At 39.8% G+C, this 264,297-nt stretch overlaps 8 protein-coding genes and 1 pseudogene across 12 annotated transcripts; 7 read left to right on the top strand and 2 right to left on the bottom strand.

The window, feature by feature from the left end:
• Positions 1-21,230: 21,230 nt before the first annotated feature.
• LOC132499354 (mitochondrial intermembrane space import and assembly protein 40-like) lies at positions 21,231-21,638 on the top strand (annotated as a pseudogene).
• An 8,662-nt stretch (positions 21,639-30,300) lies between these two features.
• On the top strand, positions 30,301-33,282 carry MGP (matrix Gla protein). The gene is made up of 4 exons (XM_060113595.1): positions 30,301-30,370; positions 31,822-31,854; positions 32,593-32,668; positions 33,073-33,282. The coding sequence occupies exons 1-4, from the start codon at positions 30,310-30,312 to the stop codon at positions 33,212-33,214; spliced, it is 312 nt and encodes a 103-aa protein (XP_059969578.1). The 5' UTR covers positions 30,301-30,309; the 3' UTR covers positions 33,215-33,282.
• A 28,637-nt stretch (positions 33,283-61,919) lies between these two features.
• ART4 (ADP-ribosyltransferase 4 (inactive) (Dombrock blood group)) lies at positions 61,920-72,520 on the top strand. Its single transcript, XM_060113381.1, has 3 exons — positions 61,920-62,090; positions 64,490-65,198; positions 72,429-72,520. Exons 1-3 carry the CDS (start codon positions 61,920-61,922, stop codon positions 72,518-72,520), a joined length of 972 nt encoding a protein of 323 aa, XP_059969364.1.
• Positions 72,521-76,055: 3,535 nt separating this feature from the next.
• C11H12orf60 (chromosome 11 C12orf60 homolog) lies at positions 76,056-76,787 on the bottom strand. Its single transcript, XM_060114150.1, is given in 1 exon segment — positions 76,056-76,787. A coding segment is annotated over 1 exon segment (732 nt).
• A 17,755-nt stretch (positions 76,788-94,542) lies between these two features.
• On the top strand, positions 94,543-95,220 carry SMCO3 (single-pass membrane protein with coiled-coil domains 3). The gene has a single exon (XM_060114075.1). It carries the CDS (start codon positions 94,543-94,545, stop codon positions 95,218-95,220), a length of 678 nt encoding a protein of 225 aa, XP_059970058.1.
• Positions 95,221-97,537: 2,317 nt separating this feature from the next.
• WBP11 (WW domain binding protein 11) lies at positions 97,538-112,796 on the top strand. Its single transcript, XM_060113710.1, has 12 exons — positions 97,538-97,762; positions 99,498-99,624; positions 100,146-100,177; positions 101,048-101,141; positions 103,984-104,180; positions 105,091-105,224; positions 105,434-105,633; positions 106,226-106,417; positions 108,681-108,785; positions 109,221-109,508; positions 110,434-110,616; positions 111,790-112,796. Exons 2-12 carry the CDS (start codon positions 99,561-99,563, stop codon positions 112,221-112,223), a joined length of 1,923 nt encoding a protein of 640 aa, XP_059969693.1. The 5' UTR covers positions 97,538-97,762; positions 99,498-99,560; the 3' UTR covers positions 112,224-112,796.
• A 27,765-nt stretch (positions 112,797-140,561) lies between these two features.
• On the bottom strand, positions 140,562-141,227 carry LOC132498588 (histone H2A.J). Its single transcript, XM_060112422.1, has one exon. It carries the CDS (start codon positions 141,119-141,121, stop codon positions 140,732-140,734), a length of 390 nt encoding a protein of 129 aa, XP_059968405.1. The 5' UTR covers positions 141,122-141,227; the 3' UTR covers positions 140,562-140,731.
• Positions 141,228-143,568: 2,341 nt separating this feature from the next.
• LOC132498782 (histone H4) lies at positions 143,569-143,880 on the top strand. The gene has a single exon (XM_060112892.1). The coding sequence runs from the start codon at positions 143,569-143,571 to the stop codon at positions 143,878-143,880; it is 312 nt and encodes a 103-aa protein (XP_059968875.1).
• A 595-nt stretch (positions 143,881-144,475) lies between these two features.
• GUCY2C (guanylate cyclase 2C) lies at positions 144,476-263,267 on the top strand. 5 transcript variants are annotated; one of them, XM_060112437.1, is made up of 29 exons: positions 144,512-144,595; positions 182,557-182,663; positions 183,121-183,274; positions 196,024-196,136; positions 197,485-197,549; positions 200,376-200,591; positions 202,940-203,061; positions 204,743-204,839; positions 206,849-206,966; positions 209,238-209,373; positions 218,101-218,186; positions 221,254-221,365; positions 227,921-228,002; positions 230,883-230,988; positions 234,500-234,562; positions 235,181-235,252; positions 235,712-235,816; positions 239,944-240,030; positions 241,163-241,295; positions 243,312-243,449; positions 244,255-244,343; positions 247,281-247,372; positions 249,731-249,889; positions 253,892-254,084; positions 255,512-255,686; positions 259,231-259,329; positions 259,861-259,955; positions 261,546-261,622; positions 262,737-263,267. In XM_060112437.1, exons 4-29 carry the CDS (start codon positions 196,068-196,070, stop codon positions 262,909-262,911), a joined length of 2,961 nt encoding a protein of 986 aa, XP_059968420.1. In that variant the 5' UTR covers positions 144,512-144,595; positions 182,557-182,663; positions 183,121-183,274; positions 196,024-196,067; the 3' UTR covers positions 262,912-263,267. The 5 variants fall into 5 exon arrangements, with proteins under 5 accessions (XP_059968418.1, XP_059968422.1, XP_059968420.1 ...); XM_060112436.1 differs by having other exon boundaries at positions 183,096-183,274; XM_060112438.1 differs by lacking the exons at positions 182,557-182,663; positions 183,121-183,274 and having other exon boundaries at positions 144,518-144,595.
• The last annotated feature ends 1,030 nt before the right edge of the window (positions 263,268-264,297 follow it).

The raw sequence follows: 264,297 nt of genomic DNA, 5'->3' as shown, positions 1-264,297 counted from the left end.
CATGAGATTTCTCTCCCAACTCACCTAGTTTTGTCATGCTACAAAGGAAGGCATACTGTCTTTATCAGGCCCTTATTAATACACGTATACCTTGGGTGTGGAGGGATAAGATGGGTACCAAGTGGTGCATTATTAGAGAACAGTTCATTTATTCATCTATTCATTCATTCATTTAAATACTTACTAATCAACTACAAGAATGTCAGGCAAAATTGCCTCCTTAGAGAGAAAATTTGGCCTTGGGTGATGAGCTATAGAACAGGTACGTTTCAGTTGTAGTGACAACAGGCAACATGGAAGCCATCAGACTGATTCAGAGAACTTTAGGACAGAGAAAGCTGGATAAAGGAGAAGGGGGTGCTGTGTAGAGGGATGGATGGGAGGCTGGCAGTGGGCTGAGAAGCCCCGGAGCTGGGGAAGAGAAACAACAAAGGGACAGAGTCTACCACAAAAGGGGAGAGGCTCATCATGGACAAACTTTACTTCACAATTGAGTCTGGAACGAGTCCTATTTATTTCACCTTTCTGGAAGGATCTGGTTTCCTAAGCAAGGAAAATAGAACAGGATGTGGGATATATCTGACGCATGCTTCTAAGTACAGCACTTTTACATACAGAGACCTAAGAATAGAAAAAGAAGGATGTATAAAACTTCTTTTGAGTTTTGAACCTTTGAAGAAATGGTACTCAAGAAATCAAAGAAACAAATGAATTTTAAAATCATACCTTTGTAAACAAGCATGAGATTCACCCTCATTCAAATCATTTCCAAGATAGGCCATAGGGTGTCATTCTTTTTCTTTCCATTCTGCAACCAGAGGTCATTGTTTCTGTGAGCTTCACAGTGAAATATCTGAGTGACTCTAGGAGCAGAAGGTAAGGGAGAGTGAAGGATGAGGCGGTTAAGCTACATGTATAGGTTCTGAAAAATTGTGTGGAATCCAGACTTTAATGTGTCGTTGTACAAACAGTTGCACTAAGTCTTAATAGCAGGATTCAATTGCTACATTAGACCTACTAGTCTTAATACAGTAACATGGTTTTAGCCTGGGCTTGAGGAAGAAAAAATAGATAAGATTTGACATAATTCCAGCTGTAGTGAAGTAAGAATTTAAAAATTAACAAATATGTAGTGTCAGACTTACCTGGTGGCACAGTGGTTAAGAATCCTCCTGCCAATGCAGGGGACATGGTTCAAGCCCTGGTCTGGGAAGATCCCACATCCTGGGGAGCAACTAAGCCTGTGCACCACAACTTATGAGCCTGCACTCTAGAACCCGTGAGCCACAACTATGGAGCCCACGTGCCACAACTATTGAAGCCCATGCACATTGAGCCCATGCTCCACAGCAAGAGAAGCCACCTCAGTGAGAAGCCCATGCACCACAACGAAGAGTAGCCCCTGCTCTCCACAACTAGAGAAAGCCCGCATGCAACAATGAAGACCCAACACAGGCAAAAATTAATTAATTAATTAATTAATTAATTTAAAATGTAGTGTTACAGGTCATGTTTCCCAGAAAGAAGACTCTGAGACTGAATTTCCTTGCAGAAAGTTTACTGGGGGTTGTTCGTAGGACCTGTGAGGAAATGAAGAAAGTAGGATCGGGCAGAAGGAAAAGCTGGGATGTGATATAGTCACACAATATCCAGGTCATCCCATGGGGTTATTTGGTGCTGAAATGTCCTTGCAGAATTATCCCAAATTGGAGAATGGGGGTGGGGCCTTTATACCCTGATGTTGATCATTTGATGCAAGCCACACACAGGAAAGCATGTGATTGTGGTCAAGGTGACTCTCCTTAGCAGAGGACAGTCTCTGGGTTTGAAGTTAGTGAGTGGGAATTCTGCTAAGAGCTGTAATCTGTCAACACACCCAGCAGCTGGGGTGCTATAGTCTGAGTGTTTGTGTGACCCAAGGATTCATATATTAAATTCCAACACCAAATGTGATGGTATTAGGAGATGGGCTCTTTGGGAGGTGATTAGGTCAGGAGGGTGGAACCCTTGTGAATGGGATTAGTGCCTTTATAAGAGATCCCAGAGAGTTTCCTTCCCCTTCCACTATGTAAGGATACAATTAGAAGTTTGCCACCCAGAAGAGGACTGTCACTCAACCATACTGGCACCCTGGTCTCAGAATTCCAGCCTCCAGAACCATGAGATATAAATTTCTGTTGTTTATAAGCCACTCAGTCTGTGGTATTTTGTTATTGCAGCCTGAATGGACTCAGACATATGGGAAGAGTGCTTCTGATCTAAAGAAGTTGGGGGTGATCTGCTCACCACAGTATCTTCTTTCAGGCTACCATAATCATTGTACCAATTCTATGCAAAAGAATGAGGAAAGAATAAATTTATTTTATCAAATAAAATATATAGCTACTTCACTGAATTGGGATTGGGGGTGAATGTTTGCTTATGTTATCTTCACAAAAAGGGTTAGAGCAGGCTTCCAGGGGCAGTACAAGGTGCTTGTTCTCACAGTCACTCACCCATTCATCCTTTCATCAAGCATTTATTGCGTCTCTCATGCAGCAAAGATGTTTCAGGAAGCAGACTAGACCCCATAATGTTGACTTCACCCTTTCCCATCTCCAGCCATCTGGTTTCCCAATAGAGGACAAATATGAAGTTAACTGGGAATTTGGTCTGTTGGTTCTCAAAGTTGAGAGCTCCCCAGGTGAAATCTAAAATTGGCCCCTGCACACTAAGAGCAAGGAGAGACAGAAGAAAGAGCACTCCAGATCAGTAGGTGGCAGTTTTAATCAGCAAGGGGACTTCATCCAAGGCTTGTTTAAGGTGGCCGAGAGACTAGTAGATCTCTGCACCTGCCCACCAGAATCTTAAAAATTTATATAGAGATCTTAACAGGTTTCAGTCATGTGTACTGTCCAGATGGCCTCAACAACACGTTACTCTCTCAAGGCCGTGTCCTTGAAATGGCTCCAGCTATGAGAACAGTGGGTAGAACGTACATTCGAAGGACAGGGGAGTGGATGAGGAACCTCCAGTTGCCCAGGTCCAGCTCACAGGTCAATGTCCTCTCAATGACTTCTTCCAACATGGTCTGAATTTCTAACGTACTCAGTAAGTATTCAAATATTTTAATGATGATGATGATGTATACTCAACAAAGGGAAAGCGAAGACTTGAATAGTAATTTGTGAGTGAGCAAAAACTAACATTAGATTTAATTCTCAATTCTGACCATAATGCTTATTTATACCAACTAAATTTCATAAACACTATCATATCACTTATTAAATATCTTTTCCCTTATGTTCAGAGTCAATGGTGCCTTACCTTCCTGTCTCCACTTCCTGCTCCTCATTCCCTCTGGTATGTTCACTTTCTTGTTAATAATTACCAACCCTGAGGTCCATCCTTTATGTTTCCTACCAATTCATGATCTCTGTCTCTACTTCTCCCGCCATCTTTACCTCTTCCTAGGATGTTGCTCCACGTGATGACATGGGGGAGATGTTGAGGCAGGTTGAGTTAGTATGAGGGGATAGCACAAAGGGGCATAGTCAGGGAACAAAGTATTCCAGAAGGAAGCAGGTACATACTGAATAGTATATTGAAAGTTCTGGCCCTGTCCTGCACGCTCCACTTTTATCACCATGATCATGAGAACCTTACTGGTCCCAAAGGGCACTCCACTGCACTTAGGCAAACATGCCACAGAATGAAAATGGGAAATAATTACTTGGATTGACTCATTCTGCTCACTCCACCTGCTCTTTTCCCTTCACACCACTAGTAATATACCAGGACTGGAGAGGGGAAGAGGCTAAGTCAGTCAATAAGTGGAAATGTTAGGTGTTTGTGGGCAGGCAGCTGGTTTGTGGTAAGGTATTTACATGATTGTGAAATGCAGGAATGGTATTCGCCAATGATGGGATGTTGATTTGTAAGGCAAGGGCTAAAGGGTCAGAGAACTATTGCTGTGTTGGGGCCAGCTAGTATTTGGAAAAGGATGGCAGTCAGTGAGGTTAAGGCTGGGTATAATTATGGAAGCTAAACCAGGTGTTAAAATGGCAATTTACTAAGGGTGACAGTTTTAGAATTGTCATCAACTTATGACCCTCTATTTCTCCTTCCACCGTCTCATTTTCCAATTTGCTAAATTACAAAATATTCAAGTTCATCAGCGTTTCCTCAGGGAGAAAGTCACCATTTTCTAATTGTGTGACTCTAGTTACATTTTAGTATCTTAGCACAAGCCATTTCCGAAAAGTCACAAACACAATTTTCACATAGTTTTCAAGACATCCGGTTTTAAACACACCTTTCTCAAGTTCCAAGAAGAGATAAAATTTTAAGAATAAACTTAAAAGGATTTGGTTGCTAGATAAGTAAGGAAGGAATGAGGAAAGCTGTGATAACCACCAAGATCTTAAAAGAGTTGCATTTAGAACAGACCATATAATAGTTACAGCTCTTAGTCACCAAAAATGGAATAGAACCCAAACCACAGCAAAGGCTGTTTCATTTGTGAAGCCAATATTAATTTCTCATGCACCTCCACAAATTCTTGACCATGTTTCTGTTTATCCTTAAATAAACAGATACTCAAAAATCCAACAAGACAAAACGTTTTATTTTTTTCTTCCTATGGAGAGATCGAGCCTTTAAGATCTGAGTGAAGTGGTCACAGTTGTATGAAAGGGAAGAAACTCCAAGGGAATAGGAATCTCGTTAAGGAAAGTCACCTCTCCAAGCAGCTGTGCCTTCCATCAGTTACTCCTCTGCTCAGCTCTTAAAAGACTGTCCTAGGTTTTGTTTGTAAGACATCTAGTCTTTTATCATCTGTCACAGTAAAATGATTTTCCACTAGAAGGGTTGGGTATGGATTGTCCACAAAGAAGCATGTGAAAGGATCTGTCTCTTTTAGTCTAGACATGGAAAGTTAAATTTTACAATAATAAAGTCCAAAAAAGAGGTGACTCTTAGGAATCCAAATGCTCTTCAAAAATAGCCCAACATATTGGACAAATTAACCAGAAGCATTTTTTGTGAAAATGAGCATAGGAGCATATGTACCTTCCAGTCTTCCTTTATCAGACACTTTTCTAATTCATATTAATGGGAGGGGATGGTGGGAGAGAGGCCTGCTGTTAGGAAAACTGAAGTGAGAGAGGGGACATTTGGGGTTGAAGCTGGACTTGCCCATTAAATTCAGCACGTCATCTTGAGAACATCTCTTGGTCTCATTCGCCCTGCATGTAAAATGGAGTTCATCGTAACTTTCTACCTCCTCACAAGTATACAGTCGGGATAAAATGCGATGAAGAATGGGAAGCATTCTGAGATATAAAAATACACATTGACTTTGGCCTGAACTCAGAAACTCCAGTGAACTAGCCCTGCACAAACACGAACACACCCTTGTCCAGATGCACCATAAAAGGCAGCCTCGAATGGCTGAGAAGTAGAGGGGAGAAAACAGGAGACTCCTTAAACGCAGAGTCTATCAATTAATAAAGAGTTGACTCAGAATGTGTGCTCACCTGTGTGCAAATTGAATTGTTCCCACATTGGGTTTTCAACCCAGAAGAGCCAAAACGGAAAATGCCCCTTTGTAGGTACTGTCTGGTAACTGAATGAGGTATTGTTTGATTCCGTGCTCAGAAGGGGAAGACATCTTACTTCTCTGAGTCCCAGTTTCCGCCACGCAAAATAAGGTGGTGGGAAAAGTGACTGTAAGGGTTCCTTGAACTAACATTTTTAGTTTTGAAAACTGAAGGAAAAGGAGGGCAGAACCGACAACCTAACTAGTTCCTGTCCTGGGCACCAGGCCAGACATATTGCCTCCCTATCGTCCCCTCAGAATGAAAATAACTTTGGTTCAGTTCATTCCAGCACAGCCTTAATCTACCACTGGTTTGTAAATCAATCATTAGACTTGTCTCAAAAGCAGCTGATTCTATTTCTGTCTGACTCTCAATGCCAAAATTCAATGCCTACTTTGTTTGGTTTTAATAAATTTATTCCGTGTTGCAAACATTGCGCAAAATGGAAAAAAGTCTAGAGTGGTCTGAGTTCAGGAAGTGAGGGCAGGGCTTCTTTATGAAAAATAAACATCCTCCTCCTTGTTTCCTTTGCACTCTTTTCTCACAAATCTGCTCACTCAGAGCCCTTGGAATCCAAGGCTCCAACATGTGTTTATTACCTCAGATCCATGTAGAGCGCCTCTGTGAATAATAAAGCCAAGAATATATGAAGTTCCTAAAGGCAGCTGACAGTCATACAAGCTGCACAGGACAAAAAAACGAATTACCTGAACCCTAGTAGGATCCTTTATCTTCCTTTTATAAATGTTGGCACATTAATCCCCGTGAAGGAGACATGTTTTGTCTGAATCTTGCCTTCCACGTTTTTGGGCACTCACTGCCCTTCTAGGGTCAACTAAGGATGTAACCTTTATCACTTCCTGTCCCACCACGGTATTCAGACCTATAACTGAATCCAGGATTGAGTCTGTTTTCAACTCTCTCTCTTCCACCTTTAAGGGTTTTCATTTCCTTTCCGGTCTGCTCCTTTTTGTTTCTCCTCAGGAGATTTTGTGAAGTACTATGAAAATATAGGGGTTTCTGATTAGTGAAGCACACAAGTGACCCACAGAAGGAACCACACTAATGTTAATTCTAGTTCAACAAGCACTTGGAAGGGCCTGGTAGAAGGGAGTATAACATGGGGTTAAGCACACAGACTCGGGAGTCAGACAGCCTGATTCTACTACTTATTAACTGTGTAATAAAAGCGTGAACTTTCTCAAGGTTACTGATTTCTCTGTGCCCCAGTTTTCTACAATGTAAAATGGGAATAATAACAGAACTAACTTCCTAGCTGAAGATGAAATGAAATAGCACAAGTTAAGGACTTGACACAGAGCAAGCACTGATTATCATACTTGAGAAATATTCCAAAGTAAGCAGATGTCACGCACTTCACAAACTTTCTTTGTTTTTCCTTTCTTTCCCCGGTTTGGGCTATGCACTAGCTGTTCATTTTACCTAGAATGCCCACCGCACCTTCCCTGTTGGCAGCCCCTCATCAAGTCATTGAGGGCCCCAGTCAAATGGGTCTCTCTGGGCTCCCCTAGCACACGGTACAGGCCCTGAATAATACAGCATTGATCACATCCTACTGCCATAATTTATTATATATTTTATATATATATATATTATATTTTTTATATATTTCTTATATATGATATATTATATATATACATCTTTACAAAGCATATAGCACACACTGAGAACTCAGTACATAGTTTTGATCTCTGGGATACATCCCCAAACCTGTTTTCAATAGTTTCTTTCCACCACCGTGTCTATGCTGACCTGATAATGTACGAGCACATGACCATGACCATCAGAAGACTCAGAACTGTCTGGGGCATACAGATTAGCTTGGTTGCTTCCAAGAATAAATTTGCTGGAATCTATTGGTTTTCTCCTCTAAGAAACTGTATGTATGTTCCCCCACCCCCCCATAGGAAGGCCACACAAATTAGCAGCCCCAGCTGAACAAATTAACTTTCTGGAATTTAGCTAGTTACCTAAAGAGCCTTTGGAAAATTTTCAGATTAGACCAGGCATTTACTGATAGAAAAATACATCAGGGAGGTGAGAAGTAGGATTGAAAACTTACTTTTAAAAATAAATGAGTGTTTATGAACAAGTAAAAGACAAAGAATAGTGAAGGCATAAAAGAAAACCAAAAAAAAAAAAAAAAAGAAAGAAAGAAAGAAAGAAACTGAAGCTTTTCTCATTTGAAATGAGGAGGCACAAAATGTGGATCTCTCTCTCTCTCTCTCTCTCTCTCTCTGGCTCCTGTGAAGGCTGGCTCTGGAGATGGCCACAGAAGCTCTAGGAGATGAGGGACATAAACTATGTAATCAAGAATTCAGATTAATCAAGTTGACAAATATTCCAAGACAGCCTGGAGTAGAGACAAGAACTCAAACCTGAGCTCTGATCTCAACCTCAACATTTACTGGTTCAACCTTTGAGCAAATGAGCCTTTCTAAACCCAAAATGGAGATAACATGCATATCTGGAAGGGTTTTATGAAAATTAGAAATAAAAAAAGTGAAATATCTGGAATATATTTGGGACTTCATAAATAATAGATATTATTTTTATTAAAAAGTGTATGAAGCAATGTAAGCAAAACATGATTCCTAACCCACAATAAGTATATGATGCATTAAATTTAATGTACTAAAACATCTTCAGTAATTATTTCCTGAAAATAGAAATTTTTCAGTAGTAAAAGAAGAGAAAAACTCACTGAAATTTCTGGGGAAAAGTGGGCAAAATTCTTTAAGACACATTAAAGATGGCAACATCTACCTCCTAAAACAAACATACTACTGTGACTTGGCATTTTTATTAGGAAATAGATTTTTGCCCACTAGTTCTTAGGCCAATTAAATATTGTATCAATGGTTACACAAGATATAGGACCTGAGCTGGTCCATGGAAAACAGAAAGGATTTGGGTAGGCAAAGGGAGAGGGAAGCATTCCAAAAGAAAGGAGGGTGTGATGCAAAAGGACCCAGGTGTCTGAGATGATCCTGAGCTTTTAAATGCCCCTATCCTCCCAGCCCCAATAAAAAAACTCCTACACCCTTGCTTATTCACAACTACCTTCTGAACCTTTTTCCATATTCTTGTCTCCTTGCACTAGGTTAGGAGACCTATTACTGATCTCTTAATTTCTGGCCACATTTCCTGTCTACACATCCCCAAACTCTACCTTAGGACCCAAGGTATAATATATTGTCCCTCCAGTTTTACCCCTTGACTTCCTTTCCTTGATAATAATTTGAACTTGGTGTCTTTTTCTGGTCCTTCCAGATGACTGTTCATCCTGATCCCAGGGGCTATTAGAGCTAAGGTTCTTGCCAAGTCCTTGGTCCCTAGAGAGGGGATGGAAAAAGACACGAAAAATACAAGATCTTTGTAAATTAATTTGACTGAGGCAGTATTTGGGAAGGTGAGTGGTTAAAAACTTTGGCAAAATTACCGAGTTCTTTCCACATTGCCTGTCTTATAAAACACTTTGTGTTAGCCAAATTATATTAGCTGTGAAGTCCCATGGCCTACCAAAGGCTAAGTGACAGACTGAAACTTTGGGTCTGAGGTAATGTTGTCACTGAACTATGGTAGCCAAAGTCATCCCCTCCAGATTGGGAAGGGCTTTCTCTTGTCTTCTTAAAGGAGAGTGTAGAAGTATTTATGGCCATAGTCATGGTTCTTACAACAAACTCAATTATAAGCCATCATTATAAAAAAAGTGGGCTTCCCTGGTGGCACAGTGGTTGAGAGTCCGCCTGCTGATACAGGGGACACAGGTTCGTGCCCCGGTCCGGGAAGATCCCACATGCCGCGGAGCGGCTGGGCCCGTGAGCCATGGCCACTGAGCCTGCGCGTCCGGAACCTGTGCTCCACAACGAGAGAGGCCACAACAGTGAGAGGCCCGCGTACTGCAAAAAATACACACAAAGCCTAATTCCACCTTACAACTTATATAGTTATTGTTCCTTGAGCCTGTAAGACTCTTTCTCTTCCTGTTCTTACTACCCCCTTTTTACATTTAACTCTTATTTATACCTCAAATTGCAGATCAAATATTCTTCTTCAAGAATTTTTTTTCTAACCCTCTAAACTAAGTCTGGATCCTCTGTCATGTACTTTCTCAACTCACTGTACTTTTCCTTCATAATATTTATCAAAGTTTATAATCATGAACTTTCATGATTATCTCATTCCACAAAACTGCCTTCTACAAAGGTAGAGATCTCTCCATCGTGCTCATTAGCAAAGCACAGCACATTGATGAACATGTTTCAGGGGCAGATGGGGGTGGGTTAATCCAAAGGAACATCCAAATATGAGTAAGTGAACTACAGAGAATGTAGAAGAGGTGCCAACCCACTAAGCCATGCCTAAAATCTTTCCATTTACTCATAGCATTTACCACTAACCCATACAAAATTATTTACTTATGTGTATTATGATATTGTTTATCTCCTCTGCTAGAATTAATCTCCATGGGAGCAGGGGTTTTGCCTACTTTGCTCAGTGCTGTATTCTCAGTGCCTAGACCAGTAGTACCTACACACAATAGCACCTTGATAAATAGATTGTTTGAAAAGTAAATAAAAGTTAATATCACATTAAAATGAAAAAAATAATTTTAATGTGCCATAAAGGACAACATTTATCCCTGACCCTTTGAAATGTATCGCTTGATCTATTCTCAGACTGCAAAGTTGGGTGCACATGTGCTGAAATATTAAGTGCCCTCATGTTCAAGATGGTTATATTTTTCTCTTCTATTGGTGTTTTTTCTAGGATAAAACATATTCCATTGTCCTTTATGGCATTTTTCCTTGGCTTCTATTTTGTCAGACATTAGTATTGATATTCCTACTTTCCTCTGGCTTATATTTGCTTGAAATAATTTTTCCATTCTTTTTTTAAGCTTTTCTGTATCTTTTGTCTTAAATGTGTCTCTGAGAGAACACATATTATTAGACTTCTTTTTAAAAATCTATTTTAATAGTCTGTATGTTAATTGGTGAGTTTGGCCCATTTACATTAACTAGAATTACCACCTTATTAAGACTATTTTCTACAGCACAAAGCTTTTTACATAACTAAGACTTTTTCACAGTATTTATAATTATTTGTTTATATATCATCCTCTCTATAGACTATAATTTTCTTGAGGACAGATATGAATTCCAATTAATACAGTATCTGCACAGAAAGGCAAATATCATATGATATCGCTTATACGTGGAATCTAAAAAAAGGGTACAAATGAACTTAGTTATAAAACAGAAGCAGAGTCACGATGTAGAAAACAAGCTTATGAGGGGTTATGAGGGGATAAGTGGGGGAGGGATAAACCGGGAGATTGGGACTGACATATACACACTACTATGTATAAAATAGGTAACTAATAAGAACTTGCTGTATAACACAGGAAACTCTACTCAATACTCTATAATGGCCTATATGGGAAAAGAATCTAAACAAACAAACAAAAAGAGTGGATATATGTATATGTATAACTGATTCACTTTGCTGTACACCTGAAACTAACACAATATTGTAAATCAACTATACTCCAATAAAATTTTTTTTTAAAGTCAACAAGAGAAAATTTAAAAAAAAACAGTATCTGGAATAAAGTAAGTAGTAGTTTAAAAGTCTTGTAGAAATCAATTTTCACTGCAAAGTAAAGGAGCTGTTACAGTGGAGGATTACTGGACTGGATGTCAATATAATGACATAGTATGAGTGTGTTTCGTGTTTGGTAGTTGCAATCATTGTTGCTTTTGTTGTGGTCATCCATTTACAATGCTTGGTGTCAGTCTATTTATCTCTTGTAAAAATAAAATACAGTGTGTGTGTGTGTGTGTGTGTGTGTGTGTGTGTGTGAAAAAAAAAGTCTTGTAGAAAAATTAGCAAATGAATGAATTATCATTATTGTGCTTAGAAACGGCCCTGTCAGTAATATGTTAACTTGTTTTTATAAATTCTATCTAGCAAATAATTATTAAGTGCTTACTATTTGCCAAGCAATGCATCATGTGTTATATTAGAATACAGATATTATGTATGTTAGAATACATAATCTTCACTCTTTAGATACTTATAATCTAATATGAATGATATATAATCCAATACAAATTATATCTACACTCACATATAAACATGCACACAGAGAACTGTTTGAAGTCAGGTAAAACCCAAGGCATCTGAGCCATGATATCTTTTTGGACAAGTCAGTTGAGAGTTCCAAGCGTCTCCATAAGAACTTTATAAAGATAAACTATATTCTCTTTATCAAGATAATATTTTAGACTATATTTTGTATTTACATGCATTTATTATGGATTTTTATTATAGACTTGCTCAGTTGTTTGCATACTCTTTATCCTGATCCTCTTTGAAGAGTAATAAGAATTGCTTCTTTTGTATGCATATATTCTATTTTTTTTAATCAATTTTTGTGCATGTCACTAGTGGGAATTTTTTCTTTAAGGTATCATTTAAGTCCTAGATTAGATAGTTTAAATAATAAGTTATATGCCAAGGCCTGTATAAATTTATTTAGATATTCACTGAAATGTTCCAGTATCTTTTCCTTTCTTGAGTTTTTTTTTTTTTTTCAGAACATTCAAAATGCCTGAGGGTTCTTTAACTGCCCTCGTTTGAATAATTAATTCTAATCTTACACCATATGGAAATCAACCCTACAAGCCAGGTTTGCCAAATCTCTTCATGGCAGTCCATGTGGTTGCTTTCTTTTTGTGCAACAGAAAGACACGCTGGCATGAGGAGCAGTGGGTCCATTTTTTTACTTCTCCTTGAGCACAGACAGGAAAAATCTCAGCCAGAGGAACTGTGCCTGGCCCTCGAAGGGGTGTGTTTAGGTACAAAGCACAACATGAAGACCAAATGTAAGGCTGAGAAGTCCAAGTTAAGGTTGCCAACTGACCTCCAATTGTCCCAGGAACATTTTTAGTTTTGCACCATTGTCCATTTGATTTATTCCTGGCACCAAAATATTAAGTATTTAAGCCCTGCTCTTCTCAAGAGTCCACGGTATAGAGAACAGCCAATATCTGTATTCGAGTTTTTTCTCGTTCCCAAGAATCTTTGGCTTCAAAATGTTTATCCCCACAAATCCTCCAGCTCTGGCTGCTGACCTTGTGAGAAAGTTCATATGTCATCTGAAGATGGAAAGAAAGTACTGAAATTCATTCCAAGAAATACAGCACAACTTCTGGGAAAAGCAAAAATGGCACAAAATTTTCTTCCTTTCAGCTATTCAGCAAATGTTCAGGGAACGAAAAAAAAAATTGCATGTGGAGAGAGAGGAGATAGCCTTAGTCTCTTTTTTTTGTGAATGAACTTTTTGTATGTTACTTCTAGATAAGACATTCACATTTTTCCTTTTCTAACAAAAATTGTGCTTTGTTTTAAGATAGTTGGCATAGATGAGAGGTTTGTTTTGGTGAACCAGAAAAAATGGGAAGACAAGAAAGAAATGAAACTGTTTAATAAATATTATTCATTTTTTAACTTAATGGAAAAAGTAGTTAATTTAATTATTTAATTATGATGGCCTTTTGACCATCTTCCTATTTTCTCTTGTTTTCTGTCCATTGAAATTCTTTTTTTAATAAATTGATTGATTGATAAATTTATTTACTTATTTTTGGCTGCGTTGAGTCTTCGCTGCTGCACATGGGCTTTCTCTAGTTGCGAGCGGGGGTTATCCTTCGTAGTGGTGCGCGGGCTTCTCATTGTGGTGGCTTCTCTTGTTTCAGAGCACAGGCTCAAAGCATGTGAGCTTCAGTAGTTGTGGCCCACGGGCTCAGTAGTTGTGGCTCACGGGCTCTAGGGCACAGGTTCAGTAGTTGTGATGCACAGGCTTAGTTGCTCTGCACCGTGCGGCATCTTCCCAGACCAGGCTCAAACCCGTGTCCCCTGCATTGGCGGGCGGATTCTCAACCACTGAGCCACCAGGGAAGCCCCACTGGAATTCTTATATCTGTAATCTGCAAACGTTTGGTGCTGTACATGGAGTCAGTTTCTCTCTATGACCTCAACTTGTATATACAGGCTCGCTCCAGCAGATCCATGTGTAAAAATCTACATGGAAAGAAAAACCCTCAAGAAGAAAATTTACATCCCACACACAGTAAGGGAACATTTCTTGTTTTACTCTTCCAGAGGAATTCTTGCTATTCAAGTGGTTTTCTTTGAAGAGAAAGGACAGTTTTTCCTGTACTTACACTATAATTTGATTTTACAATGTTATCGTCTGAAAATTTTTTGGGAACACTGCTATTTCACAAAGTGGATAATCAGCTAATTTAATAGTTGGATTACCATATAAGCCAAAGGTAGAAAAAATATGAGTGAAATAGTATTTTTCCCTTCTTTGAGCATACTTATAATTATTTTGTGTTTCAGATTATAGCAATTTCCTATCTTTGCAAGGAATTAAATTTATACTTCAACTAAACAGCAGAGATATATTTAGTGTGTGTTATGATAGACTGTGAGAGTGGATTGTTAAGGGTAACTTCACTGAGCTCTTACAGTTTTCAAGCACTGAACAAGGTTTGCAGGTAAGACAATGTATATGGGACTAGGTCTACAAAGATGAATAGAATACAAGCCCTGACTTCCGTTTGAGGAGCTTAAAATTCATTGTAGGTCCCTGTCATGTAAACAGACAATTTCAGTATTTTGCAATGAACCCGGGTGTGATTTAGGAAAGGGTGTCCTAGGGTTACTATGAGGACACACCAGAGGCATTTAACTCAATATGTGAATTCAGAAAGAGAGTCTTTTCCTTCTTTCAGCAAGAAAGAATCCAGTCTTTCCAGAGATGACAGTTCCCTAGATAGTCAGTTGTCCCCTGGTGGATAAATGTGCCTGGCGTGGGAAGGGGAGGAGACCTGTGATTGTACCATCAATAGTTGGGGAAAGGGTGTGTGGCACATACGGAGAACAGAAATGTCTGTAATTCAGAGAGGAAGAAGGTGTGCACTACTAAAGAAATAAAACAGAATGCTAAGGGAGTGTTTAAGGAAGGAGAGATAACCTAGTTGGGAAGCTTACTTACGTAATACATAGTGAAGCAGGTGGTATTTGAGATAAGCCTTAAAAGATGCCAAGGCTGCAGTAGACAGAGACAGGAATGCAGAAAAGAGATTATGCAATTCAATGAGCAAAGGTGTGATGACAAACACTGAAGGACGTCTTAGAACAAGTTGTTCAGTTTGGCTAGAGGACTGGTTACATTCAGAGGAAAAGTGAAAGAAAAGAATGGGAAAGACAGCTGGGAATATAAGGAAGGGAACTAACATTTAATGAGCAACTACTATATTACAGACTCTTACTGGGTAGTTTACAAGGATTATCTCATTAAATCTTTACAACAATTTATGTAACAATTGTCATCCTTCACATGCTACAGTGAGGAAATGACTTATCCAGGGTCACATGGCTAATTAGCAAGAAGAAGAAGAACTATTTTCATGGAACATTTACCATATGCCAACACTGTGCCTGCTAGATGCTCACATGCATTATCTTATTTAATCCTCACTACAACTTTATAAACTACTTTCCATCAGCACCCCCATTTTTTTCAGATAAAGAAAATGAGAATCAGAGACATGGCAGAGATCACCAAGTGACAGAGCAGAACTCAATTTCAGTCCTGCTGACTCCAAAACGTGTGCTCTTTTCCACTACCTACTGTGTCACCAGAGAATTGGGGACATAAGAGGGATAGGATACTGACTCAATTCAAGCACTGGGCAGCTGTTGTATGTTAGAAAGATGAATAAGATCCAGTGGCTAAGGTCATGGAAGCAACCTAAATGTCCATCGACAGATGAATGGATAAAGAAGATGTGGTACATATATACAATGGAATTACTCAGCCATGAAAAGGAACAAAATTGGGTCATTTTTAGAGACATGGATGGACCTAGAGACTGTCATACAGAGTGAACTCAGTCAGAAAGAGAAAAACAAATATCGTATATTAACCCATATATGTGAAATCTAGAAAAATGGTATAGATGAGCTGGTTTGCAAGGCAGAAATAGAGACACAGATATAGAGAACAAATGTATGGACACCAAGGAGGGAAAGTCAGTGGGGGCGGGGGGATGAATTGGGAGACTTCGATTGACATATATATACTAATATGTATAAAATAGATAACTAATAAGAACCTGCTGGGCTTCCCTGGTGGCGCAGTGGTTGAGACTCCGCCTGCCGATGCAGGGAACACGGGTTCGTACCCCGGTCCGGGAAGATCCCACATGCCGCGAAGCGGCTGGACCTGTGAGCCATGGCCGTTGAGCCTGCGCGTCCGGAGCCTGTGCTCTGCAACGGGAGAGGCCACAACAGTGAGAGGCCCACGTACCGCAAAAAACAAAAAAACAAAAAACTTCTCCTCCAAGGGCTTCCCTGGTGGCGCAGTGGTTGAGAGTCTGCCTGCCGATGCAGGGGACACAGGTTCGTGCCCCGGTCTGGGAAGATCCCACATGCCGCGGAGCGGCTGGGCCTGTGAGCCATGGCCGTTGAGCCTGCGCGTCCGGAGCCTGTGCTCCGCAACGGGGAGAGGCCACAACAGTGAGAGGCCTGCGTACCGCAAAAAAAAAAAAAAAAAAAAAAAGAACCTGCTGTATAAAAAATGAATTAAAGAAAATAAAAAGATCCAGAGGGTAACCTCAGAAACCTCGCAGTCTGATGCGAGAGCAAGAAAAACAAGTGTTCACTCCAGACTCTCCTCCTTACTCATCCCGGACCCCACCCCATATCCATTTCTCCTGCCCTTCTGTTGCTCTCTCAAAACAAAACAAACCCAAAAGTTACATCTTGTTCCCTTTAGTTTCTCTTCCCTTCCTTTTGATCCCATTCTTACTTGCACTCATTTATCTCCTACCAAAAGCCAGAGAAAGCACTCCAGTGAAAAATCCCTTCATCCCCTCAACAAAATCTCTTTTAAAATTTCATAGTGGCGGGAAAGAAATAATGTAGGATTACAAGAAAGACAGGAAACAGGGAGAATGATAAATTGGAAGAATCAGAGTCAGGGATGATGCCACCAAGATTCAGACAAGCACTGGCTACTGGACTGTTTAAGTGAACAGCAGTGGGCAGGCTAAATTACATTTCCACTGGTCATCCCAACCCACGTTTCACTGCAGCATTTCCATCACAATTCTACAGGGAGGAGTCAGAGGTGGAAACCATCTCTAATTTCACAGCCTGTTCACTTCTTACCTTGATCCACAGGCGTCTTCTGCACTATACTCTCCCTACTACTAACCTGGAAATTTTTCCTTTCTGTCCTCTTCCACCTTTTTCTGAATTTCATCCTATTTCCAGGGTTTGCAGTGACTAGATGATGAAACGAAGGAGAGGAATTGTAGAGTTTCAGATCTCTGCCATAAGACTTTTCTCCACTGACCAAACCCCAGCTAAAAAGATTGCTTTTTTTTTTGTCCCAAGGATTTCAAAGCATATCAATGAATGAATGAATGAATGAAGTTATTTGACAGCACAGGGAAATGACAGCAAATAGGGCCAGCTGGGAGGTGGTGATTTGAGTGAAATATTTGCAAGGCATCTTGCTAGTGGTTTTCAAGCTCAGGGGTGGACACCCAAACACCAGTCAGCCCTGGAAGAACCACTTTCAAAATAGCATTAAGAACACATTGTTCCTTCAAACCCTGGATTATATAATTATTTCTCTATCTTGTTTATCTATTCCAAGGATGAAATAATCAAGAAGCACATAATTATAGCAGTCTATTTCAACACATGTTTAGAAAGAGAATGAAAGGAGTTTTTTCGAAAGTCACATTGTATGGCAGTGTCAGAACTAAATGGAGCTCTTTCAGCTTCCAATTTAGTTCCCATTGGACGAGACCTTGCTGATCCAGTCACTCCCACTTTTTGTCTATTCTCCTGTGCTTTGGTCATTCTTAACAATCTATTTCTTGACTATTGGGGGAAAACCAAAATAACACTAAACCAATGGAGTTAAACCTATCTTTTTGGAAATAACATTGTGTGTGTGTGTGTGTGTGTGTACTCCATGACATTACATGCCAGTGATTAATGGAGGTGCTCTACATGTGTTGTCCTATTTAATCCATCCAACAGTCCTGTGAGTCAAGTTTTGTAATCCCTAACTGTGTCACTGAGAGATGTGAGGCTCAGGAAATTAAGTAACTTGTTGAATGTCACACAATAACATTCCATTGCATATATATATACTACATTCTCTTTATCCAGTCATCTTTTGATAGACATTTAGGTCGTTTCCAAAAGTCACATCCCTCAGCTGGAAGAGTTACTTACCTTCCATGGGACCTTTCTTCAGAATCCAGTCTAGCTTATATGATGATTGTTTGTCTGAGGAACTATCAAAAGTATGGAGGGAAAACCAAGATGGAATAAAGACAGGGGATTGTCAGTCCTTCCAATTTTTTGTTTGTTTGTTGTGTTTGAGAAAACAATAAAAGACTAGGTGAAAAAGATACAGGCTGGAGTACAGAAGACGTTTGGAGATATCTACCTCTGACTGAAGGAGGTCAAAGAGGAACATGTTTTCATTTCTCATGTCAACTTTAAAAGTAGCTAACTTTTTTTTTGTGTGTGTGGTACGCAGGCCTCTCACTGTTGTGGCCTCTCCCGTTGCGGAGCACAGGCTCCAGACGTGCAGGCTCAGCGGCCATGGCTCACGGGCCCAGCCGCTCCGCGGCATGTGGGATCTTCCCAGACCAGGGCACGAACCCATATCCCCTGCATCGGCAGGCGGACTCTCAACCACTGTGCCACCAGGGAAGCCTGGCTAACTAGTTTTAACTTCTGTTAATAACTAATGATATCATTATTGTGTTTACTTCAATTTTTCTTGAATCATTGGCTGTTGTTTAAAGCTATTGCTCTATCTTCCCTAAAACTACTCTCTATAAATTAAAGCTGTGCTCTCACATTCTTGTGTACTGTGATTTGGTGAACAAAGCTATCATCCTGTCCTTTCCCTTCACATCTTTACAAATGCTTAACATACTCCTGCTCTGCTTCCGTCTTACTCAGAGACACCATTTCATCCTTCTCATATTCTATTTTATCAGCCCTACCTTCAAGCCTCCTGTTTCTGCCAGTCACCAATATCTCCTTCAGTTCCTACAAGTTACTTGGCTCCATTTCTTGCCGTTGTAAATTTCCTGAATGCAGGAAGGAATATTTTTATGTCGGTGAGTTGGAATTATGAAAGGTGAATACAAGGATGTGGCAGAGTGTGGGAAGGAAGTAGAATAGATCTACAAGGGCCCCTTGCCTTCCAGGTGAGGCCGTGGTACCATGGGAGAAATTCCCCAGACTTTAACTTCACACCTCTCTCAGAGGAAGCATCCAGAGTCTGATGAGAAAAAGGCCAGCCTTTCCCAACTTCATCTCTCACCAAGATAGGAGATGCAGAACCTGTTCTCTATTTTGCTTTGAGTTGAAGGAGCATCTTGTAAATTGAGCCCAGATTTCCAGTTTTGCTTGTGGTCTAAGTAACTGTAGAAGTTGGCTTTGTAGACACCATGGAGCCTGTATTCTTATACCAAACCAGATGACAGTCAGCAAACATGAGTGTTCATAGACTTGGATGAGACTTGGTGATTCCTGAAGTGAGATGTAAGTTTTAGGAGGCAACATATTTGAGTTGGAGCTTGTTTGGACAACACAATTTAGTGTGCAGAGTGCTGGATAAAGAAATGAGGGACTTAGGTTCCGATACCTAATGCATCCCTTTCTCTGATTTTACAAGTCATTTAACTATCTGGGATTAAGGGGCAATATGCAAATCCTTAATTTCTATTGTCATATTTTAAAGGACATTGAATAAATTATTATGTTATATATGTATATCTTCGTATAATTTTATCCTTAGCTCTGCAACTGGGAACTCAAGGATCCCTGTAGACACAATCACAGAATTATTTAAGTAAGTATCAGAACATTAGGGAATACTGTGTGATTGTATCAGTGGTTAAAATCATATTCTTCTAAATCAGACAGCCCTGTGTTTGAATCCCGTCTTTGCCATTTAATTGCCGTGTGACCTTGGATTAAATATGTAACCTCTGGGGCTTCCCTGGTGGCTCAGTGGTTGAGAATCTGCCTGCCAATGCAGGCGACATGGGTTCAAGCCCTGGTCTGGGAAGATCCCACATGCCGCGGAGCAACTAGGCCCGTGAGCCACAACTACTGAACCTGCGCTCTAGAGCCCGCAAGCCACAACTACTGAGCCTGCGCATCTGGAGCTTGTGCTCTACAACAAGAGAGGCTGTGACAGGCCCGCGCACCGCGATGAAGAGTGGCCCCCATTCGCAGCAACTAGAGAAAGCCCTCTCAGAAACGAAGACCCAACACAGCCAAAAATAAATAAAGAAAGAAGCTTTCATTAAAAAAAAAAAAGTAACCTCTTTGAGCCTTAAGTTTCTCATGTATGTGAATAATTATACTCAGTATGTAGGATTATTATGAGAAGTAAAGAACACAGTGAATAAAAAGTGATTATCTCAGTACTTAGTATGTAGCTAAGATGATGTATGATATATCAATATTACTTGGATAGTTGTATAATTTTATTTGTTATCTGCTATCATATTTTTTAAAATGAAGCTTTTAATAGAAAAGAAAAGGGTAGAGGAAATCATCTATACAGGAAGAATAGAAAAATTACAGCTGTTCTGAACCAAGAGTTCAGCTAACCTCCAGACTTCTTCACCTTTCCCCAGAAGTTTGTGCCCAGGCTTCCCTAGATGCTCTCCCAAACTTGAGTTCAACAAAGATTGATTTTCATTTAGTTCAGCTAATACAAATTAAGACAGGGATTTGATGGATGTGAAGTTATGTGGATTAATAAATCTGAGATGTAGAATCCATGCAAGGGGCTTCCCTTAAAAGAACAGAACTAAGAGGTCAGCACTGTCTCATGAAATTGGCTAGATGTTTCTCAATTCATTGCCTTTGGATGTCCTAGATAGTGATTTCTGTTTTTTATCTTCAGAGATGCTGCTTCCTAACTCTTCTTTGCCTTTTTCCCTTTACTGGCAAGAGAAGGGGTTTTAGAGCCACCAGAAAAAGAATAATATGAACTCGTAAAACCAACATTTTGTAAATAAAGCTGAATCTCATGGACTGAAAGAAAAAAATCTAACAGGAGCCAAGAAAAGTTCTCAAAAAGACAACATGCCTAGCAGTCTGAAAAAGATTTAGAGAAAGGATGAGAATGGACAGAGAGCAGAAAACGTGGAATTGATGGGGATATATATTAGCTCCATTATTACTGTACCATTATTTTAGTCACAGAAATACTATAGAAAAGGGATAACTTTGGGTGTATGTTCCAGGACACACCGTTCTGAGAAACTTCTCCCCACAGTAATTCCTGGCAGCTCTGTCAACCTTCCCCCTCCTCCATTCTCTCCCTGAAGTCTGAGCTTCTCCTCAGTGTTTTTTGCAATGTTCTGCAAACAAAAGTACTGCTGAGTGCCCATTAAAATGTTGCTCCAAAGCCACCCGCCCTGCAGCGGAGAGGTCACCGTGTGAGGCCACCTCCTCAATCGCCGCGAGGTCGGGGCACCGGGCTTCACCATGGCCTACAGCCAGCAGGAAGGGAAGGATCGCATATTTGTAACCAAAGAAGACCATGAAACTCCAAGGAACGCAGAGCTGGCGGCCGACGACCCCAATGATCCATATGAGGAGCACGCACTGATCCTGCCCCACGAAGACAACATCAGCTGGAACTGCCCATGCCTTGGGGGGATGGCCAGCGGCCCGTATGGGGAACAGTTCAAGGTGGCCTTTTCCTGCTTCCACTGCAGCACAGAGGATGTCAAGGAGTCGGACTGTGTAGACCAGCTCCATGCCATGCAGGAGCGCAGGCAGTAGCACCTGGACCTCTATCCCCAGGAGGAAGAGGAGAAGCCAGTGGATCGATTAGAGGAAACAGCTGCCTCTGAGGCCACCGTAACCAAAGAAGAGGAGGGGTCCAGCTAATGAGGGCCCAGGGCACTGGGCTCTGGCCTCTTTCAGAGCGTGTGAACCTCTCCAAGAAAGTGTCTCTCCCTCTGTTGTTCTGTGCACTGTAATGGACAAAATAACTTATTGTGCTGATCAGGGGTCTTGGCCCCTTGACATATACACTGAAAAATGGGTTGTATGAATGTGTGTCTCACATGAACCTCTCTCTCTTCTCCCTGATGAGTTGATCTTGGCCTTTTTTGATACAAAGGCCCCATCGAGGGATTCCCTGCTGATGCAAGGGTTAGGAATCCACCTGCCAATGCAGGGGACACGGGACCACGAGCCCTGGCCCGGGAAGATCCAACATGTCACAGAGCAACTAAGCCCCACAACTACTGAGCCTGAGCTCTAGAGCCCATGTGCCACAACTACTGACCCTGCATGCCACAACTACTGAAGCCCATGTGCCTAGAGCCCATGCTCCGCAACAAGAGAAGACACCACAATGAGAAACCCACGCACCACAAGGAAGAGTAGTCCCTCCTCAATGCAACTAAAGAAAGGCCACGTGCAGCAACGAAGACCCATTGCAGCCAAAGATAAAAGGACCCATTGGGTTAGTTCAACTCCTCTTCATAAGAATACATGGCTGGAGAGAGCCCAAGGGAAGTCCATATCATATACAGTTTGACAGAACATGCCGTGTGGATGACAGGGTCTTGGTGTTCTGGCCGGGTGTCAGGCCTGAGCCTCATAGGTGGGAGAGCCAAGTTGAGGACACTGGTCCACCAGAGACCTCCCAGCCCCTTATAATAAAAAACAGCAAAAGCTCTCCCAGAGATGTCCATCTCAATGCTAAGACCCAGCTCCACTCAATGACCAGCAAGTTCCAGTACTGGACACCCCATGCCAAGCAACTAGCAAGACAGGAACACAAGCTCAGCCATTAGCAGAGAGGCTGCCTAAAATCATAATAGTTCACAGACACCCCAAAACACAGCACCGAATGCACTCCTGCCCACAAGAAAGACAAGATCCAGCCTCATCCACCAGAACACAAGCACCAGTCTCCTCCACCAGGAAGCCTACACAAACCACTGAACCAACCTTACCCCCTGGGGGCAGACACCAAAAACAACAGGAAGTACGAACGTGCAGCCTGCGAAAAGGAGACAACAAATGCAGTAAGTTAAGCAAAATGAGAAGACAGAGGAATACCCAGCAGATGAAGGAGGAAAGTAAAAACCCACCAGACCAAACAAGTGAAGAGGAAATAGGCAGTCCACCTGAAAAAGAATTCAGAGTAATGACAGTAAAGATAATACAAAATCTTGGAAATAAAATGGAGAAAATACAAGAAACATTTAACAAGGACCTAGAAGAACTAAAGAGCAAACAAACAATGATGAATAACACAATAAATGAAATTAAAAATTCTCTAGAAAGAATCAATAGCAGAATAACTGAGGCAGAAAAGTGGATAAGTAATCTGGAAAATAAAATAGTGGAAATAACCACTGCAGAGCAGAATAAAGATAAAACAATGAAAAGAATTGAGGACAGTCTCAGAGACCTCTGGGACAACATTTAACATACCAACATTTGAATTATAGGGGTCCCAGAAGAAGAAGAGAAAAACAAAGGGACTGAGAAAATATTTGAAGAGATTATAGTTGAAATCTTCCTAATATGGGAAAGGAAATAGTCAATCAACTCCAGGAAACACAGAGTCCAATACAGGATAAATCCAAGGAGAAACATGCCAAGACACATATTAATCAAACTATCAAAAATTAAATACAAAGAAAAAATTTTAAAAACAGCAAGGGAAAAGCAACAAATAATATACATAGGAATCCCCATAAGCTTAACAACTGATTTCTCAGCTGAAACTCTGCAAGCCAGAAGGGTGTGGCAGGACATATTTAAAGTGATGAAAGGGAAAACCTACAACCAAGGATACTCTACCCAGCAAAGATCTCATTCAGATTCAACAGAGAAATTAAAACCTTTACAGACAAGCAAAAACTAAGAGAATTCAGCACCAGCAAACCAGCTTTACAACAAATGTTAAAGGAACTTCTCTAGGCAGAAAACACAAGAGAAGGAAAAGACTTACAATAGCAAACTCAAAACAATTAAGAAAATAGTAAGAGGAACATACATATCAATAATTACATTAAATGTAAATAGATTAAATGCTCCAACCAAAAGACACAGAATGGCTGAATGGATACAAAAATAAGACCCGTATATATACTGTCTATGAGAGACCCACTTCAGACCTAGGGACACATACTGACTGAAAGTGAGGGGATGGAAAAAGATATTCCATGTAAATGGAAACCAAAAGAATGCTGGAGTAGCAATTCTCATATCAGACAAAACAGACTTTAAAATAAAGACTATTACAAGAGACAAAGAAGGACACTACATAATGATCAAGGGGTCAATCGAAGAAGAAGATATAACAATTGTAAATATTTATGCACCCAACATTGAGGCACCCCAGTACATAAGGCAAATGTTAAGAGCCATAAAAGGGTAAATCGACAGTAACACATATATAGTAGGGGACTTTAACACCCCACTTTCACCAATGGACAAATTATCCAAAATGAAAATAAATAAGGAAACACAAGCTTTAAATGATACATTAAACAAGATGGACTTAATTGATATTTATAGGACATTCCATCCAAAAACAACAGAATACACATTCTTCTCAAGTGCTCATGGAACATTCTCCAGGATAGGTCATATCTTGGGTCACAAATCAAGCCTTGGTGAATTTAAGAAAATTGAAATCATATCAAGTATCTTTTCCAACCACAATGCTATGAGACTAGATATCAATGACAAGAAAAATCTGTAAAAAATACAAACATATGGAGGTTAAACAATACACTACTAAATAAGCAATAGATCACTGAAGAAATCAAAGAGGAAATAAAAAAATACCTAGACACAAATCACAATGAAAACACAATGACTCAAAACCTATGGGATGCAGCAAAAGCAGTTCTAAGAGAGAAGTTTATAGCAATACAATCTTACCTAAAGAAACAAGAAATATCTCAAATAAGCAACCTAACCATACATCTAAAGCAATTAGAGAAAGAAGAAAAAAAAAAACCCCAAAGTTAGCAGAAGAAAAGAAATCATAAAGATAAGATCAGAAAAAAATGAAAAAGAAATGAAGGAAACGATAGCAAAGATCAATAAAACTAAAAGCTACTTCTTTGAGAAGATAAACAAAATTGATAAGCCATTAGCCAGACTCATCAAGAAAAAAACGGAGAAGACTCAAATCAATAGAATTAGAAATGAAAAAGAAAAAGTAACAACTGACACTGCAGAAATACAAAGGATCATAAGAGATTACTACAAGCAACTATATGCCAATAAAGTGGACAACATGGAAGAAATGGATAAATTCTTAGAAAAGCACAACCTTCCGAGACTGAACCAGGAAGAAATAGAAAATATAAACAGACCAATCGCAAGCACTGAAATTGAGACAGTGATTAAAAATCTCTCAACAAACAAAAACCCAGGACCAGGTGGATTCACAGGCAAATTCTATCAAACATTTAGAGAAGAGCTAACACAATCCTTCTCAAACTCTTCCAAAATATAGCAGAGGGAGGAACACTCCCAAACTCATTCTACGAGGCCACATCACCCTGATACCAAAACCAGACAAAGATGTCACAAAGAAAAGAAAAATACAGGGCAATATCACTGATGAACATAGATACAAAAATCCTCCACAAAATACCAGCAGACAGAATCCAACAGCATATTAAACAGAATATACACCATGATCAAGTGGAGTTTATCTCAGGAATGCAGGGATTCTTCAGTATACACAACTCAATCAATGGGATAAACCACATTAAAAAATTGAAGGATAAAAACCATTTGGTCATCTCAATAGATGCAGAAAAACTTTCAACAAAATTCAACACCCATTTATGATAAAAAACCTCCAGAAAGTGGGCATAGAGGGAATATCTCTCAACATAATGAAGGCCATATATGACAAACCAGCAGCCAACATCATTCTCAATGGTGAAAAACTGAAACCATTTCCACTAAGGTCAGGAACAAGACAAGGTTGCCTACTCTCACCACTATTATTCAACATAGTTTTGGAAGTTTTAGCCACAGCAATCAGAGAAGAAAAAGAAATAAAAGGAATCCAAATCAGAAAAGAAGTAAAACTATCACTGTTTGCAGGTGACATGATACTATACATAGAGAATCCTAAAGATGTTACCAGAAAACTACTGGAGCTAATCAATGAATTTGGTAAATTAGCAGGATACAAAATTAATGCACAGAAATCTCTGGCATTCCTATACACTAATGATGAAAAATCTGAAAGAGAAATTAAGGGAGCACTCCCATTTACCATTGCAACAAAAAGAATAAAATACCTAGGAATAAACCTACCTAGGGAGACAAAATACCTGTATGCAGGAAACTATAAGACACTGATGAAAGAAATTAAAGATGATACAAACAGATGGAGAGATATACCATGTTCTTGGACTGTAAGAATCAACATTGTGAAAATGACTATACTACCCAAAGCAATCTACAGATTCAGTGCAATCCCTATCAAATTACCAATGGCATTTTTCACAGAACTAGAGCAAAAAAATTCACAACTGGTATGCAAACACAAAAGACCCCGAATAGCCAAAGCAATCTTGAGAAAGAAAAACGGAGCTGGAGGAATCAGGCTCCCTGACTTCAGACTATACTATGAAGCTACAGTAATCAAGACAGTATGGTACTGGCACAAAAATCAGAAAAATAGATCAATGGAACAAGATAGAAAGCCCAGAGATAAACCCATGCACATATGGTACCCTTATCTTTGATAAAGAAGGCAAGAATATACAATGGAGAAAAGACAGCCTCTTTAATAAGTGGTGCTGGGAAAACTGGACAGCTACATGGAAAAGAATGAAATTAGAACACTCCCTAACATCGTACACAAAAATAAACTCAAAATGGATTAAAGACCTAAATGTAAGGCCAGACACTTGAGCAAAACATAGGCAGAATACTCTATGACATAAATCACAGCAGATCCTTTTTGACCCACCTCCTAGAGAAATAGAAATAAAAAGAAAAGTAAGCAAAAGGGACCTAATGAAACTTAAAAGCTTTTGCACAGCAAAGGAAACCATAAACAAGACGAAAAGACAGCCCTCAGAATGGGAGGAAATATTTGCAAATGAAGCAACTGATAGAGGATTAATCTCCAAAATATACAAGCAGCTCATGCAGCTCAATATCAAAAAACCCAATCCCAAAATGGGCAGAAAACCTAAAGAGGCATTTCTCCAAAAAAGATATACAGATTGCCAACAAACACATTGCCAACATCACATGATTAGTGATGCTCAACATCACTAATCATTAGAGAAATTCAAATCAAAACTACAATGAGATATCACCTCACAGTGGTCAGAATGGCCATCATCAAAAAATCTAGAAACAATAAATGCTGGAGAGGGTGTGGAGAAAAGGGAACCCTCTTGTTGGTGGGAATGTAAATTGATACAGTCACTATGGAAAACAGTATGGAGGTTCCTAAATATCTAAAAATACAACTGCCATACAACCCAGCAATCCCACTACTGGGCATATACCCCGAGAAAACCATAATTCAAAAAGAGTCATCTACTACAGTGTTCATTGCAGCTCTATTTACAATAGCTAGGACATGGAAGCAACCTAAGTGTCCATTGACAGATGAATGGATAAAGAAGATGTGGCACATATATACAGTGGAATATTACTCAGCCATAAGAAGAACCGAAATTGAGTTATTTGTAGTGAGGTGGATCAACCTAGAGAGTGTCATACAGAGTGAAGTAAATCAGAAAGAGAAAAACAAATACCGTATGCTAACACATATATATGGAATCTAAAAAAAAAAAAGGTTATGAATAACCTAGGGGCAGGACAAGAATACAGATGCAGATGTAGAGAATGGACTTGAGGACATGGGGAGGGGGAAAGGTAAGCTGGGACAAAGTGAGAGAGTGGCATTGACATATATACACTACCAAATATAAAATAGATAGCTAGTGGGAAGCAGCTGCATAGCAGGGAGATCAGCTCGGTGCTTTATGTCCAAATAGAGAGGTGGGATAGGGAGGGTGGGAGGGAGATGCAAGAGGGAAGAGATATGGGGATATATTTATGTGTATAGCTGATTCACTTTGTTATACAGCAGAAACTAACACACAATTATAAAGCAATTACACTCCAATAAAGATGTTTTAAAAAAAAAAGAATGCACGGCTGGAGCTGACACATACAAAATTGTCTTTGAGACTCAGAGTAACACAGGAGGAGAGAAAAGGAAGAGCTCTGAATTCTCACACATGTTAATCATTTTTACAAATCATATATAAATGGGATTGAGCATAGGAGAACCCAGGCATAGATGGAAACAGTGGAAAGGAAAGATAACAGACTCATGAGAGATAGTTTCCAAGAGAAAGTGTTAACCTTACAAAAAGCAAGATGATAAAGAGAGATGCGTAAACTTTAGGAAAACCAGTGGAAGCAGTATTTAAGATAACTTGTGAAAAAGATGAAGCTTAAATTGGAAAGAGAAATGTAAGATTTTCAAGTTTGGACTTAGCGATTGTAAAAATAAACAATTGTGAGGTCAGAAGACTGACAGAGCACAGATGCCATCTGCATTTGGGAGTAGAGAGGACTGCTAGAACCGACTGGAGAAAGATAGAGTTAGTGTATGTTACGAAGCACGTGTTTGTAGCTGGAGAAGAGAGAATCCTCTTTAATTCTGGAGATGGGATGGGGGTGAGAGGTGAGTAGCCTACTCTTTTTAGGGTGAAACTTTGGAATTAAACTTGTTTCAAATTATAATGATTGGGGGTTAGTGATTAAGTTGAGTACATATAAAATGCTATATGAACCATGCCATGTAGTAAACTGGCTTTTGCAAATATAATGATCTGAATGATTTACCTTGGAAAAAGGGCACAGAAGCCAACACTGAGAGCAAATTTGTGATTTAAAGAGGAAAACAACCCCCAATCTTGTGAGTATAAATTGTGATGGTTGAATTTATCAAAGATGATCATACATTGCCTTCTTTCTGAGGTTTTTTTTAAGATTTTATCCCAAAATATATATCTCAATATGAAAAAATCTGGAGGGAAAACCTGAATTTTATTGGTCCCTTAGAACTCAGTAATCCTTCAGACTACAACTGAGTTTTTCCTTTAACAGGAAATCCTTTATTATTTATAAAAGCTCTTCACAGGTTGGGGTTTGGGAGGGTAAGTCCATCCCAATAAGACAAAAAGAATGAGGCATGAGGTTCTACCTAGCTGTTCATCACCGCTCTTAGAAATAAATTTTTTTATTGAAAAGTACACCCACCCACCCTCATCCCAGCCCTTTTGCTGATCCATCCCAAGTTAGAGGTCCTGCAACTTTACCTCTTCTACAATCTGCTGCTCTGTGATGCAAGTCTATTTGTCTGCCAAGAAGACTCTTTGGTACCCAGGCAACAGAGACACATCTGATAGAAAATGTTTTCTGATTGTCCAAGAGCTTAAAAAATAAAAGACCTCTGTCTACAAGACAACCAGAGACACCAAATTGCAATCTTCCTCCTAAAAGAAAAGAAACAGTGCCGCTGGTTCTGATCGTACAGTGGAGGTGTGTGTTTGTGAAAATCTGTGTTGGAGGATACAGGACAGCTAAAGAGCAAAGCGAATAGTAAGTAGCTCTTACTTACCTCCTTAGGGACTGTCTTGGTTGTCTCTAGGTCACCCGCATCACCTAGCAGGGTACCTTGCATCTCATCGGCCACTCATTAAAGCATATTGAATTAGTTCATTATCAAGACAGTGCCTTCAGAAAATGCAAGATGGGTACCCTCATATCCTTGCTGCACTTTAGATGAGTGATATCCAACCTGAGAGAGCATCAGGGCACAGGTGTGAGCTCAACTCACAAAACTGGATGGGCAAGTTGTTACGGAGCCAGTTGAGGAAACAGAACTCAGGGGGTCCCTGGCCATCTCTGTCCTGAGCACCTGGAAAAATGTATCAGGGTGTATCATCAGGCGAACTCCCAATTGGTTAGGACTAATAGTTTAGCCCTACTGGAAAAATAATTCTAAATTAGTGCCAGCATAAAAAGTGAAGTCCTTTCTCCCCCAGAGCCTCTCATCCATCCATCAGTGGAGCAAACAGAACACTATGGCTCTGTTTATGGACCAAACCTGAAAGACCCAAAGTCAGAGCCAGGAGGGCAGACCAGAGAAGGAATTAGAAAGGCAAACATGTGTTTGTGGCAACTCCCTTCTCCGTGGACCTGTGCCAGCTCTGACCCAGACATAGGGTGGCCACAACTTGTGTACCAGGGCAGCAGCTGCTGTAGCACAGTCGGGTCCTGAAATGAGGGAAAACTGTTCACCCAGAGTAGATAATATCCGTAAGGAATGAATATTTGGGAAAAGTCCCAGGGCTAGTTGAGTGCCAACCAGTCCCCACCTTCTCTGGCCCCCTCCCACTGGTTCCTCCCCTTTCAGCTGCTCTGATTCTTATAAAAACTCCACAGCCTTTCACCAGCACCCTGTAGGAGCCTCTCTCTCCACCACTGCTGCACAAGACAGTGAGAGTGACCAGGAGACACCATGAAAAGCCTGCTCCTTCTCTCCATCCTGACTGCCTTGGCTGTTGCAGCTCTGTGTTATGGTAAGAACTTTCTCCTGCCATTTCTTCGTTGTTTTCTTTTCTGCCTCTGACTTCAGTTTACATGGATTTTTCCTCTCCCTCCTCCTCTTCTTCCCCCTTTCTCTATTATAATCTTAGAGGACTATGAATTGAACATTTCCCAAGCCCTTTGAACACTGATCTGTTCCATCAAGTCTTTTTTATATCCTCAATATCCAGACTATTGTAAGTAACTTAGCAGGCAAGTTCTTTCTATGGTAAGTCACTCTACACTTGAAAATTCTGCTGTTTCAGAAAGAAGATATCAGCTTCCCAGGCCCTAAGCTCTCATTTTTTTAAGGATGTTTGTTTAGACTTTCATAACAGTTGGTTAAAGGTATTGGATGAATCACTCACCTTTAAGAGATTCAGTTTTCACATGAAGTTTTATGTATAGATCTCTCTAAGAGCAAGACAGTCTCATGAACTTCCGATATTTCTCCAGTGGATGAATTTAAAAATAAAGTTTTACATTTAAAGAACCTCAGAGAAAAATCGATTTCTTAGTTTCTATTGTTAAAAGACAAATTTTGCTTGCTTTCTATGTGTTGTTAAATATGTCTGTGTCTGTTCAAAGTTAATGAAAGGAAGTCTGAAGCAAAATTATTTTTAGATCATTCAGTCTCATGCTTCAATTATCTGGATATTCCAGGTATTCTGGAGCTAAATTATATTAATAACCATCTGTATTTTGCTTCTTACTCTTGAAATTATTCACCAGTTTTCTGTGTCAGAAGATTTGGTTTCTTCATCTTCTTTTTAACTTTTCAAGCATATTCACTTGCTTACAAACATGAGCCTCTTATTACCAAATTTACCTGCTGTGCCCAGGAGAGTAGTAGAAAGAAGAAAACTGTTGCTTTGGCATCATCTAAGTTCTTTTTCTGAACTGGCCTTGTGCCCAGTGTGAGATGTCAGCTGAAGCCAGTGGTTTCTGTGGCTGTCAATTTAACATAGGTTCTTAAGAGGCTTTCAGAACCTCTTAGAAACTTGTCTTGGGAAAGCCAAGCTGAGCCATCTGCCCAGCCTCCCTGGAGAAACTTGCCTGTTTTCTAGGTCCTTTGTCCCTTCCTTGGCCCTGCTTTCAGACAGGTCCCAAATTAATCAAGGAAGGCTCTCTGGAGCCTTGTGTGCAGTGCTTAAATTGTCTTATTTCTCAAGACTAAAGACTTAATAGCCCTTGGGACATTTTAGTCAATACCACGGGCACTAGCTCCTTCAACACCGGAAAAACTAAAGAGTAGAGATATCCCAGCAAGGACAGAGCTAGAGAAACAACTCATAAATCCTAAATGCCTGAAATTTGTAATAACCACGCTGCTAAATATATTTCTCCCATCTTTTTGGCTCTTCCCTCCCCTTCCTTCCCTATATTTCGACTGTTGCTGTGTGTGAAAGGTAACAATAAAATGGGTCTTTTTTTTCAATTCCAGAATCTTATGAAAGCATGGAATCCTATGAAATCAGTAAGTGAATATTTGACTTCCTTATTGAAATCTCATGTATTGAAGTATCTATCCCAGTTCTTAAATAGACAAAAAGATAATATATTTAACAGGGAGGGAAAAGAGGGTCTCTTTTGGAAAACTAAAGTAAATTTAAAAATTCAACTATAAAAATCACCAGATGAGCAATGTTTTAAGTTGGAAAGAGTGTAAGATGGCAAGTATGCTTTCAACATACTTAGGAGCCATAAAATATCATTTGGAAATTTTAAGTCGGTACCACATCAACCACACAGATGGAAAACAAGGAGTAATGACAAATGACAAAGTACAGAATTGGAGACCGAGTCCGCTGGGAGACCACAGGCATCAGCAGTTGGATGCTATCAAATAGTAACTTATAAAGACTGAGTATAGGAATAAATAGCATATCACTCTCATCTTTAACTTGTTCATTATTTTTATGATGTTTAAACTGTTCATTTACTGGAAATCTAAAATTATGCTTAACAAGGCCTCAGGACAGAGAGAATTTCTCCTCACAGGAATAAAAAACACAGTGAGTAGGAATACCAAAATCAGGTATTAGATCAGGCAGTTTATGAAATCTGCTTTATCTACCCATTTAATTTTCGCAGATCTCTAGTTACAAGAAATGCTTGAATGAATGAGCCTTCAAATATGTTTTTGTCAGAGAATATTCATGGAAATATTTTCAACAACTGTTTCCCTAAAACTGCACTTATTTTCTGTTTTAAGATCCCTTCATTAACAGGAGAAATGCTAATATCTTTATATCCCCGCAACAGAGATGGAGGTTGAAAGCCCAAGAGAGGTAGGTGACAAAACTTGATGGGGGAGGTCATCTTTCCCAGATCTGAATGGAGTGAGAAATGGGTTTTTTTCCATCATATATATTATTTCTAATTATATTCCCAAGTCAAAGAATTTAAAAACAATGTACAGAAAACAATTGAATTTCTAGAAGACTATTTTGTGAAAGGCCCAGAAAGGAGAGGGAGGGAGGAGGAAAAGGAAGACAGAAAGAAAATTTCTATTTTCATTAAAAAAGAAAATCCCTTTTCCACCTTTCCTCCCTGTTCTACAAGTACCTCTTCATATTGGGGGATGAGTGAGATCTCTCTACGATATTTTCTTTTTTTTTTTTCTTTTCCTTTTTCTCATTTCTCCACTTTCTTTATGCCTCTCAATTTGGCCCTCTTTTCTTTCACTTTCTAGAATCCGAGAACACAGCAAACCTGCATATGAGATCAACAGGGAAGCTTGTGATGACTTCAAACTTTGTGAACGCTATGCCATGGTTTATGGATACAATGCCGCCTACAATCGTTATTTCCGGCAGCGCCCAGGGGCCAAATGAGATTGGAAAATTTTTCTTTCCAGAGCCTGGTGCCTGGTTTTGTATTCCCTTGCAGTAGCATCACTGAACTATATAGACACATACGAATTGCTTAATTGTTCCTTAAATGTTCTGTCTGGCTGCACTCCTCTTTCCTGCCCCCAGTTGAAAAGTAATGAAAGTGCAGTGGAGTGAAGGTCAAAGGGAAGTTAAGATGTGGGATTATTCCATAATAAACTTCTGGTTGGATATTTACATTTTGTGAGTCAGATTTCTTCTGGGAAAATGCTGAAATAGTTCAATCAAGGCCCACCTAGCCCAGAACAGTAGAGTCTGCTAATCGTGTTCTAATGTTGATTAGAAGCATAAGTGCATAGGAAGAACAAATCTTAGAAGACACTCACTCACCCATAACTTGTCTAGACTCTCTCTACCTTGGGATCAGTGAATCACTGCTTTGTATTATATGTTTTCCAGGATTTTCAAACATCATAGATGATCAGTCATATGATTTTCCTGCTCCCAAACTTTTTCCTTGGCCACCGTGCAGCATGTGGGATCTTAGCTCCTCCACCAGGGATTGAGCCCGTGCCCCTTGCATTGGAAGTGCAGAGTCTTAACCACTGGACCGCCAGGGAAGTCCCCTGCTCCCAAACTTTAAGTGACTCCTAAATTCCTTCCATGTGGATTCCAGACTCTGTACCTTGGCTCATCACCCTAACCTGAATGTTATCATACCTTAAGATGCTACAGTCTTGACTCTTACTTGAGCCAAGAAAATATGTGTGCTTTCAAAATGACCAGACATTTTTACAAGATTCGATCATGGAATTTTGGAGCCATACAAAATTCTAGAGCTCCCTTAAGCCTGGTTTGCCAATGAGGAGGCTCCAGAGTCTCCTGCTTGGTAGTTAAGAACAGAGCCCAGGATTTCTCAATCCCAATTCATACTTTGTTCGCCTCTCTCATGAGGACTGGTGCATGTCCACCCCTACATCTGTTCCTTCTGGTAGGCCCACTGCCTTCATCTCTTTAGTGTAGCATCTTTCTATGCCTTCAAAACCCAGCTTAAGATTCAAGTACTTTATGAAATCAGTGATGGTTAAGTCCACCCAGCTCCCATCACACTACTCAAGCCAGTATCCAGCGCTTCAAGAATGTATTTAAAGTCACTTTGTTTTACAGCAGAGACTGGCACAACATTGTAAATCAACTATACTTCAACAAAAGTAAAAGTTAAAAAAAGAATTTATGTAAGGATTCAAGTGCAATGATATTATTCAATTCATGTTTTGATTAAATTTCTTTTTATGTATATTTGTTTGTCTAATATTATGGTAAATTCTTTGAGTGCAGGCACTGAAACTACAATTTCTTTTCTCTCTATAGCCTTGTTGCTATGTCTGTTCACAAAGGGTATTCAATGAAAGCTAAAAAACCAGACTGACTAGTCATGCCTGGGAGTGATCAGCCAATTCTGAAACTGTTAGATTCATCACGTGTGTCATAGAATTTAACCCATCATTGTATTAATATAATGATGAGTGCTCTACAATTTTCTAAGCTCTATTGCATGCAGTAACTCATTAGATTTTAGAAAAATGCAGAAGATGAGTAATACATATTAGAAGGTAAACTGAAACTCAGAGATGTAACTTTCTGAAGACACTGTAGTAAATGCAGTGGCATGCCACTCAAACTGAGGCATTATTCACATGGTCACCAGATATACTGGCAGCAGTTAGGAAGGCCATAACATTCTCTCTGAGTTTCATTTTCTGTCCCATGGCCTGAAAACTCTCTAAGAAGTTGGGACAATTGTAGGGCTTACCTTATTTTTTTCCCATCTCTTTTGCATCAAGGTCAAGTAATCCAAAAGGAAGAAAAAAAAATAGAGGAAAAGGAGAGCAAAACAACAAAAGGGACAAATTGAAAACAAATGGCAAGATGATAGACATAAACTTATTTCAATAATCTCATATGTAAAGAGTCTAAACAGTGTGATTATTATTTTACTTCTACCTATGTTATAGATCCTACAATACTTTTTTATTACTTTTTTTTAAACAGTCAATTATTTTCTAAGAGGTTTAGATAATACAAAAATATCTCATACGTTTACCCATGTAATTTCCATTTCCAGTGACCTCATTCTTTTGTGCATCCATATTTCCATCTGGTGTCATTTTCTTCCTGTCTGAAGGACTTCTTTTAACATTTCTCATAGTGCAGGTCTGCTGGATTTTTTAAGTTTTAAAAATTTGCCTTCATATTTGAAAGATATTTTCACTGTAGATTGAAACCTATGCTGCCAGTTTTTTCTTCTAATTCCTTTAAGATATTGTTCCACTGTCCTCTAGCTTACAATGTTTCTGATATAAAATCTGTTGCCATTCCTATCTTTATATCTCTGTATGCACTGTGTCTTTTATCTCTGGCTGCTTCTAAGGTTTTTCTCTTTATCATTGGTTTTGACTAAATTGGTTATGATGCATCTTCGTGTGGTTTTCCTTATTTTTCCTGTTCTTGGAATTTATTGACCTTCTTGAAATGAATTAAGTTTAGAAATTTTTCACTCATTATTTCTTCAAATATTTTCCCTCCCTCGCTCCTCTTCTCCTTTGGAGACTGCAATGACATGCAAATTAGGTCACTTGAAGTTGTTCCATAGCTTCCTGATGTTATTTTCATTTTCATAAGTAGTTTTTTCTCTGTGTGTTTCATTTTTGACAGTTTCTTTTAACATATTTACAAGTTTACTAATGTTATCTTCAGCAATATCTAATTTACTGTTAATCCCTTTCAGTGTATTTTTCATCTCAGTCATTATAGTTTTCATCTCCAGAAGTTTGATATGGGTGTTTTTGTATTCTCCACATCTCAACATTTTTAACGTCTTGGATACTGTTGTGATAACTATTTTAATGTCCTTATCTGCTAATTTCAATAACTGAGTCACTTCCAGGTTGATTTTGATTAATTATTCTACTTTTTATGGGTCATAATTTCCTACTTCTTTGAACTCCTGTTAATCTTTTATTTGACACAGACATTGCAAACTGTACCTTTTCGTGTGCTAGATATCCCTGTATTTCTGTAAGTATTCTTGAACTTTGTTCTAGGATGCAGTTAAATCACTTGGGAAAAGCTTGATCATTTTCAGTTTTGTTTTTAAAGTGAGACCAATGCAGCATTTAGTCTAGGGACAATTATTTCCCCCATACCGAGGCAAGACCTTCTGAATACTGCACCCAGTATCCCAAGATTGGGTGGTAGGAATAGGCAATAATCCCAGCCCTGAGTTAGTGTCAACCACTGTTCCCTCTGTTCCACTTGGATGGTCATTTCCCCACATATATGTGCCAATCAGTTTTCTGCTGCCTACATGAGGAGTTCTCTCCACAGATATCCAGAGACACTCTGTCCTTTCCAGTATTTTGTCATGTGAACTATAACGACCATATTCTCCCAGGACTTACAACTCCATTTCACCTCATAATGTCCACTAGATTCCACCTTGGTCCCACCTCCCTGAACCATGGCCTGGAAATTCTCTTAAGATAGTAAGCTGTGGCAATCACAGGACTCATTTTGTTTGTTTCCCAGCTCCTAGGGATCACTCTCTTTCATTGCTTGATGTCCAAGGCCTTGAAAACCATTGCTTTATATGTTTTGTCTGCTTCTTCATTTGTTTCCAGAAAGAAGGTAACCCCCATCCCTGAGACTTATTATTGGCCTAAAGTCCATTATCAGGCACAACTACTCCAAACGGTCATCCCAGCCTCAGAGTCCCCCGTAGACTTGGCTGAAGCATTTATTGCAATTGTATAAGAGTTCAAATGCTCATTCTTCCTGCTCCTACTTCCCTCTCCCCTCTCCTGTTATACTCAAGAGTACTCCCCAATAAACCATCTGTATACAGACTTCCAAGTCTTAAAGTTTGTTTCCCAGGAACCAGACCTATGACAGACATTCAGATAGTAAATTGGGAGACCAGGGTCCTTCAGCTCCAGACCTCTTGTTTTATTTATTATACAACATTAGATTCATAGTTTTTGAGCTGGCAAGGAGTTCAGCAATAACCTAATTCAACTCCCTTCTTTTACACTGAGTAATTTGAGAGCTTAGAGACTAAATGACTATTGCAATGGCAGGTAATTCTATTCTCTTGAGAAATTCACTTGTCCTGACCTCATAAAATCTAATTCCTTAAGCCGATTTTTTCTTTTTCTTTCTTTCTTTTTTTTTTTTTTTTTGCAGTACGCAGGCCTCTCCCTGTTGTGGCCTCTCCTGTTGCAGAGCACAGGCTCTAGACGTGCAGGCTCAGCGGCCATGGCTCATGGGCCCAGCCACTCCGTGGCATGTGGGATCTTCCTGGACCGGGGCACGAACCCGTGTCCCCTGCATCGGCAGGCGGACTCTCAACCACTGCGCCACCAGGGAAGCCCCATTAAGCCGATTTTTTAAAGCGTTATTTATAAATGATCCATATATGTGTAACAATCTCCCACTTCCCCAACTGTTGAAGCTATTTTTAATGTAGTTTCCACCTCAGTCAGAATTTTATCTACCTTCTCAGTTCTATTTCTTTTTTGAAATATTCTGGTTTGTCTAGAGCTAAGACACATGAAGTGATAGGTCACAGGTCTTATTTTTTTTCCCCATTAATGATCTTGGTAAGGCCTTTCATGGAGTAGTACATCCTGGGAACCAAAGAGTGTTTAAACACATCCAGGATGCTCTGTTCCCTTCCCATAAAAGCAATTTAGGATTTTGGCATAGCATTTGAGAATAAGGACTTTGACGGTAGGCCTCCCAGCTCTACCACTTTGAACTGTGAAATTCTTGGTTAAGTTCATTAACTTTGCTAGGCCTCAGTTTCCTTATCTGTAAAAAAGATAATTCTAGTTCCCACCTTAGAGGTATAAACATTAAATAAATGATTATATATAAAGTGCACAAAACACTGTCTAGCATATGGTAAGTGCTTAATAAGTGTTAGCTATTTCTACTGTTATTTTCTATTGTACTATTACTATTATTGTAATGCACTATACTCTGGATATTAAGAAATAACAAGACAGCCCCTCTTGAAGGCAGCCAGCAGGACTTATAATCAAAAACTTCTGATAGCACTGGCCAGTTTGTACTCACTCCATTCTTCCTCTCTTCTACCTATGCTGACAGAGCATGCAGTTCCAGAAGATTAGGCCAGGGAAGTTCATTCTGATTTAAGGAAAATCATGATCTTAGCTTTCATGCTCAACTGGGTTTGGAATTCTTACACCAATACTTTTATGTAATAATAAAATATCCACATTAGAATGCAGTTAAAGTTATATGCTCATATAGCAGTAGTTGTAGTATGTTCAAGCACTATTTTCATCTATACGTCTACCTTTTTAATAATAGAAATCTGCAAGTAATCTGATGTTCTACACCCAAGTTCCTGAGTATCTTGATTATCCATCATTAGTAGACTTTCCTTCAGTTTCTCAATCCTACTGTTTCTGGCCTAGTTCCTTGTCATAATGCACAACTCTAATGAGAGTAAATTCTATCCTAAACTCATTTTGATTTGGAACCCTGAAACTTTGCCTAGATTGCCTCTGGTTTTTTATTTATGAATTAGGGTTCTATTTCATCCTAGATGGTCCTTCTCTGGAACCCAGACATCGTTACCTCTCTATCACCAGATAAACCTGCTTCCATGACCCCTCCCCCAGTAAGAATCCCTGGCAATTGAAGTTAATTCAGACCAGAACATATTAATCTACTCTGCTTTCCCTAAAAAATGGGGCAGCTTTATGCAGGATGTGTTATACACCCTAAACTACCAAGCATTATATAGTGGCATGTTTCCAACAGGAAGAATACATGGGTCTGAGAACTAAGGTATGAAAGCAGGAGTGGCTCTATGTATCATATTTTGTAACTCAGATGAGGAATTTATATTTTCTATCCTTAAAATTCTAATATCTGTGGGCCTGGAAATCCTGGTTCATACAGAGGGAACAATTTCACCAGGGACATTGGAAGAGTCCCAGTTAAGTTCTAGCTGCTCTCTGGTCACTTCAGGCTTTTCATGATAAAAGACCAGTTAGCAAGTAAAGGAGTCATCTTTCCTAAAGGGGATGGTTGAGCATATTCATCAGGAGAAGATAGGGTTTCTGAATCTAAGAAGGGAAAAACACATTTGCTATCCAGGTAAGCCACTGTAATATATCTTGATATTTCTCTGCCCATTCATAACAGTAAATGGACAAGTATATCAGCCATGGTCTGAGAAGGGCATGGTGATCAGCTCACACTCTCAGGAATGAGGGTCTATTTCACTTACCAACTTAGACATCTAGACAACCAGATGCGCTAACTACGAGTGAGGGAATCTAGAATGGGCCGTTAAAGAGGAATACAATGAGTATCAGTAGTGGCCTTGTGACCAGCCACAGGAGCAGGGGCTGTAGCCTTCACTACACTAACCTTCACAAGTATACTAACTTGCTCCAGGAGCGAATTATACTTCAAACATGTGAATATACCAGAGGAGAAATTACAAAGATAGTTGTTACACTAAAACTGGGAAATACATTTCTATAAAACAGCCATAGTATCCAGAAAAGTGTGACTAGAATCTATCTCTTGTAAATTTTTCCTGGAAAAGGGACCAACCAAAATCCTGGAGAAGCTGTTCCTAGAACATACTGCATGAAGCAAGTGGATGTAACAGTGCAAGTGTGGACTGTAACTGATGCTGCAGTGCTTTCCCCAGATCCCTTCTTCAGGGCTGAGGCACTCATTCCCTCAGATGCTGGCAGCTGATGGCTTGCATGTAGCTGAGTCTCTCTCCTAAAATTGCCCTGAGCTGAAAAGAGAAGCTTGCCCCGTTCTAGAAACAGTCCACATTCCAAAACTGATCAATGCAAGGGCATAAACGCCTTAGCCCCTTTCCCCTGACACTGACATTTTTCAGGCTTGTGACTACTTCTTTCTTATCTTCCCTTCTCCTGCTACCTCACCGTTAAACAGTCAGAATGTGTCATGGCTCAATTGCTCAGTCTACGAATAGGTACACACACACACACACACACACACACACACACACAAAGCAGAAGGAGGATATGGAAACCTCTTGGTGGGCTTTAAATTCATCTTAGGACTGAAATTGGCCCCAATTTTTCTGATTTTAAAATGTAGCTCCCCACTGTCCACCAGACTCCTTTATGTGACTGCATTATGAGATTTATCTGTTAATTTCTTTAGAGAAATAAACATCTCTTATTTCTGTGAATTCAAACATAGAAAGCTAACCAACAAACAAGAAAGACAGAAACGTAAGTCATCTGGGGTTGTTAAAACGTGAGGTTAAGCTTTGAAAATACTGTTGAAGAAATGTGCCTTTTTCTCAGTTCATACAGGAGATTTTTATGGTGTTTACCTAGAAACACTCTGATTCCTTTACTTTGGAGAAAGCAATATACAAAATTTGTCTCTACCTATTTCACCTAGTGATAATAACCACTCTTTTGACAACAAACCTGTAATAAAGTAGGAAAATAATCTGCATATATTTGGATGCATGTGTTTAAACATCCCAAGAGAGAGTTTTCCTTCTTATAAGGAGCCTTGGAAAGGTTTCTAAAGGGTAATAATTTTGTATTACAAAAGTACTCAAAGAAAATCTCAAGTGCTGTGACATACTCATATGAGTGAATTAGTCCTCAAACATGAGAGCATACCAAAGAAGACATTTTAGAGCTGAGAAAGAGGAGATAAATTTTTCACTAAACGGATAAGCACACTTCTGTAAAATAGCCACAGTATCCAGGAAAAGGTGGCTAGAACTACAAAGTTTAGTTGAAGCATATGGACAAATAGCACCCATCTCTCTGAAAATCTAAAATGGAATTAAGAGTTGGAAGAAAAATGAAGCAAATTTAGACCAGTTTTCCAAACGTGTGTTCTAAAGAACAATGTTCCCGTCAGCATCCTGCCAAAAGTTGTTTTATGCTCAAATAAGTTCTGTAGACTTTATAAACCCCTTTTTGGGGATATATATATATATATATATATCTGGAGAGTGAAAGAGAGAGATATGATTTAATATATGAAGCCCTCATATATGATGTGTGGCCCATCAATAAAGGAATCTGAGTCTATTTAACACAGGGGTTCACAAGATAATTTGACAACAGAATATTCTTTTCAGAAGGCATTGATCAACATCTTGCACAACGTATTTTAGAATTCAGTCAAGCCCAACCTCTCACTCTTTCCTTCTGTAGCATGGCTAGTATGAATTTAACATTTTACAAACAGTTATCATGTACCTGCTCTATGCCATACAATATGGCTATACAGTAACAGATGACCATGCAGTTTGCACTTAAAACTCTAGTGTTACAAAATTCTCTAGGTCACATGATGTACTAGTTCATTTTTGGATAACTAAATGTTAGGATAGAAACTTTTTCTTATATTGCATCATTTTAAACATTTTGGCCTTAATTCTTCTCTCTATTTCACTTACCAAGCAAAATGTTACCAGTGACCCAATGCTACACATTCCATTTGCCATAATTCTAAGACAGCAAAGCTATACAATTTCTTTTATATTACCTTATTATTGTGGTAAGCAATTTAATATCAGATCGACCATCTCAACTATTTTCAATGTTCGATACATTATTATTGCTGTCTAAGGTACAATGTTGTACAGATCTTTAGAGCTTATTTATCTTGTTTAACTGAAACTTTATGTCCCTTGATGTGTAACTCTTCATCCCGCCACCCATCTCCTGACAATCACCATCCACTCTTCAATTCTACAAATTCGAGTATCTCAGATACTGCATATAAGTGGAATAATGCAGTATTTTCCTTTCTGTGACTGCCTTATTTCACCAAGCATAATGTTGAAAGATTCATTCATGTTGCTGCACATTGTAGAATTCCTTCTTTTTTAAGGTTGAATACTATTCCATTGCATACCACATTTTCTTTATCCATTCATCTGTCAGTGGACATTTTGTTTGTTTCCACATCTTGGCTATTGTGAGTAGCACTGCAATGAACATGAGAATACAATTATCTCTTTAATATCCTGATTTCATTCCTTTGGATCTAGAACTGGGATTGCTAGATCATATGATAGTTCTGTATTTAATTTTTTGAGGAGCTGCCATACTGTTTTTTATAATGGCTGCACTATTTTGCATTCCACCAACAGTGTGCAAGAATTTCAATTTCTGCACAACTTCACCAACACTTATTTCTTGTCTTTCTGATAATTACCATCCTGACAGTTATGAGGTGATAGCTCTCTGTGCTTTTGATTTGCATTTCCCTGATGATTAGTGTCAGTATCTTTACCTTTATCTGTTGGCCATTTATATGTCTTATTTGGAGAAATATCTATTCTAGACCTTTGCCCATTTTTTAAAATCAGGCATTTATTTATTTATTTATTCATTTGCTACCGAGTTCTAGGTATTTTAATTTTCATTAAAAGTTTACAATGAGTCAGATGAAGTCTCCTGGATGAAGGGCAATTTAGAGGATTTCCAGGCTAGGCCTTACTCACTTCTCCCACCCCAGAGTTTTAAGTCCATGTTAGGTATTTACTAACATGTGCTTTGCATTGGATGACCTGAGACCAGGTCAGTCTGAGATAGAACTGTGACAAAGAAGGAAAATATTGTCTCAAGCATCCATACTTTTCCTTTCCAGTTTTTCTTTTTCTGTCTACTCCCTCCCACTTCTGGCCAAAACAAGTTTACCTTTGTCTTTCCAAAGAGATGTCTGCATTTTAAAAATAGAATTTGGAGAGGACTGTGTTGAGTCACAAAAAAATTAGTCTCAAATGGTGTCCTTAAAGGCAGCAAGACAGGCTCCCGAGCAAGGTGCTTTGGGTTATTACCACCAGAGTACCTCTTAAATCATATTATCGAGTAATAACCTAGTCTATTGACAAGTAAAAGCCCTTCTTTTGCCAGCTGAACAGCTAAGCAGGTTTCTCAAGCTATAAACTAAGAGTAAAAGGGAAAAGAAGGCCAGACCAACTTGGTCCCTGAGGGATTCTCTATATAAAGGGGAACCTGAAGATTATCTGGATGCCTAGGAATTACTAGTTTCTGGAGCCCCTGCCTTTTCCCGGTATCTATAAAGTAGTCAGGATTGGTCTGAAGGAGAAGCATGCAAGTCCTAACCTCTAGAACGTCAGCTATGAATGCAGACTTATAATAGAAACTGTATTTGCACACATGTGCCTCTGTGTGTGTGTGTGTGTGTGTGTGTGTGTAATGAAAGAAAAAGGAGAAGTAATCTCAGTGCAAACCCAATTGAAGGTCTTCTCCATACAGGCTCTGCCCTTACTTCTGCCCTAGGAGCCCTGGATGTATGGTACTAATCTCCCATTTTTATAAACGGATTTATTTTAAATGCTTTCACATACATACATTATCTCTACCGGTACTAACAGCATCTGTGGGTTGTAGGCAAAACAGGAATTATAATCCATAATCAAGAGGTGTTAAAACTAAAAATTTGATAGGTTAAAGTAATCTTTGGGATAAAAACAAAATCAGCACTGGAACTCAATTTTCAATACCTGGATACCCCCTTATTCATTACAGGCAAGAAGCTTTGGGAGTCTTTTTGCAAAGGCAAAACTAAGGTTGGACAATGTTTGCAAACTGACTAAACTTTCAACAGCATAAAGAGAAGGCCCAGCCCTAATGCTAGAAAAAGTGTTCAGAAGGAAAAGCTCCTTTGCAGTCATCTTTCAGTTTCTGATAAGACTTCCTTGATAATCACAGTCACATGTTTGAAATTAGTCTAAAAAGCATTTTCCATGATCATCAGTCTCCTGTCATAGAACAAATTAGGTCCCTTGGACAAAATCAAATAATTCAATTTCAGCTTTGCAAGAGGAGAAAATGAACCTGTGCTTCAAAAATATGTACAGTGTTGGGTTTTTTTCCTTTGTACTCAGTGACCTGGAAGATGTAAAGAAGGCTTCAAACCAAACCAAAATATTTCCATGGTTTTCCACAAGCTGAACTGGGGTTCTAAATGCTGTCATTTGAAAGCTTCAAAGTTACAATTCAGGTTTGTGCACACCTGGTATACACATACCTTAGAATTTTGAGCAATGACATGATTTATCACTTTCATATTAAAGACAAACAGATATTTCTTGCAGAGGCTAAATAAGATCTTGATGGATAAACTAGGTATTTAGATACTCAAGCTCTAGAATTAGCCCTACATATACTACAGTTTTTCCAGTAAGCATATTTATAAGCCTCTAGGTTTCCAAGAACTTTCGTACCTCTCTGTTCCTCTCTAAGCTTAATTGGGATTTATTTTCAGTATACCTTTTCACGTCCTCTTCCACCCCAGTCACTAGAACCAAAGAATGTCTAAATTAGAAGAGTAGACCCCCTCCTTTGCTTGACCTTTCCTCCCACCGTGATCTCAAGGGACCCACCACTCCCCTTTAGAAAACTCAGATATATATGTCCCTTAAATCCAAATGGCTGTCTTTATCCTGGCTCATTTTATAGCTCTATTTTACAGCCCAGAGATGAGCTCTGGAAATCAAGAGCACTATGTCTAGAGGAGAATAAACAAACAAACAAAAAGAGACTTTAAGCTATATGACCAAAGTTTGAAGAAGTAACTTCTGTTTGGTTTGGAGCAGAGAAGGTATGTATTACATCTAAGTACAAAGGTGAAGATACAGCATGTGGGAACAGAAAAGACTTATACGTTATCCTAAGGGTAGGACTATGAACAAAGGGGAAAAGAAGACAGGGAGAAATATTTTTTCAAAGAATGCAAAATCTAAGGAAAAAGTTCAAATTTGAAAATGGCTGTGGAGTAAGCTTCTCATCATGGGACATATTTAAACATTGGAATAATATCACTTGACAGGGACAAAGATAAGGAGACTCCTGAAGTGGATTGTCACTTAGACCAGATGAACCTTCAAACCTTAATATTTTATGATTTTTACCTGTTCTCAAAAAAGAGAGATATATGAAGTCAATACTTATCTCCATAAAACCAGCTGTTAGCCTTCATTTTGCTCAGAAAAGGGAGAGGATTATACAGTAGAAGATACAAAAAAACAGGCCAAAGGAAGTAAAGTACTCTAGGACAGATATTGAGCATGTGTAGTTAGTCAAATAAGGAAATGATTATAATTGAGCTATTAGGTTGGTGAATAATCAGAGAAATAAAATTAAGCAACTATTTGGCATTGTCTCTTGATTTGTATCTTGACTCTTTGTTAATATGCACAGATAACCTGTCCGTGAGGTAGGCATATTTGGAGCTTGTATTTTATTTTTCAGATGACTGATTTAATTCTTTAGGTCTCGTTATAACCTCACCATGGGTTGTGAATTAAATGTGGTCAAATGAAGGTGACAGTTAAGAGTTTGACAAGGAAGGAAAGAATTTCTATTATTCTCTAAGTATCTCGTGTCTCATAATCTTAAACATAATTAAACTAATAAAAACATGTATAGCACATTTTATTTTGCTATGGTCCATGCCTTGTAGTAGAAATGAATCTGGGCTTAAAAGCAGTGAACAGTAGATGTGGGTCTTATGCCTAGTCCTCACATATACTAGTTATATGTAACTTAACAAGGTCACCTAGCCTATTTGACACACACCTGGAAAAAAAGGCTAATAATGTCTGTTCTACCTACTTTATGTCCTATTATTAGAATCAAATTGGATAATGGAAATTTTTAAACTGTTGAGTGCAAATTTAGTATATGAGCGGGAAAAACATTCATAAAAAGAATTCTTGACCCAGGTTAGATATTTTTATAGACACTAAAATACTTCTCTATATAGAACTTGTAAAAATATATACTCGTCAACCACTTTTTAGCAGATCATAAATCAGTTCCCTTTTTTAAAAGAATTTCTAACTCCAGTCTTTAAAATGGGAGTTTTCTCTATACTATACACAAAAATATGAAAATGTACTAATTCATATATCTATGTGTTTTCTAATAATTCAATACTTCTAAATTTGAGAATGAACGACTCTTCAGCACACAAAGGACCAACTCAAGGTAAAATCCTAAAATAGTTTGGTTTTCGTTAGTGTTTGGTTTTCGTTAGTGTCTCTCAATTCCCTTTTGTTTGCACTTCCCTACACACACACCCCTTACTTCTAGGTAAAGGGTGACCCTGTGTCAACCCCTTTAACTGCAGCCCAATCAAAAATCTCCCGTCAGGAAATAATCTGTGGTCAGTCTTAGGTACCTTGACACATGAAAGTCAATGTATCATTCTCTCCATAGACAATTGCTTTTTGAGATGTATCCCTATAGTCTGAAATCTTAGCTCTATTAATTTAGGAACTATCAGGCACACGTGAGCTGGTAGAAAAGATCATGGCTTAGTTGCCCAAATCTTCTTCCCCAGCTGGCTCTGAAACCTCACAATTCAAATCACTGAGAGAATTATAGTAAGCTGTCTCACTAGGCCAGTAAGTGAACAACGCCAACCCTGAACTTTTGGTGTGAGTAGCTGTTTTCCCGGCCATTAGTCACATAATGTCAATGTTTATGTAACTACAGTCAAAATCCAGAGGCACCAGCTTGACCAAAACTTTCCTTCTCAATATTACAGTACAGTTCTGCTTTTGTGCACAACTTACATGAATGTCTAACTGTGTGGTTATATTAAGTTGGCCGGAAAATTATGTTTTCCTTGACAGTAATTAGGGTTTTACCCATGGATCTTCCCTCCTGAAACAACATTTAAAGGCATATTTTTTAAATTAAGGGGAAAAAACTATTAATTAGACAATGAAGCTGTATGCCAGGTACAGAAAACCTATGTTATATCTCAGCTAAAATATTCTTATTGCTCCTTACATGGGAACAATGATATGGTGTCTATCAATGAGCAGTTTTACAATTAAATATACTAAATATTTATACTATTTACTGAAACTACAAAGCATCTATTTGCAAAATGTACATATTTCTTCTATAAGAAAAAAAAAATAGCCCCTGAAACATTCATGGTTACTTAAGAAAAGAGAACAATAATAAAATGTTGAGCAGTTGCAACTTAAAGGAATTATATAATTTAAAATTTAAAAGAACACTGAAGACCCCTCTTCTGATACTTAAATTTCTTTTGCCTCCACCCATCTCCCCAAGGTCTTTGCTAAGCAGTCAACTGATTAAATACAGCTGAAAACATGGTATATGAAAAGTGAGGTCCATTTGTCAGAAAATTATTGTGCAGATAGATGATTATGACTGGCTTGATCGGATGATTAGTCTATAGTGTTAAGAACAATAAAGATATCAATTTGTATCGAGACAACCTCCCTCTAAACAATAATAATTGTAGTAATACAAGCTGTGGTCATAATTGCCATTCACTGAGCACTCCCTATATAATAGACACCGTCCCAAACACTTTACAAACTTTGTTCATTCTGTCCTAATAGTGACCATTTCAGGTGGATAGCATTAACTCCATTTTCCAAAAATGTAAGCTAAGACTCAGAGAGGATAAGTAATTTGCTCGGTGTCATCAGATCAGAAAAAGTAGAATCAGTGTTGAAGCCCACATGTGCCTGTCTCTTAAACACTGTGTCCTTTGATCAGATGGGACTTGAATGAGATGATGAACTTAAACATCAAGACTACAGGGCTGGCCAAGAAGTGTTAAAACCATGTCCAGACTTCATCAAGATTAGGTCAGAGAATCCCAAACTCTGCCCATCAGGGTTTGTGAACTTGACAAACCCTGTGATGTTCCGAGAAGTAAGCTGAGTCAGAAAGGAGACTCTAAGTACCATATTTCATATGGACAAGAATCAAACAGAAAAATCTGCTAGTTAGGGAAAAAAAAAAAACAGGCTTGTATCATCACTTCAGGAAAATAAGATTCAGAATGCAAAGGGTCATAAACTCAAGTCAGGAGAGTAAGGACAAAACACCTCTCCACTGCCCTCACCCCAACAAAGGATCTGGAAATAAGACATAACAGAAACTAGGAAGAAGGCTAAAAGTTCCTTTGATTCCTCCAAACCTCAGATCCTCAGTAAACTTGAAATAATGATAATACTATTACCAAAAAGGGCAACTGAGGGAATTAAGTGAGATTAAACATATACAGAACTTGGCACAATATCTGGTTTATAGAAAGTATTCAGTAAATGTAGGTGGTGGTTTTGTTGTTTTAGAGGGCCATGTTCAGCTTTCTTATTTAATGCGTTTAGTGTAAATACTCACTGACTGAGAGTCAGAAGACCTGTTTTGAATCTTGTTTGCTTTGCTGTAGCTAAGCAATGTTGGGCAAGTTACATTACCTATCTGAGTCTCAACTTGTTCATCTGTAAAAAAGGTACTAAAAACCTACTCACAAAATCATGGGGAGGATTAAGTAAGAATATATTAGAAAATGCTTAGCATGGTACTTGGCAAGCAGAGTTTGCTTCATTCACACATACAAAAAAAAATGTATTCAACAAAAATAATTCATTGAGGGCCTATTCAGGTGACAGGCACTATTACAAGCCTAAGTGATAGAGCGGTGAGCAAAAGCTATGGTTTCTGTCCTCATGAAGCTTACAACTCTGAAAATGCTACTTGAGTATTTGTTTGATCTGAACTGCATATTAAATTAGGGTGATAATATGATTTTCTAAGGATGGTAGACCCACAGGCCTTTACTTATTAGTAGAAACTAGTGGCTGGACCCGGCTAAAAATAGCACTAAAGAGGAGGAGAAAACAAAATATTTTATCGTTCTTCAGGACAGAGAAGGGTCAGTACAGAATCATCCAAGCCATTAAAAACACAAAGCACACAACCCTTTTTTTTTTAGAAAAAAAAAAAAAGCCTTTAAGAACAACAATAACAACATACTGAATAGAAATCTATTATTCAGAAAAAGACACAAAGACAGCAAACCCTTACAACACTGTCCATTTCCTCCAAAGCATATACAGTTAAGCAAAGGTATACTTAGCTAACACATTTAGCTCTTAAATATATGGGAAACTTAGGGATCACTTGGGCTCACTTGGAAATTTCAAAGGCTCATCTGAAATAAAAGTTCCTCTCTCTACTCAGCTTCATGGAACCTATAAAATAATTTGACAATAAAATGTCAAATTCTAGAACAAATTAAATATATTAAAACGAATGAACTATAATTGTTATAGTGATGTGATCCATAGTAATAGCTACAAAATACATAAGAAAAAACAACAGGAATGGGAGGGAAATTATAGCAAAGCTTAAAAGGCTAGAAAGGTTTCAGGAGGACCCAAGAGAGAATTAAGCAAACCTGTGGCATAAGCTAAAAAATATGGAAACCATGAGACATCCAGTATGTCAAGTGTTTTGGGAGACAAAGAGAAGAAAAGGCAGAAGTGATGACAATCAAATCAAATCAATACATTTTTTAAAGTTTTATAGAGAATATTTGAAGAGTACCTGAACCAAGTGGTGAGGGAAATTAGAGAATTAAGCCAAACAAACAAGATGATTAGTATGAAGAAATCTGCTTTAATAAACTTCATAGACCAGGTTCTAACGAAGTAGGTTTCAAGAGGTTCAGAGAAAAACGGACCCAAATATGGAGAGAGACTTCTAAGATGGCAGCTGAATTAAGAGGGTTGAGATGTGTAATATTTAGATTTCAAGAAAGCATTTGACAAACGTTTAGCATGTCTTAAACCTCTTAATCACAGTTACATTCTTGTCCTTATCTAATAGCTCCACCAACTGGATCATCTATAAGTTTGTTTCTGTGGATTGCTTTGTCTCTTGACAATGGATTGTTTTTCTTGGTTTTATGTGTATGTGTCATAATTTGGGGGTGAATGCTAGATGCTAGGTGTAGAAAAAACAATGAAGACAGAGGTCAGTTATATTTGTGCCCTGAATAGACACACATCTGTCAGGCTTTAATGTTGGGAATATGTCACCGTAGTCAGTAGTTGAGCTGCATTTGAGTTTTGTTTTGCTCTAGGTGCCTTCAGTGTACCATAGACTTCGCATCCTCCGGGGGTGAGCTGCTGTTAGCCTGTGCTTCCTCTGGGGTCTGAGGTGCCTGAGGGGTTTCCTCAGCGTTTCTGTTCTGCTCTCAGTTTTGAGCAGGCCCTTTGAGCCTGCACTCCCTGGACGTGGGGCTTGTCTCTCTCCAGCCAGCTGTGGTTTGCTACTTGCTGTTAGGCTCCCGGTGAGGTAGGGGAAGGGGTTCTCAGTTCTGGTACAGCCTCACACTCAGAAGGACTCTTGCACCTGACCTCTGGGATGGGACTATCTCAGCACTCATACCCACTCATCCCCCCACCAGGGCAGACCAGCTCTGCCTGGTATCTATGAGGGTGTTCTTGCACGGGGAGAGTTTCCAGCCCTTCCCAATGCTTGTAGACCTCACTTTGTATCACCACAGGCTCCTGAGACAGACAGGTTTCCTTGCCTGTCCACTCGAGGCAGATGACTTTGCTTCAAATAAGAGAAGTTTTGTACCTGTTTTCACCACCAAGGGGGGCAATTTCTCTGTTCTCTTGTCCTGCCCCCAATCTTTTTCATGAACACCCAGTGGAGGCTTAGAAAAGAGCTTGAGAACGGTGCCTCTTCTGTCTTGTGACCCTGGCTGTTTCACGGATTCCAGAAATTTTATGATTTTGTAGATGTCTGGGGTTTTTTTTCTCATTTTTAGCATGGTGATGACATTCTTTTAAGGTTTCTTTACCTTAAATGGAATGATTCAGATAGGGCTACAAATGTCTGAAGAGTCTAGGTAAATAGGTAACATGTATTATTAAACTAGTCTAAGACTGAAAGGTACAAATTATGGCTAAATGAAGAATGCATGACCCACCTGAATTATTTAAGTCAAAAACATCTTTTGGGGGCTTCACTGGTGACGCAGTGGTTGAGAGTCCGCCTGCCGATGCAGGGGACACGGGTTCGTGCCCCGGTCCGGGAAGATCCCACATGCCGCGGAGCGGCTGGGCCCATGAGCCATGGCCGCTAAGCCTGCGCGCCTGGAGCCTGTGCTCCACAACGGGAGAGGCCACAACGGTGAGAGGCCCACGTACCGCAAAAAAAAAAAAGAAAGAAAGAAAGAAAAGAAAGAAAAACATCTTTTGAATTCAACTGACAAGTTGCAATCCCTGGTTAAGACATGGGCAGAATTAGGTGTGTTCAAACCTGGTTGAAGAACTGGTTGATGCATCACTAAAAAGAGCCTTAAAATGTATCATTTTTAACCTAAAAGGAAATTCCTATTGCTATGCCCAGGAATCTCTACTTAACCCCATGCTATTTTTAATTTTTTTTTTCTTTTTTTTTTTTGCGGTACACGGGCCTCTCACTGTTGTGGCCTCTCCCATTGCGGAGCACAGGCTCCAGGCGCGCAGGCCTAGCGGCCATGGCTCACGGGCCCAGCAGCTCCGTGGCATGTGGGATATTCCCAAACCGGGGCACGAACCCATGTCCCCTGCATCGGCAGGCGGACTCTCAACCACTGCACCACCAGGGAAGCCCTATTTTTAATATTTTAATTAATGTTTTAATGATGGTATGAAAAGAATGGCATTCCAGTTTTTTCAGGAAACTAAACCAAGAGTTATTGCTGTAATACTTTGTATTAGAATCAGGATTTGTGACGGCATTGACAAGTTAAAATAGAGGGGCTAAGGATGCATAAATGTAAGGTCCTAAAAAGTGAGCTTGCACTCATAATGAATAGTGGCTTCTGGAAGACTGTCTGCTCCATAAATGTTTTTTATCAGCTAGCATCATTAAATAAATAAATAAATAAATAAAAGTGAGCTTGCTAAATCTACTTCAAATTTACAGTTGCATGGGATCAGTGATACCTGACTTAATAATAGAAGTTCATGTCCAAATGACGCTATGATTTCTAATATGTACAAATTCAGCAAGTGAAAAAAATGACATAGTTACACAAAAAAGCTGCTTCACCTTAGGTTGCATCAGTGAAAGAAAACATTCAGAACAAAAGAAGCCTTTAGCCCCATTGATTAGATACATGTGTGGTGTCCTATTGCCATATTTACAGGAGTCATTGACTTACTGGAATTTAGAAAAAGGAAGATGGCCAGGATGATAGTCTGAGGAACAGTTGAGTCAGAATATTAAGTCTGGAAAGGGAAACCTGAAAGAACAGACAGAATCTTCAAATACTAGAAAAGAACAGAGGCAATGGAGGGTGTGTGTGTGGGATTTGGCCCCTAGAGATGAGAAGTTATTTAAAACAATAGTGAATGGATTGGGATTAGATGAAACTTATGTAATAATATGTGTTATTTGATATGTTATTACATTTGGGGTAAGGTAGACAAACATTTCCCCCTCTAGTCAAACAAAAAACTAATGATTGAGAAATGTGATGTATGTTTGTACCCTTCATTGTTAGTGTAAGAAGATTTGTAACATGTCAGAGCAGGGGGAGAGCAAATTTCTGTTAGCATAAGGACAGAGTTATGAATTGTATAGAATAAGATTAATATTATGATTACGATATTAACTTTTCAAGTAGAAGATCGGAGTTTTTCAAAGAAAATTCATCTTTAAATTGGTGAAATAGATTTGACTTTCAATATTCATAGAACCTAGGAGGAAAATGGCTGTAGCATGGATGATTTTTTATTCTCCTCATCATCCATGACAAAATAGCTTACTCTTCCCACCTCTCAAGGACCAGCAATGGACAGGAAACCCAGATTTCACCTCTCTGAGAAGGGACACCTGGGTGGAGGAGAAAGGCCATCGATTTTTAGTTGAGGACAAAAGCCTCCAATTTTTCCAGATTCACTCAGGACTGAGAGTACTGGAACTTAATTATATTTCTAGGGAGTGGTTTGTGATCCCAGAGTAATGGGAGGCTAGATAAGAGCCTTTATCTTTGGTGGGGTTATAGGTTAAAAGAAAACTTCAGGAGGCAGACTTGTGAGCCCCAGGAAGCATTTACTCACTGTGACCATCAGGGAAGAGTAAAGTTCATCCTCCCTGAGTTACACCCTTCTGCCTTGAGTAGTAGAGACATGTCATACAGGAAATAAAAGGAAAGGGCCGGGGCTCCCCTGGTGGCGCAGTGGCTGAGAGTCCGCCTGCCGATGCAGGGGACACGGGTTCGTGCCCCGGTCCGGGAGGATCCCATGTGCCGCGGAGCGGCTGGGCCCATGAACCATGGCCGCTGAGCCTGCGCGTCCGGAGCCTGTGCTCCGCAGTGGGAGAGGCCACAACAGTGAGAGGCCCGCGTACCGCAAAAAAAAAAAAAAAGAAAGAAAAAAAAAGAAAGGGCCAACCACACAGGAAACAGATGTAAACTTCGTAAAAGCCCTCTGATACATTGCACTTTAATGAACAGGTGTAAAGAAAAAATTCTTGAATATAAAACTCTTATACCAAAAGAGAAGTATCTTAATGTCTAAGGAGTCTGGGAGCTAATGTGAGTGTGGAACTAAATTTACAACTACTAATCCATGGAAGGCAGAGAGTTGCTGTTGTAGGTCAGAAACCTCAGTCTACTTAGCAAGTTGGATGTACATGAGAAACAAGCAGTACTTCAATCAAGACGCGTGCTAAAGTGGGGAACGTGCAGAAAATGAAGGAACACAGCTCAAGAGAAAACTTTATATCATGGAAAATACTTGCCCAAAATATGTTATCACACACATACATGTACACACACACACACACACACACACACACACACTTTTTAAACCCCTGTAGACAAAGAATGTCCTGCCATATCAGTAAACAAAGCATGTTGCGGGCCATCAAGCCGTCAGCCTCTGCAGCAACCCCAGACGGTGCACCCTGAGGGGATTCAGGATGGAGAAAACAGGATTCTGGCCCTAGATAGTTAAGGTGCCTACCAAAGGAACAATTTCAGTAAACCCAGACTCTTGTACTTTCCCACACATAGAAAAGCACTAAATTCATTAACTTGAGATATCTGGTTTTCTTTAATTAGCAGTAATCTTTTTTTTTTTTTTTTTTTTTTTTTGTGGTACGCGGGCCTCTCTCCCATTGCGGAGCACAGGCTCCGGACGCGCAGGCTCAGTGGCCATGGCTCACGGGCCCAGCCACTCCGCAGCATGTGGGATCCTCCCAGACCGGGGCACGAACCCGTGTCCCCCGCATCGGCAGGCGGACTCTCAACCACTGCGCCACCAGGGAAGCCCCAGCAGTAATCTTTTGATGATCCGACTACCTGGTGGGTTTTTTTTGGCAAAGGCTCCTATATATCCTGGCTCTTCCCTTAACTCTTTGGAGTGGTCCCTCAGAGCAATCTGAGGAGACTGTCTCCTGGGCTTAAGTCCTCTGTAAATCCACCAAATAAAACATAATTCTCAACTCAGGTTGTGCATGTTTTTTTTTTCCAGTTAACACCCCCAGGGAGAGGCCACAACAGTGAGAGGCCCACGTACCGCAAAAAAAAAAAAAAAAAAAAAGTCTGTGAACACCCCCAAACAGAAATGTCTGAAACCTCACTGGAATGAAACTGTTTAGCTGCTCATGTCCCAGGACTGCTCTTTCCTGCTTTCTCCTGGTTCTGCCATCCTCAGTTTCCCACAGATGAACTCCCTCATTCCACCTCTGGAAAGCCCAGAACTGCTCTTTTCCCTACTGCCACACATGCTGCCTCATATGGACCCCTTGGAGGGACCCAGGGCCCAGGGTCCTGGTGTTCGTTGCAGGTCCTCCTGTTGCTACTCTGTCCATCCAGGAACTGCTCTGAAGAGTTATCTGGGATCATGGACCCTCCCTAGAAATAGAAGTAACTTTCAGTAACTTCAATCCCAACTAGGTCTTCAAAACTTTGTATAAAATAAATACACTACAAGAATATGTTGCACAACGCAGTATTTTATAACTATAAGTAGAATATAACTTTTAAAAATTATGAATCTCTATGTTGTACACCCGAAACATATAATATTGTACATCAACTATATCTCAGTTTTAAAAAGACACCCATTTTACCTTTATGGCTCTGGAGCTATTTCAGGAACTGGAAACAAAAGATGCTTCATAGCTCTTATCACTTAGGGAATTCCGTTTTAGGAGCTGTGTGCCAGTATCCATGGACCGGACCAAATATATATTTATTATAAATCACAGTATCACAGGAACGTACATGGCAGAAGTTACTCTGTCAAGAATGCTGAGAAGGAGATTCACACTGGGTGCAAGATGATTACAAAATTCTGTCCCAACACTAAGGTACTATGCTTTAAAAAAAAAAAAAAAAAAAGTGGAAATGAGAAAGGTTAGATAACTTGCTTCATAATGAAGCAATTGAACAATTGTTATAAAATATATTGAAACATGGGCTTCCCTGGTGGCGCAGTGGTTGAGAGTCCGCCTGCCGACGCAGGGGACGCCGGTTCGTGCCCCGGTCCGGGAGGATCCCATATGCTGCGGAGCGGCTGGGCCCGTGAGCCATGGCCGCTGGGCCTGCACATCCGGAGCCTGTGCTCCGCAACAGGAGAGGCCACAACAGTGAGAGGCCCGCGTACCAAAAAAAAAAAAAAAAAAAAAAAAAAATTGAAACAATGGCTGCTAGTGTCTCCTGAGAACAGTACACCACTTCTGTGATTTCCCTGCCAAAACCGCATAACCTGAATCTAATCATCAGGAAATAACAGACAAACCTCAATTGAGAGACATTCTACAAAAAACCAAAATACTAAATAACCATTTCAAAAATGTAAAGGTCAGAAAAGCAAAATAAATACTGAGTAAATGTTCCAGTTTAGAGAGACCAAAAAGACTTGACAACTAAGTGCAAATTGTGATCCTGGAAAACAGCTATAAAGAGCATTATAGGAACGGTTGATGAAACTTGTGTATGGACAATGGATTACAGAATAGTATTGTACAAATCTTAAATTTCTTGATATTGGTAACTGCACTGTGGTTGTGTAAGTGAATGTCCTGGTCATTGGGAAATAAATTCTGAGGTATTTAAGGGTAAAGTGTGCCAAGGGGAGCAAGATAGTTCTCCCCAAAATGTGTCACTTTGGCATGTGGTTTATTCTGAACTGAAGGCAACCAAGACCCGGCAGACTCGAGGGAACCTTTTACCTCTCTTCACTGCCTGAAAGAATTTAAATAGGGCCCTGACGGAAAGAGCTATCATCAGAGATAACTTTTTATCTCTCTGGCAGGGCAAACATCTAATTACCAAACATCTGCGCTTCTCATCTTCCTGTGATTTGCCCTCCTCCTCTTTGAAGCCCCAGGGCCATATCCCATTCCTTAGCCAGAATGGTATACAACCCTCAATTACCTGACTGCCTTTGGATTTCATATTTTTTATGGGAATCCCACACATACAAAATTAAATTTGTTTTTCTCCTGTTACTTTGTCTTACATCAGTTTAATTTTCAGATGACCCGCCAAAGACCCACTAAGGGAGGAAGGGAAAAATTTCTGCCCCTACAGGTGTTAAATTAATTAAACAAGGAGGCCATGAGACTGAGGTGGTGCTAGTACCTTGGCAGCCTATACAAACAAGCCAAAACCTAAGTCTGTACTGGCCTCAAGGTGGAGAAATCAAAACCCAAGGACTACTCATCACAAACAGCCAATGAGGCTTTTCCAAATATGACAGATGCTAAGCTACAGCCAATCAAACAATTTCCTTGCCTTGCTTTCATCTTTTCTCTCTCTGTCTCTCCCCAGCTCCTCTCAGTGGAGCATTCCTAACCACTTCTGTTTGGCAACTGCCCAATTTGAGTTGATTTTTGCTCAAACTCCTAAAATGTTTTAATATGCCTCAGTTTATTGATTAGCAAAGGGCATGATGTCTGCAAAGTATTCTCAAGTGGTTTAGAAAAAAAGAGAGAATGATAGAGTAAGTGGGGCAAAATATAATATCAGCAATCGATGAATGTGGATAGTATGAATGCAGTTCATGTGCCTGACCCACAGAGGCCAGATAAACCAAAACATTAGAGTTTGGAGCAGAGAAAGGTTTATTGCAGGGCCTTGCAAGGAGAATGGCTCATGTCCTAAAAATACCCCAAACTCCTTGAAGAGTTTCAGCAAAGCCTTTTTAAAGGCTGGGTGAAGGAGGGGTGTCCCAGAGTATGTGATCAGCTCATGTACGGTTCTCTGATTGGTTGATGGTAAGGTAAGAGGGCAGTTAACCTTGTCAATCCTTAGGCACCAGTAGGTCTGGGGGCTACATTCTCATGATCATCAAGTAGTTAATTTCTTCCATTTGGTGGTGGTTTTTAGCATCTGAAAAACTCAGGAAAAATGTATGAGATACTATTATCTGGGTACTTTAAGGAGGAGCTACAGCAGAAAATAAGGGGCAGGAAAAAATGGAGCAGGTCTGTACCGGGAAAGCCCCAGTAGGGTCCTGCTCAGTTACAGTAGGGCATGGGAGTTCCTTGGATATACATATGTTCCTTGTACAGAAACTTGCAATGTTTCTCTAAGTTGAAAATTTTATCTAAATAAAAAGTTATAAAAAATATGAAATAATTGAAGGAGTTTTGCTCACTTTGATAAGAGTTTGAGGGTAAAAGAGAACAGATAAGTTAAAATGTTAAAACCATCCTGACTACCTAATTTTGAGACCACTATCAAACTACTTTCCTTGGATAACAAGGGCTTCTGGCAGTGCCTCCATTAAATTAACTCAGGTCCAAAGGCGTTCAGTAAGATCCAAACAAGGAATACCAAGAGCCATTTCCAAACCTTGAGGCAAAAGATACATGCCCCACCAACCTCCCCTCAGAGGCTCTCTAGTGACTACTTCAACCCATGCTCCGAAAGTAGCTTTAGAAAACTAGTCTAGAATGTTCAGAATGTATTCTAGAATATCAGCAGAACATTTTCTTAAACAGCTGTTTATAAAAAATTTAATAGAAATTAACTTTCACTTTGTTAAACACCCTATGAGTTGTTGGTCTTCAAATATCTGAGTAGACAACATGCTTTGAGCACCTGCTAAGTGTCAGTGGCATCAGGAAACTGAGGAAACTTCAGAGCAGAAAGGTAAAATACTTGCCCGGGTCAAACGTTAAGGAAGTAATAGGGCATGGGATTGAGCCGAAGTATCTTTCTCAAGAACTCATGTTCTATTATTCATCAGTCAATCTGCTTCTGAGATAGTAGAGTTCATGGATCCATTCCATGATATTTTACAGAGTATCTCAATTTCATTGTCAACATGACCCTGCAAGAGTGGTGTTGTCATCGCGGCTTTTATATATAAAGAAGCTGAGACGGAGAACTGACATTACTTATTCAGATTCACAAAAGCTGGGAAATCATGGAAGCAAAATACCAACGCAGTTCTGTACAACTTCAAGACCCATATCCCTTTTAGCCATCAAGACAGCAGATTGCATTTTGAAGAACTGGACATCATTAAGAAAATGGTAACTGGATGAACATCAAGCTCTAAATGTACTAATATTAAATTTTCTCATGGGAACTTTAATAAAATAGCCCTCAAGGCAAAAGATGATTTTTTTTCAATGACTAAACATTGTCAGAAAACTTTATTTGAATCAAAAATATACACACACTCACACACCAGACCTGTGGCCTTTCCCTACCCCAGATATTGTTGGTGTTCTCTTGCTTCCCTCTCTCTTTTCCTTCTTCTGTCTCAGTCTCTTATCTCTGTTTCTGTCTCTGTCTCGCTCTTCCTCCCTCCCTCCCCGCTCCCCTTCCCCGTCTTTAAATTCCAGCTGTACAAAAAGGTTACAAAGGTTCCTGCTGCCCCCTAGTGGTCTTATTTTGGAAGCGGCAGTCACATTAGGAAAATCAACAAAATCCTTACAGACAATAGTAATAAAATGACAGTTAACAGGGAAGTTCCCTGACCGTCCAGTGGTTAGGACTGGGCGCTGTCACTGCCGAGGGCCCGCGTTCAATCCCTGGTTGGGGAACTAAGATCCGGCAAGCCAAGAGGCACGGCCAAAAAAAAAAAAAAAAAATGACACTTACAGTCCTTTAGAATTTTTGGAGACAGTGGGCCATGGAGGTAAGAGGAAACCGCCTGCGATCACTGACAAGTTATTTGCCGTCACAGAGTTTCAGCAAATACACCCATAAAGTGGAGGTTAAAATATCTCTTCCTTATAGTTGTAGTGTGGGTTAAGATAACATACCAAAAGGTCTTGAAGCACAGTACACTCTCCAGAAAAGGTAATTATTATCACATTATTTATTTTTGACAACTCTACAAAGTTAAGGAAACTGAAGTTCAGCACAGCTTGCAGGGTTTTTTTTTTTTTAAGTAAACTCAGCTACCAAGCTGTAGAACTAGACCCATAATCCAAGTTTTTGGACTCTAATTTTAGTTCTCTTCATAAAACCTCAGTATCCCAAATTAACAGTTGATAACAAGGAATCTTAAGAATTATTAAAATCTTAAAGGGATATTTTCATACACTACTCATGTTTTCAATGATGTCCAAAACTATATACATTTCATTGGTAAGTGATCACATCTCTAAATTGTGCCTTAAAATTGCAAGAAGAAAAGCACACAAAGATTTGTGTCCAAAACATGTCCATAAGTCATTGTTTATAATAGTACAAAGTTGAAAACAGGCTAAATGTAATACATTTATTCAATAAACTTTGGTACAAATAACAATGTTTTGGTACAAATAATAATGTTTTATTTATTAAAAAATTTCTCAGTGCCAGGTGCCGTTAAAGGGTTATAAATGTATCAAAGCATTCAGAGAGGTAAGTACTATTATTATCTCCCCTCAACAAATGAGGAGGGACTTCCCTGGTGGTTCAGTGGTTAAGACTCCGGGCTTTCACTGCAGGGGGCCCGGGTTCGATCCCTGGTCAGGGAACTAAGATCCTGCATGCTGCACGGTGAGACCGAAAAAACAAAACAAAACAAAAAACCAAATGAGGAAACTGAGGAACAGAGAAGCTAAGTACCTTGCATGAGGTCAAACATCAAGTAGGAGAGCCAGGAATTGAACTGACGTGTCTTTCTCAAGAGTCCGTGTCCTATTCACCAATCTGTTTTTGTGACAGTATAGTCCATAGATCCACCTCATATTTCACTGCATAGTAGCACTGATGGTAGAATATTGTACAGCCACAAAAAAACATGTTTTCAGTAAGTATTAAGTTACATGCGGACATGCTTACCTTAAAACATTAAGAGAAATCAACTATACCTCAATTTTTTAAAAGAGGAAACATAAGATGTAGAAGAAAAAAATAAGGGAAAAAAACAGCATGCAAAATTGCACACACTATTTCGGTCTTGGAATGTGTGTGTGTGTGTATGTGTGTGTGTAAAACCAAAATCTAAATCTAAATAGTACCTTTCTCCAGATGATGGGTTATGGGTAATTTTGTTTCCTCCTTTATACTTTTCTAGATATTCTGAACTTTTGTTATGAGACATAACTGCTGTGATGATCAGAAAATTTAGTTTAAAAATATTTACTGTTGCTGAAAAAAATACCAGAATTTCCAAGAACAAGATTTCATTTCCCTTCACAGTTAAATAATGAATCAGAAAGTGTAAGTGGGAAAGATTTGCAAGAAAAACATTACCCCAAGGACTGGGCACAGAGGAAGGATGTTCAGACTAGAAAAGGAAGTGTCTGAGAGAGAGTGTTTCATAGGACATTTATGCTGAATGAACTCAGCACCCTGGAACCTGTCCTTGATCTATGTCACCTACTTTTGAGTGCTGTCAGCTGCTCAGAGGCTGTCTTCTGACAGTAGTCATTTGGATTCGCTACAGACTGAAATAGTGTGGATTGAGAATCTGATGCCTTTAGAAGAGAAAATATAGAAGATCTGTGATCTGAACAAGTATAATTTCTAGAATGGACGATTTCAAACGTGCAGTGGAAAAGCAGCAAAGAGAGCTTTCTTTTTGGCAGTAACCCTACTGTTTTGCTTCATGGCAGTCCCTTCTGGGCTGGGCCTATCAGCAGTACCAGATGAGCCCAACATAGGCCCACCTTGAGGTGACATCTTCCAAGGGACCTGCACGAGCCAATCATATCACTCAAAGGCTGCAGCTCAAGATAAAACCACTTGGCCCCAGACACCATACAGTGCATGCCTTTTCCTGCTGCCTTTTTTATCTTTTATTTATTTATTCATTCATTTTTGGCTGCCTTGAGTCTTCGTTGTTGCATGTGGGTTTCCTCCAGTTGCGGAGAGCAGGGGCTACTCATTGTTGCGGTGCGCACGGACTCTAGGCGTGGGGCTTCAGTAGTGGTGCAGGAGATTTGTTGCTCTGCGGCATGTGAGATCTTCCCTGACCAGGTCTCGATCCCGTGTCCCCTGCATTGGCAGGTGGATTCTTAACCACTGTGCCACCAAGGAAGCTCCTTCCTGCTTTCTTAAGAAAGTTAAGGCTAAGCTGGTGAGCCAGACCCTTAACAAGACTTTGGAATTTCCCTGCATAGAGACTAGATCGGGATTTTTTTAAGTTGGAAACTAATTTGAGTTCACTTCAGAATCCCTTATTTGGTGCACAAGTCTGGCTATTCAACAGAGATTTCAGCTTTGCAAGTGAGTTGAAGTTGATTTCTTCCCTTGGAAACTGCTAGTTGGTGGTGGTCAACAGAAGTCTCAACATAGACATAGGCGAGGAAGGTTCTTGCTGAGACTCATCCCAAGGAAACCCCAAAGGAGCACCCTGAGAACTGATTTCAGGATGAAGCTGCAAGGACGAAAAAGTGCTTTTAACACCAACAAATGCTGCCCTTTGACCAAAAGATGCAGGAGGAGTCTTCTCCCAAATACTGCAGCCCCTGAGGTGAGAATCTGGCTCCTAAGAGGGCAACTTCCTCTCCTGCTGCTGTGCTCAAGTCTGCAGAGACCCACGGTGAGTTACCATGGAGGAGGTGATCTCTTTATGACCAGGGCTCCAATGGAGCATTCTCCTGGTGCAACCTTTAGATGACCTTTAGTCCCTTGGGATGCAATTTCACTTAGACATTTTAACTAACAAATAATGCTGGCAAAGAGGGTTGAAAACGATTATTAAAAATTGTGGAGTGCTTTACAGTTTACAGATTTGGCATCACAGAAGCTAGAGGCATAGCATTTTTTTCTTGATTCTCCATAAAGTTTAAGTAAAACGTTGCTTCTGTAGGACAAATAATGCAAAATCAACCAAGTCTATTTGGCTTTATCCTGTATCATATGGATCAACTCAAAAGAGGCATTATAAAGTTCTATATAATGAAAAATAACCTAATGTTAAGAGAAAACAGTTTCAGTGAGCCCAGACTCTTGCATCTTCCCATACATAGAAAAGCACTAAATTCCTTCATTTTAATGTCTGGTCTTCTTTAATTAACAGTAATCTTTTGATGTTCCGAGTACCTGCCCTTTGTTACAAAACTCCTATATATCCTAGCTCCCCACTCACCTCCTCAGAGCAGTTCTCTCGGGGTTACTTGAGATGCCATCTCCCGGGCTTGAAATCCTAAAAATTCCCACTGAATAAAACATAACTCTCAATTTAAAAAGAAAGAAAGAAAGAAAGAAAGAAAGAAAACAGAATACCCATTTGATATCTAGTAATAGATTAAAGTTTTGGAGTTTACAAGGTTTGATAGAAGATATTTTTTATTTTGTTTTGGCTTAAATAGATTCTGTAGAACTATTTGAAAATCTGCTATAAAGAATTATCGGTTAAAATCACTTAAGCAGTCTTAAAATTTTGTTCCAGTTTACTCACAACTAGATGACTTCTCACCATAAATAACATAGTAAAAATACCAAATGGTATGCTTTTGAGTTCCAGCTACAACACTGTTGACATTCACTGGATGGAATTTTATCTCTTAATATGTTCCTTAGTAAGTACTCTTTATTAGGAAAGCATCATTTCTTTGCCAAGAAGGAAACACCTTGAAATTTAGATAACTGAAAAATATGGCTCTCAATTATGGACGGATGATACTTAATGAACTTGTCTTCAAATCTCTAACTTTGATTTAATATGCACTGGGTATCAATAAGTAATATTCCATTGGCTACCCATGAGAAAATGTCTTTTTCCCACTCCTGGTTTCTAAGAAGAAGGACTTTACCAGGAACCCCACTGACCTCTGTCCAACCCTTTCCTCACATCGCTCCCCTGGAGGTGGACAGAGGTTACTTGACTGGTAACGTCAGGAAGAGTAACTGGATATGCTGTATTTGCTCTTCTTCCTCCTGGGAATTAACCCAATGGCAAAAGGCATGAGTTCTGTGTTCCTCCCATGGCAAGAATCTCACCTGGACAGGTTGCAATCCAATACTGCCTGCAGCTAAGTGGGCAAGTCAGCTCGTTCTGGGGTTTACCCTTAACAAGCCCACCAGCCGTCAGACCTAAAGATGGGTGCTCCAACATGTTCTCACTCAGTAGTAAAAATTATATTTTAGCCTTCATAGTTCAAGTCCTGAGCAGAGGAGAGAGTTGTCATTTACTGGGGGCCCCCTTGGAGAACCCGACATTACTCATCACTTAAGTCTTTTCTTAAATCAAAGCCAAAGACTTAATATAGGTTTTAGGTATTCATAAAAGAGGTATTACTTACAACACCCAATGTGCGAATGTGAAGGGTTTAGGAGAGGAAACAGCTAGTATAATTAAACTTTGATTATTAATTTTTTCTTCAAAATACTCAATATGCAAAAAGACTTTTCACTGATACAAAAAGGGTTACTTCCTCCGTGGGAAGATGAGGTTTTTTTATGCTTTCATTAATATTTGTCAAACCAAATTCAACATCTAGCATGGGTCACAGATACAGGAAGGACTGGATCAGTGTAATGGTTACATACTGATTTTGAGCAGACAACTTGGTCTTATACAGTGTAGCAAATCTGCTACCACACCATAAAAATTTAAAAAACAGAAACCTCAATTAAATAGAGTCGGGAGACCAGAAAGGGGAGCTCTCATGCCCTGCGACATAGCAGAGTCCAACAGGAAGAAGAAAAACACCTCTTCTTTCCTGGCAAGGACTGGACGAATGTAAAGCCATGAACTCTTTGTTTCCTATACCCTCCCATCTTCCTTTTCTTCTCTATGAAAGCATTCTTCTTCCCTTGCCCTGTAGGGACTTGTACATGGCTCACCGCAGTCACAGAACCTGAATTGCAACTCTCTGCTGATCCTGAATAGATCTACCTTTGCTGGAGAAATACCTGGCCCTCTATTTACTTCAGGTCAACAAGATTCACCATCGAATTTGAAAAATTAAAATCAAGATTTTTCTTTCCTTATAGGTCGCCGTTAAAATTGACTTTGACTTGGCACCACGTTCCTTTGATGATCAGTACCAAGGCTGCAGCCAACAAGTCATGGAGGACCTGATTCAAGGGGATTATTTTACAAAAGAAGTAGAATCTCGTAGGAATTACCACAGGGTCTGGCAACGTGCACACTTAACCTGGTTGAGACAAGGAAAAGCTCTCCCTGAGAACATGGCTATTGCGCATGCTGTGGCCATCTTGGTTTATTCATCGAACGACAGTGTTTGTTCAGACTTCTCCAGAGCCATGGCCAGTGCTGCTGGGTCTCCCCAGCAATATATACATTCATTCCATTTCAAATATCTACACTACTACCTGACCACGGCAATCCAGCTGCTGAGGAAAGAGATTGTCACAAGGAATGACTCTCTGTGTTATGAGGTGCACCATGAGGTGAAGGGCGTTTCCTTGGAAGCCCCCATGGGTGCCACCGTTCGCTTTGGTCAATTCCTCTCCACCTCTCTCCTGAGAGAAGAGGCACAGAAGTTTGGGAACCACACTCTATTTACCATATTGACCTGCCTGGGGGCACCTGTACAAGACTTCTCTCTCAAGAAGGAGGTCCTGGTCCCTCCCTATGAGCTGTTTGAAGTTGTAAATACGAGCTACCACCCAAGAGGAACTTGGTTGCAATTGCAGTCAACTGGGACCCAGAGCATATATAACTGTCAGCTGCTAAAAGGTATTGTTATTGATCCAAATTGAATCCACTCTTACCAGGATTGCAGGCCACCATTTGTTTTTTAATCTTGTCAAAGAAATATTTATTTATTTATTTTAATTTTTTTTCTTTTTTAAATTTTTATTGGAGTATAGTTGATTTACAATGTTGTGTTCATTTCAGGTGTACAGCAAAGTGAATCAGTTATGCATATACATATATCCACTCTTTTTTAGATTCTTTTCCTATATAGGTCGCTAGAGAGTATTGAGTAGAGTTCCCTGTGCTATACAGTAGGTCCTTATTAGTTATCTATTTTATATATAGTAGGGTGTATACATCAATCCCAATCTCCCAATTTATCCCTCCCCTCATTTTCCCTCCTGGTAACCATAAATTTGTTTTCTACATCACTATTCTTTCATAAAAGTAGTTTTTCTGAGTGAGCTTGGGGGAAAAAGGCCAAAAACATGGATATTGGCCTTCAGTAATGGTGGAATTGGCAGATTAGAGAAAACTCACCTTGTTTCTTGGTTTCTCTTCTCTTCTTTCTCCTCAACTACCTGTAGGGAAATGTGCTTTGCAATGGCACAGATATACGGGGCATTCTAGACAGAGAGTAAATATTTGTACTGGAAAAGGTAGTGCATAAAACATAGCATTTTACCTTCTCCCTCAAGCTCATTTTTTGTCGTGGTCATTTCATGAACAAGAAGTGCTAAAAATAAAGCAGGAGGTGTGATTTATTCATCCACTCCTATCTATTAACCGTCTTCTCTGTTCCAGGAACTGGGATAGGAGGACCCAGGCGATACAAAATGAATAAAACAAAATTACTATCCTAGGAGGATTTTTAGTCTAATGAGAAGTGGAAATATGAACAAATGTCTACACACAAAAGCACTAAGTATACACCAGATGTTTAAGCAATGGTTATGGTTGCTTGGTGAAGGAAGATGCTCGTTCTCTCTGGGGAAAGTGAGAAGGCTTCACAATAGGAGACCACGTGGGACTTGAAGTAGGAATGGGGGTTTTCAGTGAAAAAAGAGAGAAAAAGTCATTTCAAGCAGAAAAAGCATACACTGAATCACAGAGATTTCAAACAGCCTGGTATCTTCAGGGAAATTTTGAAATTCTGGATGGCTGGAATGTAGGGTGTGTAAGACAGAGGAAGAGGCCAAGAGTAGAAAGGGAGTAGGACACTGACAGGGGCTGGAGAGTTCTGATGGGGCCAGATTGTTTTAAAAAAACTCTTGTATTCCATGCCAAGGACTTTCAAACTTCATGCTATTAGTAGTGAGAAACCATTAGAAGTCTGTAAGGAATGGAGTATCAATCAGACCAGTATTGTAGCAACAGCCTTGATGATATTGTGAAAAATTAACCAAAGCAGGAGAAATTAGAGTTATCACAATAAAAATATGTGTTAGTCTCTTTTTAGAAAAACATGTAGCTGATTCCATTTTATCTTTGTATGTTGCCAGCCACAGTCGTTTGACAGAGCAAATGCTGTGCAAATTCGGTAGAAAATGCTGTACCCTGTTTGATTCAGAAAGAGGAAGACTGTCCTTATCCACATGTGCATTCGTTTACACTCAAAGTCAACTGCAACCCAGCTACAGGGTCTACCTTTGAAATATTCCCGAATCTTCCTCTGCTCCATCGTCACTGCTGCTGTTAATAATTCAGCCTGTCAGCCTTTCTCAACACATCAGGGCTGCAGTGTTGCAAATGTCCTCAAACTGGCATCCACACTGAGGTCAAGGTCCTGCTCACTCTGGCCTATCTGTAAGGCCAGAGACAGTCATTTCCATTAACTGATAAGTAACACTCTGCTTATTCCAACATCCTGGAGCAGTATTAGATTGATGCAAACATGAACAATGGGAGAAGGGAGGTGGCTTGTTTTTCTTATCTGAGAGTCCTTCACTGGGAGGGAGTAAGGTCAGTGGTCTCCCCAGCCCTGTTTTTCTAGATGGCTGCTGTTGCCCACTTGACTTCTGACTGATCACCTGGACTAACCATTAACCTCAGCCCGGGGAATTCACAGAATCTAATTTCTCATGAAACTGGAATCCTCTCAGGAAACTGTTTCTTCTCCTTTCGATTTTTCACCAGCAGAAGCCACAAACTATTCTATGTCCCCAGAAGTCCCTATGAGCCAGTGACTTATGTTTCCTCTCCGGTTCCCTTTTAATCTGACAGACGCAATATGTGAAAAACAACATGAAGGCATTTAAAATAGGTCAGCCAGGGACACGGCAGTTCTCCCAATGGAGAGACAGTAGATTAAAGAGCAGAGCTTCCCCAGTCTTTCAATGTATTTCAAAATTGCTTCCATTAAGTTGTAACTGAAGTTCTCAAGTTCAAAGAGTTCCTAGGAATCTGTGGCCTTCAAAGAGTCAAGAGGTCAAATTGGTAGCGTAACACAGTGACGGGAGTGAGTTGGCAAAAGAAAAATTGTTTAAGACATTCTAAACTAATAGCTTTTTCTTCTAATTCTTCTCTCACCCCTCACATGACCTATACTCGTTACCATAGAAACATGTTTTCAGGCCCAGTGGAAAACTCAAAATATGTTATGTTAGTTATTTGTCCTTAAATGTTGCTTCTTTCAGCGAAATAATCTGTGCCAAAAATCTGTAGACACACAAATACATGCTCTGTTCTGTATCATTGGATTCACAAAGAAGAGGGGTTTATTTGCAAAAATGTTTCACATAATTAAAATTCTTAAGCATGCTTCTAGAAAAAAATGTAGTCAATTGTTTGTAGTCAGTGTGGTTTTGCATGTTAATCTTGCCAGTTACTAGCAGTGAGAATACAGGCAAATGGCTTAGCCTCTCTGTGCCTCAGTTTCTTTATATGTAAAATGGGAATAATTTTTAAAAATAAAACTTACCTTGTAAGATTCCGGTGAAGAGAAAACGAAGGAACGCATGCAAAAGGTCTTAGAACCGTATGTGACACATGTAAGTAAGTAATCAAAACTCTTTAGCTACTATTACTATTACCATTATAAGTCTTTATTTTATTAACTTACTGTTTCCTATTTTCTTTTACTCTGGGCTTCAATTATCCCAAAGTAATTTTCCCAATTTGTGGCATCACGCTTACCTCGAAGTAGCGTGTCTGTCTCAGATGAATGGATGAAAGAATGAGTAATTGGATGAATCTGGAGACCACAGGGCATGATGGGTAGAGCAGAGATGGTGGAACCAGTGAGAGCTGGGCATATGTTAGTAGCTCTGTGGCCTTGTGCAAATGACAACTCTGAGCCTGTTTCTTCATTTATAATATGGGGGCAACACTTGCCTGGAGGGAATGTTGTGATAGCACTTGTTACCCACCCTCTCAAACACAATTGAAAAATTCTGGGAAAGTACTTTGCACATGGAGCTGGGATAACAGTTTAATGACACAAATGTCTACTTCAGTAATATTGACAGTTAGAATAGAAAGAAAGGAAGAGACGGAAGAAATACATTTTTTTTTTGGCCATGCCATGTGGCTTGCAGGATCTTAGTTCCCCCACCAGGAATCGGACCCTGGACCCCTTCAGTGGAAGCACGGAGTCTTAACCACTGCACCGCCAGGGAAGTCCCATAGACAATATTCTAAAAGAATAACACTCATCACTCTAAATATTGACAGAAAGAGGTTATAGATAACATTTACCACCAAATAAGATTAACTAGATATACTGCATGTCACTTTTACCTTTTTTTTTTTTTTGCTTTTTTTCAAGAGATTGAATATGCATTTCTGAACAATCTAACACACAGATTCAGACTTCATGAGATAAAAGGCATAATAATTATGCATTTCTCCCCAGACTGTATACATAAGGCAGAGGTGACCAAATTCATGTTATAATACACCAATCAAATGGTATTTTTATAGAAATTTAGTTTACAAAAGGCTTTCACACACATTATCTGTTTAATTCTTACAACTACCTGTACTTTGGGCTATTGACCCCCCTATAATGATGTGAACACTGAGGATTAGAAAGGTTAAATGGTTTTTGTAAGATTATTCAAGCAGGTTATAAATAACAAAAGTGAGACCGTTTCCCATTTTTTCTGACAAAAAGTCCAGGACAATTTTCTCTGTAGGTCACTTTCAGGAGATTTATTTTGCCATTCAAAAATGTTATTGAGAACTTACAATTGGTTTCAATCTTCTGTGACTCTGACTATTGACATTATAAACACCCTTCACATTCATATAAATATACAAATATGTTCACACCAATGTATATATAACAAGATAATAGTTGATCTTTTCACATGCATTTAACTAGTGTTTTGTATCTTAACCTATTTTATTACATTATTAAAGATTGATGGCCATGACCTACTGAACTGATGTCACAAACCATTAATAGAATCACAGCCTCCAATCTGAAAAGTACTGTCCTAGGGACAGAAGGAATAAAAAGCATTGAAGAGTCTAGAAGAAAAGTAAAGACAGATACAAAAGTAAAGTTACTGTGAGTTGTTCTGAAATGAGAAAGTTTGTAGATTGTAATTAATTTAAGTCACAGATTTTTTTCATTTATTCTCCTAAATATATTGTCTGCCTGTGTGAAAGTAATAATAATAATAATAATGTGAGGTAGAAATGATAATGACCGTATGAGAGGTAGAGAAAGAGTATCAAGAGAGTTAGGAAAGAAAAGTTACTTTAACCTGAGAAAATAAAATTAAAATAAGCTATTTTTAATATCCTAGTCATTATGAAGGGTGCTTAAGAGGTGGTTTTGAAGGATGAGTATGATTACCACATAGTAATGTCTCTATGTTTGTCTCTTACTTGGACATTAGCATAATCACAGTGAAGCAAAGTGAAGAGTAGTGGTGGTGACCATAGTATTTCCAAAACCCTGGAGGTGCTCTCGTTTTACAGATGAGAAAACTGAGGCCCAGTGAAAGTAACAAAAATGATCACAGTCAAGCATCTAGGGGTAGAACTTCAATACTAAAGCCAATCACACCCTCAAATCATTATATTATAATGATTATAATATAATATATTGTTTCCTTGTCAATCAGTTGCAGACAACTCTTCAGTAGAATCTTATCCTATGAAAAAGTGAGAAAGGGTGGGGTTAGAGGTCCTTGTGATCTCTAGCCTCAATGAAGAGAAAACAAAACAGAAAATGCTTGAGAATCATTCTAAGGAGTGACCTGCTAAAGTGGTATTGATTGTTCCTAGGTCCCTGTGAGAATTCAGATAATACAATTTTAACACAAACTTTGACAAAAGCTTAGAAATAAGTATGCATTATTAATTTTTCTTATCTAAGAAAAGAGGGGTTTTGAAAATTACTGTTGGTAATTTTCCAAATAGAAATTCCAGGAAACTCAAGGGATCTTATATATTATGTGGAAGTAATGGAAAAGTATTTCCCCATCATCTGATCATCCTATCAAACAATATGGTCATCAAACAATTGAGGCAATCACAGAGTTGAATGATTTTCTACTTCAAATGTCTTTTCTATGCTAAATAATCAGCAAGGCTGGTTGAAAAGGAGATTCCACTCTTTAGAGCATTTTTCAAATTTTATTTATTTATTTTATTTATTTTATTTATTTTATTTTTGGCTGCATTGGGTCTTCATTGCTGCACATGGGCCCTCTCTAGTTGTGGCGAGCAGGGGTTACTCCTCACCGCGGTGCACAAGCTTCTCATTGCAGTGGCTTCTCTTATGGTGGAGCACAGGCTCTAGGCACGCAGGCTCAGTAGTTGTGGTTCGTGGGCTCTAGAGCGCAGGCTCAGCCGCCGTGGCGCACGAGCTTAGCTGCTCCGCGGCACGTGGGATCCTCCTGGACCAGGGCTTGAACCCGTGTCCCCTGCATTGGCAGGCAGACTCCTAACCACTGCACCACTAGGGAAGCCCTAGACCATTTTTTTGAAGGTTTACATCTTCCATCTCATTCTATATCCTTATCCCATTGTACTCCCAGTTAGTAGTTACACCTGACAATAATTTTTTATATTTCAGTGTTTCTTCCATCAGCCACATCTTAGTGGCTGCTAACCTTTCCCATGAAGAGTGTGTATGTGTAGGCAGTATACACACACACACACACACACACACACACACATACCCCAAACAGGACTGCATGAATTGTTTTTGCTCACCTTGTAATAAAAAAAATTTGATGAATGTACATGCGATATATGGAGAGATAATACAGTGGTTAAAAATACAGAGTTGAGCCAGACTGCCTAAGTTTGATGGCTGACTACACTACTTACTAGATGCGTGATGTTTGACAAGTTTCTTCACATCTCTGTGTCACAGTTTTATTAACTAAAAAATGAGGATAATGAGGATAAATGCCTCATAGTTTTTGTGTGGATTAAATGAGTTAATTTATAGCAAGTGCTTAAAATGATCCCAGCACAGAATAAGCCTTTAATCAATGTTCACTTTCATAATGGTGATAAAGATGGTGATAATTAAGATGGGGATGATGGTAATGGTAATAATTCTGCTGCTGATGATGATAAAGATGGGAAATCCGGAGATCTCTACCCCCAACTTGCTGGGTACCCTGAGGTACACCTCTTAACCTCTTGATACCTGTTTTATCATCTGCAAAATAAGCAAGCTGTCATTTAGAGAACTCTAAGAGAGAATATTTTTTTAAGAGTGGCTAGCTTCACACTATTTACAATAGCCAGGACATGGAAGCAACCTAAATGCCCATCGACAGAGGAATGGATAAAGAAGATGTGGCACATATATACAATGGAATATTACTCAGCCATAAAAAAGAATGAAATTGGGTCATTTGTAGAGACACGGATGGACCTAGAGACTGTCATACAGAGTGAAGTAAGTCAGAAAGAGAAAAACAAATATCATACATTAAAGCATATATGTGGAATCTAGAAAAATGGTACAGATGAACTGGTTTGCAAGGCAGAAATACAGACACAGATGTAAAGAACAAACATATGGACACCAAGAGGGGAAAGTGACGGGGCAGGTGGGATGAACTGGGAGACTGGGATTGACATGTATACACTAATATGTATAAAATAGATAACTAATAAGAGACTGCTGTATAAAAAATAAATTAATTTTTTTAAAAGTGCTAGCTTCAAATATTTTTGTTAGGAATTTTTGAAGTTTAAAGTGAACCAAAGGAGAAATGAGGTGGTTTTTTAAAAAAATCTCTGCTACCTAAAACATCTTTGACTCTTTTTATGTTTTTTTTTTTGTTTTCACAGCTTCCAGCAAAAAGTGCATCCCTACTCCCGTAGTTATTGCTTCTCTCTTGTTTTTGACCTGTGTCATCATCTCTTCCAAAAGTAGAGCATAAAAAAAGGTTGTGGTTTTTGCCTTCCCTGTACCCTTTTGCCCTGAATCCCCGTAGAGAATCATTCTGCCCAGCTATCAACTGATTCAGAGCTGGCTCAGTCCACTGCCTATGGGTAGACCTGTAGGTATATTTCTTCTTCATGGATACAGAGATTCATGTTGGATAGAAAATGACTCAATCTGAGCCTGTGAGACATAATCAGGGTACTTTTGGGGCTGGGAGTGGGGTGGGGGCCATTTTTTTTTTTGAGTGGAGAATAGTGAAAGCAGAATATGAGCTTAGAATCACTAGCAGCTATCTTGCCACTGAGAAGAGAGACCCTATCTTCCTGAGAATGGAGCTAACACAATGAAAGAAGAGATGAGAAATGAAAAGAAAGTGAATCTTGGTGAGAGTCTATGTGCCCCTAAATCCAACTGTGCCTGAAACTGTATACCATGGGCTTTTTCATTACATAAATCAATAAATCATATTTTTGCTTCAATAATTTGAATTAAATTTTCTATCTCAAACAATTGAAGGGGTGTTATGATGAATACAATGATTTTCCCTTATTTTTAATTTAATGATCCTAAATATTAGGAACAAATCAGAGACTCTTGAGTTAGAAAGCAAAGGACAAATTCATCAAATGAGAAAGTGTTGAGCCCCAGAGGCATACTAAAGGTGTAAAATTTCTTTAGAGATTTTTTTCCCTGATGTCAAACAATTTTATTATTTTTAAATTTTTTTTAGAGATTTTTATCAGCATTCAAGACCAAACCAATGTAGAAACCCAAGAAACAAAAGGGAAAGTTAATGAAAGACGTTAGTGGCATTTCATTCACTGCCAGTAATGGGGTGTGGCACACAGGTTTCTTCTAAAATATTACAAAAGTTAGAATTTAAACTCATATGTTAATTCACGGAGGACTTTATGGCAAATTAGATTTTAAGCCTTCATCACAAATTTAAGCACATTTGTTAGGAAAACAAGTGTATGCATGTGGAGATAAAGAAGAAAAAAAATCTAATTACCAGGGAAATATCAAAGATATATTGAGTCCCCATTATGGGAAAACTGTTAAAAAGAAGTATAAATCATCGAACTTCACAGCTGGGGATGTTCTCCGACTCTTCTTTCAGGTAGTAGACAAGATAAGTGGGGTGATGGGGGATTGCTAGGTCTCTAGAGACCCTATTAATTGGGCTAAATGGGGTGAAGGTGAGAGCTAGTTCCATACCTTTGAATTCTGAAAGTCCAGGCTACTTAGCTCCTCTGAGATTTAGATAAGAAGCAAGCATTTTTTTAAAGAGAAAATAGGATTTAAATTTTTAAACAAAAAAATGTTTAGGGCTTCCCTGGTGGCGCAGTGGTTGAGAGTCCTCCTGCCGATGCAGGGGACACGGGTTCATGCCCCAGTCTGGGAAGATCCCACATGCCATGGAGCAGCTGGGCCCCATGAGCCATGGCCGCTGAGCCTGCATGTCCAGAGCCTGTGCTCCGCAGCGGGAGAGGCCACAACAGTGAGAGGCCCACGTACCGCAAAAAAAAAAAAAAAAAAAAAAAAATGTTTAAATGAGAAAAAATCTTAGGTATTCTCAGAATGGAAAATTCCAATAGCGAACTAGAATTAACTGCTTTTAAAGTAAGTAGTAAATTCCATACTTCTTAAGAAGAAAAAAATAAAACTAGAGTTATTAATTGCCTTTCTTGTTCTTAACAAAGTTTCTATTAGGTATCATATGAAATATGGCAATATTTTTTTTAACTGGAGTATAATCACTTTACAATGTTGTGTTAGTTTCTGCTGTACAATGAAGTGAATCAGCTATATGTATACATATATCTCCTCCCTTTTGGACCTCCCTCCCTCCCCCATCCCGCCCATCTAGATCATCAGAGAGCACCGAGCTGAGCTCCCTGTGCTATACAGCAGGTTCCCACGAGCTATCTATTTTACACATGGTAGTGTATATATGTCAATCCTAATCTCCCAATTCATCCCACCCTTCCCTTCCCTCCTGTGTCCACCTATCTGTTCTCTATATCTGTGTCTCTATTCCTGCCCTGCAAATATGTTCATTTGTACCATTTTCTAGATTCCACATATATGCGTTAATGATACGATAGTTGTTATTCTCTGACTTACTTCACTCTGTACGACAGACTCTAGGTCCATCACATCTCTACAAATGACCCAATTTCATTCATTTTGACTGCTGGGTAATATTCCATTGTATATATGTACCACATCTTCTTTATCCATTCATCTGTCGATGGACACTTAGGTTGTTTCCACATCCTTGCTATTGTAAATAGTGCTGCAATGAACATTGGGGTACATGTGTCTTTTTGAATTATGGTGTTCTCAGGGTATATGCCCAGTAGTGGGATTGCTGGGTCAGATGGTAGTCCTATTTTTAGTTTTTTAAGGAACCTCCATACTGTTCTGCACAGTGGCTGTATCAATTTACATTCTCACCAACAGTGTAAGAGGGTTCCCTTTTCTCCACACCCTCTCCAGCATTTATTGTTTGTAGATTTTTTATGATGGCCATTCTGACCAGTGTGAAGTGATGCCTCATTGTAGTTTTGATTTGCATTTCTCTAATAATTAGTGATGTTGAGCAACTTTTCATGTGCCTCTTGGCCATCTGTATGTCTTCTTTGGAGAAAAGTCTATTTATGTCTTCCACCCATTTTTTGATTGGGTTGTTTGTTTTTGAAATATGGCAATCTTGAGAGCATACACTCATTTGCAGTTCATGAGAGCTCAATACTTTTTGGTAGGCAAATGGATTTGTCTAATTTTTCCCCAATACAAGCACGTCTCAGAAACCCTACTTCTATTATGGTCAAATAACAAGCACTAGGTCTTTTTTTGTGTGTAAAATGTTAGAGCATTTCCATTTTTCAGCCTCTATTATCTCCTAATCATAGGACTTCAGTAGGAGACAAAGAATAACCCATCTGCTCTGATCTTATTCACATAGGCAAGAAAATGCTATTACTCCTCATTCATTATTCTTATTAACTTCTGGATAAATTATATCAAAAGTATTTAGTGATGGCTTATGATAGGCAAGCCACTGAAGTGTACAGAAATTGATATACGAGTGACAAAAATGCAAAAGTTTTGTTCCTAGGCCTGAACCAGATTATTTAGTGATAGTGTATACATCTACCTGGAACTCGTACTGTAGGAACTAGAAATAGAATTACTAAGAGTGGGAATTAGTTGAGGGTTATTTCAATTATGCTTTAAGATGAAATACAATGTTTAGAAACATCCTCAAATATAATACCATAATTGATTTTTTTGAACTATGTATTCTCTTCAATAACTGCCATTTCAAGCAGGGTTTCTTTGACTATTTATTTTTATTTGAATAAAGCAAAACTTGAGGTAAATGGTTTGCCAGGTGACTATTCTTCAAACTCATGTCCCAACAGACCACATGTCTGGCATCCAAGGTCTTAGAAAGTACTATAAAAGCTCGCAGGATTTGAATCGGTTTTCTGACAGAAATGAGCACTACTGTTGCATTCCTACTAGTCCTTGGCTTTCTTAAACACAGAAAACTTGGTTTCCATCATTTTTATGGCTTTTTGGAGGATCTCTAAGATTGGTCCCATGGTTTTGACAATTTACTCCATCTGATCTGCAGCTGACTCGATGGTATCCTTGGCATTCTCAGTGTTTAGTGCATCCTGCAACTTTTTCAAGGTGTCTTTTGTAGTGGCTTTGGATGGGCCAGGACTTGGGCTTTTCTCAGATGTGGTATCATCTGATTGCTCTTTGGTGTCTTTTCTATAGACGTCACTTAACTGAAGATTCATGATGGGATATTTCATCAAGAGTGAAAGAGAAGATTCCAAACTCTCCAGGATCTTACCATTATTCATCACAGAGGCAATGACCGGTGTATGGACATTTTTGAACATTTCTTTGGCCTACTGTGGCAACTCCTTTACACTGCTACTCTTCTCAAGCATAGAGCACATAGTTGTTGCAATCCTGGAACATAAAAGTTCACTTTGCATTCTGTCCTGCTTTGCCACCGCTGCAGATTGCATCTCCTTAAAAGTTTTGAGCATCTGTTCAAAGACATCCTTAACATTACCATCTTCTTTCACAGCCATCAAGAAGATCTGAGTGTTCATACTGCTGTTAAACAATTCGGTGAGTGCATTTGTGAAGGAAGCAAGATCGTGCATGTGAAAGAAGAACGTTTTGGCAGCTTGAACGAGCCTTTCTTTATCCTTTTCTGACCCTGAAGACATTTCTTCAGCAGAAATGTTTCATCACTGTAAAACAAGTAGTCATCCAAATGAAAACTAAAAGTATATTTGTCAACCATAAAGAGACTGAAAGTATAATCTGAACATGAGAATAACTCTTATCAAAGGTTGGAAAGTTATACAAGCTTCAAAAGAAATGATCTTGTGCTTTAATAAAAAATAATTAAAACAGAGTAGAATCGGGGGGTTTCGTTAAATTTAAACCACATATCAAATATTGCATGCTAGATCTTGAATTGGATATGCTGACATATGGAATGACAGTATTCGCAGGTATTACCCTCAATACCCATCCAATCTAGTGAAAAAGATTGGATAAAACATTAAAAATTACATAGAGGGGCTCTGGTTTCAGTTAAGATAGAGCAAGCACACTCCATCCAATCTTTCCTACTGATGACAACTAAAAATCACAGACAGAATATATAAACTATCAAGTAACTCTGAAAGGTGGATAACAGCAGACTGAGGAGGTAGAGAATGCAATATTCCAAAGAAGGTCAAGGCCATCTAATACAAACTCCCACTGTCTGTCCTGTCCTTTCTGTACTTTCATTACAACTCGTCTTCTTCTGCAATAGAGAAAAATGTTAATGTCTCTAACCAATGTTCACAATCCTCTTTTGGTATTTCCTCTAGAATTCTGCTCTATCAATCATCTCCCCTTTTCTCTTGTGCTGTGAACTGAAGTCCTCCCAAAATTCATGTGTTGACACCCTGATTTCCAGTATGACTGTAATTGGAGACAGGTTCTTTAGGAGGTAATTAAGGTTAATGAAGTAATAAGGGCAGGGCCCTGGTACGATAGGATTAGTGCCCTTATAAGAGGAGACACCAGAGAGCTCCCTCCCTCACTCTCTCCACCTTGTGAGGATGCAGCAAGAAGGTGATTGCCTGCAAATCAGGAAGAGAGCCCTCACCAAAAACTGAATTGGCTGGTACTTTGATCTTATTTTTCCCAGACTCCAGAGCTGTGAGAAAATAAAACTTCTGTTGTCCAAGCCCCCAGTCTATGGTATTTTGTTATGGCAGCCCAAGCTGACTAATACATCTTGCATCCTCCATCATTCCCTCTTTACTTTTCCTTCTTCTTTAACTATGTACGTACTCAGTTCCCTACTCAGCTGGTTAGGATTCCAGGCTTTCACTGCTGTGGCCTGTGTTCAATCCCCGGTCAGGGAATTGAGATCCTGCAAGCCACATGGCACAGCAAAAAAACAAAAACAAAAACAAAAAAACTGCCCTATTCAGTTTTAAAAAAAAGCTTGACTCTGATTTCTCTTCAAGTAATGATTCCATCTCACTCCTTCCTTTAATTCTCAAATTTCTCAAGAGAGAAATTCTTTACATCATTGTAATTTATTCTATCCCTCACTATTTTCCTGTAGGGCATCAATAACTTCTAATTATCAAATATCTTGGCCTATTTCCAGGCCTTAACCATCTTGAGTTCTCTGCATTATTAAAATTGCTGAATACTTCTTCCTACTTCAAGATTTTTTCCTCTTGAGGGCTCCATGATGCTGTATAACTCTGGTCCTTCTATATCCTCTCTAAGCATTTATTTATTTTATAGGTTTCTCTTCCTTATACCACCAATGCCTTTCCAGTCTCCTAAGCGCCGCCAAGGCTGTATTTTTGTCCCCATTATATTGTACACTTTCTCCCTTCAAGATCTCATAACTACAAATGCCATCTGTATGCAGATGACTCCTAAACTTCATGGTGTAGGTTCAGCAATTCTCCCGATCTCCAGATCTACATTTCCAACTACCTACTGGTCATCTCCACATAGTGACTGCACCAGTATATGCCATACAATTATCCAAAACTGCTCTCATCTCCTCAGAAAACACTTTCTCCTCTTAATCCTTGCCTCATTATTGAGGCTCAAATCCCTTTTCCTTTTCTCTTCCACATATTAAATCAGTCCCTAAAATTTGTTAACTCCCTTTGAACTTATTTCAATCCATCCCCTCCCTTCCATTCCCATAACTACTACTCCAGGTAACTCTCATCTAGACAACTTTAATGGTCTCACATTTTATCTCAATATTTTTGTCAAGAGGTCACAAACTGGCAATCCACAGGCAAAATCTAACCAGCAGATATGCTTTGTTTGACCTACCACAGTGTATTTTCAAAATTTTTATCAGTTGCAAATTTAAAAATTGAAACATAGAAATCTGGATTTCTACTGATTATTGAAAAAATGAAATTAACTGGCAACATTAAGTCCTTTTTCTGAGCTGGAGAAATTTCCTAGAGCTGAGGTTGTCCCCTTTAGACTAGACATTCACCCTCTATACCCTATTGTCTTATACTAAGTGTTTCAATTACTTACATATCTTGTCCAGTTACTATAAGCATTGGAGTTGGTAACCCATGTTTTATTGTCCATACCCACTAATCCAGTTTGTATAAACTGACTTTCCTGAAATCCAAACCTCCTAATATTATCCCATAACAAAAAACCTTCAATGGTTCAGTATTGCCTAGAGAATAAAATAAAATTTCCTAGCATGGCATCTAAGGTCATCAACAAACTGCTCTCAATTTTCCACTACTTGCCTTCCCTTCACTGCTCCCACATATACTCTGTGCCACCTGCATAGTGGATTAATTTTGTTCCCTGAATATGCTCCACAGTTTTCCTTTCACCTGCATCATCTCCTTCATACCCCACCTCCTTACACATCTATTGAAATCCTACTTATCCATCCATACATACTTTGGCTACACTGGCCACAATACTTTTTTCCCTTTTTTCCCATGTTCCTACATGGTGGGTCCCTAGGCTATGTCAAATGCAAAATGACCCAGAGGGACAAAAGTAAACTAATACCCAACTTGGTCCTTCTTTAGAACTATAGGGCAGCACCTTTAGATTTTACAATACAAGTCTCCTAGCTGGCATCTTGGTTCCAAATCCTCTATCCACTCAATAACAACAGGAATTTTTGTTGTTAACATAAGAATAGCTATCATTTAGTAAGTTTTTGCCATAAAACAGGCACTGTGCCAAGTGTTTTACATTTATTATCTCATAGTCCTTTTATGCCAATCCCTAAATGACAAACTAGTACTCACATGACATCTATGAAAAAAAGTAGAGAGATTAAATTACTTTCCCAGGGTTACATGGCTCGTAAGTGGTACTCTGGGTACACAAAATAAGGACTGTACAATTCTAAAGCCCATGGTCTTTCCAGTAAGTTATACTGAGGCTGCATGATTTTCTTGCTTCTGATGTGTCTTTGCTGTAGAGGAATCAGTGGGGATTAGGACAGAATCTAGAGAAAGAAGCATGGGAGACTCTGATCTAAGCTTTAAGGGAAAAGAGTCAAGTTGATCTTTAAGGTTTTTATATTGTCAAGACAATTAACCAAGATAACAAGAGAGATAGTGATAAAGAGCAGAACTTCCAGCCAGGAAAGAAGAGTACACACAAAAAAACTAAATTTGGCTGAAAATATCTGCATCTATATCTCTTGAGAACTTAGATCAATCAGCAACAGGTACAAAATGCAACAGAAGCTAAAGGAAGTTTAATATCTGGAAAAGTTGACATGATGGGAACCCAAAATCTGAGAGCTTCAATCAACGAGGCATCTTGTCTACTGAATTGAATTAGCTCAGTTGGATAGCACTTTTCAACAACAAAAAAGTCCATTAAAGAACAAAAATTTTAATGTTTTACCATTGCACTAATTACTTATAATTATTATAATAATTATTATAATTATTACTTATAATTAATATCACTTAATATATACCAATTTTATATTAATATAGAAAATAAAAGAATTCTGAGAACTAAACCATGCAGAAACAGTCGATGAACCAGACAGGCAGAGGGACCCAGCAGAGACTAGCAAAGCCTGGAAGTCATCACATTCCATTAGAAACATCCAGTTGAAACCAGATGAAAAAGCACTGCAACAATACTCCCCAACAACTGCTGGGACCACTGAACTCAGAAACACAACAAGGTAAGCAATATGGGTATTTCTATCAGTATTGATATAATACTCTGTTTCTCCATATTAAAGGGTGTTTGCAGTAACAGGTCAGACTTGAATCCTAGTCATAACTATAATAAAGCAACAAAACAATTTTTTTAAAGCAGATCCCATGACATGTTCCTGGTGATCATTTATGTCTCTGAAGACACCAAGAAAGAAGAAAATTAACAGCTTATATAATTAAGTCAGAGGGGATGATAAAGTAGTAAAGACATCAATTTTAGAAAAGAATAAGGATGAAATGACCCCTATGTGAATGTGTGTTGTTTACATGGAATGTAACATTTCCTTTTATGTCTTTAACATTAATTTAAGCATTCAGTATCTGAGAAAATATGAATGTGTGATCTAATTCTAGTTAATGTATAGTGCTTATGCTCCTTCATAAGCTATATTACATTTAAATATCACTGGGCCTTTGCTGCGTGTCTCCAAATAGACTGTTATCTTCTTGAGAGCAAGGAACATTGTCTACTCAAGGCATATGGCAGAGGTTTCTCAAGTGAACATTTGATAAATGCTGGTGAATGACCTCGATATTCTGTTTTCTGGTCAGAAATGTTCTTTTAAAGACTTTATGTCAGAGTGTCATCACACCATGATCAACCTTGTTTTTTTTTTTTAATGAAAGGCCATGGTTTTGATTTAAATTAAAGAAGGAAGCTCAGAACTAGTTAGTAGCTGTTATTTTCTCCTGAAAAGCTTCTGACTTTGCCCATACCCTATACCCACACTTCCAGATAAGTGAACCTTGCAGGATAGCTGGACCCTATATGGGTAGTGAGGACAGGAGACACATTGGAGAAAGGTAAAACCTCAGAGAGCACTAATGACCAAACATCAGAAGCTTGGACAGGGTCATGGTTTTTCTTTCTTTCTTTCTTTCTTTCTTTCTTTCTTTCTTTCTTTCTTTCTTTCTGTTTTTAATTGTTATTATAGGAAAAGTTCAAACATACACAGAAGTAAAGACAATAATATAATAGACTCCCACACCCCCATAACCCAGCTTCAAAAAGTATCAAAACAAGTTTGATCCTATTACCTCTATGAAGCTACTCCAATCTGCCTTCTAGATTATTTGGAAGCAAACCTCAGTATCATTTCATCATTAACTTTTTCAGGATGGATTTCCACAAAGGTAAGAACCCTTCAATTTGACCTTATGCTCCTCAAACCAGTAATATTTAACAGAATTGTCTTTGACTTTGAAACACACCCAGTGTCCTGATGTAAAAATTTATTTTTGATGTCAGTGTAAAAGTTTTTGGAATGCATTTGCAATACATATCAAAAGTAATATAAATTTTTATTCCTATTGATTACATAAATCGTATATTTATATAATCTGAATTTCCTCTGGAAATTTATCCTGAGGAAATAATCCAGATAATTGAAGAGGGAAAAAAGAACTATGTGTATTAAAATACTTATATTAAGACAGTGAAACAATTAAGAATTTGTTAAATTATGGTAAAGATATATGAAATACTTTATAAAATATAAATATATTTTATATAACCAATAAAATAATTATAAAACTAGAAATAAGGGAAGTGTTTAAGTAAATTAATATAAGATTAAATTTTATTTCTTATTATTACAACTTGGTAAAAATACTTATGCATTTAAATAAACCTTGGAAAGGAATAATAAAAGAAAAACAGGATGGTAGGTTTATAGGTGTTTTTCCTCCTACATATTAAAGTGTTTTTATATCATTGCTATAAACTTTTTATTTTAAAATACTTTGTTTTATCAAATCTTTTAATTTCATCATGTTATAATTCTACCGTCTATCAATGCACAATCACCTGTCACTTCCTCCATGAATCTTCCTCTAATGACCTCCATATTAAAGTTTCTCTTTAAATTCCTATAACACTTGACAGTCAATGCAGTACTGTTATTCACAAAAGTAACCTGAGAAGTTTTTACTTACATATGTGATAATCAATACATTTTTATTTTTCAAGGTGGTTCCTTTCCTGAAAAACTAAAAGAACTGTATAGTATCACTAAATAGACTTTAACTTTTAGATACAGTCGTCAGTATATTTCTCCCATTTCTTATATGCTCTTTAATCATGAGTGTTTACTTCTTATTTCAACAAAATTGATGAGTTAGGTCCAATAAGAATCCATCTGAAGTTAGTCTTTGTTTTCATTCCAAGTTCCTAAGATGAGCAGATCAAGTATCAGTGCTTCCAGATTTGTTTACTTCCTTTTTTAAATAAAATAACAAGCCAAAATATGTGTGATTTTAGAACTTTATTTGAGCAAAAGAACTCTCTCATCACACAAACTTTTCCCACCCACAGCTCAGATAGAGCAGCAAAGAAAGCATAGCTGCTTCAGCAAAGGCTGGGGTGAAACTGGCATGCCAGAGACCAAGCGCTCCACCTGCTGGCTAGCAATTCCCCATCAGGCTGCCCCAGGGTGCTTTAGAACTTATTTCATGAACCACTACAATAAAATGCTCAAATAGCCGCACAAATTCGGCTGTACAGAAGTGGATGGTAACTGCCCATCACTGACAGGGAGCACTATCATGTTATAACAAATAGTGTAAAAGTTCAGATCTGCCGTACAAAAGATGCAGGTGATCAGAGCTGGATTAAGTACACCACTTAGCTACCTGCTGATGTCCATCTTAAAAGTCATTTTTTAAAATGACTTTAAAATGATTTTAAAAGATTGAACTTTAAAGTCAATATTTAGAAGATCAGCCCTGAAAATGCAATAAGATAGAGGAGAGTGTATGGCCCAGAACTCCTCTCAGATACAGTACTATATATCACTGGTAAGACATCACTTGGGGCACACCTAAGTAACAACTGTGATCTTTAAGAAGGGTGACTCCAACTAATTGCAGACCTTTTTTGTTTTGCTGAGACAAGTAAGCAATTCAAGCATCAGAACTAAATTGTCATGGGCGATAGTTGAAATGCTGCACATTGCCAACTAAGATTTTTCAAGTGGTGTATAACCTCTCCTCTAAGTATCAAGCACATATTTAAGAGTGTCAGTTGGAAAGGTTACAAATTGTTAACCCTCCCTAGATGACGGACTGTCTCCACATGGCCCCAGTGTAAATATTATTCAAGTATGAGTTCTTTTGTTTTGTTTTTCATTTTCTTAATTTTTATTGGAGTCTAGATGATTTACAATGTTGTGTTAGTTTCTGCTGTACAGCAAAGTGAATCGGTTATATGTATACATATATCCAGTCTTTTTTAGATTCTTTATCCATATAGGTTATTACAGAGTATTGAGTAGAGTTCGCTGTACTATACAGTAGATGCTTATTAGTTATCTATTTTATATACAGTAGTGTATATATGTCCATCCCAATCTCCCAGTTTATCCCTTCCCCCACCCCCGCTTTCCCCTGGTAACCATACGATTGTTTTCTACATCTGTGGCTCTACTTCTCTTTTGTAAATAAGTTCATTTGTACCATTTTTTTAGATTCCACGTATAAGTGATATCATACGATATTTGTCTTTCTCTGTCTTACTTCAAAGTGTGAGTTCTTTAAAATTTGAATTTGCACAAGGCAAGCACCACCTCTATCTATAACTTTGTATGCCGTAGTGCTTTCAACTTGATGTTGTAGTTTTAAATCTGTCTTAACTTCCTAACTAGATTAGAAATTTCACGAAAGCAGGGACCATGTCTCTTTCATTTCTGTATGCTCTACAGAGCCTAGCATACTACCTTATAATAAATAGTAAAGTACTACTCTCCATTAGGTAAATTGCTACTGAATTATTAAATTACTTCCTTCATCGGGCTCTTCAAATTTCACTTGTCCCAAACATAATTAATTGGTTTCACCTTCAAACCCCACCTCTCCTCCACCTAATTCTCTAGCATTTATCTCACAGTTGGGATGGAAGTAATTTTAAACTGTATTCAGTGCTGAGGCAGGTATGGTGGCAGGGCTGCTGAAGATCTCTTTGCATAAGGAACCCTCAGTCCCCTTCCCCAAGGAAGAAAAAAAGAAGGTAAGCCTGACTCACAAAAATAAGTCTTTTTTCATTAGATGTGAAAAATAATTCTGAGCACATCATGATATCTCTTACTCAGACTTGTTATTGGCACAAAATTATGGATATCTGCAACCTAGGAAGAAGGGTATAAAAGAGCATGTGCAAGGGCTTGAATATGTAAAGGGAAGAAAATACTACTTTTGTAGTTGAAAAAGTACTGTATCTGATTTCTGGTAAGACTGAAACTTTTCATCAATTAATTACTACTATTTCTTCTTTTACTGTCTGTTCAGAGTTGTTTGCATGTTTACCTATTAGATTATGACTGTTTTCTGTATTAATAACAAGACTAGTTAGAAACCAATACTTTTTAATATTTCCTGCATTTTAACCAGTTTGCTTTCAGTCCTTCTTATGTGGTCATCTTTGTTAGTCAAATTTTTGTGTGACTTTTTCCCATTGGTTTTAAGCTTATAAAGTCCTCCCTATACATTTGAAAATTATCTGTTTTCTTCTAGCTATTTTATCATTTGATCTTTTTTACGTATGTTACACTGATATTTTTAAATTAATGTTTAATTCCCCACAAGCTAGCCCATTATGCCAGGATCATTTATGGAATACTAATTTCTATTGATTTGAGATTCTACATTTATTATATGTTAAGTTAAATGTATAGAAGGGTCTTCTTTGGGGACTGTTTTGTTCCATGATTCCACCTACTCTTGCACCTATACAATACTTGTTAATATTGTGTTTTTATACTGTTTTAATGTTTGAGGAGGAAAAAGTCCCAACATTACTTATCCTGAAAAAAGTAAGTAGTCTCACCTATTTAGTCTTTCAGATGTATTTTATGATTAATTTGTCAAGTTGTGTTAAAACAATGAATTAATTGGGAAGGAACTGACCACTTGGAAGCATTCAACCTCCCATCAAGGAGGAAGGTTCATCTCTCCATGTGTTTATCCTGAGGTAAATAGAACCACACATCTTTTCTAAAAGCTATGCCTTCAGATAATGGCATATGACAGCTTTTAGAGAAATTTCCCACTTTTTCAGGGTAAGAAAGACTCCTCTCATCTAAATATCTGAATGGGGATGTAGTTGGTGATCTTCTAAATTCAATGTCAGAAACTGGAGTTTTCATTTCTTGATAAGATCTGAAAACTAGGAACCAAAAAAGAAAACAGTTTAACGTAAAATTTCTAGGAGAAAAAAGCGAAAATCAAAGTCCCAATTTGTGGTTATCGAATTGCAGTTTGCAACCCAATGGTGAGTTTGTGGAATATTTAATAGTCCTTTAACAAACAATTTCTTTAAATGGAATTGAGATATATTCTAATTTATGGACATTTGTATCTGTCACGTGTGTGTGTGTTTGTGTGTGTGTATGTGTGTGTGTACTGTATCTAAATCAAAGATAAAAATGAATTTCTAACCATGATACAATTTATTCCACCAGGGGTACTAGTGCATTTTCCTAAAATTAAGAGCAAAAATTATTATGTTCCTAATCCATTTTCAAAAATTTTCCCCTTTCCATTTCTAAACTGTATCTTTATAACTTAGAGGATAGGTTATGTTCATGTTTACTTTCTTGAGAGAAAACATGTTCATTCCTTCCCCCCGTGCTTCTGAGGTTCCCAATATCTAGGCTAAGAACAATGGTCCTAGAAAGATAGGGCCCAGATTAATTAGGATGTTGTTTACACAAAGAGAGGATGAGCCAGATCCCACACAGGTATAAAGGACCCCGGACACTTCCGGGTAAGATGGCGGAAGAGTAAGACGCGGAGATCACCTTCCTCCCCACAGATACACCAGAAATACAGCTACACGTGGAACAACTCCTACAGAACACCTACTGAACGCTGGCAGAAGACCCCAGACCTCCCAAAAGGCAAGAAACTCCCCACATACCTGGGTAGGGCAAAGCGGAGAGATTCCCGCACAGAGGAGCGGTGCCGAGCGGCACTCACCAGCCCGAGAGGCTTGTCTGCTCCCCCGCCGGGGCGGGCGACGCTGGAGCTGAGGCTCGGGCTTCGGTCAGAGCGCAGGGAGAGGACTGGGGCTGGCGGCGAGAACTCAGCCTAAAGGGGGCTAATGTGCCACAGCTAGCCGGGAGGGAGTCCGGGAAAACTCTGGAGCTGCCGAAGAGGCAGGAGACTTTTTCTTCCCTCTTGGTTTCCTGGTGCGCGAGGAGAGGGGATTAAGAGTGCCGCGTAAAGGAGCTCCAAAGACGGGCGCGAGTCGCGGCTGAAAGCGCGGAGCCCAGAGACGGGCGTGGGACGCAGGGGCTGCTGCTGCCGCCGCCAAGAAGCCTGTGTGCGAGCGCAGGTCACTGTCCACACCGCCCTTCCGGGAGCCTGTGCAGCCTGCCACTGCCGGGGTCCCGGGATCCAGGGGCGGCTTCCCTGAGAGAACGCACGGCGCGCCTCGGGCTGGTGCAACGTCACGCCGACCTCTGCCGCTGCAGGCTCGCCCCGCACTCCGTGCCCCTCCCTCCCGCCCGGCCTGAGTGAGCCAGAGTCCCCGAAGAGGCTGCTCCTTTAACCCTGTCCTGTCTGAGCGAAGAACAGACGCCCTCCGGCGACCTACACGCAGAGGCGGGGCCAAATCCAAAGCTGAGACCCAGGAGCTGTGAGAACAAAGAAGAGAAAGGGAAACCTCTCCCAGCAGCCTCAGAAGCAGCGGATTAAAGCTCCACAATCAACTTCATGTACCCTGCATCTGTGGAATACATGAATAGACAACAAATCATCCCAAATTGAGGAGCCAGGAGTCAGTGCTGTGCCTCTGAGGTGGGAGAGCCAACTTCAGGACACTGGTCCACAAGAGACCTCCCAGCTCCACATAATATCAAACGGCGAAAATCTTCCAGAGATCTCCATCTCAACACCAGCACCCAGCTTCACTCAACGACCAGCAAGCTACAGTGCTGGACACCCTATGCCAAACAACTAGCAAGACAGGAACACAACGCCACCCATTAGCAGAGAGGCTGCCTCAAATCATAAAAAGTCCGCAGACACCCCAAAACACACCACCAGACGTGGACCTGCCCACCAGAAAGACAAGATCCAGCCTCATCCACCAGAACACAGGCAGTAGTCCCCTCCACCAAGAAGCCTACACAACCCACTAAACCAACCTTAGCCACTGGGGACAGACACCAAAAACAACGGGAACTACGAACCTGCAGCCTACAAAAAGGAGACCCCAAACACAGTAACATAAGCAAAATGAGAAGACAGAAAAACACACAGCAGGAGAAGGAGCAAGATAAAAACCCACCAGACCTAACAAATGAAGAGGTAATAGGCAGTCTACCTGAAAAAGAATTCAGAATAATGATGGTAAAGATGATCCAAAATCTTGGAAATAGAATAGACAAAATGCAAGAAACAGTTAACAAGGACCTAGAAGAACTAAAGATGAATCAAGCATCGATTAAAAACACAATACATGAAATAAAAAATACTCTAGATGGGATCAATAGCAGAATAACTGAGGCAGAAGAACGGATAAGTGAGGTGGAAGATAAAATAGTGGAAATAACTGCTGCAGAGCAAAATAAAGAAAAAAGAATGAAAAGAACAGAGGACAGTCTCAGAGACCTCTGGGACAACATGAAACGCACCAACATTCGAATTATAGGGGTTCCAGAAGAAGAAGAGAAAAAGAAAGGGACTGAGAAAATATTTGAAGAGATTATAGTTGAAAACTTCCCTAATATGGGAAAGGAAATAGTTAATCAAGTCCAGGAGGCACAGAGAGTCCCATACAGAATAAATCCAAGGAGAAATACACCAAGACACATATTAATCAAACTGTCAAAAATTAAACACAAAGAAATCATATTAAAAGCAGCAAGACAAAAACAACAAATAACACACAAGGGAATCCCCATCAGGATAACAGCTGATCTCTCAGCAGAAACTCTACAAGCCAGAAGGGAGTGGCAGGACATAATTAAAGTGATGAAGGAGAAAAACCTGCAACCAAGATTACTCTACCCAGCAAAGATCTCATTCAGATTTGATGGAGAAATTAAAACCTTTACAGACAAGCAAAAGCTGAGAGAGTTCAGCACCACCAAACCAGCTTTACAACAAATGCTAAAGGAACTTCTCTAGGCAAGAAACACAACAGAAGGAAAAGAACTACAATAACGAACCCAAAACAATTAAGAAAATGGGAATAGGAACATACATATCAATAATTACCTTAAATGTAAATGGACTAAATGCTCCCACCAAAAGACACAGACTGGCTGAATGGATACAAAAACAAGACCCATATATATGCTGTCTACAAGAGACCCACTTCAGACCTAGAGACACATACAGACTGAAAGTAAGGGGATGGAAAAAGATATTCCATGCAAATGGAAACCAAAAGAAAGCTGGAGTAGCAATTCTCATATCAGACAAAATAGACTTTAAAATAAAGACTACTAGAAGAGACAAAGAAGGACACTACATAATGATCAAGGGATCAATCCAAAAAGAAGATATAACAATTGTAAATATTTATGCACCAAACATAGGAGCACCTCAATACATAAGGGAAATATTAACAGCCATAAAAGGAGAAATCGACAGTAACACAATCATAGTAGGGGACTTTAACACCCCACTTTCACCAATGGACAGGTCATCCAAAATGAAAATAAATAAGGAAACACAAGCTTTAAATGATACATTAAACAAGATGGACTTAATTGATATTTATAGGACATTCCATCCAAAAACAACAGAATACACATTTTTCTCAAGTGCTCATGGAACATTCTCCAGGATAGATCATATCTTGGGTCACAAATCAAGCCTTGGTAAATTTAAGAAAATTGAAATTGTATCAAGTATCTTTTCCGACCACAATGCTATGAGACTAGATATCAATTACAGGAAAAGAGCTGTAAAACATACAAACACATGGAGGCTAAACAATACACTACTTAATAATGAAGTGATCACTGAAGAAATCAAAGAGGAAATTAAAAAATACCTAGAAACAAATGACAATGGAGACACGACGACCCAAAACCTATGGGATGCAGCAAAAGCAGTTCTAAGAGGGAAGTTTATGGCAATACAATCCCACCTTAAGAAACAGGAAACATCTCGAATAAACAACCTAACCTTGCACCTAAAGCAATTAGAGAAAGAAGAACAAAAACATCCCAAAGTTAGCAGAAGGAAAGAAATCATAAAAATCAGATCAGAAATAAATGAAAAAGAAATGAAGGAAACGATAGCAAAGATCAATAAAACTAAAAGCTGGTTCTTTGAGAAGATAAACAAAATTGATAAACCATTAGCCAGACTCATCAAGAAAAAAAAGGGAGAAGACTCAAATCAATAGAATTAGAAATGAAAAAGGAGAAGTAACAACTGACACTGCAGAAATACAAAAGATCATGAGAGATTACTATAAGCAACTCTATGCCAATAAAATGGACAACCTGGAAGAAATGGACAAATTCTTAGAAATGCACAACCTGCCAAGACTGAATCAGGAAGAAATAGAAAATATGAACAGACCAATCACAAGCACTGAAATTGAAACTGAGATTAAAAATCTTCCGACAAACAAAAGCCCAGGACCAGATGGCTTCACAGGCGAATTCTATCAAGCATTTAGAGAAGAGCTAACACCTATCCTTCTCAAACTCTTCCAAAATATAGCAGAGGGAGGAACACTCCCAAACTCATTCTACGAGGCCACCATCACCTTGATACCAAAACCAGACAAGGATGTCACAAAGAAAGAAAACTACAGGCCAATATCACTGATGAACATAGATGCAAAAATCCTCAACAAAATACTAGCAAACAGAATCCAACAGCACATTAAAAGGATCATACACCATGATCAAGTGGGGTTTATTCCAGGAATGCAAGGATTCTTCAATATACACAAATCAATCAACGTGATACACCATATAAACAAACTGAAGGAGAAAAACCATATGATCATCTCAATAGATGCAGAGAAAGCTTTTGAGAAAATTCAACACCCATTTATGATAAAAACCCTGCAGAAAGTAGGCATAGAGAGAACTTTCCTCAACATAATAAAGGCCGTATATGACAAACCCACAGCCAACATCATTTTCAATGGTGAAAAACTGGAACCATTTCCACTAAGATCAGGAACAAGACAAGGTTGCCCACTCTCACCACTCTTATTCAACATAGTTTTGGAAGTTTTAGCCACAGCAATCAGAGAAGAAAAGGAAATAAAAGGAATCCAAATGGGAAAAGAAGAAGTAAAGCTGTCACTGTTTGCAGATGACATGATACTATACATAGAGAATCCTAAAGATGCTACCAGAAAACTACTAGAGCTAATCAATGAATTTGGTAAAGTTGCAGGCTACAAAATTAATGCACAGAAATCTCTGGCATTCCTATATACTAATGATGAAAAATCTGAAAGTGAAATCAAGGAAACACTCCCATTTACCATTGCAACAAAAAGAATAAAATATCTAGGAATAAACCTACCTAAGGAGACAAAAGACCTGTATGCAGAAAATTATAAGACACTGATGAAAGAAATTAAAGATGATACAAATAGATGGAGAGATGTACCATGTTCTTGGATTGGAAGAATCAACATTGTGAAAATGACTCTACTACCCAAAGCAATCTACAGATTCAATGCAATACCTATCAAACTACCAATGGCATTTTTCACAGAACTAGAACAAAAAATTTCACAATTTGTATGGAAACACAAAAGACCCCGAATAGCCAAAGCAATCTTGAGAACGAAAAATGGAGCTGGAGGAATCAGGCTCCCTGACTTCAGACTCTACTACAAAGCTACAGTAATCAAGACAGTATGGTACTGGCACAAAAACAGAAAGATAGATCAATGGAACAGGATAGAAAGCCCAGAGATAAACCCACGGACATATGGTCACCTTATCTTTGATAAAGGAGGCAGGAATGTACAGTGGAGAAAGGACAGTCTCTTCAATAAGTGGTGCTGGGAAAACTGGACAGGGACATGTAAAAGTATGAGATTAGATCACTCCCTAACACCATACACTAAAATAAGCTCAAAATGGATTAAAGACCTAAATGTAAGGCCAGACACTATCAAACTCCTAGAGGAAAACATAGGCAGAACACTCTAGGACATAAATCACAGCAAGATCCTTTTTGACCCACCTCCTAGAGAAATGGAAATAAAGACAAAAATAAACACATGGGACCTAATGAAACTTCAAAGCTTTTGCACAGCAAAGGAAACCATAAACAAGACGAAAAGACAACCCTCAGAATGGGAGAAAATATTTGCAAATGAAGCAACTGACAAAGGATTAATCTCCAAAATTTATAAGCAGCTCATGCAGCTCAATAGCAAAAAAACAAACAACCCAATCCAAAAATGGGCAGAAGACCTAAATAGACATTTCTCCACAGAAGATATACAGACAGCCAACAAACACATGAAAGGATGCTCAACATCTTTACTCATTAGAGAAATGCAAATCAAAACTACAATGAGATATCATCTCACACCAGTCAGAATGGCCATCATCAAAAAATCTAGAAACAATAAATGCTGGAGAGGGTGTGGAAAAAAGGGAACACTCTTGCACTGCTGGTGGGAATGTGAATTGGTACAGCCACTATGGAGAACAGTATGGAGGTTCCTTAAAAAACTACAAATAGAACTACCATATGACCCAGCAATCCCACTACTGGGCATATACCCTGAGAAAACCATAATTCAAAAAGAGACATAGGGCCTCCCTGGTGGCGCAGTGGTTGAGAGTCCGCCTGCCGATGCAGGGGATACGGGTTCGTGCCCCGGTCTGGGAGGATCCCATATGCCGCGGAGCGGCTGGGCCCGTGAGCCATGGCCGCTGGGCCTGCGCGTCCGGAGCCTGTGCTCCGCAACGGGAGAGGCCACAACAGTGAGAGGCCCGCATACCGCAAAAAGGAAAAAAAAAAAAAAAAAAAAAAGAGACATGTACCAAAATGTTCATAGCAGCCCTATTTACAATAGCCCAGAGATGGAAACAACCTAAGTGTCCATCATCGGATGAATGGGTAAAGAAGATGTGGCACATATATACAATGGAATATTACTCAGCCATAAAAAGAAATGAAATTGAGCTATTTGTAATGAGGTGGATGGACCTAGAGTCTGTCATACAGAGTGAAGTAAGTCAGAAAGAGAAAGACAAATACTGTATGCTGACACATATATATGGAATTTAAGAAAAAAAAATGTCATCAAGAACATAGGGGTAAGACAGGAATAAAGACACAGACCTACTAAAGCATGGACTTGAGGATATGGGGAGGGGGAAGGGTAAGCTGTGACAAAGTGAAGGAGCGGGATGGACATATATACACTACCAAACGTAAGGTAGATAGCTAGTGGGAAGCAGCCGCAGAGCACAGGGAGATCAGCTCGGTTCTTTGTGACCGCCTGGAGGGGTGGGATAGGGAGGGTGGGAGGGAGACGGAAAAGGGAGGGGATATGGGAACATATGTATATGTATAACTGATTAAATTTGTAAAATTAAAAAAAAAAAAAAAAACCTAAAAAAAAAAAAAAAAAAAAAAAAAGCACCCCGTTTTCTCCTTCTTTTCTCCAAAGAATTCAAATGAAATATCCAAGTGTCAGGCACATAGTAAGCCTATTCCAGGTGTGCATACTGAGGAACATTGTTCTCACTAGCTTCAAACTCTCACCCAAATTCACTCAGAAGGGTGTTGCTTATTCCTTCTTTCTCTGAGCCCAAAGTACAGACACAAGCAGGCTACAAACACCAGGCTTATTTTATTCATTCTGTGATGTACTCTTGCTACTTATTCCCTAATACCTTTGTGAAATGACATTATCTTCTTTCTGAGGCTAACTCTAGCATATCTGAATAATGGTCAAGTGTAATATAGACAATTCTAAATAATTTAATTTTTTGCCAATGGAGAACCAGAGAGATAGTCAGAACGGCCCTGTCCCTTCCATGATGCCCACTGTCTCTCCAAGTGAGATTTTAATCTAAGGAATCTTGAAAATAAACTGTTATCACGAGGATTTTTTGGTAAACATTCTAATGTTATATGTGTTGCCTTTGGATGCCTCTTAGGTTTGGAGAGCAAATAATTGACCTGTAAAGACATAAAGAGTGTTTTGAATATTGTAAATTAAGATAACAGAGTATACAAACAAAATTAGCAATTATTGCCCTGTAAACTCAGAGATTTTAATATTCTTCTGACCCTACTAATTTAATTCCAAATATTAGAAAAATCAACCTGGTTGGTCTATTCAATGTGGTGACTAGAGGTTGAGGAAATTAAGGAGCACTGGTAATCAAGAGCTAACCATTTCAAATATGTTATTAAATATTACTTGGAAATAATCACATTTATTAAAAATCAGATGCTAGATAAACACAAATCTTTCCTATCTAGGATCTCCCCCCTTCCACAAGATCTAATGCCATAATTAATGCATCAACAAGTTGTATTATGTCACCCATATTTTCATACAATGACTCCAAGTTTCAAAAAATTGTTTTGAAGAACTTGTTGAGTTTTCTGAGAAATTCCTTAGATAGCATACTAATTTGCTATTCATAAAGTAAAAGATTTCCTGGTCAAATCTATACATCCAGCAGATATTTTTCAAGATTTCTAGTAAAGATTTACTATTGTATTTTTCAGAGATCATATTTGAAATATGGCTCAAAGTGACTTCCTCTACCCAGAGAACCCAAAAAGGCGACAAGAAGTAAATCGTCTTCACCAGGAGCTCCTTGACTGCTTATCTGACAGCTTCCATGCCACCAATAAGCTGATTGGGGTTTTAAATACGCACTTAGGGTGCAGGCTGGCCTCCATTGAAATGAAAAGAGATGCGACCATCAAAGAAAACTGTGATATCATCATCCAAGCCATGATGAAAATCCAAAAAGAATTGCAAAAGGTTGATGAAGCACTAAAAGATAAACTAGAGCCAACCCTTTATAGAAAACTTCAGGATATTAAGGAAAAAGAAACCGAGAAAATTGCAATAGTACAAAAGGTTATTTCAGTCATCCTGGGAGAAGCTACTTCTGCTGCCAGTGCAGTGGCTGTTAAACTCGTGGGCTCAAACATCACAACTGGCATAATTAACAAGTTGGTCACTGTGTTAGCTCAAATTGGTGCTTCTCTCCTTGGTAGCATAGGAGTTGCTGTTCTTGGCCTTGGCATAGATATGATCTTCCGTGCCATCCTGGGAGCAGTGGAGAAAACACAGCTTCAAGAAGCCATCAAAAGTTATGAGAAGCATCTGGTGGAATTCAAGTCAGCCTCAGAAAAATATCATCATGCCATTATTGAGGTCACCAACACAGTGAAACACCAAATGAAATAAACAGTTACTTTATTTGCCACTGGAATATTTTTCTGCTTCTTTCTCAATAATAGTGTTTTGCTTCTTTGATTAGGCTCATTTTCCATAAGCTTCCAAATAGACATAAATACCATAAACAACTCAGAAAGAGGACTCAAAGATGCTAAAACTAGATGACTCTAGAGAGTCTTCTATCAACGATGAATGCCTGGATCAGTTGGTGTTAGACCCTGTGAGTAAAAGATTACATCCTGGTATGTCTTCTCACTGTGCTCTACAGATCAACATTAGGGTGAATGCTATTGTAGAGCAGCAGGTGTAGGGGTTACCTTTTCCTTTTCTAATTCCCAGTCAAAATCCTTCAAATTTGCATTGAATGCACAGACTTTCACTTCTATCACCAGCTCAGACTCATTTAGTTCTAAGGGACATACTTAGTAACTTCTGCCCACATGCAAACACTGAGCCTTCCAATGGAATAGAAATACTACCGTAATTTTGACCATCAGCTTAAATCCAATTTTCTGTAAGTTGGAAGAGACTGAAATATGGTTTGTAACAATTTACATCAACGATGAAAGGAGGCAATCGTTCTGTAAACTTCTACTAATTACACACTGTAATCTGGATGGAACTTTAAGAGGGAAAAGTTAAAACTATAAAAGATAAAAGTTGTTTCTATAGTTGCAATCAACCCTGACCAACTGTGGTGTGATGATTAAATATCCCTCAAGTGAATGTCTGAACACTTTGGAACATTTTAAAAACAAGCAAACAAGCAAATCCCAGCTTTATAAATGAATTTAGTATGCAGGAGAAGAAACTGCTACTTACTGTTTTAAGAATTGTCATTTAAAGGAAAGTTGTAATTTATTACTTTATGAGTTTTTTAAAAAGCGAAATTTTATTTTCAATACTAGCAGAAAGGAGGAAGCTTCCCCTGCTATATAAAACTTTAGGTGATCCATTTCATTAATTATCTAATTTCAGGAAAATCCCAAGGCTACAGAGGCCTAATGGTTCAGTTGAATTTCTGAAGATGCCAAGTGTTTGTTTTCTAAATATTTCACCAACCAATTACTCCCCACTGAGACTCCTAGGTTCTACTTACAAAATTATTTTAAAAGTCATTCATGCAAGAATGTTCGTTACAGTTGATTCTTGCATCCAAGTACAAGAAATGTCTTTAAATTTTAAAAGCTCAACATATGTTAAAACGTAAAAAGCTACATGATATACTATAGTTTTTCAAATGTAGTCTTTTCTTTACCTTGTCATTGCTTTTATAAGTTAGTTGCAAAATGTCACAATTTAGTTCATCTTCAAAATTAAATTTTATTTTGTATTTATTACCTGATTCATAAACTTATACCTTGTTACTGCTCTTGTGGACTCAGAATTCAGTCTAAAACCAAATCAAGAATTTTCTCAAACAAAGGTTAGTTCAGGTAAGGGATCAATCTTATCGGTTAAGCCCACATTTAAATATTTTCTAAAAATTAATACGTATCTCCGTCAAGATTTTGGAATATTTATAACTGATAGTAAGAATTGGCCTATATCTAACATTTTCCTATAAGTGATAGTACTGATATTTTTTTAATGTTTAAACTCACCTTTAGGGGGAAAAGATATGGGAGGAGTCTTAAAGAGCAGATAGAAGATAAGGAAAGGACGAAGATTAGAGCTAAGGGAATAATCCCCTTTGTATGGTGACATCATAAAGGATTTTTGGTGGGTGAAAAGACCAGAAAGTAAAAGAGCCAATATAAACCAACCTCCACACTCGTAAATTTAAAAGTGATTGTACAAATATCCCCATATTTCCTCTTCAAAAACACTAACCCTGTAGATTAGCACTCTGGGATTCTAACACGGGCACTGAATTGCTTAGGTCTACAAATATTCTTTATGTAAAAACAACTACTGAACTTCCAGGCGCACGGCACGCTAGCGAAGTGCATCATTCGGGGATTCGTTTTCAAACGGAAACTCCAGAAAGATCGCACGCGCTTACGTCATGAAGGAAACAAAAAACCTACAAAACACAATTCAAGGTGACAGACACTGCGATAAACATTTCTCTGTCAGTTATCCGCAGGCCTCTGTAGCCTCAATAAATCGAGCTCCCGGAAATTAGGTCAGAATGCCTGCGGCGAGGTAGAACAGTGGTCCCATTAGCCAATCATATATCCCCCACGCTTCAGTTTCATATTCTTATTGGGCTAGGTAAGTGTCAATCAACATGAAGCTCTTGTACTGCGTAGTGAAGGCGGGCTTTTAGCCTATAACCAACCAATTCGGTACTGTATTGTAGCGGAAGAGAATCTGGTCCTGCAGTTCTTGGTTACTTTCTATGGTGCCGGGGCGAAAAAACGCGGAGATCTTCGGCCGTAGGGACAGGAAGTGACGTAAGGATGGCGGAGGGGCGCGAGGTTTCAAGATGGCGGCTGGTGGGGGGCTGACTGAGAGGCAGAGGTGAAGGGCCCTACGAAGTCAAAGAGGCCGAAAATCGTCCCCTCCCCGCTTCTCACAGCCCCAGGAGCCCAGCAGAAGTGTGAGTGTGCGGGATCGTTCCACTCCGTTTTTTCATCTTTCCCGTCTCTTCCCGGGGCCCGCGCGGTTGCCTCGGGGACACCAGGCCCTTCCGCCCCGCTCTTCCTCTCAGCAGTTGGGGTTTCCGCTATCGCGGACTAGGGGATCCCCTGGGGCGGCGCGGCGTCCAGCGGTCAAGCGGCTGACTTCGCCCGGGTCGGTCAGCGCCGCCTCCTGACTTTGCCCGGTTGGTTGCCTTAGGCTTGATGTCCTGCACCTCGAGTCAGGGGCAACTGTCGCTGTGGTTTTGGCAGCTGCTAACGCTGTTGGCTCCTATGGTGGACCTGGGCTCCGTCCCTTTGTAGACTCTTTGACTGTTAAGAGTTTCCCTGAACAGCCGCGTGACCCGATTTCCCTATCGCCTCTGCTTTGAGTTAGAAAAGTAGTCTGTGCATGCAGACTAAGACTCCAGTGTCTTCTGTAAAAATTTTCTGTACTTCGTATCTATTCGAGGTTTCAGGCGTGGGAGAGGAGGGTTAAAAACACGGGCCTGAGGGTAATTCAAAGAGGGAGGCAGAAAAGATCCAGGCCATCGAAGATGTAAGAGCTTCTATTTGTGCTAATTTTGCCTGTTTCCTCTACCTCCTCCCTCACTCCCGGTTTTTCTGGGAAGGAAACCGTTGACAGGGCAAATCAGTTGCCACTGGAACAGCTTGGAAGCTTTTAGCAGAAAGCAAGGCAGTTGAACCGTTGCTGAAAGACGCATTAACCAATAAACGTGCCTGACAAAATCTTCATGAAGGGAAGGTGTAATTCTGTGGTCTGCTAAAAAATCTACCTCATGATCTTACCTTTCCCACCCTTGAAAAGTGTCTGCTTTCAAAAGGAAAGAAATTTATCACCCTTTATTATTGGAAAGAGCAAGTATCAAAAAGCTAAACCGCATTCATTTGGAATAACAGGAAGAAGGGATATAATAGTGTTTCGGTTCATTAAAATGTTGATTTATAAAATAGGATTCCTCAAACACAGTTATCCCTTTCGGTTACCTTAAAAAATACAAACCAGGAGTCAAGTAGGCATTATTAATAAAATATCTTAATGTTGATGTTTTTAGAAGATCTCTCATATAATATCAATACTTTATTTTGAATATTTGTGGTTTTAGTTATGGTTTAAGCTTCTGCTTGAGAGTCAGGAATTACATCTGAATTAGAACTAAATCTGAATTAAATAGGCTTAAATTAATGAGTTTTTACTGTCTTCGAGATGATGGGAATACATGCCAAGAAACCATGGAGAGAGGCAAGGCTGAGCTATTTGTCGTTGAGCCCAGATCATTACCCTGTTCCCTTTTTATTCCTTTTTCACCCTACATGTAAATAAAGGGAGGCTATAGGAAAAGAACTAATGGCTTCTCATCTACATGGTTTATGTCATATTGTCGAAGCATTTTTTGATTGATTTCTTTCAGTTGACGAGTCAGTGCTGTGATCCAGAGAAGAAAGTTAATTGATGACTTAATGATATTCATAGTGGTCTTCAGACCCATTACCGTTATAAATAATAATAGGAATCTAATTTTTTGTGGTTAGAGAAGTTGAGGCTGTCTTTCCTGCACACTAATGTCAAAACTAGGGAAAGAACAAGGTCTTAATAATCAAAGTTTCTTTTCAGAGATTGTTAGGAAAAAAATTTTATAAATATAAAAAGGAAGAAATTTTGTAAATCTAGGAAAAATAAGCTTTTTTTTGTCTTTGCAGGTTTTTAGGTTTAGTTTTTGTTTTGTTTTTTAAACAAGCAAGTAAACCACACAAATTGTCAACATGGGACGGAGATCTACATCATCCACCAAGAGTGGAAAATTTATGAACCCCACAGACCAAGCCAGTAAGTGTCCATTAATGTGGAATGATGAAGAAGAGGGGGTGGTAAAAATTGTAAGCTTTAGGGAGGGTACTTTATTATTTCTTAATTATAAGATCAGCAGTGTTAGGAGGTGTCAGTTGTATAAAGTTATCTAGTGTTCTAGTGGGCAAATGATTAAAACTTTTAAGCATGAAAAAAAATTAGTACCCGTGTTTCTAATTTGATTGACTTGCAAAGTAGAATTGGCAATTCTCTTTGCATTTGGAATTTTGAACAAATTGTTTTGCAAGTTCTTATTTAGTATTTTATGGCACCTTTTCAGATTCATAGTTATTTTTTAAGGAACTTAAAAATGTCTTGAGACATTTTTGGTTGACATAATTGGAAGGGTGCTATTGGCATCTAGTGGGTAGAGACAAGAATGCTGCTAAGTATCCTACAGCGCACGGGGCAACCTCCGACAGTAATCTGTATTAAATTGGAGAAAATGCTAATGCTCAGGATTTTAAAGTTTTATATTCTTTCTCTCTCCCTCTCTTAAGGAAAAGAAGCTCGGAAGAGAGAATTAAAGAAGGTACGATTTCAGGATCATCCTATTAGATATAAATGTAGTTTGGCACATCTTGTTATTTGAGATGAGTGGATTTAGAAAACATTTCCAGTTATTTGCCTGAAAAGATATTTTATGCTTCTCATAACAAACTGTAAGATTTTACTAAGCCAAAATACTATACTTAGAAACTGAACTGAAATAATTTTGTAGATGAGCTCATGATGGGTTACTGTAACATGGTTTATTTGATTACCCTTCCCAGTGACTTAAATAAATACTTTAAAAAATAATTCTCTTTTGCTATTTATTATAACATACTGCTTTGTTAGAAGCCACTGAGTTAGTGAATGGAAGTAAATGTGATGATAAATAGCTTTGTACATCCATTTTCTTGATTATGTAGTTGTTGAGTTTGTGGCAAAAAGCTTCCCCAGAATAAGAAAGGGTTTACTTTTTAGTATCATACCTTAACACATTGAGAGAACCTAGTTTTTTAATAGTTTTCAGCTGTTTATTCTTGTTTCATTGCTAACATTAAATTTCTGCGAAATTTTTCTCTAATGTATAATTTTAGAATTTAGCTGCAAACTTTGTTTTAAGAAAAAAAACCCTTAAAATACTTAAGTAACTGCTAAAATCTCACAAGGTTAAAAAGAAATACTTGCCTAAAAAAACACTTCTAATAAATAACATTTATCTTTTTGTCTGAAGTTGAAACATTTTGGGGAGTAAGAAATTAATTATATAACTCTGTTTCTGGTGGTTAAAACAAGTGATCAGAAACCAAGGAGAAGTTCAACTTCAGTTTACATGGATTGTTGAAACAAATTGAAACGAAAACTCAGGAGTGTTCAGCTTCTTTAAATTCTGCTCTTTTTTCATTTTTCTAAGAACAAAAAACAGCGCATGATGGTACGAGCTGCAGTTTTAAAGATGAAGGATCCCAAACAAATTATCCGGGACATGGAAAAATTGGATGAAATGGGTAAGAATTGATAAGAGGCTGGATTTTACAACAGGGATAATAGTGTGATACATAGAGGCAGGCAGGTAATGAGTGAAACAGCACAGACACAAGAAATATAGAAAAGCTTATGGCATGTGATGCTTAGATTTAGTTTTAGTGTTAGAAAAACAATGGGGTGAGGGGCTATTACAAACTGGAAAGCTCATCTAGAATAAGAGGGAAGCCATTATTTAGCTTTAGCTAATTGTTTTTTATAAGTTAACAAAAGCCCAGTTTGACTCGCTCATTTTTTTAAGAGAATACTAAGTCTGGATTTTGAAATCACCTTGGGGTTTTTTTGTTTTGTATTTTAATATTGGCAACTACCATGTAAATCTAAATATTGGGCCACCGTGAATATAAGTCAATTTCCCATCTTTTCCAATGAGAATATGCAAAGATAATTGACCACTTAGTAAGGATATAGAAGAAATCAAATACTTAAAATCAAATTTTAAAAACTATCATATTAGGATTTCTTCCTTTTTCACACTTTACAGAATAATTTTATCCAGTCTCGTTATGTGCATCTTCAATATCACTGCTTTGTCATAACTGGAATCACATGAAATAATTGCATGTTGTCTTTTCTTGTATCTGAGTTGCTTGAGGATCATCTGTGATGCTGCCATTGGAAGTTTTATCCTAACTCACAAAAAAGTTTCTTTAGATTAACCAAAACCTCTTCAAAATAGAATGCAGTTTTACCAAGTTCCAAAGATCCTATAGCATATTTAATTAACCTTTACTTCCTTATTTATATACTTTATACTTGCAGGTATGTGAGGAAAAAAATCCTAGAAAGTATTTTTAACAGAACATTATACAATTAAGTAAAAGTAGGAGTCAGAATGGTGCAAAATGGCCTTAGGTAGTTATAATTAATACAGAGGACGAGTCACAAAATGGATTCCGTATTCAGCCCATTCTCTTAACTTTAGAACATGGAGTTTTTCATTTTCCTTTTTTTTAAGTCACTTTCAAACATCCAAAAATAAAATAATCTAGCTAACTCCATGCTTTTCAGCTGTCAAATTTTTGCCAATTCTGTCTTCTGCCCCCTGCCGTTTTTTTTTTAATTGCATGTTAAAGTGATCTTTACAAGTTTTGTTTACAAAGGTTTCCAAACAAGTTTGGTGGTTTGCCTAAAAAACAGAGATAGTGAGTAAAAGAGATACAGCGGAACTTCTCAATGATGCATTAAATGGGGTTCAAAAAAATCCCGTTATGTGGGGTTATGGTATTACAAGCTTTCTGAAATAATGTGGCAGAGCCTCTGCAGCCAGCCTGGGCAAGAGTTCTGGGTCAGGTTGTATCATCTTGTGTCTTTCCCAGTTCAGCTATAACTGATTCCACTTGTTGCCTGTTCTAAATATTGGTAGGGACAATTCCTAGCCCTAGGATGTCAGGATATTACCTATTGAATGACCCCAAATTGTATAGTAATAACTGAGGTTTATTGAGCTCTTACCTTGCTATATACCAGGTTTTTTCTCCACGTTTTCATTTAATCTTCATGACAACTGTTTTGGGTAGGTGTATTCGCCCTATTTTACAGATGAGGAAACACAGGCACAGAGACGTTATGTACCTTTCTCAAGGTTACACTGTTAGGAAGTGGCAGAGCTGGGATTTAAAGTCAAGCATTTAGCACTTTCATTAATCACACTAGGAATGTGTGGTTTGAGGCCATACTTCTGGATTTGAATAAGTCATCAAGGTTAATAGTTAATAGGATTTAAGAAAGATGATAATTAAGCTTGTGATTCTTTTAAGAAAAAGGAGGAAGGAACACTATTCATCAGAGCTCTAATTACAATTTATAAAACTCAATACAAACTAAGTAGAAAAAAGTATACCTTGACTCCCATAATTGGGAAATCCTGGAGGGAACCTTGTCTCAAAAATCCAGATATCATTAGCAAGACTGTCCATCTGTCCGACCATTCTCTGTCAGCATACTGCTAGTGAATTTCTTGGTATAGAAGGTGGAATATGTGTGTGGAATTAGTGGTGGTTGAGAGATGAGGCCATAGACTGCTCTAGTTTTATTTCATTCCTGCTTGTGAGAGCTTCTCTCTCCCATATTTAAAATCTCAGAGGAGGATCTGGTCCCAATTTGGATTGTATACCGATTAATCTCTGAGTCAGTTACTGGCAAGGGGGATGGAGGGAGGCAGGTGTGGTTGACTAGGCAGGCCTGGGAGTCCTGTGCTAATCTCTCTTGGTCCCTTTCGGGAACCTGAAATTAAGCCCCATGTTGAACACATGGGAGAGAAAGGCTTATATGGTAGCTGGACAAGGAACACTAACCCATATAAAAGTAATAGTTGAGTGGTAAGCCAGACACCACTGGATATTTTATTTGTGGTCTCATTTGATCATCAGAGCTTGATTGTGAAGTAGTTGATGTCTCCATTTTCCAGATGAAGAAGCTGAAGATCAGAGAATTCAAGTAAAATGCCAGAGATCTCAGAATTAAATGACAGAGCCAGTGTAGTATGTAAACCCAGGTTTGTCTGACTGAAGCTTCACTATATCAGGTTGTTAGCATAGAGGAGTGAAAATTGATTTTTATTACAATGATGATAAAGTCAATTAGGTGACATTTCTTAGAAAAGAAAGTAAAATTAATGGCCTTCTTAAAGGGGTGGAATTTTAATAAATAGTGCATTTCTTTTGACAAGAATATATCTGGTGTCTGGATCCTTTTGAAAAGTTTTAACATATAAGGAGATTTTTATTAGATGATATAGCCTATTGATACCTAGACAGAGTGACTTTTTTGTATTTAATTTCATAATCTGCTCTTTTCTCTCAGAGTTTAACCCAGTGCAACAGCCACAGTTAAATGAGAAAGTGCTGAAAGACAAGCGTAAAAAGCTACGTGAAACCTTTGAACGTATTTTACGACTCTATGAGAAAGAGAATCCAGATATTTACAAAGAATTGAGAAAGCTAGAAGTAGAATATGAACAGAAGAGGGCTCAACTTAGCCAATATTTTGATGCTGTCAAGGTAATCAAGTTTCTTTTCAGAGCTAAACTAAAACTTTATGCTTAGATCTGCTCTTAAAGTTGTTCATGGGAGACCTGATCGTGTTGAACTTCCTCCTCTTGGCAGTTTCTAGTCAACTAAACATACACCTACCCCATTAGCCAGCAAATATAAATCTGTGTATTTGTACAAGAGAAATTGATCTACCTGCCAATACAGTAATAGCTGAAGAGTGGAAACAGCCCGCTGTCCTTTAAGAAGATAATGGATAAACTGTTATATATTCATAAAATTGAATACTACTCAATGATCAAAAGGAATGATCAACTGATACTCAAAACAACATGAGATTTAAACAAATTTTTTTAATGGATAAATCTCAAAAACGTGATCCTTTCTTCATGGTTATGATTCCATTTGTATGAACACCAGGCAAAACTAATTTATGGAGGAAAGATTTTGTATCAGTGGTTGCCTTGGGACAGTGTTAGGGATTGATTGGGAGGGAGTATGAGGTATATGCATTTGTCAAAACTCATTGGATTTGTACATTTCATTGTAAATTTTGCCTCAAGATAAAAATGTAAAAAAAACAAATGGTATAATTTTGGTGAAGTAGGTAGTATGGGTCCCATTTTACAGATAAGGAAGCTGAGGTAACTTGCTTAAGTCATACAGCTCATATGTGACAGAAATTCAGCAAAGGCAGACGAATCTTAGAGCCCATGCTCTACCACTGAATATATATTATTCTGAAGTTTCAGTTGATTGGCAGTCTTTAGAAATGTTGACTTGCAGCTTTGTATTCTTGTTTTTCATGATATTTATGTTAGGTGGAAAGCAAATCCAGGTTCTGAAACAGCTGATGTTGAATTTTTAGTGTTGAGTTTGGGGATTACTCTTATCTATTGAAAGATTCTCCCTGTTTCAGAATGCACAGCATGTGGAGGTGGAGAGCATTCCTTTGCCAGATATGCCGCACGCTCCTTCCAACATCCTGATCCAGGACATTCCACTTCCTGGCGCCCAGCCGCCCTCCATCCTTAAGAAGACCTCAGCCTATGGGTAAGGAAGTGGTAACAGAGTCAAATAGCGTGTAGTAAAAGCGTCTCTTGACTGTCCTGTGCCAAAAGTAATGCAGTGGGAAATAAAGGACAGTGGGGATGTAAGCAGTTCCTCATTTGATTAGATATGAAATGAGAAATCCTTTGAAAATTGTTCAGAAGAGGAAGTAGATACGTCATTAATGTGATTACTATAAATTTTCTTTACAGACCTCCAACTCGGGCAGTTTCTATACTTCCTCTTCTTGGACATGGCGTTCCACGTTTGCCCCCTGGCAGGAAACCTCCTGGTCCTCCCCCTGGTCCACCTCCTCCTCAAGTCTTGCAAATATATGGCCGTAAAGTGGGCTTTGCCCTAGATCTTCCGCCTCGTAGGCGAGATGAAGACATGCTGTATAGTCCCGAACTTGGTAAGGAGTTCCTTTTGCTCTTAGAAGCTTTCCACTATCATGTTTTATGTTGGCTGTTTAACCATCTTGTTCACCACCCTCAGAGCTTGGGAAATAAATGAGGATGGCATGTACATACCAACAGATGGGTAAATCGTAGAATCTACCCACGTAAAAGCAGCATGCATAAGGAAGTATGGAAATGTTTGTTGTGTTTTAAATTAGACTTCTTAAAGATGTCACTCTCTTACCATCAATTCCTTAAGACTTGGATAACTTGGATACCCGTTTCCCTTTTAGCTTTATCATTATCAGACTAGAGCATCATTGAATACAGTCACAATGATTGTGTATGTGCATGTCTATATAACCTTCTAAGTAGAATCTGTTTTCAAATTTGAACCTTTAAAAAAAAATCTTACATTATCAAAAAGAATTTAAAATGATTGTCAAGTGAAAATATTGTCAGACTATATGAATAGCTGAGATCATACATAGAAATTTTTAAAACAAATTATTTTGAGTTAAATAGCCTGATTTTCTGTATTTGGGGTACCATGTAGTGGAGGATCCACATATATAACTTGTTTCTGGCTTCCTCCTCCCTTTTCAGCTCAACGGGGTCATGATGATGATGTTTCCAGCACCAGTGAAGATGACGGCTATCCTGAAGACATGGATCAAGATAAGCATGACGACAGTACTGATGACAGCGACACTGACAGATCAGATGGAGAAAGTGAAGGGGATGAATTTTTGCACCGTGATGATAATGAGAGAGAAAACAATGAAGAAAAGAAGTCAGGTATGTGCAGATGAAAATTCCATGGTATTGATCAATAAGAAGCATACAAGCTGAAGGTCCTGATTTATTCATGGATCTGTGAAGGTAATTGTGAGGTCCTTGAAAGGAGGGATCAATGCTTTATTCATCTTTATATTTCTAAAATCTCAAAGTTGTTGACATATAGTAAGTACTAGATGGATAATTATGGGGGGGATCTAAGCAGTATATGTAATTTTAAAAAAAAAAGCCTATGTGATAAAGTCCACTTTTGGGGGAAAAGATAGCTATTCTTAGCTATTCAACAGCATAAAGATGTCCTGTCATGGATATGTATAGGAAAGAGAGGAGAATAACCACATAACTGTATGAAGAAAACCACATGTTTGTTTTTAATGAGTCTGTTTAAATATCTGCATTCAAAGCCCTTTAAATTTTCTGTGCTCGTGGTATCTTACATGAACGAGAACCATAGTTAACATAAAGATACACCTGTGAGTGGAGTCATGATTTAATGGAAACATGTCATAATGTGTGTTATGTGTTTGTTTGATTATGATAAATTCAGACTGAGTTACATATACTTTTAGGAGGAAGCTATGGCATTCATCAAGAAAATTTACAAAATGTATAGTTTGTCACATTTCAGTAGTCTTGGAGCTTCTTTGGTAATTGTTTTTGCAGGCTGCAACACAGTATATATTAGTACTACTATCGATATTAGTATTAATGATAAATCTTTCTCCTGATATTTCTTAAGAATCATGATTGCAAACCAGAAAGCTAGTTTAAAGGGGTGGATAGAGAGAGCTGGTAATGAAAAATGATAGAGGACACTTTAGGTAGGACCTAGTACTTTAAAATATCAATAGAGGACTTCCCTGGTGGCGCAGTGGTTGAGAGTCTGCCTGCCGATGCAGGGGACACGGGTTCGTGCCCCAGTCCAGGAAGATCCCACATGCCATGGAGCGGCTGGGCCCGTGAGCCATGGCTGTTGAGCCTGCGTGTCCGGAGCCTGGGCTCCGCAACGGGAGAGGCCACAACAGTGAGAGGCCCGCGTACCGCCAAAAAAAAAAAGAAAAAAGAAAAGAAAAAAAAAATATCAATAGAAAGTTGCTAGAGCCACAGCAGTTCTTTTTTTCTCTAGACTGCGATCATTTACCTCATTTTCCTTTTTTTCAGCCAACTAGTTAGGTTTGTTTTTTGTTTTTTTGTTTTTTTACTAGTTTTTCTTATATATATTCATCAGTGCACATGTGCTGGAAATGGTTATCCTAACTATAATTTGACATTCAGCTAATAATTGAGTTTCTACTATATACAAGGCATTTTTCTAGACACTAAGGATGCAGAGTAAATAATACTGAAGCCCTGCCCACGTGGAACTTCTATCCTCCTGTAAATGTTTACCATCTAAGAATAAGAATGCTACTAATACTGCACCATTTAGCATGGTTAGGTGTCTAGTGGAGAGCCCTTGTCAGGTTAAGAAGTTTCCTTCTAGTCTAAGTTTGCTAAGAGTTTTTATTATAAATACTTCGTAAGTATCTGTTGGGATGTTATTATTTTTCTTTCAGTTGTTTATTGTAATGAATTACGTTCATGGCTTTTCTAATGTTAAACCATTTTGCATTTCTGGGACCAATGCTGCATGTTTATGATGTATCTTCTTTTAAAACACTATTGAATTCAATTTGCTTGTATTTTATGTTGGCCAGCAGGTTAGTTTTGGTATTAGGGTTATGCTAGCTTCAAGTTGTGGGTAGCATTCTATCTTTTCCTGTGCCCTTTTACAGTAAATTTATGTAATTTAACGTTTGGCTGAATTTTCTCGTAAAATTATTTGGGCCAGGTGCCTTTGAGGGGCTTGATCTTTGACTACCATTTTAATTTTTTATGTTCTGGTCTTATCACTTCTTTGACCAATTATATTATATATAATTGGTCAAAGAAGTGATAAGACCAGAACATAAAAAATTAAAATGGTAGTAATTTATATTTTTCTAGAAAATCATCTATTATTTTAATCTGGGTGTTTGATTTTATTGGCATAAAGATGTTAATAGTATTCTTTAAATTTTTTAAATGTGTAACTTTGAAATCACTGTAGCATATACTTACCATCAGTTGGCATTTGATTTACTATCTTTAATATGGCTATGTCTCTCTATCAAGTAGTGGGAAGCAATTATATCTAGTACTTTATAGCATTTGTCTTATAGTAAGCATATACGGAATTTTGTTGATCCCAGTCCACTCCACTCTCCCTTCTCTGACCCTTTAGGTCTGAGTGTGCGATTTGCAGATATGCCTGGGAAATCAAGGAAGAAGAAGAAGAAGAGCATGAAGGAGCTGACTCCTCTTCAAGCCATGATGCTTCGAATGGCAGGTAAGGCAGGGAAAGAACAGTGAATCACCTTTTGGTATTTCCTCCTGCCGGTTGCTTTACATATATTTTCCTATTTAATATGTCAGCAATCAAGTTATAAATCCTTGTTTTTCAAAAGTCAAGGTTTGGAGACATAATCCTTGTTTTTCAAAAGTCAAGGTTCAGCTGCCCAAAGTTACATGACTAGTAAGTAGTTGGACTGGCTTTTAAGTCCAGGTCTGTCTTGTTCTAAAAGTTGGGCTCATTCCACTCCGCTACACTAGCATGGATAAGTAGAATACTATTTTATTCTTGCGTTATCTAAGTATTTTATTGAAGAAGACTTGATTGTTAATTTTAAGAAAGCATTTATTGAGCATGTGTTTCAGGCATCACTGTTTTACAGGCTGTAAGAAATGAATCAACTCCATGTGCCTGGTTTAAAATTTCTTTCAGGTCAGGAAATCCCTGAGGAGGGACGAGAAGTAGAGGAATTTTCAGAAGATGATGATGAAGATTCTGATGATTCTGAAGCAGAAAAGCAGTCACAAAAACAGCATAAGGAGGAATCTCTTTCTGATGGCACATCTGCTTCTTCACAGCAGCAGGCTCCTCCACAGTCTGTTCCTCCTTCTCAGATACAAGCACCTCCCATGCCAGGACCACCTCCTCTTGGACCACCACCTGCTCCACCTTTACGGCCACCTGGACCACCTACAGGCCTTCCTCCTGGACCACCTCCAGGTAAGCACTTACATGTTGTAAATAAATAAGTCTAAATGTGGTTACAGTGAAGTCATTTCAAAAAATATACATCATTAGTGTTGATGATTTCTTGTTTCCTCCTAGTTTAATTCCCTAAGAAATCAAGATTCTCAAAGGATAAGCACAACTTGCTCATTCCTACAACATTGTTTGCAAGTCATAGTACTTCTGACAGCCATCTTTTTCTCCAAAACTCTTCCTTTTTCAGGGTTAGTTCTGACATTAGTCGGCAGAAACCTGGAGTATGTAACTGGGGGTTTCTTTAGTACTACTTTTTATGACAAGTTGACCCAGTTCTGAGCTGGTAGCAAGCAGGACTAGAGCACAGTAAATACTGTTGTGTATCCTTCTTTGGTTGGGAGTTTTTGGATATCAGTGTAATCATTATAGTTAGAGACAGAGTCATCAGTGTTAATCGAGTCTTTGGCTTAAAAGTATAAAAAAGTTTATTTACAATTTGAAACAACATGTAAAACTTGTTGGCTAGTTATGATTTTAGTCCTTCATCCTGTAGTCAGCCAATTAAATCTTCAGTTGAGTTCATCCTCTTCTGATTGGTGCAAAGCAAAATTACCTTTCTTATGACATTCTCAGTGATCTTTGTCTGTATATCTTAATGAGTTTCAGGGGATCCTTAAAGCACCCTGCTCTATATTCCATTTTCAGCTTATATTGGAACCATTTAAGAAGTCTCATCCTCATATATTTCCAGCCCAGCAGAGCTGTGATTGAGAATGCATTTTGTCAGTGCTGGGAAATAAAGAGAAATGGTCCATAATAAATGTTAAAGTTACCTGATTTCAGGTTAAAGTGATAAGTTAAACTAAATCTCAGTCACCTTATACCACAGTTACTACTTCGAATATATTTGTTTGACATTAACTAATCACTTTTCTCTTTTTAGGAGCTCCTCCATTCCTGAGACCACCCGGAATGCCAGGGCTCCGAGGGCCTTTACCCCGACTTTTACCTCCAGGACCACCACCAGGTCGACCCCCTGGCCCTCCGCCCGGTCCACCTCCAGGTCTGCCTCCTGGCCCTCCTCCTCGGGGACCCCCACCCAGGCTACCTCCCCCTGCACCTCCAGGTGAGGCATTGATTTCTATGACAAAAACTTGTCTACTATATATCTCATTTGCTCTAAGACATTTTCACATTTCAATATCCTGAAATCAAGGGGTATCTTAAAATGGTGTTTTTTATTTGCTTTTGGCATAGATTGAAGTTGAGTTCTTCCAGATGGTATTTGCCTTTGATTCTACCTGTCACATGAGGGACTTTTTCCAGCCAGAGAACGCTTTGGATTAAATTCTTCATTTAAGACTTTTTTTTTTTAGGACTACCCTTAGAATTGTGAAGTCATGCCATACATCTGCATGAGTATCAACTTAGTTTACAATCACGAGGGAGATGTTTTTTTCCATTCTTTTTACCCAGTATCAAGGTTAGATATGCAAATTTCCTTGTGATCTTCTTAGATGTGACAGGTATGTATGGTTTACTACACTGACTGTCTCAGTTTAATGTGAAGGTCTCCTTTTAAGCTCCTCAGCTTGGACTTGGACTTTTTTTTTCTCTCTCAGTGGTATTTGGAATAATTATGAGTCTGTATAAGCAATAGCATCTTAGGTTTGATGAAATGTGGTATTTTATACTCACAATCTTAAAAAAGGCATTTGGAGAAATTAAATCTGCACTTCCTGGTAAATGATGATGGTATGTCTGGGCCAACAATAAGACGTGAATTCTTTTCCAGTAATGGTGACATTTTGTAATTAGATTTTCTCATCCCAGGGTTAAAATTATATTTCCTATCCATTGAGTTACCTTTTGAGGGGGAGGAGTGTTGTGCAAATCAGTAAATAATGGATGGGAATCAAATCCCCAACCTTCGTTCTGGTAACATCTGCGGTCTACAGGTAGAATAGAATCTTGGGCTGTCGAATTTCAAATTTGACAATTTGAGATCATATTTGAAACCAGTTGATATTGTTAATTTTACTTTATAGTTTAAAGGAGTACATTATTGAGAGAGGAAAAAACATAAGTACAGGGATACAATCAGAAGGTGAATACTGTTTTATAAAAGATATTCTTTACTATCAGAATATATTCCTGAGTTTCAAATAGCAAACAACATGATTTATTTTCTATAAATTGTCCATTTAAAAAAAATTGTCAACCTATGTTTTTAACATCCTTAATAGTCGTTAAATTTTATTCTTGTGGTATTCATCTGCCCGTTTTCTCCTTCATTTAGGTATCCCTCCACCTCGTCCTGGCATGATGCGCCCACCTTTGGTGCCTCCACTTGGACCTGCCCCACCCGGGCTTTTCCCACCAGCTCCTTTGCCGAACCCGGGGGTTTTAAGTGCTCCACCCAACTTGATTCAGCGACCCAAGGCAGATGATACAAGCGCAGCCACCATTGAGAAGAAAGCCACAGCAACCATCAGTGCCAAGCCACAGATCACTAATCCCAAGGCAGAGATTACTCGATTTGTGCCCACCGCACTGAGGGTACGTCGGGAGAATAAAGGGGCTACTGCCACTCCCCAGAGAAAGTCAGAGGATGATTCTGCTGTGCCTCTTGCCAAAGCAGCCCCCAAATCCGGTCCATCTGTTCCCGTCTCAGTACAAACTAAGGATGATGTTTATGAAGCGTTCATGAAAGAGATGGAAGGGCTGCTGTGACAGCTTTTGATGCTAGAACAGGCTTCTTTTCACATCAGTGGTTCATGGAGAGAGAGGCCCTTATTCAGCTTAGGTGAAAGAGCCACTTTCACTGTCAGGGTATTTTTAATTTCAGTTCAAGGAATATCCTAAAGTTTAGCTTTGTTCAGAATTTACTGCATATAAAAGGGTATTTCATTCAAAATAGATTGGTTATTGAAGCAGTGCTGCTAACATCCATCCCCTTTCATACCACCATTTTCATCCCACTTCTTGCCCTACTCCAGTTCCTTGGAAACTTGTCATCAAGGGGATCTTTGTTACTTATTTGTTTTGATTCTCTTCTTGTGTGCTCTGGGCACTGGAGCAGAGATTTCTAAAAAACCAGTTTCACCCCATCTTGCCTTTCATGTTTGAGTTATTTTAAATATTTTCTTGTAAATATTTTGTAATATTGTAGTGAAATGGATCACAATGTCATTTCCTAATACAAACCAAGATATGTGGGAAGAAAATGTACAATTCTTTGATTAAGATTATTTCCCACTGACCTAAACTTTAAGTGTTTCATGGAATAAATAAATAAATGTCCTACACCAAGATATCCTCTGTGTTACTGATAACGTATAAACCTAATATCTGTTTTATGGGCAGAAAAGAAGCAACTTTAAAACTTGGGTTTAAGGAACTACCATTTCTGGTATGGAATGAGAATTTTATTGAAAATGCGGTTAACACGTTAAGCTTTAAATTTTAAAGGCTGAAGAAGAGATAATTATTTTCCTTTAGGTTTATTATATATTGGCTTTGGAGAAATTGAGAGGGTTTATGTATTGCTAAAAACATGAGTCTTCTTCTCAAAGATTACTTTCTTCTCCAGAGCTCTGTGAACTGATACTAGTGAATGGCAAAAGGTTCTTTTAAATCATTTCTAAACTATCAGCCAGAAAAGGCTGCTACTTTTTCTTTTTTGAATTTGTCATTTATATGAGCCTTTATTATTAGAAGCACAGAAAATGAATGAGAATGCCAACACTTTTAATTTGCATTGATACTTTCTTTACAAAGTGTTTTAATAACTAATACCTATCCAGTAATCCTGGGGAGGTATTTTCCCCATTTTACAGAGGAAGGTATTGGAACTAAAGGGCTCGTGTGATTTATCCAGGCACCCACAGTGTGTATTTCATACACAAAGACACACACCATATGTATACACACAGTGAGACAATCTATGCATTGCGTTTAGGCTAGACATACCTGGTCTTACTTTCCCATTGTATCTTGCTTTCTTTTTTTGTGTGTGTCCAGTTAGTAGTCACCCCAGTTTTTTGCTTTTATTGATTTTAGCTTTTAATATATAGTGTCGATTCTTTTATTTTAACATCATTATTGGAGTATAATTGCTTCACAATGTTGTGCTAGTTTCCGCTGTATAACAGCGTGAATCAGCCATACGCATACATATATCCCCATATCCCCTCCCCCTTGCGTCTCCCTCCCACCCTCCCTATCCCACCCCTCTAGGTGGTCACAAAGCACCAAGCTGATCTCCCTGTGCTATGCGGCTGCTTCCCACTAGCTGTCTTACATTTGGTAGTGTGTATATGTCAACGCTACTCTCTCACTTTGTCCCAGCTTACCCTTCCCACTCCCCGTGTCCTCAACTCCATTCTCTACGTCTGCATCTTTTTTCCTTTTCTGCCCCTAGGTTCATGAGAACCTTTTTTTTAGATTCCATATATATGTGTTAGCATACGGTATTTGTTTTTCTCTTTCTGACTTACTTCACTCTGTATGACAGACTCTAGATCCATCCGCCTCCCTACAAGTGACTCAATTTTGTTTCTTTTTATGGCTGAATAATATTCCACTGTATATATGTGCCACATCTTTATCCATTCATCTGTTGATGGACACTTAGGTTGTTTCCATGCCCTGGCTATTGTAAATAGTGCTGCAATGAACACTGTGGTACATGACTCTTTCAATTATGGTTTTTCTCACGGAACATGCTCAGTAGTGGGCTTGCTGGGTCATATGGTAGTTCTATTTTTAGTTTTTTAAGGATTCTCCATATGTTCTCCATAGTGGCTGTATCAGTTTACATTCCCACCAACAGTGAAAGAGGTTTCCCTTTTCTCCACACCCTCTCCAGCATTAATTATAGATTTTTTGGTGATAGCCATTCTGACCGCTGTGAGGTGATACCTCATTATGGGTTTTTTTTCTTTTTCTTTTTTTCTTTTTTAAATTTTTTTTATTAGTTTCTGCTTTATAACAAAGTGAATCAGTCATACATATACATCCGTTCCCATATCCCTTCCCTCATGCATCTCCCTCCCTCCCACCCTCCCCATCCCGCCCCTCCAGGCGGTCACAAAGCACCGAGCTGATCTCCCCGTGCTCTGGGGCTGCTTGCCACTATCTATCTACCTCACGTTTGGTAGTGTATACATGTCCATGCCTCTCTTTCGCTTTGTCACAGCTTACACTTCCCCCTCCCCATATCCTCAAGTCCATTCTCAAGTAGGTCTGTGTCTTTACTCCCGTTTTACCCCTAGGTTCTTCATGACATTTTTTTTTAATTCCATATATATGTGTTAGCATACGGTATTTGTCTTTCTCTTTCTGACTTACTTCACTCTGTATGACAGACTCTAGGTCTATCCACCTCATTACAAATAGCTCAGTTTCGTTTCTTTTTATGGCTGAGTAATATTCCATTGTATATATGTGCCACATCTTCTTTATCCATTCATCCGATGATGGACACTTAGGTTGTTTCCGGCTCCGGGCTATTGTGAATAGAGCTGCAATGAACATTTTGGTACATGTCTCTTTTTGAATTATGGTTTTCTCAGGGTATATGCCTAGTAGTGGGATTGCTGGGTCATATGGTAGTTCTATTTGTAGTTTTTAAAGGAACCTCCATACTGTTCTCCATAGTGGCTGTACCAATTCACATTCCCACCAGCAGTGCAAGAGTGTTCCCTTTTCTCCACACCCTCTCCAGCATTTATTGTTTCTAGATTTCTTGATGATGGCCATTCTGACTGGTGTGAGATGATATCTCATTGTAGTTTTGATTTGCATTTCTCTAATGATTAATGATGTTGAGCATTCTTTCATGTGTTTGTTGGCAGTCTGTATATCTTCTTTGGAGAAATGCCTATTTAAGTCTTCTGCCCATTTTTGGATTGGGTTGTTTGTTTTTTTGCTATTGAGCTGCATGAGCTGTTTATAAATTTTGGAGATTAATCCTTTGTCAGTTGCTTCATTTGCAAATATTTTCTCCCATTCTGAGGGTTGTCTTTTGGTCTTGTTTATGGTTTCCTTTGCTGTGCAAAAGCTTTGAAGTTTCATTAACTCCTATTTGTTTATCTTTGTTCTTATTTCCATTATTCTAGGAGATGGGTCAAAAAAGATCTTATCGTGGTTTATGTCATAGAGTGTTCTGCCTATGTTTTCCTCTAAGAGTTTGATAGTTTCTGGCCTTACATTTAGGTCTTTAATCCATTTTGAGCTTATTTTTGTGTATGGTGTTAGGGAATGATCTAATCTCATACTTTTACATGTCCCTGTCCAGTTTTCCCAGCACCACTTATTGAAGAGGCTGTCCTTTCTCCACTGTACATTCCTGCCTCCTTTATCAAAGATAAGTTGACCATATGTGCGTGGGTTTATCTCTGGGCTTTCTATCCTGTTCCATTGATCTATCTTTCTGTTTTTATGCCAGTACCACACTGTCTTGATTACTGTAGCTTTGTAGTATAGTCTGAAGTCAGGGAGCCTGATTCCTCCAGCTCCGTTTTTCGTTCTCAAGATTGCTTTGGCTATTCAGGGTCTTTTGTTTTTCCAAACAAATTTTCAAATTTTTTGTTCTAGTTCTGTGAAAAATGCCAGTGGTAGTTTGATAGGGATTGCATTGAATCTGTAGATTGCTTTGGGTAGTAGAGTCATTTTCACAATATTGATTCTTCCAATCCAGGAGCATGGTATATCTCTCCATGTATTTGTATCATCTTTAATTTCTTTCATCAGTGTCTTATAATTTTCTGCATATAGGTCTTTTGTCTCCTTAGGTAGGTTTATTCCTAGATATTTTATTCTTTTTGTTGCAATGGTAAATGGGAGTGTTTTCTTGATTTCATTTTCAGATTTTTCATCATGAGTGTACAGGAATGCCAGAGATTTCTGTGCATTAATTTTGTATCCTGCAACTTTACCAAATTCATTGATTAGCTCTAGTAGTTTTCTGGTAGCATCTTTAGGATTCTCTATGTATAGTATCATGTCATCTGCAAACAGTGACAGCTTTACTTCTTTTCCAATTTGGATTCCTTTTTTCTCCTTTTCTTCTCTGATTGCTGTGGCTAGAACTTCCAAAACTAGGTTGAATAAGAGTGGTGAGAGTGGGCAGCCTTGTCTTGTTCCTGATCTTAGTGGAAATGGTTTCAGTTTTTCACCATTGAGAACAATGTTGGCTGTGGATTTGTCATATATGGCCTTTATTATGTTGAGGAAAGTTCCCTCTATGCCTACTTTCTGCAGGGTTTTTATCATAAATGGGTGTTGAATTTTGTCAAAAGCTTTCTCTGCATCTATTGAGATGATCATATGGTTTTTCTCCTTCAACTTGTTAATATGGTGTATCACATTGATTGATTTGCGTATATTAAAGAATCCTTGCATTCCTGGAATAAATCCCACTTGATCATGGTGTATGATCCTTTTAATATGCTGTTGGATTCTGTTTGCTAGTATTTTGTTGAGGATTTTTGCATCTATGTTCATCAGTGATATTGGCCTGTAGTTTTCTTTCTTTGTGACATCCTTGCCTGGTTTTGGTATCAAGGTGATGGTGGCCTCGTAGAATGAGTTTGGGAGTGTTCCTTCCTCTGATATTGTTTGGAAGAGTTTGAGAAGGATGGGTGTTAGCTCTTCTCTAAATGTTTGATAGAATTCGCCTGTGAAGCCCTCTGGACCTGGGCTTTTGTTTGTTGGAAGATTTTAAATCACAGTTTCAATTTCAGTGCTTGTGATTGGTCTATTCATATTTTCTATTTCTTCCTGATACAGTCTTGGCAGGTTGTGCATGTCTAAGAATTTGTCCATTTCTTCCAGGTTGTCCATTTTATTGGCATAGAGTTGCTTGTAGTAATCTCTCATGATCTTTTGTATTTCTGCAGTGTCAGTTGTTACTTCTCCTTATTCATTTCTAATTCTATTGATTTGAGTCTTCTCCCTTCTTTTCTTGATGAGTCGGGCTAATGGTTTGTCAATTTTGTTTATCTTCTCAAAGAACCAGCTTTTAGTTTGGTTGATCTTTGCTATCGTTTCCTTCATTTCTTTTTCATTTATTTCTAATCTGATCTTTATGATTTCTTTCCTTCTGCTAACTTTGGGGTTTTTTTTTTCTTCTTTCTCTAATTGCTTTAGGTGCAGGGTCAGGTTGTTTGCTCGAGATGTTTTCTGTTTCTTAAGGTGGGATTGTATTGCTATAAACTTCCCCCTTAGAACTGCTTTTGCTGCGTCCCATAGGTTTTGGGTCGTCGTGTCTCCATTGTCATTTGTTTCTAGGTATTTTTTAATTTCTTCTTTGATTTCTTCAGTGATCACTTTGTTATTGAGTAGTGTATTGTTTAGCCTCCATGTGTTTGTATTTTTTACAGCTCTTTTCCTGTAATTAATGTCTAGTCTCATAGCATTGTGGTCGGAAAAGATACTTGATACAATTTCAATTTTCTTAAATTTACCAAGGCTTGATTTGTGACCCAAGATATGATCTATCCTGGAGAATGTTCCATGAGCACTTGAGAAAAATGTGTATTCTGTTGTTTTTGGATGGAATGTCCTATAAATATCACCTAAGTCCATCTCGTTTAATGTATAATTTAAAGCTTGTGTTTCCTTATTTATTTTCATTTTGGATGATCTGTCCATTGGTGAAAGTGGGGTGTTAAAGTCCCCTACTATGATTGTGTTACTGTCGATTTCCCCTTTTATGGCTGTTAGTATTTGCCTTATGTATTGAGGTGCTCCTATGTTGGGTGCATAAATATTTACAATTGTTATATCTTCTTCTTGGATCGATCCCTTTATCGTTATGTAGTGTCCTTCTTTGTCTCTTCTAATAGTCTTTATTTTAAAGTCTATTTTGTCTGATATAAGAATTGCTACTCCAGTTTTCTTTTGATTTCCATTTGCATGGAATATCTTTTTCCATCCCCTTACTTTCAATCTGTATGTGTCTCTAGGTCTGAAGTGGGTCTCTTGTAGACAGCATATATATGGGTCTTGTTTTTGTATCCATCCAGCCACTCTGTGTCTTTTGGTGGGAGCATTTAGTCCATTTACATTTAAGGTAATTATTGATATGTATGTTCCTATTCCCATTTCCTTAATTGCTTTGGGTTCGTTATTGTAGGTATATTCCTTCTGCTGTGTTTCTTGCCTAGAGAAGTTCCTTTAGCATTTGTTGTAAAGCTGGTTTGGTGGTGCTGAACTCTCTCAGCTTTTGCTTGTCTGTAAAGGTTTTAATTTCTCCATCAAATCTGAATGAGATCCTTGCTGGGTAGAGTAATCTTGGTTGCAGGTTTTTCTCCTTCATCACTTTAATTATGTCCTGCCACTCCCTTCTGGCTTGTAGAGTTTCTGCTGAGAGATCAGCTGTTATCCTGATGGGGATTCCCTTGTGTGTTGTTTGTTGGTTTTGCCTTGCTGCTTTTAATATGATTTCTTTGTGTTTAATTTTTGACAGTTTGATTAATATGTGTCTTGGCGTATTTCTCCTTGGATTTATTCTGTATGGGACTCTCTGTGCCTCCTGCACTTGATTAACTATTTCCTTTCCCATGTTAGGGAAGTTTTCAACTATAATCTCTTCAAATATTTTCTCAGTCCCTTTCTTTTTCTCTTCTTCTTCTGGAACCCCTATAATTCGAATGTTGGTGTGTTTAATGTTGTCCCAGAGGTCTCTGAGACTGTCCTCTGTTCTTTTCATTCTTTTTTCTTTATTTTGCTCTGCATCAGTTATTTCCACTATTTTATCTTCCACCTCACTTATCCATTCTTCTGCCTCAGTTATTCTGCTATTGATCCCATCTAGAGTATTTTTCATTTCATTTATTCTGTTTTTAATCGATGCTTGATTCATCTTTAGTTCTTCTAGGTCCTTGTTAACTGTTTCTTGCATTTTGTCTATTCTATTTCCAAGATTTTGGATCTTGGAAATAGAATCTTGGATCAGCTTTACTATCATTATTCTGAATTCTTTTTCAGGTAGACTGCCTATTACCTCTTCATTTGTTAGGTCTGGTAGGTTTTTATCTTGCTCCTTCACCTGCTGTGTGTTTTTCTGCCTTCCCATTTTGCTTATGTTACTGTGTTTGGGGTCTCCTTTTTGCAGGCTGCAGGTTCGTAGTTCCCGTTGTTTTTGGTGTCTGTCCCCCGTGGCTAAGGTTGTTTCAGTAGGTTGTGTAGGCTTCCTGGTGGGGGGGACTAATGCCTGTGTTCTGGTGGTTGAGGCTCGATCTTGTCTTTCTGGTGGACAGGTCCACGTCTGGTGGTGTGTTTTGGGGTGCCTGTGGCCTTATTATGTTTTTAGGTAGCCTCTCTGCTAATGGGTGGCGTTGTGTTCCTGCCTTGCTAGTTGCTTGGCATAGGGTGACCAGCACTGTAGCTTGCTGGTCGTTGACTGAAGCTGGGTGCTGGTGTTGAGATGGAGATCTCTGGGAGATTTTCGCTGCTTGATATTATGTGGAGCTGGGAGGTCTCTTGTGGACCCGTGTCCTGAAGTTGGCTCTCCCACTTCAGAGGCACAGCACTGACTCCTGGCTGCAGCACCAAGAGCCTTTCATCCACACATTCACAAAAAGAGAGCAGGGGGAAAAATCAAAAATCTTGCTCTCCAAGTCCACCTCCTCAATTTGGGATAATTCGTTGTAAAAAGAGGAAAAGGGCGAGAAGTCTGAAATCTTGCTCTCTAAGTCCATCTCCTTAATTTGGGATAATTCGTTGTAAAAAGAGGAAAAGGGGGGAAAGTCTTAAATCTTGTCCTCAAAGTCCACTTCCTCAATTTGGGATGTTCCTCTGTCCATTTATGCACTCCACAGACGCAGGGCACATCAAGTGGACCGTGGAGCTTTAATCCGTTGCCTCCGAGCCTGCACAGAGAGATTTCCCTGTCTCTGCTCTCACAGCTCCCGGGTCTCAGCCTTGGACCTGGCCCCGCCTCTGCGCGTAGGTCGCTGGAGGGCGTCAGTTCTTCGCTCAGACAGGACGGGTTTAAAGGAGCCGCTGATTCGGGGGCTCTGGCTCACTCAGGCAGAGGGGAGGGAGGGGCGCGCAGTGGCTCACTCAGGCAGAGGGGAGGGAGGGGCGCGCAGTGTGGGGCAGGCCTGCGGCGGCAGAGGCCGGCGTGACGTTGCAGCAGCCCGAGGCGCTCCGTGTGCTTTCCCGGGAAAGCCGTCCCCGGGTCCCGGGACCCCGGCAGTGGCGGGGTGCACAGGCCCCCCGGAAGGCGGGGCGGACAGTGACCCGCGCTTGCACACAGGCCCCGCGGCAGCGGCGGCAGCAGCAGCCCCAGCGTCCCATGCCCGTCTCCGAGGTACGCGCCTGTCTCCGGCGCTTCCCCAAGCAGCCCTCTTAATGCCCTCTCCTCGCGCACCAGGAAACAAAAGGGGAAAAAGTCTTATGCCTCTTCGGCAGCTCCAGACCCTTTCCCCGGACTCCCTCCGGGCTAGCCGTGGTGCACTAACCCCTTCAGGCTCTCTTCCTGCCGCCAGCCCCAGTCCTCTCCCCGCGCTCCGACTGAAAGCCGATACCCGAGCCTCAGCTCCCAGCCCCGCCCGCCCCGGCGGCCGAGCACACAAGCCTCTCGGGCTGGTGTGTGCCTGAGGGCACCGATCCTCTGTGCCGGAATCTCTCCGCTTTGCCCTCCACACCCCTGTTGCTGTGCTCTCCTCCGCTACTCCGAAGCTTTCCCCCTCCGCCACCTGCAGTCTCCGCCCGCGAAGGGGCTTCTAGTGTGTGGAAACCTTTCCTCCTTCACGGCTCCCTCCCACTGGTGCACGTCCCGTCCCTATCCTATTGTCTGTGTTTATTCTTTTTTTCTTTTGCCCTACCCAGGTATGTGGGGAGTTTCTTGCCTTTTGGGGGGGTCTGAGGTCTTCTGTCAGCGTTCAGTAGGTGTTCTGTAGGAGTTGTTCCACGTGTAGATGAATTTCTGATGTATCTGTGGGGAGGAAGGTGATCTCCGCGTCTTACTCTTCCGCCATCTTCCTCCGGGCTCCCTCATTATGGTTTTGATTGGCATTTCTCTAATTAGTGATGTTGAGCATCCTTTCATGTGTTTGTTGGCAATCTGTATATCTTCTTTGGAGAAATGTCTATTTAGGTCTTCTGCCCATTTTTGGATTGGGTTGTTTGTTTTTTTGATATTGAGCTACATGGGCTGCTTGTATATTTTGGAGATTAATCCTTTGTCAGTTGCTTCATCTGCAAATATTTTCTCCCATTCTTAGGGTTGTCTTTTCGTTGTGTTTATGGTTTCCTTTGTCGTGTAAAAGCTTTTAAGTTTCTTTAGGTCCCATTTGCTTATTTTTGTTTTTATTTCCATTTCTCTAGGAGGTGGGTCAAAAAAGATCTTGCTGCAATTTATGTCAAAGAGTGTATTGCCTATGTTTTCCACTAAGAGTTTTATAGTGTCCGGCGTTACATTTAGGTCTTTAATCAATTTTGAGTTTATTTTTGTGTGTGGTGTTAGGAAGTGTTCGAATTTCATTCTATTACATGTAGCTGTCCAGTTTTCCCAGCACCACTTATTGAAGAGGCTGTCTTTTCTCCATTGTATACTCTTATCTCTTTGATCAAAGATAAGGTGACCTATGTGCATGGGTTTGTCTCTGGACTTTCTATCCTGTTCCATTGATCTATATTTCTGTTTTTGTGCCAGTACCATACTGTTTTGATTATGGTAGCTTTGTACTATAGTCTGAAGTGAGGGAGCCTGATTCCTCCAGCTCCGTTTTTCTTTCTCAAGATTGCTTTGGCTATTCAGGGTCTTTTGTGTTTCCATACAAATGGTGAAATTTTTTTGTTCTAGTTCTGTGAAAAACGCCAGTGGTAGTTTGATAGGGATTGCACTGAATCTGTAGATTGCTTGGGTAGTATAGTCATTTTCACAATGTTGATTCTTCCAATCCAAGAACATAGTATATCTCTCCATCTATTTGTATCATCTTTAATTTCTTTCATGAGTGTCTTATAGTTTTCTGCATACTGGTTTTTTGTCTCCATACGTTTATTCCTAGGTATTTTATTCTTTTTGTTGCAATGGTAAATGGGAGTGTTTGCTTAATTTTTCTTTCAGATTTTTCATCATTAGTTTATAGGAATGCCAGAGATTTCTGTACATTAATTTTGTATCCTGCTACTCTACCAAATTCATTGATTAGCTCTAGTAGTTTTCTGGTAGCATCTTTAGGATTCTCTATGTATAGTATCATGTCATCTGCAAACAGTGACAGTTTTACTTCTTTTCCGATTTGGATTCCTTTTATTTCTTTTTCTTCTCTGATTGCTGTGGCTAAAACTTCCAAAACTATGTTGAATAACAGTGGTGAGAGTGGGCAACCTTGTCTTGTTCCTGATCTTAGAGGAAATGGTTTCAGTTTATCACCATTGAGAATGATGTTGGCTGTGGGTTTGTCATATATGGCCTTTATTATGTTGAGGTAGGTTCCTCTATGCCTACTTTCTGGAGAGTTTGCATCATAAATGGGTGTTGAATTGTGTCGAAAGCTTTTTCTGCATCTATTGAGATGATCATATGGTTTTTATCTTTCAGTCTGTTAATATGGTGTATCACATTGATTGATTTGCAAGAATCCTTGCATTCCTGGGATAAACCCCACTTGATCATGGTGTATGATCCGTTTAATGTGCTACTGGATTCTGTTTGCTAGTATTTTGTTGAGGATTTTTGCATCTATGTTCACTAGTGATACCGGCCTGTAGTTTTTTTTTGTGTGTGACATCTTTGTCTGGTTTTGGTATCAGGGTGATGTTGGCTTTGTAGAATGAGTTGGGAGTGTTCCTCCCTCTGCTATATTTTGGAAGGGTTTGAGAAGGATAGGTGTTAGCTCTTCTCTAAATGTTTGATAGAATTTGCATGGGAAGCCATCTGGTCCTGGGCTTTTGTTTGTTGGAAGATTTTTAATCACAGTTTCAATTTCAGTGCTTGTGATTGGTCTGTTTATATTTTCTATTTCTTACTGGTTTGGTCTTGGAAGGTTGTACTTTTCTAAGGATTTGTCCATTTCTTCCAGGTTGTCCAATTTATTGGCATACAGTTGCCTGTAGTAATCTCTCATGATCCTTTGTATTTCTGCAGTGTGAGTTGTTACTTCCCCTTTTTCATTTCTAATTCTATTGATTCGAGTCTTTTCCGTTTTTTTCTTGATGAGTCTGGCTAATGGTTTATCAATTTTGTTTATTTCTCAAAAAAATGACTTTTAGTTTTATAGATCTTTGCTGTTGTTTCCTTCATTTCTTTTTCACTTATTTTTCATCTGATCTTTGTGATTTCTTTCCTTCTGCTAATTTGGGGGGGGGGTGTTGTTCTTCTTTCTCTAATTGCTTTAAGTGTAAGGTTAGGTTGTTTATTTGAGATTTTTCTTGTTTCTTGAGATAGGATTGTATTGCTATAAAGTTCCCTCTTAGAACCACTTTTGCTGCATCCCATAGGTTTTGCATCATTGTGTTTTCATTGTCATTTGTTTCTAGGTATTTTTTGATTGTCTCTTTGATTTCTTCAGTGATCTCTTGGTTATTTAGTAGTGTATTATTTAGCCTCCGTGTGTTTGTATTTTTTACAGTTTTTTTCCTGTAATTGATATCTAGTTTCATAGCATTGTGGTCAGAAAAGATACTTGATACAATTTCAATTTTCTTAAAGTTACCAAAGCTTGATTTGTGACCCAAGATACGGTCTATCCTGGAGAATGTTCCATTAGCACTTGAGAAGAAAGTGTATTCTGTTGTTTTTGGATGGAATGTCCTATGAATATCTATTAAGTCCATCTTGTTTAATGTGTCATTTAAATCTTTTGTTTCCTTATGCATCTTCATTTTGGTTGATCTGTCCATTGGTGAAAGTGGCGTGTTAAAGTCCCTTACTATTATTGTGTTACTATCGATTTGCCCTTTTATGTCTGTTAGCATTTGCCTTATGTATTGAGGTGCTGCTGTGTCGGGTGCTTAAATATTTACAATTGTTATATCTTCTTCTTGGATTGATCCCTTGATCATTATGTAGTGTCCTTCTTTGTCTCTTGTAATAGTCTTTATTTTAAAGCCTGTTTTGTCTGATATGAGAATTGCTGCTCCAGCTTTCTTTTGATTTCCATTTGCATGGAATATCTTTTTATAACCCCTCACTTTCAGTCTGTATGTGTCCCTAGGTCTGAAGTAGGTCTCTTGTAGACAGCATATATATGGGTCTTGGTTTTGTATCCATTCAGCCAATCTGTGTCTTTTGGTTAGAACATTTAATCCATTTACATTTAAGGTAATTGATATGTATGTTCCTACTACTTTTCTCAATTGTTTTGGGTTTGTTATTGTAGGTCTTTTCCTTCTCTTGTGTTTCCTACCTAGAGCAGTTCCTTTAGCATTTGTTATAAAGCTGGTTTGGTGGTGCTGAATTCACTTAGCTTTTGCTTGTCTGTAAAGGTTTTAATTTCTCTGTCAAATCTGAATGAGATCCTTGCTGGGTAATCTTGGTTGTAGATTTTTCCCTTTCATCACTTTAAATATGTCCTGCCACTCCCTTCTGTCTTGCAGTTTCTGCTGAAAGATCAGCTGTTAACCTTATGGGGATTCCCTTTTATGTTAGTTGTTGCTTTTCCCTTGCTGCTTTTAATATTTTTTCTTTGTATTTAATTTTTGATATTTTGATTAATATGTCTCAGCATGTTCCTCTTTGGGTTTATCCTGTATGGGACTCTGCACTTCCTGGACTTGACTGACTATTTCCTTTCCCATGTGAGGGAAGTTTTCAACTATAATCTCTTCAAATATTTTCTCAGACCCTTTCTTTTTCTCTTCTTCTTCTGGGACCCCTATAATTCGAATGTTGTTGCATTTAAGGTTGTCCCAGAGGTCTTTGAGACTGTCCTCAATTCTTTTCGTTCTTTTTTCTTTATTCTGTTCCCTGGCAGTTATTTCCACCATTTTATCTTCCAGCTCACTTATCCATTCTTCTGCCTAGTTATTCTGCTATTGATTCCTTCTAGAGTATTTTTAATTTCAGTTATTGTGTTGTTCATCACTGTTTGTTTGCTCTTTATTTCTTCTAGAACCTTGTTAAATGTTTCTTGTATTTTCTCCATTCTGTTTCTGAGATTTTTGGATCATCTTTACTATCACTACTCTAAATTCTTTTTCAGGAAGCTTACCTATTTCATCTTCATTTATTTGGTCTTGTAGGGTTTTACCTTGCTCCTTCGTCTATAACATATTTTTTTGTCATTCTTTTTTTCTTCTTTTGATAAGTGGGGCTGTATTCCTATCTTACTGGTTGTTTGGCCTGAGGCATCCAGCACTGGAGTTTGCAGGCTGTTGGATAGAGCCAGGTCTTGGTGCTGAGATTAGGACCTTCGGGAGGCCTCACTCCAATTAATTTTCCCTGGGGTCTGAGGTTCTCTGTTAGTCAGGTGGTTTGGACTCAGAGTTCCGACCACAGGAGCTGAGGACCAACCTCCAGCCTGGGAACCAAGATCCCGCAAGCTGCGTGGTGTGGCAAAAAGAAAAAAGAAAAAAAGGAGCAGTACAACATCAAAGAATAAAAAACAAAATAAAATTAGAATGATAAAATATATATTAGGAAATATAAAAACATAATTGAAACAATGGCAACAAGGTAAAATAAAACCACAACAGAAAAAGAGAAAAAAAGGGGGGGGGGTGGGGGAACAAGCCCAAAGGAGAGAACAATAACAAAGTATAAAGAATAAAATAAAATTAGAAAAATAAAAGACTTATTAGGAAAAATAAAAATATAAAAGAACCAAGAACAATGAATCAACAAGGTAAAACAGAACCCCAATCTAAAAGTGGAAAAAAGAAAAGAAAAAAAAAGCCTTGGCTATGGGGGCGGAGTTTAGGCACGGGTGGAACTTATGCAGGGGCGGGATTTAGGGTGGGGTGGGACCTAGGCCGGTGGGGGTTGCTGTTTGAGTGTGGGGCGGGGCCTAGGCAGGGCAATGTTCAGGTGTGGGGCAGGGCCTCTGCTTAGGACCTAAGCAGAAGGGGAGAGGCAGCACTTCAGAAGGAGGGCCTCTGGATTGTGGAGTTCCGGAGTTTGGATCTAAGGTCCTGGGTGAGGGTGTGTGGGTGGGGTTTAGGCCCAGCGCATTGGCAGGGGTCTCACAGGGGGTCTCCGAGTGTAGGGGTGGGGCCCTGGGTGGGTGTGTAGGGGCAGGGCTTGGGTTCTGCACCCCAGGAGGGAGGCTCCAAGGGCAGAGGATTAGGCCGGGAGCCCAACAGGCTTCCCGGTGCCTAAGTGGACAGGGAAAGCACTGGCCAAATTCCCTTCTGTTCCTCTGTGCCCCTACCCCTCCACCTCCCCCAGGGTCTCCCCCATCCCCGCTGGACCCCTAACCATGAGTGGGTCCTGCTGGCTGTAGGAACTTCTCCCCTCCCCCAGCCGCCCCTCAGGGGTGCTTGTCCCAGAGGTCCGGCCCTTACTTTTGCTCCCCCTTCCCACCCTCCCACCCCCTCAGGACCCGTGTGGCTGGAGGGGGCCTCAGTGGGCAGAGGATCAGGCCCGGGATCTCAGCAGGTTCCTGGGGGCCCAAGTGGGCAGGGGAAACCTGGCCATGCTGCCTTTTGACCCTCTGTCCTCCCAGTGGTCCCCCAATTTCCCCCTTTGGGTGTAGGATCCCTTCCCCTCCCCCAGCCGCCCCTCAAGGGGCCAGTCCCATCCCACCTCCACTTCTCCTCCCCCTTCACTCCCCCCATGCCCCATGTCCTACCCAGTCACTGGGGGTTCCTCCTGTCCCCTTAGGTGTCCGTGGTCTGCCACTGGTGCCTGGTAGGTGCCCTAGTTGCACGGAGACAAGAATTCCGCATCCTCTTAGTCCACCATCTTGACTCCGCCCTCTCCATTGTATCTTAAACGCCTTTCGTGTGAATCCCATACCATTGAAAATTGGTGATATCCTAAAAAGGTAGTATAATAATACAATAAGCCTTTTATTTTTTTACAACTGATTTCTTTGATGGATTTTAAATTTTTATTCTGAGATCTTTTGTGTACGTGACTTTTGGAAGTTATTTATTCAGATTAAAGCAAATCCTGCCAAAGCAGTCTATAGACCACTTTGGAATTATTATTATTATTTTTTTAGTATAATCAATGTGGGTCAGCAGGTGAATCGAATCTTTGTTTAGATGCAAAGGTGGAACACAATTACATCATCAAATCAATATTTTAATTTAAGCATAAACAATTACTCCTTGGTATTTGGTGTGCAACAGTGTTCTTGCTTGAAATTTGTGTTTTTTCTTGGTGAGATTTCTATTTCACATTAAGAAAGCTGTGTATATAATAGTTTATCATAAAAGTCATTTCCTAATATTGCTAGTTTTATCTTCTGAAAATTCTTTTAGCTGGTAAAATCTGGCACATTTCATGTGTTAGCTGCATCTGCAAGAAAGGAGAATCAGCAGTTCTGATTCTAGGGAGATTCTGGGTAGGTATTTGTCATTTACATCATGGTTTTATAAAAATGTTTGTTCTGGTTAGATCACTGCTATGAAATGTAAGCCTGATATAAATCTTCAGTCAGGTATATGGATAAATATTACCATTTCTTTATCCAAGTATTACTTTATTACACATTAATTGCTCCTTAACACCATTTTGAAATCCCTTTAAGGTACTATAAAGTGTGAATTAAGGATCACCACATGGCATGGAATCAGCATAAAGCCTGAGGTGACATCTAAGGTCTAGTTGCAATTCTCATTTTGCATATTCTAGTTTGTGCTCTTTATTAAAATACCTCCCTATTTATATTTAGCTGGGAGACATTTTTTAGTATTAAACTCCTTTTTACTGCATTCAAGTCATTCTTCAGATCACAGAAGATGCCACAGTCACCACCCCATGTAGAACTGCACGTTTCTGTTTTGTCCTGAATGCAAACTGGAGCAGGTCTAATACCTGGGAATGTTCCTCAGCCAGAATCAGTTTGGAGGACAGGCCTTATCACAGGACTTCTGGAGCTCAAAGCTGTTCCTGAGCAAAGCTGTAGATAACTTTACACATCCATGTCCTGGGTTCAGGAGGGTATAAATGAACTGTGGGGAAGCTTTTCTTTACATTCCTGGAAATAAGGACTTTTGGTAAAGTTGGGAGTTGGGACTTCTGTGAGACCAAAATAACTACCTACTCCAGTTCTTTTGTCTCTAAGAAGGCCTTGTAGTTGGCTGTGAAGCAAAAGTAGGGAGGATAGGGCAAGTGGCCAAGACTGGGTGAGAAGAGGAGTTTTCCTTAATCGGCCTGTTCGTTTTGCTGAGGGTCAATAGCCAGTAGAGAGAGAGGTTGGAGAATGAGAGGATAATTGATGGTACCTGAGGGTTTGGGGAGGCGTGAGGGAGTACAAACTATTTATTCCACGGATTGTTATTGAGTGCCTGCTGCGAGCTAGGTGCTAGGAAAGCAGTAGTAAGAACATCAGATGAGGTCTCTACTATCATGGCTCTTATGGAAATTTCAGGAGATAAACATCAATGTCTATGGTACTTCTGTCTCATACTTTGAATACAGTATTTACCAATGATAATTTTTTAAAAGAATTTCTTTTTTTTAACCTGCACTAATAAACAATTTGGAAAAAGATAATCCGAGGTCTGCATGTGCCATGTGCTGGCAAAGGCATACTCATCAGACCTTTATAATATTTATATGTTACCTTTTTTTTTTTTTTTTTCTGTACGCGGGCCTCTCACTGCTGTGGCCTCTCCCGCTGCGGAGCACAGGCTCCGGACGCACAGGCTCCGCGACCATGGCTCACAGGCCCAGCCGCTCCACGGCATGTGGGATCTTCCGGGATCGGGGCATGAACCCGTGTCCCCTGCATCGGCAGGCGGACTCTCAACCACTGCGCCACCAGGGAAGCCCCCTATATGTTACCTTTTTATAGTTATTTTTAATAAATGAAAATGTTTTCTCTGAACATTTAAAAATACTAAGTATCAACTGCTTACCTTAATGATGCTGCAAATAGATAAAACATTTTCCTTAGAGAAAAAAAGTTTTCAAAGAAAAAACTATGGCTCCCCAAATACATGTTTTTCCTTGATCTGTTATCCTATTCAGAGTATTTCCCCTTTTTAGCCATCTGAAGCCTAAAAATAAGATGTTTTCTATTGTCATTTACCATAATGAATCCATATTTAGTAAGAATTATACTACATGTGCAGGAGATAAATAACTGATATGTAGGAAAATTAACACTTTAAAAATGCTACGAAATGCAAAAAATGTTTTCACGACTTTTTGTATCAATATTTTGTGAGGAAAATTAGAACGCAGTAGTGTTTATATCCATTGAATCTCAAGAAAAATTACAGTCCAAAGAAGAGCACAATTAACTACATTATTCATTATCATTGCACCCAGCAACCTTGACCCCAATAAACTGGGGAGTGAGGTAAAGAAAGAAGGAAGGTGACAGCCAAAGTTCAGGTAGGGAGAGGGGAAAAAAGAACATTAGTATAGCTCTGAAATCTTGCCTGGTTTCATGAAATATACCATCCACAAATGAAAAGGCCATATTATTTTCATGAAGGCCTGGCTTTCTTCAATGAGTTGATAAATGTTGCCATATTTAGAGACTTACTGTAAAAGGAACCCATACCTTCAAATAACGGCTGTTGGCTTTCTTGTGTGAGGAGGGAATTAAAATACAGGCAGAGTACAAATCCAACATTTGCTCCTAAGACCATTCTTATTACAGAGTAACCCAAATCACAGGAGGAGGTATTTCTAAATCCATATTTGTACTGAGTTTATCCATAAAAATACATGTTCATTTTAAAAACTTGAGGGTTAACATAAAGAAGAATAACATGAAAGTACCACTTTTATGGAGAAAAACCAAATAGAGCAACAGAAGTTGTTTTAAAAGATGCTTTGTGTTTATTACTTTTTATTTTTGTGTGTTTGTTTCCACTGATAGACCAGAACAGGGATCAGCAAACATTCCATAGATATTTGCGGCTTTGGGAACTACAGAGTCTCTGCCACAACTACTCAACCCTGCCTCTGAAGTGTGAAACCTGCTGTACAGGCAGGTGGCCGGTCACACTCCACAGCCACGTGGGGAGGGACCCAGGAGAGAGAAACTCTGGACAGGTGGGCCTGTGAGGGAGTCAGGGCACCACTGAAGGCTGGAGGCCCAGCGTGTGTGGTTTCCCCCTAGGGAGGGCCATGGGAAGGTGGTCCCCAGGGCGAGTCAGGGCTGGAGGTCGTGCAGGGAATGTGCATTCTGGGCACGAGGCTGGAGTAGAAGCCACCCGGTGTCCTCACCCCCTCACTGCTTACCCACCACAACCGGGCAGCAGCCTGAGCCAGCAAGAGTCATCCTTCCCTCCTGCAAAGGCACTCAGTGCTCTCTCCCCACAGAGCCTAGCACCACGCTTCTGTAAGGAAGGCAGGCCCAGAGGAACTCCAACTACTACCACAGAGCCCGTATAAAGTTGGAATTTGGAGCCCAGAGGCAATAAATTTATAACTGGCACACGAGAGCATAAGGAAAGTTCAGTCTTTTTACTTCCACTTTCACAACCTAGTTGTAAAATTATTGGCACAAATTCCTTTAACAAAAATCTATGGAATGTTTCTCAGTCTCCTTCTGGCGGGTGGTTAGGCTGTTAGCTTATGCGTATTAGCTGATGATACATTTTCTGTGTGTCATTTTGTTCTTAAAAAAATCTCAAGAGAACTGCAATTGACTGGCCAACTATGTTAGGGGTTTGTTAAATAGAACAAAGCTAAGAACTAGGAAGTAAGCAAAAAATACTCAGAAACTCTGACAGAGACAGTGGTACTCACTAAAAGATTCCGTGTGCTCTTTTACATTTTCCAGCCTTCTTTGCAGTGAGATTTAAGCATGAACTAGTTCTTTCCCGAAGCAAAAAGTGGGTGTGAGTTCCCTGCACTCCTAACCCCCTGCCGCTGGAAGAGACAGGAAGTACTTTTGTATGGCTGGCAAGTGGAATATATATATGAAAACACGGCAGAAGAATAGGCTGGAATCTATGATTTTTTTTTTTTTTTTTTGCGGTACGCGGGCCTCTCACTGTTGTGGCCTCTCCCGTTGCGGAGCACAGGCTCCGGACGCGCAGGCTCAGCGGCCATGGCTCACGGGCCCAGCCGCTCCGCGGCATGTGGGATCTTCCCGGACCGGGGCACGAACCCACGTCTCCTGCATCGGCAGGCGGACTCTCAACCAGTGCGCCACCAGGGAAACCCTGGAATCTACGAATTTTATAGACTTCCTTTAAGGTCTACTTTTGTGGAAGCTTCAGGAACACAGGGATTCCATCTGTCCTGTTTGCTCTTGCTAGAACACTGTGTATCAAGGGTTTTTGTCAGGGGAATAATCTTTGTCGTGCTAGGAAAGGTCCGGTGACATTCCTCCCCATAGCAGTGGGTGCCTGCTCATGTTATATTTGTATAACTAAGGGTCCGCCCCTCCGGATCCCCCGTTTACACGACTCCACCCTTTTCTATGCCCCTAAGGAGGAGGAACTGTAGAAACGGCCTTAATGGGGTTTCTTACCTTTTGGCATCCATTTAGGCTGGGTAATAAGCACCGTGTAGGAGGAGGAAGGGAGGAAAGTGAGGTCATAGGAATTACTCCCCTGGCCCCTCCCCGCATACTTGCCTTGGGTCAGCTCTTCCTGACTCTCCCTGTCATGCGGGCCCCTCGACACTACCTTCTCCTACCAGGTCTGGTGACCACACCCCTTCACTCCATCAGCCGAGGGTGGTGGAGCCCAGCAGTCGCCAGCCCTTCCATGTGCTTTCCCTGCATCACTGTAAGCAGTCCCTTCATTAAACTGTCCTAAAATCACATTTGGGCATGCCATCTGTTTCCTGACAGGACCCTGGCTGACTTAGCACCTGAATAAATATTCAACAGAGGGTGTGTTGAATAAATAATATATAAAAGACAGAGAAGTCACCGAATACAGATTACAAATGTGTTAATATTCTAAAACTCCCAGAACAGTGTTTGGCGCATGGTACATACATACATGTTTGTTAGAATGACATTTGCTTTTCAGAATGAGACCTATGGCTGTGATGGAGAGGACAGATTGGCTGCAAGGTGACAGCCCCCAGGTGGGAAGATGCATCCTTCCCCACCGTAGGGGAAAGATGAAGAGTGCCAGTCCACCGCGGGAGGGTCGAGGGGAGGAGTCGAGAGGTCTGTTCCAGAGGAAGAAAGCACAAGACTGGATAACCAGTCTGATGTAGGGGATGAGGCAGAAACAGAAACAGGAACGTGGGGTCGCCAGCTTAGGGCTTTGGTTGCCTGGCAGTGTCGTTGGTCAGCGAATAAAGGCTGTGAAGCTGGCTTATTGAGGGTGATGATGATGAACAGCAGGAAAAAGATGACTCCAGCAGCTAACGTTTATGGAACGTTACTGTGTGCCAGGCATTTTCAGAAGTGCTTTACATGTATTAATTTATTTAATCCTTACTACAACCCTGTGGGGTAGCTAGTACACATTTGACAGATGTGTCTGTTGAGGTGAAGAATGATGAGATAACTTGCCCAGAGTTACACAACTAGGGGAGCAGAAATACAAACCTAGGTAGTGGACTGGGAGAGGCGGGTGTGGAATGAAGGGAATTGGTCCAGTTTGGAACAGCTGAGGTTGAGACCCCAGTGAGATAAACTATGGCGATCTTAAGTAGGCAGGTGAAGTGTGAAGTTTAGAAGGCAGGTAGGGGATATATACCATAAACACTGAGAGACAGGGGAACACAAAAGGGAAAGAGAAAATCGAAGTAGAAAATATAAGGTAATAATCACAACAGTAGCAGTAATTTATTGAGCTCTTACCACACACTAGTCACTAAATGCTTTATGATAAGGAAAAGATATTATTATCCTACCTTTATGCATGAGAAAACCAAGACTTAGCAAGCTTATAAATAAATGCCTAGATTTTTATTGGTTTGAATGCTTTTTTTCCTGGCCTAAGTTCAAATCAGAATAACTGACTGGATTCTGTTTGGGCCGGACAATGGGAAGCAGGATATTAGAAGAAGGGAGAAAAGTGAGGTCATGGTATTTACTTAATATATACATTTAAATATATTAAAATTATGTATAATTATATATATATAAAGTATATATAATTTAAATTTAAAACAATTTATTATTAGAAATATTGATACATGAACTATCATGTGAAAAATACCAGGACATTTTTACCCTATGTGAAGACACGCAAAAAGATAAATTCAAGAGAGAACGTTCCTTGATGAATGTGAAAGCAAGGGGATGGTGTCAGAGGATTTGGATGTTTAAAGTACATGAATGTGGGACTGAAATACCCACAGACAGTGGTTCCCTCTTTTTGTTTTTTGTTTGTTTGTTTGTTTTGGGGTTTTTTTGCGGTACGCGGGCCTCTCACCATTGTGGCCTCTCCTGTTGCGGAGAACAGGCTCCGGACGCGCAGGCTCAGGGGCCATGGCTCACGGGCCCAGCCGCTCCGCAGCACGTGGGATCCTCCCGGACTGGGGCACGAACCCCTGTCCCCTGCATCGGCAGGCGGACTCTCAACCACTGCGCCACCAGGGAAGTCCAGTGGTTCCCTCTTTTGCGTGGTGCTTGGACACTGCCAACATTCGCCTTCGATGTCCCTGTCTACCTCCGCTGCTGAGCAAGTCCTCTTCTCAGGGTCATGCTTTTTTCTTTAGCTATTGAGAGAGGGGAAAACAGCCCATGACAGCTTGAAACTGGCCTGGACTATTGGCTAGACCCTGGCGTTACTAGGAGTTGGCCTGACATAGCTGTACCATGGTATTACGTGGAACATAAACCATTTCACATGACACCAACAACACACAAGGCCATGCTACTGTGAAAAATCAAAACAAAACCAAGAGATCTCTGTATCATATATGAACACAAAAACATAAGCATTGTCCAAACCACAAAAATGACCCAACAGCCCCCTGTGTTGGCCCATATGCATTAGCGTCTTCACCTATTACAGCTTTAGCCTCACTTCCTTCCTTGTACCTGCTTAGCTGTATTAAGCTACCAAATCAAAGACTTACCTCTGTTCCCTACACAGTATGGAATCCTGGGCAAAGCCCCAGACCTGTATCTTATACAAACCCGAGCCCTATAACAAATCCTTTCTAATATATTAGACACCTCACGTCTCCCCAGTATGTGTGCTCCCTGCTACAAAGAAAAATAAACCCAACTTTTTAAACTACAGGTAGGTTCCTGGTGGTCTTTGGCTGAAGAGCAAAGACATAACTATGGATTCAACTAAAGTGCTCATTCCTTGGACCAGGACTCTCAACTCAGTAATAGTTGTGAACATCTGGGACCCCTGGGCTTTTGACATGAACAAGATAGTTCATTTGACAAGTACTTTAAAACAGAAAGCAAGTAAACCCTTATGAGCACTTTGCTTGTCTGGTTTGCCTAAAAGAAAGATAATTTTGTTTAATGTAGGGCTTATACCTCCTTTGTTTCCATAATTTGGAGTTAGGCAGTGCTGGCTTTTTAATTGCATGGCTTGATAAAATTATCAAAGACCCCAGTTACTATCCAAACCCACTGTTAACCTTTTTTTTTTGGTATATATATATATATTAAAATCTGTTTTTCAACACCTAAACTCTTTCCTCTCCCTGTAGAGAAAACAAAATAAAGCTTTACAGTCATAATTTTGTATCTGCCTGAAGCCAGCCAGCTTCCTTTCTTTTTTCATTTTGTTTTGTTTTGCTCCTCTTACTCTCCATTTCCCTCTCTTGGGAACCTAACACTTAAACATTAACTTTGTCAGGGTCAAATTTCTCCTGCTTTAGTCATTCTAAAATACCTACATTGGCTTTGTGAATTAATAAGTTGCTCTAACACAACATTGTAAATCAACTATAAGTCAAAAAAATAAAAAGTTGCCACCATTTCTATAACTTCTTTTTTTTTTTTTTTGCGGTACGTGGGCCTCTCACTGTCGCGGCCTCTCCCGTTGCGGAGCACAGGCTCCAGACACGCAGGCTCAGCGGCCATGGCTCACGGGCCCAGCCTCTCCGCAGCGCGTGGGATCCTCCCAGACCGGGGCATGAACCTGCGCCCCCTGCATCGGCAGGCGGACTCTCAACCACTGCGCCACCAGGGAAGCCCCTATAACTTCTTTAAAATTGAAACTTAAAACATTGATTAAAATTAAAATATGTAAAAAACTGTATTCAAATATATGGGATGATAACAAAAGATATATTCTCAAATGGTTCTTTGCCAATATTCTTCTCGGCTTTTGTAAAAAAATGTTTTTGGACTTCCCTGGCCATCCAGGAGTTAGGACTCCACACTTCCAATGCAGGGGCCACAGGTTCAATCCCTGGTCGGAGAATTAAGATCCCACATGCTGCTCAGCACAGCCAAAACAATTTAAAAATTAAAAAAAATAAAAATTTAAAAAATGTTTTTACTGTCACGATATATATATATATATATATATATATGTATATATATATATTCTGTACATTGCATATACAGAAATTAGAGGGATATATATATATATATATATCCCTCTAATTTCTGTATATGCAATGTGAAAATGCAAAGGGGAAAATGCATCTCCATTCCAGTGCCACTGGTAAAGTAAGCCAGCTTGCCAGCGTTCCCTGGGTAGGACAAAGTAATAACATTCATTCATTCATTCATTCATTCATTCATTTATTTATTTATGGCTATGTTGGGTCTTTGTTTCTGTGCAAGGGCTTTCTCTAATTGTGGCAAGCGGGGGCCACTCTTCATTGCGGTGCGCAGGCCTCTCACTATCACGGCCTCTCTTGTTGCAGAGCACAGGCTCCAGATGCGCAGGCTCAGTAGTTGTGGCTCACGGGCCCAGTTGCTCCGCGGCATGTAGGATCTTCCCAGACCAGGGCTCGAACCCGTGTCCCCTGCATTAGCAGATTCTCAACCACTGCGCCACCAGGGAAGCCCCGTAATAACTTATAAAGAACATATTCTACTTACATGTCAAAATGAAGACAAGTTAGGAAGTGTCTGGGAGCACAGCGATCCAAATTGTGAAAAATCTCCATCCCTTGATGCTCTCTCTTTCAGTCTGCGTCCTGTCATCTTCTGAAAGGCTGATCTTCCTCGACAGGAGATTACACCTCACAGATCCCACACGCCCTGTCAGAGATTCACTTATACACCTTTCCCTATATTCTCTAGATTTATATTCCCTCTGGATGATTTTACCCATGAAGACCATTGTTAATCATGACTCCCAGATTCTTATCTCCAGGCCAGACCTTCTCCCCTGGATTCACTCACATCCGGCCGCAGGTATATTGTCTTTTGACCCCCATGCTTTTGTGTGTGCTGTCCCTCTGCCTAGAACACTGTCGTGTCAGGCTCACTCTTGCACTAGACTCATCTCAGGTGCCACTCTCCCCACCAGGCCGAGAAACAGAGGTGCCTCTTCTCTGTCACTATAATACCCCAAGCATCTCCCTTTCTTAACGTGTAGCCTGCTAGATTATAATCATCTTTCTAATTATATGATAATCATTTTTCTTGAGAGCCAGTTATCAATCATAGATGTAACATATGCTCAATAAATTGTTGAACGAACAGGTTCCATTTTTAATCTGAGTGGGTGCATTTAACAAGATACTAGGGCTTCCCTGGTGGCGCAGTGGTTGAGAGTACGCCTGCCGATACAGGGGACGCGGGTTCGTGCCCCGGTCCGGGAAGATCCCACATGCCACGGAGCGGCTGGGCCCGTGAGCCATGGCCGCTGAGCCTGCGCGTCTGGAGGCTGTGCTCCGCAATGGGAGAGGCCACAACAGTGAGAGACCCGTGTACTGCAAAAAAACCCCAAAAAAACAAACAAACAAAAAAAACAAGATACTAATTCCAAACTAGGTTGTCCTTCAAGGGGGAAAAAATACAAATTCAGGTTCACAAGGTTCATTTCGCTATTTATGACTCTCTTTTCTGTTATAGACTGGATTGTAGTTGTCTTATAGCTAGGAAAACAGCCATTAAGCTTGTTTTTATGGTGCACTAGATGAGAAGTCACAGAATTGCTAGAATGCCAGATGTTTACTAATTTCAATAGGTCCCGTGACTACTGCTACTTGCTCTAAATCCAGTTTCACATACTAATGGTTACTATTCATTGAGCACATTTCTATATGGGAAGCTCAGTGCCTTCATTTACATTATCTCATTAACTCTTCCCCCAGATCCACTGATGTAACTCTATTATTATGCCCAATTAATAGATGAAACTGAGATTTAAAGAGATTGAGTAACATTTCCAAAATCACCCAACTACTAAGGAGGTGAGTGGATTTGAGCCCAGGTCTCATTCCAGAGAGTAAAAGTTCTTAAACACCATAGTATATGACCTTTCAACCATCGGAAGGAGATTTGTGAAGAGTTTGCATATAGTTATCACCAGTTATGGGGCCAGACTAAACCTTTTGATTCCAGGCAGACAAAACTAAACAGACCAGTTCTCAGGGACACAAAGGCAAGACTGGCCCTGCAGGAAAAAACAAAGAATGAACAAATCCTGGCCAAGTCACAGCCTGCCACGCTGAATGGCTTATCTCCACGGGAAAGCGCATGTGTGTATACACACACAACTATGGATTCGAAATCTACGAAGGACAAGAATTCAGGTCCCACCAGTTTTTGTCCTAAATCTTCTTCCATCATGTGTCGTGCTTGAAAAAATATTGGCCTTTTAAGTTAACAATCATACATTGGCAAGAACTGTTTGTGCATCAAAGATCCACAGGCTCAACTGATTTGGCAAGGGGTATGCATTTTTAACTGCTAATCAACTATTCAGGTTTAAAAACCCTCAGAAACAGAAATGGTGAGGGACTGACTGAAGCTTGCAGCAGGGGAAGTATTTAAGGGGAGCCTAAGAATCTCTGGGACAGTGGTGGTCGAGGTAGGATGAGGATGGGGGGCATCACTGTACCTTGTATCTGGCCTGTTTTTATCTGCAGGTAACAGGGTTAGACTCCTGTGAATCTTTAGAGGGAAAAGAAAAGTTTATCTTATAAATGTCCTATCCTAATTTCTTTACCATTTGGTAATAATCTTTCACGTGCTTCAAATTTTTTAGGAAATTAAGACATAAATGTCAAAACCAGCACCTGATATACACTTTTTTCCCTCCACTGCCCATCCCTCCACAAAGTGGTAACAATGAGAACTATTCCTGATAATTGGGCATTAAAAACAACAAAATCATATTAACTACAGTTACCTATTCCCTAACCTATAAAGGTAAGCCTATATCCCTGTAGAAAATGGTACTTCTTTCAATTTACTGAGCATCTAATATCTGGCATGCAATAAAGGAACAATCTCAGTCATCAAAATAGGTATTATGACTATTAGTTTACATATGAGGAAGCCTTCTGAATAGAAGGTGGTAAGTGGAGTAAACAGCTGGACACCTTGGAAACTGCCCTGGGTACATACCCTTGGTATTTTCTTACATTTCACATATTCATTAAAGCATTACTGTGCCATTAATCAACACAACCCCAATAGGCATTGTTGGAATGAGGTCATTACTTTAGGCCTCCAAACGCGGGTATGTGTGGCCTAACCTTTGTATACTTCAATCAAATGGGAGAAGTAATCCCAACATTCATTCCACAAGCAACAGAGAGACACAAGTACTAGTGGAAGCTGAAGGGAAATCTTTCTCTGATAGTAACTTATTTGTTCAGTGTCCTATCTTCAGGACACTGAACAAATAAGTGAGCTTTCAGAGTCAAAATCTAGTTGGTCTCATCTACAGCTATACCCCATCACCCAACACCTAGTACTGTGCATGGCATATAGAGATGCTCAATAAATATTGGGGAAGAAATAAAGACGGTCCATGTGAGAAAACGGGCCAACTACAATACTACCAAGGATGAAGACATACTCTTTTTTTTTTTTTTTTCAAGAGGACTTCAACTCTGACTCACAGGAAAGATGAATCCAAAGATGTGAAATCTAAACGGGGATCTTTTTTTGTGGACCATGAGGGCCAGGACAAAGCTTGTAGAAAATGGTGAAATGGAAGGGTCAATTAAGGACAGATTGGATGGCTAGTGTGTAACGTTCAAATTCCTGATCTGAAATCATCTGTCCTTGCCTTTTCTCACATCTCACATATTTATTAAAGCGTTACTGTGCCATTAAGCAACACAACTCCAATAGGCATTGTTGGAATGAGGTCATTACTTCAGGCCAGTGGTAGAACATAAGGGACATCAAGAGGGTGATCTGTTGTTATAAAGCAAAATCAAACCAATTACATTTCCACAGGAATCTAATATGGTGGAGATAAGACCATTATGAAGCTAGAAACTTGAGAAAATCATTTTTAAAGCTCATAAGCATATGAAACTCATGACGAAAGGTGCTGCACTGTTCTGCAACATGAGTGTCAGGGGAACAAACTTCCAACCTCGTGACTCAAGCTTCCGTATTACACATATTCCTGGATGTTTCCTTCATTTTAAAGAAATGTAAACATAAGCGTGTACATAAAAATGTCTGATACCGAAAACACAACAGCTGTCAGGCCAAGAAAAATCTGTTGACACCGTGTCGTCAGGGCCACACTCCCAAGACGGCAAGTTATTTTACCTTTTGAAAAGTATGGCCGGAGAGACAACTTCCTGCCCAAGACCAGCTCGAAGCCACCGCCTCCTTCCTAGAACAGGTTCCTGAACTGCCCAAACAGGGCAGGGGAGCAAAGGCCCTGGGAAGGGAAAGTAAAAATAATTCCCCCAGCCGCATTCGCACCTACTCTGTCTCTCCTCCGCCTTCAGGCGAGGAGGGAGAGTTCCCAACTCTGCCCACCTCCAGGCCAGTGGGTCCCTTCTGGTCTCTCTTGTCCGCCTTGAGGGTGACCTGCGGACCAAAGCAGCCCAGAAAGTGGATCAGGCCGACCCACCAGTACCTCCTCCAAAGGCCTCCCCGTTGCCCCCTGGGTCACCCGGCAGGCCCCCGCGATTACACAGTTCTCTCGACCGGACAACTTTCACCGACTTTATTGGCCCCCGACCCTAATGGGCCCCTCGCCGCCCACCTCCCCACTAGATCGCGCCGGCCCTCCATAACATCAACCGTATTCAGAAACACTGCGGGGTGGCTATGGAAAGAGCGTTTGCTGAGGAAGCCAGCTCTCCTGGGGCGGCATCAGGGTCACTTGCTCTTCGCCTTCTGACTCTCCGTCTTCTTGGGCAGCAGCACGGCCTGGATGTTGGGTAGGACGCCGCCCTGGGCGATGGTCACTTTCCCCAGCAGCTTGTTTAGCTCCTCGTCATTGCGGATGGCGAGTTGCAGGTGGCGAGGGATTATTCTGGTCTTCTTGTTGTCCCGCGCGGCGTTGCCAGCCAACTCCAGGATCTCCGCCGTCAGGTACTCCAACACCGCTGCCAGGTACACCGGCGCCCCGGCTCCCACTCGCTCTGCGTAGTTACCTTTGCGCAGCAGTCGGTGCACTCGGCCCACCGGGAACTGCAGGCCCGCGCGAGAGGACCGGGACTTGGCCTTTGCCCGCACTTTGCTGCCCTGCTTTCCGCGACCAGACATGTTTGTCTCTCGCCTAAAACTCCAGCTAGGGGAAAAAAAACCCAGCGGTCCAGTTCCTAGAATGGGAGGGCAACGTACCACATCTGAACTGCCTCCACCAACACTTTGCTGACACTAGGCAGTGCCTTCCCATTGGGCGCGGCAACAACCTCAGCTCCGGTGACCAATGACAGGCAGCCTCTTCTCCCAATTAGAGCGCTGGCAGAAGGACCGCCTTCTCCATCTTGCTCCAATTAAAAGAAAAACTGCTAACCCTCATTTACATAACCTCCCATATGAATACCCTGGGCCCGACTGCTCCGCCTTTAGGGGGTCAGTTGAACTTACAAGATCCTGAGGTTTCAACGTCCTCGCTCACTCCCAGGAAAATAACGTCTTAAGAATTAAGTAACCAGGCTTCCCTAGTGGCGCTAGTGGTGTAGTGGTTGAGAATCCGCCCGCCAATGCAGAAGACACAGGTTCTACCTCTGGTCCGGGAAGATCCCACATGCCACAGAGCAACTAAGCCCGTGTGCCACAACTACGGAGCCTGCGCTCTAGAGCCGGCAAGCCACAACTACTGAGCCCGCATGCCACAACTACTGAAGCCCGTGCTCTTAGAGCCCATGCTCCACAATAAAAGAAGCCACTGCAATGAGAAGCCCGCTCACGGCAACAAAGAGTAGCCCCTGCTCACCGCAACTAGATAAAAAAAAAGCCTGCACGCAGCAACGAAGACCCAATGCAGCCAAAAATAAATAAAAATTAAGAAACCATGGTAAGAAACAGAAAAATCCGGACTAAAGTACAAGGCCTGAAGCAAGAAATGCCTCTAGCACTTGAGGTCGCAGGGTATGCCCCCTATTTTTGACTTATTATTATGGACACACCTTTTATTCTTGTAAACAAGAGAGATCTCTAACTTGAAAATGTTCTAACCTTGATTTCTTAGTAAATATTTAAAAGCCAACCTATTTTATCATTACAAGAATCCTGACCCTTCAAGACTTTTCTTCTTTGAGTCAAGGATTAAAATCATATGGTACAATTTGACTATTTAGGATTTTTTTTTCAGCCATCCGGACAGTGTTCTGAGAGCTCTTTTAATTCTTCTTTAACAACAATAACAGCAACTTTTTTGTGCTATGGAGATAGGTAAGGATAGGTAAATAATAAGCATTTAGGTATATATAAATATTTACCATAAAGCTTTCCTGCTGGAAAGGCTTATTCATCAGGACTAGGGACAGGGAGCACAGTTTACTAAAATATTTGTTCCTCAAGGTGTTAAGTACCTGGGAAAGAGTTATGAATCATCCTCTAAATACTGCTGCCTTTTATCGCAGTAAACCCTTTTGGGAAGACAGACAGTCCTATCTCCTAGAGGGGCGACACTAATCAAAAGTTTCGTTTTTGCTCAGGGATTCTCTTAAGAAAAGAATGGAGAGCCTCCTAATTGGGGATCTGCAGTATAAATCACTATTTAAAGCCACGATCATGGCATCCATTATTTTACAAGAACTTTGAATTTTTAAGTGAGAACCTCGGGTTTTAATGAAATAAGAATATTACAGTATTTTAACTAAATAATCACAGAAATATTTATTTGATTGAAAAGCAAAAAACGCGCTTCGGCTGGAGGCGGCGGAGGCAGTAAAGTCTGCCACCTGTGCAGAAAAATCTTCAAGGGAAAAGTCTGGGGGGATTGAGGGGGAATGGGTAAGGTTAGACTTTTTGAAAGGATTTTAGTTCTTTCTCCACGGGGCCCCCAAAAGAAAAAAAAGAACCATTAAAAGATTTTCTCTACCCCAGCTAGTGACTTAAAAAGATCCACAGGTGTAAAGCAACTGCTTTTAAATTTAACATGTAGTAAAGCATTCCTGGTTCCTATTGATTTTCACATTAGTCTGAGAATGGTATTATAAGAGTCAGCATTCCGTTTGAAAACTATAAAATTAGAATTCCCGTGCCCTACAGAGAGAGAGAGAGAGAGAGAGAGAGAGAAAAGGCAAAATAAATTTTATCGAGTCTTTCCTCAATTTCATGGCAAAAATAAGAAAAACTTTCCCAAATAAGCAAACAAGAATTTTTTTTTTTTTTTTCGGTATGCGGGCCTCTCACTGTTGTGGTGTCTCCCGTTGCGGAGCGCAGGCTCCGGACGCGCAGGCTCAGCGGCCATGGCTCACGGGCCCAGCCGCTCCGCGGCATGTGGGGTCCTCCCGGACCGGGGCACGAACCCGTGTCCCCTGCATCGGCAAGTGGACTCTCAACCACTGCGCCACCAGGGAAGCCCTATAGGGAGAGAATTTAAATTAAAAAAAAAAAAAAGAAATCTCCTGGAGCCTGTAGCTCCGCCCACTTTCTTGAGGTTTTCAAACAGGTCCGCTAGAAGGAACTATAAGCCCAGGTTCACAGCTCATAGAACTACTAGCAGCTTGCTTTTCGGTGTTATCCGTGGGTCGTGAAAGATGTCCGGCCGAGGTAAAGGTGGCAAAGGGCTGGGTAAGGGAGGCGCTAAGCGCCACCGGAAGGTCTTACGGGACAACATCCAGGGTATTACGAAGCCCGCCATTCGCCGTCTGGCTCGCCGTGGTGGTGTAAAGCGCATCTCTGGCCTCATCTATGAGGAGACCCGGGGAGTGCTCAAAGTGTTCCTGGAGAACGTGATCCGTGATGCGGTGACTTACACGGAGCACGCCAAGCGCAAGACGGTCACGGCCATGGATGTGGTGTATGCGCTGAAACGCCAGGGCCGCACCCTCTACGGTTTCGGCGGCTGAGGTGTGCCTGCGGCTTATCTCCAGATCCCAAAAGGCCCTTTTTAGGGCCCTCAAAACGTCAAGAAAAGAGTTGGTAGCGCTTAAACTGCCGTGTGAATGTGCAGATAGGTGCTTCAAATGAAGCGTTAATTGGGGTTAGGCTTGAGGTTTGGGGAGGTGTGAGCAGCAGAGCTCGAGCGGGGAACCCAGCGTCCGCGCTTAGAACGTAGCCTGGGAAATGCGGCGCAGGGCAGTAGTGACCTTGCTCTCTGTTTCAGAGCCGGACTGCCGACTTTGGATTCCTTTTGGTAAAAGAAGGCATAGCTACCTTTCGAAACCCACGTCTTGGAAGTGGTAGACTCTTCTTAGCGGCGGAGGCTTTGGGCCCTGAGCATATATAGAATGGCTTGTATGCAAATAGGGTGAGCCGGCTATCCTCCTCCGATTGGATAGGAGGCGGCAGAGGGGGCGGTTCTCGCTGGTCGACCCCGCCCCGTCTCTGAGACCGCGGATATCGCGGCGTCCAATAGGAAAGCTCGAGGTGCAGGCCTAGTGTGGCGCGCCGGAGTCTGCCGGGTGTGAATATTTTATTTTTTCACTGACTTTGTAAGGGGTAACCCAGCTCAGGCGCTGAATGCAGGGTGGCTGCGTGTGGGCGAAGTTCAAGGCTGGGCCTGAGCTCTCGGCCCCTGCGCTAGCCGTGGGTCAGCTGCACAAAGGTAGACGCGCCGAGCAGGTGAGCGTTCCGATCCCGGCGTACCCTGCGGCTGTGCTCGAACTCCTAGACGTGGGGAATCCAGGAGTTAGCCGGCAGCGTGGCCGGGGTGCAGGGCAGCGTCCTGCCCAGCATCCATGCGCTGCTGTTGCTCGGGAGAGAGGGTCGTGTGGCCCGGTAGCAGCCGGGAGATAAACCCTCACTTCCTAGTAAAAGTCGTTTTCCGAATCGCGGGCGGGGCTGAGGAGAGGAGAGAGGAGGCGAGTTGGGTTCTAAGGGGTTCAGTGAAAAGGATGTGGCGAGAGAGCTGTGTAGTCGTGGAGTCCTACGCAGTGATCCTTCCCGGGAGAGCAAGGAGCGGTCCGTTTACGGGCGCTTTTTTGGGTCGCCGGCGGAGCTGGAGACGGCGCCCCACCTGCGTGCCGCAGGCAGGGGCCGCCAGCGGAGCGAGGCGGGAACCGAAGTCATTAAAGGGCCTCGCTCGACTCCTGGCTCTGTCACTCCTAACTAACCTGTTTATATGAGGGAAATGGGGAAGGGGCTTAAGGCCCCCAAATGCGGTGTGATCCCATGCACCTTAACTGATCTCCCCCAGCTCCGGCTTGTCTAGACATCGTGAAATCACTTAGCTTCCTAGAGGTGGTTGCCTGGATTGACTTTGGGGTAATTTCCCAGCCTTGACTGCGATGTATGTGTATCTCATTTTAAGCGATATATCAATATATCTCATATGTACTCTAGCCAGGGAAACATTTCTTGTATTCTCTCAGCAGAGGCTGGCATCATATCATTTATTGAATATCAGACACTTTGGGACAAATTGTATTCCATGATTGCATTTGATTCCCCAGCAAATTTACGAATTATTTATTATTAATTACCATTTTACAGATGAGGAAACTGATACGGGGTGGGGGGTAGAACTGAGCCAGGATGTGAACCCAGCCCTGTTGGATGCTGCACGCTTTGACCTTAACCGTTATGTGCTACTAATTCTGCCAGGGAGGCTCCCGTCCCTATTTGCTGACATTTCACTTCTAATTGCTTTACTCAAGTGTATCCATGGTGCTGGTATTAATTAAATTTCTGGGGCAGTGAGACAGTCCCATAAGTTCAACTTTTTTTAATTCAAGTGAAAAAACCCTTGAGTTACTTAAAAAGAAGCAGCAGGGTCTGGCACACTTCTGTGCCGTTGTATTTGTTGAGTGAGCGAATGAGTGAATTTGAGTAGATAGGTAATGTACCTATTAAATCCCCAATTTAGTGTGAATCAGATTATTGAGGATGAAGGTGGGACTGCAGTGGAGCATGAAAATAAGTATTCGTATGATAATTTAAAATATTCTTTAAGTATTTAAGTTATTTGGAATTAATTTTTTGTTTATATTTTTGATGGTGGCCTCAATTTTTTTGAACCTGTCTAGTAGAACTTTATTTTCCCTTGTAGCACAGCTTTTTTGTTTTTGTTCATGTTTTATGTACTTTATAAAATATGACCAAATTATTTGAACACGAGAAATCTTTTGTTTTTGTCTGTGAGTATGAGTCCCATGGTAGTGTCCAGTCCTGAAGTAATCATTTTCCAAACCAAAACTGGGTCACATGATTTGAGAATGCAAGATATCTGAAACTAGAACTGACTGAGATTTTCTGAAGTTGACTAATAAAATGCCTTCCTACACGTTTGTTAAAGAACTTAATTTAAAGCTGTTCTATAAGGCTTTTCTTACAATGTGAATGAAATGCTGTTGAAATTAGATCCTGTAGCAAAGTCATCTCTTCTGAAGTTGAACATTTAATGCCTCTTTTGTCCCAAGAACTGTTAACTTTTGAAGATTCAGAGATAAATAAGCCATCGAGAAGCTTCTATTTTCCAAGTAAAGAGCGAGGGAAGGGGAAGACATCTATGTGGTACACAGGTGGTTTGCTATAATGGAGTGGCATGAATGAAACGCTCTTGGTGTACAGAACAAATTTTATCAGGCCTAGGGGTGTCTTCAGAGATCAGGTAACATTTGTTCTGAGCTGAAGGCCCTTTGGGGAAGGAGAAGGCCACAGCAAGCTTGGGGAGCAAACAGTGTGAACTAATGCCAGAATAATTTCTAGGCATGATGTATTTGGGAAACATTCTAATGTTGGATATTTAATTTGTCCTGTTGCCTGAGAATAATGTAATGGACCAGGTAAACAGTTGGATATAAATTGAAACCAAGTCCAAACAAGCCAATAGAAAACTGAGCAAAAGACAGTGGAAAAACATGGCCAATAAGCATAAAAAGAGATGTTCAGTTTGAGTCATCAGGGAATTGCAAATCAAGACCACAGTGAAATGCAATTTTTCATTCACTAGGTTGGTAAAAAATTTTTAAATGACAATAGTAAATGTTGCACAGAATTTCTTATAACACTAGTAGGAGTATAAAGTGATTCAACTATTTTTTAAACAAAACTTTGTCAATGTCTTGTGAACTTGAAAATAGATTCACATTTATGCTGAACCAGCAATTCCATTCCTGCATATTTACCCAAGGGAAATGATAGCACTTATGTACATGGTGCATGTTCGCTAAAGTTCTTGGTAGAGCTCTTCACAGTAGCAAAAACAAACCAGCTGCACATGGACAAGAGACTGGATGAATAAATTACGGTGTGTTATAATTTGGCAGTCAGAATGAACTGATAAACACAGTCAATTCATGGTGGTCTACAACACATGAAGACTTGTGACTTTATTTATTTGGCAAATATATATTCTAAACTAATATATGGTTGAAGATCACCTGTGGGAGTCCTGAGGAACTAACTGAGCATTGCTGCCTTCCACAGAAAATTAACAATTTCTTCTTCTTTGGGCTGGATGCTGCTATCAACCTGTGACCATTTTAGTGCCCTGTGGGTGTCCCAGCTTGTTGAAGAGGCTCATATTCTACTTCGCCTCCTTACAGATTTATTCTCCATTGCAACCCTAGAGTGGAGGCTTGCTTACCTCTCACCTTCAGTTGTTATTTCACTGTCCTTTTATTTTTTATTTTTTGTTCTTTGATTTCCCTTATTTTCTTCTGGCCATAATAATGCAGTGTTTGTGCTAGAAGGTTCATTCAGATTGTGTAGATTGCCAAACTGCTGTAAGTGGATTTCACTAACTACAGCATTTGAATTTATGTGTTTTCCCTGACTAGTCTGTGAACTCCTTGAAAGCAAGAATCTGATTCATATGTGTACCCCTAGAACCTCAGACCTAGAATTTGGAATACTCATAGGCACTTATTAATATTTTGGGAAAATTATCTATTTGATAATATGTTAACATATCTTACTAAAATGAGTTGTTTTCCATATATTTTCATTTTCTGAAAAGATTTTATACCATGACAATTATCTGTCCCTTAAATTTATTAGTAAACCCTTTGCCTTGACCTGCCCTGGAGGTTATGTTTTGGTTATCTTTTCAGATTCTTTAACCATTTTTATTGGTCAGCAAAGTGACCTGACAGGTGGAGAGAAGGGCTACCTTAAATATCATATGTGTAATATTAAAAACTTAATAAACAAACAAAAATTGTAGTTGATGTTTACCCTTAAGTAATTCTTTAATAACTGGCATTAAACATTATGATAATGATTATATTCTGATATAAGAAATAAGTTTGCTTATTATCAAATCCAAAATTCTACCTAAATATTTTTGTACTTACATACATAAATACCTACATATTTTGTATTCTAAGGTTATCTTTCACAAAACTCTTTTCCTTGAGCTCACTCAAATCATAATGTCCCAAAATCTGAACAACTGCTTTACTATCTTGAAGATTATAATCGTGCATAACAATAAGTACTTGGTGTCTAATACTTTCTTATGGGATATATGAAATTTGATTAAAAGCAAGCTATCTTAGAGATAAATTTTATATTAATCTTGCAATTTGCTAAACCTTTGAATTAGGCATTCTAGATATATAAAAAAGAGATACTTTTATATTTTCAATTAAATACCTGCAATTCTGCATCATCTTTACTCATCTTCATTGTCATAATCATTGCTGCCAAACTCTTGGGTTTTGTTTTGTTTTGTTATTTATTTTATTTATTTATTTTTGGCTGCATTGGATTTTCCTTGCTGTGTGCGGGCTTTCTCTAGTTGCAGCGAGCGGGGGCTACCCTTTTGTTGCAGTGCATGGGCCTCTCATTGCGGTGGCTTCTCTTGTTGTGGAGCACGGGCTCTAGGCTCCCAGGCTTCAGTAGTTGTGGCACGTGGGCTCAGTCGTTGTGACTCGCAGGCTCTAGAGCACAGGGTCAGTAGCTGTGGCACATGGGCTTAGTAGTTGTGGCTCACGGGCTTAGTTGCTCTGCGGCATGTGGGATCTTCCCAGACCAGGGCTCAAACCCGTGTCCCCTGCATTGGCAGGCGGATTCTTAACCACTGTGCCACCAGGGAAGCCCTAAACTCTTGTTTATTCACTGAAGAATAAGATAAAGAAACTGGAGGAAGGTGCTGCCTGTGTTCAGCCTTTTTAGGAAATAATTTTCTTATAGTTTTGTTTCTCTGCAACTTATAGTGGTTTTATATTTTTAACTTAATCTGACAGTTAGCTTTTAATAGAATTCAGTCCATTGTCACATTTAAACAACTATAAACATGATTCTTTCTTTCCATCTTTATGTTTTTCTATTGCTGTTCCTTTTTGCTATTTCTACTGGTTTTATCACGACACTGTGGCAGACATCACTGGCAGACATCCATTATCCATTCTCCCGTTTGTTCTTAATACCAGAACCTAAATTTTGGGGGGAGTGATAATGCACTCAGGAGAAAAACTGTATTTCCAAGGCCCCTGTGGTGAGAGGAGGGCCGTATGGCTGGTGGAAGCTGTGGGTGGAGCTTCTGGGAAACCTGACTAAAAAGGAGGGTAACTCAGATGAGAGATCCTTTGTAGTTCCCTTTTCCTCCTCTTTTTCTACTTGGAGTGTGGGAGTAATCATGGCCGGGTAGCACTTAGAAGATGGCATTGAAAAAGGAAGTCGAATATTCAGGATATTGGAACAAAAAAATTAAAGGAGCCTGGACAGTGATGACCTCGTGAAGCCACTGTTGGCAGCCTTGAGTGGTCTACTTTCAGGGGCATGAGGGAAAAAATAAACTTGTATCGTCGGTAAGACCCTGTTATTTCAGGTTTCTATTACTAATTACTAATCGCCCCAAAGTAATACCAAACTGGCAGAATGTATATTCCCCTTTCTTCTTTGTTAATTTAGAAGTAATACTGTATTTTTTATTACTGGTTACATTCTCTTTTGACATGCACAGTTAAACCATATTCTTTACCCTTTTTATAAAATACCAGCTTTTGCACATCCAGCCCCTTCACTGTTCCCCCTGCCTCAGAAAGTGGAGATTTCAGAATATATGTACTTCCCCACCTTCTGCCTTTACTCACAGGTTAACATCTTTTTAACAGTTTTATTTTCTTCTTTATATCCCCTGTCAACTCCAAAGATTTGTTGAGATGATTTAGCACTTTATTTCTAGACTATTATGATTTCTCTTGCAGAGTGCCTTTTTTTTTCAAGAATCATTATGTAGCATTTATATTACAAATTCCCAATCACTGTATCATTATCTACTCAGACTTAATTATACATACATTGCAGGAATCATAGCTCACTACTATTTGTTCTCTTCTTCATCTTCCCTGATTTTGAAGTCTCTGTTCTGATTTCTTTTTCTTTTTTTTTTACTTCTGGCTGTGCCATGCAGCATACAGCATCTTCCCCAATCAGGGATTGAACCCATGCCTCCTGCAGTGGAAGCACGGAGTCCTAACCACTGGACTGCCAGGGAAGTCCCCTGATTTATTTTCAATTGAGTAGTCCTTTTTGAAGAATTCTCCTTAGGTGAGGTACGTGGGTAATAGAGTCTATGAAATTTTGTAGCTCTAGGAATATCTTTCCTTCACCCTGGCTGGTAAATGTTATCTAAATGATATATAGACCCTTAAGTTGTAGCTCTTTTTTTTCCTCAGAAGTCTGGATAGTGTTCCATGGTCCATCAGCTTCCAATGTGCAGCTAAGAAGTCCCATTCTCGTTCACTGGCCTTTATTCATTTATTATTTGTGAGATTTTATTTTTATCCTTGGAGTTCAGTCATTTTACCAGGATATATTTGAAGGTATTTTGTTCTTGTATTCCATTACTGTGGTAACTCCTTTTCAGTCTACTGACTCAACTTATTCTTCACATTAGGGAACTGCTTTCCCTGAATCAGAGCCTAAGACAGGGCTTGGGTGCAAATTGTTTACTGAGGGAGTGCTTTTCAAGAAAATGTGAGGGCACAGTGGAAGCCAGGTAGGGAAAGGAAGTTATTTCCAAGGGCAGGTAAAGTCTAGCCTTGGTCTGATCCACAGGAGTTTCTGGAGAGGGAATTATAACTCTGAATTGTCCCATCTTAAAACAGAGGCCACAAAACATGTATAATATAAACATATTTTAAAATTTTCTGAGGTAAACATATTTTTAAAATAAGAAAAAATTATGATTAAATATTTTATTGTGGTATGATCAAACATGGTTTTATCCATATCTTTTCTTGAGCTTTTTTGGTGGTCTGGATTATGTCAATTTATTTCTTTTTCTCAGTTTTATTGAGAAATAATTGACATACATCACCAATGGTTTGATTTGCCTATATTGTGAAATGATCGCAACAATAAGTTTAGTTAAGAACCATCATCTCATATAGATACAATAAAAAGAAAAGAAATCCTCCTCACGATGAGAACTCTTAGGATTTAGTCTGTTAACAACTTTCCTATGCAGTTGACCTTGAACAACTCAGAGGTTGGACATACCAACCCCCGTGCAGTTGAAAATCCTCTTATAACTTTACAGTCGGCCTCCTCATTCGGTTCCAAATTTGTGGATTTAACCATCCACAGATCATAGTACTGTAATATGTATTTATTGAAAAAAATTCATGTGTAGGTGGACCTGTGCATTTTAAACCCATGTAATTCAAGGAATAACTGTATATCATCCAGCAGTGTTAACTATAGTCCTCATGTTGTACATGATATTCCTAGTACTTACTTATCTTACAACTAGAAGTTTGTACCTTTTGACCACCTTCCTCTAATTCCGCCCCCCACCACCCCTCTTCTATAGCCACAGATCTGATCCCTGATCTCTTTTTCTGTTTTCTATAAGTTTGGTATGTTTGTGTTTTTTTGTTTTTTAGATTCCACATATAAGTGAGACCATTCAGTATTTGTTTTTTCTGTCTGACTTGTTTCACTTAGCATAACACCTTCAAGGTTCATCCGTGTTGTCACATGTGGTAGGATTTCACTGTTCTTTATGGCTGAATAATATTCCATTCTTTATCCATTCATCCATCAATGGACACTTAGGTTATTTCTGTATATTGGCTGTTTCAATAGTGCTGCTATGAACATTGGTGCAGATATCTTTTCAAGTTAGTGTTTTCATTTCCTTTGGATATATTCCAAGAAGTGGAATTGCTGAATTGTATGGTAGTTCTATTTTTAATTTTTTGAGGACACTCCATATTGTTTTTTATAGTGGCTGCTCCAATTTACAATCACACCAACAATGTACTAGGGTTCCCTTTTCTTCACGTCCACACCAACATTTGTTATCTCTTGTCTTTTTTATGACGGCCATTCTAACAGGTGTGAGGTGATATCTCATTGTGGTTTTAATTTGCATTTTCTTAGTGACTAGTGATGTTGAACATCTTTTCATGTACCAGTTGGCCATTTGTGTATCTTTGGAAAAATGTCTATTCAGGTTTTTGACATTTTTTATTTGAATTAGTTGCTTTTTTGCTTTTCAGCTTTATGAGCTCTTTATGTATTTTGGATTTTAACCTTTTCTGAGATATACGGTTTACAAATATTTTTCCCATTCTGTAGGTTTTCTTCACTTTGTTGAGAGTTACTTTTGCTGTGCAGCTTTTTAGTTTGATGCAGTTCCACTTGTTTATTTTTTCCCATTAGGTGTGATTTACAAAAAAACCATGACCAACACCCATGTTAAGGAGCTTTTTTCCTACATTTCCTTCTAAGAGTTTCATGGATTCAGATCTTACATTTAAGTCTTTAATCCATTTCATGTTAATTTGGGGGAGTGGTATAAGATAGGGATCAATTTTCATTTTTTTACATGAATATTCAATTTTCCCAGCAACATTTATTAAAGAGATTGTCATTTCTCCACTGAGTATTCTTGAATCCCTAGTTAAATATTAGTTAACCACTTATGCTTGGGTTTATATCTGGCTCTCAGTTCTTTTCCATTGGTCTGTTTGTCTGTTTTTATGCCAGTACCATACTGTTGTAATTACTATAGTATTATAGGATAGCTTGAAATCAGGAAAAGCCTCCTGCTTTGTTCTTCTTTCTCAGGATTCCTTTGGCTATTTGTGATCTTTTGTGGTTCCATATAAATTTTAGGAGGTTTTTTTTTTCTATTTCTGTAAAAAATGGCATTGGAATTTTGATAGAGATTGCACCAAACCTATAGATGGCTTTTGGTAGTATTGACATTTTAACAATATTAATTCTTCCAGTCCATGAACGTGGGATACCTTTCTATTTATTTGTGTCTTCTTTGATGTCTTTCATCAGTGTCTTACAGTTTTCAGAATAGAATTCTTTCACCTCCTTGGTTAAATTTATTCCTAAGTATTATATTGTTTCTGATTCTATTGTAAATAGGATTAATTTCTTTTTCAGAAAATTTGTTGTTTGTGTATAGAAACGCCACTGATTTTTCTATGTTCATTTTATATTCTGCAGCTTTACTGAATTCATTTATTAATTCTAACAGTTTTTTGGTTTCATCTTCATCTGCAAGTAGAAATAATTTTATTTCTTCTTTCCCAATTCTGATAACTTTAATTTTATTTTCTTGCCTGATTGCTCTAGCTAGGACTTTAACCTTTCACCACCAAGTATGATGTTTGCTCTAGGCCTCTGATGTATGGCCTTTATTTTGTTGAGATATGTTCCTTCTGCACCTAATTTGTTGATTGTTTTTATCATAAACAGTTGCTGTATTTTGTCAAATGCTTTTTCTGCCTCAGTTGAGAAAATCATATAGTTCTTTTCTTTCATTCTCATTGGGGGATTTTTTATTATGCAGTCAATATCCTTACTAGTAATTGGTTTATTCAGATTTTCTGTTTCTTCCTGATTCTGTCTTGGTAGGTTGTATGTTTCTAAGAATTTTTTCACTTCTTCTACGTTGTCCATTTTGTTGGCATATAGTTATTCACAGTAGTCTCTTATGATCCTTTGCATTTCTGTGGTATCATTTGTAATGTCTCCTTTTTCGTTTATAATTCTGTTGATTTGGGTTCTCTCTCTTTTTTCCTTGGTTAGTCTAGCTAAGGGTTTGTCAATTTTCTTTATCTTTTCAAAGAACCAGCTCTCAGTTTTGTTCATCTTTTCTGTTGTTTTTCTGTTCTCAGTTTCATTTATTTTTGCTCTAATCTTTATTATTTCCTTCCTCCTGCTAATTTTGTGCTCAGTTTGCTCTTCTTTTTCTAGTTCCAGAGGCATAGAGTTAGAATTTTTATTTGGCTTCATGCAAAATGGATAGCAGAACCTAGATTCTTATGCTAATCACATGGCAGGCTTTTTTTCCCTTGGTCTTTGCAGAGTAAAATGTAACTGTTAGCAATCTGGACAATATAATTTTTACACTGTTGGAGTGAAAGATATGAAGAAACCATAGAGGAAATGATAGAAGCAATAATATTCTCAACTTATAAAAAAGGGGATTGAACTTAAAATTCCTATGTGAAGTGGGGCTGAGATATCTGTAAGGACATCATAACATTTTTTTTCTTTTGATACCATATACTCATATTACTTTGTTAACTTTTTTTTAAGATCCATTTTGAGAAACAGCAATTTATAATTTTAGTGACAGTAATGTAGTAATTACCCAGAAGCATATACAATTTCCATTTTTTTGTTATCTGTGAAATGTTTATAAGGAATTTTAATTTCTGCTTGGTCATTAATTACCTCTACCAGTGTATATTGATATTTCAATATTATCTCCAATACTAGCTCATAGGAAAGATACAACCCAGTACAGCACCTTCAATCTGTCTAGATCTTTTGAGAGAGCCATTGTCTTTGATAAAGTTACATATATTCAGACCCACTGAAAGACTAATTCCTGGTGTGTGGTGAATTGGGGTTTTTCAGTGAAATTTGCTTCAGTCACCAACCGAAGAGATTGTTGCCAGGAAGAAACAAATGAAGCCATGGTTTTAGTTGGAGATTAATTTGAAAATCATGCCACATTAAATGCCAAGGATATATCCAAGTTTTGCATTCTAGAAGGACCTTGTGCATGCGTGGGGAGAGACAGAGAGCAAATTCTCCAGTGTCTCTTCTTATAAGGGCACTCACCCCATCATGAGGGCCCCATCCTCATGACCTCATCTAACCTCACTTTCCTCCCATAGGCCTCATCTTCAAAAATCATGATATTGAGGGGTAGAGCGCCAACATATGAATTTTGGAGGTCACAAATATTCAGACCGTAATACATGCCTTATATGTTCAAGGAATACCCAGATGGCCAGTGAAGGTCAAGCAGAGTTGGCTAAAGAAAGCCTGGGAGGAGATGTGGTCAGAGGGTCTGTTGGCTTAAGATACTAAAAGGGCATTGCCCTTTATTCTGAATGAGATGGGGATCCACTGGAGGATCTTAAGCTGAGGAGTAATATGATCTGACTTATAATTTAAAAGAGCTAGTTTGTTGGTGGTGAGGAATATAAACTGTAGGAGGCGAGAATACAAGAGATGATGATAGTTTGGACCAATGGCAGTAATTTGATTCTAAATGTATTTTGAAGGTAGAGCCAACATATTGGAAATTAGAGAGGAATTGGATGTAGGATATAAAAGAAAAAGAATCAAGGAGGGCCTGGTGGCGCAGTTGTTAAGAATCCACCCGCCCATGCAGGGGACATGGGTTCGAGCCCTGGTCCAGGAAGATCCCACATGCCACGGAGCAACTAAGCCTGTGTGCTGCAACTGTGTGCCGCAACTACTTAGGCTGTGCTCTAGAGCCTGCGAGCCACAACTACTGAGCCTGCATGCCACAACTACCAAAGCCCATGCACTTAGAGCCTGTACTCCACAACAAGAGAAGCCACTGCAGTGAGAAGCCCACGCACCACAACAAAAGAGTAGTCCCTGCTCACCGCAACTAGAGAAAGCCCACGTGCAGCAATGAAGACCCAATGCAGCCAAAAGTTAATTAATTAACTAATAAATTTTTAAAAAGTGGTATTATTAACAACAAAAAAAAGGAGGACCTGAGAAAGGAGAGTGGTAGAGAAGTAGAGTTATAATTATTGAGATGAGAACAACTTGGGGAGGAGCAAGACTGGAGAGAGGAGCTGAGGAAAACAGTAGTGCAGTTTTGGACATGAGAAATTTAAAGTATGTATTAGACATCCAGGTGGAAAGGTCAAGTCAGCAGTTATATATAAAATTCTTGAGGTTAGGGGAGAAGTCAAGGTTAGAAATATATGTATTTAGGTGTTATCAGCATATAGACAGCATTTGGAGCCTTGAGTTAGATGAAGACCATCTCATAACTCATAACTCCTTTTTAAGAGCAAAGAAACCTTTTCAGAGATCCCTAAAAAACCTTCCCACATGTCTCACTTGCCAGAATAAAGTCACATGGCCATGCCTAAGCTCATCATTACAAAGACAATGAGACCACTGCAACTGAATCAGTTAATTAGGAGTCACCTCCTGGAGCAGGGGAGGAGCCAAGCCTCCCAGAAGCTCATGTTAGCATGAGGATTAGCAGATAGCTGTACAAATTGTGGTGCCAGGAAAAAGGAGGGATAGGCCTTATAATCATTATAGATGTCTTTAGCAGCAGAGATCAAATTTTAGTGGCAGCTTTTAAAGGTCTGGCATTTTCCTCCTTCTTTCAGCAGGTGGGAGTATTTCCAGCAGTCTTTCTCATATCTTCTATATTACTTACCGATACCACCTCCTCTTCAGGTTTCTTCTGCTGCCAAAGGAAAGTGAAAGGAAGTGTGACATGTTACAGTGAAAAATAAAATACCTTTTTTTACCTGTGTGGCAGTTTATTCTGTATTAAATATTTTCATGAGCTAATCTCTAATGGATATCTCACTTTAGTAAACTTTATTAATTATTAATCCATCAATTTTGACATAAACTAAGCTGGGCTTATTCTTACCTTGACTGAGTTGTTTCGATAGTTTAAAAATAATGGATGTAAATTATTTAAATAACTTTCTTCAAAATACTTTGCTATGAAATCAAAGCTTTAATTACTTACCTTAATTTGATTCTGGAAAAGCTTACAGAATCTTAGATACCTAAGTATGAAATTGTCTTCTCTTTCCTTTTATCTTCTAATTGTTGCACTAGTAATACAAAATTCATTTTGTGTGCAAAATAGTTTTCTGTTTCATATATAAATTAGACTAATACAGTTTCTTGACAAAAGAAGAGTCTTAATTGCATTACTCACAGTTCAAACACTCCCCCCACATTGTAAAGAAGATATGCAGATAAATATTCATTGTGCACTTTCCGTATTATCCTCTTTCTTTTCTGTGACCCTCATACTCACAGAACAGCTTTGCACTGGGCCAATAATGCGATTTAAGGCTAACCACCTTTCTCTTTCCCTCACAAACTTGGGCAACTCCTGCCATCTCAGGTCTTTAACTGTTTATTCCTCAGTTAAAGATCTGGGAGCCAATCTAGTCATGGTGTAAAGGAAGAAAATTAAAGACAAAATTCAATAGTAGATTTCCACTTCCAAAATAGTAGGGTAGATGTAGTTTTCCATGTTCCTCCTGCTAAGTACACCAAAACCCTGGACACTATATATAAAGCAAATAAAAGAAGACTCTAAAAGGTGGAGAGAAAAAGACAGATTGACAAGGGAACTCAGAATCCAATGAACAACAAAGTGGTGAGTTTTCTGGGTTTTCTTTTTGGCCTGTAGATCCCAGTCTTGGAACTGCAGAAGCTAGAAAACTGGAAACACTAACAAATGCAGACAAAACAAGCCCAACAAAAGCCTACTCTCTAGATGGAGGAAAGGGAAGCCTAACAAGACAGAAAACTTTTAGACAGTAACAACTCTCTCCAGCCAAATACCAAAGAAAAACTGTTGTCTCACCCCACCTCTACCAGAAAAAGAGCTCGGATTTCCACCCTTGCTGGGCTGTAAGAAGGCATGAGTGAATAACCTAGACTCCTACCTCTACTTGGCAGTAATGAGGCTATGTCTCTCCCTTTCCCTGCCAGAGTGATGTCCAAAGAAGACAGATAAAACAGAAGGTTAAAATAAAATTCAGAGTCTCATAGTATAATATCCAAATGTCCAAACTTCAATAGAAAATCGTTATACCAAGAACCAGAAAGGCCTCAAACTGAATGAAAAGATAATCAATAGATGCCAACATTGAAATGATAGAGATGTTAGAATCATCTGTCAAATATTTTAAAGCAGCCATCATAAAAATACTTTAATGAGAGGTTACGAACACACTCGAAACAAATGAAAAAATAAAATTTCTTCAAAGAAATAGAAGATAGGAAAAAGAATTATACAGATGATTTGTTGGAGCCGTGAAACTATTCTGTATGATACTATGTTGGTGGATATTTGTCATTATATCCAAACCCATAGAATGTACAGCATCAAGAGTGAACTGTAAGCTGTAGACTTTGGGTAATAATAATGTGTAAATTAGGCTCACCAATTGTAACAAATGTACCACTCTGTGGTGATGATGCTGCGAGGTTGATAGTGGACAAGACTGCATGCTGTGTGGTGGCCATGAATATATGGGAACTCTCTGTATTTTCTGTGAATCTAAAATTTTGCTGTGAATCTAAAATTTTGCTGTGAATTTTGCTGTGAATCTAAAATTGCTGTAAAAAAATAAAGTCTGTTAAAAGAATCAAATGTAAAATTTAGAACTAAAAAATAAATTAATTTAAATAAAAACTCAGTGGATAGGCACAAAATCAAAATGTAGAGGAAAGAGGAAAGAATTAGTGAACTTGAAGATGGAACAATAGAAATTACCCAATCTGAATAATAGGAAGAAAACAGAACAAGAAACAAACAGCCTCAGGAACTTGTGGGAATATAACAAAAGATCCAACATTTTTGTCATTAGAATGTCAAGGGAGAAGAGAAAGGAGGGCTGCAAAAGTATTCCAAGAAATAATGTCTGAAATGTCCCAAATGTGGCAAAAGACATAAACTTAGATTCAACAACGTGAGTAAACTCCAAGGAGTATAAAACCCCCCAAATCCTACCAAGGCACATTAAAGTCAAACTTCCAAACACTAAGGACAAAAATTCTTGAAGGCAGTGAGAGAGAAGTGACAGCTTATATATAAGAGGAAAACTATTCCAATGATAGCACATTTCTCATCAGATATTGTGAAAGCCAGAAGGAAGTGCCACAACAATTTTAACATGCTGAAAGAAAAGAACTGACAACCCAGAATTCTGTATATAGCAAAAATGCACTTTAGGAATGAAAGGTAAATCAAGACATTCTCATTAAGGAAAACTAACAGAATTTGTCACCAGCAGACCCACTCTAAAATAATGGCTCAAAGAAGTTCTCTAAACTTAAAGGAAACAATGAAAGAAGGAATCATAGAACATCGCAAAGGAAGAAAGAATATGATAAGCAAAAATATGAATAAATACAGTAGACTCCCTTCTCTTGGGCTTCTTAAATTATGTTTGATGATTGAGACAAAAATTTAACATGTATCTGGTGTGATTCTAAATATATGTAGAGTAAATATTTAATAAGATTATATTATGAATGGGGAGGGTAAAGAGATAAAAAGGAGGGTCAGGATTCTGTACTTCATTTGAACTGGTCAAACGATGGCACCAGTAGACTGTGATAAGTTATGTGTGTATATAACACCTAGAGCAACCATTTAAAAAATTATATAGAGAGATACACTCAAAAACATTACAAATAAACCAAAATAGAATTCTACAAAATGTTCAAATAACCCACAGGAAGACAATAAAAATGAAACAACAAAAACAGAGAACAAGTAGAAAACAAACACAAAAAATGGTGGACTTATTCCCTAACATATCAATAATTACATTAAATGTAAATGGTCCAAGTAAACAAATTAAAAGTAATCTTGGCAGAGTGGACTTGAAAACATGACCCAGCTATATGATGTCTATAAGAAACTCATTTCAAATATAAAGATATAGGCAAGTTGAAAGTAAAAGGATGTAAAAATTTATATCACACAAACTTTAAAGAAAGCATATATGTCTATATTAAAATCAGATAAAGCGGAATTCAGAGAAACATAACAAAACCCACCAGAGCCAGAGGGATATAATGTAATAATAAAAGGGTCAATCCACCAATAAGACATATCAATCCTAAATGTGTCTGTATCTAATAGCAGAACTGCAAAATATTTGTAGCAAAAACAAATAGAAGGGAAAGGAAAAATAGACAAATCTACAATTACAACTGGAAACTTCAGCACCCCTCTTTCAATAATTGATAGAACAACTAGACAGAAGACCAGCAAGGATATAGAAGAAGTCAACAACACTATCAAACAACAGAATCTTATCAACATTTATAAAACAGTCCTCCCCAAAATAGCAAAATACACATTCTTTTCAAGTGCCCAAGGAACATGTACTAAGATAGACCATATCTTGAGCCATAAAACAAACATTTTTAAAAATTTAAATCATACAGAGCATGTTCTCTTGCCATCATGGAATCAAACTAAAAATCAACAGCAGAAGGAAAACAGGAAAATCTACAAATGTTTGAAAATTAAACAACGTACTTCATGGTCCTCTTCAAAAAGGAAACCTGAAAGGAAATAAAAAGCGCATTGAATTGAAAGAAAATGAAAATATATCAAAACTTATTGGATATAGCTAAAGCATTGCTAAAAGGGAAATTTATAAAATTAAATAAATGTATTAGAAAAGGGGAAGGGCCTCAAATCAATAATCTAAGCTTTCACCTAGAAAAAGAGCGAAGAAAATCCGAAGGAGACAAATATAAGGAAATATTAAGGATAAGAGCAGAAATCAATGAAATTGGAAACAGAAAGACAGTAAAGAAAGTCAATGTAACCATGGGTTTTTAAAATTTTTTAATTTAATTTTTATTTTTTAAACTTTGGCCACACCATGTGGCTTGTGGGATCTTAGTTCCCCAACCAGGGATTGAACCTGGGTCCACACACTGAAAGCCTGAGTCTTAACCACTGGAGAGCCAGGGAATTCCCCGTGGATATTTTTAAAGGTCAATAAAATTGATAAACTTCTAGCAAGACTGATAAAAAAAAAGAGAAAAGACACAAATTACCAATATCAAGAATAAAATAGGGTTAGCGCTACAGACTGCAAATCATGGTAAGGGAACAAACTCTATACACATGAACTTGACAACTTAAATGAAATGGGTCAATTCCTCAAAAAGTACAAACTATCACAAATTATCCAAAATGAAATAGATAATGCTAATAGACCTATAACTATTTTTATAAATTTATTTATTTTATTTATTTATTTTTGACTGTGTTGGGTCTTTGTTGCTGCGTGCAGCTTTCTCTAGCTGCGGCGGCGAGGAGGGGCTACTCTTCGTTGCGGTGCATGGGCTTCTCATTGTGGTGGCTTCTCTCATTGCAGAGCATGGGCTCTAGGCGCGCAGGCTTCAGTAGTTGTGGTGTGTGGGCTCCGTAGTTGTGGCTCACGGGCTCTAGAGTGCAGGCTCAGTACGTGTGGTGCATGGGCTTAGTTGCTCTGCGGCATGTGGGATCTTCCCAGACCAGGGCTGAAACCTGTGTCCCCTGCATTGGCAGGCAGATTCTTAACCCCTGTGCCATCAGGGAAGCCCGGACCTATAACTATTAAGGAAATTGAACTTACACTTTTAAAAAGTCCCCCAAAAGAAATATCTCCAGGCCCAGATGGTTTCACTGAAGAATTATACAAAACATTAAAAGAATTAATGCCAATTCTAAACAATCTTTTCTAGATAATAGAAGAGAAGGAAATACTTTTGACTTATTTTGTAAGCCTAATATTATCCTGAGAAAGAAAGAAAGAAGTGGAGAAAGGAGGGAGGGAGAGAAGGAGGGAAAGGAGGGAAGAAAGAAAGGAAGGAAGAAAAGGAAGGAAGAAAATTGCAGACCAATATCCCTCATGAATATAGAGGCAAAATTCCTTATCAAAATATTAGCAAATATAATTCAACAATATAGAAGAATTCTGCATAATTAATTAGGTATATTCTTTTTTTTTTTTTTTTTTTTTTTTGTGGTAGGCGGGCTTCTCACTGCTGTGGCCTCTGCCATTGCGGAGCACAGGCTCCGGATGCACAGGCTCAGCAGCCATGGCGCACGGACCCAGCCGCTCCGCGGCATGTGGGATCTTCCCAAACCGGGGCACGAACCCGTGTCCCCTGCATCGGCAGGCGGACTCTCAACCACTGCGCCACCAGGGAAGCCCAATTAGGTATATTCTAAGGAAACAGGGATGGCTCAATATTTGAAAATTAATCTATCATATCAACAGAAAATTGCATAATATTATTAATAGATGCAGAAAAATCATTTAACAATATTCAAGATCCATTATGATAAAAATTCTCAGAAAATATGTAATAAAAGGAAACTTCCTCAATTTGACAAAAATCATCTACAACAAAACTGTAGTTAACATTACACTTGATGATGAAATACTGAATTCTCCCCTTCTCTTCTCCAAGACTGAAAACAAAGCAAGGTCAAAGTTACACTATTCAAAATCAATATTAATTGTATTTCTGTGTACTAGTAATGAATACATGGACACTAAAATTTTAAATATAACACCATTTCTAATCACTCAAAAAATGAAATACTTTGAAATCTAACAAAGCACATATATTACTTGTATGCTAAAAACTAGAAAACTCTGGGGAAAGAAATCAAATACAATCCAAATAAATGGAGATACACGTTCATGGCCTGGAATATGCAACATAGTAAAAATGTCAGTTCTTCCAAAGTTGGTATACAGGATTAGTGCCGTTTGTATCAAAATAGTGGCAAGATTTTTTGAAGGCATAAACAATATTATCTTAAAATTTATGTGGAAAGGCACAGGAACTAGAACAGCTAAAACAATTTTGAAAAAGAAAAGTAGGAAGAATCAGTCTACCTGATTTCAAGACTTATTATATAGGTACAGTCATAAAGACTTTGTTAAAGGCAGAAGGATAAATCTATACATCACTACAACTGAACAGAGAATCCAAAACTAAATCTGCACAAATATGATTTTTTGAACATCTTTATTGAGATATAATTGCTTTACATGGTTGTGTTGCTGCTGTATAACAAAGTGAATCAGCTATATGTACACATATATCTCCATATCCCCTCCCTCTTGCGTCTCCCTCCCACCCTCCCTATCCCACCTCTCTAGGTGGTCACAAAGCACCAAGCTGATCTCCCTGTACTATGCAGCTGCTTCCCACTAGCTACCTGTTTTACATTTGGTAGTGTATATATGTCAGTGCCACTCTCTCACTTCGTCTCAGCTTACCCTTCCCCCTCCCCATGTCCTCAAGTCTGTTCTCTGTGTCTGCATCTTTATTCCTGTCCTGCCCCTAGGTTCTTCAGAACCCCTTTTTTTTTAGATCCCATATATATTTGTTAGCATAGAGTATTTGTTTTTCTCTTTCTGCAAAAGCAATGCAACGGAGGAAAGATAGCCTTTCCAACAAATGATACTGAAGCAATTGGACATCCATAGGCAAATAAAGGAATGAATGAATGAGCGAATGAATGAATAACGACCCTCCATCTCAGTCTCACTTAAAATAATTAACTCAAAATGGATTATAGACTTAAATGTAAATTTAAAACTATAAAACTATTTTTTAAAGTAGGGGAAAATCTTTGCGATCTAAGGCTAAGCAAAGAAATCTTAGACTTGGCACAAAAGCATTATCCATAAAAGAGTTCCATAAACTAGACTTAAAACTAAAAACTCTTTTTCTGTGAAAGACCTTTTGAAAAGAGGATGAAAAAATAAACTACAGACTGGGGAAAATGTTTGCAAACCACATATTGGACAGAACAGTAGTTTGTAAAAATATATAAAGAACTCGCAAAATTCAACTGTAAAAGAATAGACGATCATGGGCAAAAGACATAAACATACGTATCACCAAAGGAGATAGGCAAATGACAAATCTGCACATGAAAAGATGTTCAACATCAATACCTATTAGGGAGATGAAAATTAAAACCACAATGAGCTATCACTATACACCAGTTAGAATGGCTAAAATTAAAAATAGTGGCCACACTGGGCTTCCCTGGTGGCGCAGTTGTTGAGAGTCTGCCTGCCAATGCAGGGGACACGCGTTTGTGCCCCGGTCCGGGAAGATCCCACATGCCGCGGAGCGACTGGGCCCGTGAGCCATGGCCGCTGAGCCTGCATGTCCGGAGCCTGTGCTCTGCAACGGGAGAGGCCACAACAGTGAGAGGCCTGCGTACTGCAAAAAAAAAATATATATATATATATATATATATTTTTATATATATATATATATATATATATATATATATATAGTGACCACAGTAACATTCTCTGCTCATGAGAATGCAGAGAAACTGGATCACTAATAGATTGCTGGTGGGAATTTAATGGTACAGGCCCTCTAGAAAACAGCTTGGCAGTTTCTTACAAAACTAAATATGCAGCTACCATGCTGCCCAGCAATTGTACTCATGGGCATTTATCCTAGAGAAATGAACATTTATATTCACAGAAAAACCTGTACATGATTGTTCACAGAAGCTTTATTTGTAACAGTCCAAAACTGGAACAACCCAGATGTCTTTAACTGAATGAACAGCTAAACAAACTATAGTACATCTATACCATGGAATACTATTCAGCAATAAAAAAGAATAAACTACTAAAGTACACAACAACCTGAGGAATTTCCATATTATACTGAGTGAACAAAAGCCAATCCCCAAAGGTTATATACTGTGTATTTCCATTTATATAACATTTTTGAAAGAAGTATATAGAAATTGAGAACATATCAGTCAGTGGTTGCTAGAGGTTCTCATGGGGATGGCAGGAGGGAAATGGGTATGGCTATGAAAGAACAACTTGAGAGATGCTTCACTCTGTCAGTTTCAGTATCCTGGTTGTGATATTGTACCATAGTTTTGCAAGATGTTACCATTAGATAAACTGGGTAAAGGATCCATGGGATCTCTCTGTTATTTCTTAGAATTGCATGTAAGTCTTCAATTACCTCAAAATAAAAAGTTAATTAAAAAAAATAAAGTAAGAACATTTTAAAAATGTTTCTGATTAGTAATACCTCTAAGACAACTGATGAAAGCAAATGCAAAATAATCCCTGGGTTAACATGTTTAATACATAAGCCCCCCAAAAGTTACAGAGATAAATTTCCCCAAAAAATGAGATACCAGTAGAAAACACTACCACACACAAACAACTACATAAACAAGTGTCAGAAGAAACAATCGCAGAATCAGGCCACAGAGTTTGCAGATACTGGATTTAGCAGTTACAGAGCATGCAATAAGTGAATTTATTATGTTAAAAAAAGAGACTTGAAACCATTATTAAAAAGATAGACTTCCAAAACATACTTAGTGGATTAGAAAACAGGTAAAACTTATTTAGAAATTAAAGATACAGCTCCTAAATTTAAACTCTTAATGGGCAGGTTAAGCATCTTCTTTGGCATAGCTGAAAAAAAAGTTGGAGAGCTGGGAGATAAATCTGAAGAAATGATCCAGAATGCAGAACAGATAGGGAAAAATAAAACACTATGAGAGAGGTATAAAGAAACAGAGAACGTACATCTCTGTCTAATAGAACTTTCAAAAGGCAAGAAGAGATGGAATGAGAGTGAGGCAGTATTTGAAGAGCTAGTAGTTGGCACTATCCAGAAGTGATCAAAGAAATCAATCCTCATAATCAGGAATATCAATAAATCCCAAATAGAAAAATAAAAATAAATATCAACCTAGAAACTTTCGTAGAACTGTAGAAGCCAGAAGACAAGAAGACTTTAAAAACCTCTAGAAAGAAAAGACAAAGGATTCATGATTAGACGGATGAATTCTTAACAGGAACAATGGAAGCCAGAAGACTTCGGAATATATCTTCAAAGTACTGTCACCCTAAAATTGTATAGCTGTTGAAAAATGTCTTTAAACTTATAAAACAATTCTTAATTTAACTCCTAATAAGAGCAATGTAATTAGAAATCTGAAATATCATTTCTCACCTATTAAGTAACCCAAAGTCTAAAAGTTTAACAACACGTTCTGTATGAGGGGCTGTGAAGAACCAGGTAGTCTCACATATTACAGGTGGGAGTGCCTCACATGAAAGGCCAAAGTGGGTAAATCTAGCAATATACAGAGAAACTATAGCTTGCATTTACTCTTTGACCCAAACATCTCCCTTCTAGGAATCTATTTCTCAGATACAATTATACAGCTATAAAATAATGTATACAAATTACCCATTTGAGCAATATTTGTAGCCAAGGATTGGGAAAAAATCATGTTCAATAAAATGAGACTGCCTAAATAAACAATAAAAAATTACATGATGAAATATTATGCAGTTATTTAAAAAACAAGAATGAAGATCTCTATGTACAGGTATGAGCATAGTTCTAAGATTTTTGTCATTAAATGATGTCAGTAGACAAGAAAAAAGGTTAAAAAAGAATATATATTCATCTATGCTTTTAAAAAGCTGGAATGATTACAGCAAAATTAAAACTTGTTACCTACATAAGGTTGGTAGAACAAAATAGAGGGGACAACGATTAGAATTAAATTGTGTAGATCATTTTTTTAAATTTTATTTTTTATTTTTTATTTTTTTGCTTTATAACAAATTAAATCAGTTATACATATACATATGTTCCCATATCCCCTCCCTTTTGCGTCTCTCTCCCACCCTCCCTATCCCACCCCTCCAGGCGGTCACAAAGCACCGAGCTGATCTCCCTGTGCTCTGCGGCTGCTTCCCACTAGCTATCTACCTTACGTTTGGTAGTGTATATATGTCCATGCCGCTCTTTCACTTTGTCACAGCTTACCCTTCCCCCTCCCCATATCCTCAAGTCCATTCTCTAGTAGGTCTGTGTCTTTATTCCTGTCTTACCCCTATGTTCTTCATGACATTTTTTTTCTTAAATTCCATATATATGTGTCAGCATAGAGTATTTGTCTTTCTCTTTCTGACTTACTTCACTCTGTATGACAGACTCTAGGTCCATCCACCTCATTACAAATAGCTCAATTTCATTTCTTTTTATGGCTGAGTAATATTCCATTGTATATATGTGCCACATCTTCTTTACCCATTCATCCGATGATGGACACTTAGGTTGTTTCCATCTCCGGGCTATTGTAAATAGGGCTGCTATGAACATTTTGGTACATGTCTCTTTTTGAATTATGGTTTTCTCAGGGTATATGCCCAGTAGTGGGATTGCTGGGTCATATGGTAGTTCTATTTGTAGTTTTTTAAGGAACCTCCATACTGTTCTCCATAGTGGCTGTACCAATTCACATTCCCACCAGCAGTGCAAGAGTGTTCCCTTTTTTCCACACCCTCTCCAGCATTTATTGTTTCTAGATTTTTTGATGATGGCCATTCTGACTGGTGTGAGATGATATCTCATTGTAGTTTTGATTTGCATTTCTCTAATGAGTAAAGATGTTGAGCATCCTTTCATGTGTTTGTTGGCAGTCTATATCTTCTGTGGAGAAATGTCTATTTAGGTCTTCTGCCCATTTTTGGATTGGGTTGTTTGTTTTTTTGTTATTGAGCTGCCTGAGCTGCTTATAAATTTTGGAGATTAATCCTTTGTCCATTGCTTCATTTGCAAATATTTTCTCCCATTCCGAGGGTTGTCTTTTGGTCTTGTTTATGGTTTCCTTTGCTGTGCAAAAGCTTTGAAGTTTCATTAGGTCCCATGTGTTTATTTTTGTCTTTATTTCCATTTCTCTAGGAGGTGGGTCAAAAAGGATCTTGCTGTGATTGATGTCATAGAGTGTTCTGCCTATGTTTTCCTCTAAGAGTTTGATAGTGTCTGGCCTTACATTTAGGTCTTTAATCCATTTTGAGCTTATTTTTGTGTATGGTGTTAGGGAGTGATCTAATCTCATACTTTTACATGTCCCTATCCAGTTTTCCCAGCACCACTTATTGAAGAGACTGTCCTTTCTCCACTGTACATTCCTGCCTCCTTTATCAAAGATAAGGTGACCATATGTCCGTGGGTTTATCTCTGGGCTTTCTATCCTGTTCCATTGATCTATCTTTCTGTTTTTGTGCCAGTACCATACTGTCTTGATTACTGTAGCTTTGTAGTATAGTCTGAAGTCAGGGAGCCTGATTCCTCCAGCTGTATTTTTCGTTCTCAAGATTGCTTTGGCTATTCGGGGTCTTTTGTGTTTCCATACAAATTGTGAAATTTTTTGCTCTAGTTCTGTGAAAAATGCCAGTGGTAGTTTGATAGGGATTGCATTGAATCTGTAGATTGCTTTGGGTAGTAGAGTCATTTTCACAATGTTGATTCTTCCAATCCAAGAACATGGTACATCTCTCCATCTATTTGTGTCATCTTTAATTTCTTTCATCAGTGTCTTATAATTTTCTGCATACAGGTCTTTTGTCTCCTTAGGTAGGTTTATTCCTAGATATTTTATTCTTTTTGTTGCAGTGGTAAATGGGAGTGTTTCCTTGATTTCACTTTCAGATTTTTCATCATTAGTATATAGGAATGCCAGAGATTTCTGTGCATTAATTTTGTATCCTGCAACTTTACCAAATTCATTGATTAGCTCTAGTAGTTTTCTGGTAGCATCTTTAGGATTCTCTATGTATAGTATCATGTCATCTGCAAACAGTGACAGCTTTACTTCTTTTCTGATTTGGATTCCTTTTATTTCCTTTTCTTCTCTGACTGCTGTGGCTAAAACTTCTAAAACTATGTTGAATAAGAGTGGTGAGAGTGGGCAACCTTGTATTTTTCCTGATCTTAGTGGAAATGGTTTCAGTTTTTCACCATTGAGGACGATGCTGGCTGTGGGTTTGTCATATATGGCCTTTATTATGTTGAGGAAAGTTCCCTCTATGCCTACTTTCTGCAGGGTTTTTATCATAAATGGGTGTTGAATTTTGTCGAAAGCTTTCTCTGCATCTATTGAGATGATCATATGGTTTTTCTCCTTCAATTTGTTAATATGGTGTATCACGTTGATTGATTTGCGTATATTGAAGAATCCTTGCATTCCTGGAATAAACCCCACTTGATCATGGTGTATGATCCTTTTAATATGCTGTTGGATTCTGTTTGCTAGTATTTTGTTGAGGATTTTTGCATCTATGTTCATCAGTGATATTGGCCTGTAGTTTTCTTTCTTTGTGACATCCTTGTCTGGTTTTGGTATCATGCTGATGGTGGCCTCGTAGAATGAGTTTGGGAGTGTTCCTCCCTCTGCTATATTTTGGAAGAGTTTGAGAAGGATAGGTGTTAGCTCTTCTCTAAATGCTTGATAGAATTCACCTGTGAAGCCATCTGGTCCTGGGCTTTTGTTTGTTGGAAGATTTTTTTATCACAGTTTCAATTTCAGTGCTTGTGATTGGTCTGTTCATATTTTCTATTTCTTCCTGATTCAGTCTTGGCAGGTTGTGCATTTCTAAGAATTTGTCCATTTCTTCCAGGTTGTCCATTTTATTGGCATAGAGTTGCTTGTAGTAATCTCTCATGATCTTTTGTATTTCTGCAGTGTCAGTTGTTACTTCTCCTTTTTCATTTCTAATTCTATTGATTTGAGTCTTCTCCCTTTATTTCTTGATGAGTCTAGCTAATGGTTTATCAACTTTGTTTATCTTCTCAAAGAACCAGCTTTTAGTTTTATTGATCTTTGCTATCGTTTCCTTCATTTCTTTTTCATTTATTTCTGATCTGATTTTTATGATTTCTTTCCTTCTGCTAATTTGGGATGTTTTTGTTCTTCTTTCTCTAATTGCTTTAGGTTCAAGGTTAGGTTGTTTATTCGAGATGTTTCCTGTTTATTAAGGTGGGATTGTATCGCTGTAAACTTCCCTCTTAGAACTGCTTTTGCTGCATCCCATAGGTTTTGGGTCGTCGTGTCTCCATTGTCATTTGTTTCTAGGTATTTTTAAATTTCCTCTTTGATTTCTTCAGTGATCACTTCATTATTGAGTAGTGTATTGTTTAGCCTCCATGTGTTTGTATTTTTTACAGCTCTTTTCCTGTAATTGATATCTAGTCTCATAGCATTGTGGTCAGAAAAGATACTTGATACAATTTCAATTTTCTTAAATTTACCAAGGCTTGATTTGTGACCCAAGATATGATCTATCCTGGAGAATGTTCCATGAGCACTTGAGAAAAATGTGTATTCTGTTGTTTTTGGATGGAATGTCCTATAAATATCACCTAAGTCCATCTCATTTAATGTATCATTTAAAGCTTGTGTTTCCTTATTTATTTTCATTTTGGATGATCTGTCCATTGGTGAAAGTGGGGTGTTAAAGTCCCCTACTATGATTGTGTTACTGTCGATTTCTCCTTTTATGGCTGTTAGTATTTGCCTTATGTATTGTGGTGCTCCTATGTTGGGTGCATAAATATTTACAATTGTTATATCTTCTTCTTGGATCGATCCCTTTATCGTTATGTAGTGTCCTTCTTTGTCTCTTCTAATAGTCTTTATTTTAAAGTCTATTTTGTCTGATATAAGAATTGCTACTCCAGCTTTCTTTTGATTTCCATTTGCATGGAATATCTTTTTCCATCCCCTTACTTTCAGTCTGTGTGTGTCTCTAGGTCTGAAGTGGGTGTCTTGTAGACAGCATATATACGGGTCTTGTTTTTGTATCCATTCAGCCAATCTGTGTCTTTTGGTGGGAGCATTTAGTCCATTTACATTTAAGGTAATCATCGATATGTATGTTCCTATTCCCATTTTCTTAATTGTTTTGGGTTCGTTATTGTAGGTCTTTTCCTTCTGTTGTGTTTCTTGCCTAGAGAAGTTCCTTTAGCATTTGTTGTAAAGCTGGTTTGGTGGTGCTGAACTCTCTCAGCTTTTGCTTGTCTGTAAACGTTTTAATTTCTCCATCAAATCTGAATGAGATCCTTGCTGGGTAGAGTAATCTTGGTTGCAGGTTTTTCTCCTTCATCACTTTAATTATGTCCTGCCACTCCCTTCTGGCTTGTAGAGTTTCTGCTGAGAGATCAGCTGTTATCCTGATGGGGATTCCCTTGTGTGGTATTTGTTGTTTTTGCCTTGCTGCTTTTAATATGATTTCTTTGTGTTTAATTTTTGACAGTTTGATTAATATGTGTCTTGGCGTATTTCTCCTTGGATTTATTCTGTATGGGACTCTCTGTGCCTCCTGCACTTGATTAACTATTTCCTTTCCCATATTAGGGAAGTTTTCAACTATAATCTCTTCAAATATTTTCTCAGTCCCTTTCTTTTTCTCTTCTTCTTCTGGAACCCCTATAATTCGAATGTTGGTGCGTTTAATGTTGTCCCAGAGGTCTCTGAGACTGTCCTCTGTTCTTTTCATTCTTTTTTCTTTATTTTGCTCTGCATCAGTTATTTCCACTATTTTATCTTCCACCTCACTTATCCATTCTTCTGCCTCAGTTATTCTGCTATTGATCCCATCTAGAGTATTTTTCATTTCATTTATTGTGTTTTTAATCCATGCTTGATTCATCTTTAGTTCTTCTAGGTCCTTGTTAACTGTTTCTTGCATTTTGTCTATTCTATTTCCAAGATTTTGGATCTGGGAAATAGAATCTTGGATCATCTTTACCATCATTATTCTGAATTCTTTTTCAGGTAGACTGCCTATTACCTCTTCATTTGTTAGGTCTGGTGGGTTTTTATCTTGCTCCTTCTCCTGCTGTGTGTTTTTCTGTCTTCTCATTTTGCTTATGTTACTGTGTTTGGGGTCTCCTTTTTGCAGGCTGCAGGTTCGTAGTTCCCGTTGTTTTTGGTGTCTGTCCCCAGTGGCTAAGGTTGGTTTAGTGGGTTGTGTAGGCTTCCTGGTGGAGGGGACTAGTGCCTGTGTTCTGGTGGATGGGGCTGGATCTTGTCTTTCTGGTGGGCAGGTCCACGTCTGGTGGTGTGTTTTGGGGTGTCTGCGGACTTTTTATGATTTTAGGCCACCTCTCTGCTAATGGGTGGCGTTGTGTTCCTGTCTTGCTAGTTGTTTGGCATAGGGTGTCCAGCACTGTAGCTTGCTGGTCGTTGAGTGAAGCTGGGTGCTGGTTTTGAGATGGAGATCTCTGGAAGATTTTTGCCGTTTGATATTATGTGGAGCTGGGAGGTCTCTTGTGGACCAGTGTCCTGAAGTTGGCTCTCCCACCTCAGAGGCCCAGCACTGACTCCTGGCTCCTCAATTTAGGATGATTTGTTGTCTATTCATGTATTCCACAGATGCAGGGTACATCAAGTTGATTGTGGAGCTTTAATCCGCTGCTTCTGAGGCTGCTGGGAGAGGTTTCCCTTTCTCTTCTTTGTTCTCACAGCTCCTGGGTCTCAGCTTTGGATTTGGCCCCGCCTCTGCGTGTAGGTCGCCGGAGGGCGTCTGTTCTTCGCTCAGACAGGACAGGGTTAAAGGAGCAGCCTCTTCGGGGACTCTGGCTCACTCAGGCCGGGCGGGAGGGAGGGGCACGGAGTGCGGGGCGAGCCTGCAGCGGCAGAGGTCGGCGTGACGTTGCACCAGCCCGAGGCGCGCCGTGCGTTCTCCCAGGGAAGCCGCCCCTGGATCCCGGGACCCCGGCAGTGGCGGGCTGCACAGGCTCCCGGAAGGGCGGTGTGGACAGTGACCTGCGCTCGCACACAGGCTTCTTGGCGGCAGCAGCAGCAGCCCCAGCGTCCCACGCCCGTCACTGGGCTCCGCGCTTTCAGTCGTGACTCGCGCCCGTCTGTGGAGCCCCTTTAAGCAGCTCTCTTAATCCCCTCTCCTCGCGCACCAGGAAACCAAGATGGAAGAAAAAGTCTCTTGCCTCTTCGGCAGCTCCAGAGTTTTCCCGGACTCCCTCCCGGCTAGCTGTGGCACATTAGCCCCCTTCAGGCAGAGTTCTCGCCGCCAGCCCCAGTCCTCTCCCTGCGCTCTGACCGAAGCCCGAGCCTCAGCTTCCAGCGCCGCCCGCCCCGGCGGGCGAGCAGACAAGCCCCTCGGGCTGGTGAGTGCCGCTCGGCACTGATCCTCTGTGCGGGAATCTCTCCGCTTTGCCCTACCCAGGTATGTGGGGAGTTTCTTGCCTTTTGGGCCGTCTGGGGTCTTCTGCCAGTGTTCAGTAGGTGTTCTGTAGGAGTTGTTCCACGTGTAGCTGTATTTCTGGTGTATCAGTGGGGAGGAAGGTCTAGATCATTTTTATATTTGATTGTTTCTTACTGATTTGTAGGTGTCTTAAGGTAATCTGCACATGTTAACCCTTCGGCAATTATTCATACTACAATTATTTTTACTCTTCTTTACAGTGCACTTGATGAATAGAAGTTCTTAATTCTAGTGTAGGAGAAAAAAACTAGCTTTCCCGTTGTGATTTTCACTTTTTTGTGTTGTTTTTAAAAATCTCACCCTCCCTAAATATTCAAGAACAGATTATTTCAACCTTATATTCAATACAAACTCTTCCAAAGAATAAAAAAAAGAAACAATACTCCTCAACTCATGTTATGAGATTGACACCAAAACCTGGCAAAGGCAGTACTTTTTCATATTATAAAGATAAATTACCAATACCAGTCAAAACAAAGATGCAAAAATCCAAGTGAAATAATAGCAAACCAAATCTAGCAATGTATAAATAAGAAATAAATATATATAATGACCAAATTGGGTTTATCTCCAGGATTCAGCTACTACAGGAATAGTTCAATATGATAAATATAATATTTTTCATGAGGAAATTAATGATATAATTTCCTCCTGAAAAAATAAAAGTAGAAAAAAACATTTGATCATCTCAATAGATAAAGACAATACAACTAAAACATCGTTTATGATTAGAAACTTGGGAACCTAGAAATAGAAGGAAATGTCATTAACATGATAAAAGAATCTAAAAAATAAAAACTAAATTACTACAGTGAATTTCATACTTAATGGCGAAATGTCAAAAATCATTATCTTTAGAATAAGAAATATAAGAAGATATGTATTGCTAGGTGAAAACAGTAAGTAAGAAAGGAGAGAAAATAAGTGTATAAAAACTATCTTACCAATCCACCTAGGCAAACTAAGATGCACAATCTTCCGAGATCTATTAGGAACAATACAATAAAAAGAGAAAAAAATCATTTAGTAAATGATGTGCTTTCATATATAAAAAACTTTCATCTACAAACTATTAGTATGTAATAAAAGAACTTAGCAAGTTTGCCAATATGAGATCAATACAAAAAAATTTAAATTTCTATCCATAAACAATAAGACATTTTAAAAACACAATTTACTTGCAATAACAACAAACATATATAAATATATAGTAGTTATGAATAATTCTAATAGTGTACAGTATACTTATGTTGAAAATAGTAAAATTCATTTAGACGCATCAATAAAGATGTAAATAAAGGGACCGAGCATGTTCCTGAATATGAAGACTCAGTATACTAAAGATGTCTAATACCCCAAATTGACCATGTTCATAGATATTAACCTTTACACACACTATGCTCTAAAAATACTGTGGAAGAAATTTCTTTTTTTAGAAGAAGAATATTTTAAGTGCCTTTCTAATTTCATCTATATCCTAAAATATTTTGCATTCCATCCAAGTGTAATAATGGGAAGGGGAAAATAAAAGAATGCAAGTTCTATATTGGTGTGGAGAGAATATTAAAGTTGATTATAAGCTATGAAAAGTGTCAGGAGTTAATAGTCATTGGGAGATTAATATTGAAAACTATTATAAACCACCTTATAATGCTTTTCAAATTACTGCAGTATCTACTTTTAATTCCTCAAGGTCTTTTAAAATATTTATTAAATTTTGACTGCACAATTCTAGGAGATGGAGATACAGAAATGAATAAGCCAGCTCAATTCCTTGAATTCCTACACCTTAAGTTCTAATGGGGGAGGCAAATTAATTAATAAACAAGATAATATCAAATTTTGATAACTTTTATAAAGAAAGTAAAGCAGAGTAACATAATAGAGAATGACTAGGGGAGCAAGGTGTCTTAAATTGGTTAATCACAAGAAGTGTCTTTAGGAGTTGCCATTTGAGCTGAAATCTGATAGCAATAAAGATAGCAGTGGCAGAGAGTTCCCAGCAGAGGGAACAGTTGATGCAGATGTCCTTAAGTGAGTGGAACTTAGCAAGGCAGAGCAGGACAGGTGAGGAGACATGCAACTTGGCAAGTCAATTACCATGTAAAACAGTGGTTCTCAAAGTATGGTCCGTAGACTCCTTGGGTAGAGGCACTTTAAAGGATCACAAGACACTTTAAAGGGTCACAGAGTCAAACTATTTTCAAAAGAATACTAACATTTTATTTGCCTTTTCCTCTTTGTTGACATTAGTGTTAATAGTTCAGAAGCAGTGATGGGTAAAACTACTATAACCTCAGCACATCAAGGTAGTGATACCCAGACTATACTAGTATTCATTATAGTCTTCATCCCTCACATATCATTTGCATGATTGAGTTGCAAGCTGAACTAGTCACCTTTTTATGGAAACCATTTTTACTTGAAAGACAAATGATGGTTATTCAGATTTGAATGTTTGCAGACATTTTCTCAAAAAGTAAGCCAAGTGAGACTGTCACTTCAAGGAACACAGCTGACAGTATTTGTTACCGATGATAAAAAGTCATGCATACAAGTAAAAATTAAAATTTTGGAAAACTTGTATCTGCTACCATGAGCTTGACATCTTCTTGATACTTGACTTTTCTAATGAGACCAACAGTGATACGACAAATGCGATATTTTGATATTGTATCATGCAATGTGTTAAAATTTGAAAAATCTGCAGAACTCAATGAAACAGTATTTTCCAAATTAACTGATTCATGATGTTAAAAATCATGCGTGTGTGAAAGATTCAATCAAAGTGCATGATAGCTCAATAGATTTTAATATATCAGGGTATGAAATTTCCTTGATATGGTTCCAGATCTCAAATTTCAACTAACCTTTGAGAAACTATCACTTGTCAAGTTTGGGTATAAAATCAAAGGATATCTGAAAAGGTTATGAAAATACCTCCCCCCCCCTTTTTCAGCTGCATATCTATGTGAGGCCAGATTTTCTTCATATACTTAAACCAAAACAACAAATTAAAACAGATTGAATGCAGAAGTAAATATAAGAATCCAGCTGTCTTTTATTAAAGAGACATTAAGGAGATCTGCAAAAATGCAAAACAAAATCACTCTATACATCAGCTTTTATTTTAAGAAAATACAGATTTTTTCATAAAAATATATTTTTATTGAAGTATAATTGATTTACAATATTGTGTTATTTCAGGTGTACAGCAAAATAATTCAATTATATATATTGTTTTTCAAATTCTTTTCGTTATAGGTTATTACAAGATATTGAATATAGTTCCCTGTGCTATACAGTAAATTCTTTCTTATCTATTGCATGTGTAGTAGTTTGTAATCCCATATTGCTAATTTATCCCTTCCCCTTTCCCCTTTCCCCTTTGGTAACTGTAAGTTTGTTTTCTATGTCTGTGTGTCTGTTTCTGTTTTGTATGTAGGTTCATTTGTGTTATTTTTAAGATTCCACATATAAGTTATATCGTATAATATTTTTCTCTGTCTAGCTTCACTTAGTATGATATTCTCTAGGTCCATCCATGTTGCTGCAAATGGCAATATTTCATTCTTTTTTATGGCTGAGTAATATTCCATCTTCTTAAACCAATCATCTGTTGATGGGCACTTGAGTTGTTTCCGTGTCTTGGATATCGCAGACAGTGCTACTATGAACATTGGAGTGCATCTATCTTTTTGACTTAGAGTTTTCATCTTTTCTGGACATGTGCCCAGGAGCAGGATTGCTGGATCATATGGTAGCTCTAGTTTTAGTTTTTTTAAGGAACTCCCATACCATTTTCCATAGTGGCTACACCAACAAAAAAATGCATTTATGTTAACATGTCATGGGTTTAACATTATTATTTAAAATAAGTTTTTAAAATAAATTTATTTTATTTATTTATTTTTGGCTGGGTTGGGTCTTCGTTGCTGTGCCCAGGCTTTCTCTAGTTGCAGCAGGCGGGGGATACTCTTCGTTGCGGTGCACGGGCTTCTCATTGCGGTGGCTTCTTTTGTTGCAGAGCACGGGCTCTAGGCGCATGGGCTTCAGTAGTTGTGGCGTGCAGGCTCAGCTGTTGTGGCTCGCGGCTCTAGAGCACAGGCTCAGTAGTTGTGGTGCACAGGCTTAGTTGCTCCGCGGCATGTGGGATCTTCCCAGACCAGGGCTCGAACCCGTGCCCCCTGCATTGGCAGGCGGATTCTTAACCACTGCGCCACCAGGGAAGCCCTCTTTTATTTTCAGTATAATAAGTATCAGTAGTTAAAGCCCCATAAACAAAAGCTCTTAGGGTCCTCAGTAATTTTTAAGAAGGGGTCCTGAGATCCAAAAGTTTAAGAACTGGAGATGTAAATTTATGAATTCAGGTTCTGTTGAGAGACAGTACAGTGTACTGCTAAAGAACACAGACTCTAGAGCTAGATTGCTTAGGTTTGAATCCCAGAACCAACACTCAGCATGTGTATGACCTCAGACAAATTACTTAATCAGTCTTGCCTAAGTTTCACCATCTGAAAAATAAGAATAATAATGAAACTGATATCATAGATTTTTGTGATGATTAAGTTAATTTATATAAATCACTTAGATTATGTTTGGCTCTTGGTAAATACTATACGTGGTCATTATTATTATAATAAATATGACAGCAAGCCACTGAGAGTTTTAGGAAGCAGTAATACATAATCTGATTTAGTAGTTTTTAAAAAAAATCTGTTGGCTGTTGTGTAGGAAATGGATTTTAGGAGGACAGAAGCCAAAGTAGGGAGACAAGTTAGGAGGCTCTGACAGTATCTCAGCAAGAGATGATGGTTTGGACTAGGATGGTAATAATGGAGAGGGAAGGAGTGAACCTTTTTGGGAAATACTGTGGCAGCATAGCTGATAGGATTTGCATACCCTATTGGATGTGGAAGATGAAGCAAAGAAAGAACTCAAGGATGACTATTAGGGTTCTGATTGAATAGGGTAGATGAGGATTCCATTTCCTGGAATGGTGAAGACTGGAAGAGGAACATGATACAGGGTGATGCAATCTAGAGTTCTGTTCTAGACATGCCATGTTTGAGGCTTCTATTCCACATCCCAGTAGAAATATCAAGACAGATATTTGAATCTGGAGTTAGTTCAGGAAGAGTTCAGGGTTCAAGATGTAAACTTAAGTTCAGTCACCTTCTAGAGATTATATAAAGCAATGGATGAGATTTCTTAGGAGGAAAGTGTAGACATTGAAAGATAACAGACTATGCAACCCCCCCAAAAATGCCCCTTTGGTATATTGATTATTTTGAGCTGTAGTCACTTGAAAAACAGCAAATACAAACAGGGGCTTTCTCTGAACTCCTTTTATCTGCCTAAAGACAGATCCTCAAAAGCAGTTCAATTGTCATAAATCCCCTCCCTGGGAGTTTCATCAACCAGGGAAGATTGACTCTTGTCACAAGAGAAGAGAATAAAAGTGGACACCGCAGCCAGACAGACTGTGTCACAAACTAACCTACTTCCCATCTATTCGTCTAAAGGTCCGTTCATCTTTCCTAAAAATCATTTACTCTCCCCAAGAGGTCTACCTCCCTCCTCCCCTTTCCCTATTAAGACGGTATTTAAGCCTGAATTCTAAGCCATTTTATAAGTTACTCATTTTTCCCTGGGAATCTACCCCATATACATAAAATATACGTTTTGTTTTGTATTTGGGGGAGGGAGGATTTGAAAAGATACTTTATTATTTATTTGTTTACTTGTTTTTAGCTATTCCAACAGGTTTTACTGTATTTTTTCTTCCAGTTTTTTTGAAATATAATTGACATACAGCACTGTATAAGTTTAAGTTGTACAGCTTAATGACGACTTACATAGATCATGAAATTATTATCACAATAGGTTTAGTGAACATCCATCATCTCATAGATATAATGTTAAAGAAATGGAAAAAAATATTTCTCCTTGTGATGAGAACTCTTAGGATTTGTTCTCTTAACAACTTTCATGTATAACATACAGCAGTGTTAATTATATGTATGGTGTACATTACATCCCTGGAACTTATTTATCTTATAACTCTGCTTATTGACTGCTCTCATCTAATCTTCCCACACACCCCCACCCTCCAGTAATCACAAATCTGATCTCTTTTCCTATGAGTTTGTTTGCTTTTGAAATATAATTGACCTCCAGCACTATGTTATTTCCTGTTACACAACATAATGATTCAATATGTCTGTGCATTTCACAGTGATCACCATGATAAATCTAGCTGTGATCTGTCACCATACAAAGATATTACATAGTTATTGGCTATATTCCCCACACAGTACATATCATGTCTGTGAATCATGTATTTTGCAACTGGAAATTTGTACCTCTTATCTCCCTCACGTATACATATTAATAACCTTCTGTTGTTAATAACTTTTCTCTTGTTAATCTGTCCTTAATTACAAGGGTCTCAGCTAAGAACTCAGAAGAGTAGAGGGAAAATTATTTCTCTCCCCTGCCTCCAACAGCAAGTACTGGGACAGTTCATTTTTACAATTTTTTTCATAAAAGCTAACTAAACAAAATGCCTTGTGTGGCACAAAATCATATCCTTATAAATTAAACACTTTCAAGGTTTTGCCATTTTCCCTTTACCTGTTTTGCTTTCCTGTGTCTATTATCCTTTTATACTCTTTTACACCTTTATGTGTCAAATTTTATTTCCCTCCAAAATTTCCTCACTCTGCTTCCATAAACTACTTCTTTGTTATTTAAGTCCGTCTAATTCGTTGCCTTCCAGATGTTTCACCACCTGCCCTCCTCACCAGCTCCCAGCCCCCAGTCTCAAGTAATAAGCTCAGAGTGGAGAAGGCTAGGCTTCTGGAATGTGGCAAAACCGATCCAAATTCTGGCTCTGCTACTTACTACCCAAGCGGCCTTGGACCCAAATGTTACCAACCAGGGTTCTTGGCCTTCCTTAATCAATAGAAATTGATCACAGGCCAGACAAGAAGTTCAGGCAAGGCTTTACTGGGGCTCCTGCTGCAGCAGCGGGGAGCGAGAACAAGTAACAGTCCCTTACTAGCTTGCTTCCCTGAGCGGATGGGGCGAGCTAGTTCCTTATATGGGGTGAGGGTAGAGGTGTGTCCAGGGGTCGGGCTGGAGGGTTGGTTCAGGTGTCAGCCCACCCCTTTGTGGTGTTGAGTTCGGGGGGGTGGGGGGGCATGCGAAGGGCCTTCCTGAGCAGACCCCTCCCCTCAGGTTCTCTGCTTTAACTCCTCTCTGAAGTACCTAGGTAACAGTTATCTGATGCACATTTCCTGAGTTGTTTTACAGATGCTAAAATTCCCACCAAATGGAAGAAGTTAACTACTTGATGACCATGAGCACCCAGACTTATTGGAGCCTGAGAATTGATAATGTTAAACCTGTGACCCTGCCCCGTTACCTCACCCTGTCAACCAGTCAGAGAATTGCATGAGCTGATCACAACCCTGTGACTTCCTCCCTCACCTGGTCTGTAAAAATGCCTCCCTGAAACCCACTGGGGAGTTTGCACTTTTAGAGCATTAGCTGCCCCAGACTCCTTGTCTGGCGCCTTACAGTACACAGTGCACTTTCCTTCATCACAGCCCAGTAGGTTGACTTTATGTGCAGGCAAGCAGACCCAAGTTTGGTTCGGTAGCAAAATCCAAACTTCCAGTATCATTGCTATCATTCCTGCTGATTTCACGTGTGTGTTTCAGACTACCCTTGCAACTTTCTAAATTTATGTCAAGAATTCTCACTAGCCTCTACATTCACATCCTCAATATAATTGTATATTCTTTCCCGACAAATTTACAGCTTTGTACTTTGTTTAGTTGACTCTTGGCCTCCATTTCTCTGATAAACACCTTAGTCTCTCCTTTTATTTCACAGGGATGCTGTGGGTGTCAGCTGTAAATGGGCTTGGTTTCTTTTCTCACAGTCTTTTTTTTTTTTGCGGTACGTGGGCCTCACTGTTGTGGCCTCTCTCGTTGCGGAGCACAGGCTCCAGACGCGCAGGCTCAGCGGCCATGGCTCACAGGCCCAGCCGCTCCACGGCATGTGGGATCTTCCCGGACCGGGGCGCGAACCCGTGTCCCCTGCATCGGCAGGCGGACTCTCAACCACTGCGCCACCAGGGAAGCCCTCTCACAGTCTATTTTACATCCTTACCTATCAGGGACAGTCTGTCACTGTCTAGACCTCTGAGTGTTTTAAAAGCCTATAAAGGTGTTTGAGACCTAAAAGAAAGTCTTGGCTCCAAATTCAAAAAAAATAAGTAGAAAATCAAAACTGATAGCAAAACTATAAAACTCCTTTCAATTTTTTACAGAAAAAATGTTTTACAGAAAAATGATACATATCAAATATATTAAATGTGGTCGCATCTAATACGTTTGATATGATGTGTCTTTGGGCGACCAGTTTCTGCAATCTTGAAGCATTAATAAGACTTTTCTCCCCTTGATCTTCGTATCCCTTTCCATCTAATCCTATTTCATCAGGCATTTGTTCATCCTTCAAATAATTTTGCCAAGTTTTAAGCATTCGACAAATTCGTTTTTCCTAATCTCATACATAAGGTGAAAAGGAATATCTACCACTCTACATTTCAGAACTTCTTTCTTTCAAATATATCCTGCTGATTCACTGTTAAATATAAAGAAGTGTATCTAAGTAAAAGTAGTTTACATTTTTGTTCCTGTGGTAGATTCCAAATGTTTGTCTTAGGGACAATTTTTTAATCACATCTAGACACATAATTATTTCTTGAATACAACTGAAATTTCTTTCCATAACTATTCTTTTCTAATAAAGTGAAGTTGTCATATACTTCGCTTTTTCAATTCAATTTATTTCAATTAAATAAACGTTCAATTAAAGTTGGAGAAGGTATTCCTACTGTACACAAAAGTAGCACAAAGGAAGGAGCAATTGATTGTGCCGTTTAGAGAAGGGCATCAAGGAAAAACAATAACTATCTAGGTGCCAGGAACTTTCTAATACCATTTTCTGCTTTAATTAAACCAAACTTCCTTGTGCTAGAATCTGCGAAGTTCACGCAACAGTAGTAACTTAATTTTCACTTGCTGGTGCTCCTGTGAATATATCTAGAAGTTGCTAGGCATGTCTTGAATATTGTCCAATAAGTCTGTTTGTCCTGGGAACTGCTGTGGGCCCACTGAGCATGAGGGTCTCCAGTGGATTCTGCCACCTGGTGAGTGCAATTTGCTCACACATTGAAGTCCCCCACTGGGTGCTACCACAGCTCCAGCAATCCCGACATCCACCATGGAGGACTCTCAAAGTGCCAGAGCAGACTGCCAATTTTTGATCAAGTGAGATACGACATCCCTCTTCTTTGTGTGATAGAGCCTGTTAGAGTGGCCCTAGGCAATTATATGTATGACTTAATATTCTACTGACTTCTTTATCAGGTTGTTCTTCCAGTTTTTTATCCCAGGCCTTTTTCTCTTTTGAACTAAGGTCTGCATGTTTGGACTGGATTCGAGACAGGCTTGAATAATATGGAAGATATTGTTTGGCTGTTTCCCTGGGAATGCATCACCTATAGTGTGACTTGTCAACCCCAGGTGAGCGAATGTTGTTTGGGCAAATCCCATCAATCATCTGGCACACCTACCCACATCCAAACTGCAGCAAGGGTCACAGCTCAGGCTTACTGGCTAGAATAGAAATTAAATTTATCTTACAAATAAGAAAACTAAAGATCAGCAAATGTAGGTAATCTGCTCAAGTTCATATGCTTAACAAACAGCTGAAACATGATTCAAATCCAGCTTCAAGTTTGGTGGGTCTTGGTTTTTTGTTTAAGAATATTGAACTGCCTCCTGAAACTCAAAGATGCTCTTCTTTACCTCAGGATACACAATTCTGTTCTTTAAATGCTTGCCTTACCTTTCCAACTTTGTAAAGAAGCATCAATAAACAAAACTGATAATTACTCTGTTCCTAAGGCGTTTACACTTCAGGGGACCGATCACTTTTTTTCCTTCTTTCCCAAGCTATTGTTTTAACCCGTATAACTAGGAGGAAGTAATCCTTCAGCTGCCTTGGCGTGGTGGGGAAGAGTAATGTCCAGCTTCTCTACAGGAGAATACAGAGTTCCTCTTTCAGAATTGACGTATCAACCCAACCAACCACTCTTGGCAGCCTACGGCCTGTTTCCTTCCGTGTGTTGGAGGTAAGAGAAAACAAACAAAGCTGTTTCCAGAGCATGGAGGAGTTTATTGCAGCTGAGAGGCATGACTACTGTCTCCAGCACGTATTTCCCTAAATAGGTAAAACTAGCCACCTGGACAGAGGAGGTAATCCAAGAGTCACTAGGAAATTGAACAGAATTCCAGCTGCCCCTGCAAGTATATAACAATGACCTACTCCAGCCTTTCCTGAGCATATGAGAAGACTGTACAAAATGGGCTGGGGAAGGAGGGAGAGGAAGACATTGCTTAGGGTTTAAATAGAGTTTCTTTTGTTGTTTGTTTGTTTTATTGGAGTATAATTGCTTTACAATGTGTTAGTTTCTGCTGTACAACAGAGCGAATCAGCTATATGTATACATATATCCCCTCCCTCTTGAGCCTCCCTCCCACCCCACCCCCATCCCACTCCTGTAGGTCATCACAGAGCACGGAGCTGAGAATGGGAGAGGGGAAGACAAGAGGAAACAGGCTTAACAAGGAAAAGAAACAAGCCTGTCAGCCTCAAGTGCCCAGGCACTGGTGCTAGATTTAGATACGCAACCCTAGTGTACAATAGTGATTTGGGTGTCAGTCGGGTCACCCGACCTTGTGATCTAGATAACATGACTTTGACTCTCATCGCATCCTTGTAGAAAGTTCAGAAACACTTCCCAATATTCCATCAAACCCTGAAGTCCTAAACTACCATGATCATCTCTGACTTCAGACTCCTGCTTCTGAGAATCACCTAGCCATCCTACTCCTGTTCTTACCCCATGAATCTAGACACAGATATGACCACCTTTCCATAATTCCCAAAAGTTAGGCAAGTCGTATGTGGCACAGACTTGACTGAAGGTTTGGGAACCGTTACCCAGTTTTATCAGTTTTAAATTCCCGGTAGAATACAATTATCATGAAGGCAGAAACGTGTTCATTTGTGTAACCCCAATGCTGAGAACGGTTAGAGGGTGCTCAATAAATATCTGTTGTATGAATGAAGTAAAGCATCTTTCCCTCAAGGAAATGACGAGCAACCTCTTATTTATTTTATACATCCTTGTTCTTGAATGTCTTCAGCCTGCATCCCACTAGGCCTTTCCTACAGGCCATTTATTTCTATGTAGCTCCCATCTCTTTCCCTTTATCTCTTTCCATCTCTCCTCCTCATTCCGTTGTTCCTGGATTGGCCCTGAGAACTTCACATTTTCCTCATTTTATTATGTAAAGCAATTTATATTTCTCTATGCCTAACTCAGAAGGTTTGCGTGACCAAATCCATTTGAGTGCTCAGCAAAACCGTATAGCCTTTTAGTTACCTGAACCCACCTGGCATTATGTTATCCTGTGTGAATAGGACCAGTAAGGATTTCCTTCACAGGAAAAAAACAGTTAAACTAGGAATCATTAAAAATTATATATTTATACCTTAAAAGTTGTATTTTATCTCAAAACATATTCATGTTTGTTTATTCACCCATTGGTTGATGTCAGGCCAAGTAATATTCTTTGAGCATGAGTAGCCAGGTTGGAGCTCTGTATCAGCTTTCTTTCTTTCTTTTTTTATTGAAGTATAGTTGATTTACAGTGTTTCAGGTATGCAGCAAAGTAATTCAGTTGTGACACAAAGTGATTCAGTTGTGTCTTTTTCAGATTCTTTTCCATTATAGGTTATTACAAGATATTGAATATAGTTCCCTGTGCTATACAGTAGGTCCTTGTTGTTTATCTATGTTATATATAGTGTATCTGTTAATCCCAAATTCCCAATTTGTCCCTCCCCCCGTATCAGCTTTCTTAAGTAAACCACACCCCTAGTGCATCTTGTACTGCTTCTGGTGTTTGATGTTTTAAGGTAATTGACAAGTTCTCTAAGGACAGAATTCCTTTTAGGTTTCTTTGTTATTCCCTGGTGTTTTATAGCAGTCTCGCCACAGCAATTTTCTTAGTAATTTGCTTTAAGATTTCCAACAGTTTTTGTACGCATTTTATCAGATTACATAACATTTAATTAAGGACATAATTTAATAAGTATGTTTGGCAAATTTGGGCGCAAACTGCAAGGGACCCTTGGTAAGCAGATGACTTAATTGGAAGGAGCAGTATTCACGTCCACTGGCTGCAGGCATTCAGGGTGTATTTCAGCTAATCTGGTGCGTCTATTAAATCATCCGTTCAGAAATACTCTAATGTACAGCATGATGACTACAGCTAACACTGCTATATGATACATAGGAAAGTTGTTAAGAGAATCAATTCTACGAGTTCTTATCAGAAGGAGATTTTTTTCCTTTATTCTTTCCTCCTTTCTTTTCTTTTTATTGTATTTATATGGCAAGACGGTTATTAGTTGAACCTATTGTGGTACTCATTTCACAATATATGTAAAGCAAACCATCATGCTGTATGCCTTAAACTTATACAGTGATGTGTGCCAATTAGTTCTCAATAGCACTGGAAAAAGAGAAGTACTTTACTGTAGCCATTTTTCCTCAATAAATCCAGATCAGAATCTCTACTTCTGTGCTTATTTAAAAAAATGCTTTCACGTTTTAATTCTATCAGTTACATTAGTTCGTAAACTCACTTTTGCATCTGCACTGAGGTAGGGAGAGAGGAAGCCTAGGACTGCTACAGACTGTAGAGATGCCAAGTATTCCGATAGGCCTGAAGGTGAGCAGGGGATCTTAATGAGAAGCATACAAAAGAGACCCAAAGTCTTGCCAGAAACGAAAGAGTGGTACATGCAGGTGACCTGCGCAGCTGCCCCTTCCCATGTGGAGTAATTTCCCTTTTTTTCCTCATATCTTTAGGGCTTTTGTGTTCTACTGAAGAGTATATCTCATAAACCTGCCAACTCAGTGTTCCATTATTTGTTTTGACCCTTGAAACTTTCCCAGCAGAATCTGCCTCTCTTTAATCATGATCTACATGCTGGTAGTTTTACAACATAAAGAAGACACACAATGTTTGCCTTAAAGGATCCAGAAAAGACTGTTATCTTGTTCCTTCCCTTTTGAAAATCTTCCTGGTTCCATGCTATAACCAAAGGGTTCCCAGAACTGCATCTGCCTTCTGTCTTCACATCTGAATTAAACGCACCTGACAGTTACAACTTTGTCCATCCCTTGACGGTGGCTTTTTTTTCATATTTGCAATTTGCAGACCAAATCAAAACACAAAAACAAAAACAGTCTACTCTTTCTCCTACCACAGGAAGTGGGAATAGCAACATATTAACAGACAACCAAGTTTGAGTCCACAGTAGCAAAGGTTAATCACCGTTGTGATGGCTGTGTGTCTCTCTGCAGCCTGCTGTTCCATTCTTCCTAACGTCCACTAAAAGTATCCAGGGGCACCCACTCCTGACCACTCTCAGTCACCCATCACCACGTACTCCCCCATAAAATAATCCCAGTGCCTTCCTTCTGAATCAAAGCTGAATCCTATGAAGTCTGAACATCTACCGTCCTCCCTCCAGGAGACACTAGAATTGAACCCACCTTATTCCACATCACTCATCCCCCCACACATGAGTACTTGAGGTCATATCTTCTCTAGCCGTTTTTCATCCCCATATTGCTACGCCATGCTCAACACATGCCTCAATATCCTGTATCTCTTCATGGACTGTTGCGTACACCTCATGGCTGGGTTGGGAGAAGCAGAGGTGATGTGTTAGGGATGGGGCACACAGAGTACAAAGGCTCTAGTAACATTTTATACCTTAGGCTGTAATGTATGTACATGAGTGTTCATTTTATTATTCTTTTAATTTGTATATATTCATTGTAGATATGCCTTTACATGTATGGTCTACTTCATAATTTAAAAATTAAAAAAAAATACCTCTGTTCCCTTGAGGCATGTACCATCTAGCCAGGATACTCTCTATCCCATTTCATCAACCACTGTCAGTTACTGAAGTCCTGGATGTTCTCCCTGGTTTATTACTCCCCAGCAAGGGCCTGCTATCAGTCTGGTTGATTTTCATACCCAGGAGGTGACCTGTCCAACAGACTGGACTCTGAGTTCCTGAAACTCCTCTGTTCAAAAACATTTTCCTTCCCCCGCCCCCTCAGCCACCTTGAACTTTTCAAATCAGTACTTCAGAAAATCCACCCTCTAATGCAAACACTACCCTTCCAGCTGTTTGTTTCAGCTGTCCCCTTTCCACCTGTACTTCTGCCTGCCTACTGTACCGTCATCCGTTCAAGCCTCTTCTTTTTTTTTTTTGGCCGTGCTGCACGACATGCAGGGTCTTAGTTCTCCCACCAGGGGTTGGACTCACAGCCTGGGCAGTGAAAGCATGGAGTCCTAACTACTGGACGAGCAGGGAATTCCCTCAAGCTTCTTCTTTATGCCTTTCCCTCACTCCCCTCCTGCATGCACTTCATTGTTATTCAATTTAGATTTTATAGTCCATCTCTCCACTCTTTTGACTTTGTTCAATTTTTTTTTTTATCCATTTGTTCTTTCATTGCACCTACCTGGAAAAACCATACCTGAATAAGCCCAACCATTCACTTTCCTGTACCTGCTTTTGGGCAACTAAACATTGCTAGAGAAAATCATAAAGCTGGGCTGAGTAGGGCCAGTTTTCAGTCACTCATCTCCTAATCTCACCACTGACAAACAACCTTAGGACGCATCTCTTATCAGTCCCTTCTCTCACTCATCACAGTAACTTTTCAAGTCCCACCCTTCTCAAGCCTCTAACTAGCCCAGCTCTCCTTTCATTCTCAGCCAATGACTCACCACCTTCAGAAAATAAATTTAAACAATCATACATAAACGATCTCATCTTCCAGCCCACAAGTCTAGAAATATATGTGTATATATGAAACCGAGCAGATCCCTGCAGGGCCTTCGTGATTCCAGACCCTTCCATGTTCCCCCACTCCCACCTTTAGAAAAAAAAACACCTTATTTTCCCTGGCCTGTTTGAGAAAACAGTCTCAAGCAATTAATCATTTAAGGAGTGGCAAAAGCGGGAACTAAGAAAAGGCAGTCAAGCAAGGAAGGTGATAACAACTTAAGCAATAAGTAAAATTGAAGAATTGGGTCATAAAGTCCTAGTTCTCCTTGAGAAAAACAGATAACAGTGTCTGACACACATTCTTAAGTTATTTCTTATGGAAACCAGACCCCCGGCCAGGTGGAAACTGCTGACCCTGAACATATGGACCCAGACCATAGACTGGTTGGAGCTGGAAAATTGATGATCAGGATTACTGAAACACCACCCTGTCACTTTACCGTCTACCAATCCGAAAAGTGTCCATGAGCTGATCACACACCCTGTGACCCTCACCCCAACACTGTCTTTAAATACATTTCTCTGAAAACCATCGGGGAGTTTGGGTCTTTGAGTATGAGCTGCTCATTCTCCTTGTTGGGTGCCCTGCAGTGAACACTGTGCTTTCCTTCACCACAACCCAGTAGATTGGCTTTGCTGCATATCTAGGTGGGTGGATCCAAGTTCTGTTCAGGAACATACACAATCATCCTACAACACGTTCTTCCTTTTATAAGGAAGAGTTGTTCTTTCTGCCATGTTTGGAATCCCATTGCCTCTCATTTTCTTGGAGCCATCATCATTTACACCTCCTCTCTCACATTTGCCACCTCTCCCTCTCCACCAGCTCCTTATCAACATTTAAATAACTAACTTTCACCCTTAAAAATCCTCTCATAACCCTTTCCCCACTTCTGGTTACCACTCTGTTTCTCTCCCCTGCTTCTGGTAAAAGAAGCATAATTTCTGGTTTCAATCACTGAGTGGATTTCTAGAACCAGCCTATTTTTCAGGTTTTGGTCTACTATAAAATGAGGAGAATCACAAATACTGTCCCATTCAGTTTTACTAATCCCTTCTATTAATGTCTGGTTCATTGAGTACCCAGAATGCATTTCTCCTTTTACCTGGGATGAACAGTAGAACCGGCAAGGCTAAGTCAAGGGAGTGTTTGTTACACCAAGCAATTCCTGTCCCGTCCCAGGAGGTCTGGAGGCAGCCTTTCCATGATCACTCACAAGATCTCTTTCACGTCATGATCTGAGGAAGTCCATTCTCCTTGTAGGCCCTGCAGTGGGGGATGCAACTGCCAGTGTAGAGGTGTGATCAGCTGGGACATGGTAGGTCACTAGAGGGCCATTCAAGTTAACCTGAAGAGTGGCAACAGCCCAGATTTTATTAAAAATTTTTGTAGCACAACACCATAAATCAACTATACTCCAATAAAATTTAAAAAAATATTTTTGGCGGCCGACCAGTGTGATTGATTGAATTTATCATTTCATATATTGTATTTGGTCAGTTTTAAACTGTAAATAGAGTTACTTCTGGGGAAAATTTGTAGGGCTACTTTCTCTCGCTGTCTTCTTTTGCTATTTGATGGTTTTCTTGTAATGATTTGCTTTCAAGTTTTTTCTCTTTATCTTTTTTGTATCTGCTATAGTTTTTTCTTTGTGGTTAGCTCAAGGCATGCGTAAAATATCTTGTAGTTGTAGCCATATATTTTAGGTTGATAACACCTTAACTTCAATTGCCTACAAGAACTTTGTACTTTTACTCTCCTGTCCCCACACTTTCTATATTGTGTGCCCAATAACAAATTTTTATCATTTAACTTTTATATTAAGCTTAAACATAACTTAGGTACCACCATTACGATATTATTTTACTCTGCATTTTTTAACGTATTTACCTTTGCCATGAGATTTATGTTTTCATATGCTTTTGCATTGCTGTTTAGTATGTTTTCATTTCAATTTGAAGAACTCCTTAAGCATTTCTGTAAGGCAGGTCTAGTGGTGATGAGCTATCTTAGTTTTTGCTTATCTGGGAAAGACTCTATCTCTCCTCCATTTTTAGAGGATAATTTGGCCAGGTATAATATTCTTGATTGGCAGGGTTTTTTCTTTCAGGTACTTTGAACATATCATTGCACTGTTTCCTTGCCTACAAGATATGGGCTGAGAAATCCACTGACAGTCTTATAGGGGTTCCATTTCATGTGATGAGTCACTTTTCTCTTGCTGCTTTAAAAATCCTAGAGCTTGGTCAACAGCTTTCCCATCCACCCAGCTGAGTGTATAACGGGTCACTCTTGACTCCTCCCTCTCTCTAATGCCCCAAGTCCAGTGAAATATCTTCTTATCATTTTACCTTTTAGATGTCTCTTGAACCCACTTCCACTGCCACTGCCCTCATCTGGCCCCCTTCACTTCTCACCTAAACCACAGAAGCAGCCTCTTAATTTGCTCCATGACCCCATTCCTGCCTCTCTCTAGGTCATTTCTTCCATGGCAGCCTAAGTGCTCTTTACAAAATTTATCTGATCATGTCCCTTTCTTGACTTAGGGTAAAGTTCCAAATTCCTAATGGCTCACAGGAAACCCTCTGGCCTATACTTGCCTACTCCTCTGGCATCCTTTACTGCACCGGACTAGCTTTCTTCACTTCAGCCATACTGTATCTCTTTCAGTTCCTCAAATATCCTTGCCCCCTCCCACTTCTGGGCCTTTGCACAAGCTCTGTCCCAGCCTCACGTGCTCTCCCTCACTTTCCATTCAGCTAACTCCTGTTCATCCTCCAGGGCTCAGCTCAAAGGATACTTTCTCAGGGACGTGTCCTTGACTTTCCAGAATAGATTAGGTTAATCTGCCATGTGCTCCCACAGCACTCTGCACTGTTTTTCATTGTTGAGTTTAGTTATTCATAATTATTTATTTAATGTTTGTCTTCCCCACCAGAAGACATGTGTTCCATGAAGACATTAATGTATCCATGTCATTCATGGCTGTATGCCCAGTGCCCTTCCAATGCCCCATGAAGTCTCAATAATAGTTGCTGACTGGGTGAGTGAAACACAGATCTTCCTAGTTAAGGATTCAGTTTCAATGTGAAGGATTCAGTTTCAATGTGCAACTATAACCTAAAAGCTAATAATCTATCATATTTGTTCTTGCCTTAAACACTTTGACCTTTATTTTCCACTTTACAAAGCATTTTTGGTATATGCAATACTGCCCTCTTCCTCTTTTCCCTCTTCTCAGTGATGTGTCACCAGTGATGTTTTTTTTATTGGGTGAGGTGCAGGTAATCTCCCCGTTTATAACTCTGACCTATCTGTGAGCAAACACGCAAAGTGAACTTTGGTTTATCTCCTACTGTAATGTAGCTGCTAATTACCGACAGGGAGGCTGTATTCTGTGGTCCACGTGACCAGTGGGGTGACCAGAAAGGAGCGTGGGGAAGAGTAGACCAAGGGACCCAGTGACAGGCTGTTCAGCTGGAGTTTCTGCTTCCCTGAAAGCCCAGAGTAAAGCAAGGTGTATGGTGCTGAGGTGAGGGAGGTCATGAAGACGCCACTGTTGGCCTTGGCCTTGTGGTCACTGCTCCTCCGACCAGGGCTTTTGTTCTGGAGCTCCCAAGCAAGTCAGAAATGCCGCAATGGCAACTACGAGATCAATGTCCTGATGATGAAGAACTCGGCCTTCCCAGCGTCCCAGGTTAACTTGATAGAGGTGGTGAATGCGGGAATGGAAGTAGTGAGACAGCGTCTGCTTGAAGCTGGTAAGAAGATGGTAACAGAATTCTCCCTGTTACCACCTATGGGGTCAGAGGGTTGCTAAGCCAAGACCTGTGTTCTTTGCCTGATCACCCAACCTTCTATAAGGGCCTGGCCCACAGGCCTTTTCTATTTCAAGGCAATAGATCCTCAAAGAGAAGGATTTGAGCCCTACCTCAATGAGTTCACTCATGATCTACTCTGCTTTGGGGATGGCCCCAACCCAGGTGTTCACAGCAGTGAAATGTCCCAGATAAAGCTGGGTTTAACTTAACTGGATTTAAGTAGATAAAACTACTCAACATCAGAAAGGCATTATGTTTCCTTCTGTAGCTTCTCAGAGGCAAGATTTGGTCTGTATCTGAGATTTCACAGGGTTACTAGTCAAGAAGATGAATTAAGTAAAGATCCAGGTGCTAAATCTTTCACTGGGATTTTTAATCCGTCTATTCACTCTTTACATCTCTGGTGGCTGTTATTATAAGATACAGTCAATATGATAAATTTGCAATCAAATTCAGTGTTGAAGTTCTTTATTGTATCTCCTTTTTGGGGGGAATAAGAAAATTATTTTATTTTACTTTTTAAAATGTTTTATTGAAGTATAGTTGATTTACAATGTTGTGTTAATTTCTGGTGTACAGCAAAGTCATTCAGTTGTGTATGTGTGTGTGTGTGTATTCTTTTCCATTATGGTTTATCACAGGATGCTGAATATAGTTCCCTGTGCTCTACAATAGGACCTTGTTGTTTATCCATCCTATATATGCTAGTTTGCATGTATCTCTTAATTATTAAAATAAGCTATAGCAGTAGATAAAACATGTAGAATAAAGGGGAAAAAGTCACCCCTGATAATTTCCAGCCACCTGGATATTTCCAGTATCTTTTCATATGCCTCCGAGTTTCTTGTTTTTAAGAACATAGTTGGGGTCACTATGGCACAGAAACAATTTTCTGTCCTTCTTATTTCATTTCACATTATTCTACAAGTGGCTTTCCTAGAGCTGCATAATCTTCATAGCATCATGTGAATGAATGACCAATACCCCTTAGAGTAGATATCCTCCCAAATCATGTAATAATTCCCTATGGTAGGACATTCCATTGTTTTTAATTTCTCACCATTATTTAAAAACTACTACAATAAACATTTTTATGTACATAGTTTTTTCCCATGCTTTGAGGTGAGATTGCCATAAGTATAATTACTGAGTCAACGAGTATTTCATACACCTTAATGGTTATTTATGGTTCTAAGGAGAGGATGTCTTAATTTTCTCTATTTAAAATTTGGTAGGTATCATAGATCATGTATCCTATATGTGTAATAACTGTCTTCTGTGCAATATACATTTCTTCAGTCCTTTCTGAGACTGGATTCACATATAAATGGATGGATCTGATCTAGCGCTATAATGGAACTAGGAGGTCATTTAGTAAAATCCCCTTATTTACCTGGGCAGTGTGGTATAGTGGAAAGAACATTCGATTCGAAGTCTGAGGACCTGAATTGGAGTCCCTGCCAATCTCATGTGAGCCATTTCCCTTGGTCTCCCTGAACTTGGTGTTCTTGTTTTTTGAGTACCTGTCAAGCACTAAGTAAGATAGATAATCTCTTTACTCGCCACAGCTCTGTACGATCAACACTGCAGACACTGTTTCACAGCAGAGGTTTAATAACTTTGCTGAAGTCATACAAGTTGTCTGCTTGAAATGAGAGTCAAACCCCTATCTGTCAGGTTCCACAGAGTGTATCATGTCGCCACTGTAAGATCTTTACCCACCCGTTGCTCGTGAAAGTAAGGTAGTGGAACACTGGTTAGAAGCAGAGATTTGGAATCGGACAGACCTTGGTTCATATTCCAGCCTTTTATCCACCCATTTGTCACCAGTGACTTCACGCAACTTACTTACATTTTCTGAGCCTCAGTTCCCTCACCTGTAAAATCACAATAAATAGTAGTTTCCTTCTGTGCGTGTGGTGTGAGTTAAATGAGGAGATTCACATAAAGGACCTAATTCACTGACTAATACATAGTAAGAACTCAATAAATAGCAGTTGTTTTATTTTTGCTGCTCTTACTGTTGTGCTTGTGAAGGACGTTGATATTGTGTTTGTTGCTGTGGTGTCAGAACATGTTACCAGGCATATAAAATAAACAGCATGGTGCATTGGTAAGATGCTGATCTCTGAACTCATATCACCTGAATCAGCATTTCTGCTCCATCGTGTACTAAGTGACGTTGAGTGAGTTACTGATTCTAAGTTCGCTCATCTCATTTGTAAAATGGAGTCAATAATGGTGAGGTTTTTAAATGGACTCAATGAAAGGAGAATTGGAAGGGGAGGTGTGTGAAAGAATAATAAACATTGATGCCCAGATTTCTACATTTGATGATACGTTTTGTCGGACAGATGTTCAGGCATAGTAAACTCAAGAAGTGCAGCTTGTGAGAGAATGGTAGATATATGGTCTAAACATACTAAGCATTGTTATTTGGGAAAAAGCTTAAGACGGTATACTTAAGGGCTAATTTGAAGAAAAGAAAGAGTTCAAATGTGGGTGATGTCCAAATGCAAGAGAGCAATATTTTTCCCTAGTACTTAGGAAAGCTTTGTGGGTTTTGAAGAATACATAGGACTTGGTGGAAAACATGAAAAAAAGATTCCTTCAACCTTAGGAAATCAGCTTCCCAAGGATGTATGTGCCATGGCTAAATGTACCTGGTCCATACCCTCCATGTGCTCTCATGTGCTAAGGGGGTCCATTTCCTAGACTCCAGCGTCTATATCCAGATTCACTTTGGTCCAGTCCCATCCACAAAGCCCTAGATTTGAGAGAGAGCATTCTGAGATCACCCTGTATTCCATAATGTTCTACTAACCTCCCCAGGACTGAGATCTCATGGTGTTCTGGGGGGAGTGCCAGCAAGACAAGGATGAAAACAGCACTTGGAGGGAACTGCTTGTATCTCCCCAAATCTGATTTGAAGTCATCCCGTTATCTCAAAAGTGAAGCCTGATTTGAAGTCATCCCATCCCATTGTCTAAAAAGTGCTCAGTATTTTCTTGAGAAATCACGTGGGATTTGAGGAGATAAAAGTAAGCAGAAACACATCACATCACCATAGTGATGAGAGGCAGCAGGTGCTCAAACTTCCCATCTCAAGGGCTTTTACGCCCTTAAAAATAATCATGGGGGCTTCCCTGGTGGCGTGGTGGTTGGGAGTCTGCCTGTTAATGCAGGGGACACAGGTTCGAGCCCTGGTCTGGGAGGATCCCGCATGCCGCGGAGCGGCTGGGCCCGTGGGCCACAGCTGCTGAGCCTGCACGTCTGGAGCCTGTGCTCTGCAGCAGGAGAGGCTGCGATAGTGAGAGGCCCGCGCACTGCGATGAGGAGTGGCCCCCACTTGCCACAACTAGAGAAAGCCCTCGCACAGAAACGAAGACCCAACACAGCAAAAATAAATAAGTAAATTAATAAACTCCTACCCCCAACATCTAAAAAAAAAAATTAAAAAAAATAATAATCATGGGTTCTAAAGAGTTTCATTTATGTTACATTTATCAATGTTTATTATATGGGAAATGAAAACTGAAAAATGTTCAAAATATTTTCTTATTGATGCAGTTAGAATAACAATTGTAAGAATTTGTTAACGTAAATAAAATTTCATATTAAAGAAAACATATTTCTCAAACCAAAAACTAGAAGTAGGTGAGAAAAGTGGCAGAGATTCACATTTTAGCAAACCTTTAATATCAGGCTTAATAGAAAATGGTTGGATTCTGATATCTGCTTCTGCAATTAAAATGTTGCCATACTACATATTATGTAGCCTCTGGAAAACTTCACTATATGCTCGTGAATGTCTTAAAATAATAGAATAGTTTTGACCTCATGGACCTCCTGAAAGAGTCTCAAGGTGCCTCAGGGGTCTATGGCACATGCTTTGAGAACCACTGATCTATAGCATATTGGTTCCAGAATCAGACTGCCCTATGTTCAAAACCCAGCTCCACTACCTGCCAGCTGGTAACCCTAAGCAAGTTAACTTACCTCTCTAGATCTCCTTTTTCTAGAAAGGTAGAAAAATGAAGTCTCATGGCTGGTATAAACTTCCTGAGAAATAACACTAGTCTTCTCTTTCCCCTCATTTCTGGATAATAGGCCTAAATGTGACCGTGAATGCCACCTTTATCTATTCGGAAGGTATGGCTTATAAGTCCAATGACTGCCGGAGTAGCACCTGTGAAGGCTTCGACCTACTCAGGATGATTTCAGTGAGTATCTGCCTTTGCAGAGTCAGCTCACACCCTCCTGCCGCAGGAGGGCCACAGCGTGAGCTTGGGCGCTGGCCCGCCAGGATCTCTTACATTATCTCCAGCTATGCAGCTGAGTGATTTGGAGACTGGGTGCTCCCACTGTATCTCCGTCTATTTCCCAAGTGACAGGCACCCTCCAGGAATCCAGGAAAGTGGGGAGAACCTTAGCTATGTTCTGTCTGTACACGTTCAGTGGTATGGAGGGGAATTATTTTGTTTTCAGCTGTTTTTAGAACTTTTAAAAAATTTAAGTGTTGGTATTAACTGGTTTGCCTTCGTGTCCCTCAAGAAAAATCTGAGGTGCCCCATTAAAAAATATACTCTAAAGCCTTACACCAGACATCTTTTACAAGTCATCACCATATACACGGTCACAGGTTTATTGCTTAAGGGCTGAATCTGACACTTAACTTTAAAGTAGTAACTGTAATGTCAATCCGTAGAAATGGGAAGAGAGAGATTCTTGCCTAGTTCCTCCTCCCAACTCCATCCCCAACCAGAGCTTTCTGGAACTGAAGAGTAGTCCAAGCTCTCTAGAGGCAGGTAGGGTGTGAGAGGTCCCTTTGGTACAGAGACCTAAGGGAAGGCCGTGCAGGAAGCTGAGCACTGGGCACAGATCCATGGCTCTGAAGCTCTGATCAATAACATCACATCGACCAGATTGGCCGCACTCCTGTCAGGAAGTGGTCATTCTTGATCATGGGAGGGCAGGGAGTGAGCAAGGGGAGTTTAATAAACAGGTGTGCCTCCTCCCTGTCTCTGCAGGTGGGAGGTCCCACCTCATTGCCCAACACCAGTGATGGAATGCTCCTAATCAGTTTCCCCTTGAGAAAGAGTGGAATTAAGATCTGTAGTCTCCCACCTGGCCACACTGCATTTTCTTCTCTCCAGCCCCACTTTGTAGCTCTCTCTGAACCTGAAACTTGCCCTGTCCCTCCACAGCACCTCCAAATCTAGCCTCTTCACCCCTTGGCCTACAGATAACTGCTAATGTGACAGTCTGCCAGTCCCTCTCCACCACTGGACATCCTCCTCTTGATAGAGTCCAGGTTCACGTTCAGTCAGTTCACCTTCAGTGGGATGCCCTTCCCTCCCTCCACAGCCTCTCCCCTCTCGGACCCCTTTATCCTTCGGCTGGCCCTCGCCCAGCCCAAGGCATGCACGTGGCTCCTTTCTGCTCTACATTCTAACATCTCGAGAGGCCCGCTTTCTAGCCTTCTGGGAGCCTTCCCCTTGCTGGTTCTTTCCTGTGCATTGATTCATAGTTTTCGGTTTAGGAATTGGTTGTTATTTTTTTCTCCTACAGAGGAACCAACAGATGGGATGTGTCCTCATGGGGCCCACGTGTACCTATTCCACCTACCAGATGTTGTAAGTAGTTTGGTTTGTTGTTGTTTTCATGCCCCTGTGAATTGAAGTCAGGACATCATATCAAGATTTAAATGACTTATCAAACAGCAATCTAGTCAAGGCAATACAATTGAGGGTGCCAGGGCCCTCGTATTTCACAGTCCCTCTATAAATGTCATTCCCTCATCCGGGTAACTCAGCCTTTGCTCAGTGTGGGGTGGATGACAGTAGATATTCCGGTTCAGTTACTAACATCTGAGCTTGAAAAGCAAAAAGGTAGAGGTGAAAAGTTAGACTCCAGGCGGGAAACAGGGAAGATAGTGAACTTAGATGTTTTGAGAGTTGAATAAAGGAAATCTTCCCAGAAGTATGGGCAGACTGTACCCAAACACAAAAGAAAGTGCAGCACCCTAGGGCATTAACAAGGCTCCGTTCCCTCCTTAGGGCTGTAAGAATAGGGAAGGTAGCGGGGTTCCTATTTCAAAGCACTATTTGAGGATTATATACATAACATACTAAAGTACTTTGCACAGTGCCCTTATCAGCTTAGAAAAAAAAGAAAAAGCTTCCACTGTATTTAGAGTGAAAATACTTCCTGGCTTTGGGAAAATCGCCCTCATCCCTTTCGATCATTTCACTCAGTGTAATTCTCCTCACTGCAAAACACTTTGTTCTGCCAGATCACCTCTCCCGCAATCCACATCCCTCTCACATGCCTTTCTTTCACATCTTCCATCTCCCCGTGAATCAAGGATCACCCTTTGTCTACACAGAGAAAACTATGCTGAAGGAACACTTGCAGTAGGTTTTGAAGGGTAGACATTACACTTCTGAAATTTCTGTTGCAAAGTCTGCTTCTCACACCTGCCACCCAACTGTATAAACAGACTCAGACGTTCAAACCCACACAGACCATAGACACCCCACAGAAGCACATTTGACCTCATCTTCTGTACCAAAGTGCAGATGAATACAGAATCTTATCTTCCTTGTGCTCATTCCCAACTGTCATCTTACCTGACCATTTACTGATATTGCTGGAGAGTGTGCCCAGAAGGAAAGGAGAAGTAGAACATTGATTCACCACTTATGAGGAACTTCCATGTGCAAAGACGCATTTTTGTTGTGTCAGAGTGGAGACAATTAAGTAAAATAGAGAAGGTGACAAGGACACTGGTGACCAATACAAGGCAGGGTGGGACAGGTTCCCTTAGAGAAGTACAAGCAAGGTGCTATAGATGCACAGAGGAAATGGTCCCTCTGATTGGGAGAATTAAGCTTCAAGAGGAGAAAGACTTCATGAAGGAGATGGTATATGAGTTGAGTGTTGAAGAATGGGTTAAATTGTAATGGGTAGATGAGGTGATAAGCATCCCAGCCAGCAGAGGGAGAAGTATATGTAAAAGCAAAGCATCAGGGAAGTGTAGAAAATTTGTGAAAGTCTGTATTAACTGGAGTGAAAGAGATGTATAGGGGAGTAGTAGGGATAAAACTAGGAAAATTAAATAGGGCCATATTTGGGTGGTCATGAGTTCTAAGTGAGGGAAGTGTTTTTAATTAGATTTGCATCAGAAACCACTAAAACAGCAGGGAAGTGCCATCAGAAGCAGCTCAACTTTGGGGAAGAATAATTGGCAACAGTGTAGAGGAAAGGCTGGAGCCCACCAGGAGAGACTGAGGACAGGAAAATCAGCAGCGGGGGTGGGGGTGGGGGTGGGGGGAGGAGATCCTGAACTAGTGAGAAAGCAGTCGACTTGCAATAGGAGGATCGCCTTAAAGATATTTAAAAGTAGAATCAATAGCATTTGATAACTGATTGGATATTGGAGTGTGGGATGAAAAGTAGTTGAAAAGGCTTTGAGATATCAAAACGCTAAAAGAAATGGGAAAATCAGGATAAGGAACAGTTTTGAGAAACAAAAATAAGAGACAAATTTCACTGTGGCCATTAGGAGTTTGAAATGCAAGCAGGACACCCAAGTGAAACCTTTCAGTGGAGCACCGAAGATGGAAGGGGAGATCATTTTCCTCCCTTTATCAAATATATCTTAAGCATCTACACATAAAGCAGGCAGACTGGAAATGCTGCGGTGAACAAGCTGGGCGTGATTCCACCTTCGTGGCGCTTGCAGTCTGGTGGAGGAGACAGATATTAAACAGGTTCTCACCCATGATTCCTGGTCTTAGTTATCAAGGAAAGCTCTCCTGATGGATAAAGAGATGTTTCATTAAGGGCCTGATGGATGAGTAAGTATCAGCCAGGCAAAGACAGAGGGGAACAGCATTTCTGGCATCTCTAAAGACCCTGGTAGAAAATAAAGCTTGCTATGTTTAAGGTACCACAAGCAGACCCGTGTGCCAAGCAGCAGAAGGAAAACAGTAAGGTCCTCAGGTGGTGTCTGTCTCAAAGGCCGTCTGTAGAAGAGCTGGAAATAAGGCAATGCATGGAGGGAAGCTGCAGAAGGCATCTTCTGGGCTTTACAACATTTGTAGTAGCTATGGTGGCCCATTTTCTATTTTTTCTCTGCCCTACTCCCCAAAGTCCATATGTCCTAGCCTAGATGTTAGGACAACCCAAATGACAACTCATTTTAGAATAAATCAAAGTAACCAAGCCACATATACAAGAAAACACCCAGAGTATGCGTAGAACATAGCATACGTTCAGTAAATATTGTTTTAGATTCACCTGTGAGGGACAGACCTATATACATGGAACACCTGCTTGAATGACCCTGTTTCATTTTTGTTATTTATACCCACATGCTGAAACAGCTTAAAGGGGGATCTTATTTGTACTACTTAGGTTAATCCTGATACTGGTTTCTCTCTCACCTCTTGGCATAGCCTTGACACAGATTTGAACTATCCCATGATTTCAGCTGGAAGTTTTGGATTGACGTGTGACTACAAAGAAACTTTAACCAGGCTGATGTCTCCAGCCAGGAAGTTGATGTACTTCTTCGCTGACTTTTGGAAGGTCAATTCTTTTCCATTCAAAACTTTTTCCTGGAACACTACCTATGTTTTTAAGAATGGTACCGAGTCTGAGGACTGTTTCTGGTAAGCAGGACCATTAATATCCTTCTGGCACTTAGCAGGGAGAGAAGCCATAAACTCTCAGCAGGCCACTAGTTATTATCAGACATGGCTTCCATGAATAGTAGCATTGGGAATGGAAACCAACCCACTTTCTTACACACAAGTGGTACATAGCTTACATTTAATTGATTTCATTCTTAAGCTGTAGATATATTTAGATAAGGCTGTTTGTTACTCCTGTTTGAACTACGTATATTAAGCATAGCTCTCTGAAGTAGATACCCATTAACTTTAGGTCAAATTGAAATTTCACTTGGAAGTGTACAACAGTTCACTGATTCCATGATCTAAATCAGTAGCAACAGATAAAAATGTCTGTTTTTTTTTAACAGCAACTTTCTTTGAGTCCTTACTTTTTGCCAAACATTGCACTAAGCACTTTCTTTTTCTTTTTTTTTGGTTTGAAGCCATTTTTTTTTAATTGGAGTAAAATTGCTTTACAGTGTTGTGTTAGTTTCTGCTGTACAACGAAGTGAATCAGCTATATGCATATCTATACCCCCTCCCTTTTGGACCTCCCTCCCACCTAGGTCATCACAGAGCACCGAGCTGAGCTCCCTGTGCTATACAGCAGGTTCCCACTAGCTATCTGTTTTACTTATGGTAGTGTATTTATGTCAAACCTAATCTCCCAATTCGTCCCACCCACCTCTTTCCCCACTGCATCCACATGTCCATTCTCTACATCTACGTCTCTTTTTAAAAGAATTTTTATTGGAGTAAGTATAGCTGATTTACAATGTTGTGTTAGTTTTGCTGTACAGCAAATGAAAAATGTCTTTTCAAGAACATGTTTAAAAAGTTACCTAATATTTATTTCCTAAAAGGAGTGCATGGAGTTATTCAGGGTGGCCACAATGTTCTTCCTGACCTCTACCTAAATTGTTATTAACTACTAGAACGTAGTGGTGTAAGAAGGAGAGTCTGATGTTGAGGCCGACAGTCTTAGGATATGAGCTCTACAGATTCAATTGAATAATGAACGTTTATTCTATAGGGTGTGCAGCTAATGTTTCATATTAATAAAAAGGAATCATATGGAGTGTGTTACATGTCTTGAGAACTCTGAATAAATGTTTTTGAAACATATTTTCAAAAGTTGCATTTTCTCATAGAGTTTTTTAGTTAACAGTGATCTGATTTATTTTGTTGTCTCAATGTGATTGACATAAAGTGTCTATGTAATCGTAAATATATCGACTAAATTTTTTTCTAATTCTTCCCAAATGGCATAAGTGACCTAGCAATAAGTATTTATATATATATATATATATATATATTAGATTTATTATTCATTTATTTATTTATTTTTTGGCTGTGTCGGATCTTAGTTGCGGCACTCAGGCTCTAGTTGAGGCGTGTGAGCTCAGTGGTTGTGACATGTGGGCTTAGTTGCCCCAGCATTTGGGATCTTCGTTCCCTGACTAGAGATCAAACCCCCGTACCTTGCATTGTAAGGTGGATTCTTTACTACTGGACCACCAGGGAAGTCCCAATAAATATATTTTCATGAAAATAAACCCTCTAAAGAAAAGAGAACAAGTACTATGATCTCCATTTTACAGGTAAGGAGAAGGGAGACCAGAAGTAAATGCTGTCATATTACCGTGCAACATATGATAGCAGAGAATATGCATTCTGCCTGTCCTACAGGAGTTAGAAATCATTCTCTCACGGCTTTTCAGAGGAATAAGGGTGGTGGGGAGAACAGGATATTGGGTACCATTGCTAAAATAAAATCACAAGGCTCACACAACTCCAGCAAAGGTGGCAGAAAGAACCTCTTGAAGGAGTCTGCAGTAGCTCTCCACCAAAGCATTCAGAGGACTAAAATAGGGTACCACTGGGAACACACATCCAGGGAACAACAAGAATCAACCCTAAGGTAGCATCCTAGAAATTCTGGGATGAACTTAGAGCACACAAAAGTCCGTTTCACACAGTAGGAGAAATTATTCCTATCAACTCTGAATTTTTGTACTATAGATTCAAAAGTTTCCATTTATCTGTGATAATGGGACAAGCAGAATAGTCTTCCTTCAGCAAATAACAAGAAGCCATTATAAGGGATTTGCCAAATGTCTACTATCTGTATATATACATGAAGATTCCCTAAAACTTTCCCTAAGTTAGATGTCCTTAGTCCTAACCATTGGTATCATGCTGTGTACTGTCTATTGTGTTAGTGGTAGAAATGAATTTTAGGTGAACAAGTCCCTGGACAGTTCTGTAAACAGTGAGCTAACAACATGGAAAGCCATGAAGAAACTAAGCTGATTTCTTAGAGTTTCTCTTTTTTTCTGTTCTAGGTACCTCAATGCTCTGGAGAGTAGTGTTTCCCATTTTTCTCAGAAACTTACCTTCAGGGAGACGCTGAGAAGAGATAATGAGTTTCAGCATATCTTAATGGACCAGAACAGGAAAAGCAATGGTAAGAAGACATGAAGATAATTTTTGGCCAGCTACGTCCACACAACTGCCACCTCCCTATGAGTCATTTTGACAAATCTGCCACCACAGAGCTATCATCGTTACTGTATATTTTGTATATTTGCAGAGATCTGTAGCTGCATGCACCTCCATTATACTGTTCCTTTTGCTGATTAAAACCTTATCCTCTGAGAGAAATTAGCAAAGTAATGTTGAGCAAATATATTAACATTATGAAAGTAATGATGATGTTAAAATCCAGCTTTTAGGGCCTCCCTGGTGGCGCAAGTGGTTGAGAGTCCGCCTGCCGATGCAGGGGATACGGGTTCGTGCCCCGGTCTGGGAGGATCCCATATGCCGCGGAGCGGCTGGGCCCGTGGGCCATGGCCGCTGAGCCTGCGCGTCCGGAGCCTGCGCGTCCGGAGCCTGTGTGCTCCGCAACGGGGGAGGCCACAACAGTGAGAGGCCCGCATACCGCAAAAAAAAAAAAAAAAAATCCAGCTTTTATAAGCCAAAAATGATATCACGATCCACCATTAGTAAACTGCTTTTTAAGTTCACCACAATCTAATATATTGTTGGATTTGTGACGAATTCTCAAATATTCTGAACCCTGGTCCCCTGGTGACCAAGAGGATGTATTTATTGATATGTAGCCTTAAGCAAAATTACCAGGTAGGCAAGGATTGTCTCACTTTGCTTTACTCTGTCGGTGTTTTACCTGCCTAATGATCTCTCAGTTATAGGCCAAGTGTGAAAAGCCAATGGGATACTAAGTTATTTGGTGATTTATTTCACTTCCCACAGAATTCTTTTTGCAAATAAGAATATATCAGGAGCAAAGGAATCAACTGTGGAATTTTCTACAAGGAAATGTTCTTGCTTGTCAGGATTTCCTGGTATCGCTTGAAATATCATTTGCTGTTATAATTAAGCATTTGCCATATTAAGAGCCTACCATATGCAAAACGTTAACCAAGATATGGGGAACAAGAAATATAAGATGATTCATGTCCCTAAAGTGTTTACAGTTCAACTGGACAACACAGTGTGAACAGATCTCATGAAGTGTCTCCCAGCTTATTCATCTTACTCATCAAGCCATGCATTTGGGAAATCTGACTGCAGTGGATAGGAGAGCTTAGAGAATCAGACTGGAACTCGATCACTGAAATCACTGAGTTCTGAGCTAAGAAGCTGCAACCAAAACCCAAGGAAAGGTGCTTAGGAAGACTTCATAAATTCTCACGTTCATTTATATCTTTTCCAGCTACTTTACAAGTGGCAGTGCCCTTCACTTACCACTGAAAATAGCTTCTGTAACTACTCCAGCCTCGTGTAACGGAATAAGCACTAAGCCAGACTCAACTACTTGACTATCAGAATTATTCCTCCACCAGTTTTTTATCTCATTGACATTTTAGCTACAGTCTCCTTAAATCAATACAATTAAGGGGAAGGACCAGATGATTCTTTTTAAGATCCCATGCAGTTCTCCTCTTCTTCTGTGACTGTAAATGAGACATGAAAGGAGGGGGCAGTGAGTTGGAGGAACTGGTGTTCATCTTAAAACACGAATGTAGCGTGGCCTTACTGGGTTCACATTCAGGCCCCTGGTTCCCTTCCTGCTTGGGAGTAGACCACTGTATATTTTTCTCCCTGTCTTACTCTGTCTCCTGCAGTGATTGTTGTGTGTGGTACACCAAACACCATCAACGTCCTCAAGGGTGACCAAGCAGCGGCTGAAGACACTGTCATTATTCTCGTGGATTTATTCAAGTAGGTATCATGTTTGGAAGAACTCTCCTCCTTTCAGAAAGGAAATACTCTAAGGATTTCTGGAAGATATTCTCTTTTCTCACGTTTTGCACAGCCTAAAATGGGATTCTGTATGAAGATAATACTTTAACCAGTGTTTCATTTCTTCTTTATCACACCCTCATTCTTATTTAATGAATTATAGCTTTAGCAGGGATGTATACCTTTGACATCACTATCATGTCAAATACAAAAGTTTTATGAAATCCCTGTTAAACCGGCACGCTCATTCAACAAAGATCCTGGTCTTCAGCCTGATTTTAAGGTGTTTTTTTTCCGGGCAGTAATAAATCAACTAATATCCCAATCATATTTCTGAGAACGTGGGCCCTATCTATGCCTTCAATTGCTAATGGTCTTTGGTCCTAGATTATTTTTCCTTCAGCCACCTTCGGTAAGAGAAAAGTTCCCGTTAAGTGAATTTGATTTACACAGTTATTCTTTGCCCTCTGTGGTATAGTCATTGGGTGGTGATCTTTTCCTCTGCACTTATCTGGAACTAAGGGGAGGAAATTCTGGAGAACAGAAACTACCTTTTATCACATTCCCTCTTTTTACTACTCATTTTCTAACATGGTTGGAGACCCCACAAACAAACTGTGTAAAGGTAATATCTGAGTCAGATTAGGCTTAAAAAAGGTGTTGCTGGTACACCTGTGTCCCTTGCCCCATCGGCTAGATCATATGACTTCACTTATCTGATTGGATCATTAATCATTCCCTGTCCGTATTCAAACCAGAAGCTATTCCTGCACTATATCATATTAGCCTAGTCATTTCACCCACACTAAATGCACTTGTCCCAGTATTGAGAAAAATGAAGCATAGGAACTGCAGGCCTATCTTGTTCACAAAGATCATTTAGTCAACCGAGCCTTTTAGCTGCAGAATACGAAAAAGAGGGCAAAATGATCAACATTTTATTCCTACAACCACATTGATAGCTGCTTTCAATAGCTGCTTTGCCCTCTGGAAGGAGGCCTCAGTGTAACAAGCCTGGTGTAATTTTATTTTTAGCAAATTCTCAATCAACTGCCAAAGTGTTGGCATTCTTTTGTCACTATTCCCTAAGGACCTCTGGGTCTGTTTCGGAATGCTCATGAGATAGATTCATTTGAAACTAGACATAACTTGGGTTCAAATTCTAACTCTGACACTTCTGGTTCATTTGACTCTTGGGTATTACTTAGTAGATCTTGAAATTCTCATTTGTAAAGTGAGAATAAAAATGTCTACTTTATAAGGGTGCTTTTAGGATTAGATGTGACAATATGTGCAAACTATTCCACACAGTCCTCTGCACATAGATGTGTTCACCTACTGTTTGCCTATTAAATGATGGTCATCCTAGTTACAGTGGTTCAAGCTTGTTAGATTATTTGCATATTAAAACATTAAAATGATTAGGAAGCCTGGGACCCATATGATTGGCAGTGCCACCCCAGACGGTATTGAGGGTCCACAGTGTACCAAATACTGTCTAGGAGTCGAGGATACAAGGGCCGATAATCTAATGTTAAGAAGCTTACAGTGTTAGAGAAAATGCTTAGTCTTTTCATGCTTATGTTTCACCATCTGGAAAGTAAATTTAATTCATAAAATTTCTCTCTGTCCTATCCCTAAATCTCTAAAGTGTTATGAGCACTTACGGAAAAGAAAGTTTCCAGGTATAAACCAAGAGTCATTAAGCCTTGAAAACAAGCTTATGTGCCCAGAGCCCCCAAAAAAGCTTCCTCATATAAGTATCTGTGTTCTGATCTTCCTTTCCATTTGTGTATGTTAACCACAGCTGCCTAATTTCTGCTATTCAGGGTAGCAGGTGTAGAAGGAACTTATCTGGGAAAAGTAGAACGTTTTGCAGGAAAAAGATGTTTTAAACTATTTCAAGGCTGCTGTATGAATTGTAGAAGCTCCATTTCTATTTTTGGAGGAATCTAATTTTCATGAGAAACTTGTACTTTTTATTCCAGTGACCACTACTTCATGGACAATGTTACAGCCCCTGACTATATGAAAAATGTTCTTGTTCTGACACTGCCTCCTGAAAATTCTGTCTCAAATAGCTCTTTCTCCAAGAATTTATCACTGGTAAGCTTCATATACATATATATTATTATTTTTTTGGCAAGGGTAAAATATCATCCTTCCATTTGGGACCCAAATTCTTTTTTTTTTTTTTTTTTTTTTTTTTTTTTTGCGGTACGCGGGCCTCTCACTATTGTGGCCTCTCCCATTGTGAAGCACAGGCTCCGGACGTGCAGGCTCAGTGGCCATGGCTCACGGGCCCAGCCACACCACGGCATGTGGGATCCTCCCGGACCGGGGCACGAACCCGCATCCCCTGCATCGGCAGGCGGACTCTCAACCACTGCGCCACCAGGGAAGCCCGGGACCCAAATTCTAAAATGAGCAATTCGTTTTTTTCACTTGTTCCAATTCGCTCAACTGAGGCCAATAGCAGGATTCCTGCTACTAATACGGTTACTGTAGGTCACTGTGCTAGGCTATAGATCAACAGCAAATTGCACACTGCTGGAACATCAGAACAGAAATGACAGTGTGGGAAGATCAGAAGAAGCCCTGCTAATGTCGGGGAGGTAGAAATTAAACAATGAAAGATAAATGAAGTCCCCTACATCCTAAAGCAACTTTCTGCTGGCCCTGATATCACAGTTCTACCTCTAGAGCTACATATTCCTAGGTTAAGACATTGTCCTTTTTTTTTTTAATTAGGTTGGCCAGGCCATTGTTCAAATTTGTCCAGGCGAGGCCTGGTTTATTCCTCTTATCCCAGCATCCCATCTGGTTTAGCATTTGTCCCAGAAAAAGAACCTCCAATTGGACATTAAATCATTAATGTCTCAGGACTTCCGTGGTGGTCGGTCCAGTGGTAAAGAATCTACCTTCCAATGCTGGGGACGGGGGTTTGATCCCTGGTCAGGGAACTAAGATCCCACATGCCACGGGGCAACTAAGTCCGCACGCCACAGCTACTGAGCTCACATGCCTCAACTAGAGAGTCCGTGTGCCCACGTGCCACAAAAACTGCAGACAGCCCATGCGCTCTGGAGCCCGCACGCCACAACTAGAGAGAGAAAACCCAAACGCCACAACTAGAGAGAAGCCCACGCGCTGCAAAGAAGACCAGACACAGTGGAAGAAAATCAAGAAATTTTTAAAATATATTTTAAAAAATCATTAATGTCTCAATTAAATGCAAGACCCCTGCCGCTAATACCACTTTGGGTTTTATCAGTCACTGCACCTTAACGCGACTAAATTCATCGGATGTTTTCTGCCCTCAGACACAGTTGAGAGCAGGTTTGGAGAGGGAAGTGGAGGGGCAGTCTGTCCTGAGGACCCTGAACAACTTTGGGATGACAAGGCCCAAAGAGCAGTGAGGAAAGTTGGGGACCTTTGAGAGAATCACAGTTTTGCCTAGACTAGCAGTTCTAAGCCCTGTGTTTTGCAACCCTGCCAAAATTAGGGGTTGCAACCCCTTTGGGGACTGGGTCTTAACTGATTCTTTTCATGTCATGAAGGGATGATTTCAGCAAAAGACACTAAAACCAATGAGAAGTGTTTTAGTTTTTCCTTTTTATATTTTCTAGCAAATATACTTCTGGGTGTAGTATTCACATATCATTTGCACAGCTTCTAGGCTCTAGCAAAAGTCTGATTCTTCACAGGTGGGAGTTCCAAAGTGTCTGAGCCGACAGAACTCATGTGGTCTCAGGGGGGCACAGAACTTTTAAGCCATAGCCCATCTCTGTGAAGACAACCACACAACTGTCGCAAAGGCAGAGGAGTTCTGACCCCCTTCTTATGTTCCCCAGGGCAGACCTTTGTGGCTTGAACTAACACCCAATCAGGACTATCTCCAAAGCAAATTCAATAGTATCATCCAATCAAAAGTCTTCCCACCCCACCAGGATACTCAAAGGCAGTGGGGTTGTTTTTGTTGCTGTTCTCTTTTCCTCTTAAATGAAAGCATTATTTCTATATAAAACCTTACAGGAATCGAAAATGCTGTATGTTGTCCTTCCTGGTCGAAGTAAAATATTTTCTCATCATGGGAAGGAGGAAGCGCAGCTGCTTTTATATACTTCCCTAAAGGCAGGGTTTGCAGTTTATTGATCCCAAGAGAGGACAGAATTGTCACGTGGGGATGATAAAGAGCCCTGGCCCAAGAAAAGTTTTTCCAAAACTTCCTTTAAGACCACGCCTACAATTCCCCTAATATTCCTTCACCTTTCCAGTTACCCTGCTGACCCCAAGAATGTGTTTCTCCAGGTTCAAGACCAGAATCTTTTTTTTTTTTTCTTGGAACTCATTTTAAGATTTTCCTTTACCATTCAGGCAAAAGATGATTTCGCTGCTGCCTACTTTAACGGAGTCTTGCTCTTTGGACACATGTTGAGGATATTTCTTGAAAATGGAAAAGAAGTTACCACCTCTAAATTTGCTCATGCTTTCAGGAACGTCACTTTTGAAGGTACCGGTTTCCTAGGAGCAAACAACACTTGCCTAACAGTTTCTAGAGGAATCTGATGAAATATGGGCCCTGTGGGCAGACTTTGGGAAGGAAAGAGAGGGTGTGGCAATAAACGGATTAACAGCTCAATACCTTTGACTTAATTGGAGGCAAACATAATTGCATAAACCTTGGGGATGCTATAATCTTTAGACCCCAGTTTATGCTTCAGAACTTGAGAATCTTTGGATATCAAAGAAAGACCAGGTAGCTCAGGCCCTATACTTATGAACAAGCTCATCACAGGTTGTTTTGGCAGTGATGTCCTGACTCTGCTTAGAGACCAGCAAGAAGAGAAGTAGCTGCAGTTTGATTTTCGTCCTTCCATGTCTCCCTTTCTGTCCTTCAGGGATCAAGGACCCTGTGTTACGTCTGTAACTAAAAACCCTCTCATAGCAATGCCATCCAAAACCTCCCAGTACATGTCCCTCTGAACCACATGGATCAACATTCCTTTTCTACACAAACCCCTATTGAAACTTCTGTCTTTCATTTCCCAGATCTCATCCAGGTATTAGGAAGAAATTTCCTTTTAGATTTAATGGGTATTACATAAAAGACAAATGACAGTTCACTTCTCTAACTTGCCTGAAATCTTTACTCTGGAAAACCTTTATCCTGCTGCAGAGTGAGCCTTCTTCTCTTGGCTTCAGAGGGCAGCAGACACCCATCAGTAAAGACTGAGGGCTGTACCAGCATCTGTGGGGTAGGACAATGACAGGAAGAGATCACTTCTGCTCCCCTGAAGATGCAGGGAGGGAGGGAGAGTCATTAATCATTCCCTGTATCCCAAGTTCTGCCAGTGACTTTATGTGCATTTTGTCTCAGTTTTTTTTATTGTGGTAAAATACGCATAACATAGAATTTACCATCTTAACCACTTTGAAGTGTACAGTTCAGTGTCATTAAGTACATTCATATCGTTGTGCAACCATCACCATCCTCCATCTCCAGAACTCTTTCAGTTTGCAAAACCGAAATTCTCTTCTTACTAAACAATAACTCCCCATTCTCCCCTCCCTCTAGCCCCTGGAAACCGCCATTCTACTTTCTGTCTTTATGATTTTTACTACAATTTTGACCATGTACTCTTACGATTATGATTTATATGTACCTCATATAAGTGGAATCATAATATTTTTCTTTTTGTGCTTGCCTTATTCTACTTAGCATGGTGTCCTCAAGTTTCATCCATATTGTAGGATATGTTTCCTTCCTTTTTAAGGCTGAATAATATTCCATCATATTATATACAACGTTTTGCTTATGCAAAAAAGCATGATGTTCATGCTTCCATGAACATCAGTGTATAAAGATGTCTTCAAGACTCTGCTTTCAATTTATTTGAGTACATACTCAGAAATGGAATTGCTGGATCATATGGAAATCTTATTTTTAATTTTTTGAGAAACCATCATATTGTTTTACACAATGGCTATACCATCTTACATTCCTACCAATAGTAGTGCACAAGGGTTCCAATATTCCACATCCTCAACAACACTTTTATTTATATATGTGTGTGTGTGTGTGTGTGTGTATGTTGATGAGGAGAGAGAGAGATATATATAAGCCATCCTAATGGGTATGAAGTGGTATCTCATTGTCATTTTGACTTGCATTTCTTTAATGAATAATAATGTCTAGTACCTTTTCAGGTGCTTATTGGTCATTCGTATATCTTCTTTGGAAAATGTCTGTTCAGGTCCTTTGTCCATTTTTGAATTGTGTTGTTTTCTGTTGTTATTGTTGAGTTTTAGGAGTTCTCTATATATTCTGGATATTAATCCCTTATTAGATATATGATTTGCACATGTTTTATCCCATTGTGTGAGACGTCTTTTCACTGTGCTGTTTTTTATGCACAAAATTTTTAAACTTTTCATGAAGTCCAATTTGTCTACTTTTTCATTTGTTGCCTATGCCTTTTAGTATCACATCCAAGAAATCATTGCCAAATTCAGTGTTGCAACCCTTTTGCCCTGCGTTTTCTTCTAAGAGTTTTACAGTTTTACGTATTATATTTAAGTTGTGGCTGCATTTTGAGTTGACTTTTGTATATGGCATTATCTAAGGGTCTAACTTCATTCTTTTGCATATGGATATCAAATTTCCCAGCACCATTTGTTGAAAAGACTATGTTTTCACCCATTGAATTGTCTTGGCACCCTTGTCGAAAATCATTTTACCATATATGCAGTGTTTTATTTCTGGACACTCTATTCTATTCCATTGGTCTATTTGTCTGACTTTATGCCAGTATCTTTTGATTACTGTAGCTTTGTAGTAAGTTTTGAAATCAAGAAGTGTGAGTCCTCCAGCTGTGTTCTTCTTTTTCAGCATTTGTTTTGGCTATTCAGGGTCCCTTGAGATTCCATATGAATTTTATGATGAGTTTTCCTATTTCTGAAAAAAATATCATTGGGATTTTGATAGGGATTGCATTAAATGTGTCAGTTGCTTTGGGTAATATTGATTTCTCAACAATATTAAGTCTTTCAATCCTTGAATATGGGATGTGTTTTCATTTATTGATGTTTTCTCAAGTTTCTTTCAGAAATCTTTTGTTGCTTTTATTGTACAGGTCTTTCACTTCCTCGGTTAAGTTAATTCCTAAGTATTTTATTCTTTTTGATGCTATTTTAAATGAAACTGTATTCTTAATTTCCTTTTCTGATGGTTCATTGTTAGTGTATAGAAATGAAACTGATTTTTTTGTGTTGACTTGATATCTTGCTACTTTGCTGCACTCTTTTATTAGTTATAAAAGGTTATTTGTGTTTGGAATCTTGTGAGTTTTCTACATATAGAGTCATATTTTCTGTGAACAGAGTTAATTTTACTTCTTCCTTTCCAACTTGGATGCCTTTTTTTTTGTCTTGCTTAAATGCTCTGGCTAGGTCTTCTAGTACTATGTTGAATAGAAGTGGTGAAATTGGGCATCCTTGCCTTGTTCCTGATCTTAGAGGAAAAGCTTTTAGTCTTTCACCATTGAGTATGATGTTTGCTGTGGGTTTTTCATATATGGCTTTTATTATGTTGAGGTAGTTTCCTTCTGTTCTTAGTGTGTTGAGTGTTTTATCATGAAAGTATTGAATTTTGTAAAATGCTTTTTCTGCATCAATTCATATGATCATGTGTTTTTTTTCTTCATTCTCTTGTAGTGTATTATATTGATTAATTTTTATATGTTGACCCACCCTTGCATCAGGAATTAATCTTATTTGGTCATGTTGTATTCTCCTTTGAATATGCTATTGAATTCTGTTTACAGATACTTTGTTGAGGATTTTTAGATCAATGTTCATAAGGGATATTGGTGTGTAGTTTTCTTTTAGTGTCATTGTCTGGCTTTGGTATTAGAGTAATTCTGGCCTCATAGAATAAGTTAGGCAGTGTTTCTCTCTCTTCAGGTTTTTGGAAAAGTTTGAGAAGGATTGTTAATTATTTTTTTAATGTTTGGTAGAATTCACTGGTAAAGTCATTAGGTTCAGGGCCCTTTCTTAGGGGGTAGAGGGTCTGGAGATGTTTGACTACTGATTCAGTCTCCTTACTAGTTATTGGTCTATTCAGATTTTCTGTTTCTTCATGGTTTTGTTTTGGTAGGTTTTGTGTTTCTAGAAATTTGTTCATTTCAACTAGGTTATCAAATTTTTTGGCATACAGTTGCTCAAGGTACTGCCTTATATTCCTTTTTATTTCCTTAGAATTGGTTGTAATGTCTCCACTTTCATTTATGATTTTAGTAATTCAAGTCTTCTCCTTTTTTCCTTACTCTATCTGAAAGGTTTGTCAATTTTGTTGAACTTTTTGAAGAACCAACTTTTGGTTTCATTGATTTCCTCAATTGATTCTCTATTCTGTATTTCATTTATCTCTGCTCTAATCTTTACAACTTCCTTCCTCTGCTAGCTTTTGGTTTAATTTGTTCTTTTAACTAGTTCCTTAAGTTGTAAAGTTAGGGTGTTGATTTGAGACCTTTATTGTTTTTTAATGTAAGCATTTATAGTTATAAATTTCCCCTTAGCACTGCTTTCACTGTGTGTGTCCCATAAGTTTTGGTGTGTTGTATTTTTATATTCATCTATCTCTAGGTCTTAAAATGTTTCCCTTGTAATTTCTTCTTTGATCCATTGGTTGTTTAAGTGTGTGCTGTTTCATTTCCACAAATGGACGAATTTTTCAGTTTTCCTTCTGTTATTGATTTCTAACTTCAGCTCATTGTGGTCAGAGAAGATACTTTGTATGATACCTATCTTTTAAATTTTACTGAAACTTAGTTTGTTGCTTAACATATGGTCTATTCTGGAAAATGTCCTACAGGCACTTGAGAAAAATGTGCGTTCTGTTGTTGGGTAGAGTGTTCTGTAGTTTGTCTCTTATATCTAGTTGGTTTATCATTTTGTTCAAGTCCTGTGTTTCCTTACTTACCTTCTGTCTTATTATTCTATCCATTAATGAAAGTGGAGTATTAAAATCTCCAAGGATTATTGTAGAACTGTTTATCTTGTGCCAATGTTTGCTTCATATTTTTTGTTGGTCTGTTGTTAGTTACATAAATGTTTACACTTGTTATATATTTTTGCTTTATTGAATGTTTCATTAATATAGAATGAATTTCTTTCTTTGTCTCTTGTAAACTTTTTTGATTTAAAGTCTGTTTTATTTGATATTAGTATAGCACCTCTGCTCTCTTTTGGTTACTATTTGCATGAAATATCCTTTTCCCTCCTTTCACCTTCCACCCATTTCTGTCTTTGGATCAAAAGTGAATCTCTTATAGACATCATATTGTTGTATCACTTTTTAAGTCCAATTTGTGAATTTCTATTTTTGATTGGAGTATTTAATCCATTTATATTTAAAGTAATTACCGATAAGGAGAGATTTATTCTGTCACTTTGTTAGTTCTTCTTTATATGCTGTATAGCTTTTTTATCCCCATTTCCTGCATGACTGTCTTCTTTTATATTGTTTATTTTTTATAGTGAAATGTTTAAATTCCTTTCTTATTTTTTGTGTATGAGCTTTAGCTGTTTTCTTTGTGGTTACCATGGGGACTACATGCTAAAATTATAACCCTCTAGTTTGACTTTATACCAGTTTAACTTCAATGAATACAAAAACTCTGCTCCTTTAATAGCTCCATTCCCATCCCTTTCAGACATAGGTGTTGCAAAATTACATCTTTATACTTTGTGTCCAAGTAGGAAACTAATGTTTTTTAAGCATTTTAAGCATTTTTTAAGCATTTTTTTAAGCACCTAAATTGCTTCAAAATCAAAGGGTGGAGTTACAAGCAAAAATTACAGTAATACCAGCTGTTAGACTAATTTTTTTTTAATGTATCATCTCTCTCTCTCTCTCTCTCTCTCTTTTTTTTTTTTTTTTTTTTTTGGCTGTGCTGGGTCTTTGTTGCTGCGCGCGGGTGTTCTCTAGTTATGGCGAGCAGGGGCTACTCTTCGTTGCAGTGTGTGGGCTTCTCATTGTGGTGGCTTCTCTTGTTGTGGAGCACAGACTCTAGGCACGTGGGCTCAGTAGTTGTGACTTGCGGGGTCTAGAGTGCAGTTTCGGTAGTTGTGGTGCATGGACTTTGTTGCTCCGCGGCATGTGGTATCCTCCTGGACCAGGGCTTGAACCCACGTCCCCCGCAGTGGCAGGCGGGTTCTTAACCACTGCACCACCAGGGAAGCCCTGTTCATCTCTTAAGTCATGTAGAAAACAAGAAGTGGAGTAACACATTGTTCTTACAATAATGCTAGATTTTATAATTGCTTGTGTATTTACCTTTACTGAGATCTTTATTTCCTCACATGGCTTCAAGTTACTGTCTATTGTTCTTTCATTTTAACCTGCCAGACTCCCTTGAACATTTCTTACAGGGCAGGTCTAGTGGTAGGTAACAAACGCTCTCAACTTTTATCTTAGAATGTGTTACTTTCCTTTCACTTTGAAGGACAGCTTTGTTGAATAAAGCGTTCTAGATAGACAGTTTTTTCTTTTAGCATTTTGAATATATCAGCCCACTGCCTTCTGGCCTTCAAAGTTTATAATGAGAAATCTGCTTATAAATCTTATTGAACATCTCTTATATGTGATGAATCACTTCTCTCTTGCTGCTTTCAAAATTCTATGTCTTTGGCTTTTGACAATTTGATTATAATGTGCCTTGGCATGGATTTCTTTGAATTCATCCTACTTGGCATTTATTGAGCTTCTCAGATGTTTATATTCACATGTTTCATCAAATTTTGGGAAGTTTTCAGCCATTATTTTTTTAAATAGTCTCTTTACCCATTTTTCTGTCTTCTCTTTCTGGGACTTCCACAATGCATGTATTGGTCTGCTTGCTGGTGTCCCACAGGTCCCTTACACTCTGTTCACTTCTTTTCAATCCTTTTTATTTCTGTTCCTCAGATTTGATAATTTCCATTGTCCTATATTCAAGTTCACTAATTCTTTTTTCTGCATGCTTAAATATGCCTTTGATCCCTCTAGTGAATTTTTTATTTCAGTTACTGCACTTTTCAGTTCCAGAATTTCTTTCTGGTTTCTTTTTTAGGTTTTCTACCTTTTTATTACTATTTACGTTTTGTTCGTACATCATTTTCTTGACTTTATCCATGCCTTCCTTTAGTTCTTTGAGCATCTTTAAGACAGTTTTTTTTGTTTGTTTTTTGTTTCTTTTTACATCTTTATTGGAGTATAATTGCTTTACAATGGTGTGTTAGTTTCTGCTTTATAACAAAGTGAATCAGTTATACATATACATATGTTCCCATATCTCTTCCCTCTTGCGTCTCCCTCCTTCCCACCCTCCCTATCCCACCCCTCCAGGCAGTCACAAAGCACCGAGCTGATCTCCCTGTGCTTTGCGGCTGCTTCCCACTAGCTATCTACCTTACGTTTGGTAGTGTATATATGTCCATGCCACTCTCTCACTTCATCCCAGCTTACCCTTCCCCCTCCCCATATCCTCAAGTCCATTCTCTAGTAGGTCTGTGTCTTTATTCCTGTCTTACCCCTAGGTTCTTCATGACATTTTTTTTCCTTAAATTCCATATATATGTGTTAGCATACGGTATTTGTCTTTCTCTTTCTGACTTACTTCACCTCTGTATGACAGACTCTAGGTCTATCCACCTCATTACAAATAGCTCAATTTCGTTTCTTTTTATGGCTGAGTAATATTCCATTGTATATATGTGCCACATCTTCTTTATCCATTCATACGATGATGGACACTTAGGTTATTTCCATCTCTGGGCTATTGTAAATAGAGCTGCAATGAACATTTTGGTACATGACTCTTTTTGAATTATGGTTTTCTCAGGGTATATGCCCAGTAGTGGGATTGTTGGGTCATATAAGACAGTTGTTTTAAAGCCTTTGTCTAGTAGATCCACCATCAGGTCTTTTTCAGGGATAATTTCCATTGGGTTTTTTTTTTCCTCTTATTTTGAATGAACCATATTTCCTGTTTCTTTGTATGCTTTGTGTTTTTTGTTGAAAACTGGACATTTGAATCTAATAATTTGTAATCCTGGAAATCACATGGGGAATGGGGAATTTTCTCATTCCCCAGGGTTTGCTGTTTTCTGGTTTTGTTTTTATTGTTGTAGGCTATCTCTGCTGAGAATCAGCCTGAGATATAAACTTAAGGTCTTCTCAGGTCTTTTCTGAGCCTCTGCCTTCCCCTGGGCATGTGTAGTAGCTTTCTAATTTCCCTCATATATGCAGTTGCTTGAATATTCTAGTCTTCAATGTCTGGCTCTCAAAGGGGAAAAAGAGAAAAACAAAGGGGGATTGAGGGGAGCACCAACCCTTTACATCCCTTGACAGTCACAATCAGCAGAGGGGGAAGGGCTTCAACAATGGGGGAGATGCAACGGCAGTGGCTGCCACCATTTTGCCTGCAGCTCTGTGATCATAAGCGGCAGTTAGTCACCTGCTAGCTGTACCTATAACCTGGAACAAGTTAGTAATATTTCTGACCTCAGATTTCTCATCAATAAAATGGAGATAATAACAGCTTCTATGTCATGGTATTTGGGGAAGAATAAAATGATAAATGCAATAAAACACTTAGCACAGAGCCTGGTCTAGTAAACAGAAAATAAGTATTAGCTATTATGTTGAACCATGTGAAATTGCTGATATTTGATCAATTTTTTTCTTTTACCTAAACAGCCATTTCATAGGCTCATCCTATATGGCTATAATTTCATAGTTGAGAAAACTGAGACTCAAATAACTTAACTTTTTCAACTTAACTTTTTCAATGTGTTCAGCTAATACGTGGTAGTGAAAGGATTTTGACCTTTTTACAATCTAAGTTAGATTATGGAGTGACAAACACTCTGCCACTAGTTTAGTAAATACTCTCAACAAAAACTTTTCACTAATAATCAAGAGAAATCTGCTGACTGATTACATTTAGTATCATCATTCTAAATGCAATGAAAAAGAATTTTCCTTCTAACTAAATACCATCTCTTATAAAAATATCCTTCAGAGATCTCAGGGCCAAGAACCAATCCAGATGCCCTCAGATTACATCATTAAGGTCAATAATTTTTCAGTAAAATAGAGCAATTTGAATCTATTTTATACCCTCTGTCAGGATGTAACTGGTCTTTCAGTCAAGAAGTCAACAATGGCCTCTAACTCTTTCTGATTTTGCCCTAGGGCATGGGGGTCCTGTGACTTTGGATGACTGTGGGGATATTGACAGTACTATGATCCTTCTGTACACCTCTGTGGACACCAACAAAGTATGTCTGACTTCTTATCAGGAACTTGGGGTTAAGTGACTAGGTGAGGAGGGTTATCCTGGAAGGCAAATATTGGGTTGGCCAAAAGGTTTTCTGTAACTAAGAGCTTACAGAAAAACCGAACGAACTTTTTGGCCAACCCAATACTAGCAAAGGAATTAAGAGAATTTATGTTTAGAATCCAGAGGTTAGTTTATTTCAGATTTACGATTTTGCCCCCCTTGGGGCCGTATTCCTTAAACATTTTCTCCCATAGAACTTCTTATTCAGAATATCCACTCTATTTACTGTATTAAAAATACCCACCCAGAAAACACTGGTATAAAGACCAGACTGTTGATGGGATACCAATGAGAAGGTGACGGTTTTTTCCTAAGAATTGTTTATTCATTTCCACAACTAAAAATTTGAATGAAGTATTAACTCTTCTCTCTCCTTCTGAAGTCTCCTGAAAATCATTAATTGTGTAATCCCTCTGGCACATACAAACAGCCTTCTAATGTTATGCTTTATGTTCACACACTATATATACATAGTACCTATCTATCTATAGATAGATATTTACACACCTACATATGTGCTTTATGTTCACACACTATATATACATAATACATATCTATCTATCTATAGATAGATAGATAGATAGATAGATAGATTCACACACCTACATAGTAGGTTCTTTGAAGAAAGGGAGTGGATCTCATTTCTCCATGTCTCCTGTGCTTAGCTTCTTTTTTTTTTTTTTTTTTTGGCGGTACGCGGGCCTCTCACCGCTGCAGCCTCTCCCGTTGCGGAGCACAGGCTCCGGATGCGCAGGCCCAGCAGCCATGGCTCACGGGCCCGGCTGCTCCGCGGCACGTGGGATCCTCCCAGACCGGGGCACGAACCCGCGTACCCTGCATCGGCAGGCGGACTCTCAACCACTGCGCCACCAGGGAAGCCCCTGTGCCTAGCTTCTTATCTGGCACATAGTTGATGGCTGCTAAGCGTTTAATTTAAAAACAAAAATACCTGCCTTTATGTCACCCAGAGTTGTGCCCATCATGAACTAGAAGCCACTGTTCTAACCAACCAAATGGTAGGTAGAAACCTTTTCTTCTTTAAGAAGTTAGGTCCTGACATAACCAGGAATCTACTAGAAACATTTTTTCATTTTTTCATGTAATTTTCCAATATGAGCATTCTGACATCCCTAACTCATATATTGACTGTATGTATTGGCCCAGCTTTGTAAAAGACATCTATGATGCGAAATGTGGAAAGCTAGAGAAAAGATGCTCAGATTGAGAAAGTTAAACTAGAAGTTCGGGACGGGGGTAGCAGCATTTCAGAAAAGTAATGCATCGTTTTTAGTTACATTGTTTTAGTTATACTGAACCTTTACTATAATGCTGTATTTGGCATCATACCATGGGAATACCTTAAAATGAAATCTGCTCAATACTTCCGTTCCTAGTAGTAACTACTGAGATAACTACATGCCCCTCTAAGTTATTTGCACCTGGGATGATGCCTTTGCCTCCCTTGGAGAGAGGCAGATAGATACCTGCAGTGAGATTCTATGTCAGCCTTATGATTGCTCTTCAAAGTGAAGAATGTGGTTCTGTGCACTTGCTGTCTCCACAGGCAAGTCTAGTTGAACTTTTCAATAATCTAATGCCATCAATTGTGCTGTATGATATGTATCTATGGGGAAAACAGGGATTAATTCTCAAAACATAGGGCTATAGATAAGTTATTCCATAACCAGAGTAGGTCTCAGTAGAGATATAATCTACTAGCCCCTAATATATAGGATATTTTCTCTCCTCAATATATGCAAGTTTATATTCTGTTTTCAAGTTAAGAGTATAATTTTGAGAATGTAAAATTTTGTCCAGAATGTTTTGAGGGAGCGTGGTGAATTTAGAAGGATGAACATTTTCCAGATGCCTCTTACAAAACTGACTCAATATATGCAGCAGTAATTTAAGGGTATATTAATATTTCCATTGACAGATTACTTGAAAAAAAACCTTTTATCTTGGAAACCTAATGAGTGTCGTGTCTAAGAAAGCACATTAGAGCATAGGGCTAGAAGAGATTCAAAAATTATGTAATTGACAGAACTTAAGAAATGTAGAATTCTCTAGGAGCCCCTTGACGTGTATAAATATGGATAATGGATGTTAGCTATGGTGCATTTTCTCAAGACATCACTTTTTTTTTTTTTTTTTTTTTTTTTTTGCGGTACACGGGCCTCTCACTGTTGTGGCCTCTCCCGTTGCGGAGCACAGGCTCCAGACGTGCAGGCTCAGCCGCCATGGCTCACGGGCCCCGCCGCTCCGCGGCATATGGGATCCTCCCGGACCGGGGCACGAACCCGCATCCCCTGCATCGCCAGGCGGACTCTCAACCACTGCGCCACCAGGGAGGCCCAAGACATCACTTTTAATAGCAACTTAATATTGTGGAAAACACTGCTGCCTCCCTTGTCATGTGACCCGGAGCTATTAGCCATTTAAGTTTTCTTGCTTCTATTTTAACATTAGTAAAATGAAAGACTTGAACTAGAAAGACCCAAAGAATCTCTGCTGGGCAGGTGTAGCATATGGTCATAAAGAAACAGAAAGGGCCTCCCTGGTGGCGCAAGTGGTTGAGAGTCCGCCTGCCGATGCAGGGGATACGGGTTCGTGCCCCGGTCTGGGAGGATCCCATATGCCGCGGAGCGGCTGGGCCCGTGAGCCATGGCCGCTGAGCCTGCGCGTCCGGAGCCTGCGCGTCCGGAGCCTGTGCTCCGCAACGGGGGAGGCCACAACAGTGAGAGGCCCGCATACCGCAAAAAAAAAAAAAAAAAAAAAAAAAAAAGAAACAGAAAACTAGTCGGCCCACAAGGAGCTTAAATCCATGTTCATGGTGAGAACCAAGTGGATCTTGACTAGCTCCTGGCTGGTAACATTTACCTTGTTTCGCTGAGAAACATTGCTATGAAATTCAAATGTCATTGGGCAGCACGGTTAATCTCATCAGAAGTCATTCTAAAATGTCTTTTTCTGTTCATCCTTCTTCTTTTCATGCCCCGACACAGTACAAGATTCTTTTGACCTATGACACCCACATAAACCAGACTAACCCGGTGGATAAGAGCCCCACATTCATCTGGAAGAACCACAGACTTCCTAATGATATTCCAGACGAGGGTAAGATATCCTTCGTGAAGTTTCTTTTCCTGAAATTGTTTTTGTGGTAAGGAGAGTAAATTCTGTGGTTTATGAAATTAGCCTGTGTTTTTTGTTTTGTTTTGCTTATTGTCTGTATTAGATTTGCCAGGTTTGTAAACATGGACTTTACGTCTCTGTCCAATGAATAATATTACAGTTCTGATAGAACACTGAAGATATTCCATTCTAATTTAGCTATAACTGTCTTTAATATAGGGTGTCTCTAATAGGGTGTCCTACGTACCCTTTGACGTAAATTTTCCTATAGAAAACTAGATTTGGCAATTGACAGAATGAACACAGAGACACATAGTCTCACTCCATTTACATTTTACTGAAGGAAACTCATGGAATATATACTTCAGCAAGGAATACTCGATGTCATTAGGCTGGGGGTGGTAAGTGAGCGTGGCCTCTGAAGTCTTCCCCGTTTCCTGAGAGGACACATACTTGGGTCATAATGATGGTTACCTTCCTACCTGAGATGAGGTCCCATCATGTCATGAAAGCCCTAACACGGCTAGGGCTTCACCCATGCAACTTGCCATGCAACTGTATAACACTGACTGTCACTGGACAGGGCCAGCTGAGTGTCTCATGGGCAACAAGGTCTCAGGACACTCTTCCCATGGCTGGCTTGGCCAAGGCTTTCCACAATGAATAGTAAGTAATTCCATATTACTAATCAATTTTTAGGAAAAGAGTTTAAATTTGAACAAATATTTATGCCCAAAGATGCAAAAGAAAAAAAAAAGCTGGAAACATTATTAATAAAATGACTTAGAAAACTACAATGTATTCATAAATGGGGCAACATGCAACCAATTAAAAATAATTATTTACAAAGAATTTTAAATGACATTGGAAGTTATGAGTAAAGTAATACAGCTTTTTTATTTAATGAAAGTCTAACTTTGCAAAACAATGTATAGAAATAAGACTGCAGAAAAATATGCTAAAATGTCAATAGTCGTAGCCTCTGAGTAATAGTATTCTAGATTTTCTTTTTGCTTTTTTATATATTTCTTAATTTTCTAAATTTTCCATAATGACTATTAATTTACCATTTTAAAAAAATATTAAAAATTATAAACTAGAAATACTTCTATCCTAGCCCTGCTCTACAGCCAGAAACTCTGGATGAAAGGTTGATCTGGCTGAAGAGAACAGTTCTGATTAAATGGGCTTGTTTACATTATAGCTGTAACTATGTTTCTAGTTCTTGTGTTCCATGAGTCAAATTTGGTTAAAAATGAATCCTGTGTTTTTAGTCAATAGACATGAGGTAGTTGACTGAAGCAAAGAGAGAGGTAGGAAGTAGGGATCCCATTCTTCTAAATGATTTACTGTCATCATTGCTTTTTAAAGTTGATTTGTTTTCTTTAGCAAGCTTTTTTTTTTCTTTTTAATTATCTCTAGAACCATCTTCAAGCGTCCTAGATTCAAGCCAAACTTGAATATATCTCTTTTCTCACAGGCTTCTGCAGCGCTATGCTTCTTTCTTTTGTAATTTTTTTTTTTTTTTTTTGCGTTACGGGGGCCTCTCACTGTTGTGGCCTCTCCCGTTGCGGAGCACAGGCTCCAGAAGCGCAGGCTCAGTGGCCATGGCTCACGGGCCCAGCCGCTCCGCGGCATGTGGGATCCTCCCAGACCGGGGCACGAACCCGCATCCCCTGCATCGGCAGGCGGACTCTCAACCACTGCGCCACCAGGGAAGCCCCCTTTTGTAATTTTTTGAGTTAAAATTATTTTTCTTTTTCCTTAATTATAGCCCTCAGTGACAGAGTTGGGTTTGTATTTTTAATATATTTCTTTAAAAGTTTTTAGATATTTTGGTTATTAAACAGAAAGTCTGTACTGTGTAAAATAATGAACTTCTCAAAACATGATTTTTGAGAGAGTTCTCATTATTTACCTAAATGAGATCACATTAAATATTTACATTACATACGACAGGGACATTGCCTCATCCTGGGCAACTTTACTTCATCCTCAGTTAACTAGAAAATTCAGTTAGCCAGAGCTTTTCATTCTTTAACTATTACATTTAGTTTCAAACTTTACAAATTAAGTATCTCAGTCTTTCAAATAGTATACAAATAAGATAGTCATGCCTGGTCTTTCATCTGTGTACACAACTGCCAACTAAGTAACAGAACGTTTCACCTGGAGATTCTACCATCAGTGTCTTTTCATTCATCTGACAAATATTTACTTAATGCCAGACAATGTTCTAAGCACCTGGGACACAGCAGTGGACAACGCAGATCTGGTTCCTGTTCCTCACCCAAGCCTTCCTCAGCCGCCTCCTGGGTTCCAATGACATCCATCTGTCTTCCTGCTCAGCCCCACCTCCTACCCACCTCAAACCCAACCACCACTGCCGCCAGAGGGACAGCACAAATCCAGTCGCATTACCCAACTGCTGCCAAGTAACCCTTCGATTGGCAGCTCCACTTTGCCTTCAGGGTCCAAATGACTTATTATAGCACAAAATGTCTCTGATCTTCCCACGTCTCCAGCCTTCTTTTTCATCTTACCTGAAATCTCTTCCCCACTCTCTCAACTTCTGCCTACTTCCTTAAAGAAAGGGTCTTGCAGCTTCATGCTCCTGGGTCTTTATTGATGCTACTCCCTCTGACTAAAATCTGTCACCACCACCCCCCATAGAACTAGTAAACAACCACTCATCCTCAATGTGTAACTTGGATTTCACCTTTCCTAAGCTTTTTCTTAGCATCTCAGGAGGTTATTGATCGTGCCCTTATTACACCGGACTTCTAGCATATTACTTATATCTCATTTATTTGTTTACACCATACACCGTGTAAGTGTAGGGTCCACTCTTTACTCAAACACAGTGCCTTGAAAGGAAGGAAAGAAGGGAGAAATGAAGGGAGGAAGGAAAGAAGGAATGAAAGACAGTTTGAGATAACTATGAATATGCATCTATTCAGTCCTAATCTAGACAGTGTTCATTTCAGTCCATTTACTTCTCTAACTATGAGTATCTTCCTCTGTTAAGTCAGGAGATTTGTTAGCTGATCTCAAAGTTCTTTCCAACGATCATGTTCTATGACCTTGGGGTTATAAAACTCAATCTGCATTCACCGTCTATCTAGTTAAATAGGCTGTGATAACCACAGTAGCCACCAGAGGGCAGCAGAAACTTAACCTTAGAACTAATGCGATAGGGTGATTTACAAGTATGTTGAATTAAAAATTACTATATTTAAATAGTATGTAGTATATTTAAATATCATAATTATATTTCATGCAATGTGATGTTTACAGTAGGGAAGAATTGAGAGGGGCTAAGGACTCAGCAGATATTTCCTCCAACTCATGCTGTAGTCTGGAGGCTGGGTAATTTTAGTAGACTGATGAGTAGAATCATCTGCACTGTTGAAATTGTATTCCTCGTACTCACTGTTGTTTTTCGTGTGGGGTTGGGGGTATGAGAGTGGTGGTGATGGGGATGGAAGTGGTGATTGTAGTAATAAACGGAATTCACCAAAGTCAAATATGCCCACAATGCAGCTCCACCTCCAAGGGAATAATTTATTTCTGTGCTAACGAGAATAGAAACCCAGGGCTCACATTTTCACTGTTAAATTTTCCCCTTAGCAGAAAACAAAATAACAAGGAGAGGCGAAGTTATAAGTTAGCAAAGCATAACTCCTTTCAATTCATCCCTTATAGAAAGGTGTGGCAGTATGAACCTTACTAAACCCTCTACCTCAGAAAAAAAAAAGGTTAGTTCATTAGAAGGACATAATGTGATGAAACAAAAATGGTTCAAAAATACATGTGACATGTAAGCTAAGTCTAATACAATAGCACAAGAGATTTTTTTTATGTGAATTTATTTACATATATTATTTGGGCGTTTTTCTTTGCCTCTTCTCAGAGAGTGAGATGAGCAGGGCCAAGTTTTTATTCAATTATTTATTTATTCAGTAATTTTTTATTGATACGTGACCAGGTACCAGGTCTGGTGCTGCGTGCTAAAGGTATCAGGATGAGCAGACAGAACACTGGCCATGCCCTCAAGGGTCTATGTTATGGTGCCATGAGAGAGAATACAGTGTGAGGTGTTGAGGTGCTACCTGAATAAGATCTGACCACTCATCATTCCAGGGACACCTTCATTAATTATATTTTTATTGTATAAAAATTCATGCACATGATTTTAAAAGCCAAGAGTAGAAATATTCATAATGGAAAGTGAGTGTACCTGGTCCCACCTCTGTGCATCCCTGGCCTTGCAGTCCCTTCTGCTTAGTTTTTTTTCATATTTTTAAATAATATGCATATATTTCTTGCTTTATAAGCTTTAGATGTTATCTATTTATTTCTTGTATCGATAAATGAAGATATAGTTCATTTTCACTAGCCCTACTTTTCTCTAAGCTCTTCTCAATATAGGTATATCTTTTTGTCAATACATTTATTGGTGCCTTGTAATTTTAATTAATTTTGCATAAGCTTCGAGTTCTATCAAGTATATATAAAAGTTCTTGCTTCCCAGCTTTGTAAGATGAAGACGTTAGTGTCACTTTCCTTTCTTCTACCTCATTCCCACCTCCCAAATTCTCCTGTATTTTGCTTTAATTTGTCTGGGCTGCTAATATTTTTTTGGTAGCCATATGAAGCCCTCTGTCATTTACCTATCAGTTGAAAATTACTAAACATTTTCATTATTATTATTATTTTTATAAAGCTAGATAGCATGTCAGGATAACATTTCTTTCTGTATAACTCCAATGCCTCTCCTTTGTGACACACACACACACACACACACAAATGGATTTTTTAAATTCCAAATTCTCAAACTATTTTACCTCGTTTTATTTTTAGATTGCGCCTTCCTTGAACATCCTTCCCTAGAGTTTCTGATTGGGTCTCTCTTATTTATGCTATAAAAAAAAAAAACCTGTCTCCTTCACCATATTGCTATTACCTTCCAGCTTCTTACACACTATCTGTTGCTTGGAATCCATTCCGTTTCTTCTTCTTGAACCCTCTAACTTCCTATTCTAATAGGGATCTGTTGAGGCATGTTTGAACAACAACTTTCTTGTACAGTTTTTTTTTTTTTTTTTTTGGCTGCATTGGGTCTTCATTGCTGTGCACGGCTTTCTCTAGTTGTGGCGAGTGAGCCAGGGCTACTCTTCTCTGCAGTGCGAGGGCTTCTCATTGCAGTGGCTTCTCTTGTTGCAGAGCTCAGGCTCTAGAACGTAGGCCCAGTCGTTGTGGAGCACGGGCTTAGTTGCTCCACGGCATGTGGGATCTTCGCCTGCATTGGCAGGCGGATTCTTAACCACTGTGCCACCAGGGAAGCCCTCTTACACAGTTTTATTACTGTTGTTGTCCTTCTTAATCTAGGCTCAGTCTCTGCACACTCAGAGTCTGCTTCAGTGCTTCCTTGGGTTGGATCCACATTTTCCTGAATTCCACTGACTCTTCTGCCAGTCTCTCAAATTCCTTCTTCTACACAGCTTCACCTACATGCTCATAAATCAAATTCCTTACATTCTTCATTGACTTCCCTCAATGACCCGGTTGAGTTTGGAAAGGACCAGTGGGCAATATTGTCATGTACTCTTCATTCCACACTGTCCTACTTTTCCTCCGATTTGTTCTCTGTATTGAAAAACAGTTGTCTATTTCTTCCTCTATGAATCCTCCTTAGGTATATTGGTTTCAAAGACGTCAGATAGTCTTCCCACCAAAATTATTTGTGTGCCAGAAACTATTTTATGTTCTTGTAACTTTTGATGATTCCCGTAAGAAACGAGATGTCTAAACTGTAAGGGTAGATGAAATTAAGCCACTTTGGGGCACATTCCAGACAGTTTTCCTCATAGACCAAGGATGCAGGATCTGTATTACCAATGAAGAGATTAATAAAAGACAGATATCTTTTTTTAATTTAATTTTTATTTTATATTGGAATATAGTTGATTTACAATGTTGTGTTAGTTTCAGGTGTACAGCGAAGTGCTTCAGTTATGCATATACCTATATCCATTCTTTTTCAGATTCTTTTCCCATAGAGGTTATTAAGAGAATATTGAGTAGAGTTCCCTGTGCTAGACAGTAGGCCCTTGTTGATTATCTATTTTATATATAGTAGTGTGTATATGTTCATCCTAAACTTCTAATTAATTTATCCCTCCCTCCCACTTTTCTCCTTTGGTAACCGTAAGTTTGTTTTTACGTTTGTTTGTTTTTAAGTCTGTTTTAAGTTTGTTTGTTTTTAAGTTTAAGTTTGTTTTTACTTAAGTTTGTCTTGAAGTCTGTGAGTCTGTTTCTGTTTTGTAAATAAGTTCGTTTGTATCATTTTTTTTAGATTCCACATATAAGTGATATCGTATGATATTTGTCTTTCTCTAAAAGACGGATACCTTAAAAGGTCTCTCCTTTTCCCCATCCTCAAGTTACATTACACAACTAGGATCGTGTGAGGTGTGCACATTGTCTTTTCAAAGGTCCTTACTGGTGCCATTTTCACCGTCTTTTCTGCCCCAGGCCCTCAAATGCTGATGGTCGCTGTCTTCACTCTCACAGGGGCTGTGGCCCTGCTCCTGCTCATCGCCCTCCTGGTGCTCAGGTAAATTCCAGCCCCTCTACCCTGCTGTGCTCCCCACTCAGAGAGGGAGGGGGGCAAGGGGGAGAAGTCACGTCTGTGGATGATAGTATACATTCACAAGAAGCTCTCCGGACAGAGCTAAGGTCATGGAGGCATTCAGCATCAAAGACTCTATCAAGGGCAGAATATTACTCAGTGGGTGGATTAGAGCTTTTGGCCTCAGAGACGTGTGAACTCAAATCCCAGTTCTGGGCTTTACCAGTCGTGTGGTGTTTACCATATTATTAGCAGCTTAAACATGTTACTCAGCTTCAGCATCCTCATCTGCACTGTTGTGAGGAGTTGAAATAAGGTCCATATCGTGACCATATACCAGGCATTCTACAGGTAGAAATAGCTATTTCTGCTGTTTTATTAGTATATTGTGGGCAATTTCAGAATCTCTATATTACATACTGTCAGGCCGGAAGAGGCTTTAGAAATCATCCATTCCAAACCTCCTGCTTTAGCCTGAGGAAAGAGACCAAGAAAGCCAAATGGCTTGCCTGCAGTCACATCACCAGGTAGTGTGTTGGGCCAAAGGTAGAACTCAGGCCTTCTGATCATCAGTTCCATGATTGTTCTGCTCAGCTTGGACATATGAAGAGCCTAGTGCAGTGCCAGAGACATAGTCTGTATACTCAGAAATATTTCTTGACTATATACATGAATGAGCGAGTCCCACACTACCTCCTAATCTGTGTGTGTTAAACACACAAAACTTTCTATCCTGTTATAGTACCAGGATCACTCCCATTTCCTAACTAAACCAGACAACAGTTTTTCTCTATGTATCACATGCTTTGGTCTGTGTGTCACTGTACCTTCTCACGATGAGAGTCCACTCTGTTGCGTGTCAGTTAAAGCTTTCTCCAGAAAGCGGGTAGATTGTTCTCTTCAGTCTGAAGGCAGAGTTTGACTCCTGTGGCTCTGTATTACCAAGAAATGTAAGAGATGATTTACAGTGTATGGTGACCATTTAGTTGAAGGTAAGAGGAAACCAAAATTTGAGGAGAGTAAAGGCAGCCAATAGCAGGGCCACAGATGTGGCTATTGTCCCTCAGACACCAAGTCCAAATGGGCGTCAGCTTAAGATAGGATGAATCACAAAGTAAGAAACAGTAACAGGTGGAAACAGGCATTTTCCATTTTCTCTAAGCAGGGAAGGCAGAGATAGGGCTTCCTAATGGCGAGAGCAATACTGTGTCCATGAGGAGATATGGAAGACAGATCTTATTCTTATAGTTTTCCATTCCAACAGCTATGCAAGAAAAGTAGTGAATGATTTATAGCATCCTCTAATTCAGTATGAATGGTGGTTGGCTCTGTGGAGTCCCAAGAGTCTTCTGCAGTGCAGAGATGAGAGTCTGGGAGCCTTCAAGGCCCTAATAGTCACGCCACTTGCCACCAGGTCTTAGGCCCAAAATCTTTGGCCAATAATATACTATTTTATATGTATCTTAATAGAGGAATAGTCAGAGTTAGATGGAAGCATAGGAAGAGAATAATCATTTCTGCTTAGGGGACATTCACAAAGTCATCATCAGTGACCTTGAGAAGGTGAGTAGGAGTTTGTCAAATGAGCACAAGCAAAGACAAACTCAGGGACAAATAGGCCAATGGAAAAGAATACAGATTCTAGAATCTGACACGAGCAAGCATGAGAACTTCGCATACGATGGGAACATTGTGAGTCAGTTGGGAAATGATGTTGGAACAGTAGGCTCTCAACATGAAAAAAATGAAATTAAAGCCCTACCTAAAACAATACACAAAGCTAAAGTTCATTCCATATGGATTGTAAATGGACTACAGACCTAAATGTGAGAAAGCAAACTCAGAAGAAAGTAATAGAAAATGACTTTATGTCTCAAGTAGGAAAATACTTCTCAGTCAAGATAAAAAAGAAAAGTCAAAGAAGAAAATAATATAACCATGACCTTAAAAAAATCAAAACTTTTTATACAGCAGAGCTCAATAAAGCAATAAACCAGAAGAAAGCATTTGCAATGCATCAAAGGACAAAAGATTTGTTTTGCAGAATTTATAAGGAACTCATGTAAATAAATAAGGCAAAGACAATGCAATAGAAAAAAATGGGCAAAATTATGAATAGGCAACTCTATAAAATAGCTAGAAAATATTTGAAAAGATATTTAATCTCTCTAATAATCAAGAAAATGAAATGCAAAGCAACAAACACCATTTCACATACATCCTAAGGGTTAAAAAAAGTTAAACAATACCAAATGTTGTTAAGAATACGGAGGAAACGGGAATTTTCACAGTGGGAGGGCAAATTGGTGCAACCGCTTTGGGAAACAATTTGGCAATGTCTGTAAAGTTGTGAGTGTGCATTCCTATAACCCAAGAATGCTGCTTTGTCTATACTATCAGGGGGAAACAATCACAAATTCTTGACATTTTGAATGTTGGGTTACATGTTGTTACATTTTTCTCTGTGCTTTTCTATTTTCTTAATGGATTTTTTAAAAGGCACAAATGCCGAAGAGGAACTGGCTTATTTAGGGATCTGATGTATCCTCTGTTTTCGCCTCACTCTTTCTGTGACATCAGTTCAAATTTTTTATTATAATAAAGGGTTGCCTTAGTGAAGGATCTGAGAAAGTGAAATGAAAAAGAAAAAAAAGAAAGAGTACAGAAGACCATCAGAAATCCTTACAGGTCCACAGAAGGCCAGCACTCACCAGTTTGGAGAACATGGAGTCACACCATTAGGCCAGCTGTACTCACCGCGTATCCACCTGAGGGCATCATAGCTCTAGATTTCTCCTAGTGTTCAGAAACCGAATGGCATGAATACTAATACAAACCTATTGGCTGGTTCTATTCCTTTCACAGAAAATATAAGAGAGAACATGCACTTCGTCAGAAAAAGTGGTTCCACATTCCTCCTGAAAATATCTTGCCCCTGGAGTCCAACGAGACCAACCATGTTAGCCTAAAGGTAAAGTGTCCCTTACCTGGTGAATGCAAGGGCTGGTGCAACTTGCCAGGGATTTGACAAGACTTTGGTACATGGTATGAAATGTTCCAGGCCAGGATCATTTGTTTCAGGATCCAAGACTTAGATGTTTTCGAACTCTCAGCTTCCTATCTTTCCCTTGGCTCTTCATTGCAGTAAATGTCAGCTACTTGAACCAGTGAACACTTTGGTGGAGGCTGAGATATGGTGTGTTCCTCATTCTTTGCATTTGACCCAGAAGAGAAATGCACAGAGTGAGAATTTTTTATGGAAGGGATACGGAAATGGGTAGAGCATTTGAGTTCCTCTAAACCTTGGGGAACTACTCTGCTTAGACTAAAAGACGTGCGACTTACTTGCTCATTGCTGAAAAAAGAGGTCTCTGCTGATATTTGCCCCCATTCTCCCTCAGCCAGGAAATCTCAGCAGCAGCCCATGATAACTCCTCCCATCCACTGAGGTTGATGCGGGACCTAAGTGGTCTTATCCACTCCCCACAAGGACCTCATGAGATGGACTTTATCATCATAATTTTGCTGATGAGAAAATTGAAGGGCAAAGGGTTGAGAAGCAGGGCAGGATCACACACAGCTAGTGAGTCAGATTGCTACAAATGGTACAGCTAACATTTCCTGAGCACTGGTTATGTGCCAGGTGCATTGACCCATTTCATTGTTCCCAAGCACTTTGGGGCAACAGGGCTAGAATTTCAGGAGCGTGGCCACAAGTTGAACCCAGTCTGTGTAACCGTGAGGACCACGATCCTAACATTCACCATGCACCATAGCCTTATCAGAGGTTTTATACCAAAGCATACTAAGAGGAGATGGAGTCCCAGAACCTCCACGTGAAGGAGTGAGCAGGGTCCCTCAGAGTAGGGCCAAGCCAACAGGATCGTGTGACCTGGGGTGCCTCCCTGCCTAGAATCAGCAAAAGTAAAATTGTTTCATGGGTCAGGTTTGTGCTTGGAGCCTCTCCGCCAGCTCCTGGCATTCCACCCCAAGTCCTGCACGCTGCACTCTGGTGCCTCAGGTCCCCTCACGGCTGTGCAAGGACTGGGTCTTCCCATCCTCCAGAAATGCGCCACGCTCGAAAGCGATGCTCCTGTTACATTCTGAACCACAAAAATAAAGGTGCTGTTGGCAAAGACCAGGGACTTGCCCGGCGGTCTGGTGGATAGGACTCCGAGCTTCCACTGCAAGGGGCACGGGTTCGAACCTTGGTCAGGGAACTAAGGTCCCGCATGCTGTGCAATGTGGCCAAAAAGTTAACCAACTAACTAACCAAATAAATATTTTTAAAATTTAAAAAAAAAAAAGACCAATCTGTCTCAGGCAAGTGTCAGGATGAAATCGATCTTGTGGTCATTCACAGTACAGTGTAAACAAACGTCAGATTACTGGCTTTTCAAAGAGAGAATTTATTGACCTGAATGACTTACCGGCAGTACCCTGGGAAGGGGAGAGGAGACCTTTAGAAGGAGTGAGTGTTCCCCTGCCTCTGGTGTGACACGAGGATGGGCTCCCACGTGGTTCACCTCTGCCACGTCCAGCCACGGCTCCACTCCTCACAAGCCTCCCCCACTGCCTCAAAACCCCAATATTGCACTTGGTTCTTTTGGGTTAAGCCTAAAACATTGTGTCTCTGTGCGTTTTCTTAAAATATAAATACTCCTAGGAGTATACCCCATCTACCCCTTGTCAGGTCTGACAGAATTCTTATGAGTTAATTCATCAGTTGGCTAAGGAATAGGTCTTGGGGACAGTAACCGAGAAGGAGGAAGGTTAGAGGTGATTCAGAGCAGTGGGGAGTCGCTGTCACTCTGAGGTGCAGCCCAGCTAGGGAGCAGGCAGCTGGGAATTGGCCGTATGGAGAGGTCTTCCGTTGCTCTGAGTCCGGCAGGGCCGAGAGAAGGCCCACAGAGGTCAGGCAAAGTCAGCAAGAGGGGAAAATGCCACACAACCAGACAGGCGGTGGTTCGAGCTCTGGATAAGGAAGCAAGACTAAGGGGCGAGAGGATGAAGAAAGCATCCCGGGCTAGAAGAGAGAGGGTCAGAAAACCAAGGCAGCCAGAGGGAGAGAAGTCAGCAAAGCCCCAGGGGGGAGCAACAGACAGAAAAAAAAAAGGTAAAGATGCAGAGGACTTATTTGAGGATAAAACGCCTTTGCTTGCAAGAAAACGTCACCAACTTTGTCTCAGTTGATTCCCAGGTATCCCTGTGAGTTAGGATTGCCCAGATAAGGAAGGGACTGAGGCTCAAATGGTCTAAATGACGTATCGAGGCCTGAGAGGGTGAAAAGAATACTAGACCAGAAGTCATGCTTGGTTTCCATATGTTCTTAGGCCACATGTGGTATCATGTAACCCTTTGGTGTTTTTTTTTTTTTTTGCGGTACGCGGGCCTCTCACTGTTGTGGCCTCTCCCGTTGCGGAGCGCAGGCTCCGGATGCGCAGGCTCAGCGGCCATGGCTCACGGGCCCAGCCGCTCTGCGGCATGTGGGATCTTCCCGGACTGGGGCACGAACCCACGTCCCCTGCACCGGCAGGCGGACTCTCAACCACTGCGCCACCAGGGAATCCCCTCGTGTAACCCTTTTGTACTTCATGTATAAAATGAGAAACAGGAGAAGGGGAGACAAGTGACATTTATTAGCCTGCATTGTGCTGGGCATCATGCTTGGAATTGGATATAACTTATTTCACTCACATTTTCAAAATGTCCGTATGAAGTAAGTTTTAAAAAATATAATACACAGGTTTTTATGAGGATCAACTGGAAAGATGCAATAGTTCTCACTCTTTTTTCTGCCTTTAGACTGGCAGACCAAGAGCCATACTAGCCTGCAGGGGTGTGTGTGTGTGTGTGTGTGTGTGTGTGTGTGTGTGTGTGTGTGTGTTGTGTTTCATTCCATATTTAACTTTTTAAAAAATTAATTACCAAATACAAACATCTTGGAATGGCATAGGAAATCCATATTACAAGCTTCTTTTGACAAATCAGATGATCTGGCCACTCCAGGCTGAACCCAGAGCTGATGAGGCTGCCCTCTGAAGCCCCAGCACAGTGTCCTCACTTGCGTTGCTACTTGGGCATTTAGGCATGAGTTCGCAACTCAGATGCACAACATGCTCCCCTAAGACCATCTGTCTGGAGCTACAGGCAATGGTTCCCAATAGATGGGGGAGTTGAGAGAGAAGGAAGCAAAGGAAATCGCTGGCTGAAATAAGCCACAGGAGGAAGGGAGGAAAACCCAGGGTTAAGCTGGCGGATACTTGGAAGGAAGATGCCGTTGGAGGGAGAAGGTGAGAATGATAGGGAGGGAACACAAGTCAATTATGACAATTTTTCTGAGCCTGCCCAGAGTGCTGTGAGCAAACTACAACAGATACAGCCCACCCACAGAGCCTCTCAGTCTTGTCTGGCAGGTGGGGGGGGGGCGGGGGAAGACTAGATATGGAGCTTGTGGAATAATTGGCCTTTCCTTGTGCCAGATCGAGGATGACAAGAGACGTGATACAATCCAGAGACTACGACAGTGCAAATACGACAAAAAGGTGACTCTAGTCTCCTCTGCTCTTCTGAACTCTCAATCAGGGGTATGTGGTGCTGGGCCTTCTGACTCATTGTCGCCCCAGCTCTGATGTTGGCAGTGCGATGGCCGGGGTGCCCGGGCTGACCCCACGTGCTGTTCTTGGAGCCTTTCACAGGGATGGGCAGGGCTCTGCTTCAAGGGTTACAACACTCACAAGTCATGAGTATATTGAAGGAAAAATAGAATTTTTAAGAGGGGGAGAGTGAAGGAAGGAAAAAGGAAAAATTAAAGAGATTCAGAGCAGTCCAGGCAACCCTGTATATATTTCAGCTCATTGCAGTGGGAATATTACAATCCCATAGGGGGGTTTTGTATCTTCTTTCCCTCCCTCCCTCCCTCTCTCCCTTCCTCCCTCCCTTCCTTCCTTCCTTCCTTTTCATTTAGTCATTTTTAAGAAACATTCCCATCTGAGCCTACTATATCCCAGGCACTAGTTACCAAGGATATAAACAGCAATAAAAGTGTTACCACTCTCGAGAGCTTACAGTATTGTGGAAAGATAGACACGTGAGCAAATTATTATAACATGCATATGAGTGGTCATGCTACATTATCTCCTTAATTCAATGGATCTTTGCAGCAAGTGATTCTAAAGGATCTCAAGCACAACGATGGCAATTTCACCGAGAAACAGAAGATAGAATTGAACAAGGTATGTGTCCCTTACTTAACACCTTTAAGTGAGAAAGAGCTTCACTCCATTTTCCCCAAGCATTGAGGTCCCTGGTGGAGCAAGGTGTTATTGGGGAGGCTGACAAAGAAGCCCTCAGACCGAGAAATGGGTGACCATACTCGCTGAAAATTCTACCAAAATATGTTGAAGGGTGATGTTTGATGGTGTAAAACATGTCGGCATGTCCTAGAAAGTGGTCCTGATGGGATTTGAGAGTACTCAAAGGTTTGTATTCAAGTCCCCTTGCTGACAAAAGAAAGGCTGTGGGGTAAGATGTAATTCCAAGTGCAGTAGGAAATGAACTGACACTTCATAGTATCAAGAGCAATACATCTTCCCAGAGATCTGAGACACGGCATGTTTTATTAACATATTAGTTTTTACTCAGGCGCTCCTTTCTGGCTGACCTGCTTTGTAAATAAACATGTTATATCTTAGTTGCTACAGATTGACTATTACAACCTAACCAAGTTCTACGGCACGGTGAAGCTTGATTCCATGATCTTTGGGGTTGTTGAGTTCTGCGAGAGAGGATCCCTCCGGGTAAGGAACCAGGATCGTTTCCAGTTCCCTAACTAGCCAACCGTATGCAAAAAAAGAATATTTAGTAGCGATTTTAAAGGCTCACTCAGTGAAATAATATCAGAGAGTTATCAGGAAAAGTGTATGGGCCCATATGCTTGTCAAACTAGATCACTCAGGTTTTGTCAGTCGTCCATATTATATCTTTATAAGAAAACTAGCTAAGAAATATTCAGGAGTGTAGACTTGAAAAAACAAAGAACAGATGTGGAAGAGTTTTTGCCTCTTGATTCATTTTATTTTACTGGCATACTTGCTTTCGTATTAAAAGGAGACCGGATGGTCATTACGACAGCAAGGAGGCTTGTTCCTAAGTCCTAGTTCTGTCTAAATCCTACCCTCGTCTCCCTTGGGAAGCATTGAGGATGACCCAGGAGTTGCCAGATGGGGTCAGGAATTCTGGCTGAACAAGTCCAAAGCAGAAAAAGAAAGACAGGACTGAGGCAAGTTCTTGGGAAGAACCAACTATCGAGCTAAGAATATCCAATCATTGGCTAGTTCAGAAGGGCAGGCACACACAGAAGCATTCAATCAAAAAACAAAGTCAGGTGTCGAGGAAGGGGGGTGGGGCAGGAAGGAAACCGGAACAGTTGCTTCAAAGAGTATCGAAATATTTGCTGCTCACCTTGAGCGCATTCTAGGCATATGTTACAAGAGGTTTCAGCCTTTTAAATACCTTGGGGTAGGGTGACCATATAATTTCATTCTCAGGATCCTTTGAGAATGAAAGGGGGTAACAAAATAATTATGTGGTAACAGCAGACATAAACTGCAACTGGCCCCAAGCAAACCAGGAATTGTGGTCACCCTACCTATGGGCTCCTTTCCGACCTCGTATCTCTTAAAAACCTCAATGTTTTCCCCAACAAAGCCAGAATACTAACATTGGGGGCAGCAGCAGCTTCAAAGAGGTCCAAACATTCATAATTCAATAAAATTTTAAGATAATAAAATGTGCTGAACTAATAACTTAAATATTTTTGTTCAATAAGCTTCAATTAAAAAAAAAAAAAAAAAAAGACAAACACAAGAGGGAGTTCCCTGACAATCCAGTGGTCAGGACTCTGCAATTCCACTGCAGGCGGCACGAGTTGGATCCTGAACTGAGATCCTGCATGCCGCACGCAGCGTGGCCAAAAAAGAAAAAAAAAAAAAAAAAAAAAAGAATGTAGCTTTAAAAATGTATGTATGGCATAAACTCAAATCTATCTTCAAAGAAAACAGTTATATCCCTAAATGCTATTCTCTCTTAAAAAAATAATCTAAGTATTCAATGCAAAATTTAGAAGAATAACTGTGGCCTAAGGACAGGAAACCTTCACAATTCAATTACTATAAAACTGGTAAATTTTTAAAGTGCATTCATGAGTTGTTTATTTTTAAAAAAAACTACAAAACATACAAGCTTCTCATACTTCTAATTAAGTCTTTAAAACAAGCATAAAAATACACAAAAGTGAAAATTAAAAAAAATAAAGCTATGAAAAAGATGTTTTCAATTATGAAAGAATGTCATGACTATTAAGTTAAAAAAATGTAAAAAAAAAAAAGGAAAAACTTCAGAAACAATATAATCATGAAAACTTGACTCAAAGTAAAAACTTAAGGAGGTCAGTAACAATAGAAGAAATTAACACTCCCATTACAAAGAAAACCAGATTCAGCTTAATTTTTCTAAACTTCAATGAATAATTTTCATCATCTATGTAAATACTGTTCTAAAGTTAAAAACATGAACATCCTCTAAATTCATTTAACATTCAACAAGGCTAGCATAAAGTTGATACTTAAATGTGATTAAAGACTAATTACATTTATGAATGTAAATGGAAAAGTTATAAATAAAATACTGGTAACTAAGCCAGTTGTATATGAAAAGTGTAATACAACTAGATACGGTTAATTCTACGAATGGAAAAAATATTACTCTAATGCATCATATCAAAAGGTCTTTGGAGAAGGACCATATGATCATTTTAATTGATGCTGAAGTGATCGTTTAAATTGCTGCTGATATAATAAAATAAACACATTCCTAATAATAACAATTTCAGGTCTTTCAAAATTCAGTGTTTTCCATACAAAGGCTAGACCATATCTGATTCATTTGCTTTCAATGCAACAGAAATTTCCAATTAACAGAGCCTGGTCAAAGGGTTTCACACGGTCTTTTAATCCCTAAGATGCCTAGCCAACATTTAAATATCATATGCGTAGTGTTTTTTTTATGTTTTGTTTTTTTGCGGTACGCGGGCCTCTCACTGCTGTGGCCTCTCCTGTTGCGGAGCACAGGCTCCGGACGCGCAGGCTCAGTGGCCATGGCTCACGGGCCCAGCCGCTCCGCGGCATGTGGGATCTTCCCGGACCTGGGCACGAACCCGTGTGCCCTGCATCGGCAGGCTGACTCTCAACCACTGCGCCACCAGGGAAGCCCTGCGTAGTGTTTTTGACTCTCTACCCTATGGTGGGAAACTTCATTTACCTGAGTGGTCCTGGGCCCCCCATCTGGCATTGCAGACTCATGCTGGGAGCAGACCACACAGAAGCTTCTACAGGAAACTTATCCACTCCTTTGTATCATGAGCCTCAAAGCAAAGGCTGTGCCTTTGCAAACTACATTCCCCTCCCTGATGTAATCCCTTTAGGCTTCAACCCATGGCAAATCCCATCAGAAAACTACTGCTGTGGGGAAACAAATGAGAAAGTCTCTCCCTAGACAGAGTAAAAACAATATACTTCCCATCTTATAAATATACAGCAACCAGGACTTCCCTCGTGGCACAGTGGTTAAGAATCCGCCTGCCAATGCAGGGGACGTGGGTTCGATCCATGGTCCAGGAAGATCCCACATGCCGCGGAGCAACTAAGCCCGTGCGCCACAACTACTGAGCCTGCACTCTAGAGCCCGTGAGCCACAACTACTAAGCCCGCGAGCCACAACTACCGAAGCCTGCACGCCCAGAGCCTGCGCACCGCAACAAGAGAAGCCACCGCAATGAGAAGCCCGCGCACCACGATGAAGAGTGGCCCCCGTTCGCTGCAACTAGAGAGAGCCCGCGCGTGGCAACAAAGACCCAACACAGCCCCAAAATAAATAAATTAATTAATTAAAAAAAATATACAGCAACCTTGGCTAACCTTGTTTAGGCACAGTTGATTCATTCATGCAATAAACATTTATCGAACATCTATTCTGTGCCAGACACTTAATAGATGTTGCAGATACACCAGTAAATGAAGATTATCACAGAGTTGACATTTTTGTAAGGAGAAGAGATAGTAAACAAATAAAAACATAAAAAATGTCAGTGCTCAAGGGAAGAGTTACTTAGGGTCTGTCTGCTCAGAACTCCTCTCCCTTAACTTGGCCTGCTATCCACAGCTCCTTACCTGACTGACGGCTTTGGACCCTCTGTTGGAAACTATTGGTGCAGTACCTGAGTTAAAACTGGGCTTTTTCCCCAAACAAGAAACTATTGTTAGGTTCTCAGGGTGCTGTTTAGAGTTTTACTGTGAAGAATAGTTTTCAGCTTAGTTAAAACCCTGTATCTTGATAGAACCATCATCACGTTAATACTGTGAGTTCAAAATTCTAGGTCCTACAGTTCCCGTGAAAGTCCAAGCGCTCTGTCTTAACGACAGAGGACTTAGTAAACGGAAGAAACACTTAGCGGTATTAAGCCAATGGATACAGTTGATCATGTAAGTGAAAACATAGCCTAATGAAGGAATTTCCTAATAGCAATTCCTTGTTGAAAAACACTCGGGTAATTTTGCTGAGACAGAGCCTGCGTCTCAGCCCACGACCCCACTCCTGGCAGGTGCCTGCTCATTCCTTTACTCCTAGTGGAAGAACCGGTATATTGGATCTATGGTCATCTCCTGCTCATCTCCTTGGGATAAGAACCACCTAATGTTTCTTAAATCAGAGAGAAAAGAAACACATGTTCAGGAAAACCGGGACAATGGAGTTCCAACTTGTTCCTGAGCCCAAGGCCTCATGATCAGAAAGTCATTATTTGCCTGTAACAGTCTTTCCACAATAGCCTCCTTCAGACAACTCATCTTCTTCTTTTTCTCCTGCTCAGGAAGTTTTAAATGACACAATTTCCTATCCTGATGGTACATTCATGGATTGGGAGTTTAAGATCTCTGTCTTGTATGACATTGCTAAGGTAAGAGACCCACAAACACAAAAGACATTTATGAAAGTTAAATCTGGGAAGACAGATGTAGCGAGCTATTGCATTGGTCTCTTCATCTGTAAAATGATAATAAAAATAGTACCTATGTCATAGGGTTGTCATGAGGATTTTATGAAACAATGCATGTGCTCCAAATAAGACCTGACAAGCAGGTATTCAATATATGTTGGCCATTATTATTTTTATTATTAAATTCTTCCTACACTGGGCTTGGGGCACATATTTTCACAGATTTTCTGGAAGTAAAAAAATCACATAAGGTCTCAGAGAAGATGACTGAATCCTCATCTTCATAAGAGAAAATATTAAGGGTAGGCATTCGTCTTGCATGAGGCAATAATAAATCTGGACATGTATATTTCCCAGATGTGCTATGAAAAGGAAGTGGATACCAGTAACTAGGGCCCCATTCAAGAATGAAGAAAAGCGAGTCCCAAGAGTAAGCTGTGTGATACAGTCTTAAATCACTTGAAAGTCACATAGGATCAGAATCAGTTGGAAAAAATGTGACACAATACCTTATTTGGTACATTTCATCCCTGGGATCAAGGCCAAACACCAGTTTCTGCAATACCACCTCTGGCCACCAGGGGGAGGCACATCAGCCCCAAAAAGGGCTTCCTCTTTCAAAACAGAATGAAACATTCTATTTTAAAATAGAATGAAACCATTTAGACTTTAGGAAATAATCTAGCCTCACCCCTCCCTTCAGGAAGGCAAGGCCTTATTCATGTTTTTTCATTGAGGTAGCAGAGGACTAGAGACATACCCAAGGTCACAGACGGAATAAGTGGTAAGCAGAAACGCTTTTAAAAAAATAGGATCAATCTTTGCTTCATATTATATACAACTACTAAACAGAGTCTTCAGACAATTGCCTTTTACTGTGTCACCTAAATAGGCTTCAAAACTAGATGCAGTGCTTAGGCAAACATTGGGGCTTTAACAACATTAAGTTAAACATAATGGAATCAAATTTAAAATTTGATGGTGATTCTATCTGCATGCCAAAATAATTTCAAAACGTCATTTCTTTCCTTAAAATAATGGAGCTGCTGAAAAGTGTCATATCTCTGTTTTCCTGTTATCTGAAAAACTACAGGGGATGTCATATCTGCACTCCAGTAAGACAGAAGTCCACGGTCGTCTGAAATCCACCAACTGCGTGGTGGATAGTAGAATGGTGGTGAAGATAACTGATTTTGGCTGCAATTCCATTTTACCTCCAAGAAAAGGTCTGTCATGAATGAAATTTTTACTAGTTTCCCACTTAAAATTTTTTTTTTCTCACAAGTCCATGTAAGGTGTTCAGGAAATGGTGATACTGATCAGAAAATAAACACTTGGAGTTGTAAGAGGCATCAGCTGGGTCATTCTCCAGCACTACCCCCTTCTCAGTGTTCAGTGCCTGCTTGTCGAGTTGAACAAATCTCCTCTGTGGATTTCCTTCATCTGTGTGTCCCTTGATATCAGGGAGAAATCATGAAGAAGTTATTGGCTTGTGGAAGCAGGACTGCGTGAGAAAATACAGAAGTTAGAGCAGTAAGAGATCTTAGAAATCGTCTGATCAAACCCTCTTCATTTGTAGAAGACAGAATTGAAGCTCAGAGAGGTTAAGAGATTTGCCCAAGAAGATAGAGTACAAGGCTGAAGACCAGTTTCCCAATTCTAGACTTCATTCATTTATCTGGGATAATGATAAGAAATGATAATGATAAGAAAAAAGTCTTATCAGTAAAACATATTCATACTTCGCCCTTTCAGGATTGTGATGAGGGTCAAAAAAGTAACACACAAAAAAATGATTTGTAAAGTATAAAGGGCTTTTCATGTTGAACATTCACCTGTTCTTTACTAGAATTCAGGGTTAAACAGCCTCAGAAGGCTAGGACTCAATATATGCCTCAAAATACTACCTGGATCCAAAAACTAAATTCTACCTCTAATTCTACTTTGGAATCCTCTAGTTTTCCCTTAATGGATGAAAAATTACAGTTCTGCCCCCCACTTCTTCAGTCATGTCAAGGATGCTAGGACATTGGACTCAATCTAGTAAGTGCTTGTTGAGGACCTACTGTGTGCCAAGCAGTGCTCATCGTGGAGTGAGCAAATCTCTTTCATGAAATGACTCACCTTCATGAAATGACTCACCATGACACAGCATCAGATGAACTGCAGGCCAAATCCGATCCTTCTGGACATCATCCAGTTATACCTACCTATCTGTGGGGTCGGTTATCGGAAATTTTAGCATAAGTAGATTTATTTCCCTTCCCACAAGTTTAACCATTAGGATCAGTTGTTCACGAATCACAAGCCACATGAATTCACAAGACATAAATTCAAAAAGGCAGTGAACAGTTGGATGGAAAACTAAATGAGGAAAGTGTGCTTCATCTTAAGCATCTCACCGTACTGAAAACACATGAATCTGTAGGTTTATTTAATTGAAAATGCTGAAGGTAGAAATCTCAAAAAGTCTGCAAGGAGCTAGGTGATCCTGGAAAACTTCCAAGGGATGTTGGAGGATAATTAATTGTATGCCCTCATTATTGTACATAAGATAAGTGATAGGGGTCCAAAACCCAAGTGTCTATAGGAGCCAAACACAGGACACAGGAGTGCTTCACTCGTGTGAAGTAGACTTGATAGAAAGCACTAGGAGTAGCAGGCACACTAGTAAAACGTGAGTAAAGTGTATGCATTCTTTTTTTAAATAATACTGCGAGCACCAAAGAAAACACATCCGTGGATAATAGCTGACTTCATGGCTGCCAGTATGTCACACCCAGAAAATATCAGTGATGGTCTCTTTGTTTATTTTCTTTTAGGAAACATTATCAATATATGTATTGATAATGTTTTATATTACATTAAATATATAGTTTTAAAATATTTATAGAGGCTTTCATAGGTTTATGCCATATGTTCCGTAAGCTATTAAATCCTCAGCCTCTTACGTTCTACTGCATTCACCCCACAAATATTTACTGAGCGCTTCCTATACCCCAGGAGCTAGTCTAGGTAGACCTTGAGGGTTTCAGGACTACGATCCAAGCAGTTTTAGGGAAGGCATTGCCATATTTCCTCACCCAAATTCTGGCCTTGCCTAGTCAGCTTGGAAGGCAAGTGTGCGTTCTGCCCTATCACCAGCATCAGCATGGTAGAGGGACTTAAACATAAAAGCAAGTCGGGGACCTCTGGGCCGCTCACCCCGCCTCAACCTCGCGATCTCCATTCTGAACGCACAGACCTGTGGACTGCCCCGGAGCACCTGCGCCAAGCCAACATCTCTCAGAAAGGAGACGTGTACAGCTATGGGATCATCGCCCAGGAGATCATCCTGCGGAGAGAAACCTTCTACACGCTCAGCTGTCGGGACCAGAAGGGTGAGAGTCTGACCCTTCGGGGGCCTTCTCTGGGACCCAGCAGGAATTCTAGGCTGGCTGAGACCCTGAGGTTTCTGTGACCACATCTCAGTCCCTCATCTGCAAAAGCAATGTCACATCCACCCTCCACACTCCACAGGGTAGTTGGAGGAATTCAGTGACAGTATGAACGTTAGAGGACTCTGAAAAGCATAGGACAATATACCACTGCCAGCTGCCACTACCGTCAGCATTTTTGTGAGTTAGAGAATCTCGCCTTACAGTTTCTTGCTTTTCTTCTGATTCCAATAAGGGACGTGTGTCTGTTTCATACCTGAACAAGATCACTCTAGCGGGACAACACATATTTTAGTTCTTACTAAGAGCAGATCTATGGTTTTGTCACATGGCCTCTCGGGGAGGAAATGTCTCCTTCTGTTCATCCAGTCCTCGCTTTACTGAGCACTTATTATGTGCCAGCTCTTACCTGTCTGGGGGATGGAGGTAGCTAAGGGATATAGGGAGGACAGGCTAGGGTCTTGGTCAGAGGAAGCCTCCCTAAGACAGCGGTCTCTGAGTTAAGTTTTAAAGGGTTAGTAGCCTTAACTTAAGGTAATCTCCTGGGTGTAAGGGGGCATGAGACCCCTTCGCCTGGTGGACCATCCATTCATTCACATCTGTCTGTCAAGTGCTGGCCTAGGCTCTGCCACACTCCCACTGGGTACCCACCCAGGGTTGGTGAACCAATTCAGAGTCTGGCGGCGGCTGCTAAAATTCCTTCACGCTGCATTCTTTCTTGTAATTTGAATTCTTCCTACCCCACCAGAGAAGATTTTCAGAGTGGAGAATTCCAATGGAGTGAAACCCTTCCGCCCTGATCTGTTCCTGGAAACAGCAGAGGAAAAAGAGCTGGAAGTGAGTATATCTCCCTGCATGGAGTTTTTCTGGGCCGCTGCAAGAGGACCACAGACTTGGTGGATTAACACAACAGAAATGTAGACGCTTACAGTTCTGGAAGCCAGAAGTGTGAAATGAGTTGTCAGAAGGTCATGCTTCTTCCAGAGGTTCTAGGGGAGAATCCATTCCTTGCTCCTTCCAGGAGCTTCTGGTGGCTACTGACATTCCTTGGCTTGTGGCCACAATGCTCTAATATCTGCTTCCAGGCCACATTCTCCTCTTCTGTCTGTCTAATCTCCCTCTACTTCCCTCCTATATAAGGATACATGTGATTACAATCAGGCCCATCAAAATAATCCAGATTATCTCCCCATCTCAAGACCCTTAACTTAATCACATCTGCAAAGACCCTTTTTCCAAATAAGGTAACTGGTTCCAGGGGTTGGGACACACCCTTGGGAGCCACTATCAGCCTACCATACTCCCAACTCAGGAAGGAACTCAAGTACACATTACATTCTCGATTTTTAGGAGCTAAAAGAGCAAGATTCCATGTGATACCCATATTAAGCTTATAAATACTACCTCATTAAAAAATAAATATTCCAACATCTAGAAACAATAGAGAAATGTACTTTCACTCTTTCTATCCCTCCTCTGAAGAAAATGGAGATTTTCTCTGTATCTGCTTAATTTTTTTGTAATGCCTCACAAAGGCCTTTAAGGCCTGTGGGGGAAAAAATTCTAATTTTCTTTTTTAGAATTTTATCTGAGCTTTTATAATCCAGAAGATGGTAAGTAAATGTTTAAAAAATATTTATGGTCATTAAAAAATTTTTTTAAACTTTTGTTCCTTGCAGGATAAAGATAAAAATATTTTGCTTTAATTTGCAAGCAACCTGCCAGATGCGGTTATGGCCAGACTCTGCTGGGCATGAATGGGCCATTTTTACTTCTCTCTCTCTTTTTCAGCGTTAAAGGCAGGTTGTACCCAGGGTTCTGAGCTACATCTGCTTCTATCCTTGCTTCTCCTCATGCCTTCCTTTCCTCCTGCTTTTCTGGATCCTTGGATTCCTCCCCACACATCAGCATCTCTCTTCTCAAACCCTCCTTTCTAGCCTGAGTATATCCGCATGTTGTTTACAACCTCTTTCACCAAAGCATCCTCCTCATCAGTTCACTCCTGTGGCTGGATGCTTCTGGAACTGGCTATGAGGAATTCGACTGCATTTTCTAGTAGCTGGTTCCAACAGAATACAGGCCCGAAACTCCAAGACTTGGCAATGCCTGAAGAGCATCTGCTGTTTCACTGGAGGTGCCCTATCAGCCCATTGTCAGTGCTTCTGTCGCTTCCTTGCTAAGGCATCAGCCAGCAGATCGTTTTCCCAGGCAGCAGCATCACCTCGTGGTGAGTACAGGCAACCACGGTTCCATACCGTGGTCCTGTCCCTCCCCAGGGACTCTCGTTAAGGCAAAAGAACGCAGGCAGGGACTGTATCCAGTACCATTTGTGATCCTGTTTGGGGTCAGAGTGAAGAACAAACTTTATTATTATTATTTTTTTCTTTTTTTTGCGGTACGTGGGCCTCTCACTGTTGTGGCCCCTCCCGTTGCGGAGCACAGGCTCCAGACACGCAGCCTCAGCGGCCATGGCTCACGGGCCCAGCCGCTCCGCGGCATGTGGGATCTTCCCGGACCGGGACACGAACCCGCATCCCCTGCATCGGCAGGCGGACTCTCAACCACTGCGCCACCAGGGAAGCCCTATTATTTAAAACAAATGGTTTTCACCATGCTTTTTGATCCCACAAAAGCTGCAAACAAGTGGTGTCAAATGAAAGATGGTTCCACAGGCTTCCTCGCGTCTCCCTCTCCCTCTGTACCTCCCCTTCCTCGCTTCTCTTCACCGCAGCTGGGCATTGCATCACCTGGGGAACTTAAAAATGTATAGATTAGTGTCCTTTGGCCATGCAACATCTGGGACATACTTGTGCTAAAGAAACTATTTGTTGTTTATCTGAAATTCAAGTTTAACTGGGTGTCCTGTATTTCTATTTGCTATATCTGAGAACCCTAAGAAGGCTCCTTCCCAAGCCAGTTAATTCAGAATCTCCCGAAATCATAAAAAGTTTTGTGAATGGTGCTCAGGCGATTCCACGGTCAGGCATGGCTGAAAACTAACGTCATAGAGCCTCACTCATTTAGAGTCACTTGCCTCTTACCCACAGAGCCCAGCTGTTTATTGCCGTCCCCCGCACAAAGCCTGCAAACGTCCATCCGTAAAGCATTTTGTCTCTCCCATCAACCCCACCTGGTCCAAATCGGTATCTCCATTTTCTTTAGTTTAGGATCAAGGGGAAGGGTGAGGCAAGGTAGTGCAGGCGGCAGTGACTGAGATACACACAGGGAGCCGGGCCGTTTCATCCTCGTTGTCAGAGTTGAGATGTTTTAAAAATAGTCCCTGCTTCGGTTACTGCCATCCCAGAACAGAATAGGATAGGATACCACCCTCTAAGCTGATCCACCTCTTCATTCATTCATTCATTCATTCATTTTTATTGAAGTATAGTTGATTTACAATGTTGTACCGATCTCTGCTGTACAGCAAAGTGACTCACTTATACACATATATATTCTTTTTTTCGTATTCTTTTCCATTATGGTTTATCACAGGATACTGAATAAAGTTCCCTGTGCTGTACAGTAGGACCTTGTAGTTTATCCATTCTAAATGTAATTGTTTGCATCTACTAACCCTACACTCCCAGTCCATCCCACTCCCTCCCTGCCCACCCCTTGGCAACCACAAGTCTGATCTCTATGTTTGTGAGTCTGTTTCTGTTTTGTAGATAGGTTCATTTGTGCCTTATTTTAGATTCTACCTATAAGTGATATCACATGGTATTTGTCTTTCTCCTTCCGACTTACTTCACTTACACCTCTTCTTTCTTCCAGGTCTATCTGCTTGTCAAAAACTGCTGGGAGGAAGATCCAGAAAAGAGGCCAGACTTCAAGAAAATTGAGAATACACTGGCCAAGATATTTGGGTATGGCTGAAATTTTTACTTTTCCCTTCTAATTTCAGATTTTTCTAATAATAGCTGACATTCTGTGTCAGCTAAGTATGAGAATGTCTTTTCTAATGAAAAATCACAGACTACAATACCTGTCTCAAAAAAATTAAAATGGTATGGAGATGAACAGACCATTTTCTTGGGGAAATAATCACTTGAAACGTTAAGTACTGTACTCAAGGGCAAAACTTGCCTGATTAGAAAATAAATTCTGACTGATGTGTTAAAAATATAGTTCCCTGACCCTTCTGCAGGTCACTGGGATTTAGAAGTCTAGTACACATATGCACAAAACCCTGGAAAATTCTGAAGATCAAAAAGTTTCTTACAGTTTTAAAATCTTAAGATCAGCAACTTTGGCCTTAAGCACTTGAGCCATGAATCGGATTATAATTCAGGATCAAAAAAAGTAACATACAGTTATCCAGTAAGACTGAATTTTAGATTTCCCATGTTTTGAGTTAGATACAATGCAGGGTGAGAAAAATAGCTCTGAGGTAAGAGTTAGGAGATCTGGTTTCTAGGCTAGTATCTAATAATAGCTAGTTGTGGGACATTGGGCAAAACACCCGAACTGGGTATCAGTTTTATTGCTAATAAAATTGGAATGATTTCTGCAGTTCCTTCCAGCTCTTTCTGTAGTTCTCATCAAGTCAAAGACACAGATTCTTAGTGAAGCTAATTTAATAAAGCCCAGGACCGAGATGTGGTAGAGTGAAGACAATGAAAGTGTGGCCATTGATTGTTTGATCTAAACCGTCATATGTGGAAAAGGAGCAGGAAATAATAAATGATTTATTATTTTCATTCCTCCCCAGACCTGTTACTAAGAGCAGATGAGATTGTATGTGTGACATGAAATGTAACCTCGTGAAGATAAAACTAGGCCCCTGATATTTAGCCTTTAATATGGTGGTTCTCAACTTGGCTGCACACTGAAATCACCTGGGGAGATTTTTAAACTACTGATGCCAGAGTCCTACCCTAGAGAGTCTAGTGTAATTGATCTGGGTGCAGGCTGGCATCAGGAGTTTAAATAAGCTCCTCAAGTGATTAAAATACACAGCCAAGGTTGAGGAAACTGTTTTAACTGAGTCAATTCATCATGAAATAAGATAATCCATCCCTTACACCTGCTCCCTCACTCTTTCTACCCAACTAGACTCCATAATGGTTTCCGGTAAGAATCTCCTAGGGACCTTGTTAAATATTTCTCTTAATCCCAAACCTAGCAGTTTGCAGTCATATAGGTCTGTGATAGGACTCAGAAAAGTACTCAATTTTTAACAAACATCCCGCCCCACACCAAGGGGATTATGATGTAGTCCATCTTTTTGAGTACAGAAATGGCGACTTGTAATTGTTGTTGTGATAATGAAATGGTATGATCTATTCATCCCTTCGGTTGTGTCATGAATGTTGTCGCCAATCCTCACAACAGCTGTGCGGGACTTGGTGTGCCTCCCGACTGGGCTCTGCACCTAGGCGTGTCACAGGGTCACGAAAAGCTGCCATCTCATCTAAGTTGTCCTGATCTAACAAAATACTCCAGAGTTAGGGCTTTTGCTCTAGGACCCTGACTCTGTCTGAGGAGATACTATATAAGGCTCAGCTTTACTTTTCTTGGTCCTTTTCTTATATTTCCCTTTATTGCAAGTTGCTCCTTATTAAAATTTTAGAAAATATGAATAAGCAAACAAGAAAGTAAAAACATCACCTGGTTTTTAATAGATGACCACCAGTTTTCAAAAATTAAAAATGGGATGATAATTTTTGCTGTTTTATGAACTGGCTTTTTTCACTTAATAATATAGAGGTAGCATCTTTGTGTGTATCACGATTCTAATTTGTGTTTAATGATACATTCATATTCCATCGTTTCATATTTTAATCACTTTTTGTTACACATTTAGATTATTTTTAAATGTTTGCTTGTGAAGAATACTGTGGCTTTCTTTGTAGTTAACTTTCAGCACATGCATGATTGTTTCCTTTGGATAATTCTTAGAAGTAGGGTTGATGGGCCGATCGGCATAAGCATTCTTAAAGCTTATGACACATTTTACCAAATTTCCCTCCAGAAAGGCTGTAATGTACATTTTTCTTCCATCTTCCCTACATTGATTACCATTGTGCTAACATTTGTTTTTCTTTTTTTAAACTGTTATTTCTGTTCCTTTTATCCTTCCTCAGGTTAAAATTTTTTGCTACATTTGTTGGTCATTTTTATTCTTTGTTTAATTACCTGTTTATGATATTTGCCCATTGTTTTAATGGATGTTCATGTTTTCTTGATAATATGGAGATCTCTTCATCTATCACTACCTACAGCCTTTTTCATGACCAAAAAAATGAAACTTATATGGATACCTTGATCCGACGTCTACAGCTGTATTCCCGAAACCTGGAACATCTGGTGGAAGAAAGGACACAGCTGTACAAGGCAGAGAGGGACAGGGCTGACAGACTTAATTTTATGTTGCTCCCAAGGTAAGGAAGTCCTCCCATGGACGTGATTTTCCAGACTCCACAGACATGCTCAGCCCTTAAGGCTGAAAGCCAAAGCATATTTGTCTAGCATTGGTTTTCTCTGTATTTATATAGGATTGGTCCCTTTTGCATATTCTTCAACAGATTGTTGTGTTTAAAAATGCATGTACCTCACTTTTACAAGCACTGCTCTAGATATACTTGAACAATTTAATATGTACAGAACATGTATTTATTCTGGATGCTGGTAAATAAATAAGAATCATACTGTATTAGGGGTTGTGACAACATTATTGAATTTTTTATGTATATAAAGCCATATGTTTTAGACTGGTTTCTATCAGTCTTATTTTACACTTCTATGACACTGTGAACTAAAGAAGAATTTTTAAAAATCAAAGGTGAAGAAAGAGACCAAAAAATTTGTTTGTTTCAATAATAAGCTATAGGTAAAATCTCTAAACCTTCAGAAATAAACTGCTCACCTTCAGACTGAGTTGGAGTGTATTAAAATAAATTATGCTATTTCCCACCAAACATTTTAATTTAGTGCTGATTTAAATATAACATGTTGTTACTTAGTACATTTTAGTCAAGTTTATATTGCACAATAAAATATGAGAAAATATATTTTTTTTAAAATTCATGTACCTTGCTAAGACTTGTCCTGGTTTGCACTGTCTAAATAGCTAGAAGAAAGAGGTTGTTTTCCAGTGGCTTTGTGGTGCCACGGAAGGAGCATGGATGGTAGAGTTAAAGTGACCTGGGTTCCAGCACCTCTTGGCCACTTCTGCTAAGTCTGGGACCTTAGGCCAGTCACTGTCTCTCCCCAGTCCCAAAATGGAAATTAAAGTTTTCCTACAGAATCTGTGAGCTTTAAGGCATTTTCAGGCACTAAGTGTTAGTTTCTTTGCTTTCTTCTGTCTGCCTCAAAGTAGAGGCCAAATTACAAGAAGTGGGAGCATCTTTAGTGGAGAAGGTATGGTCCCACTCTCCCCAGATGTCTCATCACACAGGCATCTACGGGCTGATCTCCATTTTGTGAAACAATATTACAACCATGACAGAAGAGAAAGAAATTAAGGTTGAAATCCCAGTTTAACGTTTTATAAGTGTTGGTCCTCAGGTAATAACTAAGAAATGTTAAGATAAGCAAGAAATTAAAATGTGAACAGCTGGGAAATAGGTTGGACCAAGGGACCCACAACTGTCACAAGTGAGAGGTAATGTTCTCTGCTCAATGAATGATAAACTGTCCTCTTAGATTAAGGATAAGCGAAGCAGTGTCGCATTGGGTGAAATCATGGAAACTGAGGTCAGCTAGGCCTGACTTCAAATCATGGTTCCACCACCTACTTGTGATCTGCAGCCTTGGACAAGTTACCTAAACACTGCAAGCCTCAGTTTCCCATCATAGGCTGGCTCAAAGAATCCTCTAAAATAATGTGCACAATATAAGGTACTTAGCACAGTGTCTGTAACATCCATGGTTGTTATTACTATGCATAGTAGTTACGACTTTTATATATTACTTGCATTAATTATTATTTTATTTTGAACCCATGCTCATTGAGCATATCAGCTCTACATTAATAAAGGAATGATTTTGAGCTCATATGAGTTGTTTTCTAAATAAAGAAATAGTTTCTCTTCTACAGGCCTGAATGAGGAGGTACGAGTTACACACAGGCCCTGTTCAGCCATCTGGCCCTGAAGAAAGCCTAATGCAGAACCCATGTGCCCTCAGCCTGGCATTGGTACCCTGGGCATAGGCTGGAGCCCTTATTATTCACTTTAGAGATGGCAGTTTCTGTTAGTGCTCTGTGAATGTTCTTTATATAATGCATCAGTCCTTGCTGGCCTTTCATGCTGAGTTGTGACAAAAACAACATCCTGATGATTTAGCTGCCTTCCCAGCTTTTTATCACTGATGGTTTTAACCAATAATGACACTCACGATTTGAAACAGCTGGCTCAGCACCGTGGATTTTTTCCTACCCTTGGTTCAGTGTGCCATGTTGACCACTAGACGGGAGATGTTCCTATTGGATCACCAAAGATTGTAGAGCAAGGGCTGCAATACACAATGACTACAGGACAAGTCACTTTGATCATTTATATTTAAGTTCTTTATATTTGCAAAGGAAAACTAAAATATACATGCATGATACCTAGAAGAATCCAAAATAAATATTACAGCAAAATTGTAAATAAGTTGCAGGTAGGAGCCAGATACTACTTAGACACTTATTTCACAGTACTCCTTGGGGTTTTGAAACAGGTTAAAATAGAAGTTTTTTCTACCTATGGAAAAAACTACCTACCTGTGGGAAGCACTTCTAAGACACCTACTCTGTATACTGTGTCAGCAAAACCCTGTTATCAAAGTTCACCAGGTTAAGTCATAGCCCTTCCTTCATTTATCCACCAACATTAATTTCTCTCTCAGGTAACATACTATTTTCTAAGCTCATATGACTTTTCAGCTATAAGCAGTAAAATGAAGGGCAAAGATGGCGAAATATCCAATCTTATCATTAGTCTGTGTAGCCTCCAAATAATCTGCACCCTTCTACGGGGCACGTAAGGAACCACCACCCCAGACGTGCCCCTGCGAATCTAACCAGCCACACGGCAGGGATGGTTTTCAAGTTCCCAAATTTCATCATTGTACCAACTGAAAGGACCTCCCTTGATGCTCTGAAGGTTCTCTAAATGAGTTTTGGGAATGCTTGTGGTTGATTGGCTGTCTGTTTTCCAGGAAAGTGCCAGACCTTCTTCCTTTACTACAGCCAGCACACCTCCAAATCTTCCCCATCACCCCGAGGATCTGAGGCCTGGGTTATGGAGGAATGTGATGCAATTAAAAGCCTGAAGGGTGGGAGTTACTGAGTTCCAGCACTGGCTCTGCCCTCAGTGGCTCTGGGACCTTGTGCAAGTCATACTTTTTTATTTGGTTGGGTTTTTTTTGGCTGCACCTTGCAGCTTGTGGGATCTCAGTTCCCTGACCAGGGATTGAACCCAGGCCCTGGACAGTGAGAGCATGGAGTCCTAACCACTGGGCCACCAGGGAGCTCCCCATACTTTCTTTTTAAGCCTCAGCCTTCTCATCTGGAAAAGTAAGGGATTTTATGACCTCTGTCATACCTCCCAGCTTGCAGGCGGTCCATACTCTGATCCTTTACCAAGTGATCCCAAAGGCAGACAGGGAACACGCAGCCTCATGTCAGCACCCCTCCACCCCATTTACTCAATGAAAAGGCAACTTGGCACATAAAGGAAGTGTGGCATCTCTTCTTGTGGTTCTTCTCTCTTAATTCTGAGTCTGATATACTGCTCTTTATATCTGTTCAACAGAGATATTCTAAGTTGCTTCTATTTGACTTGTGCAGTTTTAGCAGAATTTTAACTTGTTTACGTGGTAATTGATGTTGCTTTTTAAAGGACCCAATTCTGCTCCAAAATGTTTCAAATAAATCCGGGTTCAGAATATATCAAAATTCATTTTAAATACATTATTTCTTCATAGTGATATTAAACGAGGCCGTGTTAAATATGCCAAGGAAGTAAAACTATTTACTGATGAGAAAGTCAGATCTGAGAGCTGTCGTGAGTCAAGCTCTTACATCAGTGACACACTCTCCTTGGCTTCTGGATGTAGAGCTCTATCTAGAAGAAGCTATCGATAGAGAGGTAAAAAGTGAGCAAGTATTAGGATTGTGTAGGTATTACAGTTATGTGTACATGTTTATTAGTGTTATAATCAAGTATTAAATTAATACTGAACCTCCTATTCATCTGAGGTCAAATACATGTGTTATGTGTGTCTGTAGTATATTCATACATTTGGTATATGCAACCTATCTTTGCTTCCTACACAATTCACTGGAAATCCCCAATTTTAGAATTCCTGGTGGACAAATAGTACTGTCTCAAAGATTTCTGTAGGGGAAGAAGAAATTTGCTGAAGTTGAAGGCCTTGTTTTTCGCTTCCTCGTCTAGGCTGGTGGTCAAGTCTCTGAAGGAGAAAGGCATCGTGGAGCCTGAGCTATACGAGGAAGTTACAGTCTACTTCAGTGACATTGTGGGGTTCACCACCATCTGCAAGTACAGCACCCCCATGGAAGTGGTGGACATGCTCAACGACATCTATAAGAATTTTGACCACATTGTCGATCACCACGACGTGTACAAGGTAACCACTTCACCTAATAGGCTGAATGATGGTTCAGCCCCAGGTCAGCAGAGCCAGAATTGGTCGTTTCTGTTATTACAGTCCTCCGTCGCTACCCACTAGCCCCTCTGCCTCAGGATTGGTTCCAGGACCCCCATGGATCCCCAAATCCCCAGATGCTCAAGTCCCTTGTATAAAATGGCATATTTGCATATGACCTATGTACATACCCATGTACTTTAAATCATCTCTAGATTACTTATAATACCTAATACAATGTAGATGCTATATAAATAGTTGCTAGAGTGTGGCAAATTGAAGTTTTACTTTTTGGAACTTTCTGGAATTTTGTTTAAATATATGTGATTCATGGTTCGTTGAATCCACAGTGCGGAACCTGTGGATACAGAGGCCAGCTCTACTCAGGTCTTGTCCTTTGTAATTTAAGATTTAATGAATTAGTGGTTGAATCTGAGCTAAAAGTGAAGGAAAGTGGAAGAATAAGAAGGGTCGTAAGTCTGAGGGTTGTCTTTTCGTCTTGTTTATGGTTTCCTTTGCTGTGCAAAAGCTTTGAGGTTTCATTAGGTCCCATTTATTTATTTTTGTTTTTATTTCCATTTCTCTAGGAGGTGGGTCAAAAAGGATCTTGCTGTGATTTATGTCATAGAGTGTTCTGCCTATGTTTTCCCTAAGAGTTTTATAGTGTCTGACTTTACATTTAGGTCTTTAATCCATTTTGAGTTTTATAATTTTTTTTGTCAAATAGTTTATAAAAAATGATAAGAGCCAAAGATGACTTTTCTGGTATTTAGAGGTGTTCCTAAAATTATATAAAACCATTCAGATTATTTCAACATTGATAGAATTGTCATCACATCTGATGATTCATATTATTATAAAGTACTTTCATATGGTTAAAATCCTTCATAGTGGGGACTTCCCTGGTGGTGCAGTGGTTAAGAATCCTCCTGCCAATGCAGGCAACATGTGTTCGAGCCCTGGTCCGGGAAGATCCCACATGCCGCGGAGCAACTAAGCCCATACGCCACAACTACTGAAGCCCATGCACCTAGAGCCCGTGCTCCGCAACAAGAGAAGCCACCGCAATGAGAGAGGCCTGTGCACTGCAACGAAGAGCAGCCCCTGCTCGCCACAACTAGAGAAAGCCCGTGCGCAGCAACGAAGACCCAACACAGCCAAAAATTAGTTTAAAAAGTATTTTTTAAAAATCCTTTATTGTTGTTTTATCAACTATTTCACTAGGCTATAAAAACCCTGAAGAAATTAGCATAGAACTGGTTTTGAACTAGTCCCAGAAAAAGCGTACAGGGCCATGCTCATACTGAGTTCTCGAAAATTTTTGTATTTTTTATGTGACTAACCGCTTCTGTTTAATTTCTTGTGCCGTTAGAAGGGGCAGATTCACTGATGAGAAACTCCTTCCACAGGTGGAAACCATTGGTGATGCCTACATGGTGGCTAGTGGTTTGCCTAAGAGAAACGGCAACCGGCATGCAATTGACATTGCCAAGATGGCTTTGGACATCCTCAGCTTCATGGGGACCTTTGAGCTAGAGCATCTTCCCGGCCTCCCAATATGGATTCGCATTGGAATTCACTCTGGTATGTAGTTGAGCATTGTAGCAATCGAGAACCGTGTGTACCTCTGTGCACCAACTGAATCAGAAAGGTTAAAGGATCTTCAGACGTGATCAATTTTCACATGAGGTTTACTCCTGCCAAATACGAAGTCCCCGTTACACATCCTGACATAATTAGACCTATAATTAGTCTCTAGAGAGTTCTAGGAAACAACAGCCATTGATAAACACCAACCACAAACTAAAATACCAAGCTCCAGACTTCCTATTTAAGCCACCCTATTTACTATGTCATTTATCTCTTCCCCATTCCCTCCCTCTCCCCCACCCCCAACTTCTGTGTATTTTTTTTCCACTAAACTATTACAGTATCTTAAATGGATTACGTTATCTACAGGGGGAAAACATATCTGGTCAGATCCCTACAATAAAAGGGCGTTTGTTCCCCCAACCCCTCAGTGGTACAGAAAGTACATGAATCACTTTAAAGACCATGAAACTTATCCAACCTTGAATGTAGAGATTTGAGAAGATGAGTTACAAATACAGCAAGTCCCCTACATACGAACCTTCAAGTTGTGAACTTTTAAAGATGCAAACATGCGTTCGCGTGTCCAGTCATGTAAGTTAGTTCACATATCTGGCGTATGTTGTCACATGCGTGCATCCTCTACAAGAGGTTGTGCTTTTGTGTACTTTACTGTATAGCACTGTTTAGAGTACAGTAGTACAGTATCTTTATTTTGAGCCCAGGATGTCCAGAAGTGAGTGTAAAAGCAGCGGTGACGTAGCTGGTACTACTGTACTTTTCAAGGTATTGTACTGTAAGATTAAAAATGTTTTCTTTATTTTTTGTGTTTGTTTTTTATGTATTATTTGTGTGAAAAGTATTATAAACCTATTATAGTACAGTACTATATAGCCGATTGTGTTAGTTGGTTACCTCGGCTAACTTTGTTGGACTTACAAACAAATTAGACTTAACACACTCTCGGAACAGAACTCGTTCCTATGTAGGGACTTACGGTATTGCAGAAAAATATAGTGGTAGAGGAACTCAGAAGTCATCTAGATTAATCTTTTACAAGGCATAAATTATTCCAAGATAAGTAATAATATAACCACATTTAGAATAAATAATCCCAGGACTCCCTGAAAACTCAGTATTTCCAAAGTCAGCTCACTCCTTTATCAAATAGTTGTAATTGTTAGACAGTCTTTCCTTGTGTTAAAGTAAATCACATCTCCCTATAATTTCTTGTCATTGCCCCTTTTTCTGCCCTCCAAGCCTCACAGAAGACCCAGGGTAGAGAAAACCCAAGAGGTCACTCCCAGCTTTGTGGTGAGGGCCAGACAACTACATTTGCAAAAGTCATCCTGTATCCACCGTGCCTAGCACAGAGTCAGACAGTAAATATTTGGTTGCGTAATGAATCAGTGAGAGTCTCAGAGTGACAGTAAATAGAAGTTAAAAACTGCTGCCACATCTTTGACAGCCAGGAACACAGCTGTGGCCTTCCCCAGTCATGTCACAACCAAATTGTCGTAGATGTTTACATAGACACATAAGGGAACTGTTCGGCATCTCCCTGGCCCATCGCAAATTGTCGGGCCTGGAGGAGGGGACAGCAGCAGAACTGATGGAACCAGGGAGGGAGAATGGAGCTCTGGGTCCTGGTCCCCTCTCTTGTCCTCTGTGACCTACTCAATGCCTGAGTGACTGCCAGGGCCCAGGCACTGTCACATTGGGCTGGAATGAGAGTAAATAGTAGACCCATATACCGGGACGGGTTTATCCCTAAGAAATTAAAAGGTTGCAGTTAAATATTGATAGTTGAAAACAGAACATAATATCTGCAGGCATTTTCCACCTCCAGGCCCTTCTCAGTTTTATCATTCCATTTTTGAAGTGACTAGTCAAGACACAGCCTTGGGAAGCTCAGAGATCTTTTTTTTTTTTTTTAATGTATTTTATTGAAGTATAGTTGATTTACAATGTGTTAGTTTCTGGTGTACAGCAAAGTGATTCATTTATACATACATACACTAGTTTGCATCTGCTAATCCCAAACTCCCAGTCTGTCCTTCCCCTCATCCCCCCTCCCCCTTGGCAACCACAGGCTGTTCTCTATGTCTGTGAGTCTGTATCTGTTTCGTAGATAAGTTCATTTGTGTCATATTTTAGATTCTGGGAAGCTCAGAGAGCTTCTAATCAAGTAGCTGCTGCTGTTTTTGCTTGTTTTTTTATTTCTTTGTGGTTTGTTTTGTTTTTTGCATTGAACCTAACAGAGGAGGGTTCAGTATTTTTATTTTTTCAGTGTTCATAAACACAGAGTATTTGTAGGACGAATCTATCAAGAAACTCATAGAGGTCAAAACCCAATCAGCCAACCATAAAATCAATAGTTACCTCTATCCAAAACCCGATTTTGCGTTTTCTGAGTTAATCTTTAACTTCTAAAATTTTAGCTCTTTGCATTCCGTCATTCCACACAAATGCTTGCTTGAGCAAACCCCTCTTTCCTACCTGATACGCCACTGTGCATCGCCTTGCCTTGGCTTTTGTTCTTCTTTTTGGGGTATCCCTGTGCGACAGGCTCCCCATTCTGTATTCACATGGTGCATGAAATGCTCAGGAAAGAAGATGCCAAGTCCTTGTCTTCTGGGTCTTCCATCGTCAGGCCACCAATGCCAAAAAGGCTACTCTGACTTAAATAAAAATAAAATAAAACAAACTTGGCCCACTGAGCCTTCGAGTGTACTGTGCCCTCCAGCAGTTCAGCACTCCGGGCTGTGTGGCTGGAAGAGGAAGCAAGCAGTGGGATAGTCTTCATCCCTCCTGAGAACCTTCTATTTAATATATTAGAGAGGGGGACTTCCCTGGTGATCCAGTGGTAAAGAATCCACCTTAACAATGCAGGGGACGCAGGTTCGATCCCTGGTCAGGGAACTAAGATCCCACATGCTGCGGGGCAGCTAAGCCTGCTGAGCTCACGCACCTCAACTAGAGAGCCGGCGTGCTGCAAACTACAGAGCCCAGGCGCTCTGGAGCCCACTAACCACAACTAGAGAGAGGAAACCCACACACCACAACTAGAGAGAAGCCTGCGCGCTGCAACAAAAGATCCCGTGTGCCACAACTAAGACCCAGTGTGGCCGAAAATAAATAAATAAATAATAATAAATAATAAATAAATAAATAAATAAATAAAATACATCTTTATATATATATATATGGATATATCCATATATATATATATAATTTCAAGGAGCACTTTACACCTCTGTAGCCTGGATCTCTGGATGCCTTGTTTCTTGCCAATGCGCTTCTCTGTGCTAGAGCAAAATACTTTCTGAAAGTGTGATTTGGATAATGGTGCTCCTCCATTGAATACATTGATTTAAAGCAAAAGTCACAGGTCGCATTTCCCACCTTGAACCGCTTCTCCATGAAATGAGGTATCGTGCATTGTGACCCTGAGAAGAGGCCTGCCCCCTTCCCCCCCCGCCGCCACTCCACTCTGTGACTTCTGTTGATTCCACCTCTTGCTTTCTGTCCCTCTCAGGTCCCTGTGCTGCCGGAGTTGTGGGCATCAAGATGCCCCGTTATTGCCTGTTCGGAGATACAGTCAACACAGCCTCGCGGATGGAATCCACTGGCCTCCGTAAGAAGGGAGACTGCTTTTCTTAGAGGACAGAGATTCTGTCTTCCAGCAGAGGGGAATTGTAGGATAAAATGCAGAATAAGTGCCAGTGAGATGAAGAATGACTCTTCACACTGACTGGCCGTGAGCCTGGGTCAATCCGGTCCTTGCTACAAATTGCCGTTTACTGATAACTATTTTTTTTTTTTTTTTTTTTTTTGCGGTACGCGGGCCTCTCACTGTTGTGGCCTCTCCCGTTGCGGAGCACAGGCTCCGGACGTGCAGGCTCAGCGGCCATGACTCACGGGCCCAGCCGCTCCGTGGCATGTGGGATCTTCCCGGACCGGGGCACGAACCCGTGTCCCCCGCATTGGCAGGCGTGCTCTCAACCACTGCGCCAGCAGGGAAGCCCTAAGTGTTTTTTTTTTACTACAATATCTAAGCTGCCAAGAGCACTTGTAATAAATATTCTGGCTCAAGGGGGAACAAATGGAGCCGTATAATAGCTTTCAAAACGGATGAGATTTTTATTTATCTATTTTGCATTTCCAGCCTTGAGAATTCATGTGAGCGGCTCCACAATATCCATCCTGAAGAGAACGGAGTGCCAATTCCTGTATGAAGTGAGAGGAGAAACGTACTTAAAGGTAAGGAATCCACAGAGACAGCACCCAGAAGAAAGCTCTCACCAGCACCCGGGGGATGCCTCCTTTGAGACTGGATAGCCAATGTTCAGTATACTGATGAGCATGAGAATGAAGAATGCTATCCTGTTCTCCCCGCAATGATCACCCACTCTCCCGTGTAGGAGAAGCTACCACCGAAGACTATAAACTCAGAACTTTCCTTTACTCCAAAGACCCCTTCTGATGTTTTGAACTATGGCCACTATGTTATAAAATGCCACCACCATTTCTTTCACCTGTATCCAGGTTTGTCCACAGTTCCCCCTCCACTCCCAAGAGCTAAGTCTATTGCAGGACTACTTTAGTCAAAGTCCCCCTCTCCCCACTTATGTCCTCGCTTTTACTGCGAGATGCTGCTACTCTCTAAGGCCACCTTTCTTGCTGTACTTTTCTGAGGTTCTGGACCAGTGAACCTCAAGGTGTGGCTCCACATTCTGACTCAGCATCATCCGGGCACTTGTTACAATGCAGATGCCTGGACTCCCCCCACAGGCCTGCTGAGTCAGACTCTCCTTGGGTGGGGATCAGAAATCTGTACTCGAAACACGTAGTCTACGTGACTGTGATGCACAGGGAGATGTAAGAATCCCCGTTTCAGATGCGCCATGCTGCCCCGCACATTTAGAACAGCAGCCCTCGAGAGCCACCGCGCGTCTTCAGGTGGCCCACTGGCTGCTAGTTGAAGGCAACCGCACTCACAGTTGGTCTGAAGCCAATGATCAGCCAAGACCATCTGCCTCTACTAGTCATGGGGCCGCTGGCCTCTACTCTGACGGCAACTGGGAAAGCTTCCTTTTAGGTAGTTGTGTCCGAACATCACACTCGCTTTTTTAATTCTCCGTAAATACATTTTCTGCAGGGTGTTCCCCCCAAAACAGAAGTGGTCTAAGGATTATTACAGTCCAAACACAGCCCCAAACCACGATTGTTTTGAATGAGTGATTTTTAAAAATATAAACATCCAGTCTCCTTTTCAAATACAAGCTGTAGCAAAAACAGAATTGCCTGTGTTTCCCTTTATTTTATAGCCAACAGATGGGCCCAGCCAGTGGTACTTAGTGAATGTTTATTACAATGCACATGCGTTTATAATTTACACACTTAAGGTGGGGAAACTGTGGCACAAGTTTCGTGGCAAAGTTTTGGGACAAAAAGGGCCAGAATAAAACGTAAACAACAGAAACCAGTTGGATTCGTTGGCGTAGCAGGATTGCAGATGAATGTTCTTCCTTCTTCATTTAGAGCTCTTGTGCTGTTGCTGTGGTGATATTTTGAAATATCTTTTGGGGAAAAAAGAAAATTCTACTTTGAAAAAACACGTCTGGTGGATGAGAGACTTATTTTTTAACAGGCACTTAGAAATAAAGATCGATCTACAGATAATGCAAATCATATCAGGAACAGGTGCTGTCCTGAAATACAGGCACTGATGAGAAACTCAGAGGTGAAATGTCTTTTGGAAACGGATACTTGTCAGAACGGTGGGTCAGAACGATGGGCTAGAGCCGACTGTCTTGGTCTCCATGGCACACACCTTTCTTTTCTCTCTAGGGAAGAGGAACTGAGACCACCTACTGGCTGACCGGGGCGAAGGACCAGGAGTACAACCTGCCAACCCCTCCGACCGCGTAAGCTGCCTGCGGCTGTGATGGGGAGGGGTAGGGGAGGGGAGGTCTTGGCTTTGTAAGTTGTGCTAAGTGCAGCCGGTTTAACTGTGGTCGAGTGCTTTGCCAGTGGCAGTGATGCAATGAATACAAGGTGAGAGACTACACATATGAAAAAGCTTAGAAACCTCCCTTCTCTGACTGCTAGAGGGTTTCAGTCCTGCTCAGGAGACCAGAGGACAGTTTAGGGCTCCCTCCCTGCCCCTCGGGTCGTAACAAAAGTAGAGCAGTGGAGCACACTGTACTGCATTGCCTCCCGTGCCTGCACTGCTCTGCCGAGTCACCCGATGAAACAGGAACGCCCCCAGCTCCAGGACTGCGGGTCTGGGTTTTCACATGGAGCGTGTGTTCCCCGTGAGATGAGGAAGACAGGTTTCTGGTCCAAGTAACCGGTTTCAGTTCCCCTAAAGATGACTCAAATGGTCTTCCAGTTGCACCTTGGCCACTGCGATCAGTCACTGTGGCCATTGGAATGGCTTTTGCTGTGGTGGAGAAACCCTGTTTTGCAGACTCCTAGACGCAGGACCCAAACACATGGGGAAGACTGTAGAGATGCCAAGACAACCCAGATCGTCCCTGGGTCACGGGGGACCTGGCCCCTTATTAAGAGCACCCCAGGGCCATTCTAAACTCTTGAAACCCTCCACCCGTTGTGAGCCCTCCCCAGACAAGCCACACTCCTAGGAAGGCGTGGGACCAATGCGTTTTCAGAGTTTCGTGGTGGCAGGGGCCTAGCACCCTCCTGGCTTCCTTTCCCCGCCCTGCATAGGTATGTGTAAACCTAACCATGCCTCCGAATTCCGCAGCATGTTGTTTCACTTTGAAATTGAAATATATCAATAATTTCCTGCTCGAAATATATCCTGCTTTTCCTACAACTACACAGAGCAGGGATGACAGATCTTTAAGCTCATCAGGGGAAGGCAAGGATCATTTTGTGTTCTCTGGACTTCCTGTGTTCAGCCCAGAATAGGTGTTCAACAAGTATTCAGTGAATGGAACTGGCGGTTCTGGAGCTGAGGGATAGTCTGTATGAATTGCTGAGAAGATCCGTTTTCCCTCCGCACTCTCTCTCCAGGGAAAACCAACAGCGATTGCAAGCCGAGTTTGTAGACATGATTGCCAGCTCTTTACAGAAAAGACAGGCCTCAGGGATAAGGAACAGAAAACCAACCCGGGTAGCCAGCTACAAGAAGGGCATCCTGGAATACTTGCAGCTGAACACGACAGACAAGGAGGGCACCCACTTTTAAACCTCAGTGAAGTCTAAGGGCTCAGGCAAACTAAGCCCAGCTGTACTTGGGCAACAACCTCAAGTGTCCTGAAGCTTCCATTTCCCTGACACCTCAGTGGAACGGAAGAAGACTTCGATGCAACCTCTTCAGCCTCGGCTGCCCTGTCCGGAACATAGACTTGCTTCTGTGAATCAGATGTGTGCCCTCAGGGCGATAATTACCTTTTACTCTGGGGCCCAATCTCAACAGTTACCCCAGGGAGCTTCGACCTGGGAAAGAAGAGGAATGAATGTACCATCTCAAAGTTGAGGAGATTTTGTTCTTATTTCGCCTATTTTTGTTTTGTTTTGTTTTGTTTTGTTTACTGGCTCTTTTTCCTTCTGTATTCGTGATGGGATTCTTTTTTTAATTGTCGCACTTATATTTTAAGTACTTTGTCTCCATTAAATTATATTTAACTCGTAATTTTTGCAGAAAATATGCAGTATATGAGGTAGGAATAAAAGTTAAGTGTTTCCTGGGTCTGTGGATGTGTTTCCATCTATTCCACCCATTTTTCCTTGAATGCACCATCCATCGCCTTGCACTCACTGAAAAACTGACTTAATTCCCCTGCACTGAAGGAGGGCAAAGCTGGCATCATTGCTCAGGGATACGAACCTTGATGTTTATCATTACCTGTGTGCATGTGGGAATTTTGTGTCTAGCCCTCTACCATAGGAGCTGTTTAAGACCTGGGCTAAATTCAAATCCTGTTTACCTGTAAAGACACATTACTTCAAACTCTGCAAATATCCCCCTTTCACATCCAGCAGCAATCTCTTGCCCCTTCTAATGGCACTCTAACATGACTCGTCTGCTTGAAATCTCTGGGGAAAGGACAAAAGTCAGGTTGAGTAGACTAGTATCAGCAAGGGCAAGAACAAGCATGTAACACCCTGGCACTAAACCACTAAAACAACTGCTCTAACCACATCATGCCTCCCCAGGCCTCTGCCACAAAAGCCACCCCAGAGATTAAGAAACAGGTTATGTCTTCTCCATCACCTGGAAAAGCAGACAATCAAAAAGTAATAGGGCTTCCCTGGTGGCGCAGTGGTTGAGAGTCCGCCTGCCGATGCAGGGGACACGGGTTCGTGCCCCGGTCCGGGGAGATCCCACATGCCGCGGAGCGGCTGGGCCCGTGAGCCATGGCCGCTGAGCCTGCGCGTCCGGAGCCTGTGCTCCACAACGGGAGAGGCCAAAACAGTGAGAGGCCCGTGTACCGCAAAAAAAAAAAAAAAAAAAGGAACAAATTATCTCCTGATCTATAGGTTGAACACGTAATATGCAGCAAGTGTTCTTCCTTGGAATCTGGAGGTTTATAATCTGTCTGTGCCTCTGTGTCCAGCACAAGGAGACTTT

The sequence above is a fragment of the Mesoplodon densirostris genome, chromosome 11 (assembly GCF_025265405.1).
Source record: "Mesoplodon densirostris isolate mMesDen1 chromosome 11, mMesDen1 primary haplotype, whole genome shotgun sequence".
Classification (NCBI taxonomy): Eukaryota; Metazoa; Chordata; class Mammalia; order Artiodactyla; family Ziphiidae; genus Mesoplodon; species Mesoplodon densirostris.
Note: the sequence above shows the minus strand (reverse complement) of the source record. Positions and strands in the feature narration are given on the sequence as shown.

Bases quoted from the DNA above. Each gene is read 5' to 3' on its own strand.
- MGP (XM_060113595.1), top strand. From the start codon at position 30,310: ATGAAAAGCCTGCTCCTTCTCTCCATCCTGACTGCCTTGGCTGTTGCA. The intron at 30,371-31,821 runs GTAAGAACTTTC...TTTCAATTCCAG, and splicing joins TGTTGCAGCTCTGTGTTATG to AATCTTATGAAAGCATGGAA. The intron at 31,855-32,592 runs GTAAGTGAATAT...TTCTGTTTTAAG, and splicing joins CATGGAATCCTATGAAATCA to ATCCCTTCATTAACAGGAGA.
- ART4 (XM_060113381.1), top strand. From the start codon at position 61,920: ATGAAGCTGCAAGGACGAAAAAGTGCTTTTAACACCAACAAATGCTGC. The intron at 62,091-64,489 runs GTGAGTTACCAT...CTTTCCTTATAG, and splicing joins CAAGTCTGCAGAGACCCACG to GTCGCCGTTAAAATTGACTT. The intron at 65,199-72,428 runs GTATTGTTATTG...TTGTTTTCACAG, and splicing joins TAACTGTCAGCTGCTAAAAG to CTTCCAGCAAAAAGTGCATC.
- SMCO3 (XM_060114075.1), top strand. From the start codon at position 94,543: ATGGCTCAAAGTGACTTCCTCTACCCAGAGAACCCAAAAAGGCGACAA.
- WBP11 (XM_060113710.1), top strand. From the start codon at position 99,561: ATGGGACGGAGATCTACATCATCCACCAAGAGTGGAAAATTTATGAAC. The intron at 101,142-103,983 runs GTAAGAATTGAT...CTTTTCTCTCAG, and splicing joins GGAAAAATTGGATGAAATGG to AGTTTAACCCAGTGCAACAG. The intron at 105,634-106,225 runs GTAAGGAGTTCC...CTCCCTTTTCAG, and splicing joins GCTGTATAGTCCCGAACTTG to CTCAACGGGGTCATGATGAT.
- LOC132498588 (XM_060112422.1), bottom strand. From the start codon at position 141,121: ATGTCTGGTCGCGGAAAGCAGGGCAGCAAAGTGCGGGCAAAGGCCAAG.
- LOC132498782 (XM_060112892.1), top strand. From the start codon at position 143,569: ATGTCCGGCCGAGGTAAAGGTGGCAAAGGGCTGGGTAAGGGAGGCGCT.
- GUCY2C (XM_060112435.1), top strand. From the start codon at position 144,494: ATGCAGGGTGGCTGCGTGTGGGCGAAGTTCAAGGCTGGGCCTGAGCTC. The intron at 197,550-200,375 runs GTAAGTAGTTTG...CTCTTGGCATAG, and splicing joins TATTCCACCTACCAGATGTT to CCTTGACACAGATTTGAACT. The intron at 243,450-244,254 runs GTGAGAGTCTGA...CTACCCCACCAG, and splicing joins CAGCTGTCGGGACCAGAAGG to AGAAGATTTTCAGAGTGGAG.